We start from the raw sequence: 286,495 nt of genomic DNA on the forward strand, positions 1-286,495 counted from the left end.
ACTGGCTCAGGTGTCCCACAAGGCAGAGCCGGGCAGGTGTCTGGAGGAACAGGGACCCAGCCTTTGGACCTCTCTGGCTTTCTGAGCCATCCTGGGGACAGGCTCCTTAGTAGGGAGTGAACTACCCGTGACTGGAGGTATGCAAGCCGGAGATGGTGAACACGCGGTAGGGATGGGGCTTTCTGGCTTTTAGAACCTGAGTTGCTCCCCAGGGCAGAAAGATAGGGGTGCATAAAGCACCTAGCTCATTGCCTGGTGCACAGTGGGGTATCCCTCCCCCCACACCCACGTGGCTTCACTGTGGTCCAGCCGGAATCACAGAGCCCAGGGCAGGCTGAGCCAGAAGAACCCTTGGTGAACAGATGAGGAAGCCAAGGCCCAGAGGGAGCTCCCCCTTCCCAGCTGCAGACCTACCACATTCCTTCCCTCTTTCCGTTCACACCCCTGAACATGGTCAGGATCACATTCCTGTCCAAGACCTGTTATTGGGGTGATGAGCTCTAATGCGTGTGTGTCAGTGGGACAGAGCAGGGGGCATGTTAGCATGCAGCCTCTTGGGTGATGATGGGGGACTGTCAGATGTGATTTGGGGCCTGTGGCGGATCGTGGGGGACCTGGGGCTCCTTAGTGACCAAGAAGAGGGCATCCAGGAGACGGGCTGTGTCTTGCTGAGCAGGTCCCTCTGTCTCTGGGCCCCAGACTTCTCGGTACCACGAGGATGCTGGACTGGGCTGGGGAAGCCCATGGCGCGGGCCTGGCGGTGGGGCCGGGAGGGACAGGCCGGCCTGGAGCCGCCCTAATCGGGGGCTTAGCTCCGACTTCACAGCTGGCGGCTTCAGCTTCATTGGAATTGTCCAGCCATGGTGGGGGTGGAGAGGGGGTGCCTGGTTCCCATCAAGCTCCAGAGGGCCCTTGGAGGGTGGAGTGGGTGGCAGGAGGACAGGGCTGAAGATCTCAATTGGAGCATCTGGGGTTGGAGAGCCTCAGCGCCTTATGGCTGTGTGACCTCAGGCCAATGGCTTAACCACTCTGGGCACTCGTATTTCTCATTAGAGAAACAGGGCAAGTGGTACATCCCTCTGAGGGCAGCACCCGGTGTAGGGCCTGGCCCTGGATGGTGGCCTCAGTCTGCAAGGCCTGGTGTGTAAGCTCTCACTCTGGCTGCGAGGGTGGCCCTTATGGCCCCACAGCGCCATCTATTGACGACTGAGGAGCCTGGCCCGGCTCCAGCTTCCCCAAGGACTTTCCGGGCCTGCATCTTCGAAGCAGTCATGGGTGCAAGGTTAAAAGTGCAATTTGAGGGCAGACAAGTTGGCATGTGAGTCCCGGCTGCCTCAGTTCCATTTCTGGCTGGAAGACAAGGCAAGCTCGTTTACCTCCAGGTTCCTGCAAAAGGCAGCAGCAGCACTTAAGAGCACCTTCTGTGTACCAGGCGCTGTGCTTCGCATGCATTCACACGTAGAACTCCTCAACAACCACGGGAAGTAGAGCCTACTACTATCCCCTTTTACAGATGGGGAAACTGAGACCAGAGAGGGTAAGACACTGGCCCTAGGCTGCACAGTAAGTGGCAGAGCTGGGATTTGAACCCAGGCAGTCTAGGTCCTCATCCCCTACTTGTCACCACAGGCTAAGACACATAGCATAGCTGCCTTGCAAGTTTGCAGGTAAGAGTCACTCTTGGTAGTTGGGCTGAAACCCTTGGTTCAAATGCTGTGTCACAGTGACTCCAGCACAGGAGCTGCGGTTGCCCTGGGTTCTCGTCCTGGCTCCACTATTCGCTCGCTAGCTGTGGGGCCTGGGTGCCTCAGTGTCCTCATGGATGGCTCAGCGCAAGGGTCAGAGATGACGCATGGAAGGGACACCCAGCTCCTGGCAACCGTGAGCGCCTCATTGTTCTCAGGTCCCAGGGACGTCCTTGCTCTGAGCGGGTGGGGCCCTGCTGGTCCACGTGTACCCGGAGATGGGTCCACAAAGCCATCCTCACACTGCCACAGTCCTGCATCCCTGGGGCACCAGAAGGCTGGCAACTGGGGAGGAGCTGGGCGTTCAGAGGGAAGGGAACTTCATCCCGGTTCCCGCATCCGGGAGAGAGGGCTGAGGCTGCCTGAGCCCTGGGGCCTTGAGTGGAGGGAGAAGCAGCCATGGAGGGACCTCATCTGTCGAGCCCACCTCACACCTTGATCCAAGTTTGGTGGGAGAAGTTTTCCTCTTCTTGTAGGCCTCCAGGGGTCCCCTGCATAGCCTAACCCTACCACCCACTTGGTAATCCGGGGTCTCCCAGGACAATGATGGGGGTGGGAGGAAATGCCTGCCACCATCTATTTGTGATCTGCTCTGAGACCCCTTGTTTTCTGGTCCGCAAAGGGGGTTACATTATAGCTCTAGCCACTTCCAGCTCGAAAGCTCCCACCTTTCCCTTCCTCCTACAGTGGGCCCATCGAGGTGTTGGATTAGCCAAGGACATGGTCCTAGGCCCCCAAACACCTCCACTGGGGAGCAAGCTTCCTGGCCACCACGGTGGGGGATGGAAGGGCCAAGGATGGGGCCACAAGGCTCAGGCTGCTGGGATGGCCGTCTCGGTCCAGCCTCCCTCTTTCCACATGGGCCTCCGTTGAGTGGAATGCCCCTTCCTGGAAGTGCCCCCCTCAGCTCTGTAATTACTGTTTTTTCTCCTTCTTGCCCCACCTCCAAGCTTGAAGTGTTTGCCAGAGATAGGAGTCTGCTGTAGAAGCAGGAGGCCTGGGCCAGCTTGAGCATCTCCAAATAAAATGGAAAGGAAAGTGGGGGCCCCAGAAACCCGCTGTCCAGTTTGGGAGACTTGGAGACGAGACCATAGATCAAGCTGGCCCAGAGGAGCGCTGACCAGGGGCCGTGGACACTCCCTGGGCCGCCATCCAGAGACGCCCTCCTGGATGGAGCCTGTTTCTATGCAACCTGCCAGTGAGGGGGTGAGCTCCCTGTCACCGAGTGCTGGGGGGGGGGTGAGCTCCCTGTCACCGAGTGCTGGGGGGGGGGTCGGCCTGAGCCACCTGGTACTTAGCCCTTGACAGTCTCCACAACATTTGGACCCCCACTCTGAGGTTCAGGCCTGCCACCATCTGGGAGGTGGGCCAGGCAGGCAGGAGAGCCCATTTTACAGATGAGAAGGCTGAGGCCCAGAGAGGAAAAGCGACTTGCCTTTGGACATGCAGGCAGGAAGTGGCAGAATAAACCCCAGAGGCTGAGGCTGAGGACTCTGGGCCCAGTGCTCTCCCCATTGCCTGCCCTAGGGGTCTAGTCCCTGGCTCTGGGCTGTTTCCTGGGGGTGGGCACAGAGGACATGGGTGCCCAAAGAGTGCTCAGGGATGCGGCAGGTCATGGACCCCGAGGCAGACACCAGGGAAATGGTGAAGGTCTAGGACGAGGGGGCGTTTTAGACGGCCCGGGGATGAAGCAAAGAGGTGGACTCAGAGGCGGGTGATGGGCAGTGCCTGAGGCTGGAGAGAAACTGACAATTTTTGAACACCTGGGTGCCAGGCCCTCTGCCTGGGGCTTCATGTGTGATCTCTCTGAAACCTCTCTTTAGCCCTGTGATAACTGAAAATAGATCCTGACAAAGACCTCATCTCCTAAATACACTTTTTAAAAATCCTACAGATCAATCATGGAACAACAACAACCCCAAATCTACAAAAACCCAGGTAGGTGACAAAAAAAAAATTCAGATGGCAAATAAAGACAAGGTGTTCAACGTCATTCCTCATAAGGAAAACGCAAATTAAAACGTCAGTGAGGTACACACCCCCCAGAATGGCTAAAATGAAAAAGATGGTGCGTATAGTATTCCCATCCTGCCGATGAGGAAGCTGAGGCTCAGACAAGCTAAGACCCCCGTCCAATGGCCAAGGATGCCCAGGGCCTCCTGCCCTCCAAGCCCGCCATCTTTCTACTCGTAAGGGTGTGGCCAGACTGCCTTTTGCTGACCAGAGACTTCCTGAATGCCTCAGTCACTTTGCAAACCACCAGTGGGCACCTCCTTTGGCCAGGTCCATGCTGGGGGCTGGGAGTCAGGGCCAGCTCACCCCTGGTCTCTGTTCCAGAGCAGCTGTGTCCAGGGAGCAATGGGTGCATCCATAAACTGCCCACGTGTGGGCTGCACAGAGTCCTGGGGGGCCTGGAGGACGGAGCCCTTGCTGCCAGGGCCAGAGGGAGAAGCCTGGGCACCGATGAGCCTGAATTGCCAGAACAGGAGGAGCTTCGGGGGGGCCAGCAGATGACCAAGTTCACGGGTGATCAGGAAGCAGGCCCTGAGACTGAGAGAGGGCCTCAGGGTCAGATGGCAGGGCCTTGGGCCTCCAGCCAGAGCTGGAGGTTTATCCTGAGGGCACTGGGAGCTGCCCTCCAGGGCTTGGGGGCCCACATGGGCAATGTGGCCTGGCCTTCCCTCCAGGGAATGGATGGCAGATCAGTGCTGCCATCCACAGAAGTCGTGACAGAAGTCACTGCTGGACACGAGGCTGGGCACAGGGAGAGGTGTGCGTGCCCCGTCCTGGTCTCCTGTCCTGCGGGCACTCGGAGAAGCCGGAGGCCACTGTCCCGTCTTTGCAGGGGGAGCCAAGTAATTGTGCCAGGAGGACAGAGTGCAGTGGCTTCTTTGGCCATCTGAGTTCCGTTGCTTCTGTGTCAGTTTTGGCTCCCGGGCCATGCCCTGTGAGCTCACAGAAAAGTCGGGCCTCCCATGAGCTGCTGGCCAGGGAATTCTCCATCCAAGAGGGAGTCAGCTGCTCCCCCTGGCTGGTCCCTCCCCTGCAGAGAGCTGGTGGCCATCAGGGGACGAAGCCCGGACCCAAAGTCCCTCTAGCTCCAGCCCCAGCTGGGCCCGGTGTGTTATGGCCACCGGTTTGTGGTGGTGTGTGTCTGCCTGGTGTCACCAGTCAGCTTTGTCAAAGTTGACCAACCGGAGCGGACGGGCTGCCGGGTCCCAGGGAGCAGGGCCTAGGGGCCTGGGCCACCTCTGGCCCGGGTGCTCGGCGGGTCCTGGGCCCCAGTCGGGCCTGGGCTTGCCGTCAGTGTGGACACCCTGCTGCCTGCCTGTGCAGCCCGCGGCCCCACCCATCTGTGCCCCTTTCTGGGCTGGAATGTGAGTCCGTGGAGTGAAGTGTCGGCCAGGCCCCGGAGGCCCGGGGGCCTGTGATTTGTGTCCTGCACATGGGTCATCAAAGGCTTTACGAGGCCCGCTGGCAGGCCCTCTGCGTTTCCAAAAGGTGAGATCATGCACCTGAAAGCAGGCCCGCCTGGCCCTGCGCCCTGAATGGGCTTCTTGTTCTCCAGAACCCGGCTGTCAGCTTCTGGCTTGTGAAAGGGAGGTGGCTCTGTCAGCTGCTCCTGCCCGGCCCGAGGCCCTGCCAGAGGCCGGGCAAGGGTGGGGCAGCTCAGGCGTGACCCTGAATGTGCCCACCCGGTCGGGAGGCCCTGATCTCTCCGCATCCCTGGTCCCAACAGGCTGGGCGTGGGGAGGGGGTGCCGCATCACGGAAACCTACACTGTTTGGCCCACTCAGCATCCTTGGGGCTTCTGATCGTCACCGCTCAGTAAGGGCTGTGGAGCCCCTTCATTCAGCAGCTGGGCTCTGATACCTCCCCTGGCATCCAGCCATCTGCCCTGGAGGGGCTTCCAGCGCAAGAAGCAGAAGGACAATAAGTGGGTCTCAATGGTATGATACGGCAGGTGGGATCTTAGAAGGATGAGCACAGAGGAGGAGGTGAATGCTGGCCTGGGGGTGGGGGAAGGCTTTGTGGAGGGGGAGCTATGGTAGGGACGGGGTTGACAGATGACTCAAAGGCCTGCAGGGGCACCGGTGGAGGGCAGGAAGGCAGGCAGGGCACGAGGAGGGGGACAGCTGCTGTGACCCCTCCCAGAGAGAGGCATGAGGCCTGGAGCGCTGGCCAGGGCAGGATGGTGGGGGGGAGGCGGGGGCAGGGGAAGGAGGAGGCGTCTGCCTGGATGCTTAGCGGGTGACCCTGTCCAGCTGGGCGCTCTTTTCAATTTTTAATCCCTTTCTTCAAAATCCTCCATTCCTCCCCATCATCAGAAAGTTTCATTTTGACCTCTCCTCGAATGCTTTCTCAGCATTCCTCCCATAATTTGTTAAATTTTTGTACACTCTTTGGCCATTTTTATACTTCTTCGAACTTTCAAACTTTCAAATAAACAAATAAATAAGCCAAAAAGTCCACAATTTTTTTTTTTTTAATACTTAGTGGACCAAGGAAATAAATGCTTAGAAACACATACAAATCTTTTGATGCCGTGTTTGAAGTTCAAAATGATGAGGCACATTTAATGTCCTCCAGCAGGGGTTGGTAAACTTCCTGTAAAGGACCAGACAGTAGATCTTTTAGGCTCTGCAGCCGTTTGGTCTCTGCCACGACCACAGAAGTTGGCCATTGTGCAAAAACAGCCATGGATCATACGCACACAAATGACGCATACCTGTGCTCCAATCACACTTTACGTGCTGAAATTTCAATTTCATATAATTTTTATGCACCAGTCACCGAATCATATCCTTCTTTTTATTTTCCAGCCACTTAAAAAATGTGAAAACCAGGACTTCCCTGGTGGCGCAGTGGTTAAGAATCCGCCTGCCAATGCAGGGGACATGGGTTCGAGCCCCAGTCTGGGGAGATCCCACATGCCATGGAGCAACTAAGCCCACGCGCCACAACTACTGAGCCTGCGCTTTAGAGCCCGTGAGCCACAACTACTGAGCCCACATGCCGCAACTACTGAGCCCGCACATCTAGAGCGCAACAAAGAGAAGCCACCGCAATGAGAAGCCCACGCACTGCATTGAAGAGTAGCCCTCGCTCACCTTGACTAGAGAAAGCCCATGCACAGCAACAAAGACCCAACACAGCCAAAAATAAACAAAAAAATAAATTTTTTTAAAAAAGTAAAAACCATTCTTTCCTTGTGGGTTGCACAAAAACAGGCAGCTGGCTGTTTTCTGTAGTTTTTGGACTCCTGTTCTATAGTGTAGAATGGTTAATCTTTTGAAAAATAGTAGTTAAATACTTAGAAATGCATACACATCTGGTAAATGCATATACTATATGTTTTAGTTACATGTTACTGCAACAGAGTGCCCCAAAATTTGGTCGTTTAAAACAGAAACAATCTTGCTAAATCTCGTGATCCTGTGAGTTGACTGTGCTCAGCTTGGAGGTTCTTCTGCAAGTGATGTTCGTTTGGGCTGCAGCCACCCAGGGGCTCGACTGGGCTGGAATATCCCAGTGGCTCATTCACGTCACAGGCAGCTGATGTTGGAAGTTGGCTGGGACTTTAGCTGGCGCTGTCAACCAGAGTGCCTGAATGTGGCTTCTCCACATGCTTGACCATGACGACTAGATTCCCAGAGGGGGTTTTCTAAGAGGGAAGAAGCAGAAGCAGCCGGTCTCCTTAAAGGCCGTGACTGGAACTGGCACAGTGTCCCTTCCAGGGCATTCTATGGGTCAAGCGTTACCCATCCACTCAAGCAGAAGCTGGCTGAAGTGCATTTAGGGACTTAGGGCTAAAGCAAACCTGCTCCCTGGATTCCAGGAGCTCCTAGGGCAGCCGGCCCATGAATAGTTTGACAGGATCAGGGCAGAGGCCTGTGCTAAGGGCTGGGGGCACCGAACATTCTGGGAGGTGGACTCCGAGTCAGGATTTCGGAGGAGGTGAGGCAAGGCTGAACCTGGAAGAAGGTGCCGGAGCTGGCCAGGTAGAGAAAGAAAAGGCTGTTGGGCTTCCCTGGCGGCACAGTGGTTAAGAACCTGCCTGCTAACGCAGGGGACACAGGTTTGAGCCCTGGTCCGGGAAGATCCCACATGCCGCGGAGCAACTAAGCCCATGGGCCACAACTACTGAAGCCCGTACGCTTAGAGCCTGTGCTCCACAGCAAGAGAAGCCACCGCAGTGAGAAGCCCTTGCACGGCAACCAAGAGTAGCCCCTGCTCGCCGCAACTAGAGAAAGCCTGCGCGCAACAACGAAGACCCAATGCAGCCAAAAATAAAAAAATAAAATAAAATAAATACATTTATTAAAAAAAAAAAAAAGAAAAGGCTGTTGATTCCAGGCCCGGGCTGTGCAAGGGACCCCAGGCCACAGCTGCTCGGCCCCCCTGTGGGTCAAGCCAGGCATCCTGGGCAGCTGCAGAGGGGGATGGGGGGTGGAGGGGTGGACCAGGCCAGGGGAGCTGGCAGGCATGAATCTGCAGGGCTTTGAGCTCCAGGCTGCAGAGTTGGGACCTTGTCTGAGGCACTGGGGAGACATGAAGGGTGCAGATGTGAGGGGGTCTCCCCAAGGAGAGAGGAAGGTGCTGGCCTTCACCCAGAAGGCCTCTGGGCCCCTCCTATCCTGGCCTCCCCCTCAGCACCATGCCACCCCCTGACACCATGACCTTGGCCAGGCCTGGGCCCCAGAACCACCCGCGTCGGGCAGCAGAAAAGCCAGCCAGCCAGAGGCCCACCCACGACTGCCCACCTGGGAGTACAGCCCCGGCTGCCGATGGGCCGCCAGCCGTGCTGGGACACCCCAGGGTCTCCACAGGGGAGGCCCCGGCGCTCCCTAGGCCCGGGTGTGTGGCCCAGGCTCTCAGTGCCTTTCTGAGAATCCCCGAAGAAGAAAGAAATCAAAGGCTGGGGATTGAAAAACAAGGATGAGGAGATATAAAACAAGATTTCTATTGAAATAATTTCCTCTAATTGCTGGTAAGAGACATTAATTTTCCTTTTGAGGCTCCCCGCGGCCCCGGGCGCCCCGGGACGTGCCAAGGTGGCAGCCTGTCTAGCCGGATTATCTCAGCGCCCGTCCACAGGGCTGGCACGGCACCCACAGCGGGGGCGGGCTGGGTGCTGCTCAGCTCAGGGTTGGGGGGGCCTGGAGTGGAGAGGGAGGTGGGGAGGGAGGAAGCCCCTGATCTGGGGGCTGAAGAACGAGGGGCCTACGGGGCTCTGTGTCTCGGGCAGGCCCCCTGGTCTGGCCCCACCTGGGATGGACGCAGGGATGTTGGGACCCCAGGAGGCCTGGGCCCCTCTTCTTTGCTGTGAAACCACTGGGCTTTGGACACGGGGCATCGGCGGGGTGGAGGCCTGAGAAACTACTTCCTCACCTCTTCTGCCCTTGACCGTGGCCCCCACAGAGGACAGGTGAGGCCAGCACGGGTGAGACCAGGGTGACAGAGGCCTGAGTGAGCGCCCGCCTGTCCACGGCTCTGCACGGCTCCCCTGGGGGAGGTACGCCTCATTATTACACCCATTTGACAGAGGTGAACACTGAGGTTCCAGGTCTGGGATAGGTCCCACTGTAAGAGGGAGGCTGAATGGAGCTTCTGTCCCCAAGCCCAGGGCCCTTCCCATCACACCCCGGTCCTCAGACAGCAGTGGGGAAAAATGCAGGGGACAATCCAGATTCTCTAGCAGTGCATCCAAGGCAGTCCTCATCTGTTCCCACCTCTCTCACCTGTTCTCTAAGTGCCCCTGCTCCTGGTCCCGCCATCAGCTGGGCTGGAGGCTTCCCCTGGGTTCCCCCAGCGCCAGGCTTCCTCTCCCAGCACCCATCACACACAGTGACTGCCCTGGCCCCTCACTGGCTGGTGCTCCCTCCCTCCTGGGAGCACCTCAGTGTCTGGGCTGCATCTGAGCTCCCTCTGTGTCCCACACCAGCCTGGGGCCCACGTCCACCGGTGTGCACGGGGGATGCCAGGTGGAAGGAAAGCCCCAGGCTGCAAGGCAGTGGTGTGGAGTCTTTCAGCGGGTGGTGGATCTCATGTCATCTTTTACCCTAAGAGATTTTTCCTTCCCTTTTGATCCCTCGCGATTTATGAAAAATAGAACACATGTGTTCCTGATTAATTTCTACAAAATCACAGAAATGTTGACTTTTTAAGAGAGTCGTTTTATGTGGAGGCTCCTCTTAGATTCTTTCAAGACTTCCTCCGCCAGGGAAGTTGAGTTTGGGGAGGAGACGGGTCACCCTGCCACCCCCCAACCTTCCATCGACACAAGAAGCAGCTGTGTCACAAAGGCTGACCCTGGTGGCCAGGTGTCCGGGGGTGGACAGTCCTCACTTACAGTCCTCCTCGGCTCCTCGTGGCCCTTAGGATAAAGTCCAGGCTCCTTAGCCTGGCAACCCAGCTCTCCCAGCAACTCTGGGCCCCCTCTTCTCCCTCGGGCACCCTAATATCCAGCCTCATGGAACTTCTACTTGCTCCTAAAACATTCCATTCCGTTCCTCTCTCTATCTCTTTGCACATACTGTTCCCTCTGCTGGGAATGCTCTCCCTCAACTTTTTCCACCTGACAAACTTCTACCGATCCTTCTAAATCCAGGTTCAATGTCTCCTCATCTGTTCGGTGTTGGCTGCCTAGCCCAGGCAGCCCCCCGTGCTTACCCCAGCATTCTAAGTATTGAGTCCTCATTTGACCAAAGAGGTCCAGTCGCACCGCCTTTGGCCTGCCTCTTAGGGTCACCAACCCGGGCACGCAAAGATGAAAGGCTGGTATGTCATGGTAAGAAGTAATTAAAGGGGACAGACAAACCCTCCCCAAATGAAAGCCAGGCACAGTGTTTATTTTTGGTGTTTTATGGGGTGATTTTGAGGATGGGAGATGGAAAAAGAGAATTCCACTAGGAATAAGCAGCAGATTTCATCATTGGGCTGGGAGGAAGGAGAGAGGAGAAACAGTCCCTCTGGTCCAGTGCTCACCATTGGGCTCCACCTGGGTCCAGAGGAACTGAGTTGCTGCCCTGGCCCAGAGCTGGTCCCAGGCAGGATTTTAGACCCCAGCAGAGGTCCCCTGGCTCCCCACCTTCCACCCCCATGCCCACCCCCACCCCGAACCCTGTTCTCAAGTGTTTTGTAGCTGATCTTGTAGGCTGGATGGAATGAATACAGACCCCCATTTTACAGATGAGCAAGCTGAGGCCCAGGAATGAAAGCATCAGCTTAGGCCACATGCTCAGTTAGTAGCCGGGCAAGGATTGGAACACGGGGCATCTGCCCCTACCGCTTAGGCTGATTCTTTCTAGCCCAGCTGTCTCCAGCCATGGGAGAGTGGCCCTCGGGGTCTCCAACCTCCCACCCTGATAGCAGAGGGCACCAAATCAGTCTGTTTCCTCCAGCTGCACCAGGCCCTGGCCTCCTGGACTTCCTGCTTCCAAGCCTTACCATGACCTGCTGCTTCTATGCATGAGGAAGGGGGGCAGAAGGCATGAGGAGTTCCAGCTGTGAAATCACATGGCCCAGCTGTGGGAGGCTGTTCAGTGGGTGGGCGGGCTCTGAGACAAGGAAGACCCTCATATGCCAGATCACCTCCTCCCTATCCAGCCACAGTTCAGAGAACCACCTACCCTCTCCCCAAACGCTAGAGCCAGGGAAATCACAGAGGACTTCCTGTAGGTGGGGCCCAGCTGTGGGTGGGAGCCATCCTCTTGAGTAATGGGAGCCTGAAGCCACAATGGAGGCTGGGAGGAACCAGGGGTTGGGAAAGAATAGGAACTGCTAAGTGCTGGTAGGAGGAGCGGGTGATGGGAGCGTGAGGGGAGAGAGCTTGGCTCGCAGGGAGCATGCAGTGTATCACGGAAAACTGCATGACCTTGGGTGAGTCCCACTTCCTGAGCACCTATTAGGAACCTGGCTCTGGGTCCTTCACAACCAGACCCCAAAGAAGGCATGATGGCAAATGCTTTATCCATGAGCAGGGACCAACATACACCATTTTGGAAGAGGACTGGGGGTAAATCCCCCATCAGCCAATACTGATCTAGATTCATCTCTGACATCTTGAGCTTCTACTAGAGCCCTTCCTTGCTGTCTCTGGTGAATTGCATTTAATTAAACATTTTCAACCACTCTGGCAGGAATGTAAATGCTCACCAATCAGCCATGTGCTTCTCTATTTCCCAGCATCCTTTGCGATTAGCCTGGGGCCATGTGACTGGTTCTGGCTAATAGGATGTGAGCGGAGGTGACTCGCATCCCTTCTGGGCTGAAGCTGTTATGAGCCAATGTGTCTCCATGTCTCTCTTCTCCCGCTGTGGCAATCTCGGAGGGCCTCACGTTCCAGATAATGAAGCTATGAGATGGAAGAAGGCCTCCACATCGGACTTTGCAGCAAAAATTAAACTTTTGTGTTGGGTTATGCACAAACTGAGGTTTGAGGCTTTCTCTAACGCTGGTTACCTGTGCATTATTACCCTGAATAACAGAATCCTGGGAAATAGAGATTATTGTTTCCATCTCGCAAATGAGCACACTGAGGGCCAGAAAAGGGACTTGGCTGAAATCTCTAGAACCACTGTCAGCCCACTGTGCCCAACTCCAGACCCTGTGAGGTGTTCTCGGCTCCTTGCATTGTCAGCTTATTAACAATAGCCCACAGAAGCACAAGCCCAGGAGAAGGAGAGGCAGAGAACAGCTACAGCCTGCTTTGAAAAAATTGCATGTTGTGAAAACCCCATGAGGCTTGTGTAAACCACGATGTGCAGGGTGACTGCTGTTCAGAAAAGCACAAAGGACGCCTAAAATGGGCCGGACGCCTGGGTGCCTCAGGGGAGAAGCAGGATGCGTGCGGGGCATGAGGGCAGCGTGTGAGGCCAGCTGCCAGACGCTCCACCTGCAGCGTGATGCACGGCAGGTAGGGGCCGGCAGGATGACAGAGACAAGGCAGAGATAGGGCCTGATTTACGGGCACCAGGGAAGAAAATGCAGCCAAGATTTATGGGGGCTCAAGTGACTCGTTGGAGCCGAGTTTATTATCCATCATGTGCATCTGAATGTGTATTTATGGCTTTCCAAATGATTCTGTCTCGCTGAAAATTATGTGCAAAGAACATCAACAGCAGTTCATCTGCATTGAGAAAGGCTGATCCAGAGTGGAGTTCAAGGCCTCTCCTCATCGGCCAGGGAGGCTGGGGGCTGGTCTCCTTTGTGTGTGCACAGGTTCGAGAAGCGGACACGGGTCAATGGACGCTCTGAGCCAGGCCTTGCATTGGAGCCAGCATGCGGAGATGGACGCATCTCACAGGGCGCTCGCTGTCTGCCCGGCACTGTGCCAGGCACTGAGCCAGGTGCTAGAGCTCACGGTTACACTGAGGAGGCAGGGAGGGTGAGAATACTAACTCTGCCACTTCACTGCTGGGTGACCCTGAGCAAGCTACTTAACCTCTCTGAGCCTCAGTTTCTTCACCAAGAAAATGGGAGTAACAATGATGGCTACCCCAGACAGTAAATTAGGAGGCATACAAGATACTGCCTGCAAAGTGCCTGGGTTCTCTGATCAGAGGGAATTTTTTTCTCTCAGAGTTTTAGGTGCATGTGGGTCTACTGGAACCCCAGGAATGCAGATTCCTAACAGGGGCTTGTCTCAGGACAGAGACAGTTAAAAGTGAAAGAAAAAAACTGGGATCACCACACCCCCACCCACCAGGTTTTTAGTCTTGCAAGATGCCCCATTCCTGGTTCTCCTGCCAGAAGACAGGGTTTTTCTTGGAGCTTATTCAGTTTTCATTCACTTCACTTCACTTCCAGGATTTGGGTTATGCTGAAGTTTAACCCAGGAGATGTGGAGAAAAACAAAACAAACAAACAAACCAGAAAACTCACAGCTATTTCAGTCATTCTTTGCATTTGGATTTCCCTCCCCAGTCCACTTCTTAGGATTGACTTTCCAGAGTCCTCAGATAGCTGCTTTATGTATTCTGTCCAAGCTTTTTAATTCTCATCAGTGGGAGAGGTAAGGTGGAATGTGCCTACACTCTCTTAGCTGGATCCAGGAAGTCCTATAACTGGGATTGGTATAACACATTCAGTGACCTTGTTAAACTCACTTACTAATGCTCACAAGTTGTTCACAAATTAAAAAAAACAGTTTTTAATGCAAAAATCTCTTCATCTGTGAATAGCAGCAATTTGTTTCCTCCAATCTTTATATCATTTTCTTGCCTTACCAAAGGGGTTGGCAAACTTTTTCTGTAAGGGCCAGATAGTACATATTTTAGGCTTTGCCGGCCATATGGTTTCTGCTGCAACTACTGAGATCTTCATTGTAGTGTGAAAGCAGCTATAGATAATATATAAATGAATGGGCATGGCTGTGTTCCTATAATATTTTCTGTACACAAACAGGTGGGAAGGAAGCACTTCCGGAACGACAGAGTAAGGACTTCCAAAAATATGCTACTTCATAAAAGCAATGAAAATGCTGGCAAAAATTGTCAAAATCAACTTTTTCATGGCTCTAGAAATTAACCAAAGGCGTTAAACACTTGAGGAGTGTTTTGTTTTGTTTTGTTTTTTAAATTATATGGCCAAATCACAGGCAGAACAGCAAGCTTTGTGAAGTTTTAACTTGCCTTATTCCCATTTCCCTTTTCACAGCTCCACTGTAGGTTTTGAAAATCAATAGCCTCACAACTATGGTGGTTGTGAAAACCAGTAGCCCAGCAGCTACTAGAAGGGAAAGAAAAGGTTTGGAGCTTCCCCAAAAACCCCATGGCCAGAGAATTGTCACTGTTTGACCTGTCTGGCAGCTCCCTGAAAAGCTGCATTCTCAGGGATTGTCTTTATTTGGCCTCAGTCTTTGCTCTGTGTGCCCTAGCTCCAGGGCATTTGTCAAAAACAATCAGCTGCAATTGTTTAATTTTGTAGCTGCCTGAAGTGGCGATACTAATTGGGGCTAAAGAAAATATTAAAAGGAAAAGCTGGCAAATGAGATGTCCATAGGGGGCTTTGAAAAGCTCCAACATATTCTTGGGTTGCTTGAAGGCCATATGCATGTGCATAGCTCTGCACACGCCCAGGAAAGACCTGTGACGGACCTAATTTCTCATCTCTGGCTGACCTTGAGGCTCTGCACAATCAGGAAGTGAAAGCTAAGGCTAGAGCATTGAAGGTATGCCCCATCACATATACAAAGCCCCTCAACAAAGGCTGGAAGACTTAATGGTTTAAAGGATTTAAGGAAATCTCTATCTAATCATTAGCTGACCACTAAGCTAACTGAGCAGAAACTTCAGTGGCCAAACACAACAAAGAACACAGATTTTGCAGAATTAGTTCAGGAAAGTCACTAAAGAAATAAACAGTAGCAGCAACAATAACAACAAATCCTTGGCAAATGTTGTTGCATGGGAGGGGGGAGATCTGATTTCCAGATTCGCCTCATTATATTATTTTAAATGTCCAGTTTTCAACAAAAATTTATGAGACATGCAAAGACACAGGAAAGTATGGCCCATGCACAGGAAACTGTTCCTGAGGAAGCCTAAACACTGGACTTACTAGACAAAGACTTTATTTATTTTTTATTTTTTAAATTTTTTAATATTTCTGTTGCATTTCTTTTATTTATTTATTTATTATTTATTTACTTATTTTTATTTATTTTTGGCTGCTTTGGTTCTTCGTTGCTGTGCACGGCTTTCTCTAGTTGCGATGGGGGGGGCTCTTTGTTCCAGTGCGCAGACTTCTCATTGCGGTGGCTTCTCTTGTTGCGGAGCAGGGGCTCTAGGCACGCGGGCTTCAGTAGTTGTGGCTCGCAGGCTCTAGAGCACAGGCTCAGTAGTTGTGGCGCATGGGCTTAGTTGCTCCACGGCATGTGGGATCTTCCCAAACCAGGGCTCAAACCCGTGTCCCCTGAATTGGCAGGTAGATTCTTAACCACTGCACCACCAGGGAAGCCCTAGACAAAGTCTTTAAATACACTGTTATAAATATGTGCAAAGAACTAAAGGAAACCAGGTCTAAAGAATTAAAGGAACAACACTAGTAACCAACTGAACCTAAATAGACATCTACAGAGCATTCCAACCAACATCAGAACACATATTCTTCTCAAGTGCACATGGAATCATATGTTGGAATCATATGTTAGGCCATAAAACAAGGCTAAATAAATTTAAAAGGAATGAAATCATACAGCATGTGTTCTCCTGTCTCAACAGAATGAAATTAGAAATCCATAGCAGAAGTATATTTGCAAATATGTGGAAATTAACTAACACACTCTTAAATAACTAATGGGTCAAAGAAGAAATCACAAGGAAATTAGAAAATACTTTGGGATGAATAAAAATGAAAACACAATATACCCAAACTTGTGAGATGCAGCTAAAGCAATGCTGAGAGGGAGTGTTATAGTTCTAATTGCCTATATTTAAACAGAATAAAGATTTCAAACCAATAACCTAAATTTTTACCTTATAGGAATACAATAGAGAAAAAACAAAACACAAAGTTTGGTTCTTTGAAAAGATCAGAAAATTTGACAAACCTTTTGGTAGACTGACCAAGAAAAAAAGAGAGAAGAGTCAAATTACTAAAATCAGAAATGAAAGTGGGGATATTATTACTGACTTTACAGAAATAAAAAGGATTATAAGAGAATATCAGGAATAAGAGTATGCCAGAAATTATATAACCTAGCTGAAATGAACAAATTTCCAGCAATCACCAATCTGGGTGACTGTATTTTTCTAGTCTAATTACTCTGGGTAGAATCTCCAGTACAATGTTTAATATAAGTGGTGAGAGAGGAAAATCTCATTGGTGTTTTACTGGGCATTTCTTTGATTACCAGCGAAGGTGAATATTTTAAAATATGTTTATTGCCTTTTTTAATTTCTTCTTTTGTGCATTTCTTTTTGGCCATTTTTCTATTAGAACATTCATTTTTATTTATTTGTAATTGCTTTTTTAAACATTTATTTATTTATTTATTATTTATTTTTGGCTGCGTTGGGTCTTTGTTGCTGTGTGTGGGCTTTCTCTAGTTGAGGAGAGCGGGGGCTACTCTTCGATGCGGTGCGTGGGCTTCTCACTGTGGTGGCTTCTCTTGTTGCGGAACACAGGCTCTAGGCGCGCGGGCTCAGTAGTTGAGGTGCACGGGCTTAGTTGCTCCGCAGCATGTGGGATATTCCCGGACCAGGGCTCAAACCTGTGTCTCCTGCGTTGGCAAGCAGATTCTTAACCACTGTGGCACCAGGCAAGTCCTGTAATTGCTTTTTATATATGACCCTTTGTCATATTTGTTGCAACTATCTTAGCCTTATTTGTAGTTCCCCAATAAATTTAATTAAAATGTTCTTTAAAATACAAAGAGATTTAGTTATATGTATTAAATTCGACCTATCTTATTCTTTTTATTTTTTCCACTGCTTTTATGTTTAGAAGTCTTTAGTCACCCCAAGATCAAATATTTGTCTATAATTTCTTCTAGTTTTTTAAATAATTTCCCTTTTTACATCGAATTCTTTAAATCGTCTGGAATTTATACTGAAGTATGGTGTGAAGGAAAGAGCTAATTTTATTTCTTTCCAAATAGCTAAGCAAATGTCCCGGCATAATTTATTGAATAATCTGTTCTTTCCCCACAGATTTGCAATGCCACCTCAGTAAGTTGAGATGCGGTGATCACCTTGGCAACGGGGCTGTGTTAAAAGCATTTGTTCTCACCAAGTGGAGGGCTGGTGCCCAGCAGGGCTCAGTCTGGCCTCACTGCACATCTTCCCTAATTAAGATGCACTTTTTGGTTTTGTCTTTTTACAAAAAAAAATTCTCCTTTTATAGCCATGATGCCAAAAGAAAATTAAGGCCAAGGTCCTTTCACGTCTGATCTGTTATGAGCTGGGCCTGCCAGAGTGGTTGGAGCATGGTGGGGGGGACATGGATGGTGGGGTGAGAAAGTGGAGAGTGATGTACTCCTGATACATCCTGAGGACCTGGATGGATGTCATCAAGGTCCTTGAATAGCTGAAGGGCGGGGGTGGAACGGTTATGTTTGAGAATACAGCTCTGATGTAAAACAAAGCAGAGACTTCCGCTCTTGGCCCAGAGGAGCCCAGCCTGGGGCCCTAAGCATTCCCTCCCCTCCTGGGAAGGCAGCTTCTGCCACCAACAGGCAGCAAAGCCCACACTGCCCGTTCTCTGGGGTTCTGGCCTTAGGTTCCCAGAGTTCTCCTTCCTTATCAGGTATCTGTGTCCAGGCTGGAGGGGATGAGACCTGGACCTGAGCTCGTTTGCCAAGAGCAGGAGAAGGAGTCCTCCTCTGGGGAGGCGCCAGGGAGCCTGAGCCCAGCAGGGGAGACCGTGAAGATGCTTGATAACCACCCTGAATGCTGGGTGACCGCAAAGCCACCTACTGTGAGAGGAGAGTGAGCAAGAGGCCATGGCAAGCTATGGTGGGAAGACACAGAAGCCTTGGTGGGAAGACACAGAAGCCGTGGTGGGAAGACACAGAAGCCGTGGTGGGAAGGCGCAAAAGCCTTGGTGGGAAGACGCAGAAGCCTTGGTGGGAAGACGCAGAAGCCGTGGTGGGAAGACGCAGAAGCCTTGGTGGGAAGACGCAGAAGCCACGAGCAGGCAGAAGCCATGAGGCCGGAGACAGACAACGAATCGTGGTGAGAGGAGGGATGGACATGCGGCAGAGCCATGAGAATCAGCAACCTGCTCCCGCTGCGAGGTCCCCAGGGCTGACTCAGAGCCAGCGCTATTCCCTTGGGGCCTGCCCCTGCTCCCGCCCCTATCCTTTGGGTCCCCTGCAGTCCCTGGAGCCTTACAATAAGCCCTGTTACTCTCGGAGGCACTTGGAATGGGTTCATCTTGCTTATAACCAAAGCAGCCCCGATCGCAGTCAGTGTGAGGGGCCCCAGCCTGGTGCCCTTGGCCTTCCACTTGGCACAGCTGTAGGCGGTGCTGGTGGCCCTGGGTCTCCAGGCTTAATTAACCACCCACCCCCTTCCTCTTCTCCCTGGGCACCCGGGTACTGAGGCCTGTAGAGCCCCGGTCCAGACATCCTTCATCTCGTGCCCTCCCTTCCCCTCCTCAACCAGCGACAGAGGATGGCCTGAAGGCCGGGGCCCTGAAGACCCAGCTCCTCCTCCCGCCTCACACCCAGCACGAGTATCCTTTGGGTGAGAGCCCTGACCCCCGAGATCAGAGCTTCCCCGCCCTGTGCTGCGGGGGGGCTCCAGGCAGTCTCAGGTGGCGGCCCTTGGAGGCTACCAGGGTGGTGCTGGGACAGCCAGAGACCCCGAGCTGGGCACATTGCTGGGTGCAGTTCTGGCTGTTTACCCCGAGTGCTGTGCAAATAATATCCTGTTCTCTGTGAGCCGTGTCATGAGAAAGATCAGGAAGCTCTGCCCCAGGTGAGGGCAGAGCAGCTGCACTTCAGGAGTGACCGGGCCTGACGGCTGCTCTTCTAGCTCACCCGCTGGTGTCCGGCCTCGCCAGGGTTCTTGCCGCGCCAGGAATCTGGTAAAGAGAGAGGACAGTGCCGTGGGCAGAGAGGGTGAGGGATTCTGTTCCCCAGGTCCTACAGAATCTTCGCAGATCAAACCTCAGGGTTTGACTGAGATTTCTGGAATGTGTCAGTCCTAACAGGGGGGCTTTCAGAGCGGCCAGGGACCTTACAGGTCATTGTAGTGGGTAAGCATATAGGTTCTTGTTTTGCCACAAAGAGAAATGAAGCCTGATACAGCCACAACATGGATGAGCCTTGAAATCATCATACTAAGTGAAAGAAGCCAGACACAAAAGTGTCTGATTCCATTTCTATGAAATGTCCAGAATAGGTAAATCCATAGAGACAGAAAGCAGATCGGCGGTTGCCTAGGGGCGGGGGGAACAGGAGGATTGGGGGGTTTTACTAAATGATGTGGGATTTCTTTAGGCGGATGCAAATGTTCTAAAATCAACTGTGGTGATGGTTGCACAACTCTGAATGTACTAAAAACCCCTGAATTGTGCGCTTGAAATGGGGGAGTTGAATGGCATGTGAATTATTGCTTGATTTTAAAAAGCTCAATTACAAAAAGGGGGGTGTAGGTTACAGGGTGAGGTGGCCTGGGTTCAAATCCTCGCCCCACGACTTGGTACCTGGGCAACCTGGGGCAAGTCACTTAACCTCCTGGTGCCTGGATTTGATCACCTGCAACAAATGAAGATGACAAATCCTGGGGCTGGTGTGGGGATTGAATGAGTCAATGCACATGACAGGCTCGGCATGATGCCTGACCCATGGCAGCAGCTGCTCTTACTAGTTCAGTGAAGCAGCCCTTTGTTGGACAAGGAAAACGGAAGCCCCGAGAGGTTAAGTGACTTGCCCAAGGTCACTGTCATAGACTGAAGAACAGCCCCCAAATATATGTCCAAGTCCCAATCACGGAACCTCTGAGCATGACATTATTTGGAAAGAGGATCTCTGTGGATGGGATTAAGTCAAGGATCTTGAGATGAAGAGATCATCCTGGATTACCCAGTGACAAGTGTCCTTATGAGAGACACATAGAGGACAAGACAGACATAGGAGAGAAGGCTGTGAAGACAGGGACAGAGGTTGGATTGATGTAGTCAGGAGCCAAAGGGATGCCTGGGGCCACTAGAAGCTGGTAAAAGCAAACATGGATTCTCCCCTGGAGACATCAGAGGGCGCACGACCCTGCGGACACGTTGATTTCAGATTCCAGCCTCCAGAACCGTGGAGGATAAGTTTCCGGAAATTTGTTAACGCAGCCTCGGGAAACTGGTCCGGTCACTCAGCCCATGGAAGCAAAGAGCCAGACTCTTGATTCTAATTATCACTTGAATCCCCTTCAAGTTGTATTTGTGTGAATAAAAACCAGCTTCAACCCCAGATACTATGAGAGTTCCGGAGGCGGGTTCTGTGATCCCCTTTCAAGATGGGGACACTGAGGCCCGGTTATCACTTGCCCATCAATATGTCACACACCCATCAATATGGGGGAGTGGGAGACTGGGACGTGTGAGCCCAGCTGTCTCCTTCGGGACACATTGGCTCATTAGATTTACCAGCCCCCGCCTGAGAAAGTATTTAATTTGCCTTTTACAATGCACCAACTGCATGTTAATTAACTGGCAATTGAAAGTTATAGGTGGCATTAGAATTTATTAATAACATTGGACATAAATCTCCCTGGAATTCAAGTAATTGCAAATCTCATGAAATTCTCTTTTTTTTATAATCCATAAAACAGGTCTGGCAGAGAGGTGTTCCAGAAACCTCGAGGTAGTTGGGATTGCAGGTGTGGGATTGCCAGTGGGCAGGAGGCTTCTGTTCTGACCTAGGACCGTCTTGGATGCCCACCTGGCCCCCTACCCACCACCTCAGTCACTGCCTCTGGGGTCTGGGAAGGAGTCCCTCTCCTTCGTGAATGTCCTGTGACTCACGGCAGCAATCAGAGCTGGGCGCTGGGGATGCACGTGTGACCCTGCCCACAAGAAGATCACAGCCGAGTGACATGGGGTTGGGGGTGGAGCTGTGAGGGTGACTTGTTGATCCAGGGAGGTACAGGCTTGGGCTGGGGGACCCCAGTGGCACCTGGACTACCTCTGGCTGGGGCCCAGGGCCAGAGTTGGGCAGTTCCTGCCCATCCAGCAGGAGAATAGCCCCCTGTGTGTCTTTGGGACATGCCAAGTGCAGGACGAGAAGAATGTGTCCCCAAGTGCCCTTCCCCCCAGCCTGGAGGGGACCAACCTCGCCCAGTGCATTCTGGGAAAAGAGATACTCACAGGTGACCTCTGAACCCCTGGGGGTCAGGCGAGTGTCTGATTAATTTCCAGCCTCACCCTGATTCCCTCCTGGTCCCAGGAAACAGGTCACCACATTCTCTTGAGTTCCAATCCCAAGGCGGTGCAGCAGGAAACGTGGGGTCCTATCGGAATGCCCAAGAGGAACCCCAGCCTGGGCTCACCAGGGCTTCTGGCCCACTTCTGAGTTTTTGACCGTGACCACCCAGCCCCTCCATCCGGCTCCCCATCCCAAGGCAGCACATCAGCTGTGAATTTCTGCCTGAGGTCAGGATGTGCCCCGAGCAGCGGCAAAGCGTACCCCCTCAGCCCCAGCTCTTGCCATCAGCTTCTCATTGCCCGCGTCAGGAGAGATGTTAAAAATATTTTATGATCCGTATGGCACAGGAACCCACCTATCAGAACAGGTCCTCTTCCTAGCACTGGAGCGGGGTGCTAGATTCTGGGGAGGCTACAGGAGGGGTTGGGATGGTGGGGGGCATGTGAGGAGCTGGGGTCCATCAGCACAGGGGTGTTTTGATATTTTAACTACAGGTTTCGCTGCCCCAGTGGGAGCTACTGAAGGTCAGCCCAGCCCGAGTCCCCTCCACGCTCACTGTGGCCACCACATCCGGGCACTTGCCAGAAGTCACCATCTGACCAAGGGGATCCTGAATTTCTGCTTTGGCTGCTGGCTGACTAAGGGGGGCTGGCGGGGGTCCCTGGCTATGAGTTGAGGAGCTGCATCCAGGTCCCACACCTGCCCTGTCCAGGAGACCCTGGGGACCCGCCCACGGAAAGGGGGGCCCGAGCCGGGGCCCTGCCTGAGCCTGTGCCCTTCAGAGCCTTGCTTCCCTGGGCTCAGCTAGGCAGGAGGGTGAGGAGAAGAGGGTCCTGCAGACTAGGGCTGCTCAGGATCCTGGGGGAGGGGGGTCTGGAAGGGAAGTTGTTAGTAAAGAGCTGTCGGTCCCTGTCCTGGTTTGATCTGGACACTGGGGCACAGGAGAGAAGTGTGTGCAGGAGGCATTGCCTGGAAGGAGGCTGGGTGTGCCCTGAGGGTGGCTGGAGGATGTGGAACAGAGCAGACTCTGGGGAGGAGACAGGGAAGGGGTGCGGGGTGGAGTGAGGGGAGGTGAGGCCAGGGGGCCGGCCTGAGCCAATTCTCCTTCCTTAACCCCCTGGGTGGACCCTGCAGGCGGGGCTGGGGTTAGGAGCTCAGAGATGCCCATCCCCTGCACTGGGCTGACCCTCATGAACCCCGTCCCCAGGAGCTGCAGGGAGAGGGGCAGTTTCAGGCAGAGGAGGGTGCCTGGCCCTGGAAGCCCAGTCATGGATCCTAGGGGCGCTCCGGGCAATGCACCCCACCATCTGAATCCATCTTGGGACCTGCAGGCTGAGCAGGTTAGGGTTTCCACACATCAGCACAAAGACACTCATGGTCACGACAGAACCAAGGACAAGAGGGACACAGCCCAGCTGTCAGGCTGCAGGGGTCAGAGGAGGTGATGTGTCTGAGGCCTTTGCCCAAAGCCAAGAGCTGTGCTCCCGATGGGGCCGTGAGTGCCGGACGCCCCAGGCACCCCCTGCTCTCTCCCACGTCCTGCAAGCACCAAGCGCTGGCCTTGCGGGGCACCAGCACCCACAGGCTGCACAGAGACGAGACCAGTTGGTGCCTCTCTCGTGCAGCCAGCAGCCAGGAGGATGGAGGCCCGGATGATGGCGCCAGGTTGCAGAGCCCAGGCTGGGCACCAGAAACAAGGGAGCCACTGCAGATTCATGATTAAGGGGGGATGCTGCCAGGCTTGCATTTCAGAAAGATCGATCTACCATCCAGACGGAGGGGAGAGGCCAGACTGACATTGAAAACCGGCCACAGCAGCCCATCCGCTCCGGGTCAGCTTCTCCCCCTCCAGCGTTTAGGGTCCTCCAAGACCTGGCCCCTGGCATCTACTTCAGTCTCCTGTGGGAATTCTGCTCGTCATCTGCCTCTGACCTTTGCTCACACTTGCCCATCCTGGTAGTGCTGTCCCTCAGTCTCTTGGTGGATGTGAACTCCACTCTTCCTTCTAGAACCACTCGCTGGGAGGCTGTGCAGGGCAGGAGCCGAGAGCACAGCTCCCCTGACTTCTCCAGGTCCACGAATCCTGGTGCCCTGGCCCCGTCCGACACCCCGCAGGCTTGGCCTGTCCACCCTGCTGGCACGAGCCCCCGTTGGACGTTGGTTCCCTCCTGCACCCCTTTTGCTCCCAGTGGCTCTGAGGTGGGCCTGGGAGCATGTGGACATCCAGTCCTGGGGGGAGGGTCACTCCAGACTCTGCCAGCCCCCAACCCAGGCCTGCCCCGGAAAGTGCAGGGTCCGGGGCCAGGGTACAAAGGGAGGTATCGTACGTCTAAATATTTAAAACTTATACATTCAGCTAATCAACTGTTAAATAAGAGATGCTCTACACTCCTACTTTGACAAATACCCTTTAGAAGGACCAGGAAGGCCAGGTTGATTTCAGGTTGTGACCTTGCGGAGTTCTGCACTGGACCGTGATGGCCCGGGCAGAGCCAGGCCCTTGCCCTTTGAACCATCCCACGCTGCCCACTTGCTTGTTTGCACTGAGGGGCTTTGTGTGTGCATGTGGACACCCACCCTGCCTGCCTGTGCTCAGTCTACACCCCCCCACCTCCAAACAGCAGCCCCTGGTCTAAGGATGCTGATGTTTGTGGGGTCTGTCCTTCAGACATTCAGGGAAAGAGGCCCATGCAGACCATGGGCTGGGGGCCACTGGGGCAGCAGATTTGGGGTCCTGGGTGAGGCAGGACAATCTCTCTTAGGGCCCCCCGTCTGCCACTGGCTCAGCGAGAACGAGATGCCTCGTGTCCTGCTTCACTAAGGGGTGGGGGCTTAGCTTGTCAGGTGGCATCGGTCCTCGCGTAGCCCCAGGAGGTGCATTGCTCCATGAATGAGGCTTTACCCCGCAAAGAGGGGGTGCTCTGGGCAGGGGGGGCTCCAGTGAGCTGGAGAAAGAAAAGGGGGCTCAACCCTCCAGGGGGCGCACTCACACCTTTGCCCGTCCCACCCTCTCCCTCCTGCATCCCTGCCCAAGGGGTTAACCAATGAGCTGCCCCCTTCCCTCCAAGCCTTTGCCGATGCTGTTCCCCTGCCCTTCCCGGTTTAGCCGACTCCCGCTGATCCCTGAAGACACCTTTCTCCTCCGAGGTTCCTCCTCAGGCCCCGGCAGATCAGCTGCCCCCTCCATTGTTTCCATGTGGCCACGTGGCATGTCACATTGGCCAGGATTCACCACTGTCACTAGATGTGGGCCTTCCGGGGACGGGCGCCTGCAGCACCAGTGGGTCACCGCGGCCGGGCTCGGCAGCAGCTCTCAGCAGCCGTCACTAGGTGCTCTTGCTGGGTAATGGGGTGGGTGTCCCCATCTGGGGGAAGGCATTCCTTTATTAACAAACTGACGTCCATCTGGGCCAGGCCCTCGGCGGGGGCGGCGGGGAGGGAGGTGAGCTGGGAAGATGGAAGTCAGCCAGACCCAGCCCTGCTGTGAGGGAGCTTGCGGAGTGCCAGCTCGGGACGAGGATATTCTAGGGAGACAATGTGGGGCTGGGGGCAGGGGGCACCAAGCCGGAAGCTTCCGGCTGAGAACACAGGGTCTTGCAACGGGAAGGGGACTGCCATCAGAGCAGAGCTCCCCTGGGTCCCCTCATGTGCGGTGGGGTGGCCCCAGCAAGGGTGAGCTCCGGCCGGACACGGCCTGCAGGAAGCCCTGGGTGGCATTCAGCCAGTCCCCCACCTCGGCTGAGGGCTCAGGGGAAGGTCCGAGACGCTGGGCCCCCAAGTGGACGAAAATGTCCAGGACCCCAGGCGCGGGGCAGGAGCATGGTGGGTAGAGGTCCCTCTGCCCAGAGCCCTGAGCCCTCCCCACTTCACGCTCCGTCTAGCAGAGCTGGGCCCAGGCCCAGCCCAGATGCAGCGCTGCTGGGTAGAGGGTGGGGAGCCTCTGAGGGGCTCCCCTCGCTCTCCCAGCCCCGACATGGGGGCTCCCGGCGGGCAGAGCCAGGCCCCCCTGCCTCAGGGCCTTGTGGTCGCCTTGGCTCCCGGGGGCTCCCGTCGGACACCCCTGGGGCTGGGCCCGGCCGAAGCTGACCCGGCACAGCCAGCCTCCCCAGCAGCCGCCGCCACAGGACACCAGAGCACAGCGGGGAGAGCACCTTTATTGTCAGAGGGTTACAGGCTTCCCGCCGCCTCTGACCGCCCCTCCGTGAAGACAGGCCTGCAGGAAGCCACGTCTTGGCTCCCACACGGCCAGCCCTGCCTCAAAGTGGGCAGTCGAGGCCTCAAGGGCAGGGAGAGGTTACCAGGGCCCAGAGGGACCAGGCCACAGCCTCCCAGGCGCACCAAGGGCGGTGGGGACGAGTCGCTCCTGCCACGAGGGGAGACGCACCTGGGGCGGTGCCAGCACCTGTGAATGTCTGAGTTTGCAGCCGTCGCTGAGACAGCGAGAGAGGAGCACCAGGGCCAGTCCAGGGCACAGGGGACCCGACACCGGAGAGGCCTCGAGCGCTGTGGCCTTGAGAGCTGCTCTGGGGCACCGGGGACCTGGGTGTCTGCTGCGGAGCCTGGCTGGGACCACAGCGCCGAGGGAGGGAGGATCTCTCCCCGGCAGGGCCTGGGAATCAGGCAGCAAGCCCTCCTCCTCCTTGGGACATAGGACTTGCCGTGTAACGCAGAAGTGGCCAACCCTGCAGCTTTCCAGAGAGCCTGGGAGAGGGCAGGGCTGCAGGGATGGCCCCTGGAGGGTGCACATTTGCATAAATCCTCCCTCCTCCCAGCTCAGCGGTGGAGGCCCTGGCAGGGTGGGTGGGGTCAGAGAGATTGGGATGCAGCGGTGGGCAATGCCAATTCGGTCTGAGGGTCTTTGCACCCCAACGCTCCTCTCTCACGGTCTCCAAGTCCACGTGACTATTATGGGTTTAGTCAAGGTCTCCCTGGCCTCCGAGAGCAGCTACAGGCCAAGCTGCTCCCCAACCCATGGACCAGACCCCGAGCCCAGGGAGAGGAGTCGAGGAAGGAGGCCCAGGGCCCCCGCTGTCTCGTGCTGGGCAGGGCCCTGCCCTCCTTCCCAGCTGGAGCCTCAGGAGCCACCCGGCCCGACACCCGCCCTGAGTTTCCCCGTGAAGAGGGGAAGCCAGCAGGGTAGAGAGAACCTGGGGTCAAACCCTGCCCCAGCCATCCATGGTCCGGGGGCCTTGGGCAGGTGAGTTACCCTCTGCAAGCCTCCGTCCCCCGTGTAAAGTCGGGGTAACAAGCCTACCTCCTAAGGGTTAAATGAGACAATGTAGGGAAGCTCCTCGGACAGGCCCAAACGATGCAGCGACCCAGTAAAAGATGAGTATTATGACTATTCTCACAGCCCACGTGGCCCACCAGACCCCGTCTCCAGCAGGGAGTGCGGGTGAGGAGGGACGGGACCAGGGCAGGGCTCTGGCCTCTGGCCCCTGCCCCTGGAGCTGCCATCTGTCCCCAAGGCCCCCAGCCCCCAGGAGCCAGTGTCCCTGACGATCGTCCAGGCCTGGAGCCCGGTCCCACCCGGGGTGTCCTCAGGTGCCAGTGGCAGCACAGGCCCCGGGGCTGGGTCTCTGGCGGAGTCGGGGCTTGTCCTGGAGCGCTGGCCTCTCACTTCCCGCCGCTGGCCCGGCCAGCGCTCCTCTGCCCAGGGTCGGGGCCAAGCAGGGCAGCCAGGGAGCCATCGGCGGGGGGGCCACCACGCTTCATCTTGAGGTTGGCTCTCAGAGCGGTGTCCTGGCCGGAGCCCCCATCAGGGGAGGCCAGGGGATCTGGAAGGAGAGCAGGAGGGCGGGCTTGCGCAGGGCCTTGGGAGCAAGCAAAGCACCTTCACTTCCAGCCCCGCCAGCAACGGAAGCTCTGCGCCCAGTGAGGACACGACAAAGCAGCAGCTGGCTTCTACTCGTCACGCATCCATTCACTTACTCATTCATCCATTCATTCATTCATCCACTCATTCATCCATTCATTCATCCATCCACTCATTCATTCATTCATCCACTCATTCATCCATTCATTCACTCATTCATCCATTCATTCATCCATTCATTCATCCATCCACTCATTCATTAATTCATTCATCCATCCGCTCATCCATGCGCTCATTTCATTCATTCTCCCATTTGCTCATCTATTCATTCACCAATTCACTCATTCATCCATTCTTCAACAACTGCTAACCAGGGCTGGGCTCCAGGCCCTGCAGAAGTGCCAGGGAGAGACATGGAAACCCCACCCCACAAGGGAACTGAAGGCTCAGCAGAGCACGGTGGGGAGACAGGAGGCGGCTTCAGGGAGGAAGAGATCCTGGCGCAGGTCCTGAAGCGGGAGCTGGTGCTCAGGAGGCCGAGGGACCAGCCTGATCAAAGGTGCAGAGGCGGGAACGGGCCTGGGGTAACCGGATGATGGCTCTGTGTCACTGGACACCAGGCTATGCTGGGGAGGGACTTGGGACCTGGATGTCGGTCACGGGCAGCAGGGAGCCACGGAGGGTCCTTGAGCAGGGGTGGGACAGGGCCAGACTGGCAGCCAGGTGAGGGGCCGCTGGGGCAGGGAGAGCAGGCACCAGAGGCAGCAGCATGAGGGCAGCAGGGAGGCGGAGCAGAGGGAGATTCGGACTCGGCGGCCGCCTGTGGGCCTGCCTGTCCCCAGGTCCTGGTCACTACGCACCGTGGATCCCAATCATGTGCTCCAGGATGAGGACCCTCTCAGCCAGGATCTTCAGCGCCTCCCGCAGCTGCTGCACCCCCTCGCCCTGGGGGGGAGGAAGCAGCCAAGGTCAGGGCCGTCCTGCTTCAGTGTACTGTCCCAGCCCTCCCCACGCCCGCCACTTCCCTCCTGTCACCAACATCAGTACAGCAGCCATCATAGGGTGGACATCCTGGCGCCAGGGCTGGGGTTCGAATTACTATTCACAGACACGGAACTTGACGCACAGAGAGGGTAACCAGAGTCCTGTGGCCACACAGCCTGGAAATGGCCGACCGGGGCTTCACACCCAGACCTGTCTGCCTCCAGCCTGGGCTCGTCCTGCTCCCATGGCTGCCTGCTGCTTCCTCTGTGTGCCCTTCTTTCCAGAAAATACTCTGCTGTGGGCAGAGCACCTAGTACGGGCCCACGGGTTGGGGGTGCTTTGCTTGTTTCCTTCCTGGCACTGCCCACCCGAGAGATTTCCACAGTGGTCACCCGGGCGAGAAAAAGAGAGGGCAGAGTCACGGCTTCTGGAATGCCAGCAGGAGGACGCGATGATGGCACGTCTGCATTTCTGGGACCCAGCCTACACTTGGGCGAAGGACCTCGTGTGTCGAGACACGTGAATGAGCTGATTAATTGAGAAGACAGGTGACAAGGCCACTTTGAAATAAAAAGTGATGGTGGAGAGACAAGGCCCCGCCCTGGAGTCAGCAGCAAACAGGCATCTTTGGCTGGTAGAACATGACAGCTCTGTCATGACATTCAGATTAATTGAGCTTAAAACAAAAGAAAACCAAAAGCATGCTACTGAGTTACAAGAGAGAGGACTTCCCACCATAGGCCGTGAGAAGCCAGGCTGTGGGTGGTGTCTGGGATGGGGGTGTCCCAGCAAGGAGCAGGGGGTCCAGGCTCCCTCTGTCAGGACCCGGCTAAGCCTCGGTCCCTGGGCCACAGGATGCACGCTGATGAGATGGGGCGGGGGAAGTCGTGGGTATCCTCTCTGTCTCCCATCACAAGTGACCCCCGCATCCACATCTTCCTCCCACTGCCTCCTGTGCCCAGCACGGCTGCCCTGATTCCAGCCTCTTCCCCCTTCTCCAGTCCTGCAAGGACCTCCGGAAGGTCCCCTGGCCCCAGCTTCACCCCTCCAGCCCAGCCCGCCTCCCACCTCTGCAGATACCCCCACCCCTGGCTTAGAGCCTCCCTCAGCTCTCTCAGTTAAGGGGCACTGTGTGCCCACCGAGCTGGCCAGCCCGCTGAGCCCTGACACTCCCACGGGACTCATTCTCAGCTTGCAAGACCTCCCCTGCTAGCCCTACTGCCTCCGCCCCCTTTATCCATCACCCTGGTCCCCAGCCTCCTCTCCTGGTCCCAGAAGGCATGGCTCCCCACAGCCATGCTGGCACTCCATCTGTGCCCCCTCCCCGTCCCATCTTGCCTTGGCCCCTGTGTGCTCCCAACCTCACTCTTTCCTCGTCCTCTCCCACATCCACATGCCCACGTATCCTTCAGTCCACCACCACGACCTTGGGCACACCCGTGTGCCAGGTGCTGTCATGGGAGAGTCCTGTCCCTGGAGAGGGACCCCACGGCTTGAAGCCTCCTTAAAAGAAAGGTCTTTTCTGCAGGTCCGTGGTTCCTCCGGCCCTCTCCGGCAGGGTCTCCCCCCAACTCAGGCCCCAGGCCGGTCACCCCATCTGTGCTACCCCATTGCAGCCAACTTCACCCTGTGCTGCAGTCGCTATTCACTCAGCTGTGTCCCCCGCTGGACTGGGACCCCATTCACCCCGTGACTGATGCCCGGCTCAGGGCCGATGGTGGCAGTCCAGCTCTGTTGGGTACCCGCTCTCCTGCTGAGACACAGCCAAGGGGCAGGAGGGAAGCATGGGCCCAGGGGCACAGTTACCTCGGCGGTAGCTTTCTCCTCCTCTTCCCCCTTCCCGCCAGGCTCGCCCTGGGAAGAAAGTCATGCAGTCAATGATGGGTGCGGGGTGGGGCGCTTCTCCACCCTCTCCAGCTTCTCTCCCTGGGCACCCCTGCACAGCCTGGCACAGGGTTGATTTTAGGGGCTTAATTCTGTTTCTAGGGAGGGAGGAGTCAGGTTTGGAACCCCACGAGCTCAGGTGTTGGCCCTTCCAGGGATCAAGTCCCCTGCATCTCAGGCCTCTGCTTCCCTGACTCTAAAATGGGGCCAGTAACATCAGCCTCACAATAACACCTAGGTGGTCACTTACTCCTGTGTGACCTTGAGCAAGTTACTTTACCTCTCTGTGCCTCGATTTTCCCATCTCCAAAATGGAGCTAATAGTAGCCTCATAGAGCTATTAGGAGGATTAAATAAATCAATCTCAATAATAAGCTTGGAGAAGGCATGGCTTTGGAGGCTAACACTCCTGGGTTTAAATCTTGGCTCTACTGTTGCCTAGCTGTGTGACCTTGGGCAAGTTGCTTAACCTCTCTGAGCCTTAGCTGCCAGTTCTGGCAAATAGGGAAAATAAAGCACTGTCTCATGGGGTCACTGTGCAGCTTAAACACTCTATGGATGAAGAGGGTTTCCACATAGAAGATGCTCAGCAAAGATCCACCCCTTTCCCCCCAGCCCCATGCCCCTGACATAAGACTTGGGCACGAAGGAGGTACCCACCTCCTTGGCCCTGGAGATAGGGGCTGAGACTCACGAATTCTTATTTCCAAGAGGGGAATTAGAGGTCAGCTCTCTATGTCTCTATTCCTAGAAGGTTCAGAGAAGGCAAGGGACTCTGCAGGTCACACAGCACATTAACCCAGGGGCCTGGGCTCCCTGGAAGGGACCTCAGGACTCTCATCCAAGCCTCACAACAGGAGGCTATTTCAGTCCTTACTTCATACGCTCAGTGAGGGGGCTCCCACCTCCCAAAGTCACCCCTTCTCAACTTGGGCAGCTGGCACTGCACCCAGGTTGCCCGTTTCTCTCCCCCCGCCCCATCCTGGCTGGGCTGGATCTGGCCATGCCTGGGGAGGCTGGGGGGCTGAACTCAGCCAGGCCGCCTGGGGCAGATGCCCGCCCCCCTGGTACCCTGGGCCTGCACCAGAGCCCATCGTCCTGGGGGTGGCCCATCCACACGGTCCCACACTTACAGGCGGCCCTGTCACGCCCCGCTCTCCAGCCAGGCCCTGCAGAAAATCAAACAAAGCAGATTAGGCTTTGCCTGTCCTTGACAGCCTCTCAGTCCTCCGCTGGCCCTCCCCCTGCACTGGGCTCTGGAAATCTGAAAAATGGATGGGGGGAAGAGGATGGCGTAGAGGAAACACGAAGGCCACAGCTGGGGGCCTCCCTGGTAGCCCTCCATCTCCTCACCTGTGAAATGGGGCAATGCCAAGTACGGTTATCACTCGGAGAAGGGGACCGGCTGGCAAAGCACACATCCCCCCAGCACGCGAGAGAGGGGCCCTCAGAGAACGAGTGACAGCAATGGTGATCGTGAGGGTGTCTGCGTGGACACCCCATCAGCGCTGATGCCCAGCCGGAAGGCTCCCTGGGGCCCCAGACCTGTGCATCCAGCCGTCCTCCAGCACCCTCACCCGGCCAGCCAGGAGGCGCTCCCACTCGACTTCTCCAAAGTGGAACTCCTGGTTCCCCCCCAGACCCGCCCCCACCCTGCAGTCTCTCCTCTCGGAAACGGCTCCGCGGTCCCGCGGCTGCTCCCACACACACCTTGGAGTTAACCTTCCCTTTCCCTCCCTCACCAAATTTATTCCATCAGCCAGACCTGTCAGGTTCACTTTCTAAGTATGTCTGTTCACTTTGCCATTTCCTCTGTGCTGCTGTGGCCTCCTCCCTGGTCTCCCTGCTCCACTGCCGCCTCCCCCGCCTTCCATCCCTCCCGCAATAGCCAGAGGGGCCTTGGAAAGCTGTAAATCAGGTCACGGACTCTCCCTCCCTGAACCTCGATGAGTCCCCTTTCCACTGTGACCCAAATCCACACATCAGCCCTGCAGGTAAGGCCCTGCCCACTTCCCCCCCTCATCTCACCCCACACTCTCCTCCACTCAGTATGCGCCATGCATTTCCCTGCTTCAAGACCTCTGCACCTGCTCTCCCCTCTACTGGAACGCTCCTGGCATCTCTGCAGGACTGCTCCTTCCCGTTCCTCGGGTCTCAGTCAGAATGTCACCTCCTCCTATCTGTCACCCCCTCCTGTCACCATAGGTCTTTTCCCAGTTACTCTCTATCACGTCTGCCTCCTGCACTAGACTATCAGCTACCGGAGGGCAGGGATCCCCACTTCCTTGTTCTTGTGCCCAGTACAGTGTCTGATGCAATTAAGCCCCAGGACATACGTAGTTAATGAATAGCATTCATTAAGGGTCTCCGAAGAGCCTGGCATTCTCCGCCTGTTTTCCCCATTATTTCTCACAATGAACCTACCCAGAAGGGATTTTTATCCTCATTTCACAGATGGAGAAACTGAGGCCCAGGGGCTCAGGGACTTGTTCAGGGTCACCCAGCTGGAAATTGGCAGAACCAGGCTTCAAACCCAGGGCTGTCCGTCCCACTCAGGAGAAAGTCGGGACCACGTGGTCCCCTGTTATTGTCCCTTCTCGCTCTTCTTTGACCCCTGACTAGGAGACATCCCTCCCCACAAACCGCCAATTTTCAGAGGCCTCGACTCCTTAGCAAGGATGGAGACGGAGACTGGGTCATCAGACTGGCCCCACCATCCACAATGAAGCCACGGTCCAGCCCATCTGACGGCCATTCTGACATTGTCAATACTGGGACAATGGAGAATTGGAACCCAGCTCCATCCCTGCAGTGTAGGGGGCTGGGTGGGCCCTGGCAGTGGGTCCTGGAAGGGGGCTCTTTGACACCTGTTCAGTGGGGCCCTGGGGAGCCAGACACAGGCCGGGCACTGCCTGGTGCCCCTGGCATCCCAGCCCTGGCTACAGACCCTCAGGTTTAAGGAAGGACCACTGCAAGGAGGAAAGGGGCCAAGATGCCACCAGCCTGAAGACGCCCCATGCTGATGCCCGGTCACACTGTCTCGAGCGGGGCTAGACGAGCAGCTCTGACTTGGTCCCCTTGAACCTCCTTGGAATCTTGCAGGTCCTGGGTCCCCACAAGGCTGCTGTGGGCACGGTCTCCACAGCCACCCAAGGCAGCCCTGCCCGCAAGGGCCTGGAAGACCCTAAAAATCAACAAGCCGGCAGGATCAACCACCCCAAAGCACCCACTGGCACTCTGCTGCCCTGCTGTGTGACTCTGGCAGATGACAGAGTCTCTCTGAGCCTCCACTGCCCCATCGCTGCTGGGACAGAATAATGGGATCCCTTCGCACCGCTGACCTGCCCTGTCGCTGTGCGCTTGGGCCGCTGGAGGAGCCCCACTGCCCCCAGCCCTTTCCGTGAGAGCATCTGTCGGCCTTTCACACACCCTCCTCCCCCTTTTCCTGCCCTTTTGTCAGGGCTGAGCAGGCCCAGCCTGAAGGGAGGAGGGAGCCCCCAGCACCGGAGAACCAGGAGAGACCGCGTTGCTGGCACAGGGCTCCTGGCATGTGGAGCTCGGCCAGACGCCCCCTGCCAACCTCCTACAGTTCCCGGGGCCTCTCCGACCCTCACCGCAGTCCCGTCACTGTCACTGTCGTTCTCTCGCCCGCCCCCACCCCTTCTCTCTGGGGCCTGTGGCTGGGAGCCCGAGGGGCCAGGAGGGTGCTCTGGGGGCCCCGACCCCTGGCTGACCTGGCCACCCCACCTGACTCAGGAGCGGATCAGGTCTGAGGGCCTCCTGCCCCCCCTGCAGCCACCCCCCGCCCCCAGGCCCCGCCCGCCGGCCTGGTCTGTACCACATCCGCCCTGGCTCTGCCCTACGCCGTGCACCCCACTGGCCCTTCTCCTCCACGCCGCATCCTCCTGGTGTGAAAACACACGGGGGACGACAGAGAGAGATCAGGAGCCGTGGGACACTGGTTCTTTGACGTCTAGAACATGTGCTCTAGAGGGCTGGCCTCTCGCCCCGGGCTCCGGCTGTGTCCTCGGCTGGCGTGGCTGGTGCCCTCCCTGTGTCTGGGGAATATTTGTCAAATGACTAAAGGGATGAATGAATGTGTGGGACTCCTGAGGTCCCAGCACCCACAGGGCCAAGCCCCGGATCTACCTCCCTTGCAGTGGGAGGGGGGGGCACCTCTCAGCCACTCCACCCCACCGGGGCCTGAGTTCCAGGGACCTCAGAGCCCTCGGTCTGGATGAGGCCCAGGGGAGGGGCTGCAGGAAGCTCCATGCAGACATCCCCAGACGCCACCCTTGCTGCTTCTACGTCCCGGACCCCCCCCTCCTCCATGTGACCTCCCCCCCAGGTCCCTGGGCCCCTGCAGCACAAGGCACATCCCCCTGGCAATTTATTTCTCTTTCACTCCTTGTGACAATCCACCAGGGAGGCCCTGTACACCCCGTCTTAGCAGCTGAGGAAGCCAGAGCCCAGAGAGGCTGCCTTTCTGCCGAAGGTCACACAGCTGGGAGGCAGAGCAAGCTGGGGTTCCAGGCCACACAGTCAGGCATCAGAGTGCCCCCCTCACAGGCAATTTTCCTTGAGGAAGGGCCATGGGCTGGGGTGGACCTTCTGTGATCCTGGCCCAGCTCCACCACACCCTCCGGACGACCTCAGGTGGCACCTGGGTCTCAGCTCATTTATGAACCGGGAACCATGTTAGCACCTCCCTGGCATAGGCAGAGTGGGCAGCAAAGGGCCGCTGCTGCTAACAAAACCAGGACCCCATGCCTGCCTTCCCCTGGGGCCCGCCTGGACCCAGGTGGGGACCGGCCAGGTGGGCTGGCTCCTTCCTGAGCAACTGTGCTGGTAAGAAGCCTGGCTCCTCCTTTCCTGGGGAGACAATGCCCCCTCCCTTGCCAGAAATGGGAAAGACCTTACCTGGGATCCTGGTGCACCTGGGGGTCCAGGGGGACCGTGTGGTCCAGGGGGACCTGCCGGCAGAGTCACAGATGGTCACCTGGGGCCAGAGAAGCCCGCTGCCCCCATCAGCTCTGGCGAGGACCTTTCCACCCTCCCACCCCAGCCCCTGCCCTGGGTCTGTCTCCATGGGCAGCAAAGGAAGGTGCGGTGAACGAATGGTGGGGGAGGGGGGCACCCGTTCCCTTGGCCTCCCCTGCCCACCGCCAGAGCGGAGAGCCCACCTCCACCCACTCTCCCTGCAGCCCTGACACCACAACCAGAGCCCCATCCACGGGGCCACCCCGCAGCCCCTCCCCAGCCGGCTAGTCCCCCGGCAAATCTCGAGTCTCTCCCTCCTCGGGACCTCAGACCTGACCCCTCTGAGGCCATCCTTCTTGCCTGGGTTACTACAACTGCTGCCTGACCATCTGCCCTCCACGCAGCCCCCCAGAGTGACCTTTCAAATAGGTCCCTCTCAGCCCAGCCTCCTCCACCTTCATCAGTCAGATGCCCCCTTCTGGAAAGTTCCTCTGCATCCATGCTTTTGCCGATGCTGTTGCTTCCTCCTGGAGCTTCTCCAACCCTCCACACCCCAGCAAACTCTTTGCTACTAGTCTCAGGCTAAGCATCACCTCCTCCAGGAAGTCTTCCAGGAAACTACCCCGCCTCTTCTCTAGGCAAAGCCCTGACACAGACCAGCCGCTACCTCTGGCCACTGTCGGTTTGCATGCCTGCCACCCCCACGGGCCAGGGAGTGCCCAGAGGGTCAGGCCAGGCCTGATGAGTACAGCGCAGGGAGTGGTGTTCCTGACTGAACTTCCCGAATGCTTGGAAGAGGGAGGCCTCCGTCCCCAGTGGCCAGCACAGGTCTGTGCCTCTTGGGCTGCTAGGCTGTACCAGTGTGCCCCCGGCATGCTTAGGGAGGACCTGCAGGAAAGTGTACCCCTGGTGGGGTGACGATCTGGATTCAGTCTAGCTAAAAGACAAACACCCTCCCAGCTCACTCCCAAATACCACCTTTTAAATGGGGCCACCCTGGCCCAGCTGCTCGCCCAGCCCTGCTTTCTCAGACCCTATGGGATTCACTGATAGTATTTGGGTACTGTTTGCCTTCTCCACTAGAACGTAAGTACCATGAGGACGGGAATCTTTGTTTTGTTTATTTAAGTATCCCAGGAGCTTAGAACACTGCCCAGCTGAACAGTGCTTGGTGAATATTTCCTGAATTCATGAGAGAGTGAATGAATGACAGAGAATGAGTGCCCGGGTCTGGAGCCCTAATCAAGAGGTGCCCCACCCGCTGGCCCCCAGGGCCTCCGTTGCTCGTTCATTCACAGGTAGAACCTGTCAGAGGAGACTTCCACACACCTGGGTGCCAGCCCCGCCCCACACTCCCCTCCTCCCCCAGTGAGGATCCCATCCCATCCTCTCCCCACACTCCCCTCCTCCCCCAGTGAGGGTCCCATCCCGTCCCCTCCCCACACTCCCCTCCTCCCCCAGCGAGGGCCCCATCCCGTCCCCTCCCCCAGGGCCCTGCTCTCTGCCTGCAGGCCCAGGGCCTCCCGTCGCTTCTGGGCACCTGCCCCGCCAGCTCCCTGGGTCTCCCGCGTGGCCCTCACACCGCCCGTGCGGACCCTGCCTCCCCATACCCAGAGAATCCCTGCTCTGGCTCACACGAGGGCAGCCTGGGGCTGCATCATGTGGGTGTCAGGGCTTGTTCTGGCAGAAACACTGTCCAGTCCCAGGGGAGCTGCCGCCCGAGAACAAGAGGCCCCACCTCAAGCCACTGCTGGCTGGAGCAGACCCAGTGCCCTGCCAAGGCCATGACCCCCAACTGGCCCCCTCAAGGCCCCTTTGTCCAGGCCAAGCCCAGGAGGGGTTACCAGTGGAGACCAGCCTGTGCTGTGGCCCTCTGTGCTCACCTGGAGGGCCAGGGGGGCCCCGGGGCCCTGGGACGCCCGCCAGCACCGTGTCCACGGCGGCAGAGGCCAGCTGCGCGTCTGCATCTGCGGGAAGGGCAGAGCGGCCCGTGACCTGGGGGGCAGGGCTGGCGGGGCTGCGGGGCTAGAGCTGAGATCCCCCGGAGCCGGGACGGGCATGCCCGGCCCCACTGGGCCTCACTGCAGCCCTGGTGAGCAGTTGCCATTGCTCCCACGACTCAGAGGAGCACACAGAGGCCAAGTCAGAGGGCAGGGGAAGCCCCGTGGGCTCCATTTAAAGCACAAACTCCTTCCTGAACACTCCAGGCCCTTGACTCTGGCCCCACCTTGCTTACCACCCAGGCTGGACGTTCTTCCAGGGTCCACCCCACACACCCATCGTGACGTACCTGACTAGCTCACTCCTGTGGGGCCTCCTCCAGGAAGCCCTCCCTGCCCACCCCTGTGATTCAGGCGCAGGTCTTAACGCTCAAGGGAGGACTATGCTGCCGCGGGGCGGAGGGGGCAGAAGCACCTGCAGGAGGGGGCTTGGGTTTCTCCTACAGCTGACAAAGCGGTCCCTGGGATGTCACCCATTCAGAATTTCAAGTCAGTCCTGCTTCTTAAAACCCTTCCCACTCCCCAGGGCCCTTAACTAAAACGATGCCCGCGTGGGCTGCCGGCCCCACCCCCACCCCCGTCCGCGGGGCCTCCCTGGAACCGCCCTCCCCGCGCGCTGGGGCGGCTGTGTGTGTGCTCAGAGGCGCCCTCTCGCGCTAGACTGTAGCCTCTGCAGGCAGGAGGCTGTTTTGCTCAGGGCTGTACGTGGCGGGCGGGTAAAAACAGAGTCCACACGTCATAGGTGATCCATCAACACATGTCCAGTGGCCTACAGTGAGGGGATTTGTGGAGAGGACATGGGGTAACGGATGACCCGAGGCCAGGCCAGAGAGCGGAGTGACCCGTGGGGGTCAGACCCCGGGGCAGGAGCTGAGCGCGGGTTGCCGCCCCACCCCGCATCAGTGCCCCCCAGGCGACCCCGCCCCCCACTTGGCAGAGCCAAGGCTCCCCTCGCTGACAGTCCGCTCGCTTCATGGGGTCCTCTGGGGAGGGCTGGTCCCCCTGAAGACAAGCTCAGGCCGGCCCTCCCGCCCCACCCCACAGGCATGACACTCACTGTCCTTGTCTGTCGGCGGCTGCAGGGAGTAGAGGACGCCTTGGGGGCCGTTTGGAGGGAGGCCTGGGCTGCCTGCTGGGCCGGGGGGGCCGGGGGGGCCGGGGCGCCCCATCTCTCCAGGAAGCCCACGGGGCCCTGGCGGCCCCAAGAGGCCTGCAGTGGGGAGGAGAGGAGTCACAGGAGGGCCGGGCCTCGTGGCTGACGTAACAGAGACGAGAAACAGACCCTGAAGGGGACGGGGCTGGCGAGGGCCGATAGTGGCCTCCAGGCCCAGGGACGCCCTGGAGGGCTCTTCCGGGAGCTAATAACATGACTTCCCCTTCCCAGCCCAGTGCACAGGGGACCCGGGGCAGCTGGATGGGAGGTGAGGGAGGCAGGGACCACAGACCCAGTGGGGGCTCCGGCCAGATGCCCTCTGCCCGCTCCAGGGACCTCAGCTGTGGGGAACGGGCGCCGAGGGTGGCAGCCAGCCTGGGCCAGCCCTGTACCTGCCCTGACAGGGCCCAGGAGTTGCTGGGTGGTCTCTGGAGGTGTTGTTTACATGGCTGAGCACAACCCCCAGCCCCCAGGAGCCCCCCCGGACACCTGCGCCCACAACTCCAGAAGCCTTCTCTTCCCACAGCCCAGGGCGAGACGGAGCCCTAAGGTGCTTGGGGTGAGGCTGCCGTAGGGGTGGCAGTGGGAAGAAGTGAGCCTGGAGCCCCCCAAGATGGCAGTCATTAGCCCCAGCAAGAAAGGGGGTGTCTGGGATGCCTCGCCTGCTCAGACAGGGGAGAAACCCCAACCCCCTTCCCCCAGTGGACAGAGTCGGGTCGGGGCTTGTGGGGGGGTGTCCTTACCAGGAGGACCCGCTGGGCCCTTCTCTCCTGCCTGGCCCCGGTCACCTTTGGAGCCTGGGGGACCTGCAGGCCCTGGTGGTCCCGTCTGTCCCGGGGGCCCTGGGGATAGAATGAAATGAGGCCTGAGAACACTGTGGGCTGAGCTGCCCCCCGTGGCTCCAGGCTTGACCACCTGGGCTGTCCGGTCAGACATGCCTCCAGGAATCCGGCCCACCTGGGGCCCCTCACAATGGGCAAAGGGACCATCATTAGCTCACATCAGTCATTACAGCTTGCAAACCATTTTTGTTCCTATTAACTTCTATGATCTCAAGAGCTACTTGTGTCCCCACTTGACAGATGGGGAAACTGAGGCTCAGAAAGGCGTGGCCCTTTGCTCAAGGTAGCAGAGCCAGGCTGTAAATAAGTCAGAATCCTCTCTCCACGTCCTACTGTCTTCCTGCTCATTCCTTCCCAATGAGGCCTCCTTAGAGACCCCAGGAAGCCCTGAAGGATATGCCTGCCCAGCTTCAGGGTCTCCAGGCCCCAAGGGTGGGCAGGAGTAGATGGAGAGGCCAGAGTCCCCCTGTGTGGCCTGGGGACAGCCCCTTCTCTCCCTCTGGAAGCCCTGGGCCTGGGGAGGGTGCTCAAAAATGCCTGCTGAACTGATGGAGGCCCTGGAGCTGCCCGTTTCCAGAGAGATTCCCAGCTGCTCGCCAGGATTTCAGGGCTCACCCAGGTGTCAGCATTTATAGGGTTTGTGCTCCACCTGGTGGCCATTCTTGGGAACTGCACGTCCCGGTAAGAAGAAAGGTGCCCCAGGAGACCCGGAGCCTCTCCCAGCTTCCTCCCTCCCCTCCAGGGGGTGTTGGGGCCTGGGTCCTCCAGGGGATGAGAAGCCCCCCCTTCCCCCCAGCCCCCGCCCCCTCCTCAGTCCCAGAAGAAGGATCTGAAGATGAGCATGGGGCAGCCCTCTGGAAATGAGACTTTGGGGAGAGTGGCTAGAGAGGTGTGGGGGGCTGGGGGCGGGGCCCAAAGTGAGATGCCCCCTCCTCTCATAGCAGGCCTAAGCTCACCCCTACACCCTCCAAGCCTCCAGAGACTGCAGAATATCTGATGCTTCCCTGGCCCCAGGACTGGCCACTGGAGGCAACTCTCCCACTGCTGGGGGTCTACAGGCAGGGGAGGGGATGGAGCGTGTGCTCAGAGCTGAGTCTGGGCAAGAGTGCTAAGAAGCTGGGGGCTCAACCTGGGGACAGGAGGAGGGAAGGCGTCACCTGCAAAGGGCTCCAGTAGGGCCAAGAATCACTGAGTCAAAATGGCCCTGGATTGCTGGGTGACCCCAGGGGTCACTTTTCTGAGCCTCAGTTCTCTCCTCTGTAACCTGAGCTTTACGAGCTTACTGGAATGATTAGCAATGATATCTGTACAGACTAGGGTGATATAAAAATATTTAATAACTGGCACAGCACGGATACTGACCAGTCAGACGAGATCTCAGCCTTAAACCCTTGAGTTCAGCCACACAGACAGTGCCAGCTCACCGCCCAGGGTAAAGCCCCAACGCTTCTCCTGGCACGTGGCAGCATTCAACAATGCTGACTACTAGTATTACAGTTATTATTACTGTTCTGCAGTCCCAGGGAGCAGAGCCCAAACCAATGGATAGAAGCTGCAGAGAGAAAACGTTTACCTCTGACTTCAAAGTGTGGTGGGAAGGGTGAAAACAACAGGTGAGTGGATGTCTTCCAACTTGGGTCAGAGAGTTCAGAGAGGATCCCCCAGAAGGGGGGCAGTCAGTAAGCTGCCTGTCCCTGGTGGTATGCAGGCAGGGGCTGCTGTAAAATTGAGCCAATCAAGGATGGAGCTGGGCTGGGGGCCTAAGTGCAGATGCGAAGGGGCAGCGGGGCAGTCAGTGAGGACAGTAGCTGGACTGTGAGGCAATAAGGAATGGTGAGGACTGCGGCAAACTGCAGAGCTTGAACGGGATCTGCAGGGGCAGCTGTGACTTAGCTGCAGCTAATTGTTTCTCTTTTTTTTTATTTTTATTTTTTATATATTTTTTTGGCCACACCACACGGCATGTGGGATCTTGGTTCCCTGACCAGGGATCAAACCCTTGCCCCCTGCATTGGAAGTGTGGACTCTTAACCACTGGACCACCAGGGAAGTCCCAGCCAATTGTTTCTATTAAGAGACAGCCAACCCCAATGGCCAGATCTTCCATTTTTCTAAGAGAAGCGAGAAATCCTGGCTTTTATGTGAAATCCCCCCAGGTTTTAAACATTAGCTCAGTTTTTCAAAATACCACGTGGGCATGTATGACCGCCTTGTGCAGGCCCTGGGAGACCATGCCTCCCCTGTAGGCCTCACTCACCGGCCGGGCCCGTGGGCCTTCTCCTCTGGGGCCCGGGGTGGGCGAGAGGGAGGGCGTCAGGGAGGAAATCCTCGTTCCAGGGCGGTGCGGTGCTCTGGGGGGTCGGCAGGTCATTGTCCGGGCCCGAGGGCCGCTCTGCTGCTTCCAGAAGGAGAACCTGGGCCGGAGAAGGGCAGAGGGTCAGGCCCAGGCCAGGCCGGGGACACATGTGAATGGAAACGTGTGCCCCAGGAGACCAGCAGCTGCCCGCTGCTCTTGGGATCACCAGTCCCCTCGCTGGAATGTTCTCCCACCCCTGCCCCCCTCCCCTTCCCATTTCAGGAAGCCCTCCTGACCCTCGGGCTCAGGCAGGTCCCCTTTGGACACGTTCAGAGTCACCGTACTTTTCTCCTAGAGCGGCTGTCGCTGGGATTAGACAGTGGCTGTTGGAATAACGACCACGGTCACCTCCACTTCACCGGCTCCTCCCAAGGGAGGGACTGGGCCCGCCTCTCCCCCACACGCCTGGCTCAGGGCGCAGACAACGCAGTCAGGGAATGTTTGTGGATGAACAGATGGATGGAAGGAGGGAGGGAGGAAGGGAGGGAGGGAGGGGCAGAGGGAAAGAAAGGGAAGGGGAAAGGAAAGGAAAGAAAAAAAGAAGAAAGAAAAGAAAAGAAGGAGAAAGAATAAATAAATGGGCCCAGCTTGATGCATGATATTTAGCAGGAGCTCCAGAGAAACAAAGGTGGCCATGGTCACTCAGGGCCAGCCTGGAAAGCAGCCTGTCCTCTCCCCTGGAGGAAAGCAGGGGTCAAAAACCGAAAGGACCCAGGGCCTCGGTGGGAGACTCTCCCTAATTCACGTGAACTGGGAGCCAGGAGGCCTCAGAGGCCCTGCTGTCCCCAAAGAGGCTAGCAGGGGGCGCTGCGTGCCCGGGAGCCGCACAGGGCAGGCAGGCAGATGCTAGCACACAGTAGACCACCCCCCCAGCAGAGGGGGGCCCTGGGGTTCCCGGGCCATATCGGATGGAGCCCGGCTTCCTGTCCCGATCTGCCAGACGGGAAGGAAGAAGCCCAGTGTCTCACGTCCCCTCCAGCTCTTAGAAACCCGAATCCCGCGTCCTGCTAGAGTCTCCGACTCAGTGTGTGAGATGAAAGTGTTCTGAGGACGGGGCTGAGGGTGGGCCTGGCTGGGCCCCACCCCGGGCTGCCCCCCACCCCCCATCAGAATCACTGGTGTCTAATTCTGCAGGTGCTGCTGCCTGAAGGCATCCAAACTCCAGCCCCCTGGCCTATACCCCACCCTACGCCCATCCCAACAGGGGAGTCCGTACTTCCCGGAGGGCCTAATGGGCCCCCAGGCCTCTTCCAGTGCCCCTCCGCCTGCCTGTGGCCCTCGCTCGGCCCGTCATGTCCCCCCTCCCCAGGCCTGTGGCCTCAGGCTCTGTGACAGCCCTCTGCCTCCCCCACCTCCGCCTGCCCCCTCCCTCTCCTGCAGCCCCTGGTCCCCACAATCAACAGCAGTGGGTGAGGACCTCCTGCAAAGCAAACCCCCCTAAAAACTGCCAGTATCTACTCACACTTCGTACACAGGCGCCTGCCTTGGCCTCACCTGCGTCTCTTCCACCCCGCTCTGCTCCAGCTGCCCTGAACTCTCCCAGTGCCCCTCAAGCCCAAGACCGCCCCACCTCCAAGGCCGAGCTCCTGCAGGGCCCCCACCCGGCAGATTCTGAGATCCAGTGAGCTGTCCCCTCCTCCCTGTGTCTGGCTGACCCTCTGGGCAGAAGGGGGCCCTCCCCTCCTGTGTGTCCCCTCAGCTCCTGTACAATCACTTTGTGCCCACGGCCAGGGCGGCGGTGGGAGCAATGCCACCAGCCCCGCCCTCAGGAGTCGGGACCACCTGGGGAGGGGGCGCCCTCCTTGCTCTCGGTCCCCAGAGCCCAGCACAGGTTAAGTGCCATGTGATGGGGGAAGCTCAGACCCTGCTACCAGCCGGGCTGGTTTGAATCCCTGCTCTCCTACTAGGTGACCACTGTGTGACCTTGTGCAAGCATCGTGACCTCTGTGGGCCTCAGTTTTCCCATCAGCAAAATGGGGGTGATAACACTGACCCTGCAGGTCCACGGGAGATCGGGAACGTTCAATACATGGGCACCCTGGTTAGTCCTGCTAATGCTGGGACGGTGGGGGGGTCACGGGAACAAACGGCTGCCTTCCCAGCGCCCAGGCCTAGCTGGGCTGAGGTTTTGTGGCTGTGCCGAAAGGGTCCCTCTGCACGCCCCCTCCCACCAGTTCTGCAGTGTCCCGGGGCCTGGGTGACAGAGTCTCTGAGGACTCTTGGGAACAAAGTGGCACCCCTGCATCAGATCTCAGGTCCCCATCTGTGTTGGGTGGGTGGGTTCCTGACCCTTGAGGCTCCGGTGACCCCCAGGGCCCCTGTCTCTCAGCCCCTCTCCTTTCTGGTCCTCACAAGGGCTCATGAGGCAGGAAGGGCCGCTGCAGCCCCATCACAGGTGAGGTGGAAATAGAGGCTCAGAGACTGCAAGTGACTTGCCCAAGGTCACCCAGCAAGTAGGTGGTGGGGCCAGGGCCACATGTGGCGCCTCACCCACCTCCCCACAGCCGGGCCACAACCTTGGCCTCAGTGGAGCTTCACGGAGGCACAGAGAAGGGGAGCAGCTGGCTCAGATCACACAGCAGCTCAGGGGTGGAACCCCCCTCCTGAGCCCCGGAACCCCCTCTAGGAAGGGAGGGTTACAATTCCTGCCCCAACTACTGACTGTCCACTGGGAAGCTGACCGGCCACGGCCAAGTAGAGGAGCTGGGTGGCAGGGCAAGGAGACTTGTCTGTCGGTGCCCTGATGTGGGACCCAGAGCTGTGGGTGTAAGGATGGAGGTGAGGAGAATTGTCAGTACCTGGTGCCCCAGGGCTTGGAGGCAGGAGGGTGGGCAAAGGCAGGAGTAGCTCCCTTGTTTCTGGCCTGGCTCCGGGGATGGTGGGATTGCCACCAGTCAAACAGGGGCACAGGAGAGGGCAGGTTTGGGGGTGAAGGTGATCAGTCCGGGGGGTGAGTTGAGATGCAGTGTCTTGGGGGAACCTCCAGGTGGATATATTTAACAGGGAGTAGCCAGGAGCAGTAGGGGGTTTGGAGCAGCTTGGAAAGATCAAGGAGGGGGCACCTGGCCTGGGCTCCTGAGGTCAGGCCCAGCTCTCCTTTTGTGGCAGAGCTCCCAGGACTCCCAAGGGGACCCACCACCTGCAGCCTTGCCCCTGCACCAGACACCCGGCTCACTTCTTCCTGGGGCACTTCCACGCAGACACCAAGGCCCACAGAGCCCACGGACCCGGGCAGAGCAGCCCTGGCCACGGTCAAGTTAGAATCAGCCCCCACCAGAGTCCAAGTCCTCCTGGCCTGGCCATGGCCAACCTCCCAGAGAAACTGGCCCCGTTCCTGCCGGGCATGAGCACACCAGGGCGGGCAGCAGTGGGCGCGGGGACTTAGCCCAAGAAAACCAGACCTCGGCCAGCCTCGGAGGGCAGTGGCTCTGATGACGTCATGGCGGCCTGGCTGATTAGCCAGGACGCCGCCCTCCTGCACCGGAGAGCAGCCGGAGTTCCAAGGCTCCTGTGACCCTCACTCAGGGAAATGCCCTCGGGCTGCCTCCCACTCAGTCTGGTCCTTGGAGTCAGAGTGTAAATTGAGGGGCAGGAGAGGAAGGAAGGCAGGAAACTTTTTCTGCTGGCCTTCCACCCCACCATCGCCCAGCAGCCATTCCAGCCTGTCCCAGGGAAAGAGGGTGGCAGGAATCTAGATGAGCTCCTAGGTCTGGGTCCTTTGGCAACTCGGGCACCGTGCAGAGTGTAAATGGAACAGTTCCTTGTGGTCGCCTGGTCTCCAACCTCCTCCTCTTCCCTGGCTCCAGAACCCCCTACTGTGTGCCTGCGGGTGTGCCCCAGAGGAGGAATCATGACTGGCCAATTACTCATTTTCCCAGCTCCCTTGCAACTAGGAGGTGGGCATATAGCCCAGTGCTGGCCAATGACACATAATGAGTCTGTTGGGGTGCTTTACTCCCCCCCCCACTTCCTGCCTTTGAACAAGGTATAAGGATGTGAGGCCTTGAGCTGCAGCAGCCACTTTGTAACCATGAGGCACTGACCATGAGACCAAAAGCCAATTCACTAAGGAGGTGAAGAGGAAGGCTGTGAAGAGTCTGGGTTCTTGAGCCACCAAATTAATCCTGAGACCACTAACTTCTGGACTTCCAATTGAACTAACAATAAATGGTAAGGAATAAGCTGCCAGCGGCTGGGTTTCTGTTACTTGCCACTGAACACATCCCTTCTGATATGCCAAAACAGGTTTCTTGTCTGAAGAAGCAGCAGTTGCAGTTTCCAGGCCTCAGAGTTACTGCTCTCTTATGCCAGCTGCCTGGGTTCTGACTCCCCATCTGGGGTCTGCCTGCCCGGTTCTGCCTTCACCCACCTGACCCCAGCCCCTGACCCCAGCTCCATGTTCTCTCTGACCCCTGCGGGCTCACCTGACCTCAGCACAGCCCCTGAGGCTGCGGGGCTGTCCTGGCTGCTAGCCTGGCTTGTGTCCCCCTCCCTCTGCAGGCTACCGCCTCTCAGGGCCCTCTGACCGGGCTGACGAAGCTCCCAGGGGCCCAGTTTCTCCAGGGGACACTTGGGCATAAAGCAGGCAGGTGGGCAGCTGGAAGGTGATCCAGGTAAGACGCAGGAGTCGAGACAGGAGTCTCCCGCCCCCTACCTGGGGATCCAGAAGAAACGCAGTGGCAGCCACGTCTCTGCACACCCGTCTCGAGCTCCCTCTCCTGCTCCCCACCCAGGAGCCGCCTGAGCTCACGCCTGTCCGCCAGCCTCAGAACGACCCAGTGAGGGGCCGGGAAATGTCTCCTTCAATTTCCATTTTACAGGGCAGCAGACTGAGGCCCGGAGCTAGGAAGGGACCTGCCAAGGCGGAGCAATTACTGGGACAGCCCGACCCCCTCCTCTGTAGTCCCCTGAGGTCTACAGAGGGGTCATGACCCTCACCCTCAGGGCCAGAGAGTAAGCCCCACCCCCAGCCCGCTGCCGTGGCCTTGGCCATGGTCGTGGTGCAGCCTCTCTAGGCAGAGGGAGGTGTCAGGGTGGGAGGACCAGGGGAGGAATTGCTCATGGCGGGAGGGCATGGGCGAGGGCTAAGTGGGCGGGGGACAGCTGGCACGGTGCCAGTCCTCCCCCAGAGCTGCGACTTTTAACACCCCAGGGTACTGGGCCTGGGCCAGGGCAGGCTGTCAGCCAACGCTCTGCCAAACCATGTGGAGGTTTCAGGTGCCTGGAAAATGTCCATCAGGCCAGCCAGTCTGGGTACCCCACCTCTTCTAAAGTCTCGGGTACCAGAAGTTCATCCCAGCATCTTCCCCAGCATCCCTCACCCCTGGGACCCTCAGATTTCTTGCTCACCCCACTCCCTTCCCCAACCCCAGGAGACTGGCCCGGCCCAGAGAAGGTTACCCAGGACCACTGAAGCCCCAAACAGCACCCATCCCCCAGGACCAGGCTGCTCAGCCCTGCTGGGCTCCCTGGGGCTGATGCAAGCCCCTTCCCAACCAGCTCCCCAGGCCCAGTATCCCCAGACCATCTGACCTTGGCCTCCAGCGTGGTCAGCCGGTCACTCATGTCACTGAGCCGGGTACAGTTCATGCATTCTGAAAGAGAAGAGGTGAGAGTGGAGTAGATCCTGGGGAGAGAGCAGCCCAGCCACAATGATAGCCTCTGGTCATGCAGGCAGGGAAATCTCTGAGCTGTTGTCAGCAAAACTCCTACCCATCCTTCAGAGCCTTATCCTTAGTGCCCCCTCCTCCATGCAGTCTGCCTGACCTCTGACCCTCCTTTCTGGGCATCCACAGCACAGAGTACTGTCTGTTTACTCAGTGAATTGTCTGAGCCAGCACCTGGGATGCCTCGTCAGTCTGTGGGTGCCATATGGGCGGGGTCTTTGTCTATTTTGTTTGTTCATGAATTTCAGTGCCTGGCACAAAATAGAGGCTCAAAAAATATCTGATAGTTGATGAATGGATAGTAAATGAGACACGCTCCCTGACTTTGAGAACTACAGTCTGGGGAAGGATACAGGCAAATAGACACAGGCTGGTAAGGGCTCTAAGAACAGAACATGCAAAAGAGCATCATGGGGGATGTCAAAGCCCATCTGGGGTGGGCAGTGGTCCAGGAGGGCTTCCTGGAGGCAGTGGCATCTAAGGTGAGGCCTGAGGGATGCACAATGACTGGTCAGGTTCAGCAGAAGGAGGAATAAGGGCTGAGGCCCCTAGGAGAACAGAACAGGGGAGCGTCTGCCAGCAGCCTGGCCTATCCCAGCACACCTGCGGGCCACCAAGGCTGGAGCAGTGGGCTGGGCCCTGACACAGGAGGCCTCGGGGGAAGAGTTGGCAGTATCCTGAGGCCAGTGGGCTGCTGTTGGAGGGGGTGAAAGCCAAGGTCAGATTTGCATTTTTAAAAGCTCACTCTGGCAGCGGAAGTGTCCCATGGGTGGGAGTGGGAGGGCCTGGGGGCCGGAAGGCCAATTAGGAGATCAGTAACTGTTAACCTCCCAGGCATACATCTCCCTGGGCTGTAATCATCTATTTATGTCTGTCTCCCCCAGAGACCCAGCGCTCTTTAATGAGGAAATAGATGGTTCAAAGCTGTTCTAAAGAGCTTTTATTGCTCTAGAAGTCAAGAGATGCTTAGATTCCTCCCTCAGTGCAAAGCCTGACCCTACAGGAACCCCATTCTGGTTAAACAGACACACGAGAGGTATTAGCGTAACTCGGCAGGTCCCACTTGGTGTTCAGAGGCCCCTTGGCCACAGCGAGGCCCCCATGCTCACCAGCGGGGTCCCCGGCCCCCCATCGTCAGCCTCGTCTGTCCCCCATCTTTGTCGCTGAATGCAAACCACCTTGTAAATGTCCCTATTTTAAAATAATGATTGCTCTCTGAGAGATGTGAGGAGACCACCAGGATCTTAGGACCGTGGGAGTAGGTGATTCAGGCTGTGTCCTCCCCAGGGGCGCCCAGCCTTGAGGCCAGGGGTGCCGACAGTCCCCACTTTTACAAGGCACCAGCCCTACCTGGGTTTATGTGGGCTGGCAGGGGTCCCCGTCATCCTCATCTCCCTCCGCATCTACCCTGGGCTGAGCCCAGTCAGTGGTTTATAAGCCTTTTTTAGGAACAGAACTCTTTCTCCCCCAATAAAGCCTTGCCAGTAACCCCGAGACATAAAAGAGATTAAAGACTGAGGCGTAAACACTGAAACTTTAAAACAACCAGAAGAATGTATACAGTTGTCTGACTCGGGGACGGGGCAGGACTTCACAAAGGATCAGCGAGAAAGGAGGCGGTTTTCTGGTTAAACACGGGGGATTGAACACACATGTTTCCCTCTAGTTCCTCCCAGGAAAGGGATGGTAAAGGAAGAAAAAGGTACAAACCACAAAGCGGGGAGATGGGCAGAGGAGACTTCTCAGTGAAAGGCAGCCAGGGGCCGAGTCCCAGGCTCGCAGACACAGGAGGGCTTGGAGATCAGGGAAAGGTGACGGTCCTCTCTGGGCTCAGCGACCCAGCCAAGGGGAAAGGCCCACAGGCACTGATACCTGGGGAGGCCCCCTTCCCCCCGCACCCCGTGTACAATGGCCTCCAGTCAACAAGGCCAAAACACACGGAAAGAGCCCCACAGGGCTTTTAGTGCCTCCCTCCTAAATACAGATGGTCCAGGATTCCTGTGCCTCTGAAAGAGGCCCTTCATGGGAAAGACAGACATCAAAACAAACAGGGTCCCATTTGTCATTCCACCCACCCTACCCTCCACCCATCCACCCACCCACCCATCCTACCTCCACCCTCCACCTTACTTTCCACCCACCCACCTTCCCATTCATCCATCCCCCACCCCTCCCTTCACCCCCCGACGCTACCCATCCCCAACCATCCCTTCGTCCACCTGGAGGCACCGTGGCTGCCCGTGAGCCCCTTGGTGACCCCGTGCTGATCCTGATGGGTGGGTGGCAGGGCAGCATGAATGGGGTGCCTGCCCTCGCAGCAAAGGCCCAAGAGCATCTCATGGGGGAACAGGCGCTGACTCTGGAGGAGGGCTGACCTGGAGAACTTTCCTGTTTGAGCCTCAGCTGTCCCCTCCACACACAGGAGGGCACCACCCCACCCCGGGTCCCAGCAGGAAGGGGTGGGGGCAGGATGGCCATGGGTGAGGTGTCAATCAGAGCCCCAGCCCCGCCCAGTGAACATTCCTGAGGCATTTAGGGGCCGTGAACACATTTCCAGGGTGTGAGGCAACAAATAGGACTCGCTGCAGGGGGGAAGGCCAGCAGAGGAAGGGGTGAGTCTTGGGCTCTCCCAGAAACCTATTTCTGGAAAGTGTGCTGGGCCCGGACCTAGTTTGCTCTGGCACCGGGCACCCTGCTTGGCCTGTGGGGAGCGGCTTGGCTGTCAGCAGGCACAGGGGTTCCAGCTCCCCAGCCGCGGAGAGGCGCAGCCAGCGGGCAGGGGCGAGGCTGCCAGCTCAGCCTCCCTGTGCCACCTGCCCGGGTAGGCGCTCTGAGACTCGGTGGGTTTTATGGTTCCCCTGGCATTCTGTCATCGACAGCAATTAAATTATGCATTTGACTTTCTCTAACTATTCCTCGGAGCGGTGGAAATATGGAGATGGGCCTGGTGGGGACAATCCTGGCTGTGTGACTGGCCGAGGCCCTGCCGCCTGGCTCTGGGCCGGTTCCCCCTCCCGGAGATGCAGACTCTAACTCTCTGGGATTCTAAGGATTCCCACGTTCCCAGCACACACAGGCCCACGAGGATTTCCTAGTTTTGAGGACAGAGCGGCAGAACCTGTGTTGGGAAGTCTCCGCCAATATATCAGAAGGGTGGATGTGCCAGGCGAACTGGTGTGTGTGTGTGTATGTGTGTGTGTAAGAGAGAGAGAAACTGACTGCTTGGCGTGGTCAGTAGAGAGAGCACTTTAGAAGCCACTAACTCACTGTGTGGCTTGCGAGGCCCTCTTTCTCTCTGCACCTCAGTTTCCCCATCTGTAAAAGGGGTTCACGTTGCTCAGCTCCAGGGGCCTCGGGCTCCTGGACTCTTTGCTCCTGCCCTCGCCGGCCGGCTGCCCTCTCTGCCTCTCTCTTTCTGTTCCTCCTCCCAGGGCACCCCACCTTGGTGCCTCCAGCTTCTGCCTACCTCACCCATCCCTTTCCTGCTTGGGCCACGAGACCCTGACAGGCACAGCCAGGGCACTTGGATGGTTCTGTCCCCAGAGGCCCAGCTCCCTCTGAGAGGTCTCTGAGATGGTCTGCAGGTACGGGGCATTCGCAGGGTGGATGTCACCTGCAGCCAACCCAACGGGGCCCAGCTGGAAGAGACCCCTAAAACCCCCCGGGAGACCTTTGACCCTAGTCAAGACTCCTAGGGGAAGAAACTTCCAAGGAGGTCAATAGGGTAAGATACTGCGGGGAAAGGGGTAGGGCAGGCCAGCTAGACTGGCCATGGGTGCACACAGGGCACCACAGGAACAAGGAGGTCCTGAGTGATCTGTTTCCCTAATGTGACAAGAGCTATGGAGGTAAGCTCCCCCCCCACCAAAAGCCTGACTCTAGGGAATGAAAGTTGGGGGTAAAGAGGGGTACAGGGGACTCTCCTTTCTCACGGTAAGCCTTGAAGAGCTACTGGCCTTTTTAAAACAATGTATATATTTAATATACATAATATAATTTAAATTTTTAACTGGGTGAAAACATGAAACGTGCTTATGATGCTGTGTGGAAAATATACAATATTGTATCTATTCATGAGCTGGCAGGAAACAAGCCAGCTGCAGGCTGGAGTTCCAGAGATGGTGCCACCAAGACATGATCATTCCAGATTTTTCCAGTCCTGGTGTTTCCAATTCAGCCTGCAGCTCTTAAGTGCCCTCTGGTGCTCTGAGCCTAGCTCCGTGGAGAGCAGCGAGGACCTGGTAGGAATTTTGTAAAATACCTTCCCTGCGGGGTTTCCCTGGTGGCACAGTGGTTAAGAATCTGCCTGCCAATGCAGGGGACACGGGTTCGAGCCCTGGTCCGGGAAGATTCCACATGCCGCGGAGCAACTAAGCCCGCGAGCCACAACTACTGAAGCCTGCACGCCTAGAGCCCATGCTCCGCAACAAGAGAAGCCACCGCAATGAGAAGCCCGTGCACCGCAACGAAGAGTAGCCTCCGCTTGCTGCAACTAGAGAAAGCCCGTGCCCAGCAACAAAGACCCAACTCAGCCAAAAATAAATAAATAATTTTTTAAAAATACCTTCCCTGGGCCTGGGAAGCCACCTTTCCAGTTAACTTGTAGAGAGCCGCTTGTCCAGGTACTCGCAGACAGATCGGATTTTTCTAAGACACATACCCCAGAAGGAAGCGTGGAAAGGGCAAGGCCAGGCCAAAGGCGGGGGCCCTACCCTGGGCCCCGCTGTGCTCCTCCACACATGCCAGAGCAACGAAGCCCATCGGGGGCCGGGAGCCCGCTGGTTGGATGGAGCTGTGGCTGTTTGCCAGGCCCAGCCGCGGGGCTAATGGACAGGACAGGATAATTAAATTCCATCTTTTTCTATACCACGGATCACAGAGAAGGCCAGATATTTTTTCAAGAACTTCTGCCAAGAGTTTTTATTGAAAAGTAATTTGAGTTTCTTCTTGGAGAGGGGCAGCCTTGCAAGGGTGTCATCGCGGTAGAAACACAAATCCCCAGAGGCCCAGCTGCGCTGAAGCTGCTTAGAGCACAGTGGTGGCTGGCCACCTCCACCCCCGACACCAGCGGCCCCTGGACTGCAGAGCTTTCCAGCGATGTTCAGAAACCCCCCGCGGGGAAAAGGGACAACACTGGTGAGTGAAAGCAATTCACTAATGTTAATCAGTCACCTGCAGGGTGAGAGGCAGAAATACCCTGGCATGTGTCCCTCCCTTTATGAGTGAGGATGATGAGATTCAGAGAGGTTCAGCAATGCACTCAAGGTCACACAGCTTGTCGATTAAAGGCCAGAATCAGAACCCAGGCCTTCCATTCCCATAAGGTCATGGTGGGCTGGGCTAGGTGCCCTGGCTGGGGCAGCAACTCTCAACGTGATGTGAAAACAGTGCCTGGACCAAAGCTGGACATGGGTGAAGTTTGTGATTTCTTCACCCCACCATGGCCCTAAAGACTCTGCTGACCTAACCGGCCAAGTCTGTCTTCCTCCCTCTCTACCTCCACATCCAGCTCAGAGTTCAAGATTGTTGGGTCTTGTACCATGGCTGGATCACACCCCAAAGCATCTTTGCCCCAATGAAATCTAAAGAGGAATTATTGGAATTATTAAGTTAATTTAGCAAGGTTGATGGAATGCAAAGACAGTTTATAAAAATCAAGCATATTCCGGGACTTCCCTGGTGGTCCAGCAGTTAAGACTCTGCGTTCCCAATGCAGGGGGCCTGGGTTCGATTCCTGGTCAGGGAACTAGATCGTGCACGATGCAACTAAAGATTCCGCATGCTGCACGCCACAACTAAAGATCCCCCATGCCACAACTAAAAAGATCCTGCCTACAGCAACTAAGACCCAGCACAGCCAAATAAATAAATAAATAAATAAATAAATAAATAAAATAAAAAGCTTGCCTTCAATTAAAAAGAAAATCAACCATATTTCTATATATTGACAATAACATCATTCGCAAAAGCATCAAATTATCTAGGAATAAATCTACTGAAAACTATAAAACATCATTGAGAGAAATTAAAGAAGATCTAAATAAATGGAAAGATATGTTCATGGATTGGAAGGCCTTATATTATAGATGTTAACTCTCTCCCACTTGATCTATAAATTCAATGCAGTCCCATTTAAATCTCAGAAGGCTTTGTGTATGTTGTGTGTGTGTGCGTGTAAATTTGCAAGTTGATTCTAAAATATATATGAAAATGCAAAGGTCCAAGAATAGCCAAGGCGATCTAGAACAAATAGAACAAAAGTGGAAGACTTTTAGGACCAGAAATGAGATCTATTATGAAACTACAGTAATTAAGACACTGTATTATTGGTGCAAAGATAGACAAAGAGACCCACACTTACACATTCACCTGGTTTATTAAAAAGGCACATATGAGTACAGGAGAGAAAGGATGGACTTTTCAATAAATGGTGCTGGGTCAATTGGACATCCAAATTGAAAAGTGAAATAAAAGAATCTGACCCCTAACCCACACTACACATGAAAGTCGATTCCAGATGGATTGTAGATCTAAATGTTAAAAGAAAAACAATACAGCTTTTTTTTTTGCAGCGCAGTATGGCTTTCAGGATCTTAGTTCCCCAGACCAGGGATCAAACCCATGCCCCAGCGGTGAAAGCTCCAAGTCCTAACCACTGGATCGCCAGGGAATTTCCAACAATACCGGTCTTAGAAAAAATAGGTAACTTACCTTCATGACCTCAGAATAGACAAAGGTTTCTTAGGACACAAAAAGCACTAACATTAAAGAAAACTTTGATAAAATGGATCACATTAAATTTAAGAATTTCTTTTCATCAGAATATATCATTAAGAGAATGAAGAGGCCTATCACTGAGTAGAAGAGGTCCTTGGAATACATAAAACCACAAAATAAGATGCCAAATGATCCACCTGCCAATGCAGGGGACATGGGTTCGAGCCCTGGTCTGGGAAGATCCCACATGCCGTGGAGCAACTAAGCCCATTCGCCACAACTACTGACCCTGTGCTCTAGAGCCCGCGAGCCACAACTACTGAAGCTCGCGCGCCTAGAGACCGTGCTCCGCAACAAGAGAAGCCACCGCAATGAGAAGCCCGTGCACCACAATGAAGAGTAGCACCCGCTCGCCACAACTAGAGAAAGCCCGCGTGCAGCAACAAAGACCCAACACAGCCAAAAATAAATAAATAAATAAATAAATAAATAAATTTATTTATTTTAAAAATAAATTAAAAATATAAAAACATCTTAGGGATGGTGAAGAAATTAAAAAAAAAAAAAGGGCTTCCCTGGTGGCGCAGTGGTTAAGAACCCTCCTGCCAACGCAGGGGACACGGGTTCGAGCCCTGGTCCAGGAAGATCCCACATGCCGCGGAGCAACTAAGCCCATGCGCCAGAACTACTGAGCCTGTGCTCTAGAGCCCGCGAGCCACAACTACTGAAGCCCGCGCGCCTAGAGCTTGTGCTCCGCAACAAGAGAAGCCACCACAATGAGAAGCCCGCGCACCGCAAAGAAGAGTAGCCCCCGCTCGCTGCAACTAGAGAAAGCCCACGCGCAGCAACAAAGACCCAACGCAGCCAGAAATAAATTAAAAAAAAAAAAGATGCCAAATGGCCCACAGTCATAGGCGGAGGGGTCAACTCATTAGCCGTATCAGGAAATGCAAATTAAACCACACCCACAAGAATGGCTAAAATTAAAGACTAACAATGCAAGTATTAGAGAGAGTATGAGCCACTGGAACTCTAAGAGAGCATCAATGGAACGTCCATGGAATAACCACATTTTTAAAATGTGGCAGTTTCTAATAGGGCTGAGTAGGAGCAATTCCATCTCTAGATACAAAAATGAATAAATACTTTTACCAAAAGACACGTGCAAGAATGAGCAGCGTTGCTCATAATAACCAAAAATTATAAATAATCCAAATTCCCATTGGTGGCCAACTGGGTAAATTGAATATTCACAAAATGGACTATTGACACAGTAAGAAGCGCACGCAAACCACGTGCAGCCTCGTGGATGAACTTCACAAAGACGACAGACGCCCCCCCAAAAGAGCACACACTGTGTGAGTCCATTTATCGAAAGTTCCAGCACAGGCAGGACAGGTCAAAGGCAGTGGCCTGCGGGTTAGCGGTTACCTTGGGGGAGGGCAGTTACCAAAAGAGGCAGGAGAAGGGCTTCTAAGATGATGAAAATATTCTCTTTCTTGAGCTGGACGCTAGTACACAGGTGTGGTCAGTGTATGTAAAACATGTCAAGCTGCTGTCCTGCTCATCCTAAACCACCAATCTGACATGTCACCCTCCAATGCTCCCCGATGCCCTGAGGACAACCCCCACCTCTGGGATGGGCTACCTGCCATGCTCTGAGCACCTCTAACTCTTCTAGGCCTTTAGCATTTGTCTGTCTTGTCATCGCATCTAGAAATGGCTTGCAACCACCCCATTGATCAGCGAATTCCTAGTGAAGCACCACCTCCTCCAGGAAGCCTTCCTTGACCACTCTAGGCAGATTCAGGCACCCACCTTCCCACCAATTGCCATGCATCCTGTGTACACCTTGCTGACAGCACTCGGCGGCGTGGACGGGGAACCTCTTGTGTACCCCTCTTCCCTGTGGGGCCATGTCTCACCCATTCTCGTATTCTGAAAAATGGGGGCAGAATGTTCCTCCATCACATGGGGTTGCAAAGATGCTCGTGTGTCCTCTTGGGAAGCAGCAGTGCCACCCTTGGGGAGGGGGTGAGCAGATCTGGAAGGGGACTCCCAGCTCATTGTGCAGGTAGCCTGCCTTGGAGGACCTCAGGGGGCCCCGGGGGAGGGAAGGGACTGCTCTCCTCCCGCAGGGGGCCGTCTGTCCCAGGTGCACCCTGGCAGCCCTGTGCCGGGAGCTTCTTCACTGTACACGGCAAGCGCTGCAGCCCCTGAGCAGCTGTTTTCCATTTCCACCAAAGTCAGGAAAAGCGGAAGGGGTTTAAAGTAGAGATAAGGAAGATGTTTTGATGCTGAAGTTCATTATATTCTGGCTTGTGTCATGGTGGGAGGGGAGGAAGGGAGGAAACGTTCTCTTCCGATTTCACAAGAGCAGAGGGTCTGGCCCATGTGGAGCCATGCAGGTCATAATAATGATCAAAAGAAGAAAAAGCAACTGGAGTTCACGGAGCACTCAATCTGCCAGACGCTAATGGAAGGGTGAGACCTTGGTGCACCGCTTTTCATGTAAATTTGTCTAATTCCCTCAACAACCCAGTGAGGGAAGAACCATTATTATCTCTGTTTTACAGATGAGGCAACCCAGGCACAGAGAGGTTAGGTAACTTGCCCAAAGTCACACAGCTAGTAGGTGCCAGAAGCTGGATTCAAACCCAGGGAGTCAGGGGCTGTCATTGGCTCTTAGCCATCATCCTGGCAGCTTCAGGAACTGGCCTGCTGAAAACGCCGGAAGTCCCAGGGGTCTCCTTGGAGCCCTGCCCTCGGTGGCCCCCACCCTGCTGTCCTCTGGAAGTCCTACCCCCAGGGTTGTGGGGTGGGGCTCCACAGCCTTTCCCCAGATGCCATCCTGGCCTCTCACCCCAGCTGAGGGCACCACGGCATTTCCTTTCTAAAACATTAGGGCCCTCGACTTCTGCGGGGAAAAGACAGGAATTAAATAAATGCAATTCTTTAAGAAATGAGACCCTTCCCAAAAGTAAGTAGAGTCCCGCTGCTATGTAGGGATGACATGGTCCCTTTACCCCCCTTCCCCAGAAGGCAGCTGGGCCCTATTGAGAAGAAACCCAATCTGGCAGTGGCATGGGGTGGGGACTGCAGGGCCAGAGGGGCTGGCATGCAGGGAGGGGTATCAAAGCAGCATCAGTGGCTCCAAGAGGGTCAGGGCCCTGCTGCTGGGGAGGGCGTGGGGGAGGGGGCATAGAGAGAGACCAACCCACAGGCCACGTCCATGTACCAGAATGCAGACATTCAAGGGTGCGTGTGGGAGTGAGCATGAGTGTGGATACACTGAGGTCTAAGGCAGGGGGTCTACATGGGAGTGTCTCTGCGCGTGGACATTTGTGTGCACATTGTGTGTGTGTCTCTGTCTGGTACTATTTCTTTCTTTCTTCTTTTTGGCCGCACCACACAGCATGCGGGATCTTAGTTCCCAGACCAGGGATTGAACCCGTGCCCCCTGCAGTGGAAGTGCAGAGTCTTAACCACTGGACCGCCAGGGAAGTCCGTGTCTGGTCCTATTTCTGACATGTGGGTGGAAGCTCAGAAACATTCTCCATTTCCACGGGCCCCGGGGTTTACAAAGCCCTTTCGCATCTTTGACATCTCTTGGTACCTTTGTGGCCAGTGAGGCCCCACAATCCATGGTCCCAATTTATAGCTGTGTTAAGGGCAGCTCAGAGTGGGAGAGGACCTCCCCAGGTCACACAGAACTGCAGCAAAAACCCCAATGTCCTCTGGGGAAGGCCAGGAACCCTCCCACCCCACCTACACCCCCCATGGGGACCCAAATGAGCCAGAAGAGGCTGCAGGAGGAGGAGCTGTTAAATCCAGGGGCCTGGTGCCCTGCTCTGGGAGCACACGCCTTCTGATGGACCAGGAATGGGGTCAGCATTAGGAACTGTGCTGTGTGTCCTCAGGCAGAGTGCAGCCCTCTCTGGGCCTCAGCTTCCCATCAGTCAGATGCAGGGTTGGACTGGATGCTCCCTTTCAGCCTTTTGTTCTCTGAGTCAGTAACCATAACTGGAGCCAGAAGGCACATCAGCTGGGCATCCACCTTTCCCCTTCTCTCTCCTGTGGGAAAAGGAGCCAGGCTTTGCTTCCTGCAAGCAAGTGGATCATATCACGGTGGCCCATTCCCTGGCTTCTGTGGTGAAATGTGATCCCCTGGGAAGCATCCTGTTGGGCTGGAGAGGCCACCTGGTGGGTCCAGGCAATCCACAGCCCAGGTGAGGAGCAGAGGCCCTGGTTCCATCTTGGCTCACCTGCTCCCCATCACTGGGCCCTCAGCTTTCCTCCACAATAAAATGGGACAATAGTCCCTGCCCTGTGTATTCATGAGGCCCAACCCAGACCTTTGCCATGGGCTTCGGTACTCGCGCTTGCGCAGGAAGGATATGCAGGAAGGGACAAACTCTCCTGGGTCCATGCTGGGCGGGGCAGTTGCTTGGACATCCAGAAGCCGTCAGGAGGACAGCACAGCCGGAGAGGGCACAGCGTCCTCGGGACCCTCCAGGCAGCTGGATCCAGCCTTCTGGCCAGCAAAGCCTTTGGTATTTGGACCATTTTGGAGAGAAACTCATCTAAGAAGAACCTGACTGCCCAGCCCCCAGAGTGGAGGTATACAGCACAGCTGTGCTGACCACTCACAGGGCACCCAAGTGTGGAGGGCGCTCACCCCTGAGATGAATGTCTCCACTGCACCCCTCCTTCCGCCCTCACTAACCACCGGGATTCCTGAACCCTGGGTTCTGGGTCTGGATTCACGCTCTCCCTGAGTCCTTTCTGTGTTGATGATGACGTAGTAACGAAAGCCGTACTTCCTGGGCATCTCTAACGCTCTTCGGGCGTCACCATGTGCATTACGCATCCTCCCCATAGGTGGTTTGGTTCCTCTGTTACACATGATGAAAACGGAGACTCTGAGAGGTTATGAAGTTGCCCCAGGCCCCACAGGCAGGGGCAGGAACCAGATCAGAGATGCTCCAAAGCCAGTGCTCTTTCCTTAACGATTCCTGGCTTCTGATCGTTCTGGCCACGTTGGAAACCTCCTAAGCAAGGGAGTTAGAACTGTAGCGTCGGTGAGTGCACCCAAGAAAAGTGTGTGCGCTTTAGTGCCTAGACCCTGGGGCCCCCTGAGGCTGCTCCATCCCTGTCATGGCTGTCTCTGGACAGGTGAGTTATAGCAGGTGATGGCAGGTTTGTTTGACACAATGAATGACTTTCTTATCAGCACTGCTCCCAATGGGCTGTGGAGTGGCTTTCCTTCAGACTGGCATGGCTGGGAGAAGTCTGTCCCCAGAAATCCACGGCATGAGAACGGAACAGCCAGAATCCCGCGGGATAAAGGACTTCTTGGTCCTTGGTTGGGGCTGGAGTAGGGTCCCCAGAGCTGGGGGTTGCTTGGATGAAAGTGGCTGTGGGACCATTTGCTCAGCGGAACGATTTCCAGCCTTCCAGGAACATCCCTCAGGACTTAAAGGGGGCTTTATCACAACAGAAATAAGAGATCCAGTCTCTGCAGCCATTTGGGGGATCGAGAAACTGGGGGGGAAGGTCATCCCTGCATAGGTTTTATCTTTCAGGGTTCACTGATCCAGCTGCTTCTTTTGGTTGGATTTCTGAGGTTCGTGTTCTTAATCTGAAGTTATTGTTTGAAGTGCTCTTCCTCTTTTTTCCTCATCCAGAAAGAAATCATAAATATCTCCAGGGTCCCACAAAGCTGGCAGGCGGCCTTGCCTGGATCTGAAAGCTGACACCAGGCACAGCCCAGGGAGACGAGCTCTGATTTCCCGACCCTCTTGGACTTGTGGCGTCAGTACTGCCACCATCACTCTGTGTCAGTGGGAAAGAATCCCTTTTAACAAGGCTCCAAGCCCAAGGTCAAGGTTCGGGGGCCATAAAGCAAAGCTGGCTGACCGAGAGCCTCCAGAATATGGGAGGGGCTGCCTGACTCTGCTGGGTAGAGCGCCCACAGCCTCGGCCCCGGGCTTGGGCCTCCCCCTCCTGCAGCGCTGGTCCAGGCTCAGGAGAGGTGATGAGCTCTCTTGGGGAAACAGATGAGGTGCCCCAAAGACAGCAAGAAGGGGCCATAGTCACTTTGGTCTTGGGGCTTTCAGAGGAAAATGGTGGCAGAATTCAAAGTCCCCAGGCGGGAGGTCTGGACGGGGCAGTGCATCAGAGGAAGCCCAGGCAAAGAGGCCTGGGAATCAGCTCTGACCTTTCCCTGCATGCACCTGGGCAGGCCCCTTCCCCTTTTGGGGTCTCTATCCCTCCAAAGGCAAGGGGAAGGCCCAAGGTGGCTTCAGCTTTTATTCAGGGGTCATCTGGGCTCCAGGAAAGGCCTAGGTCTCTTCATGGCTCCATCTGCCTCTTGATGTTTGTTTAGGGGAGCTGGGACATGAGCGTGGGATGCTTCCTCTGACACGAGGTCTCCGGAGTTCTCTATAAGAGGTCGAATCTCAGTCTGGAGGACCATGGGCCTGACCTCATGTTGGAGAGGGCACAGAGCAGCAGTTATCAAATGTTCTTTTTTCTTTTTTTTGGCTGTGCCCCACGGCATGCAGGATCTCAGTTCCCTGACCAGGGATCAAACCCGTGCCCCCTGCAATGGAAGCACAGAGTCTTAACTACTGGACCGCCAGGGAAGTCCCATCAAATGCCTTTTTAAAAGGAAGAAGTCTTTTTCCTACACACAATGGCTTCTGGGACCCCAACAGGTAACAAATCAAAGAGAGGCTGCTCCGACTGCAGGGGGTGGGAGCCTAGAGCCCCCAAATCAGCCACCATCTGACCCCTGGGTTCAAGGTGGGCAAGAGGTAGATGGGTCTCGGTGTCCCCACCCCCGGTTCGCAGACACCCAAGGGAACAGCATGTGATGAGGCCCGTCCCACGTCCAGTGGAAGACGTAGCGCGCATACAGAAGCTTCCTGCTTCGTGACAGGGGGCCGTCTGGACTCAGCTCCCCCAGGCAATGTCTGGGACTTACATTCATCCGGGCCTGGCCTGCCCCCTCCCTCAGGGGCCACCATGCACTGGTCAGCTGCCCCTCCACCCTCCTAGCCAGGAGTGGGTCTGGCTGGAGCCCAGGCCCACGTGGCCTCCTGTCGAGACACGGAGGGAGGAGGAGTGGGCAGGTGACAAGACTCCTGACTCCCAGGGTCAAACCTGGACTGCATCCTTCCCAACAGGAGGAGGTTGTCATGGCAACTAAAGGACCACTTGAGATGGGGCCAGTCCCCTCATCAGGCACAGACCTTCACTGAGGATGGATTTTTCTGCTAATTGCCTGTAGTTTCCAGCCCCTGATCTGACTTTCTAGATCACAAGTCAGACACAATCTGACTCTTTCTTAGAGACACTTTCCCTCCGCCGACTGTCCCAATAGCTTAAAACACATTCGAACAACAGAAAGGCATTTGTGCAGGATTTGCAGTGTTTGCCTAATAGCTCAAGGCTTAGTCATCTCTCTGGGCCCTGCCCCTCGACAAGCTGTGTTACCTTGGGGAAGTTATGAACTTCAGCTGCTTTGGCCCAAAAGATGAGGATAATCAAGGCCACCTCCTAGGGCCCTGAACCAGTTAGAGAGAATGCAGGATCAGCACAGAGTACGTGCAGAGAAAAGGCAGCTATTATCTGTACTCATATTAGAAAGCAAATCTCCCATACAATTGTAAAGACCAGAAGGGGCTTAGGGCTATCTCACCGGGCCCTTTCTTTTAACAGATGAGAAAACAGATCTGGGGTGGTAAGTGGTTCATGGCCAGTCACACATTTGAGGTGGTGGCCCACCCAGGGCTAAAACCCAGTTCTGGGTGTGCACCTTTTCACCTTCCCAGGGCAGGCACCTCATTCCTCCCCCTTAGTCATTTACACCATAGTAAGAATGAGTCCATACTGTACCACTGGGAGCACAACACCTTACAAAGCACTCTGCCGTCCCTCTCTCCTGCCAGAAGAGCCTAAGAGGAAGATAATATAATCCCCATAATTAAGGAGGAGCAAGATGGTCCAGCCCAGAAAGGTAAAATGTGGCCCAGGATCCGGAAATGCCAATCCTCCTGGCTCAGCGGCTCCATCTGTGTGCAGATTAGAGGAGGGGGACGAGAAAACTTCTGCTCAGGCACGGAGTGCGGTTACTGGGTCGGGGTTCTTATTGGCCACGTTTTCCCGCATCCAGATCCTGGTCCGGAGCAGTGGGAGAAGTTTCTTTTCCATGAACAGGGCTCATGTCCACACTGGTCCTACCCCAGGCTCCTGGGAGCCCTGCTGGACTCACCAAGTGGCAGATGGGAGAAGGCTCGGGCCAGAAGCAGAGCCGTTGCAGGGGAGGTGAGGGGACCACCAGAGGCTGGCCTCGGTGTCTGATGCCTGCTCCCTGCTCACAGCTGGGCTGCAGTATGTGGGGAGGGAGAGCCCCACCCTCCTCCCTTCAGCCTCTTTGAGCTTTAGGGATATGGGGGGCGGGGGGGCAGGCAGGCCAGGGATTCCGGCAGATTCCAAGGAAGCGGTCTCGCAGAACCCAAGGGCCTGGGGTGGAGGGGCAAAGAGTGGAGTGGGGAGGGACTGGGGTAGGACCCAAACAGCACCGCTTTGGGACCACTCACCGTCCCAGCCAGAGCCAAGTCCAAGGAGGAAAGGAGTCTGGAATGTGCCTCCCTACTGGGAGTGCGGGGCACCTGGGCTCCTCTTCCTCCAACACCGCCCCCTCAGCCCCGTATCCAGGAGCCCCAAGAGGCAGCCGTCCAAGACTACAAAAGTTTGCCCATCTGGTGGGTGTGAAATGCTATCTCATTGTGGTCTGAATTTGCATTTTCCACACTGCTAATGAGGCTGAACGTCTTTTCATAGGTTTTGGAGCCATTTCTCCCCAGCGCCTCCCCTCCAGCCGTGAAAGACCTGTCAGTGTTCTTGACCCATTTATCTATTGGATTTTTCTGTCTTTTCCATATTGATTCACGTGAGTTCTTTCTGTATTTCTGATACCAACCCGTTGTCAATTTTACACATTGCAAGTATCTCCTCCCAGCCTGTGGCTTGTGTTTTTGCCTTTGGTAAGGCTGCCTTTTGTCAGAGAGAAGTTTCCCAAACTACTTTTTTTTTTTTTTGCCACGCCATGAGGCATGCGGGATGGTAGTTCCCCTGACCAGAGATTGAACCCGTGACCCCTGCATTGGGAGCTCGGAGCCTTAACCACTGGACCACCAGGGAAGTCCCCCAAACTATTTGCTTTTAATTCCTTTAAAGGTATCAGGTGGAGTCGTGAGAGTACCTCCCTAGCCCGTTCACAACTTTAAAGGGGCAATTCTAATGACTCACTCATACTAGCGTGATATTGATTGACTCGGTAGCTGAGTTCTACACGGCCAGAAGTTCCTTCCTCTACCTTGTTTGCCAGGAGTTTCCATCATGAATAGGTGTTGAATTGTATCTCTTAAACTGTTCGTGAGCTGAATCACATGAATAGACTTTCTAAATTCTCCTTGGTCACAATCTATTACTTTTTGTGCATGGCCCGATTTAAATAGCTAATATTTTATTTCGGATTTTTCACTTGACTTATCTATAGCTCCAACCCAGAACCAACTTGGTGGTCCCAGAGCTAGGGTAACTTTCAGTCCTGAACCTGTGGGAGGTTGAAGCCCAAGGCTTTGGTTTCTCAGGCTTATTTTTCCCCTTCCAAAGTCCAGACAGACAAGCTTCCTCGTTACCGCGAGCCAGGGGTGGACTTTTCCTGTCTCTTCTTTCACTACGTCTCAGCTATCGCACCCCGTAACACAGGAGCCCACCCTTTCCCCCTGTTTTGGCTCAGGTATAAACCTTGGTCCCAGATTCCCAGGACCCACTTCCCCGCCTACCACGGGCAGTCACAGCAACAGCGTCAGACCCTCTGCTCCCTTAGCTTACTGGGCACCGGAGCTTGAGGGGGCCACAGAGCCTGGATGGATGCTGCGGGCCCCCGCTTGGTCTCTGCCCTGGAGCGGAGGCACAGAAGCACCGGCAACCTCTTCCCTGCTTTTTTTCAAGCTGAAGTTCTATGTAAAATGTAAAAGAAATGCTTCTTGAAAATGCTGATGAATGAGGCAAAAGGATACAGTCTTCCTCCTAGCCAACCAGCCGATCCAAGCACAGGGTAATAATACACAGTACTTAAGTGCTGGTAGAATTCACAGTAGTCTAATGTCAAGAGGTCACCTGGGCCTGGATTATGGAGAGATTCTCAGTGTGTGAGCTCTGCCCTGGGTTCACACCTTTATGAACAAGGGCTCCTGCTACTGGCCAGAGCCAATTCCCTTGGGCCCAAAGTTCTTTACGTAGCATACACATATATAATATTTATATATATATGTGCATATATTCACACACATATATACACGCATATATATATCCCCAAGGACTGATGTCCAAGCTCTGAATGAGCATGAAGAGTCTGATGCTGGGATCACACACACACACGAACATGCACGCACATACACACACAGGCACACACATGCACATATACTCACAACACATGTGCAGATGCCCACACACATACACTATACATCATGACACTCTCTGAAGTCTTCCTTTTTCTTTTTTTTTTGGCTGAGACTTGTGGCTCGTGGAATCTTAGTTCCCAGACCAGGGATTGAACTCAGGTCCCCGGCAGTGAAAGCACTGAGTCCTAACCACTGGACCGCCAGGGAAGTCCCTGAAGCCTTCCATATAGGACATTCCAGGTTGAGACTTGACTCAAAAGCCAAGAGTTGGGACACCCCTCCATCCAGCCCCGAGGCCTGTGGCATGTGAGGGTCTGGGGGAGCCAGGCAGAAACAGCAGCCAGCTCTGGGAGGCAGGCCTGAGGCTGTATGTGAAGGGGGAGGCCAGGTTTCAGCACCAATCGGCTCCCAGAGCATTCCCCAGATGGCAATGACCCTGGAAAATTCCGGAACACAGAACTGGGCACTCACAACCGCCCAACATTGGGAGAAATAGATAGTAAATGACCTCACAGATATTCATTTGGCAAACACTGCCCAGGACCCTGGCACTGGCCCTGGCATTCAAGATTCAGGGAGTGAGAACACAGACCCAGCCCTTGAAAGTTCCATGGCCCTGGGAGAGGCAACCTACGGGACCATTATAATAGCGAGCCAAGGAAGCCAAGGGGGGGGGCAGGGTAGTCAAGGAGGGCTTCCTGAGGGTGGCGGCCAGAATATAAAGAGTAAGTCGGAATTACTGGGAAGGGAAAGTGGTACTTAGGTAGTTTCCAAATCTAACTTGGTTCATAATTCTCCAGACTGATGCCGGGAATCCAAGACTCCAGCTCAGGCGTGCCCAGGGCTCCACCAGGTGCCTATTGGTCCAAAGCAGCAGGATCTCTCACCGACCGTAGAACCTCTTTCCCAAAAGTGGGGCTGGTCTGCATTCCCAGGAGTCCATGATGGCTGTAACCATAGTTGGTCCCTCAACGAACATTGAGGCTGAACTCCATCTTATCTAGATGGGGACAATGGCCCAGGGAGGGTAGGAATCTACCCAAGAAAGCCCAGCCAGTCAAGAGCATAGCTGGACCAGAGCCTGGGGCCCACACGCCAGCTCCAGAAGGGCTCAGGCCTCTGCAAGTTCTCCATCCTGCAGTTGTCCTCAGCCCCGTCAGGGTTCCCCAGGCTGTTACCAGCTCCCTTAAGGAAAGCCTCAAATTCTCTGGACAACGGGCTCCCCATCACCTGTGGTGTCAAGTGCAAACCCCTCAGCTTGCCCTTCAACACCCTCACAGAGTGGCTCTGGACACCCCCAGCCCGAATCCCCCACCTGTCCCCTTCCCCACACCCTCCCTCTGCATCACATCGCATGGCCTGCAGCTCCCAGAACAGACCTTGCCCTTCTCTGGCTCCTGAACTTCGCACATCAAGGAGGGTGACAGGGCCCTCCTTGACCCCACTGACAGACGCCACAATCATGGCCGAGCAACGGACCTGGAAGGACTGGGGCCCCATGTTGGGAGGTTGGTGGTCTCGGGGGACTTTGAAGAAACCATTGCTCCTTGATGCTTTGGGCAGGGTTGGGCTGTGCCCATATTTAGCACCACTGTTTATGAGCCGACTGCAGCCCCCCCCTAGGACAAGACATGGAGACTACGGTTTTGATCAAAGGCTACAGAACCCAGACCAAGTGCAAATACAAGGAGGCACCAAAGCATCCTTCACTTTTTGAAAAAGGAGGGGGAAGAATTTTACCTTGAATAAAGATAAAGAAATAGACTCTGCAGATGCAAACTATTATATATATAGGATGGATAAACAACAAGGTCCTACTGTATAGCACAGGGAACTATAATGTCCTGTGATAAACCATAACGGAAAAGAATATGGAAAAGAATGTGTGTGTGAATATATATATATATATATATATATATATATATATATATATATATATATATGACTGAATCACTTTGCTGTACAGCAGAAATTAACACAACATTGTAAATCAACTATATTTCAATAAAATAAATTTTTAAAAATAAAATAGAGGGCTTCCCTGGTGGCGCAGTGGTTGAGAATCTGCCTGCCAATGCAGGGGACGTGGGTTCGAGCCCTGGTCTGGGAAGATCCCACATGCCGCGGAGCGACTAGGCCCGTGAGCCACAACTACTGAGCCTGCGCGTCTGGAGCCTGTGCTCCGCAACAAGAGAGGCCGCGACAGTGAGAGGCCCGCGCACCGCAATGAAGAGTGGCCCCCGCTTGCCACAACTGGAGAAAGCCCTCGCACAGAAACCAAGACCCAACACAGCCACAAATAAATAAATAAATAAAATTAAAAAAAAAAATGGAATAGACTCAGAGACTCAAAGAAGAAATGGGAGTTAGACAAGATCACCCAAAAGAAGCCAGGGCTTGAACCCCACCTGCCTACCTCCCAGGACAATGCTCCTTCCTCCATCCACACTGCCCACCCCACCCCAGGCCAGGGGGGCTGGAGCTGGGCTCCTCAGATGCAGAGTCAGCACCGCTGGACCAGCCATCTGCAGGTCGCAGAACCCCCGCAAGCCTGCGAGGGGACAGCACCTCCAAGCTTCGTGACCTGATGATAAGAAGATGTCTCGAGAAGCATCTCCATGGGAGAGGCTTCCGTCTCCACATCTGGCCAGGAAGGGCTGCCTCCAGCTCTGTGAGTTCTTGGAGGCCCAGCAGCAGAGCCCAGCGGGGGCTCTGGGCAGCTGCAAGTGATGCAGAAGCTCGGCGGCTGGAGCCCTTGCGGGCCCGCGAAGTGAGGGAGCATCAGTCTGCTCCGTTCTGGGAAGCGCAGGAGACCGGGCAGCAGGCCGGCATCACATCGCCAAGGCCATGAACCTGGAGGCGCTGGGGCTGGTGGGGAGGAGGGAATGGCTGGTCAGGGGAGTCTACGTCCCACGCCCCATCCTCCAGCAGGTGGCCGAGGGCTCTGGGTCACTGAAGCTCTCGGGGCTTAGGGAGAGGAAAAGGACCGCACACTGAGGCCAGGAACAGAGGAGCCCTCAGGAGAATACGTCTATTGGAAAGGCAGCGGGTTATTCCCCTAAATGTATCACCCAGCCACACTCGGCAGAGCGCAGGATGCTCGGCTCAGCAGGGCTCAGCGGCTGTGTTAAGGCCAGTCGAGGGCTCCAGGCAGGATGGGAGCCCAGGATGCTTCTCCCTCCACCGTTCACACGTTCCACCTTCCATCGTCCGTTTATGCGACAGATGCTCTACTGTGTCCTGCCGCGGGTCAGGGGCTACGGCACATAGTAGCCAGTGGGTCCAACATGCTCCTTGACCCTGAGTCTGATGGAGGAGACATGGGGTCACCAGACGGCTCCTGTGATGTCCCATGTGCTGTCACAGTAGTAGTGATGGGCCATTTGAGAACACGGAGACATGATTTGTCAGCAGAGGCCCCCAGAGCGGGAGCAAGCAAGTGAAGATGGCAGGGACGCTGGTTAGGGGAAAGGCCAGCCCGGGAAGGGGCCCCAGAGCACAGAGAGCCCAGCACGTCCCGGATCAGGGTAGCTAGAACAGGGGCCCCGGTCTCATCATGCCGGGCCCTGCATGCCTGCTGAGGTGCCTGGGATTTATCCCCAGAGTGGCAGAAGCAGAGGAACAATTTAAAAGAGGGAATAAGAAGCAGCAGAGGCTTCACCATGAAGCTTAGGCTTCTGGAACCTTCACTTGCAAGGGGTCCTTCAAGAGAGAAACTCTAGGCAGTGTGTTCACACGCTCACAGGTTTTTGTAAAATTCACCAAAGTTAAGAGTTTTCTATGTACTCTTTTTATTTAAAAGCCCCTCAAATTGGATAAGCTTCAGGGCCTGTGAACCTGGATCTGCCCCTGGATGATGAGATCAGATCTGGTTGTTAGAAGGTGCTCCCAGCGTAAGATGTACGACACCAGGGGTGAGCCGGAGCGTGAGCGATGGACCTTGGGTGATTAGGGTGTGTCCGTGTAGGTTCATCCATTGTGACAAATCCACCTGTCTAGTGGGGGATGTCAATGATGGGGGAGGCTGTGAATGGGTGGTAGCAGGGGGTACAAGGGAACTCTGTGCTTCAGCCCAATTTTGCTGTGACCCTAAAGCTGCTCTGAAAAAAATTAAGTCTTTAAAAAAGACAATTGCTGGGGAATTCCCTGGTGGTCCAGTGGTTAGGATGCTTCCACTGCGGGGGGCACGGGTTCCATCCCTGGTCGGGGAACTAAGATCCAGCAAGCCACGCAGCATGGCCAAAAATAAATAAATTAATTAATTTTTAAAAATTGCTGTTGGAAGGTGCTGCTGGGCTGAGTGTGGGAGGTGGACGGGGTCCACTTTCTTAGAAGAGGGTCTTGCCCACTTTTTCTGGACACACAGTAGGGTATTCCGGGAACGTTTGCTGATGGAGTGAGACCTGCCCCCTTCCCTTTGGGAAAACTTCTCCCAGCCCTGCACTTAGGTGGGTTCCAAATGCTGAGGGCATTTCCTATAGACAAGCAAGATTCCCATCACTTGCTCAGCCCCCCTGTGGCCGGCGACCGTGACACCTCCCAGGCCCACACCTGACCCCACGGGACGGGGCAGCTGCAGGGGGCTGGTGACAGAGCCTGGCCTGGGAACACCAATGGCATCTAATATTCAGTCTGACATCATCTGGCTGCAGTTCCCAGAGACTAAAATTAGGCCGAGGAAATTTAGGATGCTGCTTCAGATTTCCAAAAGAAACAGGGGTGGGGGCCAGAAAATGGATCATAAAAGAATTTTTGTGACTCAGTCCCAGCTAGGGAAAACAGACATGAGCACCACTTGTGGGAAGAGGTAGAGGAATCTTTTATCCATTCACTATAAAGGGAGACCCAAGCTCTCTGAGCTAGCACACTCCCACTAGGGGTTTCCTGGTTTAGCCCCATTTCACCAGTGGACCCGAGAGACACCAGGCCCTGTCCAGGGTCAGTTGGAAGCTGGCTGGGCTCCATCTTGAGCCCAACTCCTCCATACACTGCTCTGCCCCCCAAGCACAGAGTTTCCTTGGGGTTTCTTCCCCAGTTATGAGCGATGGAGGGGTCCCAAACGTCCTGCTGTTCCATCAGAACTTAGTGTGTTTACCCCCAAGGATCAGCTGAGAAAGGTCTGGGCCACTCTAGTGGGTGCGCAAGTGCCTGAGAATTTGTGGGGGTTTTGTGGCTTTTTTTGTTTGTTTTTCTATAAATCCATTTATTTTATTTATTTATCTTTGGCTGCGTTGAGTCTTTGTTGCTGCGCGCGGGCTTCCTCTAGTTGTGGCGAGCAGGGGCCCTCTTCGTTGCGGAGCACAGGCTCTAGGTGCACAGGCTTCAGTAGTTGTGGCACACGGGTTTAGTTTGCTCCGCGGCATGTGGGATCTTCCTGGACCAGGGCTCAAACCCGTGTCCTCTGCCTTGGCAGGCGGATTCTTAACCACTGAGCCACCAGGGAAGTCCCAAGTGCCTGAGAATTTGAAAAGTGACCCTTATCCCATGTGAAATAGGACCCGGCAAGGATTAGGGGGGTCTCTTCTTGTTTTCCCACTGAGGCTGAAGGACCTTGGATGCAGGGTTCTTAATGAGAGATCAGGGAACCCTCGAAGGTTTTCAGTCTCTGAACCCTTGGAAACTGTAAGCAAGATGATCTGTCCTGCGCATGTTTTAGAAGAAACTGTCTGAAGTTTTGTCCAATTCTCAGAGTTGGGGATCCATGACCCCCCTAAATGTTAAGACCACTGCCTTGATTGTCCAGTTCAATCCCTCCTCTTACAGATGAGGAAGGAGGGAGGATTGGTTGGAGATGCTGACACACAGACATGCAGGTCAAAAACAGGTAGAAAGATGGAGCTGAGGAAATATCAGGGCAGAAAATGGAGCCAGGGGTAAGTGAGGGGATGAAAAATGGAACTGGGAAAACCACCACAACTGTCAACCGTTTGATAGTACGGGGCTCTAGGCTTTTTAAAAGGTAAGACAGAGAATCACATCCCTAGAACAGAAACCACCAGCTGCTGGAGAAAACGGAACTTGCACTTCTGGCAAAGGTCTGAGGAGCTCCTTCAGGGGCCTCCCAAAAAGGAGGGTAAGTGGAAAGGTGATGTCCCCAACGCCTCCACAGCAGAAAGCCATCTCGGCACATAAGGAGCCTCTCCCAGGACCTCCCAAGGCCTCTAAAAGCAAACCTGGGCAAGGCAGCCCCCTTACCTGTCCTGTGGGCCATTCTACTGCCCTCACACGGCTATGGTGAGAATTACAGGCGCCAGCTGGCATGAATCCCCACCCCACACAGAGCCAGGCCCAGAGTAGGCAGGAGCTGTATACAGATGTGAGTTTTCTTCCTCAAAATGAAAAGAACAGGGACTTCCCTGGTGGCGCAGTCATTAAGAATCTGCCTGCCGATGCAGGGGACACAGGTTCGAGCCCTGGTCCGGGAGGATCCCACATGCCGCGGAGCCACTAAGCCCGTGTGCCACAACTACTGAGCCTGCGCTCTAGAGCCCGCGAGCCACAACTACGGAGTCCACGTGCCACAACTACTGAAGGCCGCACGCCTAGAGCCCATGGTCCGCAACAAAAGAAGCCACCGCAATGAGAAGCCTGCGCACCGCAACGAAGAGTAGCCCCTGCTCGCCACAACTAGAGAAAGCCCGCGTGCAGCAACAAAGACCCAACACAGCCAAAAATAAATAAGTAAATTAATTAATTAATTATTTTTAAAAATGAAAAGAACAGGGCAAGTCACCATTGATGCCTGTTGCAAGGTAGGGAGAAGCCAGGTGGGCAACTGTTAGGAATTTTCTGGCATCTTCAGGACTGCAGTATTCCGAGAGCATCCCCCAACAGAACTGTAATCCTGGCAGCGCAGCAGAGACTTGGGTCTAGTTTGGGGATTTCATTTCCAACTTACTGGGCAAATGCTTTCAGAGTTGCAGAATAAATAAACAGGGAGGCGGATGTGAAAACTAACATCCTCCACCCACACCCCCAAACAGCAGATTGAAAGTCTGACTCCAACGCAAGGGCTATGGAAGACTGCAGACCCGGAAGATTTTCAGTAGCTCCACCAACGGGAAAGAGAAATGTGCTCTCTGAAGAAGCCAGAGAGGGATCAGCAATAAGTGGGAGCCAGGAAAGGGCGATACCCCTCCACACTGGCAGAGCCAGCTCAGAACCGGCCTCTGCCCACGGCAATTACAGCCCAGAACATGGAGCCCTCGAGGCAGCCCCACAGCCTCAGTGCTGAGCAAACCCAAGGGTTCATTTCACAAACAAGGACATGGAGGCTCAGAGAGCCTAAGGCCTTCCCCACAGCACACACCGGGAAGTGGCAGAGCCAGGGAAAGAACCCAGGCCTTTAAAAAAGCCAGAGCCATAAGTCTTGGCCAACTGATTTTCATCAAGGGTTCCAAGATCATTCAACGGGGAAAGAATAGTCTCTTCCACAAACGGTGCTGGGAACATTGGATATCCACATGCAAAGAAGGAAGTTAGACCCCCCACCTCACGCTATATACAAAAATTAACTTGAAATGGATCAACGACCTAAATGTAAAGCTGAAACCATAAAACTCTTAGAAGAAAACACAGGGTAAGCCTTCATGACCTTGGATTCGGCAATAAATTCTTAGATATGACACCAAAAGCACAAGCAACAAACGAGAAAATAGATAAATTGGGCTTCATCAAAATTAAAAATGTTTGTGCATCAAAGGACATTATCAAGAAAGTGAAAAGACTACCTACAGAATGGGAAAAATATTTGCAAATCCTATATCTGAAAAGGGTCTAGCGTCCAAAATATCTTGCAACTCGACAACAAAAAGACAAACAACCCATTTTAAAAAAGAGCAAAGGACCTGAATAGATAGTTCTCCTAAGAAAATATACAGATGGGCAACAAGCACAGAAAAAGATGCTCAACATCATTAGTTATTAGGAAAATACAAATCAAAACCACAATGAGCTACCACTTCACACCCTCTACGATAGTTAATAATAAAAAATTTTTGGAGGAATTCCCCAACGGTCCAGTGGTTAAGACCCTCCGCCTTCATTGCCGAGGACGGACGTGGGTTCGATCCCTGGTCGGGGAACTAAGATCCCACAAGCCTCACGGTGTGGCAAAAAAAAAAGGAAAAACAAAACAAAACAGAAAATAGCAAGTGTGTACGAGGATGTGGAGAAATTTGGAACCCATGTACATTGCTGCTGGGAATGAAAAATGGTCCAGTTGCTATGGAAAACAGTTTGCTGGTTATTCATTAAGGTAAACAAAGAACTACCATGTGACTTAGTGTAACAGGGAAGAGCTAAATCAGATTCCATGTTCCAACTATTTCTTTGACTTTAACTTTTGCTTTTTGTTGCTTTTGTTTTTGTAATCATACATAATGGCCTGCCTCAGGGAACCCTGCGCACCTGTGAATGGCTGCAAGAATAAAGAAACTAACACATCCCCTCACCAAGGCTGGTCATTCCAGGACATGTTTTGCAAGACTGATGGCCCTTTTACTTTACTTCCTCACCGCCTCTCCCTCTCTGATCTATAAAAGAAACTGGCACCCAGACCCAGATAAGATGGTTTTTCAGAGACACTAGTCTGCCATCTTCTCGGTCTGCCAGATTTCCGAATAAAGTCGTATTCCTTGCCTCAGCACCTCGTCTCCGATTCATTGGCCTGTCGTCCGGCAAGCAGAGCGAGCTTGGACTCGGTAACAAATTTGGCTTGGCCAGCCACGAGCCTTGCTGCCTAGCTGGTCCCGCTCAGGAAATGTTGGGGCAAGGCCCTAGCAGCTGCCAGGACCATTTGTCCTGAGGATCTTCCCTTCAAAGTTCCCTTGAAGCGGCACCAGGTACCCCAGCACTTGGCAGTTGAGGCAAGGAACCGAGAAACTTCCATTTGGGGAACTTTGGTTCCATCTGGGGCTACAAGTCGACGGACTCGATTCGATTCTGGGGGGTAAGTCGCTCCGGCGTGCACTCTGGGAACATATTCCCCCTTCAGTCTGGGCTTTTCCTTTACGGGAAAGCCGATCTGGTCGGGGTACCCTGCTGGAGGGGGGAATTGTTGGACTCTACCTGATTCTGGGAACCCGTTCACTGGGAACTAGTTCGTTGGTTTTGTAGGGTAAGTCTACCCGATCTGGGAACGGGTTCGTTGGTCTTGTCTTGGTTTTGTCTTGGTTTTGTGTGCATCAGTGCTAGAATTTGTGCCTTTTGTGTTGGAATTTGTCTGCGTCTTTTGTGTCTTGGTGTTATCAAACTTTTAAAAGTGGAAAATATCTATCCTGAAGGAGAGTCCTTTGGGGAATATATTAGATAAATGGGCAAAACATAGCCGTAAGGCTATGACTAAGAAAGACATGATGTACTATTGTAATAGGGTGTGGACCCAATATATGTTAGGATCAGAAGAACGATGGCCCCTGAATGGCTCACTCAATTATTACACAATCTCGCAGCTAGAAATGTTCTGCAAAAGAGCAGGGAAGGACTTCCCTGGTGGCGCAGTGGTTAAGAATCCGCCTGCCAATGCAGGGGACATGGGTTCAAGCCCTGGTCCGGGAAGATCCCACATGCCGCGGAGCAACTAGGCCCGTGCGCCACAACTACTGAGCCTGCGCTCTAGAGCCCGCGAGCCACAACTAATGAAGCCCGTGCGCCTAGAGCCGGTGCTCCGCAACATGAGAAGCCACCACAACGAGAAACCTGCGCACCGCAACAAAGACCCAACGCAGCCAAAAATAAATATATAAACAAGGAAATAAATAAATTTACTTAAAAAGAAAAAAAAAGAGCAGGGAAAAGAGATGAGATTCCATATGTAGGAGCATTTATGCTATTGCATAGAAGGAAAAGGAGTCAGAGGGCTGCCCCTTTATGGCGCAGCGGTCTGAAAGGAAACCCAAGGGGAAACCTGATCTACAAGGGAATAGGAAAAAATGAGAGTGGGGAAATGTTATTTCAAAACTTAACCCCCCTTCCAGCCTATCCAGCTCCCCCAGTGGCTGAGCTGGCTGCACCGACAGTTGTTCCAACTGCCCCCCTCCCGTGCCGCCAACATATTCACTGCCTCCTGTTTCCCCTACCCAAGGGGATCAAATAGAAGTTTCTATGATAACCCCCAGGGCACAGGGACCTGGTTTAGTACCACCATCTAAGATCCGACAGGACACCCAATTTGGACCGGGAGCCACTTCTGCAGCAGGGCAATTTCCCTTGCCCCAATATCTTGTAAGAGGCCAGGGGACTCCCTTGCACTTGAGGCGTCCGATTCTGATTTCCCCACAGGGGCCTGGGTAACATTGACAGTGGGGAACAAGTTGATAGATTTTCTAATAAATACGGGTGATCTTAAGAGGCTTGTAAATACTAAACAAAGGGGAAACAAAGTCATCCTAGGAGAAACTTGACTGTATCTTTGAGATACAAATGTCCTATCTGGTCTTCTCAAAAACCCTTATCTCTGCCGTCTTTTTAAAATGCAAATTTTGAAAAAGCGGGTACAGTAATTTAGAACTTGACTTGTTTTCCTTTCCATAAATATTAGTAGAAAGAGTTTAGCCATCTAGACAAGTGAGCTTGATTTGTTCCATCTGCCAGAAAACCAACTTTAATCCAACCTCTTTTGTAAACTGATGGGGTTTACATTGCTGTACCTGACTCAGGGCTGAAATTTTGAAATGAGAACTATGATGTTTGTCTGTTTGTTTGTGTATTTGTATGTGTTTGTGTCTTTGGATAACATTGCTGAGGTTAATCCGTAAATGAGCTCTATTTAATTGGCTTAAAGAAAAGTAAGTGCTTACAAACCAAACAATTCTACATACAAGAGAAATTAGGGCTTCCCTGGTGGCTCAGTGGTTAAGAATCCGCCTGCCAATACAGGGGACACGGGTTCAAGCCCTGGTCCGGGAAGGTCCCACATGCCACGGAGCACCTAAGCCCGTGCGCCACAACTACTTAGCCTGCGCTCTAGAGCCCGCGAGCCACAACTACTGAGCCCGCATGCTACAACTACTGAAGCCCGCGTGCCTAGAGCCCGTGCTCTGCAACGAGAAGCCACCGCAATGAGAAGCTCGCGCACCACGACGAAGAGTAGCCCCCGCTCGCCGCAACTAGAGAAAAAGCCCGTGCGCAGCAAAGACCCAACGCAGCCAAAAATAAATAAATAAATAAATTAATTAATTAATTATTTAAAAAAAGAGAAATTAAGCTAAATGAGTTTCAGGTTCACGTGAACTGGGAAATATATAGTATTAAATTAATACCTCGTATTAATGTTTTAAGTTTGTTGATCTAATTAATATAGACATGTCTTTAGAGCCATCAACATTAAGTATAGTACTTTCACTGCACCTAGGTTTAATCAAAGTTAAATAAATCTTGTTATATCTGTTGCAAATTTGTCAGCAAGAAAAATAACTTGATATAATGAAACTTTAAATATAAATGAGTTAAGAGCTTTTAGGTAAACTATAAGAATAATTATGGGGCTTACCTGGTGGTGCAGTGGTTAAGAATCTACCTTCCAATGCAGGGGACACAGGTTCGAGTCCTGGTCCGCGAAGATCCCACATGCCACAGAGCAACTAAGCCCGTGCGCCGCAACTACTGAGCCCGCGCACCTAGAGCCCGCGAGCCACAACTACTGAAGCCCACGTGCCACAACTACGGAAGCCCGTGTGCCTAGAGCCCCTGCTCCGCAACAAGAGAAGCCACCACAATGAGAAGCCCGTGCACCGCAACGAAGAGTAGCCCCCGCTCGCCGCAATTAGCGAAAGCCCGTGCACAGCAACAAAGACCCAACACAGCCAAAAACTAAATAAATAAAATGAATTTAAAAAATAAAAGAATAATTATGTTCTAAAAATCATCGAAAATAGTTTCTCCAGATTTTGGTAACTATTACTTGCCTCTTGGTTGTCACTGGAAATTAAGGTTTTTAAGAATCGAGGATTCTAATTTAAATATATAATTAAAGCTACTGAAAATAATAAGACATTTCAGTATGGTAGAATGTGTGTTTCCAGTTAAGAAGGTAGTAATGGAATTACATTTTACTGAGAAAGTTTTATACATGGTCAGGATTAACTAAATTTACATTGAAGTTAACTAAGTAAATGGATTTTGTTAAGTAAGCTAATACAAGACTGGAATTTGATCTCTCTCTGTTAGAAGTGCTCCTTTTGATAACACATGATCCGTGTTTGTATTCTTTGAATCGTTTTGTGACTTTGGTTAAATGAATAAGTACTGTTTCACAGTGACCTACGATCCTGTTGTGTTTTAAAACCTTTTTGATATTTCTAACAAACTTCCCAAATATCAAAATCTGACTAAAGCTATTTAGCCTCCAGCTGACTCTGGGATACTTCGAAAGAACATCTTTGAGACATCTCAGAGAAAAATGTCAAACTAAGTTTATTTGGTATGTTAAATTACTTCAAAAACATTGTCAAGTGATTGGAGATGAACCTTAGGTTATAGTGTATGGATAAATGTCATTTATATAGATATTCCAAAATTCATATGGAATCCCTAACATCTGATATGTCCTGATATGTTATCAATCATAATACTAGTTATTCTAAAATGTTATATCCAAGATTCCTGCTAATTGCATTGTACTCAAGTCTTTAACCATGCTATTTTAAGTTTTGTCCTGATGCTTTTACAAAATGAAGATTTTCAAGAAGACTGATTAAAAAGGAACTTTTTAACAAATATAAGTTTCTGATAGCCTTTATTTTTTTTATTTTTTAAATTAATTAATTATTATTTATTTATTTTTTGGCTGTGTCGGGTCTTCGTTTCTGTGCGAGGGCTTTCTCTAGTTGCGGCAAGCGGGGGCCACTCTTCATCGCGGTGCGTGGGCCTCTCACTATCGCGGCCTCTCTTGTTGTGCAGCACAGGCTCCAGGAGCACAGGCTCCAGACGCGCAGGCTCAGTAGTTGTGGCTCACGGGCCTAGTTGCTCTGTGGCATGTGGGATCTTCCCAGACCAGGGCTCGAACCCGTGTCCCCTACATTGGCAGGCAGATTCTCAACCACTGCGCCACCAGGGAAGCCCTCTGATAGCCTTTAGATAATATCACTGGACTCGCCTGAGACCTGGGACATGACCATCCTCTCTGGCCCCACTTTTCTTTCCTGCAACAGGACTATGGGTAGGGTTGTTTTTGTTCTTGTAAAAATTCATGAGGAAGGACACACGAGGTGCTCACCATAGTGGGCAATTAATGTGCATTGTTATTATTCATTTTCCCCTTCAGCTTCCTTTTGTAAAAGGGCTTAGTTACTCCATAAACAATATCGACGAAGGAATATTTATTTTACCATTTTGAACTGAGATCCTACATGATGGCTACTTCACTTAAAACCAGTATGAAACAGCAAAATGCTCGAAATGAGCTGAGGTGATTTTCAGGACAAGCTTTGGGAAGTTCCTATTCTGAGGCCAGCATTGGGCTGGGGCCTGAACATTCACACCCTAATAAAACCTCTTTCCTGCTGGCAAGGAGCTCACAGCCCAGGGACATCTAAGGGACAAGGGCTATGCCTGAGGGTCACCCAGGGGCTGGGGGAGCCTGGAGGAGGAAGGGAGGGGACCTGCCTGGTCTTGGTCAGGAAAGGCTTTCTAAGTCCTGAAGTGTGAGTAGCTGACCAAACAAAGAAGGGCAGAGCGGGGTGGGAGAGAGGCCATTCTTAGCAGAAGGAATATATGCAAAGGACCGAGATGTGAGATGATGATGATGATAATAATAATATAATAAAAGATACTAATATAGCATTTCAATGTGCCAAGCCCTATTTTATTTTATTTTATTTTATTTTATTTATTATTTTGGGGGGCTGCGCCACGCAGCATGCGGGATCTTAGCTCGCAGACCAGGGATTGAACCTGTGCCCCCTGCAGTGGAAGCACAGAGCCCTAACCACTGGACCACCAGGGAATTCCCCACCAAACCCTATTTTAAACATTTTTCAAATATTAACTCATTTAATCCTCACAAAAACCCAGTGAGAAGGGTCTTATTCTCATCCCTATTCTACAGATGAGGAAACTGATTGGACCCAGAAGGTAAGGAACTTGACAGCCGGCATGTGGCAGAGCTGGGATTCTGTCTCCCGAATCATCCTTAACCACCATGCGTTTGGAGCATAGGCAGCTCAATACCCTTGGACGGTAAGATGTGCACGGGTAAAAGGGGCTGGAGATATGAGGGCCTTCAGATGTCTGGATTCGGGCCACTGCGCATGCACAACCCTAGGGGGCGCCATCACTGCCCGGCCATCAGAGATCCGTATATTTATTACAACCATTTTCCAGCAGATGGCAGTCAAGTGCCTTGAGGAAGAAGCACCTTTTCCTAATCTGCACAAAGACACTGCATGCACTAGTGGTGATGCTGCTTGGCTTATATCCAGAAGGGTCTCAAAGAGGGAAAGCGAATGTTTAATTTGCATCTTGGACCGGAGGCTGCCGGGGCGGTCCAGGTGTTAGGTGGGCGGGGTCTAACCAGGGGCCAGAGAAGAGAGGATGGGTTCAAAGGCTGTGAATCCACAGGACTTAGGGATCCCTGGAACTGGGGTTGCAAAGGAAAGGAAAGCGTTGGGACTCAACAGCCGCTAGAGCAACACGCATCCCTAAGCAAGGAGAACCCGAAGTGGTTCTAGGGAGTGGTGAGGAGTTGGCTTTTGGACGTGTAGGGGGTGAGGGGACCTTTGGAATCTAAGAAGGACATCCAGAGGGTGGCTGGACGTAAAGGAATGAATCTCAGCGCACGACCCATCAATTTGAGATGCTAGCACTCTGGCTGGGAATCCCATCTTATCCAAACCATCCTGCAGAGCTATCATGGGAAACCTGGGAGGGAGTGGGATCTTTCTGTGGTCTCAGAGCAAGTCGAGGTGAAGCCAGGATATACTTCTATCCCACCTGAGTGGGACCCTGAGTCACTGTCGCCCTGCCGTGCCAAGAAGATCCTTAAACATACTCTCTCCATGGGGGCTGCAGAGCCCACTTACTAATAAGAAGGAGTCCGTGTTGCTGGGAACAAACGGAGCCCTGACACCCCAGAACACTGCAGCTGAACCAAAAAGAACAAAGAGATCCAGCGTCCCACAGCCTGGATGCAGCAGACACAGGCTGGCACCGAGGACCCACCTCCAACGTCTGGACCAGCCGCATGGCCCACCCAAGGTCTGGGGTCCCCTTCCCAGCTCCCTTGAGCCGGAGCCGCTGTCGCTGTCCATGGGGGCTGGGTGGGCAGGTCTGGCCTGGGATGGGTTTGGTTTCTGCTAAGAGGCCCCCACCAGCTCTTTGATTAGCAGCCAAGACATGCTTCTTTCCAAGTCAAAAATAAAATAAAATAAAGCATGTTACAAAGTGACTCCCTCTCCTCGGCTCATTTTAATGTGGTTTTCGGCATCAGCTTTATTAGAGAACATGTGTGTGCAATATGGCTGTCACAGCCGGGATCCCGGGAGGCCGCCGGGCCGCGTAATCAAGACGAGCAGGAAGCAAGTCAAAGGCATGTCTTTGAGGATCAGGTAATTGGTGACTCTCAGACATTTGTCCTCAAGGCTCTGAATGGGTTGGCTTTTACTGCGTCCTTTCCCTTTATAAAACCAAGGCTTTCTCAAGCCTGGTGGAGGGGAGGGGGGAAGACAGAGTGGGAGAAATCAAGGGCTGTGGCTTGGGGGGTGGGAGGACAGTCCCGGGTCTGGCTTCTCCTGTCTTAGGGTCCTCAGAAGTGGAACAAGGTGGGGAGGGCAGAGCCCTCCAGCAGGCGATCAGAAGACCGAAGGTCTAGCCTGTAACAACGCTGTGTTATCCTGGGCAAATGTCTGTTCGGCTCTGGGCTGCTAGGTCTCAGTTTCCCCATCTATAAGAGAAGGTGTTTGACCTAGATGTCAAAAGGTGACTTTCATCTCTGACATTCTCTGGTTTCTCTCGGCTGGGGGAAGGGGGAGGCGGGGAGGCGGGACAGTGGAGTAGGGCTGGTGGAGTGGCCCCAGTCCCAGCTGGATCTTGTGGGGTCCTTGCAATTAAGTAGAGTCAGAAGGTGACTTAAACGCGATCAAGCCCACCCCAGTGTGCCATGTGACTCTTCGCCTCAATGTCCCCCCACCAACAAGAAGTCCACTGCCTCTCTGGGAACCTGCCAGGGGGTCATCCCTCCCTCTCTGTCCCTTGGTCCCAGGTGTGCTTGCTGGTCCTCCTTCCCCACCCATGACAGCACTTTAGATGTCCGGGGAGCAGGGACAAGTCTCCTCTGAACCCTTGGCCCAACGTCCCACTCTGCAGCCTCCACCTGCAGGTCTGGTGTCCATCTGGGGCAGGCTCAGGCGAACAAGAGCCCGTTCTGCTAACAGCCCACTCCACCACCCCCTCCATGGGTGTGTCCAGAGGGAACACGCAGAGGAGGGCAGGGCATCTCTTGAGCACCTACGATGTGCCAGGCATGCTTCCCTCACGTTGTCATTCACTCCTCGTGGGGACCCCTGTTTTACAGTCTTCTTACTTGCACAAAGTCGCCTGATTCGTGTGTAGCACTCAGAAGTATCAGGAGGCAGTGGAGCCCAGTGGTTAGGACCTGAATCTAAAGATTGGCCTCACCTCTATTTAGCTGTGTGACTCCCGGCAGGTTGCTTAACTTCTCTGAGCCTCAGTTTCCTCATGAGCAAAACAGAGATAATAATAGGACCCACTTCCTTGGGCTGTAGTGGGATCTAGTTTACGTAAAGCACCTGGTACAGTGTCACACAGGGAGTGTCACAGTGCAGCGCTGAGGCACCATGAGGTGATCCCGGCTCCATCGGACTCTACAGAACAGTGGGGGACCAGCAGCCACCTCACAAAAGACTCTTTTCAGGGGCGGGGTGGGGGGCCACGAAGGTTGCATTTGCTTCTTTGTGAAATGACAAATCTCTACGGATTCTAGAACACTTCCAAGGATCGGAGGCACAGAGCCCTTGCTCCCCGGGCTGTCACACCCCACCTGGGAGGCTCAGACCGGGAGTGTGAGCCCCAGTCACAGATCCTGCCCTTCCTCTCTGTGCATCTTCCTTTTGTTCTACGGATGCCGTGTCCCAACTTAGCAGAACCTCCGGGGGCCTGGCTCCAAGGGAGCTGCACTTGCCATGGACGTCAAAATGAAAAGCAAATATTGCAGTCTGTGGTTTCCCATGGTCATCCCAGTCCCCAGGCCATTTCTGAACGGCAGGGGAGGGACAATGCCACACATGTGCTGTGTACAAACATGCACACGCATGCACACACACATGCACTCATGCACACACACGGGACTCACACGCATGGCCACATCCAGGCCCACTCAGGCCCATCCACACACGTGACTAGATACACAAGCGCACACACGCGCGCGTGCGCACACACACACTGTGGGCGGGGCTGACAGTGGCCCGAGCCCTCGCTGGAGTCAGAGAATCTGAACAATAATCAAGAGCCTAGGCTGTGATGCTTGGTGGCCAGGGACTCTGGGCAAGTCACTGAGTTCCTCTGAGCTCGGGGGCCTCATGTGTGTAATAAAAAAAGCATCATAAAAACCCTCTCCACCCCGATGGCCTCCCGGGGCCTGGGGAAGAGGACCTATGAGGCAGCAGAGGGAGATGTTCTATGAATCACAGATTCCAGCACACATATCAGAGCTCAGCTTTGGTGTCGCCCGGACAGACAGAAATGCTGGAGCCTTGGGCATGAAGAGGAGCTTGGTGGAAACCCCCTGAATTGGGAATTGCATATGGGGGGACACAGCCTGGATCCCTAAACCCTGAACCGTGAGGAGGGGTCACCTTGAGGCAAAGAGGGGGCACTGGCTCACGCGGGGCAGTAAACCCAGGGGGGCTGAGAAGTTGGGGTCCATAGGAGCCAGATGGACGTGAGGGTTCAGGTCAAGGCCACCTCCCTTGTCCTGAGCCCGCTGCTGAGAGACAGGGTCAGCTGGTGCCTTACACACACGCTCTTCTCAGAAGTCACTGTAAAGGCTGAACAACTGTAAAACAGGAAGGGGCAGACCCACAGTAGCCCAAACATGTTTCTACGACAGCTCCGGAGCTGTATTCAATAACCCAAAAGAAGGCTGAAGCAAAGGACTCTGTATGGACCACAGCAACACCTGCCACACACGCCCCTTTGCTCTCCAACCTGCACAGTGCCCACGATTTCAGGCTGAAAGATGAAGAGTCCCCATGTCTGGCCTTGAGGCTCCTTCTCTGGGCTCTGTGTTTCATCAGCACCTTTGCTGCTCCAGGTGGGGTCCACAGACCAGCAGCATCGCATCTCCCGTGAGCTTGTTAGAAATGCAGGCTCTCAGGTGAGGCCCCAGACCTGCCCAGCCCAAATCTGCATTTTACCAAGACCCCAGGTGATTCATGAGCAATGAGATAGTTTGAGAAGCGCTGGTTCACGCCTTATTTTCCAGCCACGGTTTCTGAGACACAAAGAACCAGGAACAGGGAGACAGGGCAGTGACAGCTGTGCCACCACCAGTGCCCTGCATCCTCAGGGCCACAGGAAGGAAAGCGTTGCAGGAACAAAGGAGAAGGGGAGCCCCGCAGAGTCTCTGCACCTAGGACGCTAGACCTGGGTCCTGCCATGAAGTCCCATCGCTGATGAGAGAAGAAATAATGAAAAAGGTGTGTGACAGGAGGGACCCAGTACATGGCCCAGGCTTGATTCTTTGCGGGTAATGGGCAAACTGGGGCGGTTCTGGGGGAGCAGGCAGGCGGGGTCCTGGAGAGCCACAGAAGGTACTGGGCCAGTTCACCCTGGGGAGGAGGAGGTGGCCCGGGCCAGCAGATGAGCGCTGGGGACAACCAGAGTGAGTGTGCAGACACCACACAGGGTCCCAGTCCCCTCAGAGGAGGTGCTCCCTGCAGAGAGCGGGAGGGAGGGAGGGAGCGCCCATCCCTAAGTAGCCAGGAAGAGGGCGGACAGCCACTTGGTGGGCATGCCGAGGGGAGGATTGATCCCCCAAGAACGCATGGGCTGAGGCGCCCATGGGCTGAGCCGCCCATTCACATGGGGCCAGGGAAGGGGGTTCCTGGCCAAGCCACCCTCCCAGGTTGCAGCTGCCAGGCCCTGTTCACGGGTCCCTGAGGACGGTGGGGCTCCAGCCCAGCTCCCACCCAAGCCCCGTCTCCTTCCTGGCAGCCACCAGTCCTTTAGAAGGCTCCACCTCCAGCTTTGAAGGAGTTTCAGAGTCGGGGCCAGTAGGTATGGAATGCCCAATACCCCCTCTGAACCTCGGTTTCTCCATTTGAACAAAAAGGGGGTTGGACCAAATGACCTCTAAGGCTTTTCAGGGCTAATGCATTGCACGTGTATTTTTCTGGAGAGCTGTTTGAACTAGGATTGCGGAGCCATGGACACACAGCTCACACACAAGCATTTATGCACACACAGAGTCCTATACACACACATCCTACGTTCACACACGTCCCAAGCACACACATACTATGCACACAGACCAGGCTTGCACACGAGGTGCACGTACACACCAGGCTTAGGCACACACACCTAGAATCCGAGCACCAGTGTAGACCAGGGTGTGTGCTGGGCACTGTGGGGACAAACCCAACGACCATGTTGCCAAAATGGAGCGTGTGGCCGAGCAGGGGATCGAGACCTGGGGCAGAAACAACAGGCAGAGAGTGACAAGAGCTGAAAAGAGGGCAACTCCTAGAGAGAGCCTGGCTTCCACCTGGAGAGACCCAGGTGGGCATCCTGGAGGAGGTGCTCAGTGAATCTGGAAGAAAGAGTAGAAGGTTTTGGGGTGTGAAGAGATAGGCTGTCTCCAAGGGGTGTCACCTCTGAGCTCACAGCCCCTCCTGGCCTCACCCCACCGCCGCCACCACCTCCAGACCCAACGGGGTGGCAGTGGGAGCTGGAGCAGGGCCAGCAGTGAGGATGTGTGCAGGTCTGCTGGCCAACAGCTCTCACGGCCACCATCCCATTTCCTCCCTAATCCTGCAGGCTTATTTCAGTTGGCAGCTCCCTACATGATATTTAACGGCCTTGTTTAAATGATCAGGGCAATTTTCTTTTTAATAAGAATAAAAATAAAACACCTCCGGATATGAGGCCCAACTCCTGAGCCCTGCAGTGAGAATCTGGTTCTAATGAAGCGGACGACGGCCCCGCCCCAGAGGCCTGGCTTCATCCCGGAGCCGATGCTGCTGGACCGATGTGAGGAGATGGTTGGCTTACACAAAGGACATTAAAGATGAGTGTGACTTACAGAGGATCATCCTGGAAGTCTGTGATATAGGATTTGCTGTCTAAAGACCCCCTTCCTCCCCAGATCAGGGGTCTCTGCATAAGGCCAGGTGCAGCATGCTTCTTGGGCCTCACCATGATCTGGAAGAGCTGCCACCAGCCCACCAGGCCCGGTTCCATGCCCACTGGGCCAACTTTCTATGTGGTTCCTGGGGCCTCCGGTACCCAAGCCCAGGGCATGTCAGCCAATAGAAAGAGAGCCCACAGCTGGGCATTTTTACACACCCTCCTAAACACACCAACTCCCAGCAGGGGCCTGAGATCCTCGGAGATTCAGGAGGAAAGGGAGTGGTTTGCAAGAACAACCCTGCTCCTTCCAGCAAGGTGCACATCAGCAGTTCAGCCTGTGTTAGCGTCTCGAGGCTGCCTTTGCCCGCATGGGCAGGGACATTTCCTGCACGTGAACTTTGGAAAAAGGCAGATCTCATTCTGGCCCTTACACCTGGATCAAGGCAGAAAAGCCCAGTGGGTAAACAAAGGCCTGGCAGTGACCAGCCACTTGCTGGCTGTGTAGCCTTTGACAGGTTACTCGATCTCTCTGAGCCTCAGTTTTGTCATCTGTAAATGGGGATAACAATCGTAATAATATATGATAATATATATTGTTATGTTATATAATTACACATATATTAATGTGATGATATGAAATAAAATAAAATAAAATAATATAATATAATACAATACAATATAGCCTGCTTCATGGCGTTGTTGGGAGGATTCAGTGAGAGAACGCTGGCAGCGAGAAAGCGTTCACTAACTGTGGTATTGTTTCCACGACGAATCAGGACGTTCCCACTGGAAGTTTCCACTAAAGCACTAAGCTGTCAAATACCAAAGTGAATTTAGAAACAAACCATCATGCAGGAAGTTCAAAGCAGGTGACGGAGAACCTCTTAGCTCGCTCCCATCAGAGCTATCCAAGAGTTGAGAGGATTTTTGAAGTTTTATTCGGACAGGATGGGGCGTGCTGAGGAACCCCAAAGTGCTGGCCTCTCACCTCAAGTCTGGTGAGCGGGCTTCAGTGGGACGGCTGGTCCGGCCACTTGGAGAGCTTAAGGGGAGTTCCTTGTAATTACAGGACACTGAGGCTGTCAGGTGGCCCTGGCCCTGGAAATCTAGAGGGTGAGAGGCTGGCAGGCTGGCTGCTTTGGCGGCACCAACAAGAATTGTAGGATCAGCCTGCCTGGCCATCATCTTAACTCCTGTCCATCGCGGATGAACAGACCTCAACAGAAGTCAGAGGTGGCCTCTGGATTCCCGGCCGTTGAAAAGGGCAGAAGCAACTGCCAGAAGAGAGTGCATTTGCCCAGGTGATTGGGACGGGGAAGTGAGGGGTGCCCCTCCAAAAAGAAGGCAGCTCTAAGCATGGAAGCCCCACGCAGAGAAGCCATTTATGAGCATTACACAAGTAGCCGCTCTCCTGCCCTTCTGGCTTCGCCTCCACCCCACACCCCTGCTTCAACCCTGGAGAGGCCAGAAACAGTGCTGAGAGAGATGGGGGCATAGCGATGAGGCAGAGAAGGTGAGAATGCCCACTCCACTCTGAGTAGCCCAAGAGCCGGGGAAGAACTCCCACCTTGAAAACATTTTAAAGGGAGTATGGGAGACGATAATAAAGGTGCTTCCTGACCACATCCACAAGTCCTGCTTCTCACACACCTTCTGGGATAAAGGCATCTGCCCCATGGAAGGGCATGTCCTTCGCTTGTTTTCCAGCATCCTTAGAGGGATGACCAACATTCCAGTGGAGAAAGATAATTAGCATGATAATTATTAATTAATTAATTAATTAATTAACAGTAGTCAATTATGTGGCACTCATAGGTTGTGGGTGATACATGTCACGGGGAGAAATAAAGCAGAGTAAAGGAACAGGTAAAGTGGGGCAGGGGCCACTCTGCTTAGATAGCTTGATAGGAGAGTGTCCCAGCTGGAAAAAATCATAAGTGCAAAGGCCCTGGGGTGGACGTGGGCTTCTGGTGTTGAGGTACAACCAGAGGGTCAGTGGGGCTGAGATGGAGGAGGCAAGGGGGGCCGAGAGGTGGGGAGGAGGCAGGCAGATGCCAGAAGTTGCCCTGTTCCGTGGCTGCCCCCCAGGGTGGGCAGAGGCCAAGTTGGAGAAGGGTCCCAGACACCTGAGAACAGATCACACAAGGGTGGGACTCTGGGAGGTGGACATTCCCCAAAGCATTTCTGGGGCAAGAAGCAAGGGGCCTGGGGGGAGGCAGGAGACCCCAGTCTGTCCCCACCCAGTCTATGACTCGGACCCCAGCAAGCTCCATCACCACCATTGCTCAGCTGTAAACTGAGTCCTAACACCCACCTTGCAGGATGGGAGGACATGGAGACTACAGCTGGAGACGCAAGGTCTTGGGGTCAGCCAGTGGCCCTGCACCCACGTGGAGAGAGGGGCTGAGGGCCTCCCCCTCCCCAGCCCGACCTCCCCAGAAAGAAGCATACCTCTGCTCCCCCAATCTGGAAAGCATTGAGACCCATGGCTCCATTTCAAGCGCAATTATTACAAACCCTTCAGGGAATGTGCGTTCCAAAATGAAATCTCTCTGTCAAAACTTTCATTAAGGCGCTGTTGCTGTGCGCAGATCAGCTTACACCCATGCCTGCGAGCGTTCAATGGAGACCAGATTCTCGGGGGTGCCGCGTGCGGGGAGCCACTGCACGGCCTCTCTGTCTCCCTCGAGTTTGCAAACCCCAAAGAATCCGTCTCCAGTCTGTGTCTCCAAAAGACAATAGCCTTCGCCTTGGGAACACGTCCGCTGGGATTTCGCGAAAGCTGGTGACAAACATGTCAAGGAAAACACACTACTGTTCGCTAGTCTCCAAGAGCCCTTCCTGACCCCAAACCAGCGTCATGAAGTAACTCGTGGGTGGGTAGCATCTTGAGGACACCACGCATGTTGCAGATAGAGAAACGAGGCTTAGCGGCGTGGGGTGCTGCCCAAGGCCCACCAGGGCGCTCAGAGCCAACGTGAGAACCCGGAGCTCCCAGCCCCGTGCCCGGTTCTCACACCTGGATTTCCTCTCTCAATCACTCTGATGTGACTTTGATGGCCCCCGGGGCAGGATGCCCAGGGAAGCACCAAGCAACCTAGCACAGGAGGCAGCCTTGGGTTTAGTTTTCCTATAAGGCGAACTAAGGGCTTTAGTTTGGGGCAATTCCTGGACCAGAAGCCTCCTTCCACCAGTTCACGCAGCTCTTCTCAAACGGACGTGGTGAGTGAGGGACAGCAGAGCAGTGACCACCACTGTCCCTGAATTCCCTCCCCGATCTGGAATCCTCCTCCTGCAACTCCACAGACTTCTTTCTGAAACGTGGGTCTGAGCTCTCCTCGCTTCCCCGCTCACCAGCCTTGAATGGCTCCCCGTTGCCGACAGGACCAAATTCCAGTCCGCCTGGCCAGGCGGCATCACCGCGTGCGGCCACGCCCCCCACGCACCCGTGCTCCAGAGCTTACAAAGAACCACTCGTTTCTCGCTGAATCTGCCTCCATGTTTTTGTATTTGCTGTCCCCCCACCAAGAGGGCTTTCCCAACACATCTCACCTGGCCAATTCCTCCTCATCTTTCCAGGTCCGCCTCCTCGAGGAAGCCCTGCCCCCGGGGGAGCTGGCCGCCCCACCCCTGAGTGCCCACAGCCTGTGTCCTCCTCTGTTATGGTACATATGAGGTTGTGTCCAGTTTATCTGTCTCTATGTCTGTCCCCTTGCTGACTGGCATGAGCTCCTCTGGGACAAAGACTGGGTCTTATTTCCCTAATTTTCCACTTACTGCCTTAGTGCTTGGGGCCATAGATCATTATAGGTTATAAGTTCAAGTCCCGACCCTGGCACTTATGTGCTGGGTGAGTTCAGGCAAACTATTCAACTTCTTTCAGCCTTGAGAGATGAGTTTCCTTGGCTACAAAATGATGCCAGCCTCTCATGGTAGTTGCAGGGATTCAGTGAAGATTAAATATCTTTAAAGGGCTGAGCCCAGTTCCTCGCACGCAAGGCACTCAACACAGGACAGACAAAATGAGACGAACACAAAATAGGATGAACTTCCTGCCGCCCTAGCCGCAGGTCTCAGCTCCAAACACTGGGAATGCAGAGCGATCGCCCACCTTGCCCGCCAGCAGCCATACAGGCAAGGTCCTACTTTGCTTCCTAAATGCTGCAGACCCATTGTGGTAACAAACTAGATCCAGAGGAAGTAAAAGAAAAACAAAGGCTAAGGATGACGCAAGTTTTCCAGCCTGCCAGACAGAGCATGCTGTGAGCCACAGGCATCCACCCCTTGGGGACATCTTGCTCTGATGAGGCCATGCTACCTTTGGCGCCCGGCAGGTGCACGTTCCTCGCCCGGATGGAGGCCAATGGCTGAAGCCACTCTTTGCTCCTAAGACCTGATGGCTCCTGCTGGACGTGGCCTGCCATCAGCCCCATGGCCCTGGCCACAGCCCCCTGGTCCAGGAGTCAGCTGCACCGAGACCCTGCTCCACTCCAGACGGTAGCAAATGATCTTGGCAAATGTAATGTCAATTTTGCCCGCAGACATGGGGCTGCTAGAGGCCAGGTCACATGGAGGAACGCTGAGCCACTTTCTGGTTTCTGCAGAGGGACTTTGAAGGCTCTGGGCCCAGAGCGTCTGGATGGGGTGCACAGCACCCCGGGCTGTCCACAGTGCCTGGCTGTGCCCTTGCTCCAAATCCCATCGCCAGAAGTCCCCTGGAAACTTGGAGAGCTGGACAGCTTCTCTTGGGAAGAAAGGGAAATTGAGGCCACGTGCTTTGCAAAGCCCCGAACTGCCAGAGCTTGGATAACGTTACAACCCTGCGCTGCGTGCCAGTGACAGCTGGGGGTGGTGGCTCCTCTTCCCAGGCAGCTCCCTGATAGCCTGACATTCTCAGCGGATAGTGTAATGCCTCTTTAAGATAACCCTCGAAGTCTTTTTTCTCTGGGCCAGAATAGTATCAGGTCAATTAATTTCTCCAACCGTGGCAACTCCTTCAGGCTGCGCTTGCCAGGAGGAAGGTTTAGAAGCAGGGGGGAAGCTGGGGCGTGATGATTACAGCTCCCCTCCCCCAGAGAAAAGATGAATCACAGCCAGTTTGGGGCAGCAAGTGACAAGCACTGATTCCGAGAGGGGGTCTCACTTGCAACCTGTGGTGGTCCGGACAGCCAGCGTATGCTCCCATCACAGAGCCGGGCTAAGCCAAGTCACGTTCACACCACTAAACCAGTAGAGGTGGAGGACCAGAGCCTGCGGAAGAGTGACGCCTGGCCCCCTGCCATGCTTTCCTTCATTTAATTCACTCACTCACTCACTCACTCACTCATTCAACAAACCTGCTGTTTGCTAGATTCAGCTTGTGTGCATGGTCCAAACCAGGCACGACTCAATGTCCTGGAAATGCAGACAATCCCGGCCCTCAAGGAACCCTGACTCTGGAGCACAGATTCTTAGCCAGGGTCCAAGGATAGAAATCAGAAGTGTATGAACTGTGATGGGAAATAGAATTATATATTTTTTTTTAAAAATAAAATTTATTTATTTATTTTTGGCTGCGTTGGGTCTTCGTTGCTGCGTGCGGGCTTTCTCTAGTTTCAGCGAGCAGGGGCTACCCTTTGTTGCGGTGCGCAGGCTTCTCATTGCAGTGGCTTCCCTTGTTGTGGAGCACGGGCTCTAGGCACGTGGGCTTCAGTAGTTGCGGCGTGTTGGCTCAGTAGTTGTGGCTCGCAGGCTCTAGAGCACAGGCTCAGTAGTTGTGGTGCACGGGCTTAGTTGCTACATGGCATGTGGGATCTTCCCGGACCAGGGCTCAAACCCATGTCCCCTGCATTGGCAGGTGGATTCTTAACCCCTGCACCACCAGGGAAGTTCCCTAGAATTACATCTTTATTTTCACCAACTTCTAACTGAAATTTGGCACTTCTTTCCATGGTGACCGTACTAACGACAATGTGAACGATGCAGAAGTAGAAGTACCTGTATCTTTGTTCCCTCCAGAACTCACAGAATTCACGTTACCGTTGTTACAGCTATCTAGAAATATTATTTACGCTCAGCACTACTTTGACGTTCTGGGAGCCATTAGGCTCGCTATTAGATCTTCCTATTTGTGTGTTAGTATAGAAACACATGGGTTATTCTACCTATAATTTGTATTTTTTAAAAGTTGGGTTTTTTTCGGGTTATTTTTGGTTTTTTTGCCAGGAGGCTTGTGGGATCTTAGTTCTCTGACTAGGGATCGAACCCGGGCCCTTGGCAGTGAAAGCGCAGGGTCCTAACCACTGGTCCGCCAGGGAATTCCCTAAAATGATTTTTTGATAACTGTAGCTTGCAGCAATTTGTAATCCTGATCGTTTCTTTTATGCATTTAAAAACATTATCCTGAGAAAAGACCTGCAGGCTTCTGCAGACAGCCAAAGGGGTTTGTGGCACCAAAAGTGAAAAGGGGCGGCCGAGATGCCCAGCAGTGTTCACATAGTTTGGCCAGGACTCCGATGATGGAGCAGAGCTGCCATTGCAGGACCCCCGGGGAATCTGGGGCGCTTCATGGAGGAGGTGATTTCTGAGCTGGGTCTTTGCAGAAGAGCAGAGCCTGCTGGGCAAACAGGGAGGGGCTGGGGTGGGAGTCCTTGCCTAAGCTTGGATGGAGGAAGGAAGAAGCGTGGCCAGTTTGGAGGGGAGGGGTGAGGAGGGGTGGGGAGGGGGCGCAGGTGCTGCGGGGGCAACCAGGGTGCGGTGAGGGCCAGGCTGGTCTGTCCCAGCTTCTCTCTCCCTAGTGCAATGAGCGGGGCTCAGACAGCTCCGGGTTGGACCCCAGCTCTGGCCGAATGTAGATTTTGCCGAATTTTGCAAATTCAGATCTGAATTTGATTTTGCTCCCCCGTGGAAGGGGTATGACAACACCTGGCTTGTTTGGGCATTAAATGCAACAAGGGGCCATAGTTTGCCAACCATACCTGGCGCCTGGCAGCGGCCCAAGAAATAGTGACAAATCGTTGTCATCATTATCCATATTATTTGAACCACTACTTCAATCTACTGTTTTTGTTCTTAAGAAAAAGCAAAGAAGAATTTTCCCAGAAGGTCCCACTGTCCGGGCAAGAAGAGAGAGTAGGAAATGTCACTTCCAGCAAAGTTCAATTCTTACCCTCTTCTCTTAAATTCAGCACCTGTGCTGACCTGGATTCGGAGCCACTGGACTCTCCCTCAGGCATCCAGAGTCTCAGCCTCCAGGCCAGGACCGCCCCCTTGTCAGCCCATCCAAACCCAGTGATCTTGCATCCTTTTACACCAAAGTACTCTCACCCCAGAGGGGACAAATGTCCCAAGTACAGGGCACCGAACACCTGCCATGCGTTCGCACAACCTCCAGTGGCGTGCTGGCAAGTGGCTAACAACCGGTTCTCCGTGGGGGCGATCCTTTATTTGTAGTGTTTGCTGGTTTCCGTGGTGGAAATACTCCCCCCCGTGGCCGATTTCAAGCTACCAAAAGGACATCACTGAACACAAAGGTGGATGGTGATATGCAACATCGGCTCTTGTGAGCAAGAAGGAGGCAGCTCCAGTGCACAGCTGACCAGACCTTGCAGGGAAAAGCACGATCGTCCCCATTTTACAGATGAGGAAACTGAGGCTCAAAGAGCTTCCTTGGAGACTCTGAATTTATGTCTCTCTGCTGTACCACGAGGCCTCCCATAAAAGTGCATTATTTTCAGAACAACCCTGGAGAGCTGGCAGAAGGACAGATAGACAAAGAGAGGCTGTGGGGGACGCTATGATTGCCGGGAGCCGGCTGCAAGGGGAGCTTCACTACCCACAGACCCCTGGGAGGCGCCCAGCCTCGCACCCGCCCCGCACCCGCCCCACACCGCCGCCGGTGCAGCCCTGGACTCAAGGTGACCTGCCGGCTCAGACAGCTGCGGAAGGGACCAAGCCTGCAATTTCCCCCAGTGACAGATGCATTTTTTTAACCAAATGAACAGCCACCCAGCAGGTGGTATTTACATTTCCCCTGCAAACGCTTTTTATTGTTTTGGTTTTTTCTTTAACGACTCCCTTTTTTCTGAACCAAACAAAAGCCCATTGTCTGAGCGGTTCCAGGCACCCTGGAATGTGGTTTGCTCTCCTGGGGACCACTTGGGTCCCTCTGCCTCTTGACCCTCCAGTGTCAGTGGGTGGACAGGGCTGGAGGCCTGGGACCCTTAGCCACTGTCCATCTGGCCACAGTGGGACCTTGGGCTGGTCACCTGACCCTCCTGAGGCTCGGGAAGTTCATCTCCACACCTCCCAGGGATGTCCCAAGGGTCAACAAGAGCAGACGTGATGGGCCCAGAGTAGGCACTGGCACACAGGAAGCGCTCAGAACCTGGCCAGATCCAAACTGGCTCCGGGGCCTTGGCAGTAACACAAGCGAGTTGGCGAGTGACGTGGTCGCAGGACCTCGTCCAGCTCTGGCTGGCTGACTGTGTCATTGCTGTCGTTTTCTCCCAGGGTGACAGGATGGAAGATATCTGACATCTCTTTCCCCAGCTCTGACAGCTGAGAAGACCCCAGGCCTTGCCCTTCCTACAGCTGGGTAAAGGCCCACCCCCAGCCCTTCTCCCCACCCCCCTCCTCTCCCTTGTGACTTTCTCACCTGTCAGATCTGAGCTCCTCACAGGTTCCCAGTGAGGCTAAGGTACAAGGAATCCCCAGCCCTGCTGAGTGTCCACGTATTCCAACCCCATGTGGGAATGTGACTTTGACTGAGGAATTTCAGGGGTAAACCGCTTCGCCCCCAGCTCCGCAGACTATAATCTTGTTAAAGGACCAATTCTAGGGCTTCCCTGGTGGCGCAGTGGTTAAGAATTCGCCTGCCAATGCAGGGGACACGGGTTTGAGCCCTGGTCCGGGAAGATCCCACATGCCGCGGAGCAACTAAACCCATGCGCCACAACTACTGAGCCTGCGCTCTAGAGCCCACGAGCACAACTACTGAGCCTGCATGCCACAACGACTGAAGCCTGCACGCCTAGAGCCCGTGCTCCGCAACAAGAGGAGACACCGCAATGAGAAGCCCGCGCACCGCAACGAAGACCCAACACAGCCATTCATTAATTAATTAATTTTTTAAAAAAGGACCAATTCTAACAAAAGGGAAAAAAAGCCATAGTTCTCTAACAAACATAAAATGAACATATGTCAAAGATTTTATTTAACGCATTAATTAAAGAGGGAACAAACCAGTAAGATGCTACAGGCAGTTCAAAGGAAAACTCTGAGAATCGCAAGACCATGTAGGCAAATAAGGAATGCTGGGGTGAATTCACAAATAAATGCAAACCGACCCATCCCTAGGGCAATAACCAACTGCATTTCACTGGACTCAATTAATTTATTTTAATACGGACAAGCATCATTCGCATTATTCCTAGTTTGGTACAGCTTTACAGAGCTGTAAAATACCTCAAAGACAACGAGAGGTGGAGATAACCCAGAAGAATACATTGGTCAGGAGACACAGTCAACTTTTTTTCCCCTTTAAAAGTCTGCAATTTAATTGGGATGATGAAAAAGTTCTGGAGATGGATGCCGGGTGATGACTGTACAACAATGTGAATGTACTTAATACCACTGCACTGTGCACTTCACACTAGTTAAAACGGTCAATTTGATCTTATGTATATTTTACCACAATTTTTTTTAAAAGGCTTCCACGTGAAAGATACGGCAGTAGCCCCACCAGTGACACGGAGGGTTTGCTTCGTGGCCTCGGAGACCCGTGTTGCGAAGGGCTTTGACCTGCCCCAGGGGCTCTTTTCTGCTCAGAACCTCTCCATACCCAGCTTCAGGGGGGGGAGGCGTCCCTCACAGGGTGTGGAAAACTAAAGGGCTGCAGGTGAACATGACCGTCCCAGAGGAGGGACGGGAGCCTTGAACTCCATCCACCTCGAAGCCCCCAAAACACACCCCCAGGCAGGGCGGCTGGTCCTGAGCCCCTCCCCTTCACGAGAAGGTGTCCAGGACGGCAGGAGAGAACACTGAACACTTACCTGGTCGTAAGGGGAGAGGTTGAGGTCACATGGAGGAGACCCTCCCACCCCACCCCCTGGGGCCCTGTCAGCCCCTAGCCCCCAGGGCCTGGCAGCAGGCAGAGGGGGCAGGCATGACTGGGGAGCCCTGGGACTCAGACTACAGCCCAGGCTGTCCGGTGAGGAAGGAGCTGCCCACCAGGGGGGAGAGAGCTGCTTCCTCCTCAGCCTCCCTCATATCAACTGCCCTGGGGGCAGGAAGGCCCCAGAGATCTGCCTGGGCTGTGCACCCCTGGAGTGTGTGTGGTCCCGAGGCACAGGGCACAGAAGAGACCCCTGTGTCTCCCCCACCCTCGGGGCCTGAAGGGAGAGAGTTCCCCGGAACCCATGCTCCTAGAGGCTCTTTCTCTAATTCAAACGAAGGTACCCTGCGCGGGGAAGGGACCTGGCAGAGCTGGGGGCAGGCTGGGCAGTGCATTGGACGCACTCAGGACCAAAATCCGCAGGCTTCTCCAGAACCTGCACATGTCCACAACACTTCTGATGTGTCTCTCGGGCTCAGTGATGGCTCTGGGCAAAGAATGCCAGCCTCAGCGAGGGGCAGTGACCGTGCTAGGGTCAACCGTGAGCAAGAGCGCTCAGGTCGCCAAGCTCAGCCTCGGGTCCAGGTCTGGTGGCTCCCAGGGCAGTGTTCTTGCTCACGTGGCCTTGCCCTCCTCCGGGAGACACCTCCCTGGGGCTTCGTCCCTCCTGGATGCCCAGGGTCCAAGTTCTCTTCCCCAAGGGCTCAAAAACCCTGGTCCAGTGTCTGTGACCAGCCCCCCAGGGGTTCTGCTCATCTCTGGGTTTTTCAAACATCTTGTGCCTCCCCCTCCTGGCTCTGCATCCTCTCAGCTCCCTTTGTCTCCACCAGCACCCTCTGGCCTCCTCTCCCACGCCTGCCTGGAATTCCCTTAATTGGGAGCTGTCGGCCTGGGCTCCCTCCCTCTCCAGCCCCTGGACTGTGCTTGGGTTCCTGGTGCCTGTCTGATGACCAGGGGGGCAAACAGAGAACTCCTGCCTCCCTGGAGATTGCCCAAAGGCTTTAGAATTAATAGTACAGAGTCTGATTCCAAAATAGCATAAATTACATCCTGGAATCCATTACGTTCTGATCTGTTAGGCAGGAGGAAACGTGGTCTGTAGCAAAATAAAAGACATCCTGGAACCCATTATGGAGGCCGACAGAAGACAAAGGCAGCAAAAAAAAGGACATTATGGGATCGAGGTGCCTAATAAACGACGTGTTGGCATCCCCCTTCCCCGGGATGTGGATTAACAACAGATGTACTACACTAATGTCGATTTGTATGCTAATCTAAAACAACTGCGTGGCCTTTGCAGACACGGTCCTCTTCCCCGCAGCTGCTGGGGACAGAGGCTGGGGCTAGCTGGAGGAGCGCGGGTCTGGCTCCAGCCCTTCCCCGCAGAGCCGTCTCGGGGACCCCCATCTCAGGCTCAGATCCCCAGCCCGCTCTCTTCACAAGGCCTCTGCTGAGCCTCGTCTGTGAACCCCAAGACCCAGGGTGAACCCCAAGACTGCTGTAAGGTAGGCACAGGCAGACTTGGGCTCTGGAGGAGCTTCGGAATCAAGAATTCAGCTGGGTCCTCTGCGGGGTTTGATCCCTGACCAAACCTTTCCCAAGGTTCAGGCATGCCAGAAGGTGAAGACAGATCCCAGAATCCCAGAGAATCTCAGACCCGCTGGGATCACTTTGCCCCCCAACACCACCATCCAGGATAGGAGTCGGAGGCTGAGAGAGAGAAGTAGCCATCCCAGAGTCACATGAATGCAGCGGCCAGGCCTGGACCCACCCCAAGCCTCCCCTGTCCACTCCCCGACAGCCCAGGCAACACAGGTTTGTAACAACCTGCTCTCAAGGATGTCAGAACAGTCATTTGTGTCCCACCAAAGAGCCTTTCCTGAGGCCTCTTCAGGGTCAAGCCCTGTCCTGGACACTGAGATAAATTAGGTGAAGACCCCAGCTTCCTGACCAAAGCAGACAGGCAGCCACAGGTCAGGGGACAGAGGCTGAGATCATGAGGACCTTTCTGGTCCAAGAGCTCCCAAGTGGATGTCCCAGGGGAGCCTGGCTGGCCCCTGCAAGCACAGCAGCCTATGGCACAAAGGATCCAAACTCACACTTAGCACACAGCATTCATGCCTGACTTTGGAATGTGTCCACCACTACGCATGTGTCTGGCACGGCATGACTAGCCCCTGAAGCCAAGGGGTGAACCCCTCACCCAGGTGAAGTGGAAGGCTGATCAGGCTCCCCTGCTGCTGGGGCTTCAGGGAGAGGCAGCGTCACCTCTCAATGCCAACATGTCCAGTGCTGACCTCTGGGCTCCTCTCACCTCCCTGCGTGTCTCTGGCCCTTTTTGTCCCCTGGCAGAAGTAGATACCATGGAGTCAGAAGGTAGAATCCAAATTTTGGCTCTACCACTAATTAGAAGTGGCATCTCACATGAGTTCCTTAACCTCTCCAGCTCCTGTTTCTTCATATGCAAAGCTACCTTGAAGCACTGTTGAGAGTTGAGAAAGTAGGACACATGCCTAGTACAGTGCTGGACACTTAGAAGGCGTCTGAGAAAAGTTCCTATCTTTCCATCCTGCCTGTGGCAGAGACAGATGTAATCACCCCAGACCCCATTATCTTCATTATATTTCCTCGACTCCTTAGAGTTGACCAGTGCCACATGACTAGTTTGGGATAGTAAGTTATGAGAGATTGAGACAGTGAAAAGTCCATGCACAGCTTTCCAGTTCCCCACCTGTTGTACAGGGTGCAAGTGCAAGATGGTGGAACTTCTGTCAACCTGGAGGCCTAAGGAGCTCTGACATGCTGCGTCCTCTGCTGCCCTGCACTGGACATGCAGCTTGAGCAAGAAAGTAACTTTTGTTGGATCAACTTCCCCTAAAATCATGGGGCTCTTTGTTACCATCCTGACTGTTACAACATCCTATGTCATGGGGTTATTATATGGATGATATGAAACAATATATATTATTGTAATTAGCATACCATGTGAACCCTAACTTTTAGTTTTATCGCTTTTCCCCCACCTCCCTCTGAGAATAAATATGGTACAATTAAAGATCACAACCTGCATTGGGAGAAAATTAGCTATTTTATTTTCAAAGGTCTCCAGCCAGTCTACCCACAAATATCAATAAAAAGAAAAAACACATATGATATCAATGTAACAGTAATCATTATTGCTAGCATTTATTGAGTACTTACCCTGTGGCTAGATCGATTATGTAAATCCTTACTTGATCCTGATAACTCTTTGTAGAAGGCAACATTATTCCTACCTTCTAAGTGGAGAAATTGAGATGGAAGGAGATTAGAGACCTCGGGTTCTAACAAGATGGTATATGGGAAAATCAGAAAAACGCCTTTCTACAAACACTTAGAAATGTTGGATTAAAAAAAAAAGAAATGCTGGACAAAATACAACAAAGATTATTTTGAATGCATAGCTGACTTCCCAAGAAAGAAAGGAGGTATTTACAAGGATAAAGAGGAAACTGAAAACAGAGTAGCTACTATATGAGCAGATGGTCTAACTGACCTTGGGGAAGGAGTGAGAAGGTTATCACCAGGGTAACCTGGCTGCTTCAGTGTGGGGTTTCCACACCCAGGTGCTTTGAGTATCTGTGAAGGGGGGAAGGGGAGCACCCCCCATGAAAGATTTTCTAGAAGACTATCTGCCAGTCAGCACAGGGAGGGAATAATGAAGCTCCTCTCTTTTGCCTAGATTTAAAGAGAAAATCTCCCCTGATGCAGCCAACCTCAGGCCTGTGCCTTGTGTGGATCTTAGGTTTGAATTAGTATTATAAACCCAGAAGAATTTACCTAGAAACCCACAAACCAAGAAATTAACATAAAAATCTATTCCTAGTCAGTGATACTCTGAAGTACCTTATAAAACTTTGTGGGAGAATGGTTCCACAATCCAGGCTACAAGGCATCCTTACAAAAAAAACAAGCAGTGACAAAGAAGAGCTCACCATAAAATAAAATTACAGAAGAAACAAGGAAAACAGCTACCATAAGTGAGAGAGCAAAGAAGACAACCAGGAAGAGTAAACCCCAACAATGGGAGAAAATAAAATTCCAATAAGAAAGAAAATATGAAATATATATAAAGTAAGGATGTTTTAAAATATTAGAGTGCTAAAAGAAAGAAGTTGGAAATTGGATAGAAATAAAAATGAACTAAATATAACCTATAAAAATTAAAAATATAATCATTAAAAATGAAAATGAAGTAAGTTAAAAGGCACGTTGGACACTGCTGAGAAGAAGACTGATAAAATAAAAGTTATATCTGAGGAAATTTTGCCCAAAGTGCAAAAGTGAAACATAAAGAAACAGAAAGAATGAGTGGTTAAGAGACATGGAAGATGAAATGGGGATCCTATCTGCCTAAAAGGAATTTCAGAAGCACCAAATAGAGAAAATGGTAAAGAGACAAAAATCTGGAGAGGTAATGGCTTGGACTTTTCTGGAATTGATTTTAAAATATATGGATCCTCATATATCAAAGATTCAAAGACTGCAATGAGTCCCAAATAGGTAAGTAAACCGATCCAGACCTAGACAAGTCACAGTGAATCTGCAGAACACCAAAGGCAGACAAAAACTTACAATCAACTAAAAAAAAAAAAAAAAAGATGAACTATCTCCAAAGACATCTTCAGTAGACCACTCAACAGCAACAACAGAGGCCAGAAGATAATGGTACAGTATCTCCAAAGTGCAGGGCGGGAAGTAACTGTCAACATAGAATTTTATACCCAACTAAACTATCATTCAAGAGTCAGGGCTACATACAAACATTTTTGAACAAACAAAACCAGAAAGAAGCTGAAACTCAGAGGTACTAGGGGAATGCAGATCTTTAAATTGATATACATTTTTTCATCTAACAGAGTACAAAAAAATCACATCTGGCAACACCAAATATTGGCAAGGACATAGAGCAATGGGGAACTTTTGTACACTGCTGGTGGAGTGGAAATTGGAACGACGAGATTGGAGAGCAATTTGACACTATCTAAAAGAGTTAAAGATCAGCATTCTCAGTCTGGGCAAGCCTTTACTCATGTGCAGAAGGACCTGAGGGCATTCTCTGTAGTCTTGCTTGTATTTGTGAAAAAATGGAAGCAATACGTCTTTTAGTGGGAGAATGATAAATAAATTTGTGCAGTGGAGTAGTATAGTATACTCATGCAGTGGAATACTAGAAATCAAAATTGATGAACTAAGGGTAACAAAGTCATTATGAATAGAGCTCACAAATATCTTAAGTGAAAAAGCAAACTGCAAAAGGATGCATTCAGCAGAACATCACGTATGCAAATTTTAAAACACAGTCATATATATTTTTATAGATATAAATATATATAATAATAGTATAGAAATTTGCCTGAGAAGGGCACACACCAACTTGAGGTTAGTGTTTTGTCTGGGAAGGAAAAATAGAAAAGGCATGGAGGGTGGGGCTTCAGCTGTACCTGGCTTTAGCCATACCTGTTAACATTTTATGTCTTTAAGATACTGTTCTGAATTATTTCAAAGTTTAAAAAGAAAAAGAAAAAACTGTTCTGAAGCAAATATGAGATGATGCTGAGGACCACTGTTTAGTCTCAGTGGTGGGTACCTAAGTATCTTATGGGATGTTTTATGTACTTTTTAGTTAGTTTGAAATAGTTCTTATGTACATTTTTTAAATTAAGAGTTTAACTTGACCATTCGTATGGTAAAAGAGGTACTAAGGGTTACTGAGCTAAGTTGCCCTGTGTCGTGACATGCATCCACAAAGGGACGTGCCATTTTCCTTGGCTCACCTGTTTTCAGCAGAGATGTCAGATACACGTTTATCAACACTCTCCTGAAACCCCACTAAAGTGACAGGAAGAGTTTTGGGGGTTTGGGTTTTTTAAAGATATAAATTGACAAGGATAAAGAAAATAGGAGGGGCTTCCCTGGTGGCACAGTAGTTAAGAGTCCGCCTGCCAATGCAGGGGACACAGGTTCAAGCCCTGGTCCGGGAAGATTCCACATGCCGGGGAGCAACTAAGCCCATGCGCCACAACTACTCAGCCTGCGCTCTGGAGCCCGCGAGCCACAACTACTGAGCCCACGTGCTGCAACTACTAAAGCCCGTGTGCCTAGAGCCCATGCTCTGCAACAAGAGAGGCCACAGCAATGGGAGGCCCGCGCACCACGGTGAAGAGTAGCCCCCGCTCGCCACAACTAGAGAAAGCCCACGCACAGCAATGAAGACCCAACGCAGCGAAAAATAAAAATAAATAAATAAAATTTATTTTTAAAAAAATAAAATAAAATAAAATAAAATAGGAGAGGAGTCAACTGCAGCAAATGTGAAAACTGCAAAACAAATGGACACATGGGAGCTGCCCTTGCTGACTCAAGGGTGTTGAGTCCTGAGTCAGCAGTTGGACAGGCTGAGAAAAGCTCGTTTCCCTCCCCCAGAGGGCAGCGGATCAGGTACTCAGAAAAGTGAAGCTATATGGAGGTGCTAAAAATAGGATAGGTGCAAAGTCTCAAGGAGGAAGAAGTTTCTAGGTCCTCACACCCACTCAGGCATAAAACTGGAGACTTATTCTCTGGAGAGAAAAAAACAGAATCTTGTGATGGAAGAATACCAGGTGTGATGGAGGGTGAGGGAGCCATAGAGAAAGCCTGCGGGTTAAGAGCAAGTTTACAGGCTGAGGGTCAGAACCTCCCCCCCCAGCCCTCCTCCCCACCTCAGCTCCCGGTATGCAAGTGGCCAGACGGACACCCTCCAAGTTCAAGATTAGACATATTATCTCAGGGGAATCTAACCAGTCCACGAGAACATCACGGAGGGTTTACTACACACTCACCACACATCTGCACACACCACACACAGATAAACCTCACACACTAATGCACACATGTGCACAGACATTACACACATCATAATTCACTACACACACATACCACGTAGACACAAATACCTTACAATCCACTCGCCAAAATACACACCCCTCACATGCTCACACGTATCACAAGCACCCACCATGCATAGACAGCGCACCCGCCCCTCACACACGCATGCACTTGCACCAGTGTTACGCATACACGGACAATATGCATAGTCACCGTACACATCCCATACACACTAGGCGCACGCACACATTATAAACAGGACACAGATGCACATGATATATGCAAACAGCCCTGGTCCATGAGTCCACCTTGTGATCCAGTGGCCTGGACATCCAACATGGCCCTTGGTCTGTGAATGAGGCCTCTGGAGACCTATCCTGATGCCAAAACAACCAGCCAGCCACCTGCTTCTCTTCATCCTGCCCAGGCCTTCTCCCCCAGCCCGGGGAAGCAGAGCCAGCTGCAGCCACAGCGTGACCGTGTATGTAATCATTCATTCATCCATTCATTTCCTCCTTAGTGAGTGTGGAGCAGTTCAAAGGCAAGACCAGGTTTCTGGTCCAGGATCAATCACTTACTAACCATGTGGCCTTCATCTACCCACTTAACCACTTAGCCTCATCTTTCTCATCTGTAAAATGGGAACATGGCAACGCCTGCCTGTTCCATGGGGTTACGGGGAAGGTAAAAGGAAATCGTGCCCTAGGGCCAGGTGCAAGGCAGCACCTGCTTCTTTCGGGCCAGGCACTGGACTGGTTGAGTGCTCCCAGGAGCTGGGCAGTGAGCTGGGCACTTCCAGAAGCCTCTAGAACCTCCTAAGACCCCTGCAGAGTAAGCCTTAACTTTCCCATTTCATTGCTGGGGAAAGTGAGGCTCTAGGCAATCATTTGCTTGTCCAAAATTTCATACCTAAGAAATACTGGGGCCAGATTTGACTGTAGACCGAGAGGCTCCAAACCTCATTTTTCCTCCTTTGGGTAGCGTCCTTGCAGACCAAAAAGCAGCAGAGAAAGACCCAACCCCCAGGCAGCTCATAGAGTAGTTGGGAAGATGGACATGTAGGCAATTGAGAGAAACAGGAGGAGGAGGGGAAGAAGGAGAGGGGGAGGGGCAGGAGGAGAAAACCCCAAGACTGGGAGAGAAGCGCTGAATGAGAGGCCCAGGCAATAAATAACTGTTCAAAGCAGAGTGAGGCACAGGGATTCTGGAACATTCCAACCCCAAGTCAGGAAATGCAGCCTCTCCTGAGGGGCAGCCCAGGCAATGCTTGGCCACAAAGAACATTTAGGAGGTTCTTATGGGAACAGGGGACCCAGGGCCAAATGCACCCCCTCCGCAGAGCCTGAGGGTCCCAGGGAGGCCCCTCCGCCCCCTGCAACACTTCAGCTGGAAGGAGTGAGGGTTTGCACCATCGATTCCAGTGTTTATGGGCTCCTCAGATATGTGGGCACTTCATAAATGCGATTTGATGGTGAAACAGCTGGCTGAGGGACAGGCTGTCCTCATCCCAGCTGCTCTGTGGTCCCCTGGGGGTCATTTTCCCTGTTCAATCACATTTTCATTTGATGAACATGACCCTGGTCTAAATGTACAGGGATCGCAGAGTCCGTATCCTTAGCGCGTGCAGTGTACCACCGTCTCGCATCGATGCCTTCCATGATTGAATGGGTCCACCTACACAGCAAAGGCACAAGTGCCCCGCAAAGCTAGCCACCCTGTTCAAAAGCTTGGCCATCCCTCTGCCACATGCATGACTGCAGCGGAGCCCTCAAGCTGTCAGGTACACAACATCTGTGAACAGACCCCTGTATTGTGCCCCATGGCTTCTGGCACCATGGAATGTCATTGCCAGACGCCAGGGCCTCCCCTGTCTCAAACCTAGGGCCCAAGGTGGGCGTCCTCGGCGTCCTCAGTATTGTCAATCCCAGCTGCAAAGGCCTTCGTGTCTGCGGTATTATAAAATGTATATATTCGATCTCTGGCCCCAGTTCCTGGCACCAAGCTCCTAAAACGCTTGGAATTTCCAGAGTGAAGGGAGCATCTTTTGATATCCATAAGGAGCCCCTTTCAATCACACCTGCGTTCATACTAATGAGGTGACTCCTGTTGGGTCCCTAGATAACTTTAGGTTGGGGGCTGGTAGCCAAGGGAACCAACCACGTGATTAGGAGGTTGGAAATTTCGGCTGGAGGGGCTGGAGATTGAATTCAATCACCAATTGCCAATGATTAAATCAATCGTGCCTATGTAATGGAACTTCCATAAAGATCCTAGATGGTGGGGTTTGGAGAGCTGGATGGGTGAACACACAGAGGTGCTGGGAGGGTGGTGCACCCAGAGAGGCCCCGGAAGCTCAGCACCCCTCCCCCCACCCCTCGCCCTGTGCATCTGCTGCATTTGGCTGTTCCAGACTTGTATCCTTTATGATAAAACTGTAATGGTAAGTCTAGTGCTTTCCTGAGTTCTCTGAGTCATTCTAGTGAATTATCACACTTGAGGGGGTGTCGTGGGAACCCACAGATTTGTAGTCAGCAGGGTGGCAGAAGTGCAGATGGCCTGGGGACCTCATCTGCAGCTGGCGTCTGAAGTGGGGGGCAGTCTTGTGAGACTGAGCCCTTAACTTGTGGGGTATCCACTAACTCCAGGTAGTTGGTATCAGAACTGAATTGGAGTGCTGAACCCCCAGTCGTGGTCAGGGAGTTGGAGAATTGGTGTTGGAACAATGTATTTGGTGTCAGAAAGAAAAACAAAAACACAACAGCGTCCATCTATGCCACAAAGATATCCCCTAAATTGCTACCAGCATAACTTACAGCCTTTTTCACAGAAGGAGACCCCAGGATTTCCGGGCCAGGCCCCCTCTCATCAGCACTTTTCAGCCTCCCAAGCTGTTCCTCTGTCTTGCTACATTTCTCATCACCAAAGCCACAGGAGGTAAGTCTTAAATGCAAAAAGGCATTCCTTCTGCTCCACACGCGTGTCTACTGCTTTGCTCTGCCAGGCCCTAGAGGACTGGTAGGGGGAAACGTTCGTGCAGGAAGCTTCTCTCTTCCACTCCCATTTTACAGATAAGGAAACTGAGGCCCTGAGAGGTTGGGACTTGCCCAAGGTCCACCCAGCTCAGCAGGGCAGAGCTCCAGCTACCAGGTCTCCGGAAACCAGTGCCGGTCACTTCCTGCTCTGGAGGAAGCCGCCACCTGGGACCAGAGTCTCCATGAGTCCCAAGGGCCTTGCCCCAAAGGCGGTGCCTGCCACCCACAGATGCCAGAGAGGAAGTGAAAAGGGAAGAAAGCGCCTTTCCTCCTCCTCCTCCTCCAAGAACAGTGTTTCCCAGCATATGTTGGAGTCACAGAAATCTCTCGTTAAAGTTTTACAGTCTAACCACTGAACATGCTACTTTGTCTCCATAATTTATACCTGACCTGGGTGTCTAGACATGACATCATGGTAAGGTATGCCTCGTTCTGTGGGAAGTTTACAATAACCAGAGCTCAGCATCATTGTTACAACAGCCTTGCTCCTGCTGAGGGGAGCCCAGAACTGCAGGCTTGCAGACCTCAAAGCTACACCCCTCCCCAGCAGAACAACCGTTTCCAGGGGAGAAACCGATGCGCAGGTGACTTACAAAGGTCGCCTGGCCAGGAACAGTCACAACTTCTGGCCTTGCACCCCAAGCTCTGTCCACACCACCTGCCACCTCCCAGGTTCCATTCCCAGAATCCTTGGTGTTGATCAGCTGCCTTGAAGGGGAATTTGGTTGGACCCCAGCCCCTGGCTGTAAATTTCCACTCCCCAAAGGAGAACAGCACCTCGGCAGGTGAGATCACTCACCTGGCCTTCAGCCTAGGACACCCAGCACCGCCAGCAGGACCAGGGACCCCTGATGCCCTCTCCCTGTTGGGGCTGCTCAGAGTCACTGGCAGCTGAATGAACCCCACTTCTGTGGCCCCTAGTGCCTGGGAAACTGTGGGCCTAATTCTCATGGACTGGGACAGACCCCAGTCCTGTTCAAAAACAGCAGAGACTGAATCAAATCTTTCTCTCTCTCTCTCTCTCTCTCACACACACACACACACACACACACACACGTGCGCGCACAAGAACAGAGATTTTAAGGTCCATTTCAGCCCTAAGCACCCGTATTTGGAAAGGAAAGACACCATAATCAGTCAATGCATATTTCTGGCATCATGTCTAGCACTGGGCAAGTTGGGAGAACAATAATAGTAACAAGAACCACTTATTAAGGGCCTCCTGTGCCCATCAGGTACTTTTTGTTCATCTCATTTGATGTGCAATAGAATTAATAATTCTGCAAGACAAATATCATTGTGCCCACTTTACAGATGAGGAAACTGAGGTTCAGAGAGAAGAAGTGACTTGCCTACAGAGCGATTGTGTGGAGCCAGGATTTCAGCCCTTGGTCTGGGTTGAAGCCTGTGGCCTTTCCACCGTCCAAGCGAATGAGGGATACAGAATCTTTCTGCAGGGATAGACTGATTGCTCCACGGTGCTGGGCATGTGAATTGTGCTGGGAGCCAAGCCTAGATCCCCTGGCTGGGAGCTCTAACTGGGAAACAGCCACCATGGGCAAAGCAGGACCATAGGAAGGGGGAGGGTGACCAACCCTTCCTTTCCTCCCAGATGGGTGGAAAGCCATTGCCCCGTGGTGCCCAGGGTGCCCTTACTCTGGGCCAGCTGGCCTGGCTCACTCCACACTCCAGGGGATGTGTGGTTCCTCAGGGAGGTGAGACTTTGTTCTCCACTCTGCTTGTCCTGTTTGTAAAATGACCACACTCTGCGCATGGGTTTCCGGTTACGTGGGAAGGGGCCTGATGCCTTATATCACCGCAAGGTGCTTCCTGATGTCTGCGTGGGCTGGAGTTCTCCCCTCCCCTCCCCCAGCCCGGGGCCCAGGGGCTGCAATTCTGTTAAAATGGTGCAGAGAGAACCTTCCTGGGCTCCCAGTGGACCCCAATCAGGCCTTGGTCGGTCACGTGGCATTGGAAGAAAAATATTTAAATGGAGCCCATAAAGCAAATCAGACTGAAGCTCCACCCACTGGTCCTGGTATAGTTCATCCACCATGGTCCCCAGGGGCAGGAGAACCAGACAGGGCAGCAAGGATGGAGGCCACGGTGGCCTGTGTGATCTGGAAAAGGATTGGGGAAACTGAGTCTGCTCAGCAAGAGAGAGGGACAGATACTGTATAATGGGAAACTGTAAATATGAAGCAGGGCTTACACGTAGACACAGGCTCGGGGTGGGATTCAGATGAGATGTTAAAGAAGCTGCCTCTCTGAGCCCATCCACCTAGGACGTGAGGACCCAGGTACCAAAAAGTAAGATGGAGAGAGGGATAGAGGGATGGATAGATATGTCACCAAGCAAATATGGGGGGTGGGCCCCCATGATGGGATTAGTGCCTTTACAAGAAGAGACACCAGAGAGCTCTCTCCCTCTCCCTGCGTCCCCACCATGTGAGGACTTAGCGAGAAGGTGGCCAGGAAGAGAGCTTTCACTGAGAACCTAATCTGCCAGTATCTTGATCTTGGACTGCATAGCTTCCAGAACTATGCAAAACAAATGTCTGTGGTTTAAGCACCCCAGTCTATGGTATTCTGTTACAACAGCCCGAGCTAAGACAAGCAGATCCAAAGAGCCTGTCATTGAGTTCATGAGAATACAAACTGTGCTGTCACCTTATACAGGTAAAGTGGGTCAAGCTTCCCCAAGGGGCACTTGGGCAGCCCAGAGGGTGGCTCTCTATCCTTCCTTGGGGGAGGACAGCCCAGCCACCGTCACAGAACAGCGCCTGACGGGGCTGCATTGTGCTCCCTCCGGGGACCCTGGACGCAGCCTGCGGAGGTTGGAAGGGTGAGCTTGGCGACATCAGCCAGGACTCCAGCATCCCCACCACCTCCTGCCATGACTCCCACATGGCTGGTGAGGGTTACGGTCAGGCACCAAGAGCGCAGGCTTGCGCAGCTCTGGCACGTGCTTTGCACACACAGCTGATTCTGTGGTTCCAGGAGACTCAGCTCCCACCAGCTCCTCCTCACCAGGAAGGCCCCGCCATGCTCTCAACTTCCCATCCTGAGAGCTGGGCCCTCTCTGCCCAACACTAGGATCAACTGTAAGAAAATGTCCTGTCCAGCCTTCAGAAGGGCTGGGCTGCCACCCACCTCCATCCTCTTTCTAGAAAAGACTGAGCTGAGGGTCAGGATGGCAGCAGGCTTCGGCAGAGGAAGCCTAGTCCAATGATCCCACATCTGTTTGTCCATCATGGCCTGTCCTTGCCATCTAAGAGGTCTGGACCACTCTTCCGGGGAAGGAGAGGGTGGTTCACAGCCGCGTCACTCTTTAAGATCATGGGTCACGGTGGGACACCCTCCCTGTAAGCCCCTCCTCAGCTCAGGCATGGGGCTCATGGTTTGCTTTGCTCAGTCGCATCCTGTGGACACCACTGTTCTCCAATCTTCAGTATACCCCAGTTCTAGGACTGTCGTGATGGGTCCAGACCTCCCCTCACCCTACCATGTGTCACCTGGGGTCGAGACACGGAGGTCCCCAGTAAGAGTATGGGGTGCAGTCCTAGAGGTCCCAGGAGGAGGCGCAGAGATACGTAGACGATGGAGTTGCCGGGTCGAAGGTGCTCCCTCGGTGGGGCCCAGACAGCGCCACCCACCATAACCGGCCAAGGCTTCTGCCCAAGCACAGGCAGGCCCCAAACAGTCACCCCTAGAGCCTGAGGGTGGGGCTGGGGTGGAGCAACGGCCTCTGCCAGCCACCGGCTCTGCCCAGCCTGGGCAGCATCGCACGTGCACGCTTATGGTTGATGCCCATTGGCCAAGGCCCTTCCCCTCTCCCGGCCACAGCGTGGCTGTGACGTGCTCACTGCCTGGGACCCCAGCCCCATTTGGAAGGTTCTGGAAATGCTTCCCTGCAGCAGGCCAATCCAGTCCTCTCCAGTGCATTGGCCCTGGCAACTACTGCAGCCACCCAAAGCCAAAGTGTGTGACCTTGAGGCCCAGCATGTGGACTTGGCCCCAGAGAGGATCCTAACGAGACGCAGGAGGAGGAGGAAGAAAAGCGACTCCTTGACCTGCTGAGTTAGTGTAACTACTCCTCTCTTTATGTTCCCCCACTTTCCTAATACCGCGCCACCCCACCCCAACTTCTCCCTGCCAACATGCAGGCTGTGTTCTAGAGAGTCCTCCACTCCCTTCCTGAGTGTTCTGGAAAGAAGCCCGCTGGCATCTAGCACGTCACTTAGGGGACGAGCACGTTCTCCCTGGAGCCTCAGATGTTAATTGAGGGACCCAGTTTCCCCCACAAAGGCTGCCTTGGCCCAGCCACTCAGCCGGCAGAACACACATCTGCTGCCCTCTGCCTGGCCCCCCCTTCTCGCCCATGCACAGCTCCCCGGCATCTCACCCCACACCGGGTCTATGTGGTCCAGCCCCCAGCCTCTGGACTGGCCGATACGCACCTCTCAAAGAGGCGGTTGACTAGAGCAAGAGAGCCTGACTGTCCCAGGCTCTGCCCACCTCAGCAGAGGCCCCCATCTCCCTCCCTGTGTTCAGCACATCAGAGGGAGTGACAGGAGAGCCTTGTCTTACACCTGGAGCCTCTGCCCCGGAGAGACGCCGGATCCCTGTGGCCAACGGGAAATGTCTAGGTTTCCCTGGAGGTCGTGTAACCCTGACCAGGAGAGTCTCAGAAAATTCACGAGCTTAGCAATCATCTCCCTTGGCATCACTGTGGCCCCTGCCATGCCCTGTGAAATGCCCGTGGATGCAGAAGCAGCAGCCTCGGGGAGGGCTGAGAGCCCTCTGGATGTGCAGACAGCCCAGCAGTTGAGCAATGCGCCAGCAACCTGGGCTAGCCCCCGTGCAAGCGCTTTCCAGAAAAAGAAAAGGCAGGTGACATCTGTGGATATTTACAGCCCCACACAGCATGACGGGAGGTGCCGAAAGATGCTTGCCTGACAACAAAACCCATCTCGATGTCTGGAACCACTCCAGGCTGGGATGGAGTATCAAAGGGCCCGGAATCTCATCAGTGAGGCCACACTGTCTGTTGAAGCGAAGAGCAAGAGCAGATGCTGAATGGAGCAGACCCTCAGCCCATTCTCCACATCAGGTCAGGGCCGGAAGTCTACCAAAGATGCCAGAAAAGAGGCAGGTGTTATAAGCGGTTGAATGGTCAGCGCCCTAGTGGTCCTCCCAGCTCAGCCAGCCAGAGAGCGGTCAGTGGTGATGGTACTTTCTTCTTCCCATCACTCAGTCTCCAGCTCCCCCACGGGCTCCAGAAGGGCCTCACATAAATAATATCAACATTTCTCTAAGCCTCAGTTACTCGTCTCTACAATGGGGAGAATTATCCATCCACCGTCTGAACCTCGTATCTCACACCCATGACAACGGCCTTTGTAATCATTCATTCATTCAAGAAATGTATTGCATTCCAGCTCCTGGCCAGTGACCGGTCACTCAGTGAAAAGACTCTCTGAGTGGTAAGTGGAGCAGAGGTTTTACCTTGCAGGTTGCAGAAGACCCTGGAAGCAAGGAAGCCAAGTCGGGGAAGGCAGGGAAGGCAATTCTTCCAAGAAGCTTGGCCAAGAAAGGAAGCCCAAGATGGGATGGTGGGTAAAGAGTGATGCAGATTCAATAAGATTGTTTTCGTAAAGATGGGAGATGCTTTATGTGCTGACGGGAAGAAACCAGTGAGTGAGAAAGATGGAACTTCCAGGAACTAAGGGATGCCCAGGGGAGTGCAGACCTGAGAAAGTGAGCTGAGTTGGACCCAGAGGGTAAGGTCTTGAGCTGGAGGAAGATGGCCCCCGCCCCAATCCCGACCTCGGGTGGGTCCCAGAACACCTCTAACAAGTCTTTAGCAAAGCCTTTTTTTTGACCAGATTATCTGCTCACCCTCTATCCTCAGCACCCGGCAACACATACACAACCCCCATCTGGGAGCTCCTGAGGCCTCCTTTTCATCAATGTGACCCAAGCATCTTGCACAGTGCCTGGAACCTCCAGGCTAATTTGAATATATGGTTCTACTGGCTTGTCCCACCCTTTAGTGGCAGCCATGGTAGCAAGTCTCGGAAACATCATCAGATTCACTGAACATCATTTCCCTAAAATGCTGAGCTCTGCAGATTGGCCAGGAGGCTACAGCCTCCTCCCAAGAGAACTCCTTCTGGCTTTGAACCCTCAGCCATTCAAAACACAAACACACTCATATACGGAGCTCGAGCCAGGGGTGAAATGTCAGCATCATCTTGGACTCAAATCAAACAGTTCAGTGCTTGGATGCACTGGCTGAGCCACCTCGCCCCAGGCCTGCCCTTGCCCATATGGAGGCCCAGAGGATTCATTTCCTGTCCTGGCCAGGACTCCAGCTCACACACACACACACACACACACACACACACACACACACACACACACACAGAGGAAACATCCGCTAGTTGAATGAAACTTATCATCTCCTGATGAGTTTGAGGCAAAGCTCCTCCACGACACCAAAGCAACATGAGATCTGGCCTTTAAAACACCAGGGACCAGGCCACAGCAGGTACTGCATGAAGGAGCCAGCTGACCTGTCCTTTGTGCTGGGGCAAATTTGAGTGGGATTCCCCAAGACCTTAAAGGTCGCAGGTAACTAAGAGTAAGGATCATTTAATCAGGAGCAAGAGACCCAGGTTCCAATTCTGCATCAGCCACTTCTCAGCTGGATGAACTTGGCCAAGTTCCTGGTTCACAGGTGTCTGTCTTCTTCAAGTGTCCTCACATGGCAGAGGGGTGAGGGAGCCCTCTTGGGTCTCTTTTACAAGGTCACTAACCGCATTCATAAGGGCTCCACCCTCATGACCTAATTATCTCCCAAAGGCCCCTAATATGCCTATATTTTGAGGAATAGGTTTCAACATATGAATTTGGGGGGGTGGAAACAGACAGTATATAGCGGCATCTATACTGTGGAAATACAGAATAACGTGACTGAAGGCCCTTTTGAAAGTATAAAATACCATCTCAGAGGTGAGGAATACTGACGTGATTATATGATGTTGGTAAAGGTGTTGGTGTCACTTCTGCTGCCAGCCAGTTGAACTCACTGGAGGGACATCTACTGGTGGAATGTGACTTAAGGAACACTTTTAAAATTAGTTTTAGTGATGAAGTAACGGTACTGTATCCCATGCTTAATGCTGACTCCTTTGATCAGCACTGGCAAAAATCATGTTCCAGATTCAGAGTCAGTCAACAGCCTTTACAGGCCCTAAGTTCCAGGCACTGTGTCAGGTACCACAATGGGAAATTATGCTCTAGAATTTCTCAATCTGTCCACAGCAGTGTAATCAGCAACCTTTCTAGGGGCTAATTTGGCAGTATGATTCAAAAACCTTGATATGGTGTGTATGCTCCTTGACCCAATAATTCTGCTTAGGAATTTATCCTAAGGAAATCATTAAAGGTGTGGACAAAGATTTAACTAAAAAGATGGTCGTAAAGTTCCAGTGCCAGTAAGGAAAGAGTAGCTTGTGTCAGACTAATTCCACTTTAGATAAAAATAACAAACTCTAGATAAGAAATTTTAAACAACTATTTGAAGGCACTAGAGAGCAACAAAAAGCCAGCAGAAACTGGTGGGAATTCAACCCTTGCAAAAAGGGAATAGCACCGAGTGAATTCTACATTACATGGCTTTTCCCCCAAGGGCACACCCCAATTCAAGCAGTGCAGGGTGGCCAAAACTCAAATCAAAAACTGCAGTTGTTTAGTCTTAAGGCTGCCAGAGGACCTGGAAACTGGGGGAAGAAATCTAATTAGGGAGGAACAACATAGAGCAGAGAGCCTCAAACTCTGTGTACAAACTACCCTGAAATCCTTGGCTGATCCCTGAACTGTGCATGTGTAGCGGAGATTCCAGTGAGCTCAGCAGAAAACAACAGTGGGAAGGCTACAAAAGCTGAGCTGATATATCAGCTGCTACCCAATAAAAGGAAGGTGATTTAGAGCTTGAGTCTCTCCAAGTTAAGGGGCTTAGTTAACACCTTACTAAGCTTGCCTTTGAAACCAGAGAAAGGCTATGCCTTAGGTGAAAAAGCTATATCCCAGGTCTAAGAGATTTACATATCCACCCCAATAAAGTATAAAAACCAAGCCTTCACAAATGTATAGTGATTTAACTGCTTGCTACAACAAAAATCAACACTCTCCCAAGAAACCAGAATCTCTACAAAAGATCATTCAAAGGGTCCAGTTCACAAGCAAAAGTTGTTAACATGGAAGGTAGGTAGGAAGGAAGAAAGGAAGAAAGAGGGAAAGAGAGAAAGAGGAAGGAAGGGAGGACGGGAAGAAGAAAGGGGGAAATGCTACCCAAGTCGAGAGAAAAGTGTCAATACAAACAAACCATAAGGTGACCCGGATGTTGGAAATAGAAGACAAGGACCTAAAAGCAGCTATCACATATACATTCTTGGATAAAAAATAAATTATATGCAGAAATCTTATCAGGGAAACATAAACAAAACAAAAAACCACACATATACACACACAAGGACATTCTAGAACTGAAAAGAATAATATCTGAAATGAAAATTTCACTGGATGGCTTAACAGAAGATTGTAAAAGTCAGAAGAAATAGTCAATGAACTTGAAGACAGATCAACAGAAATTATCCAATCTGAAGAACAGAGGGGAAAAAAGATCCTCAATGACAGTATCAAGCAATCTAACATGTATGCAAATGGAATCTCAAGAGGAGCAGAGAGAATAGGGCAGAAAAATATATTTGAAGAAATAATGGACAAAATTTTCCGAATTTGGTCAAAAACATTGACTTATAGATCTAAGATGCTCAAACAACCCCAAGCAGGATTTTTTAAATCCCACTTGGTAACATCATAGTCAAACTGCTGAAAGGCAAGGATAAAAAAAATCTTAAAACAACCAGAGGAGAAAAGGAAACAATCTTAGTGTGGAAACAATATGATGACAGCAGATTCTCACCTGAAATAATGGATGCAAAAAGACAATAGAATGACCAAACTTTAAAATAACTGAAAGAAAAAAAAAAATCAATCCACAATTATAAACTCAATAAAAATATTTTAAAATTAATGGAAAATGAAGTATTGTAGATAATGTGTAGAAACTGGAGCCCTTGTACTTTGCTGGCGGAAATGTGAAATGGTGCAGCCACTATGAAAACAGTTTTGCAGTCTCTCAGCAAGTTAAACAGAAAATTACCACATGACTCAGAAATCCCAATCCTAAGTATATACTAAAAAGAATCGAAAACAGGTGTTCAAACAAAAACGTGTACATGAATGTGCATAGCAGCACTAATCACAATAGCCAAAAGGTGGAAACAACCTAAATGTCCATCAACTGATGAATGAATAAATGAAAGTAGTGCATCCATATAATGGAATACTGTTCATTATTCAGATATATGCCACAACTTGGATGAAGCTTCAAAACATTATGTTAAGGGCTTCCCTGGTGGCACAGTGGTTAAGGATCTGCCTGCCAATGCAGGGGACATGGGTTTGATCCCTGGCCCAGGAAGATCCCACATGCCGCAGAGCAACTAAGCCCATGCACCACAACTACTGAGCCTGCGCTCTAGAGCCCATGAGCCACAACTACTGAGCCCGCGTGCCACAACTACTGAGCCTGCGTGCCACAACTACTGAAGCCCATGCGCCTAGAGCCCATGCTCCGCAACAAGAGAAGCCATGACTATGAGAAGCCTGCACACCACAACAAAGACCCAACACAGCCAAAAGTAAAAACAAAAAAACCCCACATTATGTTAAGTAAAAGAAGCCAGACACAAAGGCCACATATTGTATGACTCCATTTACATGAAATATCCAGAATAGGCAAATCAATAGAGACAGAAAGCAGATTTGTGGTTGCCAAGGGCTAAAGGAAGGAGAGAATGAGAAATAACTGCTTAATGGGTGTAGGGTTTCCCTTTGGGGTGATAAAAAATTCTGGAACTAGATAGCATGATGGTTGCAAAACATTGTGAATGTATTTAATGCCACTGAATTATACACTTTAAAATGGCTGAAATAGTAAATTTTATGTTATGTGTATTTTATGATATATATATATATAATATAGATAGATGATAGATAGATAAATATTAAGGCAAAATAGATACTAAAAATTTTTTTTAAGTCGAGAGAATTCACTACAAGCAGATCTGTACTACAAGCAATGCTGAAAGAACTTCTTGGGGTTGAGGAAAAAGGATTCTGGATGAAGGCTCAGAGTTCCAGGAAGAAATAAAGATCACTGGAAATGATAACTATGGAGTACAGAGAAGACTATTTTTCCTTCTCTTCACTTCTTAAATAGTAATCTGACTGTTTAATGCAAAAAAGTATAATATTGAATTGTAAAGTTTATAACATATTCATATTTAAAGCATATGAGGGACTTCCCTGGTGGCACAGTGGTTAAGAATCTGCCTACCAATGCAGGGGACACGGGTTCGAGCCCTGGTCTGGGAAGATCCCACATGCCACAGAGCAACTAAGCCCGTGAGCCACAAATACTGAACCTGCGCTCTAGAGCCCGTGAGACACAACTACTGAGCCCACATGCCACAACATTGACACAGACATTGAACAATATGAGCACTGATTCCTGAGAGAAGGAAAACAAACAAGGTAATTCCTGGAAGCACTTTCTGCACTGGAGCACATGAGGGTGACACTAGGTAGAACACGGCAATCTCTCTGAAATGGAGAGAGAGAAATCAGAGTACAGGGAGGCTGAGGCAAATTTGGTGAGAGGAATACCAGAGAAAAGAGAATTATGTAGAAAATTATTCATTCATGGGGTCAAAACTTATTGAACTGTATACTTCTGGTGTGTGTAAATTAAATACATGTAATGAGTTGTATGCAAATTACACTTCAATAAAGTTGATTTAAAATGTGTAAATAATTATTAAAATAAGAAATAGAAAACATGTGTGGCCCTATATAGATGAAAGAGAATGAATTTGTTATCAAAAACTTCCCCACAAAGAAAACTACAGGTCCAGATGGTTTCACTGTGAACTCAAAGTTCAATTAAACTCTTAAGGAAAAAGCAATATGATCTTTAAAAAAAAAAAAAGTTTTCAGAAAATAGAGGAGGAAAAATGCCCATGTCTTTTGATGAGAACAGCTAAGTCCTCATAATTAAAAACTGACAGACATTAGAAGGAAAGAAAATTACAGATAAATAACAAACATGGAAATATAAAAAAGAATAATGTATCCAAAAGAAGTTTATCCCAGTAATAATAAGGTTATTCCCAGGAACAAAAAGTTAGTTTAGTATTCCAAATCAATGCAATGTGCCACATTAACATAATAAAGGATAAAAATATAATCATCTCAATATAGATACAGAAAAAGCATTTGATAAGATTCACACCTATTCCTGATAAATACTCTCAACAAACTTAGAAGTGACTGTCCTCATCTGATAAATGGCATATATAAAAAATCTGCTGCTAATCACATATTTAATAATTAATTGTGAAATATTGAGAACTTCTCCCCTATGATAAGGAACAAAGCAAGTATATCTGTTCTCACCACTTCTATTAAACATTTTACTAGAAGTTCTAGCCAGTCCAATAAGGCAAGAAAAAGAAATAAAAGGCAAAATATTTGAAAGGAAAAAGCAAAAACGTTTTTATTCACAGAAGACATGATAGTTTATTTAGAAAATCCAAAAAAATCAATAAATAAGCTGCTAGAACTAATAAATGGATTTAGCATGGTTTTCAGACACAAGGTCAATATTCAAAAATCAAATATATTTCTATATAGTAACAGCAAAATGATTATAATATGAAAAATTTTAAAGCAATCCCATTTTTTAGAGGCACTAAAAATATGAAATACTTAGAAATACATTTAATAAAAGACAAGCAAGCCCTCCACTGTGAAAACTACAAAATTTTGCTGAGAAAAATTAAAGCTTTATATGAATGGAGAGCTATACCATGATCATGAATCAGAAGATTCACTATTAAGACCTCCATTCTCCCCAAATTGGTCTGCGAATTCATCACAATCCTAATCCCAATTCCAATAGACTTTTTTTTGGTAGACATTGATAAAAGGACTGTAAAATTTTTATGGAAATGCAAAAGAACTAGAGTGGTCAAAACAGTCTTAAAAAAGAAGAAATTACAATTACATACCATTCCATTCTTACTGGAACAGCTAAATTTAAAAAGACTAATAACATCAAATCTTAGCAAGAATGTGGAACAATTGGAACACTTTGCTTGTGAGAGTATAGAACGTTAACATCTCTTTGGAAAACAATTTGGCTGTTTCTTATTAAAATTAAGCAACTCAGTTAAAAAAAGGCAAAAGTCTTGAAAAGACACTTCACAAAAGAAGATATACAAATGGCTAGTAAGCACATCAGTTAGGCATACAAAAAGATGCTCAACATCATAAGTCAACAGGGAAGAGCAAATTAAAATCACAATGAGAAAGCATTTCATACCCACTATAATGACTAAAATTAAAGGCTGACAACACCAAATGTTGACAAGGATATGGAGCAATTAGAACATACTTTGCTAATAGGAGTGTAACATGGTAAAACCACTTTAGAAAACAGCTTGGCTCTTTCTTATAAAGTTAAACATACACCACAACCAAGCAATTCCACTCCTAGGAATTTACCCAAGGGAAGTAAAAACATACATATTGATAGAAAGACATATGCAAGAATGTTCACAGAAGCTTTATTCTTAAAGGCTAAAACTAGAAATATCTCAAACATCTATCCACAGGAGAATGGGTGAATAAAATTGTGGTTATTTATGCAATGGAACAATACTTAGTAACAAAAATAAACTACTGATACACATGTAACAACATGAATAAATCTCAAAAACATTATGCTAAGTGAAAGGAACTATACACAAGAATATATATTGTATGGTTCCATTTACATGAGGTTCAAGAATAGGTAAAACTGATCTCTGATGATAGAAATCAGAACAGAGGTTGCTAAGTGGGGGGAACTTTCTGGGAGGTGATGGAAACATGTCTGCATTTATCAAAACTCATCAAATTGTACACTTAAAATTGGTGTACTCTGTATATGTGAATTTTACCTCAGTTAAAAAAAAAAAAGATGTTTACAGCAATTTTTAAAATGGAAACAACTTAAATATCTTTTAGTGGGGGATAGTTAATAAAGTGTATACCCAAACTCCACACCACTGAAAATGATATGAGAGAAAGCAACCTATTGACAAGGAGAGATGTTCATGACAATTTATGTGAAAAAGAAAGTTATCAAACAGCATGTAGAGTACAACAGATATGTAAGCACAGAAAAAGGTCTGGAGGCTTTTCACCAAAGTGAGACTGGAGGTTACCTTAAGAGGTATAATTCTGGATGTTTTCACTTTTTCTACACGGAACACGTACTTGCTTTTGTAATAAGAAAAAAAATATTTCTAGATAGATGTTATAGATCCCCAGATACAGTTAATTCTCCTTATTCGTGGTAGTTACATTTCGTAAAGTCCCCAGAACTCTGAATTAGTGAATACTGAACCATCACTCATGGGGGAAATACAGGATTTGGTTCCTGTGAGCGTCTGGGTCACAACATTTTCGTCAGCTAATCAATACATAACCTTGTTTTATGTGGGCTTTTATCTAAAGACATCTTATTGAATATATATTGTAGATTCACTAACATTGAACTCACAGCCAACAGCACTATAACTCATGCCGAACAAAGTTTACTTAACGCATATATTTTCTCAGGAAGGCACATCATAGTCTTTTTGCACTTAAGAACACTGGACAGCACTATGCTTGGGGACATTTTAGACAAGGGAATTGTCACAAAAAAAGGGGGGGGGCACAAAAATGCAAAAATCACGGCACTAAACAGACCATGAAAAGGACACTTGTTTGCATGAGAACTGGAACGAGGAAGCAGAGGGTCACCTTGTTCAACCTCAGCTGGTAACACACGTGTTAGGCGACTCAAATTTTCTGTCACTCTGCACATAGATGTGAATGACCACAAAAGTGGTCATTGATTTGGGGGGGGGGGTAACAAATAAATTTTAGCAAGTAGGCCAAATTCACAAATATAGAATCCTCAAATAATTAGGATCAACTGTATATAGACTTATCTATGGAGGAAAGTATCCCCAAGCCTCGGGCCAGCACTCCTGGGGTGTCCAGGGAGGAAAGGGATGGGGAGACCCAGCAGGGGGGAAGCAGGCCCAGAGACAGGCCACCTGGGAGGCAGGAGCCACCTACCCCCAGGCAGTCCCAGCCCCAAGTCCTAAGACCAGAGACCTGACAGCTTGGAAGGAAAGCCAGACACAGCAGAGAAAGATGCTTCTCCTGGGGAATCTCATCTGAACCAAAGCAAAACCACAGAGGAGGGCACCTCTGACCTGCTGGCTTTCCAGAGAGGCTGGACTGGGAACCGAGTGGGAGTTCATGGTCCAGACCCCTCCACAACCATCTCAGGAATGTGTCTGAAGTCACGGACACCGCCTTGATTTTGTCTTCTGTCATTACTGTTTCATGTTTGGGAATGCAAAGTCTTTACCGGGGCTTACAGGAGCCAGTCCCGACCTCAGCCCAGGGCCTCATGCTCCCAGGAATTCCTCAGCCCCGCAGGGTTCCCAGGACCCTCGTGCTCAGAGCTGGGAAGGGGCTGCTCAACCCTGACACTCCCTGAAAGAGGCAAGCCTCATCCCATGCCCTAAGATGAACACGCATCCCTCATCGAAGTGGGCGAATCTGGAAGGTTCCTCCACCAGGGAGGGGCTGGCAGAGACTCTGAGGCTGACAGTGTCTGGAGTGGTGTCGACACCTCTTAATAATTAGCTCAGGACGCCCAGACGTTTCCGGTGAGTGCATTGATAATCCCTATCCCTGTGGTCTACCAGGTCAGAGCTTTCTTCTGGAGGTGAGGTGCTAAGCTCTCAAGGGCGGGCACCTTTGGGGGCATTTGACCAGTTCACAGTTACATCTCCTCTCCCAGGAAGGATGGGCCCCCAGCCCTGCTTGAGCCTACTCCTGTCCTGATGGGCAGAACCTCCCTGAGGACAAGGATTGCCCCACACACATGCCAGGTCTGCTGCTCGCCAAATGCTGTGCTTCGTCCATTCGGTCTGCAAGAATTACCCAAAACATGGACGTGCGCAAAAAGGTGATGGCCTAACCTTTTAATGTCACGCTACAGCATTCTCTAAGGAGCCCACCCAAGGGCCATGGGACATCCTGGGGGAAGCTCACCTTGTTTACTTGCCATTCACTGTGGATTTCAGCCCAGGTTCTGCAAAGTTGGATGTTAACTTGTACAAAACTGGGGATATGTAAACAATTTCTGCTCAGTAGAGAGGATAACCCCAAAGGTTTTGTTTTTATTGTCCTGTAGGATCTAACGTAGCGATTTTATTTCAGGTTCTTATTTCATATATATTTAAAATATATCATAGTTCCTATATTTTCATATGTATGAAATATATGCATTATATATGCATATATTCATATATATGTGTATCCACACACACACACACACACACACACACACATATCAGTAAAGGATTAACCTAACCCAAAGAGAGGTCTGGCCTTTGCACTTGGCTCCTGGGAGGTATCTCTAAGCTCTTGAAATGTCCTATCTGGTAAGAGGGTCTGGGAGCCTTGGGCCAGATAGTTTACGCCAACACTGTGATTTCTGGGGGCATCCCTTGTGCCAGCTCAACCACCAGAGGGGCTAGAAACATCTCATCCATGCAGGAAGCCACCGTGTGTACACAGCTGAGTCCCACTAAGAGCTCTGGTTCAGGGCAGCAACCTAAGCGTGGTCTTGGGGACCCCAATCTGCATATCTATCAGTTTCTCTAATCTCTTTTGAATCAGCTTTGCCATGTTGCTGGTTCCACAATCCATGAGTTCAATACAACGCACGCTCACAAGCCACTTGTGTGAGAATTATGACTTACACATTTTGAGACTTACACTTCATCTCGTGGTTCATTCATTTCTCTAATGAAGAGAATATGAAGAGAGATGAAAAACATATACGCTCCAGCACTGCAGTGTTTCCAAGAGAGGAAGGAAGGGGCCCCATTCGGGTGCGGCTTAGTTACCCCTAGAGGAACTGGACAGCCCTGCAGGGTGGCAAGGGGCGGGGGGAGGCCAGCGTGAAGACACATGATTACAGTTGGCTGAGGCGATGACGAGGTGGCGGGGGGTGGGGGGCCCTCGGAGGCTCCGGAGCTGAAAGAAGGACCCAGGAGCCTTCCTAAGGCTTAGGGAGGGCTTCTAAAGTTGAGGTCTTGATGGCAAGCCAGTACTTCATCGGGTAGAGCCAACGGTATTCATTTTATTGGTCACTGAAAAGCGCTGAGTCAGTTACTCAAGGGTAAATCAGTCACTGCCCTTGAACGCCCTGTCTCCCCAGCCCCTCGCAGAATCCAGAGGACAGGTCTGCTCTACTCTGTTGGAGGGACCAGAGGTCTCTCCCAAAACCATGGTCCAAATCCTGGTTCTGAGGGCCTCCGGCCTCAACAAGGGACCCAGTGTGAGCCGTGGTCATTCAACACATAAAGCACAAAGTCCTGCCACCCACACCTTCACCTGGGGGAGCCAGGCCTCCCCTCAGCCCCTCACACCTGGGGTCCCTTCTGTTTCTCCCCAAAGAAAGGCCCAGGCAGTCCTGTGCCCCCCAAGTATGGGCCAGCCCCTGAGGCTGTCCACCTCCCTTCCCAGAATCAGGCTCACAAACCAGTAAAGGAGGTACCACTGGACTCTTCCACGTCCCAACCCCTTCCTTCAGCTCAGCTTTGGGCCACAGGCTCACTGAACCATCAGCATCATTATTATTACTGCCCTTCCTGTTCTTAGGCTATTATTTGTAATCCAAAGACTTTTAGGCAGTTTACAATAAAAGCATACACATATAGAGTACTTATATTTTAAATATACATATAACTAAAATCAGTAAGTTAGGTAATAAAAAAAGATAAGAGAGGATCATTTTGTCAGAAAGTCGAGGTTGAGGAGAACTACTGTTTCCAAATTCAAAACTGACCCCTGAGCCTTGGGACTGCCCAGCTCTTCTGGAAAACCAGGTGGGCTGCGAACCTGTTTGTCAGGCAGGACCCACTGTCCCTGGATGTGAGTGCTGCGGGGATGGGCTCTGTCGCTGTCTCTGAATCCCACCTGAGCGCTGCTCTCTGGGCCCATCAAGCTCCAGTGCCAGACTGAGCCTGGCTCCGGGGCTCAGAGGGAAGGCTGCGGCTCTGGGTCCCGACCTCCCCTCCTCCCTCTGGGCACCTGCCCAGCAACAGGGCCAGGGCAGCAGGGTGAGGTCTTCCTGCTGCTGCCGCCCACCAGGTCCATCTGCCTTATTCTACAACCAGCGTGGCTTCAAGGCTCCTGGCTCCTCATCTGCATTTGCTCAGGAGCCCAGATATCCAGCTCTGCCTGCCCCGGCTCTGGGGTAAGTCAGAGCCAGAGCAGAAGAAATAGGCTGTACATTGAATCTCCTCCCCAAGCCAGGGCTTACGATTCTCCTTCATGCCTGGCCCAAGCAGTGCACACGGGACCCCACCTCTGTGCCCACAGGCAGGGTGCCGGGCTCACCCCAGTTTGGCCAGTCCCGAGCATTTGGTTCAGAGATGCTTAGGAAAAAGAAGGAAGGAATGTGGAAGAAAGGAGAGCTGCTCGCAGAAGGAGGGCAGGGGAGGGAGGAGCATCCGTAGACTCTGAAGCTCGGCCCGGCCAGCACCCCCTCCTCTTGCCCCCTGCCCCCGGCGGACTCACCCTCGTCACAGTTGCTCCCGGTAAAGCCAGGGCAGCACCTCCACTCCAGCGCCGTCACTGTGCGGTAGGACACTCTGTACGTGGGTCTGATCAGAGTCCTGTAACTAACACAAGGGCAGAGTCAGGACAGTGTGAGCACCTACCCGCCCACCCCAGATCCCACTCCTGCTGAAACCACCCAGCCTAGGGCTCTGGGAGCCCCCCAGGCAGTAGAGCCCATCATCCTAGCTCTGTTCCCACAGGCTATGCGGCCCTGGGCGAGTGACCACCCCTCTCTGTGTCGGGTGCATTGTAAAGTCCCTTCCAGCTCTGCCTTCCCACGAGTCTCCAAGGGTGGCCCCCTAGGGTGGGGAAATGACTGCTACAGACTGAATTGTGTCTCCCAGAAATCATATGTTGAAGCCCTAACACCCACACTGTGACTGTACTTAAGCATAGGCTCTGAAGAGGTAATTAGGTTAAATGAGGTCAGAGGGGTGGGGCCCCAATCCAATAAGATTGGTGGCCTTTTAAGAAGAGGAGGACAGACAGAGATCTCTCTCTGCGTACATGCACACACTGAACAAAGGCCATGTGAGGACACAGAGAGGTGGCTGGCTGAGAAAATAAATTTCTGTATTGCAGCCATCTGGTCCATGATATTTTGTTAAGGCAGCCCAAGATAATGAATAAGGAAAAGAAAAATATCATTAGAACCTGTACAACTTCCAACCACCCACAAGTCACTTAACTCCAACCTTTTTCCCAATCATTATTTCTTTTGGTTGATTCATCCAATGAATATATATACGTATTTTTTTTGGCTGCGCCCCGTGGCGTGTGGGATCTTAGTTCCCCAACCAGGGACTGAACCCGTGCCCCCTGCGGTAGAAGCATGGAGTCTTAACCACTGGACTGCCAGGGAAGTCCCCAATGAATATTTATTGAGCATCAACTACATGCAATACTGTGGTCACAGATTAATAAAATGGAGTCCCATCCTTGAGAAAATCCCAGCCTGATAGATGAGAGAGAGACACTTCAGTGAAAACTTGCAATTCAGTAGTGGGGCCCTTGCAGCAACAAAATGCTCCTGCAAACTGCTGTGGGATTCCATGGTAAATTTTCACACAATTTTGAAATTTTTCTTGAAAATAAGTTTGATACTATTTTGTGAAACTCCAAGAATAGTGAATATAAAATATATGACCAAACCACACCTCACAAACAGATATCACCTCACACCTGTTAGAATGGCTATTATCAAAAAGACAAGAAATAAGTGTTGGTGAGGATATGGAGAAAAGGGAACCTTCATGCACTGTTGATGGGAATGTAAATTGGAAACCATGGAAAACAGTATGGTAGTTGCTAAAAAAAGTTGGAAATAAAACTACCATAAGATCCACTTCTGGGTGTTTATCCAAAGGAAATGAAAACACTAACTCAAAAAGATATCTGAACCCCCATGTGCACTGCAGCATTATTTGCAATAGCCAAGATAGGGGAGCAACCAAAGTATCCATCAGTGGGTGAGTGGATAAAGAAAATGTGGCACACACACACACTAGAATATTATTCAGCATAAAAAAGAATGAAATCTTGCCATTTTTGACAACATGGAAAGACCTTGGACAAATACTGTATGATCTCCATTATAGGTGGAATCTAAAAACAAAAAAATAAAAACAAACCAAGCTCATAGATACAGAGAACAGACTGGTGGTTGCCAGAAGCTGGGGGACGGTGGATAGGGAGCAGTGCAAAATGGGTGAAGGTGGTCAAAAGGCACAAACTTCCAGTTATAATAAGTCATGGGATGTAACGTACAGCATGGCAACTATAGTTAATAATACTGTATTGCATATTTGCAAATCGCTGAGAGTAGATCTTAAAAGTTCTCATTACAAGAAAAAAAATTTTTGTAACTACTTGTGATGATAGATGTTAACTAGACTTATTTGTGGTGATCATTTCACAACATACACAAATATTGAATCACTATGTTGCACACCTGAAACTAATTCAATGTTATCTATCACTTATACCTCAATGAACACACACACACAAACACAAAAACATATGACTGATTTTCACGAGGGGCAAAAATTCGGCTTTATTATTCGATTTACATGCATCATTATAACTTGGCTGCTTGATAAAGTCTGCACAACTTCCTCTTGAAAGCAAAACTGCATGACTTCACAGAATTTGCATCTGCTGACACCAAGCAACTTAATCGTGAATGGGAAAATTATGAATTAATTGGTGGCAGCAGGCGTGACGTTTTGAGATGCACTGTTGACAGGAAAATACATAAGTCAGGTTTTGAATTTCAGAAATACTGCACTAAATCTGAAGAATCCTGCTACACTAATTTTTCTTTCAAAAAAAAAATCCTCTCACTCATGTTTCGTAAACATTCCGGCAAACCAGCTTCCCTCTGGAGCTCTAAGTGGGAAGCGGCGGGGGGTGGGGGGGGCGGTGGGGGGGGGCAGGGGCTGGCAGTGTGCAGCCAGGGGCTGGAACTTTCGAGTGAGGAGCCAGAAGTCTGCACGGAGAAGTGCCCAAGAGCAAATGCAGGCCTTTGGACTCTCAGATCCACGGCAGGAAGCAGCTGGCATAGGCCACTGGGGAGGGGGTGGGGGGTGGCAGAAGACCAGTCATTGTCACCACTCCTTATAGAAGGAGCCTGGGGGGACATAAGTGGGTAGGCGAGCCTGGGTCCAAGGAGTCCAAATAGACTGTCTGTATGATAAACACACACACGATTTCTCACTCACATGTACACTCACATGCTCACACACATGCTGTCACACACACACACACACACACACACACACACATGCACACACGCTCACACCCTCTTCCTGCTGCAAATTTCCCAGCCAGGAACTGGCCCAGCTGGGAAAGGGAAGACGCTTTAATTTCAATTTAAAAAGTCAGTTTTAAAATTAATTCTTGAAAGAAGATTGTTGCTCTGGCTGAGAGGGACCGGAAAAGCTATGGAATCCCTCCCATAACCACTGCACCATGGAGGAGATGGAGCCCCGGGCTGTGGGGGCATAAGCTGAGAGTTTAGAGCCCTGCCCCTGATTCACGATGTGAATTGCACACGTTCCTTAACCTCCCTGAGCCCATTTCCGGGTCTGCCCGCTGAGGACTGCGATGCTGGGTCTGGGGCTCCCTGGGAGAGCACGTGTGACAGCAGAAAGGGACCTGTAGCTGCTGCGCTTGCGAAACACAGATCTGACCCCTTTCTTCCTGGCCAGCACCTTTCGCCTGTCCCCACTGTGGTCAGGAGAGAGTCTGAGCTGTTTAGCCACGGGGGCCAGCCCTTCTCCAGCTGCCACAGCTGCCCTCAGGCCCCCTGTGCCATAGGCTGCCCCTCGGCCTGCAGCCCATGAGCCCTCCAAAGGCGCCAGGCACTCCTCACTTCATGCCCTGAGTGATGATGGTGATAAAATAATAATAGCTATAGTAAGAGCTTTGCATACTTACCACGTATCAGGCACCGTTCTGAGTGCTTTACATTTGCTGACTCATAACAACCCTGACAGGTGGATGCTATTACTATTCCTAATTTACAGATGAGGAAACTGAGGCACTGAGAGCTTCAGTAACTTTATCAAGGTCACACTGCTAGAAGGTGGTGGAACTTGGTTCCAAACCCAGGCAGAATTAGCAGAACCTAGTAATACTAATTTGTGTTCATTCAGTATAGGGGAACATTGTTCCTCCCTGCATCTGCACAAGGTACTGATCTCAGGCCCCTGAACCAGAGGGAGAGCTCATCCCCCAGAGAAGGTCTCTTTCTGCCCCCTCCTTCTGAGGGCCACGGGCTGGCCTGTCCCACTGCGGGACCAGAAGCATCCTGGTGGCCTGCGAAGTCCAGGAGCAGGGCGAGCCAGTAGGTGGCGCTGCTTCCCCAGCCCAGCAGGCCAGGGCTCAGACCCTCAGATCTCTCCTGAATGCCCAGGGCAGGTGCAAGTGTTCATGCTCTGTCCCCATCGTTTCACCCTCCATGAAGAACTCCCAGCCCTTCCCCTGGGCTCCAGTCTGCAAACCCACTGATCTTTCTAAAATGCAGATCCGCTTTTGTGACTGCCCTCTCTCAAAACCTTCCATGGCTCCCATAGACTTAAGACCACACCCTTTAGGTCAGCAAATAAGGCCCTGCCTACCTTTCTCCCCTCCACTCCTCCCACCACAGCACAAACAAGCAGCTCTTCCTGCCTCTGGGCCTTTGCACATACATGCAGGCTCCTCTGCCTACTCACCCCTCCTTCTTTACTCTGCTGAGAAAAATCCCCAAGAGGCTTCAGGGTGTGACTCCACATCCCCTTCTCTGTGAAGCACCCCCAGCCCCAGCCAGAGCTGACAGGCTCCCTCCTCAGTACCCCCAACACCCTGTACACAGCTTGGTTTTACGTGTGGGGTGCCTGCCATGTGCCGGGCACTGGGGATACAAGAATGAAGGAGGCAGCACGAGCTCCACTCTGCCAGAGCTGGTGGCACTAATCCTGTATCACACTCGTGAAAATGTGGCCATGCGCGGTGGTCAGTGCCAGGGAGGAAAGCGCTGAGTTCACTCCTCACATTGTAATGGATTTGTTTTCTCTTTTTAAATTAAAATATAATTTACATGCAGTAAAACACAGATTGTCCCCAACTTATGATGGTTTGACTTACAATTTTTTGGATTTCACGATGGTGCGAAAGTGATACGCATTCAATACAGACCATACTTGGAATTTTGAATTTTGATCTTTTCCCCAGGCTAGCCATATGGGGTACGGTACTCTCTGGTGATGATGGGAAGCACCCAGTCAGCCCTGCGATCACAAGGGTAAACAACCAATACTCAACAGGGTACTGCGTTACCAGCATTTTTTTCGATACTGTGTTTCGCGTTTTCCCATCCCATTGTGTCTACAAAATGCCCATCTTTGTCTCCTGCTTCTGGTGAGAAGAAGAAGAGGAGGGCAATTACTCTTGAGATGAAACTCAAGATAACTGCCCAGCATGAAGGCAGTAAGCCAGTAACAGCCGTCGCAGGTGAGTTAGGACTTTGGCAATTGACCATCTTGACCATCTTAAAGGATAAGAAGCAAATGAGTGATGCAGTGAAATCATCAGCATTGGTTAAATTCACTGTCATCATGAAGAAAAGGGCTGGGCTGACGGATGACATGAAAAAAAAAAAAAAAGTTGTCTGGGAATTCCCTGGTGGTCCAGTGGTTAGGACTCCGCGCTTTCACTGCTGAGGGTGAGGGTTCGGTCCCTTGCGGGGGGACTAAGATCCTGCAAGCCGCACGGTGCAGCCAAATAAATAAATAAATAAGAAGAAAAGAAAAAGAAAAAAAAAAACTTGTCATGTGGATGGAAGACCAGGTACAGAAGTTCATACCACTTAGCCTACTGACCATCCAGGCTAAGGCAAGAAGTCTTTCCATACACTAAAAAAGTGTGTTGATGATTCTACAAATAATGCAAATGTTTATCCCAAGTTATGGCCGGTTCCAATGCTTCAAAAGGCAGCATAATTTTCATAATGTGAAAGTCAGCGGTGAGGCAGCAAGTGCCAATACTGAAGGTGCCAAAGTTTTTAAGGAAGAGCTTCAGAGGATAATTGTGGATGAGAAATATTTGCCAGAACAAATATTAAATGTCGATGAAATGAGCTTGTTCTGGAAGCGTATGCCAGAGCGTACATACATTCATCAAGAGTCCAAGACGATGCCAGGATTCAAGGCATTCGAACACCGTGTAAGGCTGCCTTGGGGTAGAAATGTTGCAGGGTTCCAATTAAAGTTTTTCCTAATCTACCACTCGGAGAGCCCTAGAGCATTCAGATATGTGAGCAAGCATTCGCTTCCCGTTTGTTATCACCATCACAAGAAAGCCTGGATGACATAAGCATTGTTTGAAGCCTGGCTTTTGAAGTGTTTTATCCCTCAGACAGGAGAATATTGAAGGCAAAACAACATCCCATTCAAGAGTCTGCTGATCTTAGACAACACTCCAGGGCATCCACAGCATACCAGCGACACGCATCCTGATGTCAAGGTTGTGTAGTTGCCACCGAACACAACTGCACTCATTCAACCCATGGACCAAGGCGCCACAGCTACGTTCAAAGCACACTCTTTACACCAATGGTCTGTGCAGGCTGTTGAAGAGACGGGATCTGGCCGAACACTCTGAGAGTTTTGGAAAGCTTTTAACATTCTAAATGCTACCCAGACCATCGCTGCCTCATGGGAAGAAGTCACGTGGCAATGCATGAACAGCATTTAGAATAAAGTTTTAAAGACATGTGTGAACACGTTCAAAGGCTTTAACTAAGATTCTGCTGTGGATGAAATAGTCCCAAGATATTAGTGCTTGGGAAACAGCTAGAATTGGACATTGACGAAGAGGATGCTCGTGAGATTGTTGGTATTGAAGCTGAAGAACTTTCCACTGAGGAGCTGATCGAACTGGAGGAAGAAAGAAGGAAGGAAAGAGGAAGAAGTTATGCCTGAGGCACCAGGAAAGTTCACAGCAAAGAAACTGGCAGAGACGTTTGCTGCTATCAGCAGTGGTGTAAGGATGTTAGAAGAAATGGACGTCAATTATGAGACATTTGCAAGAGCTGACAGGCAGATACAGGATGTTCTTGCTTGCTCTAGAGAAATATAAAATGGAAAGAAGAAACAAACCAGACAGTCCAAACTTGATATCTCCCCGAAGAACACTATGCCTGCTAAACCATCAACAAGTGCCGATGCCACAGTGCCTTCTCCCAGCTATTCTCCAGTCTTATCTGAAGAGAGAGAAATTGATGATCTTGTCGCTGTACCATCCCCATCATCCAGCAGTTAATCTTAGTTCAATGCTTCAAACATTCTTCAGGCCCAACGTGCCTTCAGCTGTGTACGGTAACGGTGGGTACCCTTCCATTCTGTTCTTCACTTTTAGTACAGTATTCAATAAATTACATGAGATGGCCAACACTTTACTATTAAACAGGGTTTGTATTAGATGAGTTTGCCCAACTATAGGTTAATGGAAGTGTTCTCAGCATGTTTAAGGCAGGCTAGGCTAAGCTACAATGTTCAGTAGGTGTATTTAATGCATTTTCGACTTGCAATGGGTTTATCGCGAATGTAACCCCATCATTAAGTCGAGGAAGATCTGTAGATAAATCTAGTGTTTAGCTCAACGAACTCTTACCTATTCAATATGTTTACACCAACATTCCCATTGCTCCAAAGTCCTTTTGTGCCCCTTCCAAACTGATCACCCAGCCCCCAGACATAACCATTCTTCTGACTTCTCTCGCCAGATACTAGTTTTGCCTGTTCTAGAATTTTATATAAATGGAATCTTACAGCATGCACTCATTTATGTCTGCCTTCTTTCACTCACCCATCATGTCTGTGAGATTCATCTATGCTGTTAAGTGTAGCACTCCTTTGTTTCTTTTTATTGCTAAATAATATTCCATTATGTAAATATACCACAATGTGTCTATTCTCCTGTTCATGGACATTTGGGTTATTTCCAGTTTTGAGCTTTGATGAATAAAGACGCTATGAGTGTTTTCGTACAAGTCTTCATGGACACTTTTTCACTTCTCTAGGGTATATACCTAGAAATAAAATTGATGGGCCATAGGATGGTTATATGTTTAACTTTAGCAGATGCTACAAACACTTGTCCCAAACCTATCCAGATGAACCAAGTTCACATGCCCAGCAGCAGTGTATGAGTTCCAGTTGCTCTATAACCTCGCCAACATTTGATATTGTCAATCATTTTCATTTTAGTCATTCTAGGGTGTATGCAGTACTCTTTCATTATGGTTTTAACTTGCAATTCCTATTGACTAAAGCTGAACCCCTTTTCATGCTTGCCAGTTAGATATCTCCTTTTGTGAAGTGCCTGTTCAAGTCTTTTGCCCACTTTTAAATTGGGTTTTGGGTCTTTCTTATTGATTTGTAAGATACATGAGAGACCTTTGTCAGATATATGTATTGTGAATATTTTCTCCCAATATGTGGCTTGCCTTTTCATTTTCTTAAAGGTGTATTTTTTCTATTAACTTGGAAGTATTTTTGATACCAGTTTTTTAAAAAAATATTTATGTATGTATGTATGTATATATTCATTTATTTTCACCAGGTCTTAGTTGTGGCAGGCGGGTTTCTTAGTTGTGGCATGCAAACTCTTAGTTGCAGCATGCATGTGGGATCTAGTTCCCTGACCAGGGATTGAACCCGGGAACCCTGCATTGGGAGTGTGGAGTCTTATCCACTGTGCCACCAGGGAAGTCCCTTAAAGGTGTATTTTTAATGATCAGGTTGTAAATTTTGATCAAGTTCAATTTATCATTTTTAAAATTTTACTATCTGCTGGGTAGGAGTCAAGGTTCATTGTTTTCCATTTGGATATCCACTTGCTACAGCACAATTTATTGAAAAGACCTTCTTTTGGCCTAAATTTTCCCACTAAAATTAAATTATTTAGTGCCTTGTTGAAAATCAAATGATTGTTTAAAGATGAGTCTATTTCTTGACTCTCTGTTCTGTTCCATTGATCTGTTTGTCCATCCTTGCACCAAAACCATACTGTCTTAATTAATATAGCTTAATAGTAAGTCTTGAAATACAGTAATGTAAGTCCTCCAATCGTGTTCTCCTTTAAGGTTGTCTTGGACACCTAGGTCCTTTGCATTCCCATTGACTTTTTTAATTGGCTTATCAATTTCTACAAAAAAAAGAGCCCACTATAATTTTGATAAGGTTATATGGAATCTATAGATCAACTTGTAGAGAATTGACATCGTAATAATTTGAGTCTTCTTATCCATACATATGGCATAACTTTCCATTTATTTAAGTCTTCTTTAATTTTTCTCAGCAGTGTGCCATCTATTGTTCAATTTACCCCCAGGTATTTGTATTCGTCTGCTCAGGCTGCCATATCAAAATATCGTAGACTGGATGGTTTAAAACATCCTCACCAACACTTGATCCCAATACATCTCTGCCCATCTGTGAGCCGTTGAGCAAGTCCTGCCTCTCTGAACCCCCTGTAAAGTCTGTCCTTGCCTCTCTGAGTCTCCTGTGAAGTCTGAGCTGAGATGCAAAAACATACAGATCCCTTGCTACCCTGAAATTCTCCAGATACAATGTGGAGTCTCCCGTCTGGTGTCTCACTAGCCCTGTTTTTTTTTTTTTTTTTTCCAAGACAGACCAATTCTAGGGACTTCTGATCTCTGTGTATTTGTTCCTTCTGTAGGGCAGACCCTGGGACTTCCCTCACTGTCACTCAGCAAATTCAGGGACATATATTCTCCAGGGGGTTGTTATTCACTCAACAAATATCCATGGAAACCTTGACCCTACCCCTCTCTGGCGCCTCACATCGACGAGTCCAGGGAGATCACTCACCAAGTAGATCCTACCTGCCCACTGCTCTCCCCCACCCCGCCCTAGTCCAGCCCCCCTCATCACCCTGCCAGACAGCAGCAATGGCCCCTGACTGGTGCCCAAGCTTCCAGCCTATACACAGAAGCGGGCTCCAGTGATGTTTTCAAAGCACAAATCTCCTCCATGCACCCTTCCTGGCTTCTCTTCAATCTTAGGACAAAAACCAAATCCTTAGTATGACCACGTAGACTTCTAACTACTGTCCACCTTGGCTGCCCCGCTGCTTGCCGCCCCCCCCCCTCCAGGCTACTCAGAACTCCAGCAGCAATCGGCTTTTGAGTTTCTGAACCCCCAGAGCTCCTTCCTATATCAGGGCTTGTCATCTACTGTTCCCTCTGCCCAAGATGTCCACTAACTCCAATGCAGCCTCCAGTGTCGCCTCCTCTGAGAAGCCCTCCTTGATCAGCCCACCCTTCAGTTCCACCCACCCCACTGCAGGCTGAGTCCCTTCGATTTACACTGTCATAGAACCCTGACTTCTAAACACTCATCACCCTTCCAAGTATATCAGGGTGATCGCACCTGTGCGATCATTTGTCTGATGTCCGTCTCCTCCACTAACCCCAGGCCTAGTTCAGGGTTTGGCACATCATACATGCTCAATAAAGACTGGTGGAATGAATAAAACAATCGCTGAATAATCTGTACCAGATGGAGTCCCAGGCCAGGAACTGTAATGCTAACCAAGACGGGGTGGCTCTCTGGAGGAGCTCAGGGTGACATCCATGGAAACTGATGGACGCAGGGAGAGGGAGCAGGGCATGGCCACTTCCATCCACCAGGAGGGCCCAGCAAAGACTTCCCACACGAGGCGACACTTGAGGGAGCTCTGCTGAGCTAAAAAGGTGAGGAGGCAACCAGCACCAGGAGAGCCAGGAAATTGGGGTGAAGTTGGGTGCATCTGGGGGGCAGAGTGCTTGGACAGGCAGACAGGGCATTCGGGGCGGCTGTGAAAGCCTGTAGTGCAGGCAAGGAGTCTGCACTGCGTCTGTGGGGACTGGCCATGCTCTCCAGGCATCCAGCGGTGCTCCTGATCGGTAACATATTTCTGAGCCTGCAAGAGAGTCTATTAATTTATACATGTATATATACGCATATTATTTACCATCTTTGCATGTATAAAAAACAGTAGAGCTTAATTTCTCTTTTATTTTGTAGATTAAAAAATAAACAGATGACTTGATATAGCCTTTCCACCCCTCGACAGACAGCCTTGTGTACCCACGGGGAGACCACCCTTTTCCTGGCCATGGGGAAGCCACCCAGGCACCGTGGCTCACAGGAACATCATGATCAGATCTGCTTTCAAGAAAGAGCCCACCTGTGTTGGCATGGCAGCCGGATTGGACAGGAGAGATGGGAGGTGAGGAAGTGAGTCAGGAGGCTGCTGGCCGAGGAAGAGGGGCCAGCAGGAATGAATGGCCGCACTTGATGGAGGGGAAACTGAGGCCAAAGAGGGGGTCAGATTCCAGGTGATAAAGCAGCAGAGGTTTGACTGAACCAGACCTCCTGATGGGAGCCCCATGTTCTCTCCCGCTCAACAACACATCGAAGCTGCCCCCCGACCCCTCCCAGGAGTCAGAGGAGGGCCTTGCCCTCTGCAGCGCCCCCGGGACCCTCCCAGTGAGCACAGCGGTCATGAGGTGCTCTGAGAGTCCTGGCCGCAGTCCTCCGGCCACTCAGTGACTGCCCTAGATAGGGTGCAGATGAGTCCTGTGTGTCCTCAAAGGTGGCCCTGGGTGCACAAGGTCATGTGAGAGGGAATATGAAGAAAGAGCTCCAGGAGGGGTGAGATGCCCGTCACTAGAGGTGTGTAAGCCCAGGCCATGGCTCTCTGGCATCCAAAGGCCATGTCCCCACAGCATCATGAGGTCCTTCAGTGGGTGCCAGGACAGGGCCATCGTCTGGGCATTGCCTGCTGGGAACGACTCTGCCAGGGCAGACACCTCATCGGGTGGAGGCGGGGGGCCTCCCTCCCTCACTGGGCACCGCAGCTTGCAGGCCCCGGCTCCTGCCCCGGCCCCACTTCCTCAGCAGGGACCACCACGAGGAGGACCAGACTGGGAGGTACCGAGACAGACTGGAGACTCAACAGGAAACGGGAGTGGGGGTTTCAGAAAGGGAGGCAGGAGATTATTAATCTCTTGATTAATAGCAGCGGGCCGGCGGGGAGGGGGATGGGCTGTCCCACCGCAGTTCTGCGGCAGCCGGCAGGGTCCTCCAGGCTCTGGCCTCCCCACAGTCCAAGCTAGTCTTTCCCAAGTGCGGACGGAAGGGACAGAAGGCCCAGAGGGCAGTGTCCCCCGCCCAGGCCGCCGCTCCCACTCAAGCCCAAGACCACGGTCCAGTCGGGGGCGAGGTGGACACATCGTGGGCTTCTCGAACCACACAGGCTGGCCGAGGAGGGGCAGGAAAGCAGGCCACGTTTTAAGAAAGCACTAAGTCCAGGACTTCATGTGGCCTTGAGGGCGGCAGGCAACCCAACCAGAGGGGGGGAGGCGGCCTGGCAGGGGGCCGTCTGGCGGAGGCAGATGAAGTTCCGGCAAACCCCTCGGCTCAGCACATCTGGAAAAGGTTGGCTCTAATGCCATCAAAGAGCTCGGAGGGGCCAGGGAGAGAGCCGAGGGCAGGAGAGCCAGGCCGAGGAAAACTTAACCCCCGAGGCCCTGGGGCTCCTCCTTCCAAATCTGTCTGGCCCTGGGGCCCAGCCCCTCCAGCAGCTGAGCGGGGGCTCGAGAGGGCAGCGACAAAAAAGTGTGACATCCTGCTGCAGTGAACCAGGCACAGCCAGGGCTGTGATTTCCACCCCAGAGCAAGACGGGGGCGTTTATCCCCATTTCCCAGAAAGGGAAACTGAGGCACAGGGAGGGGCAGCACCCCTAGTCCTCTCCACTGGTTCTGAAGGCCCCTCACAGGGAAGTGTCCCGGTCCAGCTCCTCACTACAAGCCAGGAGGAGAAGCCAGCAGGGAAGGGACTCCCCCCCCCGCTCCCCTGCCCCGGCTGTTCCCTTTACCTGACCTGCACCCCCTCCCCTAGTGAAATCCCCTCATCCCCCAGATCACAGCTCAAATGCCCCCCAGGGAAACCCCAGAACCAGGTCTTATAGCAGGACACCCTCCGCCCCCGCATAGCTGTGAGTCTTTGATTGATATGTCCCTCCCTCCACTCGCCACCCCCCCAACCCTGAGAGGGAGGGGCCGTGATCTTTTTGCACACTAGTGCCTGGCGCTTAAGTGCTCATTCAGTACCAAACAAACAGCTAAACAGACCAAACGCATGATCTGAGAAACCCGAGTCAGAGCTGCAGGTCCTGAGACCAGACCCGGCCCGGCAGGACCCCGCTCCACACCAGCTTGGACTGACTGGGCGCCGGGCACCATCCTCTGGGGCTCATGTTTGTATGTGAACATTAGGTTTGGGTGCCACCCTCACCTACATACACACAGACAGACAGACAGACACACACACACACATACACACACACACTACAAAAACCCAATATAAAAAAATCACGGAATGGGAAAATCCAAACGGGACACAGTTGTATTACAATTTTTTTTTTTCATTCAACAAGAGGATGGATACGTTTCTTTAATGAACATTTGTTAAGCAGCTTAATGTGCCCAGGCTCTGGGATGAGGACACTGTGGTCCTGCCTTTGAGGTGTTCATGGATGGGTGGGAAGAGTCAGCCCCGAAATCAGACCGTCTGGGTGTCACGTGGTTGGACCCGCATGGGTGAGGGTGCCCCCCACCCCGGCGTTCTCTCCTAGTGCTGCCCTGACAAGGCCCTCCCCCTCCCTTCCGGGTCCACCCCCCACTCCTCTCACACCCCTTAACTCCCCCCAACCCCTCACTCCCCCACCTCCCCCCACCGCCACCCACCCCCACCCCCCGGGCAGCTTTGCTCCTATAGCCATCCTCTGCTCGCCTTCACCAGCCGCCTCCCCTCTCTCCCAGGTCATTGCTGGCAGTTTACAAACATGCTCCTGTATCTCCTACCTTAAAAACACACAAAAAAAACACCTCCCTGGACCTCTTACTCCCCTCCAGCTACCAAGCCCCATTTAAAAAAAAATTTTTATTGGAGTATAGTTGCTTTACAATATTGTGTTAGTTTCTACTCTATAGCAAAGTGAATCAGCAATATGTATACATATATCCCCTCTTTCCCATTTCTTCTTTTTTTAATATTTATTTATTTATTTGGCTGCGCTGCATCTTACTTGTGGCACACAGGATCTTCGGTGCCGCGTGTGGGCTCTTCCTTGCAGCATGCAGGATCTTTTTTTTTTTTTTTTTTTAGTTGCAGCATGAGGAATCTTTTAGTTGTGGCATGTGGGGTCTTCAGTTGCGGCATATGGGTTCCAGTTCCCTGACCAGGGATCGAACCCAGGACCCCTGCATTGGGAGCACGGAGTCCTAGCCACTGGACCACCAGGGAAGTCCCCCAAGCCCCATTTCTTGCTTCCTTCACAGCAAAACTTCTTGAAAGAGTTTTCTATCCTTCGGATCTTCATTTCCTCACCTCTCGTTTTTCTCCTCCACCCACGCCATCTCAGCCTCCATCCTCACCACTCCCCAAAACTGCAGTTGCCAGGTCCCCAGTGACTCCACATTGCCAAATCCAATGGTCACTCCTCAGCCCTCATCCCGTCGGCCACCCAGAAGCATTGAAAGACTCACAGTCTCCCTCCCAAAAGTCTCATCCCAGAACACTGGGTTTTCTTGATGCTCCTTCTGACCTGGCTGCTTCTTCTCATCTCCTTAGCCCTATCTCAGAGGCTGGGGCCCAGACTGTTCCGGGATCAGCACCCCTTCTCCATCTATTCATCCCCAAGTTCACCTCCAGTTCCATAGCTTTAAATACCATCAAAATGCTTATGATTCTCAATCATCAAGTTTCGCCAATTCTAACATGCACATACTGTTACACTTTAACATCTCTGACATTGGGATTCATGTAACAGTTGACGGTGCACTATAGCTTAATTAGCAACATCCTTAGTGATCATAAGATAATGCACTTCTTCCAAACCAATGGCATCTGAGAATCCATGAAATTCAGTATGGCCCCAGGGTCTTCCTGGAACTCCAAACTTTTTAAATCAACCTCTTGCTTGATACCCCTCTCCCCGTGGATGTCCCATAGGCCTCTCACACTTCACTTGGCCAAAGCAGAGCTGTTGTTTTCTGCCTCCTAGGGGTGACCTCCTGTCAGTGTCCCCAACTCAATGAATGGCATGCCCAGCCAACCAGCCACTCACACCAACAATTTAAGGTTATCCCAAATTGCTCCCACCCATAAGTAATCAGACACTCCTGTCATCTCAGTTTCCAGAACACCTCCTGAATCCACTCACTTCTCTCCACTTCCCCAGCTATCACCCGCCATCATCTTGAGGCTGTGTCCATTTTTCCCTCAGCAGCCAGTGATCTTTTTGAAACCTAAATCAGCCCATCTCAGGAACCTCCAAAAAGCAGAGAAAAAATAAAACCAAAGCAAGCACAAGGAAGGACATAGTATACATAAGAGCAGGAGTCAATGAAATTGAAAAGAGAAAAACAATAGAGAAAAATCAATGAAACCAAAAGCTGGTTCTCTGAAAAGATTTTTTTTTTAAATGATAAACCTCTAGCAAGACTGGCAAAGAAAAAAGGAGAGAAGGCACAAATTATCAATATCAGGAATGACATTGGGAAGATCATGATACACATAAATTTAACAACTTAGAGGAAAGGGACCAATTCATCAAAAAACACAAATTACCCCAACTCACTCAATATGAAATAGATCATTTGAATAGCCCTATAACTACTAAGGAAATTGAATTTGTAGCTGAAAAACTCCCCCTAAAGAAATCTCCAGACCCAGATGTTCACTGGAGAATTCTAACAAATGTTTAAGAAAAATTAATACCAATTCTATATAATCTCTTCCAGAATATAAAAGAGGAGGGAGCACTTCCTAACTTATTTTATGAGACCTTGATACCAACGTCAGACAAAGACAGTTCAAAACCAGAAAACTACAGACCAATATCCATCATGAATATAGACACAAAAATCCTTAACAAAATATTAGCAAACAGAATTCAGTATTACATTAAAAAAATTATATACCATGGCCAAGTGGAGTTTATTCCAGGGATGCAATGTTGGTTCAATATTGCAAAGTTAGTCAATGTAATCACCATATTCACAAGCTAAAGAAATCACATGACCATGTTAATCAATGCAAAAAAAAATTTTGGACCAAATTCAGTGCCCATGATAAAAACTCTGAGAAAAATAATAATAGAATTTACTCAACTTGATAAAGAACATGTACAAAAACTTTACAGTTAACATTATAGTTGATGGTGAAATGCTTTCCCCCTATAACTGGGAACAAAGCATTCTCTCCACTCATTTATAAGTTCTGGAAGTTCTAGTCAGTGAAAGGTTGAGAAAAGGAAATAACAGACATACAGGTTGGAAAGGAGGAATCAAGACTGTCTCTATTTACAGACGACTTGATTGTCTTTGGAGAAAATCTCAAGGAATATACCCCAAAACTCCCAGAACTAATACATGGATTCAGCAAGGTCATAGGATCCAAGATAAACATACAAAAATCAACTGTGTTTCTATATACTAGCAATGAACTCATGGACATCAAAATGAAAAATACAATTTTACCAACTGTACCAAAAAAATCTATTTACAATCACTCCAAAAAAAAAAAAAAGAATAGAACTTGTATGCCAAAAACTATAAGAAATCCAAGAAATCAATGAAGAAAGATGAAAGAAATAAAAAAAATCTAAATAAATGAAAAAAAATCTAAATAAATGAAATCCATAGTTCTGGATTGGAAGAGTCAACGTAATAAAGATATCAATTTTCCCCAGATGGATATACAGGTTTAATGCAATTCCTGTTAAAATCTCATGAAGATTTTTGGTAGATATAGACAAAATTAGTCTAAAGTTTATATGAAAAGACATAGGCACTCTAGTAGCTAAAACAATTTTGAAAGAGATGAATAAAGTGGGAAAAATCAGTCTACCCGATTCCAAGACTTGCATAGCTACAGCAATCGAGACCATGTGATACTGGCAGAACTATAGACACACATATCAATGGAACAGAAAAGAGAACTTAGAAAGAGACCAACACAATTGTGCCCAAATGATTTCTGACAAACATGCAAAAGCAATTCAATGAAGGAAGGATGTTTTCAACAAATGGTACTGGTGTAGCTGGGACATCCATAGACCAATAAAATGAACCTCTCCCTAAATCACACACCTCATGCAAAAACCAACCCAACATGGATCACGGACTTAGGTGTCAAATATAAAACTTTAAACTTTTAGAAAAAAAAAATAGGAGAAAATGGTCTTAGACTTGACACCAAAAGCATGATCCATAAAATGAAAAACTGATCCACTGGACTTCGTTGAAATTAAAAACTTTTACTCTGCAAAAGAGTGTTAAGAAGATGAAAAGGCAAGCCACAGAGTGGGAGAAAATATTTGCAAACCATGTATCTGACAATGGGCTAGTATCTAGAATATATAAAGACATCTCAAACCTCCACAGTAAAAAAAAAAAAAAATCCAATTAGAAAATGGGCAAGAGACATGAAGAGACATTTCACAAAAGAAGATATCTGGATGACAAATAAGCACATGAAAAGATGTTCAACATTATTAGCCCCTAGGGAAATGCAAATTAAAACCACAATTAAACAGACTACACAGAATGGCTAAAATAAAATATTGTGACAACACCAAATGCTGGCAGGGATGCATGAAACTGGATCACTCAGACTTTGCTGGTGGGAATGTAAAATGGTACAGCCACTCTGGAAACAGTTTGGCAGTTTCTTTAAAAACTAAACATGCAAATACCATATGACCCAACAATTACACTACCGGGCATTTACCCAAAGAAATAAAAACTGATGTTCACACAAAAACTTGAATGTACACGAATGTTTATAGCAGCTTTAATTCAATATAGCCCCAAACTGGAAACGACCCAGTTGTTTTTAAATGTCTTTTAACAGACACATGGTTAAACTAACTGTGGCACATCCATACTACAGAATACTACTCAGCTATAAAAAGGAAGGAATTCTTGACACACCCAACAGCCTGGATGAATTTCCAGAGAATTATGAATAAAAAGACCCATTCCTGAAAAGTTATATACTGTATGATTCCTTTCTTGAAATGACAAAATTATAGAAATGGAGAACAGATTAGTGGTAATGGTGGTTTCCAGGGGCTGGAGGGAAGGGAGAATGGGGAGTTATTGCTTAATGGGTATAGAGTTTCAGTTTTACAAGATGCAAAGAATTATGGAGATGGATGGTGGTGATGGCTGCACAACAGTATAGACGTACTTAATACTGCTGAACTGTACACTTAAAAATGGTTAAGATGGCAGGACTTCCCTGGCAGTCCAGGGGTTAAGACTCCACGCTTCCACTGCAGGGGGCGCGGGTTCGATCCCTGATTGGGGAACTAAGATCCCGCATGCCATGTGGCGTGGCCAAAAGAAAAAAAAATGGTTAAGGCAGCAAATTTTGATTTATGTGTATTTTAACACAATTAAACTATGTCTTACAACTGCTTATGAATTTACAATGACCTTGAAATAAAAGGTAAATTTTTTTTTAAAACCTAAATCAAGACATTTATCATCAGTACTTGAAACCTTCAATGACGTCCCAGTACTCTTACAATAAATTCCAAACTGAGGCTTGTTGAGATCAGTCTCTGCCTCTGTATCCTCCTCACCTGCTCTGCTTCTGGACACGGACCTTTCTCTCTGTTCCTTCATCTGGGACCTCGCTGCCTCAGGGCCTTTGCACCAACTATCTCCACCCCCTCTTCACACGGAGGCTCTTTCTCACCATTCATGACTGAGCATCAACGTCATCTCTTCAAAGAATCTCTCTCCCATGTCCTCTAAAGTAGCCCGGATTTATACTCAGTCATTACCCTATTTTAATTTCCTGAACTCGTTAGGAGGGAATATTTTTTTCTTGTTTTCATATTTACGTGAATAGAAACTCCATCAGAGAGAGGATTTGGTCTTATTCACCATCAGATTCCCCCCCGGGCACAAAGTAGGCCCTTAATAAATATCTGTTGAGACGCTTGAGTGGATGAACAAACACAAAGAGGCTTACGTGGAGCTCCCGGGGGAGTGGGTGGGAGCACAGGGAGGGACTGGGGACACATGCCAGTCCTCTAGTGCATTCCAAATCGGCTTCAGTGTGCCCAGATTCTGTTACACTCATGTTTTGACAACCACACCCTCCCTTCCCCCACTTGCACAGTTTTGTCATAAAAATGTCATCGGGGTGTAATGAGATAATGTGCTGACTTCATAGCGCTCAGCAAAGAGAGGCGCCACCAAGGATTATGGCCCCGCTGATCCCCAAATCTAATTCTGCAGAATTGCAGAAACCCCTTCTCCCTGTGGTGGCCCCAGCCCAGACTTCACACTGAGCAGATGGGCAGCAGGAGGACGCTGGTGCAGGTGCCCCAACCACTCGGCAGCAAACCAGCTCTGTGTCCCCTCATGAGTCACTTGATATTTATACCTCTTCTCTGGGAGTCGTAGCCAATGTACCAAGAGCATATCACCAGCAAGACACTGGCCTACACGTACCATCGCCCCAGTACTGAATCCCCCCAATAACTTCATACAACACATCATTTTTACAAATGAAACAAGTGAGACCCCGATCCCCACCCCTTTCTCTTCCTACCCTCAGCTCCATCCCACACTTGGTGTGTGGACCCAGCCTGCACGTCCCAGCTCCATCCATGCTCCTCACTCCCACAAATAGCCACCCCTCACCCTCCTCTTAAGGCTTGGGGTGCACCCACCACAGGCACCGTCCCCCAGATTCAAGGAAGAGGCCAGAGCAGGCCTGGAAGCCACTCAGGGCTGTTTAGCCAGGTACCCAGAGAATGGTCTAGAAGCGGGGCATAGGCTCCAGATGGACACATCCCCCTGGCCTCATGGACTCCTTGCCCCATGAGGATGGGCATGGCTGAAGGAGGGCCAGAGTGGCGTCCCTAAAGGGTCCCCTCTGCCTGGGTAGAAGGGCCCTAGGACCCAGGCACTCTGTTCTGCGGGGTAGAGGAGGGGGTGCAGGTAGGCCCCCATCATGCCTGGTCCGGCTCCATCTCCTACGGCTCCTCAGGTGGTAGAGCGTGGCCAGTCTGCTCCTCCGAGAAAACCCAGAGCTCTGAGCCAGCAGGACACTCCCCAGGCACAGATGTGATGGGTAGAGGGCTTCTCACCCAGCTCACGCTCCTTTCTGCCTCCTCCCTCCTGCTTTGGGCTCTCGCTGCCCAAGATGCTCCCATCAAAGGAGAAAGCAGTCCCTCAGCCAGTTGTCTTGGCAGAAGGGGTGGGGAGATAATTCTCTTTAACTGAAAGCTCCTGGACTAGATGCTGCAGAATCGAAGGGAAGGACCAGCTAAGCCCCAACTCCTCAGCTGAGTGCATTGGGCCTGTGGTCCCCCCACCCCTGCTTCATGTGCCCCCCTCATCTGTCATCACCCAGCCCCATGCAGGGGTCTGGAGCCCCTGAGCTCCTCTCATCGTGGCCACCAGCTGTTCTGTTTCTTTGCTGCGAGGCCCTGCCTCAGCTCAGATGTCACCTCGTCCCAGGAGCCTTCCCAAGCCCCCTGTCAGGATGAAGTGCCTGGCTTACCTTGGACCCCAGCCACCATTCAAACCATCCTTCCTCGCTCCTGGAGAGTCATCTCTTTGAAGAGAGAAAGATAGCCATGAGCTCTCTTTTGGCCAGGGCCTGGCATGCAGCCGGCCTCCAGGCAAACATGAATGAATGAGTGAATGAATGAATGAATGAGTGAACAAACAAGACATTCCAGGCCTCCTGGGAAGGGATATCCAGGGACAGGGGTTTTCCGAGCAGCCCAAATCATGTTACCTATTTCTAGGCAAAGCTAAGCGCACCTCTAGGAGAGTGACGAGGCCATTGCTGATCCTAGGGGTGGGAACACGGCACAGCCCGTGTGCCCCAGGAGAAGGTCCCAATATCTCCTGGACTCCAAGGAGGGGACGCCCGTGGACAGCCGTGTCCAGGTGATCGGCCAGGCCCACCAGCATCCATTTATTAAGTTCAACTCCAGATCGAGCTCGCGGTGAGTGAATGGAGTCGGGGGAGAGGGACGGACTAGGATCCGGGCCCAGACTCCGCACCCGAACTGGGGAGAAGGGAGGAGGAGACCAGCAAACAACCAGCGATGAAGACAGCGCTCCTGACTGGACCCCAGGCTCCAGATACACGGGTCAGAGAGCAGCCCCTCCCCTCCCCAGGCGGCGCCCAATCACATGCCACCCAGGGCACTTCCTGGCCCCGCCCACCGACCAGCCCTTCCCACCAGCAGGCTCACTGCCCGAGACAACAGGCAGGTTAAACCCGGACATTCCAACCCTTCTCCACCGGGGCTCGGGCACGCTCTCCTGACAACTAGGCTGGGGCCCCATGTCCTCCCTTCTGGTCACACTGTCACAGCCACACGAGGGACCTGGGATGGAGCCCCGTTTCCAAACACGGCCAGAAGAAGACAGGACGTTTAGGGTTCTACAAGCTTCCTTGTCATGTTTATTCTTTTCTGGTCCGACTGCCCACAATTCTACACAGGACCTGGTGAAGCCTGGTCCAGGAGTCTTCAGTTAAAGATGAATTCCCCTGAGGTGTGTCACACCTCTGGTGAAGGGATCCAGCTGAGGGAAACCCTTCCGTGTAGGGTGGGAGCACCCCAGCCAGTGGGGGAGTGGGGGGCAGGTAGCAGAAAGGAGGGGGATGTAGGAAAAACTTTACCAAGTTCGTGATAACCTTCTCCAGGCAGACACAAAACCCCCAGAGGATCTCAGGGTGAACAGCAGACACCGCCTGCCTTCGAGGGACAGACTCCAGCAAGAAGAGAGATGGCCAGGCAGACAATTAACTAAAACAAGTCCAGCTGTGCTCTAGGAGAGGACAAATAAGATCCTGGGGGAATATAACTGAAGGACTTAACACTTCTGCTGGGAGGGTGCAGCTGGACCTCCAAGGCAAAGAAAGAATTCACTGGCCAAGGGAAAATAACAGTTAACAAATAACTGTCATTAGCATGTCCCAAAACACATCACGCACACAGCACGAACTAGCACTTTCTCTCCTGGAATCCTAACAACCGCCCTACAAGACAGGCATTGTCTCCGTTTTAGAAGTAAGGCTCAGAGAGGGCAAGTAACTTGCTCAAAGTCACACAGCTGGTCTTTCTGACTCTGAAGCCCACCTTACTGTATACCCCCCAACCCCCATAACAGGTTATAAGGATGGCAAGGAGGCGTGAGATGCATAGAACAAAGTAAACAAAATGCCACAGAGAGAAAGAGAGTGCAGGTGAATTATTCCCAGGACCAAAAGGAAAACTCCTCCAAGAGTCAGAAATGAAGAAGGAAATAAGGGAGGAGAAAAGCAGTGGGGGGAGCCTGGGTGTCTTTAGTATGCGATGGTGAGAACAGCCTCTTCCTTTTCCAGTGAAATGTGGACAAATATCTGTTCAAACACGATCACATCATCTTAGATGACACATTTGGGGGACATTGTGCACAAGCTAAACTATATCAGCCCCAACCAAAACATTCACGGGGATCTTGACAAATTTGCACCAGCTCTCGTGAGAATGAGTCACTCTCCCTCTTTCTCTTTCTTGTGTCGTCATGACCAGAAATCTAGATACTGATGTAACGTGATAAGGTGTTAGCTAAGGCTACTGAAGCAATTAGACTGTAATATATAAATGTATCAACTTGTACAACTCAAACTTACACAATGTTGTGTGTCAATTATGTCTCAATTTTTTAAAAAAGAAAAAAGGTAAGAAATCTAGGATTTGTTCATGTCCTAGAGATCAAAGGGATGGTAAGATGGAGGATGAAATGGAGAATTGGGAGAGGCAATCTGCCACCGATCACGCCACAGTCATGCGCCATCTTGTTTTCTGTGCAAAATTCTGTGTGAACACAAATAAAAGCATCCAAAATGTTTCCAGAAATGAAGGGAACAACGGATTGAAATATGGCAAGACACAGCTGAGTAGCCAGGATTATAAACAAGAGAATACAGCACAAGGTGGCTATGGGGGTTCAGCTTGGGTTTGCCACCCTAACCTCAGAGTGAGAAATGCAAGCTCAGAGCACGCCCAGGCCCGAACTACCTGCTGGGAGCTGACTTGGGGTGGTTTTCCTGGGATCTGCTTCTTTACTTATTTTTTAAATTTTATTGAAGTATAGTTGATTTACAATGTTGTGTTAATTTCTGCTGGATAGCAAAATGAATCAGTTATATATATATATATATATATATATATATATATATATATATATATATATATATATATATATTCTTTTTCATATTCTTCTCCATTATGGTTTGTCACAGGATATTGAATATAGTTCCCTGTGCTATACAGTAGGACCTTGTTGTTTATCCATCCTATATATAATAGTTTGCCTCTGCTAGTCCCAAACTCCCATTCCTGCCCTCCCCTACTCCCCTTCCCCGTTGGCAACCACAAGTCTGTTCTCTGTATCTGTGAGTCTGTTTTTGTTCTTAGCTGAGCCATGGCCCGGCCTCAGGTTGCATTCCCAGAGCACTTCTTACAAGCCAGGGTCTGTGCAGGACTTCCCCCACTGAACTTCAAACCATCCTCCAACAACCTCTTAAGGAGCGCTCTATCACTCCCATTTTAGAGGTGGGGAAACCCAGGCTGAGAGGACAAATCCGGGCCAATGAAACATCAGGGGAATCAGCTGAAGGCTCTGGAAAAGACAATCCTCTCTGACAGGAAAAAACGGTGCCAAATCCCCTTTCCTCCTTTTTTGGGACACTGTTATATGAGACGTGATGCCTGGAGCTGCTGCCGCCCTTCTGTAATCTTGAGGAACCATGTGGCAGACACACAGGGGCTGGCAGAGAGGAAGATAAAGGAGGCCGAGACCTTGAGCATATCATCGGCCCAAACGGAAGCACCTCTTCCAGATTGTTGTGAGATTAATAGGCTCCTGTTATCGAAGCCTCTTTCAGCAATGTCATCTATTGTTTTCAGCCCAAGGTATTGTGAGACACAGGAAAACATGCATAAGACACAGTCTCTGCCTCAAAGGGCTCCCAGGGACCTCCCAAGCTCCTCCCACCCTGAGGCTCTGCTCTGGGTAATCAGCCCAGCACACAGACTTTTGCAGCATGCAGACTCTTAAGAAAACTGTAAAAGTATGCTTTAAAAAATTAGGCTAAGAAACAATAATCTCACTGAGACAGGGCTATACAGTCTGGAGCTTTGTCTTTATTTTTTGGCCGCACCACGCGGCATGTGGGATCTTAGTTCCCCGACCAGGGATCAAACACATGTCCCCTGCCCCTGCGTTGGAAGTGCGGAGTCTTAACCACTGGACCACCAGGGCAGTCCCTGGAGCTCTTTCTTACCTCAGAAAAGTCCCCTCACAGGATGCCCCAGCTCAGGAAAGCTCTCCCCGCGGGTCTGGGCCCCACTCGGTCTCCACACAGCACCAGGGACACACGTAACTGTGCAATTGTTACTGTGGTGCTCTGACTAGCGTTCCCCTCCCCTGCCCCACGGTCATCTCTCCAAGTCAGGAACTGGTCCGTGTTCTCACCCGCACTCTCCTGGGAGCCTCGGGGCCTGTACACAGGAGGAGGTCTACAAATGTTCATTTGGGGGAAAAGGGAGCTGGGCCTTGAAACCTCAGGAGCAACCCAATGGGGCCTGCTTGATGGGCCAGCATCAAACCCAGCCCGGTCCCTGTGACTCTCCTTGTGACCTTGAGCAAGTCATTTTGCCTCTCTGAGCCTCCATCTCCTCATCACAAGTTCGCAGACCGGTTTAGAAGACAAGAACTTTGCTCCATAAAGATCTGTGCTCACAGCTCACCATCACGCACTCGCTGTGCACGATTTCAAAGTGTTCTGACAACTTTGATCTCATTTCATCCTCCCGACATAGAACCATCAATTCGGTAAGGCTTTTTCAAGGTTTCTTGAGCCCCTGAACACTAGGCACTGGGGGTACAGAAGGGAGTAAGACAGCCCCCCACCCTCCCCCAGCCCCCAGGCTAGAGGGCCAGGCAGACGATGACCAGGCTGACCACAGGATGAACACTGTGGGTCAGAGAGTGACAAATGCTAAGAATAAGATTAAGTGGGATAGGGTTTCCCTGGTGGTGCGGTGGTTGAGAATCCGCCTGCCAATGCAGGGGACACGGGTTCGAGCCCTGGTCCTGGAAGATCCCACATGCCGTGGAGCCTGTGCTCTAGAGCCCGCATGCCACAACTACTGAGCCCGCGTGCCACAACTGCTGAGCCCACGTGCCACAACTACTAGGCCCGTGTGCCTGGAGCCCGGGCTCTGCCACAGGAGAAGCTCCCGCAATGAGAGGCCCGTGCACCGCAACGAGGAGTGGCCCCCACTCGCCGCAACTAGGGGAAGCCCATGTGCAGCAACAAAGACTCAACGCAGCTAAAAATAAATAAAATAAATAAATTAAAAAAAAAAAGATTAAGTGGGATAAAGGCTGGAGAATTATGGGGGCTGAGGTAAGACAGATGCTGGAGCAGAGAACTGAATCACGTAAGGAGATCCAGCTTTTCCAGCTGCTCGGGGTGAAAGCAGTCGAGGCAAAAGGACAAGCAAATGTGAAGCTCCGAGGAGGGATGCAGCCTCCAGGCCAGCAAGGTCCGTGTGACCGGAGCCCAGGGAGCGAGGCAGCCCATGAAAGGCCATGGGGTCAGGAAGAGAACAGGGTCCATGTCACATGAGACCTTGGTTGGCCGCAGAGAGAGGTGTGGACTTTTAGGTGAGATGGAAGCTTCTGGAAGATTTGGAGTAGGGTCGTGCCATGATCTGCCAGAAGGAACTGGAGGGGGACAGGAGGGACGTGGGGACACAAGTGAGGTGGCTGCTACAAAAACAATGCATCGTATGTGAAACCAGCAGAACTGGGACCTGAAAGCAGGATGCACGTGATACCCCAGGTCACCGGGGAGCAACCCGCCACCCTCCTGCCCAGCCAGCAGCCGGAGACCACAAAGGGGGTACACCCCAGTTCTAAGTCAGATATGAGTTACTGGTGAGGAAGAAAAGTGGGGTAACCCCTCCTTCCTTAACAAATAACAATAACAGAGGTAGAAATGACAATTACATCAGAAATACAGAATTCCTTGAAAGAATGGGAATTAAGTTTTCCTTAACAAAGTTCCTGCTGGCTAAGTTTTGAAGGCAGAGGGAAGGCTCGTGACAAATGCACGTCTGCTCTGATTGAACATTCTGTTCTCAGCTCCTGATGCCAAGGAGAGGGAGAGGCCTCCCTGAAAGGCCTGTAAACACCCACCCCAAAGACAAGACCCTGATGCTTCTGAAACATTATTCCTGTAATTTCTTAAGCCATAAAGTAAAGGGCAGTTGTGAAAATTAATGATCATTTAACATTTTTTCAGTTGAGGTCAGTAATTCAGTACTTAGCTCGTTTGGCTTTTCTTAAAGGTGCCTTACTGTATTTAGAAAATATAAAAACCTCAAGCTGTAATTTTGACATTAAGAAAGCCAGCCCACTGTTCCCTTCCTTCCAAGGTTTTTCAGTAAAGGGAATCCTGACAGTTCATTCTCTAAACCCAAATACAATACAATGGCACGTGCGTGTGTGCACACATGCGTACGTGCTCTTTTTTGCTTCCACCTTGGGAGCTGACTGTGGGGGGCACCCAACACATGGGACTGTGGCTAAAGTCGAGGCATAAACTCTTCGTGTGCCTCAACTCCAAAGACGATATGAGTTTGCTGAAGTCAAATCCCATGTCTTGTAAAGAGCCACTTCCAAGCTTGGCTCCCCACTTGCAAAAAGCGAGACTGGTGGGGTCGGAATTGTGAGACAGGCATAGCCTTGCTTCTCAGTGGCCTGAATTCTGGGACCAACCAGCAGCTTTGTTGTCTGAAGGGCAGGGCAGCCACTCCAACACTGAGCAGGAGCCACACTGTCAGGTCCACTTATAGACCAGACTCCAAAGACCCTTCTTCTCAGAAGATGCTCCCAGGATCAGGGGGTGGTGACCTGGGCATCTGATGCTCCCTGATGATGAGAAAGGCAGGAGGTTCTTGGAATTCGGCTCCTGGGACATGAGGGAGGGAGGGAAAGGCGGGGGGCGGGTCTCTGTGCCCTCTGCTGAAAAGGAAAGGGGATCAGCATCTTTTCTTCATTATGGATCCATTGGCCATCCCTCTAGCACAGCATTTAAAAGCAGTCCTTTAGGGACTTCCCTGATGGCACAGTGATTAACAATCTGCCTGCCAATGCAGGGGACACAGGTTCGATCCCTGGTCCGGGAAGGTCCCACATGCCGTGGAGCAACTGACTCTGTGCGCCACAACTACTGAGCCCGTGCGCCTAGAGCCCGTGCTCCGCAACAAGAGAAGCCGCCGCAATGAGAGGCCTGCACACTGCAAGGAAGAGTAGCCCCCACTCGCCACAACTAGAGAAAGCCCGCACGTAGTGACAAAGACCCAACGCAGCCAAAAATAAAATATAAATAAATAAATAAATTTAAAATAAAATAAAGTTTAAAAAAAGCCGTCCTTTGCCTTCAATTTTTAATGGATGTATCCATTTACTTAGCCAATCCTCCTGCAGAATGAGTATATAAAAACACTTGTGTACCATGCAGACCCCAACTTAAGAACCTCTACTACTGAAAAATGATGAAAATAGAAAATCACTATTTGGCCAACACCATAATAATAATTATGGCAAGCAAGAATCACCAATGGATGCTAAAATTACTGGGTGAAAGTAGGATGAGGAACAGGACGTTTGCCTAGACTCAGATATCTCCCCGCAAGATACTTATAAATGACAAAGGGAGAAATAATTACACAACAGTGGAGAAACCTGGCAGACACCACCTTAATCAAGTGATCAAAGTTAACATCACCAGTATTGATTGATGTACCTCCTAATATGATGCCTTGAGAAAGGTACAACATGCCTTTTACAGTCTCCTTGCCAAAAATGCATAATCTCCATCAAATAACTGGCCAGTACTTTCACAAGTGTTAAGGTCGTGAAAGACAAAGTAAGACTAAGAAATGGCCCCAGATTAGAGGAGACTAAGGAGATATGACAACTTAAATGAAAAATGGGGGAAAAAAAAACAGAAAAATGATATTAGTGGGACAGTTGGTAAAATTTGAATAAGGTCTTAGTTTATAGTATTGCATTGTTGTTAATTTCTTGGCTTGGATAACTGTACTATGGTTATAGAAGACATTAATTTTTTTTTAAGATTTTTTTTGATGTGGACCATTTTTGAAGTCTTTATTGAATTTGTTACAATATTGCTTCTGTTTTATGTTTTGGGTTTTTGGCCGCAAGGCATGTGGGATCTTAGCTCCCCAACTGGGGATCGAGCCCGCACCCCCTGCATTGGAAGGCAAAGTCCCAACCACTGGACTGCCAGGGAAGTCCCAGAAGATATTAATCTTAGAGGTATGCTATAGACTCAATATTTGTGTCACCCCACTAAATTCATATGTTAAAACCTAATCCCCAGTATAATGATATTTGGAGGTGGGGACTTTGGGAGGTGATTAGGTCATGAGGGTGGAGCCCTCATGAATGGGATTAGTGCCCTTATAAAAGAGACCCCAGGGAACTCCCTCATCTCCTCTGCCATGTGAAGATACATTGAGAAGAGGGCTGTCTGTGAACCAAGAAAAGAGCTCTCTCCAGACAGTGAATCTGCCAGCACCTTGATCTTGGACTTCTCAGCCTCCAGAACTGTGAGAAATAAATGTTTGCTGTTTAAGCCACCCAGTCTATGGTGGTTTGATATAGCAGCCCAAACAGACTAAGATAGGGAAGCTGGGTGAACAGAAAAGTTATGCAGAAACTCTGTTTACTATTTTTTGCAACACTTACGTAAATCTAAAATTGTTCCCCAAAAAAAGTTTGGAAAAAAAAAAAAAAAAACACTTGTAGGGACTTCCTTGGTGGTCCAGTGGTTAAGACTCCGCGCTCCCAATGCAGGGGGTCCGGGTTCAATCCCTGGTCAGGGAACTAGATCCCACATGCATGCCACAACTGAGGAGCCCACAAGCTGCAACTAAGGAGCCTGTCTGCCGCAACTAAGAACCAGTGCAACCAAATAAATAAATAAATATTTTTTTAAAAACACTTGTAAAAGTATTAAAATATATATAATGATGTAATTGAAGCATGGTCTGGAATGGCTAAACTAGGAAACCACTTAAATATCTATCAATTGAGGACATGGGAAATAAATGATGATACTTTTCTACAGTGGAATACTACACAGCTGTTAAAAATGAGGTGGCTCTATGGGAATATATTTCAAAATATTTTTCTGGGGGAAAAGCAAGTTGTAGAACAAAAAACATCATTTAGTATTTGTTTAAGATACATTTATAATCAGGGACATAGAGAAGAGACTGGTGGTTGCCAAGGGTGGTGGGGAGGGGATTGGGAGCTTGGGATTAGCAGATGCAAACTGGTATATATAGAATGGATAAACAACAAGGTCCTACTGTATAGCACAGGGAACTATATTCAATATCCTGTGATAAACCATAATGGAAAAGAATATGAAAAGAATGTATACATATGTATAACTGAGTCACTTTGCTGTACAGCAGTAATTAACACAACATTGTAATTCAACTATACTTCAATAAAACATAAATTAAAAAAAGAAAAAGAAAATATATTTACATATATACATATAAGTGGAGAAAAAAGTCTGGAATGACATATTAATAATGGGATTATGGAGGTGGCATTGGGAGAGGAAGAATGCTCATTTTTTACCTTATTCAGTTATTACTGAATGTTTGAACTTTTTCTGCAGTGAGTATACATCACTATCTTCATAATAAAAACAAACAATAATAATTCTGGCCCAGGACCAGACTCTCTGCCACATTTGTGGGTTGCACTAATTCATGCTACAGTCTGATTCTGGTGTCAGCTCCACGGTGAGCCCTATAGGGGGCAGCACTGTGTGGGCACAGGCCTTGACTCATGGGCTCATTCTCCATCTCTGGTGATGAAAACATATCCAACTCATGATGACCTCTGATGGTTAATTTTATGTGTCAACTTGGTTGAGCGACAGTACCCAGATATTTGGTCAAATGCAAATGGATGTTGCCATGAAAGTATTTCTTTAGATGAGATTAATATCGAGGTGGTAAACTTTGAGTAAAGCAGATTACCCTCCATAATGTGGTGGGCCTCATCCAATCAGGTGAAGGCTTTCAGAAAAAGACTGACTTCCCCTGAGGAAGAGTACATTCTGTCAGCTGATTGCCTTCTGATTCCTTCTGCAACATCAGTTCTTCTCTGGGTCTCCGGCCCATTAGCCTATCCTGCAGCTTTTGGATGCGCCAACCTCTACCACCACATGAGCCAATTCCTTAAAAATCCATCTCCTATATATATATATCCAACACACACACACACACACACACACACACACACACACATTTATTCTATTGGTTCTGTTTCTCTGGAGAACCTTGCCTAATACAGACCTCATGCAGTAAGTCCTTTCAGCGGAGGGCACAAAGTGCTCTCTTAACACAGAAGGGAAAGGGATTTGGAGTTTGAGGAGGGTGGTCCCAGGCAGAGATGAGGAAGGGTCTTTGAGGTAGAAACGCAGGGCTGGAGAGGTTTGGGGGTGAGGGTGTAAGGGAAGCCAGTCCCTGGAGCTGGAGCAGGGCCTGGAGGGGGAGAGGACAACGAGGCACTGCAAGGTGGGGTCTCAGAGACCCAGAAGGTCTGGTCATTCATTCAGAGCTCTCCCTGTGAACGTCCAGGAGCTGGTGAGGGCTGGGAGAGGAAGGCACTGGAGAGAGGAGCAAGACTGTGAAAGGGGCCGGGCTTGAGGTGGGCGGGGCTGTGGGGGCGGGCCTATGGGGGGCGGGGCTTGAGAGGCGGGGCTTGTGGGTGGTGTGTGAGGGGGCCTCACCTGGCCCTTCTGCTCATCAAATACCCACTGGATTGTGAGGACTCTTCCGTGTGGGGAGCATGTCCCTTTCATCTTTGCGCACGCACACCCCCCATGCCCCGTACACAAAAGGCACTCCATAAATGCGTGTCCGACTCTGTTTCCGAGAGTCAACCCCCCTATCCCAGCAGCTGTGCGAGGGTTGGATTCATCCAAGGGAACAGAAAGGCAAGGCAGAGCTGGTCAGCCCCGCGGCCTTTACCTCACGAGGTTGGCGCAGGGCCCGGGCCACCGGCAGCTCTGGTACACGCGCTGGACCACTGTCTCTGAGCCGTTCTGCACCTGGCAGGACACCGTCCGTGTCACCGTGTGATGGCACCAGTGCCTGTGGGGAGAGCAACAGTCAGGTCAGTCCTGCCTGTTCCTGAGGTGCCGACTGTGGATCAAAAGGCCGTGCGGGCCGAGGAGGGGCCCCTCCACAAGCCTGAGGGACGGTGCTCCTGGGTAAGGGGCCCACTGAGACCCTGCGTACCGGTCTAAGGGGAAGGGAGAGTACCCACATCCCCTAGCCATCAAGCCCCAGCATCATTTCAGTCTTCAAACACTCCGTGCGAAATCAGTGATAAAGGCTGTCCCCCTGCCAGGAAATCCCACTCTGGAGGGGAAGACGCTCGGCGAGATGAAGAGAACACACGGGAACACTGGGTCACAGGAACAAGCACAGGATGAGCACAGGGAGCTGTGGGAAGCCAGCAGGGCCCCCAACCCAGGTCCTAAGAAAGGCCAATCAGCTGAGAACTGAAAGGTCAGAGTCAGCAGACCCAAAGTATGGGGGCAATGAGGGGGGACAGTTCACAGAGGAGAGAGCAGGGTGAGCAAGGGCACGTTGGTGAGACAGACTGCAGCCGCCCAGGGACCAGCATCCTGAAGGCTGGAGGAAGGGGAGTAGCCAGGAGAAAGGAAGAGGCGGGGAACCTGCCAGAGGTGGGTCTTATGACATTGGTGGGGAGCCACTGAAGGACTGGGGGGTGGGCGCGGTGGGGAATGACTCAGATGGGTCTGATTTTAGAAAAGCCCCTCTGGTGCAGTGTGTAAGAGCTGAGGAGGCCTGAGCTGGGGCCTGCAGCGGGGAAGAGGGGACATGTGCAAACAATATGGTGATTGGATCAAGATGGCAGACACCTCCCCCTCCCATCTCCAGATCCTAGATATTGAAAATCTAAAAATAAGTCCCCACTGTGACATCGGCAAGATGGTGGGAGAGGAGGTCCCTTACTCAGTACCCTTCAGTAGCAATAATTTGGCAGCCATTCTCAAACAAAAATGCCTTTGTGGGAGCTTTGGTATTTTTGCAAACTATTTATCTGATAAGGATTGATATCCAAGATATATAAGGAACTCATAAAACTCAATAGCAAAAAAATAATAATAATAATCCAATAAAAATGGCCAAAAAATCTGAATAGACATTTTTCCAAAGAATACATCTAGATGGCCGACAGGTATATGAAAAGGTGCTCAACATCACTAATCATCAAGGAAATGCAAATCAAAATAAGATATCACCTCACACTTGTTAGGATGGCTATTATCAAAAAGACATGAGACAACAAGAGTTGCTGAAGGTGTGGAGAAAAGGGAACCCTGGTACAGTGTTGGTAGGAATGTAAATTGGTGCAGTCATTATGGTAGGTTCCTCAAAAAATTAAAAATAGAACTACCATATGATCCAGGAATCTCACTTCTGGGTATCTATCCAAAGGAAACAAACTCAGTATCCCGAAGAGATATCTGCACCTCCACGTTCATTGCAGCATTATTCACAACAGCCAAGATGGAAACAACCTAAGTGTCCATCTACAGATAAATGGATAAAGAAAATGTAATGTATATATACAATGGAATACAATTATTCAACCATAAAAAAGAAGGTAATCCTACCATTTGTGACAACATGGATGAACCTAGAGGACATTATGCTCAGTGAGTAAGTCAGACAGAGAAAGACAAATCTGTATGATCTCACTTATAAGTAGAGTCTGAAAATGTCAAACTCATAGAACCAGAGAGTAGAATAGTGGTTGCCAGGGGAGGGGGAATGGGAGAGATGGGGAGATGTTGGTCAAAGGATACAAACTTCCAGTTATAAGATGAATAAGTTCTGGGGATCTAATGTACAGATTAGATCTGTACATAGTGATTATAGTTCATAATACCATATTGTATACTTGAAATTTGCTAAGAGAATAGATCTTAAGTGTTCTTACCACACACATAAAAAAGGTAGCTATGTGAGATGATAGATGTGTTAATAATCCATGGTAATCATTTCACGATGTATATGCAATTAAATCATCATGTTTTAAACCAAAAAAATCAAGTTGTACAACCTGAATAAACACTTTTTAAATTTGTCAATCGGAGCTCAATAAAGCAGAAAATACAAATAAATAAAAATAAGTCCCTAACAGCATTGGAAAACAAAAAGCAGTGGGCCAGATATTTTGAGGAATCCTTGAGAGACTAAAAGCACATGGGAATAAGTTGAAGGAGGAAGCACAGTCCAAAACACGCAGGGAAGACTGGGGCTCAAGGTGGGTGCAACATAGGAGCAGCAGAGGTGACTGTCAAAGGACCATGGTAGAAGGAGCCAGATAGGTAAGACCAGGATCCCTATCCCTGCTGGTGTCAAGAATCAGGCATTGAACTCACTTGTTTTGTGGCAGGTGTGGTCAGAATGGGTGCCTCAAAGGCTGATGACCTCCAGAAGAAACAGGGACCCTCTCAAGGTCAGACAACTGAATTCTTGCACATTCTTTATCCTATACCACCAACCCTCCAAGAGGCAAAGCAGCAGTGAACAGAGAAACAGAGACAAGCTAATGGAAAACCCCAAATGCCAAGAATTTCAAATTATTTAAGAAAAAAGGCCAATACCCTGAAAGAAAGGCACTGACTCAACAGATAATAAATCACACTTCAAGAAAAAACAATTAATGAAGCAAATAATGGAGACAGTTTTTTCAAGCACAATTAAAGTCCTTAAAGAGATAGAATTTTTCACTCATAAGAAATATTATGAAATCAAAAAATTAGATATGTTAGAAATGAAATGTATGACTGTGAAAATAAAAAGGCTCAACAGATGGGCTGAAAACACAGAACAGACAAAGCTAAGGAACGAGCCGATGAGCTGGAAATCTGAGCCGTGAACTTTCCAAGGATATACTGCAAAGGGACATAGAGATGGAAAATGTGTGAGAAAAGGTGAGGTACCTGGAGGACAGACCAAATTCCAGCATACATGGAATTTGTAGCCCCGGAAGGGGAGATCAGAGAGAGCACAGGTAAGTATAGACTTGAAGCAATAATAGAGAATATTTCCCAGAGCTGAAGAAAGCCATGAATTCTTTTGTGTGTGTGTGAATAATGTTTATTTTTTATTTTTTGATTGAGATATAGTTGATTTACAATGTTTCAGGTGTATAGAAAAGTGATTCAGTTATATATACATATTCTTTTTCAGATTCTCTTCCATTATAGGTTATTACAAGATACTGAGTATAGTTCCCTGTGCTATACAGTAGGTCCTTGTTGTTTATCTATTTTATATATTGTAGTGTATATCTATTAATCCCACATTCCTAATTTATCCCTCCCCCCACCTTTCCCCTTTGGCAACCATAAGTTTGTTTTCTACGTCTGTCAGTCTATTTCTGTTTTGTAAATAAGTTCATTTGTATCGTGTTTTTAGATTCCACACATAAGTGACAGCCTATGATATTTGTAAAAGACATGAATTCTTAATTCAAAAGGGCCCACTGAGTGCTAAGCAAGATGAACAAAGACAGACATATTTCGGTGAAATTTCAGAACACTCAGAATGAAGAGAAAATACTAAACACTGAAGAAAGAAAAGAAAAAACAAATCACCTACAATAAACTGAAATTAGATTTCTTATGAGCAGTATCAGAATCAAGAATATAGTCACACAACTGCGTCAAAGTTTTGAGGGGAAATATTTAGAACCCAGAATTCTATACCTGAACAAACTCTTCTTCAAAGGTGAAGGCAAAATAAAGACATTTTCAGATGCACAAGAACTCAGAAAGTTTACCAGTCACCTTTCCTGAAAGAATTACTAGAGGATGTATTCCAACAAACTAACGGACATAGGAGAGCGTAGGAGGAATATATTAAATATGAGGAGCAGTTACAAACAAAGAAACAATAATAAGATTTAAAAACAGCCTAGATCTAAAATCCAAGGTGATCTCAATATGGACAATGGCAAAGAGCGGGCAGAAGGAACTAATATTTGCTGAGATTTTTGTCTTGTTTAAGGAAAGGCTATAGAAACTGTGCAACTTTAAGTGCAGTAGATAAATATGCAATTAAATTTTTAAAAAATTTTAAATTTTAAGATAAATACTAGAAGGTGTAGGAAGAGGACATAAAACTGACAAACCATTAAAGAAAGAAGTAAAACAAAGAAAATTGGATTAACCAAACAGAATGCTAGAAAAGCAAGAAAGTAGCAACAGAAAACACAATAATTAGAAGACAATGGAATTAGAAAGGAGAAGAAAGGAATTAACAAAGATGGAAGCAGAAATTAATGAAATAGGGCTTCCCTGGTGGTGCAGTGGTTAAGAATCCACCCCCCAACGCAGGGGACACGGGTTCGCTCCCTGGTCGGGGAAGATCCCACATGCCGTGGAGCAACTAAGCCCGTGCACCACAACTTCTGAGCCTGTGCTCTAGAGCCCTCAAGCCACAACTACTGAGCCCACGTGCTGCAACTACTGAAGCCCACGCACCTAGAGCCCGTGCTCCGCAACAAGAGAAGCCACTGCAATGAGAAGCCCACGCACCGCAACCAAGAGTAGCCCGCACTCGCCACAACTAGAGAAAGCCCACGCGCAGCAACAAAGACACAATGCAGCCAAAAATAAATAAAATTTAAAGAAAAAAGAAATTAACGAAATAGATTACTTTCAAAAGTGAATCAACAGGGCTTCCCTGGTGGCGCAGTGGTTGAGAATCTACCTGCCAATGCACGGGACACAGGTTCGAGCCCTGGTCTGGGAAGATCCCACATGCCACGGAGCAACTAGGCCCGTGAGCCACAGCTACTGAGCCTGCGCATCTGGAGCCTGTGCTCCACAACAAAAGAGGCCGTGATAGTGAGAGGCCCGCGCACCGCGATGAAGAGTGGCCCCTGCTCGCTGCAACTAGAGAAAGCCCTCGCAGAGAAACGAAGACCCGACACAGCCAAAAATAAATTAATTAATTAAAAAAAAAAAAAAGTGAATCAACAAAATCAAACACAGGTTTAAAAAAATCAAATAGACAAAACCTAGACAATTTTTAATTAGAAACAAACAAAAGACATAAGAAGACATTAAGAACAAGAAAAAAATCCATATAGAGATTAGAAATTGTAAATAAATGTTATGTCTGATCTTACATCAACATTTTTCAAAATCTTGACAATTGGACAATTTTCTAGGAACATATATTGGCACAGTCAAAAATACCATGAAAGAACATGAAAAAGTAATCAAAAGTTGATCCCTCTCCCCAAAGGCATCAGGAGACCTGGTTCTGCCACCAGTCTGCTGTGTGACTTGAGCAAAGTGATGTTCCCTCTCTGAGCCTCAGTTAAATGAAAAAAATTCTACCTCTCAAGGTTATTGTGAGGACTAAATGAGCAGATCCATGTGGCACTACCTGCCCCAAGGTGTCATGATCGATTAGCTGGCTACTGAAACCCCACCATGTTCATACAAGTGTAAGGACTGTCCTTCCTATTTTGCAGATGGGAAAAGAAGTACTGAGAGATGAAACCTCACTGACCATGGCTCAAATCAGAGGCCGAGCTGGGAAGGGAATCCAGCCTTCCTGCCCAGGCGGCCAGGAGGGTCCCACCTGTACAATGCAAACCACTGCCTCTGCTAGTTACTCAGGGAAACTGGGCCTGGACCCCTCCTCCATCTCTACCAGGGAGCTTCAGCACCACCCTGGGCATTCAGCATGAGTCTCTTCGGGATGACCTGCTGTCCAATCCAAGGTCAATGCTCCACCCTGAGGTCTGCCCCTGGCCATCTGGAACAGACAGAGTCCAGCCACCTCTGGGTCACAGCTTTCTATAGGGAAATGAGCTATGAATTGGAAAACATTTTTAAATGCCTTGATTCATCATCTCCAGACATTTGATCTTTTAATGGGCTGTAAATGGCTTCCCCAAATTAAAATCTGGCCAAAAACAACGAAGAAGGCAGGCAGAGACAAGGAAAGAGGGCTCCGGGCCTTTTCAGATGGAATTCTAAACCCCATTCATCTCCAGGCACCCGCTGTTCCAGGGAATCTCGGTGTCAGGCACTCTGCTCCCATATGGGGTCCCCCTTAGGATCCCCGTCTCCTGAGTATCATATCTGTGTCTCCTGTTTTGTGGGTGGCATCACACCACCGCCCACCACCACCCCAACCCCTGACCATGGTGGTGCACAGTGATGGGTGAACAAGGCTGTAAGGGCTACGGGATGACTCCGCCCACAGACAGGCTTGGCAGGAGAAGTACATCCCTTCTGTGACCCTGCTGGAAGGACTGGCCCAGGGGCAGAGATTTTGGGAGTGGCAGGGCTGGTCTTCAAACTGCCTAAGAAGTAAGGGTGGCCTCAGCAGCCTTCATCAGGATGGGGCAGGACTGGTTTTATTTGGGGGCATCATCTCAGCGACATCCCTTCATCATCTCCCCCCCCCCCTCCTCAGCTGAGCTCTCGTGGAGAGTCCAGGATGGGAAACTCACTCCCAGCCTTGGGGACGGATCTGCTCCCCTCCAGGTCCGTTTCCTTATGAGGAGAGGCCCGCTCCCTGATGGGGAAGAGCAACTGACTTGGCCCTGCTCCACCAGGCCCGGGGGCTGCTCCTACAGCAGCTTTTGCCATGCTACGTGTCTGGCTCTGTGGCTTGGCCAAGCCGTGAAATCCTTAATTTAGGGTCCTTTGGGAAAACAAGTGCTAAGTGCTTTCAGGAAATCATGTCATGATGGAATGGAGGGGTCTTCAGGGCACCGCCAGCCCGTGCCCACCTCTGAACATAACTAAGCAACCCATCTATTTCAGCCGGGGGATGCCACCACATCAGCCCTTCTCCCCTTAACCCTGGGATCCCCTCCCGCACCGGCCCATGAGCCCCAGTTCTATCTGAGCTTTGCTTTGGGACCTGATCTCACCTTCCCCTCCACCCCCAGGACCCTGAGCCTGAACCAAGCCTGAGGGCTTTGACAGTGATCTCCCTCCCCACGAGGACCACCCAGTCTGCCCCCATGTCACTGTCCCATGCTCTGCTCCACCCCAATGTGGCATCACCTCAAAGCTTCCTCTTGAACCCCAACATATGTGCCCCACTTGCACGGACACACATCCTCATAGCCCATGGAACACCTCAGGACACACCATTTCAATCCATCCACTACGGAGACCATCGCTATCCAACCCCTTCTCGTTCCATCTTGGTGACCAGCACCACTAAGTTCCCGGTCCCCTGACCCAGAACCCCCAGGGGCAAATCGCCACAGAACCCACATTTTCCCTCCCTTACTCTCCACAGCTGATCAGCCCCCACGTCAGGCAAGTTCTGCCTGCATCCCAGCCCTGGTCCCGTAGTCCTGATTCCCACAGCCAGGCCCCTGCTGGTAGGCCAGCATCCGCCCTGTTTCCCTGCAGTCTCCTCGAGGTGCCACCAGAGGGCGCTCCCTAAACCACAAATCTGGCCCTGTCACCTGGCCTCTGGAAACCCTTTCCTAGCTCCCCATCCTCCACGGTTCCCACCCACCTCCCCGTTGTCACCTCCCACCACGCTCCATCTTGCCATTTACCCTGTCACTTTGTCCTCCCTGGCATGCCATCCCCCCTTCTTTCACTCAGCCAACTCTTACCCTACCCGTCTCCATTCAGGCTCTGTCCCCTCCTGGAAGCCCTCCCTGACCCCCTGACCCCCTGCCCTCCCTGTATGCCTCTATCTTAACCCTCATCACACCTGAAGACCACAAGCTCCGGAGGACAGCAGGCTCAGGGCAGGCCCCATAAAGGTGTGCTCATCTGACCCCAAGCCCCGCATCCCAGAGGAACCTTTTCCCATCCACATTCACTCACTCTCTTACCAAAAACTGCTTCTCGGGCTCAGCACCGTGGGGTTTGCTCCTGTGGCTGCAGCCACCCACCTCAAGGTTGGGGGTGTCCTGTGTCAGGCCCCTCTCCACCTGGCCCTCACTGTTCTATTACCTGACCACACCTGCCTGACCCCTACAGAGGCCAATTCCAGGGGGGATGCCTGCCAGCTTGGCTCAAGAAACTCTGTGAGAACTGAGGTTTGCAACCTAAAGGCCATGGCCAAGTGGATAGGCAATTCGGATGACGCTGAGGCCACACCCATGACAAAGAGCCCACAGGGCCTGGGCTGGTCCCCTGAGAGATGCAGGCAGAGGAGCCAGCCCCCAGCCCCTTCCAGGGACGGGAAGAACAACTCTGGCGCAAATAGAATCAGCCTGCCAAGACCTTTACCATACAGAGACCCTCTTCTGCGGGCAGAGTTAGGCCCGGTACCCCAAGACCCGTTTCATGGTTGGCAAAGCAGTTTCACATACTGTTATAGGCTGAATTGTGTCCCCCTCACACACAAATTCATACATTGAAGCCCTAACCCCAATTACCTCAAAATCTGACTGTATTTGGAGATAGGGTCTTTTTTTTTAAGAGATAATTACATTAAAGTGAGGACCTTAGGGTGGGTTCTAAACCAATAGGACTGGTGTCATAAGAAGAGGAAGTTTGGATTCGAATGTGAACACAGGGAGAAGGTGGCCACCTGAGAGGCCTCAGGAGAAAGCACCCCTGTCAGTACCTTGATCTTGGACTTCCAGCCTCCAGAACTTTAAGGAAATTAACTTCTGTTGTTTCAGCTGCCCCCTGTGTGGTACTTTGTTATGGCTGCCCTAGTCAACTCACACACATACGTGACCTTGTTTAATCTTCTCAACAAGTGTCAGGTAGGAATTCTACAAAGAAGGAACCCCAGACTGCAGGGGAGACTCGAGGTCACACAGTGATAAGTGATCAGTTTAGGTTCTTTTCTTTTTTTTTTTTTTGAATTGAAGTATAACTGACCTACAACACTATGTTAGTTCCAGGTGTACAACATAGTGGTTCAATATTTCTATACATCACAAAATGATCACCACGATAAGTCTAGTTACCATCTGTCACCATACAAAGTTTTTACGATATCATTGACTATATTCCCCATACTGTACATTTTATCCCTGAGATTCGTTTATCTTGTAGCTGGAAGTTTATGCCTTTTATCTTAGGTCTTGAAGATCAGCCTTCTAATTCCAAAACCCAGGCTGTATCCACCTTGCCAGTGAGGACAGCAGAGAGTTAGACAGCAAATACAGCATCCCCTGGCAGGCCCTTACGAGCCGTGTCCCTCAGGGGACCACCTCACATGCAAAACAGCAAGCAGAGGGGACGGCCCCCACCTCATGCGTGAAACCACTGGGACAACTGTTGAGGGCAGTTCAGGCCACAGCAGGGCTCATAGGGTGGGCTCCGAGCCGGTCCTGTTCCCTGCCCCCTCCTCCCTGCGGTTACCTAAGTCAGACCTCCATTCAGCCTCACACAATCCTGGGTGGTCAGAACGGCTGTTATGCCAGTTTTCCAGGTAAGGAAACCGAGGCACATCCAAGGCCACCCAACAAGTCAACAGACAACCCAGATTTGAGCCGAGCCCTTAGCCACCTGGCTACCCTGCCGAATTGACTTAGAGCTCACCCTGAGTGCGTGGGTCTTGGCATACGGCGGTCTGTCTACCTGGGGCCATGCTGCCAGGAGAGGGCCGTGCCACAGACCATGATGAAGGCAGCAGGGCTGCTGAGAGAAACTGCGGAAGACCAGGAGCTGGCAGATGCAGGGCCTGGGTCTTGGGAGGGGGTCAGGATCCAAGCTAGATCTCCCCAGCCCAGAGCAAGGAGCCAAATCTAACAAGATGAAACATGACCAGGCAAATGTGGAGTCCTGCACTGCAGCCCCAAAACCCAGCAGACAAGCCCCAGATGGGGCGCAGTGGTTCTCGCCAACAATAAGTTCACTGTGACTCAGAGGTGTGTGCAGCCTCCAGAAAGCAAAGGCAATCTCAGGCCGTCTTAATAGCAGAATAACGTCGAGAACATCCCTGCTCGCCTCTGCACTGGCCCACAGATGGTGGACCCTGGGCTGTGCCACCCAGATCCCCCTCGATGAAGGGTCTTTAGACCTCAGCTGCCCAGAACCACCTCGCCCAAGGCTCGGCTCTTCCTGGGGCCCCGTCCAGTGTCCGGTCCCTGCACAAGATGAAAGGCTCAGTCATATGGACCTCAGGACAACTCGAAGGGCCACTGTAGGTGCAGGGCCCCCGGGAGGTCAATGGTAGTTGTCACTAGGTCCACATCAAAGCTCAACTTCTCCTTTTAACTCCTGCTTCTGCCCCTCCCTTCCACGGGCATCAATCTTAAGAGGCGCCCCCCATACACGTCCTCCCTCTTGGACCGCATCTCGGAATCTGCTTCCTGGAGACTCCACCTGGTGTCTGCCATGAGCCCCAACAGGAAAAGGAACAAACTGAGAGCCAGCGCGCTGGGAGGAGAGGGCTGCGATCGCTGTCCTCCGAGCAGGAGACACCAGGGCTGGGAGGAGGGGAAGGTTGGCCTGCAGAGCAATGAGTGTCCATGGGAGGAGGACAGGTCAGAAGCCCAAGATTTGGTGACGTGGAGGGGAAGGCCCCATGCCCCTCGGGTCCACACCTGCCCTCTCCAGCAGCAGAGGCCTGTCGACAATGCAGCGTTCAGATATACTGAGTAGAAATAAGCTGAGGGCCCTGGTGGCGGGAGGCAGCTCTGGGAGGCCAGCTTTCCCCCCCCACCCCGCCAAGATAAGTGCAGGGGAGCTAGACAACACTTGCTTGTGGGGCCGCAGAGGGCCTGGAGTCGGGTCAGAACACGACATCCACCAGAAGGCAGACTTCCACTCAGGCTGGGGAGGTACCTGCTTCCGGAGGGTGGGCCGTGGGTGCAATGAGCTGCCTGCACGTTTGTAGTGGGCGCCCCGTCCTGGGAGGCGAATGGGGAGCAGAGGCAGGACACCCACTCGGTGGATGGAGGGTGAAGATACACAGTTCACCCTCAAAGAGCATGGAGACTCCCCCTATTGGAAAAGAGGAGGTAAGACATGGAAGATTTTTGGGTTCTTTTGGCTGCGCTGTGCGGCTTGCGGGATCTTAGTTCCCCAACTAGGGATCGAACCCAGGCCGCCGCAGTGAAAGCGCCGAGTCCTAACCACCGGACCGCTAGGGAATTCCCAAGACTCGGAAGATTTTTAAATGAGAGGGGAACCCGGTCAGTGGGGTTCCAGGAGGACCCTCTGATGGCAGGGGGGAGGGCAGAGGCTGAGCCCATTTGGGATAAACGGACACAGACCATGAAGGGACCAGCCGAGGCCCTGCGGAAGCCCCCTGAAATGGTCTTTACCACCTGGATCCAAACGGGGCCAACGCATGGACCACTACGCGGTGTCTCCCAACAAAGTAAGCGTCTCTACGGCTGACGTTGCTCTCCATCTCTCATCTCTCATCCACCTAAACCACTGTCGGGAGTTAGGGTTTTGTTTATGTAAGGATAACTGGCTGTATGTTACACTAAGGCCTGATGGGTTTTCAGGGCACAAAAACCAGTAGGAGTGTTTGGATAAGCAGATCAATTTGCCTGTATCTCCTGACAGTCGTTTTTACTGGAACGGTACGTTTCAAGGCAACACTGGGGAGGAATTTAAGTACATTTAAGGTCACTGACTTTTAGAGGTACAGGATGTTGATCCGAAAGCCCCGCGGCAACTGACCAAACGTTTCTGTAAAAAAGGAGGGCGATGGCACAGACTCCAGGGTCCCGCAAGCACGGAGGCTTGGAGGGCAAATGCAGATTTGCGTGTCTGGGGGGCTGGAGAGCCGGCAGGCCCCGGGGAGCATGGCTGTGCCATAGGCAGCCTCTGGGCTTCCTCCCACTTCATTATTGTCTGCATTCATCCTCTAGCACCTTCCACAGCGGAGAATTCCTGAGGCCTCCCCCACCTGAGAGGAGGCTGGAAAGAACCCAGCACAGAACATCAGCTACTTAGGGGTTGAATTTCCCATTCAGAGGAGGGCAGCTAAGGGAGTATATGATTTGGCCGAACAGACCATGTGGTTTTGAGCATTTTGCCACAAGTTGTGAGAAGATGGGGCCAAATGCGTTGCATGGGGTCAGCGTTCCTGCCCACGTTTAGGGGGACCACGTGCTGAGATGCTCTCTGGCAAAGCAGACTCCATGACCAGCACTTTTCACGAGAACCCCTGAACCTGGCACATCGTAAGTGCTCAGTAAACGTTACTCTTATTCCTGCTTTAGCTTCCAACTTCCTTCAAGTGGATAGGGTCCCCTTCCTTACTCAGCATCACCTGGAAACCTGTTACACATGCAAATTCCTGGGGCCCGTCCTCACAGAATCTGAGTCATTAGGTGGTTTTGAGAGATGGTGCACTTGAGAAAGACCATGAAGGACCGTGTCTTTGAGAAAGACACTGCCAGATCCTGTCCTGATCTTGGACACAAGAAAGCTCCGCTTTCCGCAGAGGTCACTCACTGACCAAATGCATCCTGGTGCCCCAGTGGACACCGAGGACCGTTGGCAGGTCCAGAACAAATGCGCAGCACCTTGCTGACTCATTGCGGGGATGAGTAACGTTTACTGAGCGCTTACGTTGATTGTACTTCATAATGGAAATATAATCATGATCCTGAACTAGCTCTACCTTTTCTGGGACAAAGGAAGACTTTGCTCTTTACCCAATGGTATCTGCATTTTTTTTCTCCACTAGATGATGGACAGTTTCAGAGACTATATCTGGGTCTGTGAGGGTCAGACTGCTCTGGCTTGACCAGCTCCTTGGTTTGGGGTTTTAGGATCCTTGGGATGTAAATGTTTCACTTCCATAAACATCAGCATAGCATGTGCCCCAAGACTCCTACTGTTGACTGCCAACCAAGGCGCTGGCTCTGCATGGCGGGGCCAAGGGGCCATCACTCGCCGATTTGCACAAATGTCCGTGGAGCCCCTGCCTCATGCAAGGCCGCTGACTAGCTGTGTGACCCCACACACTATGGGATGTGGAAAGTGCCCAGGATGTGGGTGGCTCAGGAGAGCTGGGCTCCAGTCCTGGCTCTGCTCTGCCTAGCTGAACGGGCTTCATGGCACCTGAGCCTCTGTGGCCTCCTCTATAAAATGGGAATAATAACATGCAGCCTGGGATCCACAAAAATAAATGAATGTGTAAGCAGTTTGTCACTTGTAAAGGAACATCAGTGGTAGTGACTGCCATGGTTACTGCTGCCAACAGTTACGGCCAAAGGCCATACAGCAGACTGCTGCGCAGGGAGGTGCAAACTACTGGAACATTTCCCTGAGGGCCCAGCCCCTTGGAACTCAGAATGCCCATCTCTGAGAATCTCTGCTGCAACATTCAGGGAAAGGAACGGTGCCCCGTGAGGGAGGGGACACATGGAAAGGTCACCACTCCTAAGCTCCCACCACTGCAGATGTGCTAGAAAATTCTCTTGCTTGGTGAAGCAGTCGGAATGTTGTTTAGGTGTATTTTCCAGACAGCATCTCACTATGGACTTGGATGGAGGATTACAAAAGCTTTGTACCACAAGAGGTTTTGCAAAGATCATCTTGTCCCAACCCCCTCTCTTTACAGGTGAGAAAAGAAGGGAAGGACCCAAGGTGGATGGCAAGCTGGTGGCAGAGTCGGGGACGAAAGCCAGGACTCCTGTTTTTAATTTTCTCCCCTCCTTCTGCAATCAGCGGGGAGAGTGGTTCCCAGTGTTCACTTGAGGAAAAAAAAACTGATAAGAATCTGAGGAATGTGACGGCTGAAAGGGACTGACTGTGGAATTTGGCATTTGATACCCGCCGAGGATCGCACACAATTACGACCAAGCGAGTCTCCTGTGAGCAGAACACCTTCTGGACCTGCATCCGTTTCCAAAGGAAAGGGGTTCCGGCTCTAAACACCAGACCCAGCTGGGTGGCCCATGACACCCAAGAAACCCACAGCTGTCGGAGTCTCTAAGGAATGCCTCAGTTCCCCTGCAAAGGGCAAAATCCAGGAGAATGAATGCAGTGTTCCGAATTACACCCTGCCGTTTGTGAAGTCTGCCTTTTCTTTGGGGTCACCACTTCTCGAATCTGCCTTTGCTTCTTACCTCTTAGAGGTGTCTTGCTATCAGCACTAATCATTGATGGCTCATCAACCCCTCCAGCAGGTAGCCGGCAAACATGGGTAAACACCAGTGGATCCTGCCCTTTCCATCTGAGGTCAGCCAGTGGGTTCCAGGGGTCTTCCTCACAAGAGCTTCCAGAGCTCTGGATTGGGGGGGGGGGGGGGGGTCCAGCCGCAGGAATTGCTGTGTGACTTTGTACAGGCCCCATCCCTCTCTGGGCCTCTGCCTCCTCCTCAGGCAGCAGATGGAACCCACAGGCAGCATCAGAGCTGGGGGACTATTACAGAGGCCATCACCCCCACCTCGGCAGAAGGGCCCGAGCAACACTGCCTCTCGCCCAGAAGCCAGAACAGTTGGGGAACCGGACTGGCCGAGCAAGGTACCACGTCCTCCAGCCGGCCAGGGCCAGGCTTCTACCACCCACAGGACTGGCGGTGTCAGGGAAAGCCTTAGCCCTACATCCTTTCCAGGCAGGTAGTTCTGCAAACACCTGGGTCTCCAAAATCATCCCCCAGCCAGGGGCTCGGAGAGAATTTCCAGCAAAGCAGAGCCACCCGTGTGGGGCTCGTCAGGCACAGATGTGAGCGGTTGTCCACGTCCCCCGTCTAACTGCGGCTTCCAGAGCAAAGACACTCGAGCTCCTCATGGTGGTTCTAAGCCATTCGGTCCATTAACTTTTTTTTTTAGTATATAAATTTGTTTATTTATTTTTGGCTGCATTGGGTCTCCATTGCTGCGCACGGGTTTTCTCTGGTTGCGGTGAGCAGGGGCTACTCTTTTGTTGCGGTGCACGGGCTTCTCATTGCAGTGGCTTCTCTTGTTGTGGAGCACGGGCTCTAGGCGTGCAGGCTTCAGTAGTTGTGGCACTCACGCTCAGTAGTTCTGGCTCGCGGGCTCTAGCGCGCAGGCTCAGTAGTTGTGGCGCACGGGCTTAGTTGCTCCACAGCATGTGGGATCTTCCCGGACCAGGGCTCGAACCCGTGTCCCCTGCATTGGCGGGCAGATTCTTAACCACTGCGCCACCAGGGAAGTCCCCGTCCATTAACTTTTATTAAGCCCTCTCTAGGCACCAGCCCCTGACATGGTCATTGGCTGACAGAGCAGGAAGGAGACCTGTGATCTGGGGGAAGGACACAGACGATGCGAAGGACCACAGAAATAGGAGGCAGGTGATGAGAACAGGCCAGGACCTGGGATGCTGGGGGAGCCCTGAGGAGGAGATGCCTGGCTCTGCCGGGGAGGGATGGTAAGGTCAAACCACCCCGGCCCTGCCCCACTGCCCAGGGACTCTGATCCCCCAGAGCCACGTCCTGCCTGGGCAGGGCCCTCCATGCCGGTGGCAGCTCAGTCTTCCCTGGTCCCCCACCAAGATGCTCTGCTGTCCCCCCCTCCCCTCCTCTCCTTTCCCCCCACCTGCAGGCCGCCCAGCTCCCAATCCACTGGGAACGCTGAGCCCTCAGGCGCACACTCCCTTGGCTTCTTCCCCAGCCTCCTCCAGGCTTACCAGGGCTGAGTTCTCCCCCTCGCACTCACCTGGAAGCAGGTGGCCTCTCTGCCTCTCAGCTCACCTGGGATCAGGAGGCCATGCCAGCTGTCCCCCCACCTCCCAACCCCTATATATTCCCTGCTTTCATGTCCCTTCTCCACTGGATCTTACTCCAGTGACCTGCATGCTCCAGGCTCTCGCACCAGATCCTGGTCCCCACGCCCAGGGTTCGTCCTTCTCTCTCCTCCTCTTCTTCGGGGTCGCGGTTCTCGAAAGAGGAGTCCACACGCCCGCGTCTCAGTCCCCGTCTCCCAAATCTCCGCTCCTGGCTCTCCGAACCCTGTCAGCTCCTCCCCTTCCTCCTCCCTCTCTGAGCCTCATCTAGATGTCGGGGTACCGCAGATCCCATGAATCCTCCCCCGTCTCCCTCTGTGCCCGCCTGGAGGGAGCTCGTCCACTTCAGACCTCTACCGGGAAGGCCCCCGGTCATCTTCTCCAGGACGTCCGGGCACTGCACCCTCCCCAGGCTCAGATGCAAACCCAGCATCACACCAAACCGACTTCCCTTCCCCACACCCCGGCCCTTCGTCCAGCAAACAGCGCCATTCCCCAGCATCTCGGCCCCCTCGCCTGCACCAGGGCTTTATGCCGTCTCCTCAGCACCCACTGGGCTGCTGCATCACCCTCTCACTCCTGCTGCCACTGGTCCAGGCCTCCCAGGCCCCTCCCAGGACGCACACAATTCCGGGCGGAGGGGAAGGACCCCCAGCACCAGCCTGACTCCGAGCCGGGGCTGAGGAACGTTCACGAGGAGGATGGTCACTTGCAAAAGCTTGAAAGCGCTAGAATTGCCAGAGAAGCGGTATGCGGCTGGAGTGGCCTCGGGGTTCCAGCCTTGGCCTGAGGCCGGGGGAGGCCTCAGAACAATTTGTAAGCAAGGGCAGGACGTGAACACAGCTAAGTTCCAGAAGGTTTTCTCCTGAGCCCCTGTGTGCACGACCCCAGGGCTGAGACCCCACCCGAAGGCTGCAGCCTCCAGAGAAGCCTCGTCCAGTGTAATTCCTCAGCCCCACTTTGTTCTCCGCTGTGACTGAAGGCAGATGTCCCCCTGCTCGGGCAGCCCACCTTCCCCTCACCTTTCCCCTCTCATCTGGCGGCTTTGCCCCAGTCCTCCAGGCACCACAGGGCCGGCCACAAGAAAGACACAAAATCACCGGAGAAGAATTGCCCCTCTCCCCTGGCATCCGGCAGAGAGACGCACTTTCAAGTTCTTGGTTTGTTTCTGCAGTGCCATTGTCTCTCCAGTCCCGCTGATGAAAGGGCTTTCCTCTCAGGAATGCCCGCAGACAGGTGATTCCGACAGAGCAACTCAGGAGGGCCCTTCCATCTGCACCTCATCCATCCCAGGAGCGCGGCCGCCAGGACCAGACCGGCTAATGCGCTCCTATTTGTGGGTTTTGCCATGGGATCAAGACAGAAAATTAAATCCATCACAAGCTGCAGGATGCTGTGAACCAGGCCTCCCAACGGTTGTTCACACAAGAAAAAGTTGAAAACTAATGACTTGCAGTTTTCCTGCTAGAAAGGTTTCTTTTAATCAGGCCTGTGGTGGGATTGCTGAGCTTTTGGTTAGAATTCCTCTGGATAAGGGTTTCTCCCCTCCAGAAGAGACCTCACAACAGTGAGGCCTGGAAACCCGCTTTTTTTAGTTTTCTAAACCATTTTATTGAGGTATGATTGACGTACAAAAAGCTGCACATATTTAATGGATACAACTTGATGAATTCAGAGGTAAGTATACGCTAGGGAAACGATCACTACAGTCTATGCCACAGACATATCCATTACCTCCAAAAGTTTCCTCCTGCCCTATTTATTATCATTATTATTATTACTATTATTTTGTGGTAAGAACACTTAACACAAGATCTACCCTCTTGGCAAATTTTTAAACACACACTACAGCATTGTTAACTACACAGCATTTCTAGAACTTACTCATCTTTGTAGCCTTTGACTAGTACCTCCCCATTGCCCCTCCTCCCACCATTCCACTCTCTGCTTCTATAAATTTGCTTCTATAATATTTTAGGTCCCTCCTATAAGTGGTCTCATGCAGTATTTGTCCATCGGCATCTGGCCTATTCCATTTAGTATTCTGTCTTCCAGTTCCATCCATGTTGTCACAAATGGCAGGATTTTCTTCTTTTTAAAGGCTGAATAATATTCCACTGCACATCAATACCACATGTTCTTTATCCATTCATCCGTTGATGGGCAGAAACCTGCTTTAGGTGACAGAAAGTTCCAGCAACAGCCCAGAAGAGCGTAAGGTCTCCTGCTTTCTGATCCCCAGAGCCTTGGAGTCAGGACGTGGGTGCTGTGACCATTCTCCAGATGAAAAGACTGTGGTTCAGAGTGGGGACATGGTGTGTTGGTGTGCTAGGGCTGCTGTGACAAATTACCATCAACTTAGCAATGTAAAATGATATATATTTATTATCTTACAGCTCTGGAGGCCAGAAGTCCAAAATCAGTCTCACTGAGCTAGAGTCAAGGTGTCAGCGGGGCTGACATCCGTGGGGCTGGTTCCCTCTGGAGGCTCTAGGGGAGAATCTGTCCCGAGTCTTTTCCAGCTTCTGGAGGCTGCCGGCAGTTCTTGGCTCAAGGCCGCTTCCTCACATCACTCTGACCTCTTAATTCCGTCGTCACATCTGCCCTCCTGCCTCCCTCTTAGAAGGGCGCTGATTAGCTTGTGCTCACCTGGAATCTAGGAACATCTTCCACCTCAACAGCGTTCATTTAGTCACATCTGCAAAGTCGCTTTTATCACGTAAGGTAACATATTCACAGGCTCTGGAGAGTAGAATGTGGACATCTTTGGGGGCTTTTATTCCACCTCCTACACAGGGTTGGCCCCAGGCCACACAGCTGAGCGGTGGCCACACCAGGCCTGTGGAGGGAGGTGCAGTTCAGACAAGTGGGAACTGGGTCACAGACCTTTGCCACATTTTCGGGGTTCCCAGATGTGACCATAAGCCTGGTTTTGGGAAACTTGGTCCCTAGTTAATACAGAAGGCGTGCAGTACAAAACAACAGATATGAAAAGAAAGGAACTATTGGAAGGTGCCTACAGACAGGACGCAGGGGCTGGGTGCGGATGGCTCAAAAGGGCCAGACCCGCTGCCCTCGCGGCACCTCTGCTCCTGCTGTTTCCACCAAGCTGGAGAACCCTCCCACCTCAGCACCCACCTCCCACATCCCAGCTCTGCTGTGAAGCCCAGAGTGACTTCTCCCTCCCTGGGCCTCAGTTTCCCTGCCTAGAAAATGGGGATAATACCAGCACCTAACCTGTGGGGTCATTGTAAGGAATGAGTCAATATACGAAACACAGGAAGAAGACCGCCTGGCACAGAATAAGCACAAATGAAGTGTTTGCCATTGTAATTAGGCATCGAGGATGTTCCAGGGACTTCAGTGAGCAGGACAGACCCTGTCTCTAAGCTCTAAGGCCTCTGGAACTGGGTCCAAATGCAGAGATCGCTCCCTCCCCCAGAGAGCCTTGGAGAAGACGAAGACTCTCTTTTCCGCCTGAGGTCTCCTGGGTCCAGCTGTCACTCAACCAGATCTGTGCCGACACACACCCAGGGTACACAGGAACTGGGGGGTGGGTCACGGCCCCTGCCCGGGATGAATTCACAGCCCAGACTAAGTCAGGCCTTCAGGAAGGTAAACAACAACCAGAATCCACAGCAGGCTCCAGCACTTCCAGCAAAAAGGGGGTGACCCCCCCCACACACACACACATTCCCACGTGTGCTTGTGTGCAAGCAAACTCCCGAGACTGGAGAAACTCCCCTCTTGTACTGGAACCGGACCCCCGGCGAGGCAAACAAGCCTCTTTTCTTCGCCATCTGCTCCGGCTCTGAAGGCTGGGGCCCTCCCTATTCCCCTTTCCTTCCGCTTCCCCATCCCCCAGGCATCCGCCAGGCAGCGCTGACCTCGCACAGAAGGCTTTGGTTAGCAGGTCAGGCTGGGGAGGCAGGGTGGGGGCAAAGGGCACAGGCCAAAGAGGAGACCTACAGAAGGGGGATGCTCTTTGGAGGGAATCCTGGAGCCACAGGGGAGGAGAAAGGGGAGCGGAGCTCTGGGGGTGTGTGGGAGGCCCCAGCTGGCCAGGCCCTTTCCCACCCCTCCGCCCAAGGCCCTCTGCAGCGGGCCCTCAGCTTCCCAGCCCCAGAGAAGGAGTTCCCAATTCCTAAGATCTCACCAGATATTTACATTGAGGCTGCCTCAAGGAATTTTCTGGAAAACTCCTTCTCCGCCCACTCCCACTTCAAAGGAAAAAGCAAGACCCCTAAAGCTGGTGGCCTCTGTGGCTTCTTTAAAGTGGCTTCTGGAAAGCTGATCTGGTGGGAACAAAGCACAGAAGAAGACTTTACTCCAGGACCCCTCGGAATTATAGACCTGCCCCGGAGGAGAGGTGAGGCCAGTGCCTCAGTTTCCCGGAAGATGGCGGGCCAGGAGTTCACTTGTGTGTTCACTTATTTGTCCCTTGCTTTTGTCCCCGGTTGTTTGTACCTGTGACTGGGCTGAGGTTTGAGTCTTTGCTCCCAGTGGGTGTCTGACCCATATTAGCCCCTGCAAAGTTGACTTTGCCTCAGTCAACTCCATAGTTCCTGGCACTCACAGGCCCACCTGGAGTGTTTGAGTGTGAATTCCCTACAGGCAATTTTCTCTGTGGCCTTTGGAGAAAGGCTCTGGTTCTTATCTTCCCCAGATGGTCCCTCTTCCCCTCCCCCACCCAAGGCCCTTATCTTGTGCATAAAATCCTTCCTGGTTCAGCACAACTAATGATGCTGGTTAAAATATCAAAAATACATATTACTGAGTGCATGGCTAAGTTGGAGAGAAAGGAAAGGAATTTGTAAGAGGCCAGAAACTAATAAAAGGTATGAATTCAGAGGGATAAGCTCGCATTGCTGGGTTTATGGATCCCTGGCAGTCTAGCCTGAGGATGATGGGAAGTAGGTGGGAGACCCTGGTGTAAAGCCCCGTGGACAAGGCAGGCAGGAGAAATATATAAATATCTCAGCCTTGGCTCTTGGGTAGAACACCTAACCTTAAGCCTCGTAAACATGCCACCTTTTCTCAGAAAGCTACTGGAGGATGTGTTCCATCACAATGAGGGAGCAAACCAAAAGGAGTGGATATGAACTGTAGGAAAGAGGGTGCCCAATACAGGGAGGAAGCTTGGGGCAAAGGAAATCCCCAGGTTGTTGGTGAAAAGCAATCCCAATATTGTAGGTTTCTACCTGCCCAGATCGCAGCAGATCAGAGGTTCAAGGAGCAACTGCTGGAAGAAGATGAAAGTAATGGAATACCTCATGCAGAGTCAGGAGGAAATCTGCACAACTGGGAGAGAGTTTGGAGATGAATTAATAAAAACACATAAAAACTAAGTGAACAAAAACAAGAAGGGTCAAAAATGTGTTCAGGAAAAGCCATCGTAGTACACTACATGGCTCAGCTGTCACTTGGCATAGAATGTAAGACCTGAGTATTGTGCTAACTAGAATTGTGACATAAAGTGTCTTGGGAAAATGGGGGCCCAGGAAATGTGTGTGAAGGGGAGGGCAGCGTGTGGAAGATGCCCCACTCTCATCTTTCATAGTGGAAAATTGATACCTAATGCCCGAAACAGAAAAATCAAGTTGTAGCAATGTAACTACGTATCTTAGAGATGTGGGTGCAAATACTAAAAATTTGAAAAGTTAAAAGAGTTGGAGTGGTTGTCTCCAGAGAACATGAGAAAGGAAGTGGATGATGGAGGGCTGTTGTTTTTCATTTTAAGCCTTGTAGAACTATTTGGTTCTTGAAACTATGTACATATGCAACTTTCATAAAAATTTACAAGGCTTCCCTGGTGGCGCAGTGGTTGGGAGTCTGCCTGGTAATGCGGGGGATGCGGGATCGAGCCCTGGTCTGGGAGGATCCCACATGCCGCGGAGCAACTGGGCCCGTGAGCCACAATTGCTGAGCCTGCGCGTCTGGAGCCTGTGCTCCTCAACAGGAGAGGCCGCGATAGTGGGAGGCCCGCGCACCGCGACGAAGAGTGGCCCCCGCTTGCCACAACTGGAGAAAGCCCTTGCGCAGAAACGAAGACCCAACACAGCCAAAAATAAATAAATAAATGAATTTTTTTTAAAAATAAATAAATAAAATAAAAGTTTACAAATGAAATTAAAAGTTAAAACACATGATCCAAGATGGATAATACCAAGTGCTTTAAAGACTTTTCTTGTTTAATCTTCTCCTCCGGGACTTCCCTGGTGGCACAGTGGTTAAGAATCCACCTGCCAATGCAGGGGTCATGGGTTCGAGCCCTGGTTCAGGAAGATCCCACATGCCACAGAACAACTAAGCCCGTGCGCCACAACTACTGAGCCCGTGTGCCACAACTACTGAGCTTACGTGCCTAGAGCCCTTGCTCTGCAACAAGAGAAGCCACCGCAATGAGAAGCCGGCGCACCGCAATGAAGAGTAGCCCTCACTCGCTGCAACTAGAGAAAGCCCGTGCGCATCAACAAAGACCCAATGCAGCCAAAAATATAATTAATTAATTAATTTAAAAAATAATAATAATTCCTAATGTGATAAATTATATTGTAAATCTTCTCCTCCACTTTTGGGGTAGATATGATGGTTGTCCCCACTTTACAGATGAGGAAATCGAGGCTTGTGGAGAAGAAATGGTTTCTCCTAGGTCACACAGCTGGCAGATGGTAGAGGCAGGACTCAAACTATGAGTCAGACCCTTGGCCACCAAATTATTCTACCCTCAGAAACAAACCCCCAGGCAAGATCACCTCCCCTGTGCTACATTAAGCCTCAGCCTCCACAGGCCTTGAAAGAGGGTGGTGGTGAATTGTGACTGGTGAGATATTCTCCGGAAGGTTTTACCATTTGCCATTTTACCATTTTACCGTTTGCCAAGCTGTACTCATCTCTCTGCTGACTGGTGACATAGCATGAGCCCCTGACTTTATATGGCTGCAAGGCTCTGATGGGCGTCATATCTGGTGGCCCATATCACTCCACTCCAATCCTTCCAGACCTCCAGAGTCTCCTCATGGCCCCCAGGATGAACCATGCTCACCTCAATCCTTGCTTCTGTCTCTCGTTCTCAGAACCCAGGGCCACACCATGCCAGGCCCCCTCCCACCCTCTTGCTGGGCCTTTGCTCACTCCTTTTTCTCAGTCTTCCCCATCTCTGCCTCTTCTTCCTCCAGAGCCACCTCAAATGTCACCCCCTTTGGGAAGCCTCCCCAGCTGTCCTGGGTACCACATTGCTCCTGCCTCTGTTTCCTTGTATCCCTTTGTCCAGACTTTTGTGACTCCAGACCTCCTGTGATAGTTGTTCATTTAGTCTCCTCTATTGGACTTTGAAGACAGTGACCTTCTCTGAACCATTTCTGCACACTCAGCAACCGTTTAACAGTCCCTGCTAAGCCCTGGGCATCTGGAATATCTACATAATGACTGAAGACCGCTTCATTGAGGCTTCCAGGCAAATGTGTTAAAAGGCAGGACCCAAGACTAAATATATTGACTTTCCTCCTTAACAAATCCTGTGTGATCTCAACTGTGCAAAACTATACATATATATATATATAATATATATATATATGCAAGCACATAGCAAAGACCAAAGGAAATATGCCTCTCAAAAATGGAATTATTGGGAAAGGACAGTCTTTTCAACAAAATGTGTTGGGAAACTTGTACACATGTAATAGAATGACGTTGTAATAGAATGACGTTGTAATAGAATGACATTGAACCCTTACCTTACACCATTTACAAAAATTTACTCAAAATGGATCAAAGACTTAAATGTAAGTCCTAAAAGAATAAAACTCCTAGGGCAAAATAGAAAAGAAAATGTAGGGCCAAAGCTTCTTGACACTGGATTTGGCAATGATTTCTTGGATATGACATGAAAAGCACAGGCAACAAAAGAAAATATAGATAAATTGGACTACATCAACATTTAAAACTTTTATGCATCAAAGAACACAGTCAACAGAGTGAAAAGGCAACCCACACAATGGGAGAAAATATTTGCAAATCACATATCTGATGAGGGGTTAATATCCAGAATATATAAAGAACACTGACAATTCAACAACAATAACAACAACAAAAAAAACCTGATTCAAAATTGGGCAAAGGACTTAAATAGACATTTCTCTACAGATGATGAACCAATGGCTAATAAGCACATGAAAAGATGCTAAACATCACTAATCATTGGAGAAATACAAATCAAAACCACCGCTTCACACCCATTAGGATGACTACTATCCAAAAAAATTTACAAAATAACAAGTGTTGGAAAGGATGTGGAGAAATCGGAACCCATTTGCACTGTTAGTGGGAACATAAAATTGTGCAGCCACCATGGGAAACAGTATGATGGTTCCTCAAGAAAGTTAAAAATAGAACTACCATATGACCCAGCAATTCCACTTCTAGGTATCTAGCCAAAAGAACTGAAAGCAGAGACTCAGAGAAATGTGTACACCCATGTCCTTATCAGCATTATTTACAATAGCCAGAAGGTGGAAGAAACCCAAGTGTCCATCAACAGATGAATGGATAAACAAAATGTGGTCCACCCATACGATGGAATATTATTCAGCCTTAAAAATGGAGGAAATTTTGACACATGCTAGAGCATGGATGAGCCTTGAGGACATTATGCTAAGTGAAATACGCTAGTTACAAAAGGACCAATACTGTATGATTCTACTTATACAAGGTACCTAGAGTAGTCAAAACCATAGAGAGAGAAAGTAGAATGGCAGGTGCCAGGGGCTGGCTGGGAGGAGGAAATGGGGGGTTAGTGTCTAATGGTTGCACAGTTTCTGTTTTGCAAGATGAAAAGGGTCTGGAGATGATAGTGGTGATGGTTGCACAGCAATGTGAATATACTTGATGCTAGTGAACTGTTCATGCAAAAGTGATTAAGGTGGTAAATTTTAAGTTGTGTGTATTCTATCACAATAAAAAGAATTAAAATTTTTAAACCTACAAAAATGGAATTATAAATGATTTCTTTCTTTCCATTTTTCCATATTTTCTGAATGATCTATGATAAATATAATCAGGGGGAAAATAAACCTTTTTTGAAAGAAGATGTCAGGCCTCTTTCACCTAAACATCTGTGCTGGCCACCGGAGCCCCAACCCCTGCTGCTCCCAGACCTGCTGGGCCGAGAGCTTCCATCAGCTTTCTCTACCTGACACCAACATTTGGTTTCCATTCCCAACGCTTCACATAATTCTTGGAGATCAGCTCCTGCCGGTTTCGGGTCCAGCGGAAAGAAAGCGGCCCTTGGGAGGGTCAGCTTGCATCCCGTCGGGGTGCATTTGGCTGGGCCCACACTGAGCTGTCTTGCCCAGACACCCCCCAGCCCCCAGAGCCCATCCATCCTGCCGGCTACCCACCCACTGTCAGTGCGGCAGGCGAATTTCCTGGTGCGCGGTAACCCAAGCCCCTCTCTGCTCCCCACGGGCATGGCCAGGCTCTGTTATTAATCTTGGGGCAGATCCTATGTCCGAAGCTGAGACAGCTGTCCCCACATGCAGCTGCCCCGGGCCAGCAGGCAGACAACTTCCAGCCCTCCCGCCTCCCTGCCAACGGCCAGCCAGGGAATTGAACTTTCCTTCCAAACCCCTGGCTCGTGCAATGCCTAGACCCTCACACTGCGTCATGGCCCAGCGGGCCCCCGTTCACTCCCTGGTTCATTCCAGGTTAGAATGCAACTGCAGGATCCTGAGTGACTTGGACTTCTTGGCCTAGAAAGCAACTGTGGTGTCCCAGTTGGGCTGCGGTTGAATCAATAAGGGATTGTTTGAGCCCACGCTCCATGCTCAGCCCCGGGTTACCTGCTGGGGCAGACAAAGCCATCTAGGATGGGACTCCTGACCCCGAGGGGCCCAAAGCCCAGCTGCAGAACGAGCACATGAAACAAGAATAAAGCAAGCCAGGACAGGACCTGGGGAAAGCTGCCCGTGGCAGCCACATGGCCAGGTGCTCCACCATCCAGAAGGCAGAACAACCCACCCCAGGGGCCACTGTTCACTCTAGATTCCAAGTAGAACACACAGCCCTGATTCAAACAGCTCATTGAATGCTCCCACAGGAACTGGCTAGGATTAGTCCCATCTCACAGATGTGTAAACTGATGCAAGGTAACAGGAACTTGCCCACAGCTAGACAAGGGGCCAAGGTTCTGATGTCAATTTGCCTGACTCCAAAGTTCTGAGTATTAGGTCTGTGCTTTTGGGACCACCCACCGCAGCCCAACTTGGCTGAACCTTTATAAACTGACCTGCCTACCTACTCACAGATGGCAGATGCCCACCCAGCATGAACCTACTTGGCTTTATCACCTATTTCTGGCTCCATATGGGCAGATTCCAGGGATATGGCGATAACCAAGGCAGACAATCCCAGGCCCCCCGAAGCTTCCCTGCTAGGATGTGCCAAGATCCCAGGCACTGATGACTTTGGCCCTCTGTATTCTCTGGGACACAGCTGTGACTCAGTCTTAGCTGTCCCTGTGATTCCCCCACCAACGGGTGCAGAGGACCAGAGTCGGCCCACACGGCCAGCCCCGGTCCATACACAGCAACTGGACAGCTAACGCATGGACTAAAATACAGCTGGCATCAGCCTATAAAAGAGTGTCATGCCAGTCCGAAACACTGCTCTCTCGCCTTGGGAATGCTTTGGGCCACCTGTGGTTTTCAGGGAACACCATCTACCTGAGCACCAGTGTGGAAGGACATAGGTTCATGTTCTTGGCTCTGCTAAACAAGATGGCCCTTGGTTTTCATTTTAACTGCATTTCCCGGCATAGGACAAGCTGGGTGGGAGGAGGGAGGAATTCACATGCTCCCCACTCCCAGCTCAGCATCTGCCTCCCCACCCACTTCAAACAGATGCTGGTTTTGTTAGAGAAAAAGAGATAGACCAAACAGAAGCTGACAGCTCATGGTCTAGGACCAGGGCTGTTTTCAGGAAGAATAAGTTGTCACTGATGGGGAAGGAGAGGGCAGATGCGTGATAATGGCAGAAATAATTTAGCCTCATCAGAATGACTGGCCCTACAAGGAGTCTAGAAACCACAGTCTATTATTAGGCTATTTGTTTAATAAAGGGGGGATGAAAGGGAGGGAAAGGTGGGTGAATCCTGGGTCCTCGGACTCCAAAAATATCCTATCTATAAACCAAGAAGTGAGGCAAATATACCATCATCTTTTAACCACGTCCAGGACCCACACATTGTCTGCCTCTCTTCAGAGTAAACAAGGAGGAAAAGAGGGAGCAGAGAAGATGACTCTGGGGGAGACCAAACCACAACCCACTTTCCTTTCTCTCTCCTCAGAGCCCTCTACCTCACCATCCTTTGTAAGAAAGATGAAGCCTCATTCTTCCAACTCAACCAAGATGTTGACTTACACAGTGACCAACACACACACGCATACACACAAACATACACACGCACACACACACACAGACACATTGGAAGACTATAGGATTCTCTACCTCAAAAACCCTAGAGAACCACCTGAAAAACCATTAAAATATTTTTTTTAATGCCTTATGGTAGCAGGACATAAGATCAACGTACCCCAAATCAACAGCTTTCCTATTTGCCAGACATCAACATTTAAAAGTGTCAGGGAACAAAAAGAACTCATTCACGATAGCAATAAAAACTACAAAATGCCTAAGAATAAATCTAACAAGCTCTGGATAAATGGAGCAGAAAGACTGAAAAACACACAGTATTATAAACATTGAATTCTATTAATCCATTAAGTCAACACACCCTAGATCAAAATCCCAACAGCATGTTTTATAGAACAAGAAAAGATGATTCTAAAATTCACCCAAGATCTTTCAATTGTGTTCGCTGCTGCCGCCGCACCACTGTCACTCTCCAACGCCAGCGCTGCCTCTAGCTCTCGGAGCTCCAGCGGAAGGAGAAGGGGGGTAAGTCAGGAGGTCTCTTTACCATGGCTCGTACAAAGCAGACTGCCCGCAAAGTGACCAGTGGTAAAGCACCGAGGAAGAAACTGGCTACAAAAGCCGCTCGCAAGAGTGCGCCCTCTACTGGAGGGGTGAAGAAACCTCATCGTTACAGGCCGGGTACCGTGGCGCTCCGTGAAATTAGACGTCATCAGAAGTCCATTGAACTTCTGATTTGCAAACTTCCCTTCCAGCGTCTGGTGCGGGAAATTGCTCAGGACTTCAAAACAGATCTGCGCTTCCAGAGTGCAGTTATTGGTGCTTTGCAGGAGGCAAGTGAGGCCTGTCTGGTTGCCTTTTTGAAGACCCCAGCCTGTGTGCTATCCATGCCAAACGTGTAACAATTATGCCAAAAGACATCCAGCTATAGTGCGCCATGTATGTGGAGAAGGTGCTTAAGAATCGACTACGATGGGAAACATTTCATTCTTTTAAAAGAAAAAAGAAAAAAAAATTTATCTTCCTGTTATTGGTAGTTCTGAACGTTAGATTTTTTTTTTTCCCCCATGGGGTCAAAAGGTACCTAAGTATATGATTGCAGGTGGAAAAATAGGGAACAGAAATCAGGTATTGGCAGTTTTTCCATTTTCATTTGTGTGTGAATTTTTAATATAAATGCGGGGACATAAAGCATTAATGCAGGTCAAAATGTTTCAGTGAACAAGTTTCAGCAGTTCAACTTTATAACAATTATAAATAAACCTGTTAAAGTTTTCTGGACTATGCCAGCATTTGGATTTTTTTGGATTTTTTTAAAACAAGTAAATTTCTCATTGACTGCAACTAAATGGTGTTTGTAGCACTTTTATCATACAGTAGATTCCATCCATTCACTATACTTTTCTGAGTTGTCCTATATGCAAGTACATGTTTTTAATGTTGTCTGTCTTCTGTGCTCTTCTTGTAAGTTTGCTACTAAAATACATCAAACTATTAAAATAAATAAATAAATAAAATTTAAAAAATAAAATTCACCCAAAAGAAAAAGTGTACAAATGCTAAGAATATTTTGATAAAGATGAACAGCAAAGAGGAATTGCTCGGGGCTTCCCTGGTGGCGCAGTGGTTGAGAATCTGCCTGCCAATGCAGGGGACACGGGTTCAAGCCCTGGTCCGGGAAGATCCCACATGCCGAGGAGCAACTAGGCCCGTGAGCCACAATTACTGAGCCTGCGCGTCTGGAGCCTGTGCTCCGCAACAAGAGAGGCCACGATAGTGAGAGGCCCGCGCACCGCGATGAAGAGTGGCCCCCGCTTGCCACAACTAGAGAAAGCCCTAGCACAGAAACGAAGACCCAACATAGCAATCAATCAATAAAATCTTTAAAAAAAAAAAAAAAAAAAGAGGAATTGCTCTATCTACTAACAAAACATAGAATAAGAATATAGTAATTAAAATAGTGTAGTTTTGGCTCCAGATCAGATTAAGAGTTCAGAAAAAGGGCTGTGTACATAGGGAAGTTTAGTATGTGATAAAAGTGGCATTTCAAATTATTGGGAATAGATGGATTATTCAGTAGAAGAGTGAGGGGAGGTTTGTGGGGAAAGAAACAGAAGTTAAATCCCTACCTCACAGCCTCTGTAAAAACTTCAGTGGGAAGGCCATGCCCTCATCATGACTCTTTACACAAGGTTGAGTCTTAACAGGTTTTTGAGGCTCAAAGCCACTTTCAGTCTTAATACTGTTTGAAATCTAACATCAATCCAACTCTTCAAGGCCCCAAATCTTTCCCTTTTCATTTCCATTTGTGCTGTAGGCTAAATAATGCCCCATCCCAAAAGATGTACTCATCCTAATCCCAGGAACCTGTGAATACGTTATCTCACATGGTAAAAAGGACTTTGCAGGTGTGATTAAACTAAGGACCTTGAGGTGGCGAGCTGATCCTGGATTATCCAGTGGGCCCAACCTAATCACAAGGGTCTTATAAAATGGAGGCAGGAGGATCAGAGTCAGAGAGGGAGGTTGGAGGAGGCCCTTTGAAGATGGAGGAAGGAGCTGTAAGTCAAGGAGTGCCAGCAGCCTCTAGAAGCTGGAAAAAGGAAGGAAATGGATTCTTCCCTGGACACTCCAGGGAAGGACCAATCCTGCGAATACCTTTTATCCCAGTGAGACCCACTTCAGACGTCTAACCTTGAGAACTGTAATACAATAAATTTGTGCTGTTTTAAGCCACAGAGTTTATGGCCATTTGTTACAGCAGCAGTAGGAAACTAATACAGCTTGCAAAGTGGTTAGTCCTTTCCTGGATACTCTCTGTGATCCGGGCACTCTGCAAGAACCAAGAGATACAGCACCAAACCAGATCCCTGCCCTCGGAGAATTTACAGTCTTAGCACAGACAACTATTAACTAATTATCAATCAATTAATTATAGGATTGACTTACAGTTATCATGAACTTCTAAGTAGGAGAGTAAGCTCTGAGGGCATTTAACAAAAGGGGCTTACCTTACCTTGTGGATGGGGGGCCAGCAAAAGGTTCCCTGAAGATGTGATGTTTAAGCGGATCTCTAAGCTTTGAGCAGGAACTAGCTAGGCCAAGAAAAAGCAAAAACTGATCAAGGCAGTGCAGAGGCCCTGAGGCAGGAAGCAGCTTGAGATTAAAAGGTAGCCAGTGATGAGCAGAGCACCCAGAGAGACAAGAAGCAGGCTAGACGGGGTTGGACTGGGCTGATATAGGGGTCTCTCCCATCAGTTCAGCTGCCTCTCCAGGAAGGTACGTATTCAGAGCTCTTGCATGAAGACTTTCAGGATCTGAGCTAATTGTCATCGTCAGCCAGGGGACAAAAGAGAGAAAGAGCCTGGCAAACCCTGTAGAGGCCCAGGATCCCATGACCCCAGAAATAGAGGGTGTCCGGGCAGGTTGAGACCTCTCAGAAGGGAGAATCAGCCTTCTGGCCAAGTCAATCAGAGAGGGGCAGGAAGAGGTAAGTGCTGATTCCCCAGATAAGCCCTTGCAGGAATGACAAAAATGTCAGATGCCAGAGGCAACTGGCGGGGGTGCAGACAGCTGGAGCCAAATCAGAAGGAAACTGCCACCTTCTTCCCAAAGGCCCTGGCGCCTCCCGGGGCCAGCAGGGCCGGCAGGGTCAGCGGGCAACCTGCAGCAGGGCCAGATTCCAGAAGGTACTCTCTGGGGAAGAGGGAAGCCTGAGCCTTTCACAATGGCTCCAAGCAGAGAAGCCCCTCTGCCGGGCCTCCTGAGTGCTAGGAACTGGGGGACCTCTCAGCAAATGTCACACAGTCCCTGACCTTCCAGAATGTGGAAGGGGGAGGGGACCAGACCCTTTCAAAGACATAAAATGTTTCGGCTGCAAACTGCAGCCAGGCATGGGCACAAACACACACACACACACACACACACACACACACAGACAGCAAACGTCCATCCTCCTGCAAGTGTCGGGCTGGAGGGAGCTGCAAAGGTGGGGCCCTCAGCCAGTGAGCAGACTGCGCTAATAATGAGCCCGCATATTTAATAAACACCTTTCCTCATTTGATCTCAGCCCAATCCTATTAGTTTCAGGTTACTTGTGAGGCGCTGAGTCAATGAAGGGAAGCACTGGCCTGACTGTGGGTCCTCCGGTCCCTTCTCCCCCATCCTGGGGCCACACAGGGTCCCCTCAGCTGTCACACTCCAGGGACACAAAGCTCCTCAGAACGCCTCAGCCTCTGACTCGCCACGGGCATCTCAGGACCCCAGACCCTCCAACCTGCTCCCCAGTCACATTTTGAGGGCGACCCTCTGTGCTCATCCACCACCCCACCCCACCCAGTGGTGGAAGCTCTGCTGGGAGAGAGGACCAGCCCCCGTCCCTCACTCTTGGCCTTGAAAACCTGAGCGGGCTCTCAGGGGTTCCGAAACCCTGACAGGACCGTCCCTTCTGTGTTTCTCTGGCTCCTCCACAGCACGAGGGTGGGCAACTGCAGGGTGAGGTTGCAAATGACCTCAGCCAGAGGTCCTCTGCAAAAGGCAGAGGGCACCATAACTGCTGAGGCATTTAACCTTGACCCACTAGGCCAGTGTTTCCCAGAGCACTGCGTCTGGAACACCAACCAAACAACACGCTCCCCAGAAAAGGATCCAGTGGTCCCAGATGTCTGCGAAACTCCTCTTTTCCCCAAGCTTTGCAAGGTCCATCATCACACCGCCCACTCTGGGAAAGCCTTTATCATTTCACGGGGCTGCACAGAGTGTCTACTAAATACTGTTCTAAGCCCTTTATGAATATTAACTCATTGAAGCCCCAGAACAACCTGATGAAGTAAACCCATGCCCATTTTACATATGAGGAGACTGAGGCACAGAGAGGTCAGATGATTCGGTCAGGGCCACCCAGAGCGGGGATGCAGACCCAGGCTGCCTGGCTCCGGAGGCTGCTCTTCACACCCTCCCTCTTTCTTAAGGAAACTCTTGAGCTTGGTTCACCAGCATTTCCCAGGCTGCTTCTCGTAACTTCCATTAACACCTGATGGAACAAGCTTGGCAACATCGTTACGGGCAGCAGGGGAGCTGGCAAAGGTCAGCAGTCAGCTGGCCAGCTCTGGCCTTCCCGCCCATCACTCCGGAGGCGACTGGGGGTGGGGCAGACAGGGGCCCAGAAGGTGGGAGCCCCCGCCTCTTGCCCAAGTGTTACAGAATTAACCTGCACTGGGTCCAGCTTCTTTCAAGGTGGTCTTGTCCAGGCCACCAAAGAAACATCTAGACCCTGGTTTCAGGGAGGCAGGGAAAGGAAGCCCAGGCAAGGAAGCGGGGGACCCCTGACTCTTCAGAGAGGAGAACAGCGTGCCGTGTGTCTCCTTCCATAGGATCTGCTTCAGGATTCCTGAAAATCCTCTAACAGTTAGTTATTGTTACTCTATTCCCCTGCTCCAGGCAGAGCTGGTCTGGGTCCAGCTTGCACACTCCCAAAGCGGCAGTGAAGTGTCAGACCAGTTCAAGCCAAGAGAAGCCTGCAGCCGTGTTCTTATTGCCATAGGAATTGTTTCTCTGGGAATGGATTTTAAAATAACAGAGAAGCTGAGGGGGGAGAGGACAGCCAGAGGAAGGGCGAGGAGATTCAGAAAACCCTGGGGCCTTAAGAAAAGGCCTCACCAGATATTTACATCGAGGTCATTCCATGTGATTTTCCACCCAATACTACTTCAAAGGAAGAAGCAGGACCCCCTAAAGCGGGTGGACTTGGTGGCTCCCCTAAATGTGGCTTCCAGAGCTGGCCTGGTGGGAGGTAGAGCACAGAGAAGGACCTCACTCCAGGACCTCTTAGAACGACAGAACTGCACGGGGGCAGAGGCCACCCCCTCGGCTTCCCAGAGGACGGAGGTCAAGGCACTTGTTCATTCACTTGCTCAAAACGCAACCACGGAACACCTGATACACGCAAGCCTGCGCTAGATGTTAAAAATACAAGTATTTTACAAAAACACAAGGTGCGTGAACACCACGCTTTGTTGCCTTTTCAAAGCTGAGAAAACACTGGGGAGTCTTTGCAAGGTTCCAGGAAGCAAAACAGCCAGCTTCTGGCATCCCACGGGCACCGGGAAAGTCCAGGAGCCCCAGGCTGCAACCTGTTCTGCCTGTCCGCGGTCCAGCAAGTGGCCGGCCGCTGCCAACTGCACAGACTCTGAGCTCTCGTCACTCGGCGGCTCCATCCCCACTGCCCCAGCCCTGTTTCAGGGTTCCTGACACTGCCTATTAGCTGCCACCCTCCTCCGGCCCCATCTCCTCCACACCAGTAACGCTGACACAGGACCCACTGTGACCAAGCCTCGACCCAAAGCCCAAGCTCCTTCGGGCTGGCAGAAAGGGGGCTTCACCCTCAGGCTCCGAAGGCACCACCTGCCCCACACTCGCAGCCCTTGGTCCAGCCACTCTGAACCCAACTGCACAAACCATACATGTTAGGCACCGTCACGCCTCCCAGCCCTTACACAGCTGTCCTGTCCGCCTGAAATGCCCCCCCCAGTCACTGCAGAGAACAGCCCCCCTCATCCTACAAGACCCACTTCAAACATGATTCCTCTAGAAAGGCCTTGGCATGTAGCCTTGGTCCACCAGGCCAGCGTTTCCCAAGGTATGGAGTCTGGAACGCCATCCCAACAAAAGGATTCCACAGCCTCATATGTTTGCGAAACCCCCCCTTCTTGGCAATCTTTGCAAGGTTAGCACACTATACACCACAAGCACGAACAGAATGTTTAGTACATATTTCTCGAAGCAATTTATTAATTTTAACTCATCTAAGCCTAGAATAACCTTATGAAGTAGATCATCCCCATTTTACAGAGGAGAAAACTGAGGCACAAAGACACTCCAAACTCCCACACACCTAACTCCCCTAAACAAGTACTTGTTCATACGCCCCTTGCCTACTTGGCCCACTTTGCACACATTTGTGTCACAGCAAATTCCACACTTGCTCCTGGGTCTTCCCCAACCAGCCTCTGAGCTCATCAAGGGCAGAGGCTGAGTCTGAATCAGCAATCATCTCACTACCCCCAGCACCAAGCATGCAGTAGGTGCTTGTAGTAACTTCCTGAATGTAAGGCTCCAGGGAACCTGGATCCAGTGGCAGGGAAAATGTCCACAGGTGGAGGGGGGGGGTGGAAAGGGGATCATTCACCCCCCTGGAGTTTACAAAGAACCCCTCCCATTCAGGGCTCAGGGCAGAACACCCCTTCCCCCATGGTTCAGCCCCCAGCTTCAGCCTCCAACCAACCGACTGTGGGATCGGAAAAGGTTGGGTGGTTAAATGCCCAGCCTGGATAAGCTCCCATGTCCAAGAGGAAGGGGTGGATGGCAGGCAGCCCAGGCTCAGGGCACAGGCCCAGCTCATGCACTCATGTCCCAGGTGGGCCCGTGAGGGCCATGCTAGGGAGGAAACAGGTAGGAGAAATGATTCCATCTGCGGGGAAGGAGAGCAGGAAGTGAGTTCTCGGTACAAAAACCACAAGCAATCACAGATACAGGAGGCGCAGGGAGCCGCCCACAGAGAGGGGAGCAGAGCAGTCCAGGAAGACTTCCTGAAGGAGGGGGTGTGTGACTGCCCCCAGAAGAGGGTGGAGCCGAGGTATGGGGTGGGGAGGGCACAGGCCAAGCACCTCAGCTCAGCAGAAAGGACAAGAAAGAGGTTTCGGAGTCAGAGTCTAGAGAACCAGGCAGGGGAACTGGGGTGATGGGGCCAGAAGACCCCTGAATTCCCCCAAGGCACGGAGTCTCCCACTGCTGGTCTTAAGCCAGAGGGGCTGTGGAATCAATTTTCTGAGTCTTGGCAAGCACATTTTTATGAACTAGATAGAGTACCATAAAAAAGAAAGTATCACATATGGTAATAGTAAGCATGATTTTGCGAAACTTATTTCAGGGGGATGTGCGTGTGCATTTGGGGGGGTGTGTGTGTATGAACTGTGCGCGCATGGACTCAGGCACCATATAAAAGGTATTTCCTACTACGGGTCATGATGAAAGAATCTCAAAAAATTCTGTTCTCCACGCAGTGCTTTCTAAACCTGGTGGCATCCAAAAAAAAAAAAAAAACCCACTTGGGGAGGCCATTAAAATACAGCTCTCCAGGACCTAGACTTCCTGAGTCATGTGTGAGTCTGGATACCCAATTCTTTAATCTCCCCAGTTCATCGTGATGAGCCAATCAGCAACCTGCTGTATCTAAGACCAGCTAAATAATCTGTGGGACTCATGGCAAACTGAAGTTAAGGGACCCCTCATTCAAAAAGCTGGGTCATTAATGATAGTAAAATACAAAGTGTTTTCCTCTCTTCTGTGGTCTCTGTCTCTCTGTCTCTCTCGATCTGTCATTTGTTTAGTGTTTCATGTGTGCTCCCTTGTGCACAGGGATCCTTGGGGGGCAAGTGCAGACCTCTCCCTGCAACTCCATGGTGTGTAAGTGCGCGTGCCACCCTTCCCACCAGCCAGCGGGCTGAAGCACAGCGCCCCGGTCCGGAGCAGGGAAGTCAAGCCAGGCGTATCCCCTTCCCAGGGACCCACCATCGTACGACGGATGGGCAACACTTCAGGGTATTGCAATCTCTCCCCAGGACACACTAGGATCGGTGTGGCCAGAGGCTCTCCCCTGCTGAGTCACCCTTTGAGCACACGGTAGCACTGCCAGCCCAGGGCGGGGACTGCAGCCACCACGTCCCACTCCAGGGTGGCACAGGGTACGGGCACCCAATCCCAACCCTCTCTGAGCCCACACCCAGGCTCCGGCCAGAGGCAGAGGGTGGCAGCGGGCACTGGGCGTGTGGAGAGGGGGAGGCCAGGTGGACCTGGGGTGCCAGAGGGGTGGGGAGTGAGTAGCGGAGAACCCGCCCCAGGGAGGCAGTAGGAGGTGGTGAGAGGTGGGTCATGGTCAAAGCTGAGGATCAAGTTCCTGGTGCCCCATGGTCCCATCGGACTTCACTTACAAAGCACACGTTTAAGAATAAGAGTATCGAGAATTTGGAGATGGTGAGCACAAAGCATTAAACTCCAAGCATGGACCCTGCTGAGCGTTGCCCCCTGGCCTCTGCACTGGTCAAATGGCCCTGCCTGGGAAGCCGGGGGTGGGGATGGGGAGGCTGGACCAGGAAGAACGGGGAGGAAATAGCGCGGTCCAGCACTGTCATGATAGCAGGGGTCAGACCCTTTCCAAAACTGACTCCCAGAGAATTTCTTAACGGAAAACCATAAGCAGTCGCACGTTCTGAAATCCATCCCACCATTTCTTAGAATAGTCTGAAAATGGGTAAATACCCTAACGTCAGGCCAGAATACAGCTGTGTTTCTAAAAGAACAGGAGCAAGTCCCTGGGAGCCACCCTGAAGCCTCCTTTCCCAAAGCTCCCCATCATCTCCGAAAGGGGTCTTCACATCCACGGAGAGTATGTGACCCGTGCCACTGGGGCTGCAAAGTGACCCCCCGTAGGACCCATATCCGCTCTGGATTCAGGGCTTTGGTGGGTCCTTGGTGGATGCGATCCGGTTCACTCCACACCACCAGCAGAGCCTGACTCCATTCTGGGCCCTGGGCTGGGTCGCAAACAGGCGGGCGATGTCCCATCTGGCGCTCACTGTCTCACGGGGGACATGGCAGGGAGGACACGGGAAGGGAATATCTGGACACAGTGTAGCTCTGTCACCACGATGCAGCCTTTTTTGACCGTGGACATCTGGGGAAAGGCTGTCCAACTTTTGAGGATTCAGGGTACACGTGTCCTTGCTCCATCCCCAAGACTCACTCCACATCCCCCCAGAACTGCCTTAAACCTGGGCGAGAGGAGCCCCATCCTGGGCGCTGAGGTTTCAAGGACCCCAATCTGGCCCCTCTCCAGCCACACCCCACCGCACAGGGTGAGGAGACCATGGGGCCGAGGGGACGTGACCCTCCAGAGACCACAGCCCCCTTCATGGAGCAAAGATGGGTACCCAGGGGCCTGGAACTCCCTCCCCAAACAGCTGGGCACACTCAAGCAGGAGGTATGGCCAAGTGGCAGTTGTCAGGGTAAGGAGAGGGGCTTCTGGGCTGGACTAGAGTGTCCACGGGGTGTGGGTGAGGCCTGACCAGGGCCGGGTATCTGGCGGGACAAGGAGGGAAGGGGAAGGTGGCTCTTCCTGCACCACCAAACTCCCACACAAAATTCATGGAGGCAAGACTTCTAAACCTGAGCCCCGACCCCCACCCCCAGGTCATGAGGAGGGTGTGTTTGTCAAGGTCAATGACAGAATTTATTTTATTTAATAGTCCGTAAGCTTGAATTATATCTTTTAAATATTTAGACATACAATGTGTGGGCTTCCCTCTGTACCCTTGCCCCAGACCCCTCAAATGTGAGGAGTGGGTCGGGCTGGCAGGTGGTATAGGCCAGGGAAGGCCACTCTCATCCCCACAAGGCTATTTTGACCCAGCATCATTGAAGTGTCATCTTCAAATGTATCCCAAGAAAAACCTGCTGATGGGAATACAAAATGGTGTAACTTCTATGGCGGGAAATTTGACACTATCTGGCAGAATTACGCATGCATTTACCTTTTCACTCAGAAAATCCGCTTTAAAAAAATGCATCCTAAAGATTCATTTGCAAAAATATGAAATGAATAACTCACAAGGCTATTTATTATGGCATTACACGTGACACAAAAGGTTAGAACAACACGATGTCTATCAGTAGGGGACTTGCTGAAAAAACTACAGTCATTGGCACCACCGAGAACTACAGAGCTACAAAAAAGAATACAGGAGGGAATTCCCTGGAGGTCCAGTTGTTAGGACTCAGTGCTTTCCCTTCAGGGGCCCAGGTTAGATCCCTGGTAGGGGAACTAAGATCTCGCAAGCCGCAGGGCGTGGCCAAAAAAAAAAAAAATGAATGCAGGAGATGAACATTCTGGTGATGGCTGGACAACCCTCTGAATGTATTTAATACCACCAAACTGTACACTTAAAGATGGTTAAGATGGTAAGCTTTATGTGTATTTTAACCACAAATTTTTAAATCGTGAAAAACAAAATGAATGCAGGAGCTATCTATGCCCTGATCTAGAGCAATCTCCACAGTACAATGTGAAACAAAAAAAGCCAAGTGCAGAACAGGGTAACTAGTACACCACCTCTGCATAAGAAAAAAAGGAAGGGATAAACAACAAGGTTCTACTGTATAGCACAGGGAACTATTTTCAATATCCTGTGATAAACCACCATGGAAGAGAATATAAAAAAGAATTATGTATATGTATACATATATATGAATCACTTTGCTGTACAGCAGAAATTAACACATTGTAAATCAACTAAACTTCAATAAATTTTTTTTAAAAAAGAAGGAATACACCCCCACTTACATTTGCAAAATGAAGTAATGGAAAGATAAATTAAAAATGAATTCAAAACATGATTCCCTACAAATAGCAGACAAGCGGGAAATTATTTATGCAAGTATTCCAGTAATTAAATGAAAAAGAAATGTCAGAATTAGAATAGGACCATTTGTAACCCTTAATGAAATAATGACCTAGGCAGTGATCATCAACAACTGTTAACATCAGAAGAGGAGAGATGACAAGATGTTGTGTGATTCCTGATATGATCCTTAATGGAAGAATGCTATACAACCATAGAGGTAATTTTGCCCAAACAAATAATAATAATAAGGAGGAGGAGAAGGAACCAAAATCCCATCGAGCCTCCCTATCCAATTTCCAATTTTCTGGACACACTGAGGACAGGAGAACACATTAACAGGCACCAGGAGGATATAATCAAACAAATCCTGAACAAGGAAAACGCTATCAAAGCCTAGTTTCTTCGAAATAAATTGCAAAGTAAAGAGAGCAAAGAAGGAGGGAACCTATAGGCAGTGGTATTCTGGTGAAGGTTTGACACCCAGCTCTCCAGGAAAAAAAAGTCATGCCCTCCCATATTAGTCAGCTCAGGCTTTCATAACAAAACGCCAGAGACTGGGTGACTTAGGCACCAGACATTTACTTCTCAGATCTGGAGGCTGGGAAGTCCAAGATCAAGGCTGATTTAGTTCCTGGTGAGGACCATCTTTTTGGCTTGCACACAGCAGAGTTCTCTCTGTGTCTTCACATGGGAAGGAGAGAGAGACAAAGAGAGAGAAGGCACTCTGGTCTCTCTTCCTCTTCTTATAAGGACACAAATCCCATCATGGGGACCCCACCTTCATGATTTCATCTAAACCTTCATCTTCATAATTACCTCCCAAAGGTCCCACCTCTAAACACCATCACATTGAGAGTCAGGGCTTCAACATATGAATTGCGGGATGGAGGGAACATAAGCATTCAATCCATAACACCTCCTGATATGATATAACACGATCCACTGGACCAACTATAAGGCGTTCTTGTCCTCCCCCACCACCGCCAAAAAAAAAAAGATCCTAAATCTAATCAAACATTTACACCTAATCTCTAACATAGAAGAGATACAGGGCATAGAGGATCCAATTATTTACACCACTGGGAAGCAGTCAGCCAAATCTAGAACCTGGGATTCTACAGGACAACTGGCCTTCTTCACCAAGTCAATGGCAGGGGGAAAAGCCTTCTTTTATTAGTTTTTTAAAAGTATTTATTTGTTTGGCTGCGCCGGGTCTTAGTTGCGGCACACGGGATCTTTAGTTGCAGCATGTGGTATCTAGTTCCCTGACCAGGGATCGAACCCAGGCCCCCTGCATTGGGAGTTCAGAGTCTTAACCACTGGACTACCAGGGAGGTCCCTGGAAATGCTTTCTTTTTTTTTTTTTTTAATTTATTTATTTATTTATGGCTGTGTTAGGTCTTCATTTCTGTGCGAGGGCTTTCTCTAGTTGTGGCAAGCGGGGGCCACTCTTCATTGCGGTGCGCGGGCCTCTCACTATCGCGGCCTCTCTCGCTGCGGAGCACAGGCTCCAGACGCGCAGGCTCAGCAACTGCGGCTCACGGGCCCAGCTGCTCCGTGGCATGCGGGATCTTCCCAGACCAGGGCTCGAACCCGTGTCCCCTGCATTGGCAGGCAGACTCTCAACCACTGCGCCACCAGGGAAGCCCGAAATGCTTTCTTTTAAAGGAGAGGATTCTCCCACAATGAAAAAGACTAAAGAGACACAACAAGAGACACAATGAAAAAGACTAAAGAGACACAGGAAGTTGAAGGTCAAAAAGCAGTGAAGATGGCTGGGCCGTGGGGAGGCTTCCCCCTGCCACCACTTGCCAGAACAGACAATTCTAAAGCGTCTAAGAATTCCTCATTTGAACTTGGCTTTCCAGGTCACTGTGAAGGTATTACTCATCAAGGTTAGAGGATAGGACCTACTTATTTAACCATCCGTTAGCTTGATTCATAACCTGTAGATAGATATTCAGCCCTATAGTATGTGGTCTCTCTTTGTTCTCATGCCTCGGGTCCTGTACAGAAGGAATAGGTTTATGGAATGCATGCCACTCTTCAGGGGAGAAGCAAAAAGCAACTCTGTCCCTCATCCCCTGCCCCACGAACCCACCCTCTGGATGTATTCATTCCTTCCTCTGCTTAAAATCCAGGCAGGTCCCACCACTCTTCTGGTTTCTCTTAGAAGAACATTCCCACTCCAAGAATTAATATTAACTTTTATCCAAATTAAAACCTCTCCATCAACAGCTGGGAGATGTGCACCCCACATGGGGTGCGGGGCCCCCTTTCTGGTTCTCACTCCTCATGCCCGGATGACTCGCTGCTATGTTGGACCCTTTAGGGTTGGATACAGAGATGAGGAGCAGACAACAGACAAGACTTCTAATCACTATCTGTGAAAGGGAGGGAGGGAATGATCAGGGGACGGAGGCGGGGAGAAGAGTGAGATATACATCCATTAAAGAGTTTCACCAATGTGTTGTCCTTATACTGGCAAGTTCTTCTGGGAAGAACAGGGCTGGGCAGCTGAGAGGCTCCATCTTTGTGCAACCCTGCCGGTCAATTAATGTTACATTTCCCTTTAGCTTTTATTTGGCATCCGAACAGCACTGTGGATGACAAAAGTCATGAGTGGCCCAAACACAGGGCTGCAAGATTCTACTGGAAACAGGCCTCTAAGGAATTGGGGTCCTCTTCTTTTTGCCAAAATAGCTTCATCAGAGGGGCCCACCCTGGGCTTGTGATGAAGGTGACCAGAGCAGAGCATCCCTGGGCAAAGCAAGATGCCCCCAGCACGTGTTAGACACAGACACCCAGCCCAGGAAGGCAGGTATAGGTACACACACATACACACACACACACACACACACACACACAGAAAGGAGAATACAAACTGCCAACAGGAGCAACAACCATGAAATAAGACTATTTGTCAAGAAACAGCCCTGTAGCCCTGCCCATCAGCTGAAACCAAGCCACTGTAAACACATGTATGGAGCCAAGCAGAGGCCAAAGCTGTGAAGAGCCCTGTGCCAAACGCCGTCCCCAAGGCTTCTGCTTCTGGAGCGAATAAGACACAGGAACATGGGACACCAGGCCAGCTCCAGCCCATAACTCGCCCAGACCCGAATCAGGTGCCTGCAGTGCCCACGCAGGGCTTTGCATGGAAGGGCTCAGTTACGGTCCGGAACACCCATCTCTAGCATCTGGAACCCGCCCCAAGTCCTTAACACCCCCCAATATCCTATTCAGAAATCCATTTTCCACAAATTCATCCAGATCCTCCCTGAACCTAATTATACCTTCTCCCTGCTCCCATCCTGGTAGAAAGAGTTCTGGAAGATTACATTTGTTTGGGCCTTTTTTTATTTGTGCTAAAACTATCCTTTCCAAGTGTCTCTGGAGGTCCCCAAGTTCCAGCCCACCAAATGCCAGAACCCCTGTCCCCATTCACTGGCTCCCTTCACGGACTTCCCCTCCGGCCCCTCTCTGCATGCAGGGTCCAGGCTGCCGGAGCCTCCCCCACCCCACCCCACCCCCACTCCCAGCCCCCAACACACACACACTTTTGAATTACAAAAGTAATACATGAATGTACCCTCCTTGTAAAACATGCAAACAAGACACGAGCAGAGGGAGTTCCCTGGTGGCGCAGTGGTTAAGAATCCGCCTGCCAATGCAGGGGACACGGGTTCAAGCCCTGGTCCGGGAAGATCCCACATGCCATGGAGCAACTAAGCCCATGCGCCACAGCTACTGAGCCTGCGCTCTAGAGCCTGCGAGCCACAACTACTGAGCCCACGTGCCACAACTACTGAAGCCCGCACGCCTAGAGCCTGTGCTCCACAAGAGAAGCCACTGCAATGACAAGCCAGCGCACCGCAACAAAGAGTAGCCCCCGCTCAATGCAACTAGAGAAAGCCCGCGCACAGCAACGAAGACCCAACGCAGCCAAAAAATAAATAAATAAATAAATAAATAAATAAATAAATTTATAAGGAAAAAAAAAAAAAAGACACAAGCAGACAGGGAAAAAATGGGAGTCTCTTTCACTCTCTCCCCTAGTCCAGTCCCAGGTCTCTCCCTATAGGTAACTGCCAAAAATGGTTTCCTACCAACTTTTCTTCTGGAGATATATATATATATATATATATATATATATACACATATAGATCGAATTTCTTTTCATAAGTGAGATCATGCTAGACATATCATTCTGCGATTTGAGAAGCTTAGTTTTTAAAATATGCTCCTATGGAAGTGTGCAGAGTCCACACTACTGTGGGTGTTTGGAGAGTAATACTAACAGGAGCCTTGGAGACGTACTTCCAAACAAAATGAAGGAAATAAAATTGCATGCAAAATTTTCCTGAAGCGCTTTAAATGCTCTTCTGAGAACCGCCTTATCCAGCCATTAAGTGTACCGTTCTTCTCAACACAAAACACCCCTGTCTCCTTGATACAAGACGCTGCCAGAATTCATCTTGATAGCCCTCCCTGGCTTGGTAAACACCATGGAGGACAGAAGAACTGGGACCTGTCTCTTGCCTTGCTCCATAAACGATAAGCAGAGTGGTGCCATAGAAAGCACAGGATTTGGAGAAAGAAGACAAGAGGTGAGTCCTGAGTTGCCACCGAATTTGGGGACCTCTCTCTGAGCCTCAGTTTCCTCCGTTAAAGGAAAGATAATAGCTAACCCTGGGGTGGTTTTAGGATCAAAAGAGATGGATGCTACCAATGCAGGTTGTGTGTTATAGAAGGCTATTACAGCCGTGTGAGTCGTAGTTACTATTAAATGGGAAAAGCTAAATTCGAATGAGTTACGCAGACGAGGGATTTGGCAACTTTTACTTGAGTACTTAACGCTTTTTCTGGGGGAATTCAACCACGGATTGAGAAGTTGCTGCCCTAACCGTCCTGGGGTGGCCAGGGCGCCACCTGCGGGCGGAGGAGGAGGCCGCGGGTGGGTCCGGGCACCGCGGGCTCCGTGACCCTGCTCCCTCTGCGACCCCACCACGGACTCATGCGATCGGAGCCGGCTCCAAGTTCCCAGGTGGCTGGGGAGACGCAGCCGAGGCTCCTCCGCGGGCCCAGACCCGAAGACCGGACGGAATCGCCCCTCCGGTGTCCCTGGCGGCCGGCGTGAGAGTAGGGGGCCCGGATGCAAGGCCTTGGCATCGCGGGAACCTGCTCCCCAACACAAAGCCTCGGCCGCGCAGGTGAGCTCGGCGGAGCCACGTGAGCCGGTAAACGTCCAGGAACTGAGCCACCGAGCCCCAGCCAGCCACGGTCACCCCTTCGCGCGCCCCCGCCGCAGGTCTGAGCCACCTCCACCCGGATTCGGGAGCCGAAGGGGCGAAGGTTGGGAGAGCAAGGAAAGGAAGGGGGGGTGGGCGCGGCCAGAGACCACCGCAGTCCCAGCCCCGCACCTTCAGTCTCTCCGCCCCGAGCCCCCTGCCCCCACTGTCTGTGCCCCGATCACCCCGCGACCCCAGCCCCCCAGTCCTCGACCGCCCCACGACCCCAGCCCCCAATCCCACCTTCCCAAGCCCCAAACCCCGCCCCCGCGCCCCCAGCCCCAGACCGCCCCGAGACCCGGCAGCCCGCGCCCCCAACCCCCAATCCCAAGATCCCAAGCCCCAAACCCCACCTCCCCGCGCCCCCAGCCCCGGGCTGCCGCGCGCCCCCAGGTCCTGCCGCCCCCAGCTACTCACCGGCGGCTCCCGTAGCCGCTGCCGGGAGAGCCGGGGCCCTGCTCAGGGTAGCCGCGCTGCTGCAGGGCTGCGGCCGGGAAGGGGTAGAGGAAGCCGGCGGCCAGCGCCGACCCGCAGAGGCAGCAGCACGCCCAGGGCAGAAGCAGAGCCAGCTTCATCTTGCGCGGCCGCCCGCGGGGACCCGCAGTCCCGGGCGGGAGGACAGTCGGGAGCGCACCGACGGCCGGACCGAACCCGCGGCCCCCGCCGGGAGCCGAGCGAACGCGCCGGTGAGCGAGCGGAGCCCAGGTCCGAGCTGGAAATGTCTGGGGGGCGCCCACGCCTCTCAGGGCCGCCTTTTCAAATTCGGCGAGGTGGGCTCTGCGCCGTCAAAGGGGGCGTGGGGCTTTCTCATTAACCCTCGGCGGTCCGGGGCCGAGGAGGCGGCAGTGGCTGCAGAGCTGGGGTTCCTCCTCCGCTGGGGGTCCGGGGAGCCGCGCGCCCCGAAAGCCACATCTTGTGCCTGGGGCCCCAAACACACACACTCTTTAGAACCTTCCCAACCAAACCCTCTTCGGGTCGCAAGTGCGTACGGAGCACCCACTCTGTGCCTGACAAGTTCACCTGGGCAATGTTGTTTAATCCCTACAGCACTGCTCTCTATATAAGGTGGTGCCGTTCCCATTTTTCAGAGGTACAAACTGAGGCTCAAAAAAGTTAAGCAGAAAAAATACACACTCCTTGTCCAAGGCTCTTTTGACCAAACCATTGCACACCCAGACCCCCAGAATCCTATCCCCCTTTCACCTCCAGCCTCTACCTTGCCAGCTGTCTCTCTAAGCTGAGAAGCAGCTGGGAAGGAAGGAAGCATTTGATGTGGGGTGAGAAGCTGTCCCTAGACTCACAGATTCATGAGGCATCGTATCTGGGAAGGACCTGGGGGAAGATGTAATACAATCCCACCTTTTACAGATGGGAAGGCTGGGTCTCAGATCGCACACTGAGCCCAAGGCCAGCCTGGCCCCAAGTTGGTCTTTTCTGGACCGCAGGATCCCCATAGGGCTTGTACCCAGCACAAAGCAGGGGGAACCTGAAATCCACCCTGTGCCCCACTCCCCCAGGGAGAAAGTCTTTTTCTAATTCTCCCCAGAGCAACCAAGGGTTGGCAGAGGTCCTGAGGCCAGCTCTGTCCCTGCTAACAGTGGGGAGCTCCTAGTCCGTAAAATGCCAGTAGGACTGGAGAGAAGCCATCAAGTATGGAAGTGCTCCGTCGACTGCAACCCATTTTGTAAAAGAACTGTGGGATTGTTGTTAAAGGAAGAACCGGAAGATGCTGTTGAAAATGTGGAGGGAAAGGGCCGCTCCCAGGGCTTTTGTCCTCTTGTTTACATATCCCAATATGTATCCATATGTACATTTCCCCTATGTACCCTCTTGAGTACAAATACCAAGATATCATCTCCAACCCCCTTTATCCTCTCCCCAAACCACCCATTCAATTCCCTCAAATCCTACCTGGGCCTTTTATTTCTTTCTTTCTTTTTTTTTTTTTTTGGCCACTAGGCATGCAGAATCTTAGTGGGATCTTAGTTCCCCCACCAGGGATTGAACCCTCGCCCCCTGCAGTGGAAGGGTGGAGTCTTAACCACTGGACTGCGGTCCCCTGCCTGGGCCTTTTAAATGGAACTTCCACACTTCCCAAGTCCAGAATTTCCACCTAGAAATCGGGATGAACAGAGCCCATCTCAGAGTGGACAGCCCCCTAATGGGAAACGTCACTTGCACCTAGGACCGCTTCCTTCATCTCGCCCTCCATCCTTTTCTCAAGGCCTAAAAGATTTGGAGAATTTGGGTTATCAGGGGATTTTCAGTGCCTCCCCCAAAAGGAATCTGAACTGTGTTCCTTGGGCTGTTTTCCAACACCCAATAAATGATGAGGTCATCCTCCCCCCCCCCGCCCCCCGCCAGGAATTTGTAAGCATCTGTCTTCCTCCTTTCCCTCCTTTACTTGCATAGTGAGATCTTAAAGACCAGAGGAATTCCATGTTGCTGTAAATCAGCTTTATGCTGTAGACGTTGCAATAAGGGAACAAGAATTTAGTTTTTATCTTAAATTCATTTTTCCAGTGCCATGGGCTGCACCCAAGCTAGAGGGACCAAGGACAGGACAGGATACCACTATTCCGTAACTGCAGGATTCTTTTAGGATGAAAAGCTTTAGGAAAAGAATTAATACATCCCAGAAACTTCAGGACTAAGGCAGGTCTAGTCTGGTCCTCTGTTTCACTTCTAGGACAAAAAGTTCATTCTGGCCCTGTGAACATGTACTGAGAAACTTCTGCGTGTCCAGCACTGTCCTGGTGCAGTGAACGCTCTTAGAGAAGCAAATAACATGGTTCTCACCCTCAGGATGCTTACACTATTCTTTAGGAAGCGTTAAAATGGGCTTTTTTTTTTTTTCCTTCAAAAGCCAGCAGGGGGACTTCCCTGGTGATCCAGCAGTTAAGAATCCGCCTTCCAGTGCAGGGGACGCGGGTTCAATCCCTGGCCGGGGAACTAAGATCCCACATGCTGCGGGGCAACTAAGCCTGAACGCCACAACTAGAGAGCCCACGCGCCGCAACTACTGAGCCCTTGTGCTCTGGAGCCCCTGCCACAACTAGAGAGAAGACTGCGTGCCTCAACGAAAGATCCTGCATGCCATAACCAAGACCCAAAGCAGCCAAAAATAAATAAAATTTTTAAAAAGCCAGCAGGCAGTCTGGAGAAACACTCTGCAAACAAGAGGAGGTTCCATTTAGAGGGCAAGGGATTAAAAAGACAAAGACGCAGAAAATCAAGAAATGTGATATCACACAAACCACCCAGACGCAGAAGCCCCAGATCTGCTCCTGGTGCCCCTGTTGACTTGCTGGGTGACCTGGAGTAAACCCCTTCCCTCTCCGCTCCTCCCCAACATCTTCATTTGTAAAATGAAGAGTGGACTGGCTTGTCTCTGAAGACCTTTCCAGTTCTGGCCTTCTATAATTCACTTTCCCTTCATCCTCCACTTCTATCACCAAGGCAGCTGTGGATAAACCCAACCCTAGCAAGCCATCACTCTTGTAGGCAAGATTTCCAGCGGCAGCAGCCCCGTAAGGGGGGCCATGGGAGCCGAGAAGAATGCAGAAGGATTCTGTGGTATCACATTCTAACCCCTCCCTCGCCCCCAGAGGACATCAGGTAGTAGAGTCCAACTCCAACCGGTACCAGCTGTGTGACCTTGGACAAGTTACCTAACCTCTCTGAGCTTCTTCATCCATAAAATCAGAATAATAGCTGTACCTAATGTATGGGTTTGCTAAAACAATTCAATGAATTATTCACACAAAGTGCTTGGAATCATGTGCCTGACACATTGTAATGCTCCATAAATGTTAATGATTATTATTTGCAGAGCTTTGGTGAAGGATAAAACTGAAGAATGGCTCCCTTTTCAAAGCCCCAAGCGGGCTCATACCCAGGAGCGCTTGGAGCTTTCTCAGGAGACTCTGGAGCCCCAGGATAAACCTGGTACATCTTTCTCTGTGGTCGACAATTTAAAATGAAACTTTATTTTAAAACAAATAAGGGAATAGTATTGAATAGAATGCGCCATTTGCATTATTTTTCAAGATAAAACATACTTGTGAGTGGCGGCAAAAGCGGGAAAGTTTGAGCAGTCCCGAACTAAAGGGCGTACTGGTGCCCTCAGAAGGTCCAGTGCCTCCTCAAATGTCAGCCACCCCGGCTGGCCTCTGATCCAAACTCCACATGAGTACTGGTCTCTGTATTTCTATACTGTGCCCGCGGCACTCACCAAATACATGCTAAAGCCCCAGGAGAGACAGAAGCCACTGTTCCCAAGAGCCCAAGAAATCAAGCATTGAAGCCTTGGAGTTGGGACCGGGGTCATAGTTCTGGCTCCCTCCTCCTTTCTTCCTTGGTGATCTTCAGGCATCATACAGCGTGCACCCACCCCCAAACCTCGATAAAATGGAAACTGGACAAATGAGGGTCAGCAGGGCGCCACTGAGCCCTTAGCTCCTCAACCTCTCACCACAACTCTGACACAGACAATCAGGGTTCTCAGAATCTCCCCATTTTTCATATAAGGAGATGAGAGAAGTGATCTGTCTGCGATCTTGTGCTCTCTCCCCCGTCTGTAAGTTCAAAAGCGCCTTAGAAACAGGGTTGTTTGTACAAAGAGGGATCAGATTTCTTGGTGGAGGTAGACAAACCCCCCAACACACACACACTAGAGAAGTGGGCTCCTCCGCAACTATGTTTCCAGGCCTTTCTGATAAGAAAATATCAGTCAGCATCCTCTTGGGCAGACAAAAAGCAGATCTTCGCTTCTGCTGAAGTCAGCAGAGAGACCAACTGAACGGAGAAGTAAATACTCATCAAGCTGAAGCCAAGGTAAATATTGACCTTCTGGCATGATAAACCCTCCTGTTAATCTAAAACAGAAATCTCCCCCTCCCCCGTGAGTACCCTTATAGGACATGGATCCTGCAATTCTCCCAGAAGTTCAGGGAAGCAATAGTAGGGACAGCCTGGTTTTCATACTGATCTCTCTAACAGCCCATCCTCCCAGCTGTTCCAGATCCCAGGCCAGCACAGGAATGGGCTGGATTGACTCAACATAGCAGGACAGTTGCAACAAAGGGCCTTCTTTGTTTTGCTCCAAGATTTCTGTACTTGGCCAGGGGCAAAATATGAGCAGAATGTGGATATAATGGAAGATGCCGACTCTGAATTTTCTTCTTTACCTGGACACCCGCAAAATTCCACCCAGCCCTATAAAAGGGAACACTTCCTTGCTCAGCATACCTGTTTCCCTAAACTTTGGCAGTGAAATAGACGTTCAGAAGACAGCAAATTAAGACAAATACTTCATGCATCTGGGTCTTTTTTGCATTAACATTCAAGTATGGCTTTAGCAAGTCAACTGTCTCTGTCTTCTCTTGTAAAAAATAAAGAAATGATGACACAGACACACACAAAAAAAGTAGACAGCAAATTAGATGGCTACCACCATAGCCATCACACACACACATAGCCAAACACAAATTTGGAAGGGAAAATGAAGTATTAAAAGCAAAACCTAAAAAACGCTAAAAACATGGAGTCTGCCCAACTGCCAATGCCAAAAGCCCAACTCAAACGTGGTGATAAGAAGTTTGACTGCTGACTAATGCAGCCACAGCTAAACAAATGCTTCCCTAAGAACTTAATGAGATTACTGGGAAAAATGAAGAAAGGGGATGTCTTTGTCTGGCTGGCTGCTATAACAGAATCCCATAGATGAGGGGGCTTAAAAACAACAGAAATTTATTTCTCACACTTCAGGAGACTAGAAGTCCAAGATCAAGGCGCCAGCAGATTCGTAGCCAGGTGAGGACTTGCTTCCTCATTCACAGAGAGCTGTTTTCTCACTGTGTCCTCACATGGTGGAAGGCACAAGGGAGCTCTCTGGGGTCTCTTTTATAAGGGCACTAATCTCACTCAGGAGGGCTCCACCCTCATGACCTAATCACCTCCCAATAACCCCACCTCCTAATACCAAAACCTTGGAGGTTAGGATCTCAACATATGCATCTGGGGGGAACACAAACATTCAGTCCATTACAGCTATAAAATAAAGAAGAGGCAACACCTGGGGAGTGTTGGCTTAACAAGCTTTATCCTCGCACAGGCATGAAGATGTAGGGGGTTTAGACACAATGAACCCATGTCAACGATAGCCCTCCCTAGCTGCCCCTAGCTGGGGGTCTGTGGTGGGGGCTCTGCTTAGAGCTCCCCACCCTGGTTCGCCATACCCCCTCCACTGCCCAGTTCTGCAGTTCAGCACTTGGGGCTCCTACATGAGAGCTTGTTGGTAAAACAAACCAACTGTGAGTGAAAAGGAGAGCCATCAGGGCAGGTAAGTAACAAGAGAGACGTTGGGCTTAGAAAAGGAAAGGGAAAAAAAAAAACCATGCAGGAAAAAAGAATTAAACTTGTTCTCTGAGCCACAGGGATGAATTGGGGGCCAGTGGATGGAAGATGTCAGCTGAATATAAGGAAGAACTTTGAAATAGGTTGTCCACAGTTGGATTTAGCTGCATAGTGGGTCGAGGGGTGAGTTCCCCATCACTAGCGGGATCCAGCCAGAGAGTGGGGTAGCACCTAGTAGAAACATTATAATTAAGCAGAAAGCACTACCTATGGCCCTGAGACCATGATTCTTGAACCTCAGAGGCAAGAAAGGGATTTAATTAACTGTAGAATTTTCCCTGAACAGGCATGAATAAGTATGGTAGACTTTACCAGTGCTCACCAACATCTGGATCTCCTGTCCCCTCTGGGCACAAAGAAGACCTCCTTTACCAGCCTCTCTTGCACTTAGGCAAGGTCATGTGACTAGCTCTGGCCAGTGAGCTCTGAGCAGAAAGGAGCTGTGGCACGTCCAGGACAAAGAGGAAAGAAAGAGTATGAGTTCTCTCCAAGCCCTCTCTGTCCCTGCCACAGCAGATGTTCTCCAGGCTGGGCCTTTGTCAGCCTGGATCCCTGAGTGCAGAAGACACTCCCCACCACCAAGCCTCTAACTAGCACTGAACATCCTTTGTCTTGTTCAGCCATTGGGATGTTAGGGTCAAGTTGTTACAGCATCACCCAGGCTTTCCTGACTAATACACTGAGGACGTATGTGTGGTTTGGTGCCTTGGTGCAAAGGGGCCTTTTGCCCTGCAGGAGCTGTTACAAAATGACCGCGTGAGGGCAAGGTTGGACCTTCTGATGCCTGTCCATCTGCACTTTTGCAGGACCTAGGTCGCACTTTCCCAGCTGTGTCCTTTATTCTCACTAAGTCCTAATCCATGACAACCAAACTTCATAGGTGAGGGTCGATGCTGGCCCTGGTGGTGGCCAGCCAGGTTAGGCATCACTTTCACCCTTAGTTGGACTTACAGGATCCTTAAGAAGGATGTAAATAAAGAGGAATTGCCCCTGATGCCGTATGATCCAAAGTCAGCAGCTCTGAGGAACGAGTGGGGGCTGAAGGTCTGGTTCAGGGACATCCATGCAGAGTCGAGAGAGGCCTTGAAACAAGAGGAAGGATTTAGACCAAGCTGAGAGGCAGGGAGGGCGCTGTGAGCGGTAGCCTGGCAAAGGAGTGAAGGTGGAGCATGTGCTGTGGTGGAAGGGCTGAGGAGTGGAGGGGCTGGGATGGAGGGGGAGGGGCATGCTCAGCTCAACACTCCTGTGCACACACCAGGTACACGCACGTGTGTGCAAGCACAGACCCCTCCTAGAGCTGGAGAGAGGCCATTGCCCAAAGGCAGCTGTCCAGGTGAGCGAGGGCTCTGGCCCCCGACATCTTTCTCTCCCCACCCCTGACTCTAGGAATCATCTTCAACTCAGCTCCCCGCTGGAAGCCCAGGGCTCATGAGAAAACCCATGAGGAGGAGTCGTTTGTGGGACTTTGGGGAGCCCCCAGGCTAAGGATGGCAATAGGGGACCAAGGTCTTCTTATAAGCACGTCTAGAGTCAGAGGGCTGAATGTGGTGAGGATTGCAGATCCGAGAGCAAAAATCAAAGGTGCGTGCGAAAGCTGGACCCTGGAAATCGCCGACAGGGCGGTGCTTCTGCTGCTCAGTCCTATTGCTCTGAATGCCCGAATCCTCTGAGCGCCACAGGCTGCTGCCACCTACTGCCCCTCGGACCACTGCATCCTCATCTCCTGGGGGCCCCCAAACTCAGCACGTTAAAACTCAACTCGCCTCGCTAGGGCCACTGCCAGCCCATGCTTGTGCGAACTAGGGAAAGGTGCCCCCTGTCTTCTGGGTGGACATAGCCCCTGTCAGCCTCAGCCCTCAGAGCCCAGGCTGGATGTCAGCTCCCACTTGTCCATTTGGAGAAACAGCAGGACACCTACTCACCAGCCCTGCGGGCCGGCCCCCCCGTGTCTCTTCCACCTGGAATCCGTATCACAGTGTTACTGCACACCCCCCACCACCCAAACTGAAATCCATTCCCCCTGCCCCAATAGCTGATGGGGTCTCCAAGTCCCATCTATTCTAGATAACTCTTAAATTCATTCTCTGCACACTCCCACCCCTGCCAGCTCTCACAGCCACCACCATTGCCCTTGTTCTGCCTGGCCTTTGTCAGGTCCTCTATGAGCTTTTAGAATAACTTCCTAAGTCCCCTGGCCTCCTGTCTCCCCTCCCTCTGCCCTTTCTTCTGCCTGGCTGCCAGAAAGCTCCTTCCAAAACACTCTGTGATCCCCTCGCTCTTGCTGAAAGAGACATCTGCTGCCACCCCATCATCACAGGGAAAATCCTCACTTCCTTGACTGGGCACTCACATCCTCTGCCACCTGTTCCCGTCCTGCCTTCCTTGTCTGTCCTGCCTCCACACCACCCCCACTTCCACCTACCCCGCCCCCCCCCATGCTCCAGCCACAGAGCAACACTTGCATTCCCTCAACAGGCTGAGATCTTTCCCACTGCCATGGCTTTGCACAGATTGCTCTCTCTATCTGGCATGTTTTTGGCATAGACTGAATGTTTGTGTCCCCTCCAAATTCATATGTTGAAATCCTAACCCTTAATGTGATGGGGCCTTTGGGAGGTGATTAGGTCATGAGGGTGGAGCCCTAATGAATGGGATTAGTGCCCTTATAAAAGACCCCACAGAGCTCCCTCCCCTCTTTGGCCATGTGAGGACACAGCAAGGAGATGACCCTCTGTAAACCAGGAATCAGGCCCTCACCAGACACCACGTCTGCTGGCACCTTGATCTTGGATTTCCCAACCTCCAGAACCATGAGAATTATCATCCCCCCAGTTCATGGTATTATAGCAGCCCGAATGAACTAAGACACTTCCATCCTCACTCAGTCTCCTCCTGGTGAGCATTCTTCAGGATGCAGCTCTTCACCAAATCCCCCCAACTAGGACTGATACCCATCCTGTGCTCCCAGAGGTCTTTCCACAACCTTCTTAGTCCACACCCACTTCCACTTGCCATGGTTACTTCTTAACATGTTTGCTGTCTCCCCTACCACACACCACACACTCTAAGAACAAGGGTAGTTTCCCACCCATCTCTGTCTCCCTGGGCCTAACAGCAACACACTCAGTCCAAGCTAAATAAATATTAGCTGGATATCTGAGTAAATCAATGAACCACTTGGTTCATCTTCCCAAGCCCCTAGGAAGAGGAGGGCCAGTGTGCTAAGGTGCCCTCCGAGGGGTGGCGTCTGGAGGACATTCGTTAACGTTGGGAACCTGAGCAATACAATTGTTTACTCTGTATTCTTCCTTCTTTGCATGTGACAAAGAAAAAGAGAGAAGCACAAATGAAAATGTCAGGTGGGTCCTACAGATGACCAGACCAAAGAAGGAACTTGCCATTCATTTCAAGAGAGACTGGTATCTACCCCACTCACATCTCTATCCAAAATTGAGTTTATCCTAACTTAAGAAAGGATTGTCAGGTGCAATCTTCAAACCAGAAGTCTCCAGATAGCCCCGTAAATACCAGCCCACCAACATCTTATAAGGATTTACCATGTTGGTCTTTGTTGTACATAATCTAAAACACCTTTCCAGTGCTTCTCGGAAGGCATCTTTTGCTGAAAAGCAGAGAGGAAGGCAGACCATGTTCCCTAAGGGTGGTTTTGCACTGATACCAAGACCCAAAACAAAGAGAATGAAAATGTTGTTCCATTTGATAAAGCCTCACTGCAGGGACTTCCCTGGTGGTGCAGTGGTTAAGAATCCTCCTGCCAATGCAGGGGACACGGGTTCAATCCCTGGTCCAGGAAGATCCCACATGCCACAGAGCAACTAAGCTCCTGCACTACAGCTACTGAGCCCACGTGCCACAGCTACTGAAGCCCGCGCACCTAGAGCCCGTGCTTTGCAACAAGAGAAGACACCGCAATGAGAAGCCCGTGCACCACAACCAAGAGTAGCCCCCGCTCGCCGCAACTAGAGAAAGCCCGCGCACAGCAACAAAGCCCCAACACAGCCAAAAACAACTAAACAAATAAATAAATAAATAAATTTTTAAAAAAAATCTCACTTCATTTACTATCATGAAGTATCTGTTTGAAGTCGAGACAAGTTCTAGATAAGTCCTTCATTGAGAAACCAGGAAAAAAGGGGAGGGGGGTGAGAAAGCAGCCAGAGTGGAACTCTGATTATAGAGTCATTAATTAAGACCATGACAGTTCACAGAATTGCCTTTGATTGGAAAAATAGATGACTGCAGAATTAAAGGCTTTGGGGGAAATCTTTTCATGCTTAAGGAGAGCCAAAACTTACTTCAAGGATTTTAAAATTAAGGCACTATTAAAGCTAAGGCGTTGGTTGTGACCAGAAGACCCTGTCAATTTAATCAAAATCTTATGGGGAGGAGGGGGACAAAGTAAGTGACCCGTTTTGTTTCAAAGCCCTGTACAACTATCTGATTCCACGCACAGGCTTTTTTTAGGCTGGCCTGGACACCCTCACAGAGCCACCGAGAGGGACCCCGCCATGGGGTCTTGGCGGGGAAGCAGCCCCCAAGTCCAGCGTGCACCTCTCGGTGCTATCCAGACGCTGCTACCCACCTGGTGTGAGGGTGGGGCTCAGGGTGCAGCACCAGCCTGGTCCCCCCCGAATCTCTCCCTGGGTCCCCACTGCCATCTCCTGGCCCTCCAGCAAGCATCCAGGCCCAACAGAACCCCAGCTCAGACACTTACTACAGGGTGCTTTGGGCAACTTTCTTAACCTCCCTGAACTTCAGTTTCCTTCTCTCTCTGTGAGGTGGAAAGAATACTCTCACCCAGGGTCACTAGGAAAATCCATACCTCTACACATTCATATCAACAATATCTGAAAAGAACCGGGCCTATGGAAGCTCCATGTGTATTGGTTCTCTTCCTCACTTCCTCTCTCCAACCCTTCCCTAAGTGACCTTCAGAAAAGATGGTTCTAGAATGCAGATCATATCATTGCCCTCCAGGACTTTGCAGAGGGTGCCAAGGATTTAGACTTGACCTCACTTTGAGCCTGAGGCTCAGACCAAAAGGCCCTCTTGGCCTCACCCCTTGCCCTGCCTGCTCTCCCTCAAACACCTGCCATGGCTCCCGACTGCCTACAGAATAAAGTCTGAACTCTCTTTGAACTGGCATTTTTCGAAGCCCTTCATGAACTGGCCTCAAACTACCCTTCTGGAATCATCTCTCACTGCTTCCTTCTTTACCAGCACGTATCCCAGAGCAAGCCATATACACAGGGTTGGGAAATTGCATGAGCTAAGATGCAACAGTGCATGGCTCAGTGCCCAGGACCCAGAGGACTTGGGGAGACAGATAAGTGAACCCACAGATACAAGCAGCGTGACACCTGCATGGAGTGTGTAGGCAGTCCCAGGAGAGGGGCTGGCTGCTAGACCAGCCTGCGGCAGTTAAAGGCGTCTCAGAAGAGCCCGATGTGAGCTAAGACCTAGGGATGCGTAGGAGTTCACCCGAGAGAAAGTGGGGACAGTGTACCGAAGGGAAAAGGAGGAGCAGAGGCAGAGAAGATGTGGGCGAGGGCAAGAGATGAGGCCAGTACAGCTGGACCAGCACAGACACATCATTAGGGGCTTAGTGGGCCAAAGCTGTCCCATTGCAGAGGATGGAGCCCCCCGGAGGAGTTTCAAGAAACAAGGGACAAGAAATAATCAGGTTTGCATTTTAGGAACATTTCTCTGGCTGAAGATGTAGAGCAAACAGGCGCAGGGAAGGTGAGAGGCTGGGAAACCAGTTCAGAGGCTCTTGCAGAAGCCTGACTAGAAGTGGAGATGGTGACGAGGGAGCAGATTAGAGAGAATCCCCCAAACTGTCTGCCCAGTTAGAGCTGCATTGCCCAACGCAGTAGCCACCAGCCGCTTGTGGCTGTTGAGCTCTGGTGATACATCTGGTCCAAAGTGAGATGGCCTACACATCTGGCATACACAACAGATTTTGAAGAGTTAGTTCAAAAAAAATTTGTTTAATATTTATTTTGTTTATTTATTTATTTATTTATTTTTTTTTTTTGCCTGCGTCACTTCTTCATTGTGGCACGCGGGATCTTCGTTGCGGCACGCGGGATCTTTTTGTTGTGGCGCGTGGGCTTCTCTCTAGTTGTGGCGCGCGGGTTTTCTCTCTCTAGTTGTGGCGCATGGGCTCCAGAGCGCGTGGGCTCCAGAGCGCATAGGCTCTGTAGTTTGCAGCACGCGGGCTCTCTAGTTGAGGCAGGCAGGCTCAGTAGTTGTGGCACGCGGGCTTAGTTGCCCCGCAGCCTGTGGGATCTTAGTTCCCCGACCAGGGATTGAACCCACCTCCCCTGCACTGGAAGGCGGATTCTTTACCATTGGACCACCAGGGAAGTCCCTAGTTCAAAATTTTAAAAAGAATGTAAAATAGGGGCTTCCCTGGTGGCGCAGTGGTTAAGAATCCACCTGCCAATGCAGGGGACACGGGTTTGAGCCCTGGTTCGGGAAGATTCCACATGCCGCGGAGCAACTAAGCCTGTGCGCCACAACTACTGAGCCCACGTGCTACAACTACTGAAGCCCACACACCTAGAGCCCGTGCTCTGCAACAAGAGAAGCCACCGCAATGAGAAGCCCACACACTGCAACGAAGAGTAGCCCCCGCTCGCCGTGGGAAAAACCATGTGCAGCAACGAAGACCCAATGCAGCCAAAAATAAATAAATAAAATAAAATAATTTTTAAAAAAGAATGTAAAATATCTCACTAATAACTTCTATATTGATTCTACGTTGAGATTATATTTTTGAGATACTGGGCTAAATAAAAGTGTTAAAATTAACTCTTCGTATTTCTCTTAAATGTTTTTTTTTTCTTTTTTCTCTTTTCTCTCTTAAATGTTTTTAATGTGGCTATTAAAAACTCAAAATCACGTCTAAATCTTACATTCTATTTCTATTGGGTGGTGCTGGATTAGCGGGACCGTGGAGGGGGAGGGGGTGCCTACAATGACTCTGGGTATCTGCTCAGGAGACTGAGTGATGATTAGGGTGATAGCGGGTACCACAAGCAGCCCCCGCTTCCTGGATGCAGGTATGGTCCCAAGCGCCTTGAGCCACGTGCTCTTTTCATTCCTCCCAACAATCTAATGAGGTGGATGCCAATGTTATCTCCATTTTACAGATGGGAAAACTAAGACACAGAGAGGTCACAGGCAGAGCAGGGATGTGGAGCCAGGCAGTCTGACCCCAGGGTCCAGGCTCTTAGTCACAACCAATACTGCACTTCTAGAAGTCCCATGAACGGAGGCTGGGAACGGGGCGGCAGGCTGGCAGGGTGAGAGAAAAAAGGAATTCATCTGGGGATGCGTTGAATGTGGATATGCCTCTAGGATATCCAAGAAGGATATTTCACTGGAAGGACAGGCCTGGAACTCAGGGGGTAAGTCCACCCTGGGGATGGAAACTACAAATCACTGCGCAGATCATGACGAGAGAAACAGCAGGGTAACTCTCCACACAGCCTGTCCTGAGCCCCTTCCTTCCTCCCTCACCCCCTAATGGCCCACCTCCGACGTATACAGGATCATCGATTTGCTGATTCATTTGACAAATATTTATTGAGTGCCTAGGACATGCCAGGCCCTTAAGTGGGACCTCCAGTCATTATGTGCTTCACAAGATGATGCAATAACAGCATCATCCACGGAGAATCCCTGTCTCAGAAAGACATGGAACCTCAATCTCATGAAGCCTCTACGTTTAACCGTGAATTTATTGGAAATACGGGAGACAGAGGAACATGTTAAACAATACCAGAGGGAAGCAATCAGCCAAGTCCAAATGCAGGACGTTCACCAGGCCAGTTGACCTGGTTTCTCCCAAACACAAAGGGCATGAAGGAAAAAAAAATAAGGTGATTAAATTAGATCAAAATTTAGATGAAAGAGACTTAACCAAATGCTATGGTATCCTGGATTGGATCCTGGGACAGAAAAAAAGATATTAGTGGGAAAAAAACCTGATGGGGGCTTCCCTGGTGGCGCAGTGGTTGAGAGTCTGCCTGCCAATGCAGGGGACGCGGGCTCGAGCCCTGGTCTGGGAAGATCCCACATGACGCGGAGCAGGTGGGCCCGTGAGCCACAACTGCTGAGCCTGCGCGTCTGGAGCCTGTGCTCTGCAACAAGAGAGGCTGCGATGGTGAGAGACCCGCGCACCGCGATGAAGAGTGGCCCCCGCTTGCCACAACTGGAGAAAGCCCTTGCACAGAAACGAAGACCCAACACAACTAAAATAAATAAATAAATAAATAATTAAAAAAAAAAAAAAGTTCTTCAAAATTATAAAAAAAAAAAAAAAACCTGATGAAATCTGAATTAACTCTGAAATTTAGTTAATAGTAATGTATTCATGTTAATTTCTTACTTTTGACAAATGCACCATGATTGCCTAAGACATTAACATTGAGGAAAACTGTGTGAAAGGTATACAGGAACTCTTGTACCAGCTTTGTAACGTCTTTATAAATCTAAAATTATTCCAAAATAAAAAGGTTTTTATTTAAAGAGAGACGGGCTTTAAAAGTAGAAGAACCAAATACAGTGGATGGCCCTTGTTTGGATGCTGGTTTGAACAAATCCATTGTAAAAACGTCTTTACGACAATCGGGGAAATTTGAATATGGACTGGATATTAGATGATATTTCTCAGGAATCGTTGTTCATTTTATTAGGTGTGATAATGACATGGTGGTTATGTTTTTTAAAAAGCCCCTATCTGTTAAACACATGTATGTACCGGTGAAATGACATGATGTCTGGGATTTACTCTAAAATACTCCGGAAAAGAAAAGTGGTGATGGTAGATAAAATGGGGGCGAATATGGTTGATATTTGTTAAAGCAAATGATGCGTATATATTTAAGTTGTCCATATTGACAAGTTAAGAAGAGGAAGGAAGCGGGGAGGAGGGGGGTGGAGGGGGAGGGGGAGGGGAAAGAAGAGGAGGAGGAGGAGGAGAAGGAGGAGGAGGTCTGTTAATGGGTTTAGAGGCGTCCCTCTGAGATGGAACAGTCTGGTCATCAGCTTGCTTTGTTTCCCTGATCAAGACTCACTGCCACTCCCAATGCAGGGGGCCCGAGTTCCATCCCTGGTCAGGGAATTAGATCCCACATGCATGCCACAACTAAGAGTTCGCATGCCGCAACTAAGGAGCAGGTAAGCCGCAACTAAGGAGCCTGCCTGCCGCAACTAAGACCCGACGCAACCAAATAAACAAATAAATATTTGTTTTTAAGTCTGCTTTTAAAAAAAAAAGAAGACTCATTGCCAAGCCACCAAGTGACACACATCCTACCCTAATGATGGCACCAGCAAGGTAGCAGGACAGGGTAGCAGCAGGGAGTTGGGTCCTGGCTTCACACAGCCTACATTCAAATCCTGGATGGCCTCAAACAGTCCCTGTACCTTGGTTCTACCTTCTATAAAATAGTAATGAAGGTAATAATAGTACCTACCTATGAGGTTGTTGAGAATTTTAAAGGAGTGGATAGGTGCAAAGTGCTTCAAGTTGGGTGTGGCACCCAGTAAGGACTCAGCACATGTCAGCTGATTTCATTACCATTAATACACGTTCCCCAGCCACTATAACCCGGTGACCATCGTGTTCCTGTCTCCCGCTCCCCAGCCTCTCCTGGACTTTGTAACGTATCCCACATGAATGCTAAGAACTGCCTCAAGTTGTTTGGCTAGAACTGTGCCTTTTAGTTTTCACATGCTCCTAATCAGAAACAATTTGATTAATGCCCTTCACCATCTTGAGAGTCTTCAGATGGGTCAAAGACATCTCTTTTCAAGTAAGAATTTGCCAAACTCTCTGGCCTTTCCTTATAACTAGCTGATGACAGAAGCGATGTGATGGTGATCCTTGGTGATTCATTTGCCTGGGGGAGAGGGGACCTCATGTCCCGTGGCACCAGACTCTCCCGCCGTCTGTGTAGGAGTGAGCACGCCTTTGATTTATGATCTGCTCTGCTGTCCTGCAGCCCAGCGTCCTGTCCAGCCTTTGCAAGACAGCTGTGCCGTGAGCTGCAAGACATTGAAAGGAATCCTTTGCTGACCCATCCTCATCCGAGCACACTTGCTCTTTGCAGGGCAGGTATGTAACTAGTCAGTTTACACGTGACGGCATTACACAACACAATCAAGCCTCTTTCTGGCTCCTCTTGTGGTTCTAATTTGTAGTACTCTTAAGTGCCTTTCTTAGCAATTTTTCATGCCTATGGAGAAAGACCATTCCACGAAAAAGCGTTACCCTGGAGTTGGCCCAGGTTTGCACAGTTCTAAGAATCTGATGGTGATGGAGCCCTTCCCAGGTACCAGGAACTGAGCTGAGTGCCTGGGGTGGGTTAGCACATTTGTCCTCAAAACAGTCCTACAAAGCAGGTGCTGTTATTATGGCCATTTTACAGGCAAGGATACCGAGGCACAAAGCAGTTCAGTAACTCGTCCAAGGTCACCCCTCTGGGAAGTTATGGAGCCAAGCTTTGAACTCAGACCGTCCAGCTGCAGAGCCCAAACTCCTTGCAGCACTGCTTTGCACAGCAACTCACCCAACAGGGACAGCCAGGGACTATAAAGTTCCTGTCTGATTTGTTGGGATGTTTTTCTGATGGCTACTGAACTGATTGGATCAAACCATTTTGTTGTTGATGATGGTAATGATGCTGTTTGGTTTGTTTGTTTGGTGGGTTGGTTGGTTGTTTTCCCTGACTGAATTAATTCTGGCTCTGATGTGTCAAGCATCTTCATGTACATTATCTCATTTTATCTTCCCAATTATCCCATGACATGCAGATTACTATTCCTATCTTACAGAGGCTCAGACAAAGACTTATGCTTACCCAAAGTCATATTACTAGTGTTTAGACAGAGTGCACAAAGCTGAGCTGCCAGTGGCTATGGGAGAGGGCCTTCGGCTCATAGACTAGAGCACATGATCCTGACCTCCAAACTTCCAGCAAGAGATTCAAAGAGAAAAGCTGGAGGCGAAACAGAGCAGGACTCTCCCAAGGCACCAATGGGAGGACAGCTACAGGAAACCTGTCTTCTCCTCATGCTTCCTGACTTGCAGTCACCATGACAGGAGGAAAACCATCTTCCCTTCCAAAGCTTGCTATGAAGATTGATTAGATACCAGAGGCAAAGTGCTTTGAAGGGCACTTTGATGGAGGAAACACCCTGTGTTTGTGTTTGGCTTGATTCCCAAGGGACCTCAGACAACGCTTAAGGCCATTGAATGGATCTGCTCTGGTGGCTGGGCTGCTTTGTGTGAGAAAGGAATTGTTTCCCAAAACATGTCTCCTGGAAGGGCTGCCAAAGTCACCAGGCTCTGCTCCACACCCAGGCAAGTCTTCCTTCAGCCTGGCCATCACGCGAGGAAAAGGAAACTCACACAGTCAGTTCCACCACGGGCTGGTCCATGAAGTGTTGACACGTACTAAGACATCAAAGTGTGCCTTTGGAGAAAACAATTACCAAATGTTTTAGAACATGACTCCAATATGTAAATTTTATTGGGAGGGAAGAAGAAGATGAGATCAGTGGATGAGACACAGTATCAAACCACAGAATCAGGATGGAAGGAGCATCTCAGGACACTTAGTCCAACCACATCCATGGTCTATTCCTCCTCTCCCAGCCAAGGAGTCAACAGCTTGTATCTGAATACCTTACCCACTGGGCAGGTGGTATATGAATTACTAGCTGATGATAAGTAAGAGAAGAAACACATTATAGAAGTTAGCCAATGTTTTCAACATAAATTTTCCTATCCCAAGCCATAGGTATCGTTAGTTTGGGAACTTTGAAAGCTGATTTTATAATATACTCTGTGGATGACACTGAAGGAAAACAGGGGCTGTCATGCACTGCTGGTGGAAATGGCACAATCTAGGTAGAGGTCAAATTAGCTCTATTTATTCTAATCAAAAAGTGCACATATCCCTGGTAATCCAGTGGTTAAGACTCTATGCTTCCACTGCATGGGTCACAGGTTCGATCCCGGTCGGGGAACTAAGATCCCACATGCCATGGGGTGTGGCAAAAAAAAAAAAAAAAGTGTGTATACCCTTTGACCCACTTCTGGGAATTTATCCTACATATATACCAGCGCATGTCAGAAATGAGATGCACATAGTGTTTGTTATTCATTGCAGCACAGTTTGCAATGGTATCATGATGGAAACCACCAAGTGTACATCAAAACAGATCTGGTTAATTAAAGTATGGTACATCTACATGGCAGAATACTGTGCAGCTGTAGAAAAGAAGACAAAAGCTCTCATTACACTGATATGGAAAGATCTCCAGGCTATACTGCTAAGTGAAGAATAGAAAAGCGTGGAGGAGGATATATAGAGCATGATGACTTTTGCGCAATAAAGGGAGAAATAAGGCCATATACTAATATTTGCTTATATGGGGAAACAATGCAAGGTGCATGAGAAATCAAGAAAAGTGGTTCTATATTTGGGAAAGGGGTTGCAGAGTGGGGGGGATGGGAACAGGTGGGAAAGAGACTTCCTCCGGATTTTTCTTTTTCTAACATTTTTATTTTTAACCATGTGAATGTGTTACCTATTTAAACACACAAATAAACATAAATAAAACAAAATTTAGCCTTAAGTTTTTTGGGAGAAAGTTGGTGAGCAGATGGTAGAGAGTCCCATTTAAGCCAAGGTCTCCTGAGCTTTCTCTTCTCCATCCCCCTCCGTAATCCAGCCTTCCAGCTCAGGGATCCACCCCTGCTTTGGAACGCTCCATTCCCTCCCCACAGGGAGAGGAGACCTTGCTTTTCTCTCCCTTCCTGGGTCTTGCATCTCCAGGGCCTCAGACCTTGTGCACAGGCTACTGAAGCACTGCCAAGGCCAAGGGGAGGACTGCGCGCGCGCTGGTTCCCAGGCTGAGGAAGGCTATTGTGGGCAGGGGGTTTCCTACTTCAGTTTCTCTATCAACCAGCGTTGCAGCTAATTTCCTTCCTAATTATTTAAGAAGCAAGCACATCTCTCCAAGTCAAATAGCAATTGTTTCAGGAGACAACGTGATCTAGTCTCATAGGAGGAAAAAAATGTTCCTCCTGTCTCTTGGGAAATGATGACCTGGCATTATCCTGCTAGGGCACCTTGGATGCTTCTGCTGCCTGGCCTGCAGGGCAGGTGCTGCCACGAGGAAACAGCTGTTCCCAGCTCCTCTTCCCCGCGTAGGGTGCCACGCAGTACCCCCCAACGAGGGTCTTCCTGACCCCAGCTCTCCCACCTCTAAAAGAGGGACTGAAAGACTTTTTCTGCACTCCATCACACAATAATTACATCTCCAAATACAACCTATTAACACAAGGTTTACCTGATTACTGATATAAAATAAAAAATCGTGATTCAACTGTATTGAGAGGATGCGGAGACAACAGGTGGAGGTGGTAACAAGAGAGCTAATACTGGGACTTCCCTGGAGGTCCAGTGGTTAAGACTCCGCGCTTCCACTGCAGGGGGCACGGGTTCAATCCTCGGTCAGGCAACTGAGATCCCGTGTGCCACGTGGTGTGGCCAAATTAAAAAATATATGTGAAAAAAAAAGAAAGCTAATACTTCACATATTATCATAACAGAAAAGTCAATCAATACACAGTCTAAAACTGATATATTGAGAAAAAAAGCAGTGTAAGCATAAAAATTTTGTGTTATAGAGATAACTGCCAAAAGAAGTGGGTGGAAGTGGTTGTCTGGGTGACGGGTAGGGGGACAGTGTGGGGAACGCGCTGAGAGGTGAATTCTCACTATTTTTCATTACAGATTTTAAAAAACACATACGGATATTCCTTTCATACATTGTTTTAGCTTAAAAATTAAATGTAAATAAAAGAGAAAAAAAGGTTTAAATATACAGTATTAAAGGAACAAGTAAATCCTTCAATCCATCCATACCAAGCGGGAAAAACAGTCTATAAAAATAATGACCTTTATTGAAAGTCAAAAGGTACATTTTATGATATGTTAACTACTATTAAGTGATGGGCTTTTGAATGAACCATGTGCTTCTGATGCTTCAACATCCAGGGCATTGCTGACTCTGGAGAGACTACCCATCCCCGGACTAGCTAATTCCTAGAGACTGTAAGCCACAGGCCTGCCTCTGAGCATGCTTTTCATATGCAAACCAACCAATCCGGAGCCCACATCCCAACCACCTCCTTTCTCTCAAACTCTGGACCACTATCCCCCTGCCCTAATCACCTGAGGGCCAGGTGCCAGGCAACTAGGGACAGCGCCTACATCCCAGAGCCCCCTGAAATTATTCAAACCAGCCAATCCTAATCCTGCTGGCCCTGCCTTACCCTCTCCTTCCTACAGAAACCACAATAAAGGCTCCTGCCCACAATTTTCTCTTGCTCCCTCTGTCCTTCCACTGACCCTGGTGCTTCCCCATGTGGTCCCCCATGGGGTGCTGTGCACCCTCCTCTTAGGAATTGTGAGAACAAACTATCTTTCCAATTGCAACCATCTCCTGATCTGTTGGCCTCACCAGACCTGAATAATAAAGACGACATTTCAAAACAGCTTTATATGAGGGTGGCATTCTTTCAGAAAAGAAGGCTCTAGAATCATCTTGGTTAAATTTCAGATTAAAGTCTGGCCCCGGAAGAGACAATGCATCAAATCTGAAACTGCATTAGGAAAGTAAATCTTTCCATGAATACATAAATGTTGCACACTCCATAACACAAACCTTCTAAGCAATCCACAGGTGTGTCACAGTGTTTCCCAGGCATCGTCAGCTACAGTTTCACATGCCTACATGATCTAATTTGCTCCTAAACAAAATCTCAGCGTGGGAGGTGAGTTAATGAAGACTTCTTTAGGTAATGAATGTGGCTGGAATTTGCAGCTACCCGTTGACTGGACAGTAGCCTTCATTTCAAGCAAACAGAATCTGGAGCAAACTAAGTCGAGAAAGCAGGAAATTAGCTAAGTTCAGCAAGAGTGAAAAAACTCTCTATGAAGAAATTTCAACAGGAATATATCATGTGTTAGTCAAGGCATTAACTTATTTGCAATAAGTTAAACATATAAATGCTCCCTCCTCTAAAAGGAGGGGGGAGGGGTACAGCAAAGGTAGATTAGTGCTCAAAAGGTACGATCAATATAGTGGGAAAACTCTTGTGATCAAGGGCATGGAAAGAGTGCATCAAAAACATCACAAGTGTTATAAAGATCTGAGAGTGTTACAAATGATGGTAATTGCCAGATATCAACCACCTAATGTACCAGGAACTGGGCTAGATTGCTTGTACGTCTTATCTCATTCAATCCTCCAAAAGACCCTATAGGATTGGTCTAGGAACGCCATTTCACTGGGTGAGACACTAAGGTTCAGTGTTATCTATTGCTACATGACAAATTACCCCAAAACTTAGCACCTTAAAGCAACAATAAACATTTATTATCTCAGTTTCTGTGGGTCAAGAGTTTGGGAGTAGCTTAGCTGGGTGGTTCAGGCTCAGAATCTCTCGCAAGGTTGTAGGTAAGATGTTGGCAGAGCTGCAAGTCATCTGAAGGCTTGACTGGACCAGGAGGATCCACCCAGGATGGCTCACTCACACGGCCAGCAGGTCGATGCCAGCTGGTAGGCAGGAGGCTTCAGTCTCTCACCCCATGCGGCTCTCCACAGGGTAGCTTGTGTCCTTAAGACACGGCAGCTGGCCTGCCCCAGAACGACTGATCAAAGAGAGTGGAAGACAGAAGTTACAGTGTCTTTTTATGACCCAGCCTCAGAAGTCACATATCCCTCACTACCCTGTTGGTTACACAGGTCAGCCCTATTCAGTGCAAGAGGGACTACGCAAGAGCACGAAAACCAAGAAGAGAGAGTCATGGGGCCATCTTGAATGCTGGCTCCCACTGAGCCCAAGAGTATAAGTAATCTTCTATGGATCACGCAGTTACTTTCAAATCCCGGCTTACTCCGAAATCAGCGCTCTTTCCACCACACAGCTGCCTCCCCAAAGCCTGCATGCAGGACACTGCCAAATGAAGACAAAAGGTCCTAGTTATGCCACATCCCTGTTTCATTGTTTTTGCCAAAAGTTTTATCTTCAACCCCCTGGGAATTTTTTTTTAATATATATTGAAAGCATAGCTCAGGCTTTCTAATGGCAATTGATGAAAAATAATTTTATCTTATTGACTTTTCCCTAAACCAAACTTGCTGAACCTTATCCTTGGCTAGAGCTTTTTAAAAGACAATAATAAAAATAAGGGATGCCTGCATTAATAGAAGACAAAATACTTCCAGGTTACAATCCATTTTGTGATCATTCCTATCTTTGAGAGTTCATCCGAATATGTTCAAATCTCTATGTTGTAGGAGGAGGTGATTGAAGGGCATTTTTATTCCCTTGAATAACAGGAAATCCATCATTTACTCTTTAGTAATAAAAACTGCATGTGTAAGAATTGGGACCATGGAAGGTCAACTCAAGTTAAAGATTTTATGACAGGGAGGTTATACTAAATCTTTTCAACAATTTATAGAAAGGATTTGAAATATGTCAAATGTATTTCTTTAAGTTTTTTCAAGTAAGAGGTTTTATTGCATCAAGTCACAGAATCAGGAGAAAAATTACTCTTAGGTCATCCAGGTCTGGTCCCTGCCAATGTCATATTGCTCCCTTCAGGACCAAAGGCTGGGTATTAAGCCATCTGAAGTCAACTTCTTCTAATTAAAATGAAAGTCATAAAGCAAAGTATTTCAGTAATCTACTATAATAATAATCCCATATTTATATAGTACCTATATCCAAGAAATGTAAAGCAATTCACAATTTTTATTTCTCTCACCTGGAAACAAAAACTAAAGCCCCCAAGGCAAGTATAAGGGAACTTTCATTAACTTACATATTTATAGAATAAATGAATGTGCACGTGTATGTATGTCTGCATGCGTGTGTGGGGAGAGAGGGAGACGGAACTGAAATTTATTGAGCACCTACTGTGTACCAGGCTTTGAACTGGGTCCAGTGGACCCAAATATGAATAAGACTCTTCAAAGAAGTCACAGGTTGTTAAGGGATGTAGCATCTCCCAGTAAGGCTCAGGAAACACAGGCGCTGAGGAAGCCCTGACTCTGGACCCGACACAGCTGTTGCAGACTGAGAGGCAAAGCCATTTCTGTGCACAGAGGAGACACAGCATCTTTTCATACAGAAAGGAGAACCACTGCAAAGCCTCATGGTTCCTGCCTCCTCCCTGACATCAATTTAGGGTATGGACTCATCACGTGCCTTTTAGTAATAGCTCCAGTCGTGAATTAAAATGAGATTATATTTGGAAAAGCACAAAGTGAAAAGCACAATACAGGTTGGTCTCCCCATCTAGACTTGAGCTCCATGTCTTGAGCAAGATGGTAAGATAGTAAATGTATAGGAGTCTACACATTTTTCAAAACTCAAAGAAGACTTAAAATAGGTATACTCTATTATATGTAAATTATAACTAAATAATGTTAATTTTTTTAAAAAGGACAGACTCAACCAGAAAAGCATATGCTCTTCCCTCTTCTTCTTTCCTTAATTGCAGGCATGATGCCTGGAGGCACAGCAGCCATCTTGTGACTATGAGGTAACAAGCATGAGGACAAAGACTAAACCTTAGGACAGCAGAGAAAAAAAGGTGTAAAGAACCTGGTTCATGAGGCCATTTTTGCGCTGCCGTACCATCTCTAGACTGTCAACCTTCACACTGGAATATAGTTTTGTTATTTCAGTCAAATTAATTCACACCCAAAATACAAAGCCCCTCCATCCAGATTATTTCCACTCCATCTTCATTTTTCATCAACTGAGAATGCATCACTCCTCTTCCTCCAGAACCCCAATCTAAGGATTCAAGCACATAATCTTCAAAGGTGCATTGTGAAAACAGGGGCCTACCCAAATGCCAGGGGATACAAGTTCTCTGAAGACTCATGTCTCACTTGACCCGAGATGAGCAAACAGCACGCTCTTCAAAGAAATTCTCCCTCTCTCCCTCTTCAATTTCATGACTCTTTGATAACTTCCAGGTGATGTGCTTAAGTTCTACAGAAAGGGACTAGACTCTGGGAGACACGCAACACCTATTGTCAGCCTTTAAAGCCTCAGCCAAAACTGGATAGAGTCACCTTTTAGCAACCTGTTACAGATCTCTATGTATTTAGAGCCTTGTAGAATGGGGATTTATGAGATGTATGGAGAAAAATATTGAACGATGCATCCCAGGTTGTAATCATAGCCTCTCCGTTGGGAGTTTACTCACTGTCTGTCTCTGCACTAGAATGAAAACTTCAAGCGGTAAAGAGGGAAAGGGAGAGGTCAAGGGTGAGGTAAGGGAGCCAAACAAAAAAGAAAAAGGAGATTGCACCAAAAGAAAGTAAACGCATGATCATATTTAGCCATTTTTACAAAGCTATATGTATGTGTGGTCACGTGTTTAAAGATAGTAAGTGAAAAGTATTTTTAAAAAATGATCAATGACCTCCACCACATCTGATGGTTGATTCTTCCCCTTCCTTGACTTCTCTGGATCTCTTGGAAGCATCTGACAAAATGGATCACTCCCTGTCTTGCAACACCATCCTGACTTGGCTTACATGATGCCATACTCTCCTAGTTTCCTTCCTGCCTCTCTGGACGTTCCTTTTCAGCTTTCTTTGCTAGATTCTCCTCTAAAGAGCAGAGTGTCCCAGGGCACTATCTGTCTACACTTATCTTCTCTGCCAACACTTACCCCCTACATGTTCTCATCTAGTCCCTGGCTTTAATGGCATTCCACATGCTGACTGGTATCTCGTCCAGATTTATAGCTCTAGTCCTCACCTCACACATCAGGTACAGAATCTTATATCCCATTTCTACCTCAACAACTAGCAGGTATCTCAAAACTAATATAACCAAAATAGAACTCTTAATCTCCCACCACAAACCCTGCCCCAGTCTTCCCAAGTCTGGAAATGGCAAACATTATTCATGTCAATGAATAATGACATTCAGAAGTCAATGTCCTGGGACTCATCCTTAACTCCTCTTTCCCTTACATCTAATCCATCAGCAACTCCTGCTACCTCTACCTTCAAAATGTGTCCCAGATCCAACCTCCACTGCTGCCCTAGCCAAACCACCATCATCCCTCTCTTAAGCTACCTGAATACCCTCCTAATTGCCATGTATGCATCCACGCTTGTCCCCTTTGTCCCACACGGCAGCCAGTGACCACTTTTAAACATAAATCAGATCATGTCAATCCACTGCTCAGAATCTTCCATGATGACTTTTTTGGCTGGCCAGTTTCCTAGCCAATATCAACTCCCCATCCCCACCCCCACTCCCACTCTGGGCCCCACTTCTTGGGAAAAGAAATGTGCAAAGCTACAATCTATATTTCCCAGATTCCTTTGCAGTTATGGAGCTTACGTGACACAGTTCTAACCAATGAGACAGAAGGAGAAATCACTGGATAGGGATTCTAAGGAAGTCATTGTTTTCCTGAGAAAAGGGAGTCTGTAGTACTCTATATCTTTTGACCTTTGCTCTTCTCCTTTGTTCCTGCCTAGAAAGCAAATACACAAAGGTGGAGCAGCCAAAAGACGTCAGGAAAGTAAGGAGAAGGCAGCTGCATCAGCCCTTGTATGCCCATCCTTGGATTCCTTGTTAGGTGAGAAAATAATAAATCCCTTATTTGGTTAAGTTGCTGTGGTGGAGTTTCTATGACACATAGCCAAATACAATCCTGGCACAGGCTTCCAATCACCCTTAGAATGAATCCCCGAAGTCTTATACAACCTCTCCAAAAGCATCTCCTACCACTCTCTTCCTTACTCTTCCTGCACCGGCGTCACAGGCCCTCTGGGCCATTTTTGGAACATACCACGTTTATTTCCACCTCAGTGTCTTTGCCCTTGCTGTTCTGCTGGATTGCTCGTACCCTAGATCTTTCACATGCTTTATTTGCGCCCTCTCTTTACTCAGTTTTCTGCTTTAATGTCACCTCTGCACCAAGGTGTTGCCTTGACTATTCCATCCAAAATTGGCTCCTTCACACTCTTTAACTCTTTAGTGATTTATTTTTATTCATAGCGTTTACCAATATCTAAAATTGTCTCTACCTGAGAGTACTTTTTTTATTAACTTGTTTACTTAATATCCATCTACTCCACTGGAACGAAAGCTTCAAGAGGTATGGGCACATCCCCAGTACCTAGAAAAACACACAGCAGGCATTCAAAAGATATTTATTCAATCAATCAGTTAAGGACATCTTGAACTTAAGGCAGACTCTTCCTTACAGTTCACCTTGTTTTTTTGTTTTTTTTGGTTTTTTTTTTGGCTGTGTTGGGTCTTCGTTCCTGTGCGCGGGCTTTCTCTAGTTGCGGCGAGCGGGGGCTACTCTTCGTTGCGCTGCACGGGCTTCTCATTGCAGTGGCTTCTCTTATTGCGGAGCATGGGCTCTAGGCGAGCCGGCTTCAGTAGTTGTGGCTTGCAGGCTCTACAGCGCAGGCTCAGCAGTTGTGGCGCACGGGCTTAGTTGCTCCGCGGCATGTGGGATCTTCCCAGACCAGGGAATGAACCTGTGTCCCCTGCACTGGCAGGCGGATTCTTAACCACTGAGCCACCAGGGAAGTCCCAGTTCACCTTGTATTGCAAAAAAAAGCAGTTTGGTATTGGATTTATTTTGGTTTTGTTGTTGTTCTTGTTGTAGTTGTTATACTAGCACTTTTGGGGGACTAGCGTATTTTGTATTGGCACCCTTAGCATACAATTTCATGGCCTCACCCAAATTTCTGGACCGGCTCCGCCTCCGTAATTTAAAACTGAGCTAGTGACTGAACTCAGCAGCAATGCGTTCAGACACCTGCACCGCCCGTGAACAAGGCCGGGGCATTATCATCCTTTTGGTTTCTCCCAGATTATCCAAATGACGGTGAGTGGTGAACCACAGAGACTGCTTTTCTCCCTGACCTTTTCTAGACTGGGCCAGGGATATGATAAATCCGTTCTCAATGTGGACAGTATCATGCCAGAGTGATATAGGCGTCAGATGCCTGGTTCTAACCCCACCTCACCAGCTACTTGGCCCGTTTGAGCTCTCGGGGTTACGGGGAGGAATAAAGGAGATTTGGGACCCCGCGAGCTCTGCGGGCTCCCCCGCTCACAAGCGAATCTGGATCCGGGTTTTTTACTTCCCTCCTACCCTCTTGCTTTGCCTTGCAGCCCACCTCCAACCCGAAACCCACGCCGCCCACCAGGCAGCCGGCAGACCACCCCAGAGCCCCTCGGACGCCCGACCGGTCCCCAACCCCCGGCAGAAACTCGCCCACTCCCGTCGGCCCCCGCGACCGCTCCCGTCTCCATGGGAACGAAGGCAGCCAACCGGCGCGGCGGCTGGCGCGGCGGCTTCCGCTCCGCCCTGACGGCGGCGAGGACTCTGGCAGCGCCTGGGGCTCCGGCGGGTCTGCGGGCTGCGGGCCGCGATGCTGAAGGCCAAGATCCTCTTCGTGGGGCCCTGCGAGGTGAGGCCTGGGCCGGCGGGGCGGCAAGCGGGGCCCGGGCGGGGGTGGGGCCCAGGAACCGGGAGCCCAGTCCCACCGCGCCCATCCTGGTGTGCGCCGCTGGCTTCACCGTGAACTCGGTGTTCCCAGACCTCGACCCGGTTGTACTAAGGCCCGAAGGCCCAAGGTAGTGAGTGGCGTTATGCAATCAGAGCCTAGATCTCATGACTCTCCTTTGCGCCTGTGGCTGTCCCTAATGAGATATGTCTGTGGAACAAGAAAACCAGGAGGAAAGACTGAACTATTACCTGGTCTTGGAACTATTAGCTTTTCATGTGGGTGGTGATGGCGGGGGATTAAATCTACCTGTGTACTTCACACCGTACACAAGAATAAAATTCAGATGGACCAAAAAGCTAAATGTGTAAAAGAACAACTGTGGAAGTAGTAAATGAATAACTCTCCAACTTAAACACCCATCAGAATTGCCTGGTGGGCAGCTGCACAACTCGCTGGTCCTAGCCCAGGGTTTTGATTCAGTTGGTCTGGGAGGGACCTGAGAATTTGCATTTTGCTGATGCTGGTCGTCCAGGGACCACTTGCTGGGAACCACTGTAGTAGATGAATATATGGAAAGCTATGTTTTTAATCTTGTGACAGGGAAGGTCTTAAACACAACACAAAAATGAAGAAGCCTTAAAAGAAATGACAACAAAGTTAAAGCCAGGGGAAAGTATTAGCAAAATGCATGACAAAGAAAGGATTCATAGGTAGAACATACAGGAAAGTTTAAGAATCAATAAAGAAAAGAGAAGCAACTCAAGATAATGTAGCAAAGTCTGTGTACAAGAAATACAACTGACCAATAAGTATGAAAAGATGCTCAGTCGCACAGTCACAGAACACAGAACAAACAGATGGCACTTATTTGCTCATCAGTTTGGATGAGAAAAGTTTAGAATATTGATAACATGCAGTGTTAGAATGCTTTCAGGGAAAGGAGTATTCTGGGATTGCAATTTTAAATGTGCACAGCTTTTAGCGTGGCAATTACATTTCTCAAAAGCTACTGTAGCTAAAGACTCCTCCACGTTCCCCATGAGTCCTATACAATATTGAACAGATGGAAACACCCTCGGTGCCCATCAATGAGCAAATGTCTGAATAAACTAAGGTACATTCTTACTTTGTGCAGCAGTGAAACAAAATAAGGCAAATCCATGTAAACTGACACAGAGAACTCTCCAAGACATAAACTGTTAAATAGGCAAGTAACAACAATATGCTCGGAATTATGAAAAGCAAAACAAACATAGATATCTTTTTTAAATGGAAATTCTCAAACATATACAAGGGGAGAGAGAACAGTGAACCCTAGTATCCATTACCTAGCTTCAACAACAAAATAATTTCTGCACATACACATCTCCCTCTCCCTCACTACTCTTCTAATTTACCAGCCTTTCTAGTCCTTAAATGTGCCACGTCCATTCCTGCCTGGTGCCTTTGAACTAGCTATTCCCTCTGCTTGGAAGCAGGTAAAGTCACCCAGCGGCAGAGCCAGCACTGAAATCTGTGCTCCCTGCAACCCAGAGCAGGCTGTGCCCACCCAACCAGAGAGAGCCCTCTGCCCTGGTGATCTCAGGGTGGCCGTGGCCTCTACTGCATCCCACCTGGGTCCAAGCTGGCTATTGGAGGGCCTGCTTATGGTTTACTTTTCTGCTCTTCAGCAACGATCTTTCACTGTCTTCATTTTCACAGAGTGGAAAAACTGTTTTGGCCAACTTCCTGACAGAATCTTCTGACATCACCGAATATAACCCAACCCAAGGAGTGAGGTGAGCCCTGACCAATCCGCGTCCCACGGAGTCCCTGACCATCACCCACCCCTGACTTTGGTGCTGGTGGCATCCGCAAAGTATAACGTTTCCTAAGGAGAGGTGCTGCTCTTGTTTTTATGTTTAGGATCCTGGAATTTGAGAACCCACACGTTACCAGCAACAACAAAAGCACGGGGTGTGAATTTGAGCTCTGGGACTGTGGTGGCGATCCAAAGTACGTTTCCTTTAGAGCATTTGTTCCATCAAATGATTCAAAAATCAGCTGCCTGCCAGGCACCTTGGACTTGGGCCTAGCGAGCGCCCTTCCTAGCATGTGTTAGGGGCTCCATCAATTACTGATGACATGCATTGCTCTTGAAACTTTAGTGACTGGGTTATGATATAGTGAGAGGTCATCCATTCATGATTAATACTTAGACATTATTTTCAGAGTCCACAGTTAGAAACCAGAACCATTGCTTATACATGGAATCTAAAAAAAATGGTACGAGTGAACTTATTTACAAAACAGAAATAGAGTCACAGATGTAAAAAACAAACTTATGGTTACCAGGGGGGAAAGTGGCGGGCGGCTGATAAATTGGGAGATTGGGATTGACATATACACACTACTATGTATAAAATAGATAACTAATAAGGACCTACTATATTAGCACAGGGGACTCAATACTCTATAATGACTTCTATGGGAAAAGAATCTAAAAGAGAGTGGATATGTGTATATGTATAACTGAATCACTTTGCTGTATAGCGGAAACTAACACAACAGTGTAAATCAACTATACTCCAATAAAAATTAAAAACAAAACAAATGCAGAAACCAGAGCCACCTACCCTTCACACTGCATCCTTTTCTGCCATGCAGGTTCGAGTCTTGCTGGCCAGCCCTGATGAAGGACTCTCACGGGGTGGTGATCGTCTTCAATGCTGACATCCCAAGCCACCTGAAGGAAATTGAGATGTGGTATTCCTGCTTCGTCCAGCAGCAGTTTTTACAGGATACTCAATGTCTGTTAATTGCACACCACAAACCAGGCTCTGGAAGTGACAAAGGAAACCTGGCTTTGGGTAAGGAGCCTGGACTTCTCCTTTCTGCTGTAGTCTGAAATGCTCTGGGCATTTGTATATTGCCCTGTGTCTTGGAAACCAGCAGCCCTGTGCAGTTAAAGAGCACCTGCTGTGTCCTAGACATTTGTTTTTCTTACCACGTAAATCAGAACTGCTGGGTTGGAAGATCTGCTGTACCATCCAGGCCAGCATGCAGACACTTTAAAAGTAGGCAGACACTAAGAGGGGAAAAAAACCTGGTTTTAGCCACTCATCGGTACTATTAGGGACACTCTTTCCTGACTTGCCTTTAAGCTCCAATTTGCATGTGACACACACCATTACAGAGGTGTCAAAGTGATCATAAAAAACAACACAAAATTCAGAAATGCCTTCTTCTGGTGTAAGAACAAAGAAGGCCTGGAAGTGGCTTGGAGAGCTGTGATCCTGTTGCCGGGTGGCAGTGTGATGAAACCTTTCTCTGTTAAATTGTGTCAAGCAAGGCACAACTTTATTTTTGGACTTGGGAAAGTTAAACAAATTGGCTCCTGTAAGACTCAGGTCCTGGGACTTCCCTGGTGGTCCAGTGGTTAAGACTCCTCACTCTCAATGCAGGGGGCCCGCGTTCGATCCCTGGTCAGGGAACTAGATCCTGCGTGCCACAACTAAGATCCGGCTCAGCCAAATAAATAAATAAATATTTTTTTTAAATAAAATATAAAAGACTCAGGTCCTTTGGAGCTAGAAATAGCCCCTCACTAAAAGTTCATGCCTAATTACATTATTTTCCTTTTTAAGCGCCACCCTTGAACAAGCTGAAGCTGGTGCACTCAAATCTTGAGGATGACCCAGAAGAGATCAGAATGGAGTTCATAAAGTATTTAAGAGGCATAATCAACTCAGTGTCTGAGAGCAGAGACCGGGAGGAGATGTCAATTATCACCTAACCGGCCTTCACCTAGACGCTTCCGCATCCCAAATGAAGTCAATTTCAGTGCAGATCTGAAATCCATCCACCTACTAAGGTTCTCATCTCCCTTTGGCTGTAGAAGACATTTTCCTTATTTGGCCAAAGGTAACAGTCAGCCAGGGAGTTGACTCATACCATCTATTCTCTGTCTTCAGTTCAGCTGAGAAACTCCTGTTATTGAATTCTGATTCCTTTCCCCAGATCTCTCCAGAGAGCTGGAAAACTGAGGTGGTTTTTTTTTTCCCCTTCACATTATGTCATACTATAAAAGTTGTGGAATTGTAACTGTCATAGCCCAGTGATACCAACAGTAGTTTAATCCACGTAGATTGGTTTAAATGTGATTTTCATTCCTTAATCTGTACAATTTGCCTAGGATATTTTTGAAAAATATTAGCATTTAACCTCTCCAAGATTTTATTTTTATTTAGATGTCCTTGATATCTGGACACCATATCACACTGGAAGATGGAATACATATACATCTCCTAAAAACGTTTTTTATTATCTCAGGGGAATTTAATTCCTAAATATTATTTCATGTAATACAGGGAAAAACAATGTTTTGTTGTCATAACAACCATTTGTAAAACTAGTCAAAAGATTTAATGCTCAGGATAAGCAAATATGGTGAGTTTATAGCTTATTGTACAAGTGAGTTTGTTTTAGTGATCTTATGAATTATTGTTCTTTCATAATTTGTACTTTTTGAATTTTTTAATACAGCCAACCTGAAAATGTATTAAGTAGATCAAAAGTTAGATGTAGGGACTTCCCTGGTGCCGCAGTGGTTAAGAATCCACCTGCCAACTCAGGGGACATGGGTTCCATCCCTGTTCCGGAAGATCCCACACGCCACAGAGCAGCTAAGTCCATGAACCACAACTACTGAGCCTGCGTGCCCCAACTACTGAAGCCAGTGTGCCTAGAGCCCATGCTCCGCAACAAGAGAAGCCACCGCAATGAGACCCCCGCGTACCGCAACGAAGAGTAGCCCCTGCTCGCTGCAACTAGAGAGAGCCTGCCCGCAGCAACGAAGTCCCAGCGCAGCCAAAAAAAAAAGTTAGATGTAGGTCTTTTCAACTGAGAGTGGAAGAAAAGTAGAGACACAAGAGATGAAAAATATGCTTGGCTGCGTTTCACTCTTACAATGAAGAGGGCTGAAATGCAGCTGTGTGGGCAGTCTGCTTGAGAGAGTGGTGTTGGCAGATAATGACAGTTCCCTGGTAAATTATTTATTTGTTTATTTATTTTTAAATTTTATTTTTATTTATTTATTTTTGGCTGCGTTGGGTCTTCGTTGCTGTGCGCGGGCTTTCTGTAGTTGCGGTGAGCAGTGGCGACTCTTCATTGTGGTGCATGGGCTTCTCATTGTGGTGGCTTCTCTTGTTGTGGAGCATGGGTTCTAGGTGCACTGGCTTCAGTAGTTGCGGCACACAGGCTCAGGAGTTGCGGCACACAGGCTCAGTAGTTGTGGCTGATGGGCTCTAGAGCTCAGGCTCAGTTGTGGCACACAGGCTTAGTTGCTGCACAGCATGTGGGATATTCCTGCACCAGGGATCGAACCCATGTCCCCTGCATTGGCAGGCAGACTCTTAACCACTGTGCTACCAGGGAAGCCCCCCTGGTAAATTTAGATTGAACTACAGTCAACTCTTAGTAAACTGCCTGGATTATCCGTGAGCACATTTTAGGCCCAGGTTAATCTCCTTCTGCCAGACCTGCTCTCAGTTGGAACTTTTGCAAGGAACACAAGATTACGTTAATGCAAACTGTAGTAAATCTTCTTTACGTAATAGCTGCAATAATAATAATTGATCTTGAGACTACAGCTCCAAAACAGAGATTAGTTTTATCTGATTTTTAATGATTATCCAAGAGCTCAATAGAAAAATTAACCCAGCAGCTTTCATTTATGTTCATAGCCAGAGTACAACCCTTGTGAGCCCTTGAATCGAGAAAAATGTTTAAAATTTAAGAGGCCACATGTGCACAGGTTACAAGAGACCATTTAGTGAAGAAGTCTCCCTGTCTTCCCTGTCCCCAAACCCCGTTCCTGTGCACATATGATTGTGCTTTATTAATGGAAACAGTAGCAAACTATTCACACATTTTTACAACTTTTTTCACTTTTTTTATTTGGAGGATTTGTGTAACTATATACAGAGCTGCCTTTTTCTTTTTTACAGCTGTGTAATATTCCACTTAATCATTTATTTGGGAATTTTATATCACAATTACTAACAATTTATGTTGAAATATTATATTTTTATTGATGGACATTTAATGGCATTGAAAAACATGATTTGGGACACAAGTATGTTGAATGTGGAATTTTAGGGAAGTGGTTTCAACCGTCAGCACTTTTGAGGGAAAGATAAGACGGCTGCTCTTAGAATCCTACTTCTGATTTACAGTGTCACAGAACCATTTTCTAAGTGCACAATGATTTTTGCTGTGTGTGCTGGCATATGGTTAAAATTCCTTTCTCTGTATCACAGATGTGACAAGGCACATGAAAGCCACAGAAGCATGAAACAGCTCAGACGTGTGGGAAACTCGGTAGTGGATCGTCACTCAAGGCTGTGTGGAGGAGGGAGTGTCTGAGTGAGTGAGGTGGAGTGTGTAGAGGAGGGGAGTGGAGGTGGGTGGGTGTGCGTGTGGGTGAGGAGAGAGGACCAGGGGTCAGATGGTGAAGGGCTTCTTACACCCGGCCAAGGTGTCAGGGTTTGAGCTGCCACTGAAGGATGTTCACTGCAGGTTGATGTGGTCGGATCTCCATGGTAGAAAAGCCCCTCTGACCGCAGTGTGAGGGCTGGATCGGAAGGAGGACGAGTGTAGAGGTGGCTGCTGTCATTCCTTGGTTTGTGGCTCCATCACTCCAGTCTTCAAGGCCAGCATCTTCAAATCTCTCTCTGCTCCATCTTCACATTGCCTTCGCCTCTGTGTATCTGACTCAAATCTCCCTCTACCTCATTCTTGTAAGGATACTTATAATTGCATTTAGGGCCCAGGATAATCTCCCCATCTAAAGATCCTTAATTTAGTCACATGTGCAAAGACGCTTTTTCCAAGCAAAGTATCATTTACAGGATGTGCACGTTACCGGGAGTGGGGCCTGATGTCTTTGCGGGCCGTTATTCAGCCTACCACAGATGCTGTTCACTGAGGTGTTAATGGAAGAGGAGGAGCAGGTTTTGGGGGGGTGACAAATGACTAGTTCAAGGTGACTCAGCAAGTTAGGGACAGGGACAGAACTGGATCCCATGCCCCCACTCTTTCCACTGTCTTGTGTAACTGGGCAGATGAGTCTACAAGTGGACCTGGCTAAGAGTCTCACCCTTTGAGACTGAACCTAGTAAAGCAATAACAACCACAGCAACAACAGCAAGGCAAATAACCATTTTTGGAGCTAAACCACCCAGAAAATGGTTTGCAAGTATGTTGCAGATATATATAGCATCATATTTCTTGAAACCAATCAAATGACCAAGTATTCTGAAGCTCTGTTGTAAAGAAAATTACAACTTATATTGTAACCTGAATGTCCGTATCTCAAAATTGTTCAGGAAAGCTCCTGGAGATCATTATACATTTGCTGGAATACCAGAAGACCCTTATGTCCAAAGTGTAGGCTAAGTTGCTATAACAACAGATGGAGCTTTGCTGGTAACTGAGAACATATAAGAGTTAATAAAAGAGCAGTGCTCCTGATACCCATTGAAAAGGTAACTGCATTGGTACCGCTTAAGAAAATCATTCTGAACTGTGGCCCTTCTAGATCTTGACTTCAGCCTTCCCCACCTGATTCCTGAGAACTACATGAATATCCTGGCCTTGGCTGATGCTTTCTCAACAAACGTACTCTTTCCTCAGGCAAGAAATGAAGGATTCTACATTTTAAAAACCAAAGCCAAAGAAATTAAATAAATGAGGAAGATGGAAACTCTGCTTTTGAATGTTAAGAGATTACGTATTTTTGACTGTGACTTCTAAATGGCTTTATCAGTTAAATAATTCTCTATGTTTATGATCTGGGCCATTCTTCCTACCGAAGTTAAAAGCTAATGGAAATGTTCTGTCTGCCAAGTATTCCCACTTCACAAGGAAAGTTTCTTGGTGCTTTGATGTGGGCAACACCTCATCTGTCTTCTTACACATACAGTTCATTCCTATCTGGGCTTTCTGATAGCCTTTAAAAGTATGCCTCCTTTCTCTAAAGCCTCAGGCAGGTTCACTCCACGCTTACAGCTCTTTGGATCAAGTGTATAGATCTTAGACTTTCAAAGTGTTGTATAAAAAAAAAAAAATCTATTAAGACTGTTTATAATCCTACCGGAGTTTTGTGATAAGTAATTCATACAAGAACCATCGTGTTTTTGTTTTTTGTTTTAATCTTTTGTGTGACTTTACAAGACCTGGAAAACACCTAGGTGTGAATTAACCAGATCATGTAATGAAATATTTTGTTCAGAGAAATAAAATCCTAATTTTATCAAAGTATGAGGAACTTGGTTTCTACTGATAGAAACCTATTTCAAGTACTTTTCAAGAATATTTTGCAAATCCAGCTACACTTGGAATGTATCACCCTTTTGGGGGGGCAACTGTTAAAAGCAAGAAGTTGTGCTCTGCATTTTTAAAAAATGGTGGCAATGGCTTTAAGATGTCAATCACAAATGAGATGAACAATCTAAAGAGAATGGTTCTTACATATGAGGAGACTAGTGGGAGACAGTAGGTGAGAGGTCAAATATACATGCCAGCTGGTTAATGTGGACTTGGTTCTATTAGCTGTGTAAGAGCCCTAAGAGAGCAGGGACAATTACTTTGGTGGCCGTGAGGAGAACAGATTTAAGGGAGTGTCTGAAATACAGCACTGAGGGTTGGCACGAAGAGAAAGGGAGAGATTCTGTACGCATTGGGGAGGTAAATATTGTGCTTGAGTGGAAAAGAAGGGAGAAGCAGGGAGGATTCAATCCCGTATCCTTACTGTAGGTGCTCGAGGTAGTGGCTGTTAATCAATGACTACATTTCCCATGGCCCTTAGGGCAGCGCCATCTGCATTTCCCAGAGGGCTGTGCGATGCTCACGCTGGCCCTGAGCATTGGTGGAAACAAAGTTAAACAGGAGGGAGTGTACTCTTTATGTTGCTTTATAAACAAATTTCCCATCCTCATTCTCTCTTCTATCCCTCTTCTCTGTCTCCAACTCCTCTGTCCACGGGCTTCAGGGGCCCAAATACGCCGGGACTGGTATTCTTGGCAACAACTCGATGTTACCTTTTCGGTGCCCCGCGCGAGCGTGCCCGGAGGCTTCTGGAAAATGTAGTTCAGCCTCCCGGCGGCCCAGACCCAACCAAATGGCTCTGCCTCCTCGGGCCCCAGAATCAAGGGCTGGGTGGCGGGCGCGCGTGGCCGGCCCGTTTGGAAGCCGTGGGGGTAGAGGCTGTTCTGCATACGGCCACCGGGAGGCCCAGGCCACGGACAGTCTCAGAGCCGACTATCCCGGCCCGTCTCCGTGGTAACCGGCTGGCTGCAGAGGGCTGTGGAAAGTGTAGTTGGGCAGGGCCGGCCCGTGCGCAAGGTCTCTGCCTTTACAGCTCGCTGCCGCGGTCAGAGCGATTTTCCGGCGTCCGGGCGAGCTCCTCCCGTTTTATCTCGACCTCCTAGCACCCCGACAGGTGGGCGGCCGCCCAGAAAGGTAGGGTGTCGGCCCGGCCTGCCCCCACCGGCGCCGCTCGGTAGGGTCAAGGCGAGGGTTCCCTGGGAGTAAGTTTGACTGCGGTTCGCGTAGACCCACACAGTGGATCCTAGAGATGAGATGGGGATCCGAGTGAATCAGAGTGGAGCCTTTAGAGAGCATCTAGTCCAATCCTCTTCTGTTAAAGAAGCGGGTACTGAAGCCCAGAGAGAGTCAGTGATTTGCCCCAGATCTGCTCACGCCTTTATTTCCAGCACAAAACACAGTGCCTGGCACAGAACTGGTGCTCGAGCATTGTGTCATTCCGTTCTAAGGACAAACTGTTGAAATACTTCAACAAATTACTAGATTTAAAAAAATATATTTTTTAAGAGGGAAGTGGACCTGAAGAGACTATCAACCAAATGCAACCTGTAGACCTTATTTGGATTATGATTCTAACAACCAACTGTGAAATTTTTTAAAATCAGGGAAATGTGAACATGGATGATATTAAGGAATTACTGTTTAAAATTTTTAGTTGTGATAATGATATTGGGGTTATGCTTTAAAAAGGAAAAGCGTTTTAGAGACATATACTGCCGATTTTATGGGTGAAATGATGTCTGAGATTTGCTTGAAAAATATCCATTGTGGTGGGAGAGGGGAGAGCAGATGAAAGGAGATTGGCTGGGTGTCTACTGGAGGTGGAGATGGGTACAGGAGATCACTAAACTATTCTGTTATCATACATATTCCCCCCAAACGTCAAGTGTAATTTAATTATCTGCTAGAGATACATACTGAGTTACCTATCAGAAAAAAAAATATACTGTCTGAGATTTACTTTAAAATACTCCACAGACACATACACACACAAAATGTGGTGAGGTGTGGTGGAAACAGGAATGGCAGTAAATGAATAGCTATGAAGGTTAGGTGATGGGAACATGAGAGTTCGTTGTATTATTATATTCTCTTTAGTGGGATTGAAAATTTCTATAACGAAGGGGTTTTATTTGATTTTTTAAAAAACATATTTTACGTATTTCAGAAGGTTTCTGAAATTAAGCTCCTGAGGAGTTTCTTTGCAATGTAACCCTCCCACGGCACAAGTGAGCCTCCTTGGGAACTTCTCTAGTCAAGAATGACCCTAGCAATGATGGGGGCTGTGTCCTTGGCCCTCCAGATCCAGTCCCTTAGACCAGCATCAGGGAACTTCCCAGAGGGGAGGCCGAGGAGCTGCCCCGCCCCAGAGAAGAGTTTCAAGCAGGAGAGAGAAGAGAGGAGTTGGGAAGGTGACCAGAGTGGCCAGAACTGCCGGCCAGGTGAGCTGCTTGTCTCCAGCCAGAAAAGTTGTCCAGGCAGAGACCCCATGGATGGAACACGCGTGGCTGTAGTTTCTGAGCAGACCCAGCCCTCATTACAAGCCAGAGACCACGCAGAAGAGAACCCTCCAGTGTGAGCGTGTGGAATACACTTCCAGGTCACCCAGAACCTGGCGGCTGGGGCCACTGCGAGACCAGGTCAGGAGGGTGCTACTCTGATGGGAGAAGGATGAGCACATGCGAGAAAGGCAGAGGGGCAGGGACCCCGAGGCTGGGTGCGTGTGAGCTGAAGGACGCAGCTAGAGAGAAACGGCCAGGAGGGCAGCCTCCAGGAAGCCTGGTCCCCAGCACGGACCTTCTCAGCGTGGCTCGTGCTCCAGAGGTGTGAAATGCCCAGGGCTGCCCGGGCAGCAGCTTCTCACCAAGCCACTCAGCTCTCGCACTAGCCACCTGGCCTCCACTTCAGTAACCCCTTGGGGCACTTTTCTGTCACTTCTGCTCTTTTTAAAAAAAAAAAAATACATTTTTTTCTCTTATCAACAAAAGTAATACATGACCAAGTTTTAAAATACGTATAAACGCGATGAAAAATTTAGTCACCTATACCAGAATCACTGGTAACACTGAGTGTCTTTCTAGCATTTTCTTTCTAAGCATATATATACATTTTCTCCACTGTTCAGGTTTCTCAAAAAAACAAACAAAAAAACAGGTGGGAACCTCCTGGGGTCCACAGCTCCTTGCAGCCCCAGCTTCATTTCACTGGGCTTCCCCAGCGAGAACCCAGAGCCTGGCCTGTTTGGGAACACGAGTGCAGTACCTCTTTTGGCCACAGGAGGGGGGTGCCTGCCCACGCACGTCCGTCCCAAAGCTCTTGTGGGGACCTTCAGGTCTGCCCTTCACGCACCAGAGGTTTCCTCCTTGGGATCAAGCCACCTGCATTCGGCCCTAGCTTTACTGCTCACTCGGCTCACCGCACCTGTTGGAAACCTCCTTGGTTCGTGAGGAAAAAGGACAGAACTCACACGCTCACTCTGACCACATCTGCCCTAGTTTAGACGAATCCTTGGACAACTCTCTCCTGGCAGTTGCAGCCCTGGGCTTCCGAGGGAAGGGATAAACTGCAGACTGCTCAGGGCCTCCCCGCGATTAACATTCTTCACGGCTTCCCTTTTTTCTTAGGGTCCAGTCTGGGCTCCTTCTAAGGGCCCTGGATGACCTGGTCCCTCCTCGCCTCCCTCCATGTCTCGCACTGTTTTCCTCACATACATGACACTGGCCCTCTTTCGGCTCATCACCCACAGACCTGCCGGCACGGTTCTCTCTGGAAGGCGCTTCCCAGCACACACCAGGCTGATGCTTATTCTTTCAGCTCTTACCTGACGCGTCAGCCCTTCCCAGAAGTCAGTCTTAGCGGTGCAGGTCGAGGTTAGGGTTCTCCTCTGGCTTCCCCTTCAAAACGCGTAGCCTCCTGGATCGCCCGCCTCCTTCTAGAATAGAAGTCCCGTGTCCGTCTTCCTCACTCACATCCCCAGCACCGAAGCACAGCGCCTGGTCCTCCGTAGAGCTCGGGAGAGATTTGCCTAGTGGATAAAGGGAGGAGTGAATGAATGAGTGTGCCTTTCTCTGCTCCCTAAAGTAGAGTCTACCAAAGCCAGTCCCCTTCTCCCCTTCCATCCCCTTTCCTCCCGCTTCACCAGGGGCCTCCCACTGTCCCCGAGGCCTCTGGCAACATCGCCCAAGGAATGGTGGCACTAAAGGACCCATTCTCTCCCTGTGGTGATGGGAAGACACTGGGATCAGGAGTGAGACAGACCTAGACCAGCTGTGCCGCTTGCTAGCTGTGCATGCACCTGATTTTCTTTATTTACAAAGTGGAGACCACGGATGCCACGCACGCAGGGAGCTCGGAGACAGCACATGCTAGCCTGTCACGTGGGAGGCAGTCATTAGATCAGAGTTCTTCCTTCCTGCCTCCCCAGCACTCTCTCCAAAGCCCCCCTCAGAAACCAGAGACACAGACACCCCTGCAGTCTCGAAGGTGCTCCTGGTTTCCTGATTCCCCTCTCTCTTCCCCAGGGTGGCCCGAGCCACTTGTGGCTGACACCTCCTTTTCCCCTGTCCTTTATCCCAACACAAACAATGTGCCAGCTACAGAGTAGAGGAGATGCTTGAAAGGTATTTGTTGAATGAATGAATGAAGGGACAGGTCACAGCAGCATCCCTTGGGGCGTGTTCGCAAGTTGTCAGATGAAATGGTGGTCATCACACTCTTGGTGGGCAGATGGCCTCCTGCCCCCTGAGCAGCACCAGTGACAGGTGGGCACGTGGCAGACACAAGGCCAGGACTTTACTGAGGGGAGAGGAAGGAGGAGGGACCATGAAGAAACATCGACATCGAGGCCCTGTGGAAAAGGAAATTGCTGAGAGCTCCGGAGCCTGGCTTCTTCTCCCCTGCACAGCACTAGGTCCCTGGGCAAGTGGACCCCACAGGCTGCAAGCGAACGACCGTGTCCCCAGAGCAGACTCTCTCCCAAGGGGTGTCTGCATCCCTTCCAGCCCAAGTCTGTCGTTCCATTACAGGTGCTAAAAGTGCACGTTCCAACAAAATCGTTTTCTAAATTTGCCCTTTCATCATGTTTTCCTCTTCCATGACCATTTGATACGACGTGTGCTCTGAGGTCCCTCTGACAGTCCTCCTGGGGCCCTGCATGGTCTCTGTGTTTCCTGAGGCCGGAGAACCCCCAAGAGCCCCCTCATTTATGACGAGCATCTGCCCTCTCTCCAGTTGGAACCTTCGGGTGATGAATGAGGGCTGATTTCTCTTGAAATGATCACCACCCCTGATTCATTACATGAATGAATCTGCAGAAGGGCTTAGCCATTGTTGGGTGAGGGTTGTGTTTTCTCGGAGCGCCGTTGTGCTCATGAGGATATAGGTTTTCTCCCGTGTGATGGGCTCCAGGCTGAGCTCTTTGTTTGCGCTGTCTTTGCTTCCCATGCCCCCAGCCCTCCCCCTGTGAGTTCTCAACTGTGATAGCGGCTGCCTCGCTTGGAGGATTTTCCTACATTGGTGCCATTCATAGGGAATCTCTCTAGTATGAATTACGAGATGAATGGAAATTTCCCCTTATTCAGAATATCCAAAGATTTCCTCTGCCGAATGAATTCTTTGATCTTCTGCCAGAATCCGGTCCAAGTGTTTGGCCACGTGTGTCATGCCGGTGGAGCGAGGTTTGGGCTTAGAGTCTGTGGTTTCCCAAAATGATACCTTCAGCATAAAGGCTCCAGATCCTGGCCTCTGAGGAGCAGCGGTCCCCCAGGATGGCCCCCGCCGTGCTGCTTTGGCACAAAGGCTGAGCACAGGTGCTGACAGCATGTCCTTGGCCCTGGCCTCACGCTGTGATGACACCGTAGGAAATGAGAGTGTCACAGGCCCCCACTTCGGCCACACAAAGCTCTATGCCTGCACGAACCCTCTAGCCTCTGGCTGTTGTGATTACAGCAGCGAGAAGAGGAACCACTGGCCGAATCCTCTGTTTCACAAGGGGGTGATGAGGGAACCATGTTCTCAGCACCCACGGTCATGGCTCACGTGCAGCTCCCCCAGGAATGCAGCCGCCGCCACCACCCCTCCGAATGCTGCCCACCCTTCAAGCCCGGCCCAAAGCCCACCTCTTTCATGAAGCCTTCCTGGGACCCTGCAGGCCTGCAGTTGGGCTCCCAGCCTGCACTGTGCTCACCGGATCCACTGCCTCTGAGCCCCGTCTAGCACCCCGGTAATGCTCTGGTCCTTCGTGGCCTTCTCATGCCTTCGTCTTCTCGGACAGACAGAAAGCTCTTCAAGGAAGAACCACATCTTGTCCTTTGTATTCTCCACGGCACCTATGAGCACCGAGGGACTCGGACGACTTGGGGATTGGCGACTGTATGCGGCTGTGGACACCGCAGTGGACGCAGAGAGATGGATTTGTGGTTCAGGGCCATCTCAGATGGAGATGCGCTTACCCTTGACTGAAGACATAGCCTGCCTTCTCTGGGATGGTTGTCGGCCATTCTCCTCCAGGTCACACAGGAGGAAGGTCAACTTGTCCTTATTGCCACCCCTTCCCCCCGACCCGGAAGCCAGATTAGCCCTGATGTCCATAAGGTGGCAGATGCTCGGTCCCCATTGCCTCGGCTCTGCCTGGGAGGCGTTGCTGGCTGCCGTGCATTGCGCTAACCTTGGGAGTGACCTTGAGCAGGGGAGGCAGGGAACAAACAAGAAATCAGGATGTTGGAGAGCTCGCCAGTGTCCTGGATAGGGCTGGCTGGCTCAGGGTCCACCCTCAACATGAAGCTGGAGCTCTTTGAGAACAAGGCCTATGTCTGAAGCATCTCTGTATTCACAGTGCCTCGCTGAACACCTGGCACTGAGTGCTCCTGTAGTTACCAGCAACCAAGGTTACCAGCGCGGAGGTACCCAGGAGAACGGATGTTGACGACTGTACTGAAAGGTCCCACCTGTGCCACCCCCGCCACGAGTGCATCATCCTTTCGTACACGGCGAAGCTCTGGGTCCCAAGCACAAAATGCAGGAACATCCCTTGTCTTTTGTTAGCTGCAAAATCTCTATCTCCCCTACCAAAAAAGGGGACAGATTCTGTGTATATATCCAGGGATTTATATAGCCGTGGTGCTCTCTTCTAAATTTCTTTAAAAGCTAGTAAGTTAGAAATGTTCGTGGTGGGGTTGATAAGAGTTAGTGCCTAGTGTTGGCACTGCCCATAAGAACTGCATTTCCTAGAAAGCGAAGGCTGCTTCTAAACAGCTGAACCTCGAACCTGGTGAAGATGTGAGCAGATTGTTGAGCAATAAGGAGAGAAAGGGAGGGCCCTTGCTAGCTGCCTCTTTGCCTGCGTACCCGAGGCTTATGAGCTCACGCACGCCGCTGTCTCTGGGCAGGAGGACAGCTGCTCACTGGGTTTTCGTGCTCCTGACTTGAAAGTGTATAGCTGGAACGTCATTTACACTGGATCTCCAGAACGCCCTCTCAAATCACTCCTCTAAGGACTATCCCAAGACCAAATCTTATCACCCTTAAATAGGGTGACCCGAACATCTGGATTCGGCTGGGCAGGTTCAACTGCGGCCATAAGTCAAGAGCCTTGGTTCTGTCTGCCAGCAGGTTCCTCTCCTCCACATGGCATCCACTAAAATGGGGCTGAAATGTCCAAAAATGGCTTTTTCCCTCCTGTGCCTGGTGCCTCCGTGTTCTGCCATGTGGCGTCTCTTTGTGTAGAGTGGCCTGGTCTTCTTATCTTGTTTCCCTGGGCTCCAGGAACCCACTGTCTCTGCTCTTCTCCACTCCATTACACCTGCCCCCCCACACACACACACAGCCCCTCCTGTGGGGAGCGGCCTCATTCAGCACCCCCGCCAGGTGGCTGTGTTGTATCACATGACCCCCTCTCTGTCACCCTCCCCACACCACACACACAGGCAGGTCAGGGGACCAGGATCTCTATAGGCTGGCCAACAACTTTTGAAGTTACCTGACTCAAAAATATAAAGGAAGCCAGTCAGGCCAGGCAGTTTCCCCTTTTAGGAAATTTGAACCCCCAAATCAGACCGTATAGGCAGTGTGTGACACGATGTCATGAGGGCAAGTAGGGCCATGTGCTGGCCAGAATTACACTGAGGAGGAAAATTGGAGACTGAAGAAAAGCAAAACAAGCTGTGACAGGGAGAAAACGCATTTAGAGTTGCGGGAAGAATGAGCCTCTTGTGGAAGAAGATAAAGGAGGGAATAACCTGAGCAGAGCTGGGACGCCGTGAAAAAGGCAGAGAGAGGAGCCAGCCCTGGAGCCGCCCTGCTGCCCGGGCTCACCAGGCCTGCCTTGCCCCGCCCCCCCCACCCATGTGTTGCACTGCAGCAAGCTCGTAACTTCTTCCCTTTGCTGTCTGTTGGCTTAGAAGTGGGCGCGTGACTTAGTTCTGCCAACAAAACTTACAGGGAAATGGCTGGGGGACCTTCTGGGGAGATTTTGCTTTCTGATTAAAGAAGAGAGAGTGAAGAGGCCTGTCCCGTCTTCCTGCTTTGAACAGGGATGTTTGAGACGTGATACTTGGAGCTGTAGCAGCCATCTTGAGACCAGGAGGCAACAAAACCAAGGGAAAAAGCCAACATACCAAGCTTGGCCGAGTAGACAGACAAAAAAAGCCTGGGTCCTTGATGATACCGTTGGGCCACTATACCTATCCTGGAACCACCTACTTCCAGTCTTATTGATCGCTAAATTGAATGTCTTTATTTTCTAAGCAGATTTCTGCTATTTGCAGCCTTTGGCATTCTTAACCAGTACAGCACTCCTCTGAACCTCTCTGTCATCAATTCATTAGAGCCCCATGGCTCTTGGTGTAGCTCCAAATGGAAAATCAGCCCAAGTTTAGACATTGGAAATCTTACTTGCATGGTAGGAAATGCAAGTCAAGATTAGCCACAGCCTACATAGGCAAGCAACTTTAGCACTTAGTTCCAACTCCCAGGGCCTACAGGGCACCGACAAGGAAGGAAAGATTCAGGAAAGTTCAGGCGTATGAGCATGTCTTCTAAAATGGGGCTCATCTTCTAAAATGGGGCTTAATGATGAATTTTAGAACAAATCAGTGGGATAGGGGCGGGGGGGCGGGTATTAATCCCTGGGATGCAGAGCCTAAGCACGGGCCAGAAGGCCACGGAAGGCACACGGAAGGAGCAGCAAGTTGGAATGGGCAAGTGGTGGGTTGGGTTGGATGAATTCTAGAGAAGGAGGCCAGTCTCATGTAGCAGGATTTTATGAGCCCCACGTACTAGCTGGAAGAAATGTATGGCAGCTAGAAGTAAACTGGTGCAAAACTAAGCCCTTTAGTTCCTCTCCAGCCAGCCTTAGTGACATTGCATATCCTCTTGGGAATAAGGTGCCATGAGTTGTGGCCACTCCCCACTTTCTCCATTCTTTGTCCCCTTTCCACCTGTCCCTTTTTTCTCAACCTTCTCTTCCTGTCTTCTCTGTACAAAGCCAGGAGCCAGAAATGCACACGACCTGAATCTCTTCTCCCTCAACTGGGGAATGGATATAGTGGTGAGCAAGGATGTCTTCTAGGAGACCCAGAATCCTAGGCTAGGGGTAAGGAGTTAGGTTGGGAGGAGAGAACACAGTCGGTGGATAAGAACCTGATGAAGCTTTCTTCTGATCCAGCTTCCATCAAGCAATGTGGTTTTCGTGCTGCTTCAACACAAGAAAATGTGCCTGACCCTTCCCGCATGAAATGAGAAGTTGAACTCAAGAACTGTAGCCCTTCCTCTTTAAATGTCTAGTTTTAGATACAAAACAAAGAGAAACTGGCATCCTCCTAATGTAGCCTTCAAATACGAATGATTCCATTACATTCAGACTTGAGAAAAATCACCACCCCCTTTTCCCATCACAAAATAGTCTTCAGCAGTAAAGAGATGTGGCCCGTAGAAGTTCCTCGAGTAAATGGGGCCCGAACACGGATATGTTGCAGTCCTAGTAGAATCTGTAACCTCCAGATCCTGCCAGTAAGCCTCGCCCCCTCAATGCAGTCCTTACACGCCCTACGTGACTTATGGAGTCCTGACCCCGAAGGCCCAAGCCAGGCCGACTCTGCTGTTTACCTATTGCATGACTTCATTCATTCAGCAGAAATGTACTGAATACCTACTAGAATTAGAAGTTAAGCTTATAAAAGCAAGCTTATAAGCTTATCTTCCTTACCTTCCTTAAGGAAGATAAGTCATTAGAGACAAAAAAAAAATTCTATGAGATAATCAGGGACAGAAATGAAAGCTTTGGTTGCAGTGGAAGAAGCAAAAAGTTTAAACCCCTTCTTAATGCAATTAATGCTTTAATGCGATACTTAATAAACCCTGAATCCACCCCACCCGACCCCGGCAAAGTTTCCCCATATATCACTAAGGATTCTCTGAAATCCAATAAGGAAAAGAACTGAAGGCTTTTCCTCAGTCTCCACAATCAAGGTTTTTCTCCAGAATGAATTAGCCTGATTACTGACTAAAAGCTCTCCCACAATCTTTACAACGAGAGTGTTTGTTTCCTGTGAATTCTCCAAAGATGAGAAAGGGCTGCGCTATCCCCAAATGACGCTCCACGTTGGTTGTACTCACAGGCTTCTCTCCAGCATGAATGATCTGACGTTCAGCATACTCCACGCTTCCCCTAGACAGCTTCCCACATTCATCACACACGCCCGCTTCACATCCCGAATGAATCAGCTGACATTGTCTAAGGCTAGAACTCCGATTGAAGGCTCGTCCTCATCCATTCTGCTCCCAGGGCTGCTATCCGCTCTGAAATCCCAGATGTCTAATTAGCTCTGAGCACTGTCTAAAAGCATTTTCACAGCCATTACGTGAATATGGTTTTTCTCCAGTGTGAATTCTCTGACGTTGAATGAGCTTTACTTTTCCTGAAAGCCCTCACATTTATCGCATTTGTAGCGTTTCTACTGCATGCGAATTAGCTGATGCCGTGTGGTGTCGGAATGCTTCCAGATGCCTCCTGCAAACAGGGATTCTCTCCAAGATGAATGTTAGAATGTTCAGTAGGCTGGGAGCCCTGAGAAAAGTGGCCTCTGTACATAACAGAGATGTTCTCTCCAATATGCATACTGTAATATTGAATAAATTCTGAATTCTGTTCTAAGAGTTGGCCACATCTATCTTATTTGTGGGTTTTCTCACTTCTAAAAAACATGTGTATAGAATTGCAGATTTTCCCATATTCATCCCATTCATGGGACGGGGTCCCTAATGGTTCTCTAGGATGTCTCTGTATTTACAGACCTCTCGAAACTCAGACCTGGTCAGTATCCCACAGGTACCTTCTCAATGCATCTACCTATGAATCTGTGGCTGCAGAAAGTTCCCGTTCAGGCCAGATTGTTGTTCTTGGCCCCAGGCTCGCAATGTGAAATTACAGAAAATGTAAATTTCAACTGTTGTCTCAAGATAAAATTTCTTGGACTGAGAATGAAAGATTTGGGGAAACTGATGATAAGAGTGCCTTTGGGCGAATATATAAAGCGATGGGTGTGACAGACTGCTGGTTTCTGATATTCTCTTTTTCTTTCTTAACCCGATTTTGGCCACAGTGAGAAGTTACCCATTAAAAATGCTCACCTTCTCCAGTGACTGGGAAGGAGCACGTGGGCAGTTGCAAGGAGGTGGTTCCCACTGTTTCTTGATCTGGGTGTGGGTCAGATGGGTGTGTTCACTTTGTGAAAATCCCTAAGTGGTATACTTTTTACTTTGAAAAGCTTTTTTAAAATCACTTCCCTATCCTCCCAGGCAGCCCCAGGACAGTTCTAGCAGATGAGATGAGATCAGAATTGGGCTTCCAAGAAAACTTGTGACAGGGAGCGAACTCTGGAGCAGAAACCTTTTGCCTTTCCCCTACCTGCCCCCTTCTTTCTGCTGGATCCTGGTCGTGATGCCTGGAGGTGCAGCAGCCATCCTGTGAGCACCTGCAGGAGGGCCACATGCAAAAGAAGGCAGTGAGCCTAAGGAAGGTGCCCAGTCCTGGTGGCCTTAAATTTCTCATCTCCAGACTTTTCATTGTTTTTATTCTAGTGGAAGAGAAATGATTTACATTTGATTGTGAGTAAGGTTAGGCATCTTTTCCTATGTTTTCTGCCTCTTGTTTTATTTTCTGTTTGTCTTTCCCTTTCTTCCTGTGCAAAACGTCTGTACTCATTGAAAATGTTAGCCCTTTGTGTGTCCAATGTGTTACGGATAGCCTTCCAAATGTGGCATTTGTTTTTTGAGTTTGTGTGTGTGTGTGTGTGTGCGTGCGTGTGCCTGTGTGTGTGTGTGTGTGTGTGTGTGTGTCTTTAAACCAGAGGTTATTGCATTTTTATTTTATGGCTTCTGAATTTTGCATAATTTTTATACTTTTCCCATTCCAGAACTGTTAAAATACTAACTCTTTTTAATAGTACCTTTATGGTTTCATTTTATTATGTTTAAATCTTGGATCCAAGTAGAATTCAATACAATGTAAAGAATTAGGTCAAGATCCAGGTTTCTCCCTCCCATCACCTCGCAACACTGTCTAGGGAGGGAATAACTATCTTTTCCTAGCTACTCTGAAATGCTACCTTTATCATGTGTTAAATTCCATTTGAATTTGGGTCTTTTCTTGAATCTCTGTTTATCGGTCTGTACCTCGACCAATACATCATCATCTTAATTATTTTACTTTATAAGTTGTTTCAATATCTGATAAGGTTACTTCCCTCATTGCTCTTCTTTTTCAAAATGCTTATGGGTGAAAATAAGGTGGGTAAGTTGGAGCTGGTGAGAGTCAGAGACGGAACACTGTCCTTGAGAGACTCAATGTGGCCAGTCATGTGTATGACCAAGACATTCAATCAAACGGAAAAGGATGAAAGGAGAATAATGTAACATCCTCACAAAATATTCTGTTTATTATGACGTCAGGGATTGCACAAAGGTTCTTTAACACAGGTAGCATTTTAACAATATCCTTATTTTAAGCACTTATCCTTTTCCTCTACAATGTATTCCTGGAACCGTTTTGTAAAAAAGTCATATTTTCTCTTAATAACTCCTCATATCCAGAAACTCGGCATCAAACAAGTTATGGTTCTAATAAATAGGTCATGAAAGCCCAAAGAGAAAACTTCGGATGGTCTTTAGTAATATAAAAGGGTAACATTATGTTTCAAGTCCTATTGCATGGCCACGTGTGTACTCAAGATGATTCTTCTACAGGCCTCAATGTACTGTGAAGTCTACATAAAGCACAGACCATTCTATCTAGTCTAAAAATAGCCCCGTCTATGTCAAAAGGACAAATATAACATTAACAATTGTGCTTCCCTTTTTGGAATTTCAGAGAGTCATGAGGAAATTATATGTAAGATCCAAGACTCTTCTTAAAATAAGCTTTCCAAAGAAAACTGAAATGGCTCTATTTCTTCTGATAACTTTCCTTGAGACAAACAGAAGCATTCAGAATAATTCCACTGGTCTTATGGCTGCATATGGTTTTAGGTTTTTCCTAAAAATGGCTGTTATAGTATTTAAAGACTTCCTTAGGACATTAGTTTTGAGTGCCCAGAAGTATTAAGAGAACTAGTCTCTCAAATCATGCCTTTTTTTTTTTTCATCTTTTCTGTGTAAATGCTTGATATTGGTGTAATGAATATTAAAATGAAATGTTTGGGAAAATATAGACCCAGTAAAATTTTTTTTTTTTTTTTTTTTTTGGCTGCGTTGGGTCTTCATTGCTGCGCTTGGGCTTTCTCTAGTTGTGACGAGCGGGGGCTACTCTTCGTTGCAGTGTGCGGGCTTCTCACTGCGGTGGCTTCTTTTGTTGTGGAGCATGGGCTCTAGGTGCGCAGGCTTCAGTAGTTGCAGCACGCAGCTCAGTAGTTGTGGCACACGGGCTTAGTTGCTCTGCGGCGTGTGGGATCTTCCCGGACCAGGGATCGAACACGTGTCCCCTGCATTGGCAGGCAGATTCTTTTTTTTTTTTTTTTTTTTTTTTAAATTTATTATTTATGGCTGTGTTGGGTCTTCGTTTCTGTGTGAGGGCTTTCTCTAGTTGTGGCAAGTGGGGGCCACTCTTCATCGCGGTGCGCGGGCCTCTCACTATCGCGGCCTCTCTTGTTGCGGAGCACAGGCTCCAGACACGCAGGCTCAGTAATTGTGGCTCACGGGCCTAGCTGCTCTGCGGCATGTGGGATCTTCCCAGACCAGGGCTTGAACCCGTGTCCCCTGCATTGGCAGGCAGATTCTCAACCACTGCGCCACCAGGGAAGCCCGGCAGGCAGATTCTTAACCACTGCACCACCAGGGAAGTCCGGACCCAGTAAAAATTAATGCCTCTAATAAGTCAGAATTTGTAAGAGGAAAACAAGATCTGATGTAAGTGTAAAAAAAGATATTATAATGGCTGCATAGTGACTTCCTTCCAAAAAGCACAATATGGAAATAGGAGGAGGGGGGAACTTCACAGTGGAGAAGCCTGACAAACACTGCCTCAGCCAGGTGACGGTCAACATCACCAGTGATTAGACATGTTGATAGTAGGTACCCTTGATATGATGTGATGACAGTAGCACTTCGTCTCTGTGGTCTTTTCCCCCAAACCCATAACCCCAGTCTCATCATGAGAAAAACATCAGACAGATCCCAGTTGAGGGACATTCTACAAAATGACTGAGTCCTCAAACTGTCAAGGTCATCAAAAACAAGGAAAGTCAGAAACTGTCATATCCAAGAAGAGTGTGAAAAACATGACAAAATGTAATGTTGTATTCTGGGTGGCATCTTAGAACACTGGGTAAAACTAAGGAAATCTAGATAAAGTATGAACTTTAATAATATATTAGTATGGGTTCATGAATATGACAAATGTACCATAAAATGTTAGTAATAGGAGAAACTAGGTATGGGGTATATGGGAATTTTCTATCTTTGCAACTTTTCTGTAAACCTAAAACTATTCTAAAATTAAAAGTTTATTTAAAAATAACCTAAAAGTATTAAAAGAGGTCAATGATGGTTACAGACAAGATGACATAGACACAGTTTCCTCTATCCCTCCCACCAAGTACAGCTAAAACCCTGGACATAATGCATAACATTATAGGAAGAGTCTGCAAGGTAGAGAGAAGAAGGCGACTATCTAGGAACCGTTAAACTCAAGGGATGACACAGCAATGAGTTACCGGATTTTCTTTTTGCTCCCTACATATCCTAGACTAGCACAGAAGAAGCCTGCAACCCAGAAAAGCCAATATGTACAGAAAAAGAAAGAAAAAAAAAGCCCCAATCAAAGCCTGCTCTCTCTAACTAAAGGACCAGGAAAGGAGCAGCCTATCAAGACAAACTTATTTTGACAATGTCCACCCTACTCCAGACAAACGCCATGGGGAAAAACCCCACCCCACCCCAGAATAAACAGAGATGGAGTGTGAGTCTAGACCCCCACTCTCACTTGCTACTGATGGGGTGCTCCTCCCCCTCCCCACTGTGTCATCAGTGGGGAGCCTAAGCTTTCATCTCTACCCTGTGATAACGAGGCAGCATCCACTTTGCTTCACCAGTACGGTGTCAGCAGAGCCCACTAAAAGAGAAGATTTAAATAAGATTCAGAGTCTTGTGATACCCCAATTGTCCAGGATACAATAGAAAGTCACTCGTAATACCAAGAATCAGAAAAAAGTCTTCAAAATAGCTATGTTATTTCTTAAAAGAAACAATGTATTACCTGTAGGTATCAAAATTTGTGGGACACAGCTAAAGCAGTCTGAGAGGGAAATTGGTAACACTAAATGTTCACAAAAAGATCTCAAATCAATAATTTAAGCAACCACCACAAGACACGAGAAAAAGAAGAGTAAAATAAGGGGAACTCCCTGGCGGTTCAGTGGTTAGGACTCTACACTTCCACTGCCCGGGGGCCCAGGTTCAATCCCTGGTCAGGGGAGGGGGAGGGGGGGGGAGGGGAGGGGGAGGGGAGGGGGAGGGGGGGAGGGGAGGGGGAGGGGGAGGGGGGGAGGGGGAGGGGAGGGGGAGGGGAGGGGGAGGGGGAGGGGGAGGGGGAGGGGGAGGGGAGGGGGAGGGGACGGGGGGGGGAAAGAAAAATAAGCCTGAAACAAACAGAAGGAAGGAAATAATGAAGAGCCAAAATCAATGAAATGAAAACGATAAAAACAACCGAAAGGCATTTAAACAAACAAAAAACTGGTTCTTAAAAATAAAAAAACAAAAACTGGTTCTTTCAAAGAGCAATAAACCTCTAATAAGACTGATAAAAGAAAAGGAAGACACAAATTGCCAATATCAAGAATAAAACACTGAATGGCTCTGAACTGGTGAATCTAGGACGAGCAAGCAGGCATGTGAGGGTCCAGGCAGGAAACCTCACACTAACTCTATTCCAGGTTGCATGACGTTTCTAAGTTCCTAAGCCCAGGCCTGCCTACCAGGGAAATGGAAGTCCTCATCAGAAGAGCCTGGTGGTGAGAATGATGTCCCGCACCCAATGTTCACCTCCGATGTGCCAAAAGCAGTGGCTGAACACGTAACCAGAGAAGCAGCAGGTTGGGGCATACAAGATGGTGCCAAGGTAATGGCCCCACCAGGATGCACACAACACGCCACGCAGCACCACGGTAATAACACCTGTGGGGCGGTAGCGGCAAGTCTGTGTTAGGTCCCACCTATCCCCCTTTAGCAATTTCAGAGGAATTAGCCCCGTTTCTTGCAGACCCAGGGCCTCCAGCAAAACAGTCTCCCCCGTCTGTTGTCCAGAAAACCTACAATAAAATATACGCATCATCGCTAAAGCTCCTTAGGTCTTAGGTCTACCCCTTAAGTCTGCCCCTCACCTTGGATAGAAGAGAAGATCCACAAACCTTTTCTGAACAAACTACCTACGTAGTTCTACCCCTTGAGAGAAATTCCTGATAATTCTCATCACTTCACCAGTGCCAAGGCCAGGAAATCAATGTCCCACATTTCTGGGCACCCACTCCAAGCACAGCACAGAGCAGACCAAAGTACGGAGGAAAGTGGAAGACATCTGTATGGGTAGCTTTCCAGCCATTGTCACCCTGGTCAATCATCATCTCATCCAAGTCGTACTGAACCGGGTCATTTCCAAAGCATGCACATGAGAATCACAGCCACAAAACCCGCCAGTAAAAACATAAGCACCATGGAGCTGAGGCTGGATAACCAATAGATTTCCAATGTTTGGGGAAAAAAACCGCCACCAGCATCACCACAACACCTGTCACTCCAACACTCCACTGAAGCCTCAGACCAGCACACGCTGTAAGTGTGGGTGAGGCTGTGACCCACCCAGGCTGTTGGGTTTGACGTCCCACACCGAGATACTGGCAAATGTAATTCAGTATCCGTGGAATTCTAAGTGCAAGTCCAAGAGGTCCAAAGCCCTATCCTGTGGTTGTGTGGCAGGAAGCCACTCCCCTCCATGTAGCCCACAAAGCCATGGATTGTCAAGTCATTCACCACAAATTCAAAGCAATACAGCCTTGATGGCCTGGCACAGCTGTGCCACCTCAAAGAGCTGGTCAGGAGTCAGACAAGGTCTCCTGAGGCGTAGGCTTAAAGCAGGGTTGCTTAACCTTGGCACTGCCGACACCGTGGGCTGGATAATTCCCTGCTGTGGAGGCTGTCTTGTGCACGGTAGGCTATTTAGCAGTATCCCTGGCCTCTTCCCACTAAATGCCAGTAACCACCCCCAGTGTGACAGTCAAGAATGTCTCCAGGGGCTTCCCTGGTGGCGCAGTGGTTAAGAATCTGCCTGCCAATGCAGGGGACATGGGTTCGAGCCCTGGTCTGGGAAGATACCACATGCCGCAGAGCAACTAAGCCCGTGCGCCTAGAGCCCGTGCTCCGCAACAAGAGAAGCCACCGCAATGAGAAGCCGGCGCACTGCAATGAAGAGTAGCCCCCGCTCCCCACAACTAGAGAAAGCCCGCGTGCAGCAACAAAGACCCAACACAGCCAAAAAAAATAAAATAAAATAATTAAAAAAAAAAAAGAACGTCTCCAGACATTGCCCAATGTCTTTTGGGGGACAAAATTTCCTCTTGTTGAGAACCACTGGGTTAGACTTTATAATGCTGGAGTCTCCAAAAGAGCAAGTATGATTTGACCTAGAATAAGGCCAGGAATAAGGCCTTCAAAGCAATACAGGAATAAGAAGTTCTGGAGAAGAATAAGCAAAAGATCTCTAAGATAGGATTTGCTTTAAAAAAACAAAACAAAAACAAAAACAAGCATGACATGGAAGGTTAGGTGGAGGATAAAAGAGCCAGTTAAGAAAGAGCTGAAAGATAGGTATAGAATGATACAGAACTACCTAGGAGTGATATCTGGGACCTTATTATCAACAGAGAAGCCTGGAGTCAGGAACCCTGGGCTCTAATATCAGCTCTGCAATTCCCTATACATATAGTCTTCCTACAGAAACAGACTCATAGATACAGAGAACAAACTGGTGGTTGTCAGAGGAGACAAGTTTAGAGGGTTGGGCAAAATAGGTGACAGGGATTAAGAGATACCAACTTCCAGTTTTAAAATAAGTCACAGGGAGGTAATGTATAGCATAAGGAATATAATCACTAATACTATAATAACTGTATGGTGACAGATGGTTACTAGACTTATCATGGTGATCATCTTTTATTTAATATATTTAAATGTTGAATCATTATGTTTTACTCCTGAAACTAACATAATATTGTATGTCAACTATGCTTCAGTTTTTTTGAAAAAGTATGTTTCTTTCTCAACTCAATGTAAATAATACCACGTGTCTCGCCTGCCACATAGGGTTATAGTTAGAATTCCAGTCAGGTAATTTTTCCATAAATGTGCTTTGAAACCAAAAAGAATAAAATATTGGCTATCACTACAAGCTCTGTAGAACATAAAAGGATAATAAGGGAATACTATAAACAACTCTACCCATATAAATTCAACAACTTGGATGAAATTAACCAATACCTTGAAAACCACAAACTACCTAAACTCACTCAATACGAAACAGATAATATAAAAAATTGATTTGTAGTTTCAGAAAAACAACTTCTTATCTCAGTGGCCCCACAACTAGTTTGGTGATTCACTGAAAAGACTCACAGGACTCCATATAAAGTTATACTCAAGGTTAAGATTTATTACAGCAAAGGATGCAGTGCAGGAGCAGCAGGAAAAAGATATACATAGGCAAAAGCAGAGGGGTCAAATGTATACTTTCTTATCTCTCTACAGGGATAGCACAGACACACCTTCTCCACGTGCAAACTGCAGGGACATATGTGAGATGTCCTTGCCTAGGAAATTCTACTTGAGTCTTGGAATCCAACATTTTTTTAAAATTTTATTTATTTTTGGCTGCACTGGGTCTTCGTTGCTGCGCACAGGCTTTCTCTAGTTGTGGTGAGTGGGGGCTACTCTTTGTTGCGGTGCACAGCTTCTCATTGTGGTGGCTTCTCTCGCGGAGCACGGACTCTAGGCGTGTGGGTTTCAGTAGTTGTGGCTCGCGGGCTCTAGAGCACAGGCTCAGTAGTTGTGGCACACGGGCTTAGTTGCTCCGCGGCATGTGGAATCTTCCCAGACCAGGGCTTGAACCCATGTCCCCTGCATTGGCAGGTGGATTCTTAACCACTGTGCCACCAGGGAAGTCTGGAATCCAACATTCTTAAAGGGAGTTGGTCACATACCTTCCATGTGACCAAGCATGGCCCCAAACCAGGCACCAGAGGCACATCATGAATCATTACATTTACTTTAAACATGTTGACAGCCTAGTTCTTCTCAACCCACTACTTGGGGCATATAGAATAACATCTACCCATTGCTATGTGAACATTCCAGAAATGTAGTTCTCAGAGTTTGACCAAGGGTCATCACCATGGATATAGAGACAAGTGAGAAATGAGTGAAACAGACCTGCTGCATTCAGCAGACACAGATAGTTTCACTGGAGAATTCTACCCATATTTAAAGAAATACTAACACCAATTATACACAATCTCCAGAAAATAGAAGAAGGAGCACCTTCTACCTTATATTATGAGGCCAGTATTACCATGACAGCAAAACCAAAGACTAGAGACTTATATTCCCCATAAAAACAGATATAAAATCTTCAACAAAATACTAGCAGATTGAATCCAGTGCTATATAAAAACAATTTTACATCACAACCATGTAGGGTTAATTCCCAAAATGCAAGGTTGGTTCAATATTCAAAAACCACGCAACTAGAGATTATCATACTAATTGAAGTAAGTCAGAAAGAGAAAGACAAAAACCATATGATATCATATATATGTGGAATCTAAAATATGACACAAATGAACCTATCTATGAAACAGAAACAGAATCACGGACATAGAGAACAGAATGGAGCTTGCCAAGGGGGAGGGGATTGGGGGAGGGATGGAGTGGGAGGTTGGGGTTAGCAGATGTAAGCTTTTATATATAGAATGGATAAACAACAAGGTCTTACTGTATAGCACAGAGAATTATATTCAATATCCTATGATAAACCATAATGGAAAAGAATATTTTAAAAAGAATGTGTATATATATGTATAACTGAATCACTTTGTTGTACAGCAGAAATTAACACAACATTGTAAATCAACTCTACCTTAATTTAAAAAAATTTTAAATGTAATCCTCCATATTAACAGGCTAAAGAAGAAAAGCCATACGATCATATCAACTGATATAGAAAAGCGTTTGACAAAATTCAACACCCATTTGTGATAAAAACTCTCAGCTAACTTGGAATAGAAGGGAACTTCTTCAACCCAATAAGGAGCATCTATTAAAAACCTACAGTGAACATTATATTTAGTGGTGAAAGGCTGAATGCTTTCCTCCTAATACTGGGAACAAAGCAAAGATTTCTGCTCTCACCACTCTTATTCAATATACCGGAAGACATAACCAAAGCAATAAGGCAAGAAAAGGAAATTAAAAGCATACAGATTGAAAAGGAAGAAATTAAACTGTCCCTATTTTCAGATGACATGATTGTCTACCAAAAGACAAACCCTCAAAAAACAACAACAATTTAAAAAAAACTTTTAGAACTAATAAGTGAGTTCAACAAGGTCTCAGGATACAAGATCAAAGTACAAAAATTATAATACATGTACACAATAATTACAAATAACAAACATCTATTATAATGACTAAAATGAAAAATACTAACAATAGCAAATACTGGAAAGAATGCAGAGAAATTGGATCTCTCCCATCTTTCCAATGGGACATTCCCTTTTGCCAGATGTCTGGGGCACTATCAAAACCAGAACAACTTTCAGCTAAATTCCCTGCTTGAGTTTTCTTATACCACCTCTGGAATGCAGATTTAGTCTACTATTCCTCAGGGAGGCTAGGTTTGGTTTACTATCTCACAGGAATCTTTTCCCTGTGCCAAAAGGACACAGGTTTACATCTGGTCTAACCTTACCCTGAATCCAAAAATGTGTTGGGTTAGGGATAGTTGGCTTTTTCTTATCTCTCACCTTAGATGTCCCTTGGACTTTCACTTCTGTCCCTCTCAAGCCATGAGGTAAGCAAAACTGTAATTCAGTTTCATAACAGTTCCCTGCTGAGTTGGTAAATACCTTCAGGGCAAAAGCAGTTTTAAGAGTTCATTCACACACTAAAAGCAAAGGCAACGAAAGCAAAAATAAACAAGTACGACTACATCAAAGTAAAAAGCTTCTGCACAGCAAAGGAAATCATCAACAAAATGAAAAGGCAACCTATGGAATGGAAGAAAATATTTGCAAATCATATATCTGATAAGGGGTTAATACTCGAAATATATAAAGTACTCATACAACTCAACTGCAAAAAACAAACAAATAATCTGATCAAAAAATGGGCAAAGGACCTGAACAGACATTTTTCCAAACAAGACAACAAATGGCCAACGGGTACATGAAAAAGTTCTCAACATTACTAATCATCAGGAAAATGCAAATCAAAACCACAATGAGATATCACCTGATACCTCTTAGAATAGCTATTATCAAAAAGGCAAGAGACAACAAGTGTTGGCAAGGATGTGGGGAAAAGGGAACACTTGTGCACTGTTTTTGGGAACGTAAATTAGTGCAGCCACTATGGAAAACAGTACGGTGGTTCCTCAAAAATTTAAAAATAAAACTACCGTATGATCTAGCAATTCCACTTCTGGGTCTTTATCTGAAAAATGAAAAAGAAAACACTAACTCAAAAAATATCTGCACCTCCATGTTCATTGCAGCATTATTTACAACAGCCAAGATTTGGAATAACCATATGTGGTGATGGATGTTAACTATTAACTAGACTTAACCGTGGTCATCATTTCACGATATTATATACACATATATAGGATCATTGTGTTGTACACCTGAAACTAATGTCATGTTATATGTCAATTATATCTCAATTTTTTAAAAAAATTGATTTACCACCTCTGTCTTCTCAATCATGGCCTGGTAATGTTTTGCTATCTTTGTTAGGTCTTTAGTATTTTCAAGATGCTTTATTAGATTTCAGCTAGCATTTTAGTTGCCCTCAGTGGGAAGGTTGGCCTGAATAACCTAGGAAGTGGAAATGTCCACAGCATACAAACACCCTGTTCACTCTGTTTAAGATGACCTTCTCCACCTGACGAGCATATCCTTTCTGACCCAGCCAAAACTTTCTCACGTCTTCTAAGAAGAGTTCCCAAAGCATGGCACACACCGCACCGTTACAGGCTTTGTGTTTCTCTATTGTTGGTATGAGTCTCGAGAAGTATGGTCTGTGTCTTCTTCATTCATAAAACATCAGGCACTGAGTTTGGTCGAGGACATGTAAACACGAACTTTAGTCCCTGACCTCAAAGAAGTCACAGCTTTTAAAAGAGAAATAGAGAGATTTGTAATTATACATGATGGGAGCTGGGAGACTTGGGAGCAGAAGAGGCTGCAGAAATCCACAGGAGAGACGCCTCACTGAGACCAAGAGGGTCTCGGAGAAGATGCTTGAGCTGAATCTTGAAAGTTCAGCTCAAGCATCTTCTCCGAGACCCTCTTGAAAGACGTCTATGAGTTAATGGGCTAAAGAGGGAATTAGCCCTCAGCAAAGGGAGCTATCCGTGCAAAGGTCCAGAAGTATGAGAGATCCTGGTGTAAGTAGAACAGTTATGAGAGGTGAGACAGGACCAAGAAAATCTTAAACTGAGGAGTGTCAGGAACTGGTCTGCTGTTGAGAAGATTCTTCTGGTAGCAGGGAGCAGACAGCCCATGCGGTGCGGAGGGTAGTGACCCAAGACAAAGAGCAAGTCGATAGCAGAAGTGCTGCTGAAGTTATTAATCATCTCTGTCCCGTATGTCAGTCTCTCCTCTGCTGGCACTTTCCCCACTGGTACTTGACCATGTGCAGGTCTCTTTCCATTAATTATTAATGTTAATAATCAACTAACTATAATAAATACATATATAAAACTGAACCCACGTGTCCTCCTCTATCTGCCACCTATCTCGTTTATCCAAATGACTTCCTCCGTTCCCTCTAACTGAACCGCCACAGCACTTCCCTTTTTGCTAAATCCAAGCAATCCTCTTCTTACTTGACTTTTCAGCAGGCTGTGATAATACGGACCCTTCCCTTCTTAAAACTCTCTTTCCTTGGCTTAGGCATACGTATTCCTGGTTCTCCTCCCATCTCTCGGGCTACTCTTCAACCTTCACTTAAATGGGTTTCCGACTATTTCCCTAAGCTCACCTCCTTCTCACTCTCCAATCCAAGGGAGCAGCCGCTTTCCTCCCATCCTGATGCTGATGCCGCTTGGATCCCCACACCCTGCACAGCACATCCTCATGATTTTTAAGCCCATCATCCCCAGCATGTGGCTCACGGGCTTAGTTGCTCCGTGGCATGTGGGATCTTTCCGGACCAGGGCTCGAACCCATGTCCCCTACATTGGCAGGCGGGTTCTTAACCACTGCGCCACCAGGGAAGTCCCCTGAATAAAGTTTTACTGTATGGAATTCCTGGCTCTGCTACTTGCTAGCTTGTGGAAACCTAGCAAAATTATTTCACCTCTTTGTGCCTCAATGTTCTCACCTGAGCTTGTGTCTTTATCTGGAAAATGGGTATAATAATAGCCACCATGGAGAGCTGCTGGAAGGATGAAGGGAGAATTTATCTGCAGGCCGGTATACAGTAAGTGCTTAAAAAGTGATGCCTGTTATTAGACTGTAATATACACCTTCAAGAAGGTTGGCCTCTCTACCCCACCCTTAGGGCTAAACACCTTTATTAACATTTCATGCGAATCACCTGGGACTGGGCTCCTGCCCCACCAGCCCTGCGAGGCTGCAGGGTGTGTGGTCAGAGGAAAGACCCCTCCCCACACCCAGAGCTCCCTGCAGGGCTGTCAGGGCCAGCTAAGGGGGCCGCTCTGGATGCTGAGAGCTGAGGGGAAGTGGGGTGACCCAGGTCTGGCCAGAGGAGGGGAGGAAAGTGCATTGGGGCTCACAGGTCTCCAAGTCTAGCCCCTCACTGAGCACAAGAACTACCACCCCGCGCGCTTCAGAAAGGGCACCGAACGAAGCCCGGCTCTGTGCTCCTCCCTCCAGCCCCTCCAGACTCACCAAGTGAGGGAGCTCCCCACCCCCTGTCCCCCACAAATCCCTGCAGCGGAACACCAAGTAGGGTTATCGGAATGGTGAGGGGCCACAGATGCTAACACACCCCTGCAGGTGTGATGCCACACCCCTGACGATCACAGGAGCTGTGCAAAGACCTTTGTTTTAGAGGTTAACCTTTTGGAGTTAAGCTCCAGTATCTGAAAAACTCTCTCTGCATTCCACACTCAGAGTGAATGGCAGAAGCCATCAGAGAGGCCAGGAATGCACAAGGCTTGCCTGGGAATCAGGTCCAGAAAGCTCTGGAACAGAACCCAAGGAGGATTGCATTGTGCACTTACCAAGGCTTCGTAAAGAATATTTTTGTGTAATTACAAAAAGAAATGAGTTTTCTCATGCAAAATGACTTTTGCATGTGGTATTAGTTTGCCAGGGCTGCCCTAACAAAGTACCACAAACTGGGAAGGGTTCCCAGTTCTGGAGGCTAGAAGCCCAAGATCAAGGTGTTGCAGGGTTAGTTCCTTCTGAGGCCTCTCTCCTTGAGTTGTACGTGGCCATCTTCTCCCTGTGTCCTCACACTTTCGCTCTGTGTGTCCGTGTCCTAATTTCCTCATCTTCTGAGGACACCAGTCATATTGGCTAATGGCCTCATCGTAACTTAATTACCTCTTTAAAGATCCTATCTCCAAATACAGTCATCCTGGGACACTGGAGGTTAGGATTTCAACACATGAATTTGGGGGCTCACAACTCAGCCCATAAAGCTCAGGCCATTCCACATTGAACAAAAACCTTCCAAGCACATACAGATTTATCTAAACTTCAAATTTCTTTGGGCTTTTCCACTGCTTTCATCTTCTCCCAGCTGTTAAATCAGTAAAAGTCCCAATGCTCTAAAAATACCTTCACAATTTTGACATTTAGGAAGGTTCAATGCCTTAGCTGGCTCTCAGATTTGCCCAGCTTGATATGATCTCATTTTTTTTCAGAGGAAGCAGCCTCCGTTCAGCTTTTAGTCACAGCTGGCCTTCTGGAACATCCTTTCTAGCATCTGAACACTTCCAAGTGGTGGGAGGGATGTTTCTGAGACTGGAACATTTTGAGTAATCTAGCTCACGCAGACATTCTTCTTCAAGAATGACTGAGCTACCTAACTTTCTACCAGAAACAGATGATTGTGCATCAGAATTACTTTTTTAAAAAGCTGATCTACCACATATCAAAAGAAATATTAGTGCATAGGAAAACTGCTGTGGACCGAGAACCAGGAGACCTAGGAGCTCTGAGAACGTTACTTCACCTCTTCAATCTTGTTTTCTCACTTAAAACACGAGTGGCTGGATTAAAGTTCTTCTGCTCATTCCTGCTATAAAATTCTGAACGTTAGATATAAAACAAACATGCAGCTTTCATCACACCGGCATCCTCCCAATTCACCCTAAAACTACAGATTAAATTCTGACCTTCGGCAGAGTTACCCAGCTACTACTCATCTCAAATATTCCTTAGCAATGCAGAGATGTAGCCCACAGGAGGGGCCGGGGTTATAGGTCACAACCCTGACCACGCTGCAGTGATTTAGAGCAAGCAGCCCCAATTCTGTCATGAGGCCTCCCCAATTAGCCAAAACAGATTCTTCCGACTTGGCCCTCATGCTTTCTCAGTGTCTTATGGAGCCCTGCCCCATGACTTACAAAGGTCCTTGCTTTCCTATATTTATTATTTTTAGGATCTTTTGAAAACTATGGACCCATTCTTCTCCCCCAAATGTATCTGCATATATGTGTACACATTTTTCCCCACATACAATTTTGTGGAGTTCACGAACTCTTTCAAAGCCCAAGTGTAGATACTGTCACCTACCCCCAGGTCAAGGACCCTGGATGTCTGCTGGACTATTAGGGAGCAAAGAGGATGGTGTGTTCAGTGACCAACTTCATTCTACTCTTACAAAAACAGAGCTCAGCTCAAAACAGATAACAAACTATTCTAACTATTAGAAGCATGGCTATTTCTTTGTCAAGCAATTTATGAAATGTTAAAAAATAGTTTGGTTTTTAAACTATTGTACTTATGTTTTATTTTTATTTATTTATTTATTTGGCCAAGTGGCCTGCAGGATCTTAGTTCCGCGTCCAGGGATCAAACCCAGGCCTCGGCAGTGAAAGCATCGAATCCTAACCACGGGACTGCCCAGGAACTCCTTGTACTTGTGTTTTAAAAGGTGTTTTACAAATGAAATTTCACTTAACAAGAATACTGATTGTGGCTCTTTAGCTCAGGGTATGAATAATTCCTGCAGTTCTTGGCAGATTATGGTTAGAAATCTTTTACCTACCCCTGCACTGCAATAAATATTTTTGCTTTCTTCAACAGTAGGTGTCAAAGCAGCTAATTTTGTTGCTCTATCATTGTGTAAGTTCATACTTATGAGGAGGAAATCACTGAAAGAGGCTTGAAACTAAAGATTATTTTGCATGAATCATGCATAGTTTATTGAATAAATGAAATCTAAAAAAAAATAAAAGGTGTTTTATGCTTTTGAATAATGTCTATAGAAAAATGAATGTGTGAATACATGTGTAAAAACAATGAATGCTTTAATGAAAAACATTTACATTTAAAAATATACTTTGCATCATGTTTTGTTTAATCACTATCTTAAAGTAAATGTGACCTATGTCACCTCCTCCTATTTCCCCAGGTAATCAGAAATTGATGGTGCCTTCTCACTATACTACACAGGTTTCAAGGGAATAATTAAATTATTTAAGTGAGCTGACAACTTCCAAGCATCTTTTTTCATCCTGATTTATCTACAAATAGTCACTACTTTAGCGAAGAACATTCCTATTACAAAATGACCCTCAAGGGTTTTTATTAATACTAACCCAGGTCAATTTACAGTACTTGAAAGTGATAAAACTACACACTTTAAAAAAAAAAGAAAAATACTCACAACTTTTAGTGAAAGACCTACCATAATACTCTCCTCATACACTAATTAGTTTGAATTCATGTGTGAAATTAAAGTGTAGCAACCAGGAAAATAAAGCAATGTAAGTGAGAAATCGGAATAATAATCTAGAATATTAAATAAACTGGATTATTTTTAATATCATGCTAGTATTGTTTAGGGGAGTGTGAAATAATAGAAAATAAATGTATCGGTCTCTGCCCCCTATTCCTGGCACAGAGCTCCTAAAACGCTTGTAATTTCTTAATAAAAGCACTAGGAGCATAGGAGCATCTTTTGTTCTGATGTTTGGTGTTCGACCCTGGTTCCTGACACCGGGTTCCTAAATCCCTTGGAATTTCCTGAGTGATAGGAGCGTCTTTTGTTCTAATAGGATGACTCTTGGTGAACTGAATGAGAGGCTTCTTACCAGAAAGACCAAGACATGATGAGAAGCTTAGAATTTTCAGCCCCACCCTCATTCTCCAGAGAGGGGAGACGGGCTGGAAGTGGAGTTAATGACCCATCATGGCTACATGCGGAAGCCTCCCTAAAACTCCCAAATGTTTGCGGTTCAGAGAGCTTCTGGGTTAATGAACAAGTCCATGTGCCAGGAAGGTGGTGCACCCCCAACTCAAAGGGAACAGAAACTCCTGAGCTCAGGACCCTTCCAGACCTCAACTTACGTATCTTCTCATCTGGCTGTTCATCTGTATTCTTTACTATATAATAAACCGGTAAACGTGTTTGCCTGTGTTCTGTGAGCTGTTCTAGCAGAGTCGAATCCAAGGGGGGATGCTCATGGGAACCTTCAATTTGTAGCCAAGTCAGACAGGAGTTACAGGTAAACTGGGGAACTATCACTTGAGACTGGCATCTAAAGTTGGGGGGGCCAGTCTTGTGGGACTGAGCCTGTCACCTGCGCGGTCTGTGCTAACTCTAGTTAGCGTCAGAATTGAATTGAATGGTAGGACACCCAGCTGGTGTCACAGAGAATTGCTCGGTGTGGGAAAACCCCACACATCTGGTGTCATAAGTGCTGCGACTGTGGTTGTAGCATGAGAGTAAAGGAGAGACCCAACAGGAAGAGCGAGTTTTACACAGGCGGTGAGCCTGGGACTGAGATTATAGAAGAAATAGATGACATAAGATATGAGGAAGTTATACTCTAGGTCTTCAGCAGGCGGACAGTGATTCAAAAGTTTAGTGAAAATATTATTTCTCAACTACCCTAATGAAAGCATTATCATTTTAAAACAAATTCCATGCTAACCAGATAGGTCCTCTGATCACTGACCTGATTTCTTTGAAAACAAATGCCCTATGTCCAGACTGGGGCTTCCCATCTTTAGAGAGGTGCAGCCCTTTTATTTTCCCTATAACCGCGTAAGCTCGGTGGCATGTTGTTGGTCAAGATCAAGAGAATAGAGATAAGGGTTTAATGATTTAAATGTATAAAACGTTTTCACTCCTATAATGTGCCAATTTGCTACACTCCCTGCTGTTCAGATAATCCTGGCAAACTATACAGAAAAAGGCAGTTCAGCAGTTGTGAGCCTGGAAATAGACAAAGTAAAGCCTTCAGATGACCACAAAGGGTCCTACTGATGAGAATATGTGGACAGTGTATCTTTCTTTTTATATATGACCGACTTATTTCACTTAGCATGCCTTCAATGTCCATCTATGTTGTCAAAAATGGCAGGATTTCATTCTTTTTTTTACAGCTGGTAGTATTCCATTGCGTATTTATCACATCTTCTTTATCCATTCCCCCATATCTTGGCTATTGTAAATAGTGCTGCAATGAACATAGAGGTGCAGATAGCATTTTGAATTAGTGTTTTTGTGTTCTTCAGACAAATACCCAGAAGTGGAGATAGAAGGGTCACATGGTACTTCTATTCCTAATTTTTTGAGGAATCTCCATACCATTGAATAAAAGTGGCCAAAGTGGCCTTGTCTTATTCCTGATCTTAGAAAACAAGCTTTCAGGGACTTCCCTGGTGGCACAGTGGTTAAGACTCTGTGCTCCCAACGCAGGGGGCCCGAGTTCGATCCCTGGTCAGGGAACTAGATCCCACATGCCGCAGTTAAGAGTTTGCATGCCACAACTAAGGAGCCCGCGAGCTGCAACTAAGGAGCCCACCTGCTGCAACAAAGACCCGGTGCAACCAAATAAATAAATTAAATAAATATATTTTAAAACATATAAAAACCATTCACTTTAAAAAAAGTAAAAGAAAACAAGCTTTCAGATTTTCACCTTTGAGTATGATTTTAGCTGTGGGTTTTTCATATATACAGGCTTTCTTATGTTGAGGTATGTTCCCTCAATACTCAATCTGTTAGAGTTTTATCATAAATGGGTGTTGAACTTTGTCAAATGCTTTCTCTGCATCTGTTGAGATGATGATATGATTTTTATCCTTCATTTTGTTAATGTGATGTATCATGTTGATTGATTTCTGGATGTTGAACCGTCTTTGCATCCCTGGAATAAATCCCTCTTGATCACGGTCTATGATCCTTTTAATGTATTGCTGGCTTCAGTTTACTAATATTTTGTTGAGGATTTTATGCAGTTTTTTAAAAAATTTATTTATTATTTATTTTTGGCTGTGTTGGGTCTTCGTTTCTGTGCGAGGGCTTTCTCTAGTTGCGGCGAGCGGGGGCCACTCTTCATCGCGGTGCACGGGCCTCTCACTATCGCGGCCTCTCTTGTTGCGGAGCACAGGCTCCAGACACGCAGGCTCAGTAGTTGTGGCTCACGGGCCCAGTTGCTCCGCGGCATGTGGGATCTTCCCAGACCAGGGCTCGAACCCGTGTCCCCTGCATTGGCAGGCAGATTCTCAACCACTGCGCCACCAGGGAAGCCCTGTTGAGGATTTTAGAATCTATGTTCATCAAGGATATTGGCCTGTAATTTTCTTTTTTTGTGGTGTCCTTGGCTGGTTTTGGTATCAGGGTAATGCTGATAAAATGTGCTGATGAAAGTAAAATGTGTTGGGAAGGTTTCCCTCCAACTAGATATTCTAGTTCTTCTGGCAGCTGGAATTCATTGCTGAATAAAAACTCACTGATCCAGAAATTTCTCTTGCCTCTGATTTTTGCCTCCTTCCCTTTTCCAAATCCTAAGACCAAAGTGGTAAACAGCAAAGGCGATGTCATTCCCAGAACAGACAAGTAGGAAAATCACACCTAAATAGTTTAAGGTACATCTGTTGTTTGGGTGGGGGGGGAACCCTTTTGTCTGTTATTGCTCTCTGAAACTCACTCATTTGGAAGAGGCACTCCAAATAAATGAAGTTATTCATTGTCCAAATGAATGGCTTTATGGATAATCACCATGGCTGAGAGGTAACATTGCTGTGGTAACTACCACTGCAGCCCTGTCTTTTCCGCTTTAGTAGCCTGAAAGAGTAAAGTCATTTCTCCATATGCTTACCACACCTCCCCCCATTCCTCATTCCTTTTAAAGTCTTTTTCTGCCCCTGTCACACTAGTGAAATTACTCTAAGCTCTCTAGGCTCTGATAACTATTATAAAATGTTTATTATGTGTGCCAAGTGCTTTACAATCATTATCTCATGTTCCCTCCTCATAATAGATTCACTAGGAAGGCATTAGTATTTTCATCCTGATTTTTCAGCTGATGAAACTGAAGCTTAACTAGATAAGGCAAATTGATCACAGTCACAAGTCTATAGAGAAATGAGGCTCAATTTGACTTTTCCGCTGTCCAGTGGTTCTCAAACTCCAGCGTGCATCGGAATCACTTACAGCATTTGTAAAAATACCGACTGCTGGGCTCCATCCCCAGATATCCTAATTCCGCAGGTGTGGAGCCGGGCTCGATAATTCGCATTTCTAAACAATTCTCAGCTGATGCCCATGCTGCTAGTCTGGGGACCGCATTTAAGAACCACTGTTTCGGGACTTCCCTGGTGGCACAGTGGTTAAGAGTCTGCCTGCCAATTCAGGGGACATGGGTTCGATCCCTGGTCAGGGAGGATCCCACGTGCCAAGGAGCAACTAAGCCCGTGAGCCACAATTACTGAGCCTGCGCTCTAGAGCCCGTGAGCCACAACTACTGAGCTCCCGCGCCACAACTACTGAAGCCCACGCACCTAGAGCCCCGTGCTCCACAACAAGAGAAGCCACCGCAATGAGAAGCCCACGCACCGCAAGGAAGAGTAGCACCTGCTCGCAGCAACTAGAGAAAGCCCACGCGCAGCAACGAAGACCCAATGCAGCCAAAAAAACCCACTGTTTCACACCTTTGCTCCTCAAAGTGTGTTGGAGAATCCACAGCAACGGCGTCCTCTGGGAGCTTATTAGAAACGCAACATCTTGGGCCTTACCCTAGACCTCCTGAATCAGACTCCGCACTTTTAACGAGACCCCAGGTGATTCATGGGCACTTTGTGTGCACTCATCACATACTTTCGAGCCAAGACAGACTCTAAAGGAAGCAACAGGTAAATTTTAATTTACAGTGATCCTCGCTGGGGCATGGGTTAGCAAGTAGGACTTCATTCACCCCCGGGCACAAGGGCGAGTTGTGAGGTTCGGGGCTCCCAGACCTCGGCACCACCCCCTCCACCTTTCAGTCGCGCCGCGCCCCGCCCCCCCGCGCCCCGCCCCTCCCCTCCCCTCCCTCGCCCCGCCCCTCCCCTCCCTCGCCCCGCCCCTCCCCTCCCTCGCCCCGCCCCAGGCTTCTCTCGGCTCCGCCTCCCTGCGGAGGGCGACTACTGCGCAGAGGCAGACGCCGCGCTCTTCCCCCTCGAGGCTCCCCGGGTCCTCCGGATCACCGAGCACTTCTCCTAGAGCAGCCCCTGAGGAGGTACCTGTACCCACTTCTCGCATCTTCGGGTGCCGACCGAACCGCCACCCGGAAGTGCAAACGTCTCCGAGGTTTTTAGCCTCTTTTTTAGAACTCCGGCCGTTACTTTTTCATTCACCCCACCAACGATTCTTGGGTGCCTGCCCTTTGGCAGAGAGATGAACAAGACACGGCCCCTGTCCACATAAAGGATTGCAGGACTGGGTGATAAATGCTGTACCTCCTAGGGGCTGGAGGCGCGGGGGCCGGATAGAAGAAAGATGTCCCGGAGGGTAACGGCCCTGAGCCCGGCTGCTAGTTGCGGGCCATGTAGGGACTCAGGTGTTTGGTGGATGGAGCTCTCCGGTTGGAGAACATTCCGGGTGGAAGAAAGGTGGCCGTCCCACGAAAACTCTCCGTGTGCAGGGCGCGTGGGTGCCTGGAAATGAAGCTGGAGAGGTAAGCAGAGGCGATCCTGAAGGGCTTCGTATGCATAAGAAATTTAAACGATGTCCTGAGTAGTCTAGACGGTATTTTAAACAGGAGACGTGAAGTCTGATTTGCACTTTAAAATGCAGCTGGCAGCCAGGCTGGGTTGGAGGAGGAAAACACGTGAAGGCTGTTAGAGAATGGCGACAGAACGGAGGCAGAGGTATCTGACGTCATGTACTTATTCGTTAGCTGTCTTTTCTCTTCCACTAAGATGTAACTTACATGGGGGAAGGACTATGTCTGTTTAGTTCATTTCTCTTACCCAGCACTTAGAAGGGTGCCTGGTACACAGTAGACCCTTAACAAATGTTGGTTGGATGGATGAATGAATCAATTTGCGGTTGATCGGACTCCCTAACTAATTAAATAGTAGATGAAAGTGGGAAGTAGAGGAGACAGATCACTGAAGATTGGAAGAACACAAGTAGTGGAACCCTGTTTAGTGGGTGTTTGCTGAGAACTTCTCCTGGGCTGACCACTGGCAAGATGCTGTAAGGCAGAAGTCCAGAACAGGCTCCAATTTCTGGTGTAGTCAAGGGAGGGAATCTGCCACCAAGTACCACTTCTAGGTTTTAGTTCCACCAACAAAAAATGTCCGTTTCTTTTCTGCCCACTCACAGGACTGAATCTGAGAAGTACACACTTCTTTGTTTTGTTTTCAGTATTATCAGCCACATGCCTAGAATCCAAATGACTATAACTTTAAGGCTGTTTATTATTATATTGATGTAACGTAATATTGATGTGCCATCATTTAATAAAACCATTCCCTGGTGTTTTTTTTGTTTGTTTACCTTCGAAGATATGCAGGAATGAATATCTTTTTTTTTCAATAAATTTTCTTTATTCAGCATTACAATTTTTTAGATTTACCACGTTGACAAATGTGTCTGTACTTCATTTTCAATGTTCTATATTCAATTCTATGTGTATATACCATAAAGTACTCATTCTTAAATTCATATAAAAGGTATTTGGGTTGTTTCCAGTTTGAGGGTTTTTTTTCTGTTACTAAAAATGATGCTATAACATTCTTAGACATGTTTTGCCCATGTGCAAGTTTCTCACTAATGAATAGCTGGCAGTGGAATTCCTAGATCAGAGGTATTCATATCTTTTTTTTTTGAATTTTATTTTATTTTTTTATACAGCAGGTTCTTATTAGTTATCTGTTTTACACATATTAGTGTACACATGTCAATCCCAATCTCCCAATTCATCACACCATCACACCCCCACCCCCCCACTTTCCCCCCTTGGTGTCCATACGTTTGTTCTCTACATCTGTGTCTCTATTTCTGCCTTGCAAACCAGTTCATCTGTACCATTTTTCTAGATTCCACATATATGCGTTAATATACGGTATTTGTTTTTCTCTTTCTGACTTACTTCACTCTATATGACAGTCTCCAGGTCCATCCACGTCACTACAAATGACCCAATTTCGTTCGTTTTTATGGCTGAGTAATATTCCATCGTATATATGTACCACATCTTCTTTAAGGAATGAATATCTTCATGTCTTTTCTTTCTTTCTTTCTTCTTTTTTTTTTTTTGGCTTTTGTTGAATATTTTTTCCTCACAGGAGTAGATTACTAGTTAAATAATATTTTATCTTATAGCTCTTACTATATATTGCCTGATTCTCTTCCAAAAAGTTAATCATGGCAACAGCAATATCCATTTATGCAACAGTTACAAATTGAGTATCTACTCGCGCTAGGCACTGAGCTCTAGGAGCATAAGATGAGCAAGATAGACAGACCCTGCCCTCCTGTCGCTTCCAGTCTAGTACAGGAGGGTGGCATTTATCAGCTCATCACACAATAATTAGAAACTAACACATAGTGTGAACTAAAAATACAGGCCGCTTGCCAAGAGGCAGAAACCAGTTTTACAACAATCTCAGCAGCACTGGTGGTGGTTTGGGGGGTTTTGTTTTCAATTTTACTACCGTGTTTTACTAAAAAAATGGTTTGTCAGGATTGCTTTGCCTGTTTTGATTTTGAATTAATCTGAATTTTTCCTTCCTCGTTCATCTGCTGCTAAAGGGAAGTCCTCTACCGTGCAAAACCAAAAAATTACAAATTTACACCTACATTTTTTAAAGATGAAAAACTAGAGAGTACTTACAAACTTGTCATATCCTTTCTTTCTATTTATTCTTTAACTGACTCTTCATCTCTGAAGCTGAAGCAGGACTCGGGTTTGAATCCCAGCTCCTCCACTTCTAGCTCTGTGACCTTGGGCAGATGACTTAAGCTTTTTGAGCCTCTGTTTCCTTATGGATCAAATGGAGCTCATACCTTCCTGGTATGATTTTGGACCACAGGTCATGTGTGAGCATTCCTTTACGGGGGAAAAAAAAGAGACGAGAACAGAATAAAGTCTCTGGCTCCTGGCAGATGTTATCACCATACCCAAACCAATACTTGTGTGGCTCACAAAAACACAGGGCGAACTAAGAAAGGAATGAGCGGGTTATAGTTTTATATTCTTAAAATGTAGCACTGGTAATGCTCTGCCTCTCTACAGGAGACCTCACCTAGTCTGGATGCCAGGGAAGGCCTTCCCTAAGGAAGAGCCTTAGAGCTTAGAACTGAGGGTCAGTAGGAGCTCACCAGGTCACTCAGCGCACAAACCTATCTGTCACCCTACCTCCCTCTCACACATCCGATCCATCAGCAGACCCTGCTGACTCTCCCTTCTGACCATATACCCTTAACCCCTTCACCCCCACCGCTGCCACGGTAGACCAGGTCACCGCTGCCTCTTGCCTGGGCCACCACAGCAGCCACCAGAGGGATTCCTTTACGATGGATCATTTCACTCTGTTGCCCAAAACCCTCCAGTGCCTTCCCATCACTCATCAAATTAAATCCAGATTCCTTCCCAGAGTCTACAAGGCCCTACATGATCTGCCCCTGGCTACCCCTCTGCCCTCACTTTCTAAACAACTCTTGTGCATTCCTTCCTTAAGGCTTTTGCACCTGCCCATTTGTCTGCTTGGAATGTTCTTCCGCCATTTACCTGCATGGCTCATTCACGCCCTTCAGTTCTCTGCCCAGGTGTCACCTCTCCAGGGTGGGCTTCTTTGAGCTCTCCTCCAATAGTATCCTCTTCTCTCAGTCCCTTCTCTCAATCCCTTTCCCCTGCTTTGTTTTCAAAGCATTTTCAACCCCTGCCATTATTGTGTTTTTAGTTATTTACTTGTTCAAGTATTTTTTCTGTTTTCCCCACTAAAATGCAAGTTCCATGAGAACAAGAACTTTATTCAGCACTGATCCCTAGCACTTAAACAGTGCCTGGCACATAGCAGGTGCTCAATGAGTATTTGTTGAATGAATTAAATCATGAATGAATGAATGAATGAGCCATATAAACAAAGGGGGAGGGGAAAGATGTTCCAGATAGAGGGGACTGCATGTGCAGAGGGCCTGTGGCCACTGGGGGTTTCAGACCTGAAAGAAGGCCTAACAGGGAGAGGCAGTGATGGAGAGATGAGGCAGAGAGGTAAGCACAGACCAGACAATGAGAAGGACAATGAGAAGCCATTAAAGGGTTCCAGATAAATTGAGAATTGTGTTTTTATAAGGTCCCTCTGACTGCTGGGTGGTAAACTGACAGTAACAGGGCAAGAATGGATGCAGGGCACCAGTGAACTGGCTGTCAGTGTCTCCCAAGGCAGAGATGACAATGGTTTGCATTTGGATGCTGGTTGAAGAAGATGGAGAAACATAATTTGGATGTAAAATTAACAGGCACTACTTCTTATCCCTGTGATCCAGGGTGGATGGCTATGCTAACTAGACCAGAGAAACACAAACTCAGACTTAGGATCTCTTCACTGGCACAGAATTGAGCCATGTGAGTAAGGCATTCCTTTCCCCCCCACAAATATACATTTAACAAACCCTGATGGAGCTTTTGCCACATGCCAGGCCCGTTCCAAGAGCTGCAACAGATACAAACATGCATAAGGGGCAGCAGGCCACCCAAAGGAAGTAACATCCTGATAGAAATAATGCCCTTTTGGCTTTCTTATATTCCCTGCCTTGCTAGTAGTTGCCCTTTGTGCTCGGTCCTGTTTTCACCCATCTGCTTCGCATTCCATACATCTTTTTACCCTCTCTGCTTACCTCAAAGCCCAGCCAAAATTAGAAGCTCAATACATCTTTGAATGAATGTGAATTTTTCTCCTTGACTATTATGGAACCAGTTCCCTAAACTGAGGTTTCTCTCAAAGTTTACTGAGCTCATATCACAATCATTTCAACTGTCCAAGCCAAACAGAGAAGAATAACTTGCCAACTTAACTCACAAGGCTATTATGAGGAAAGAAAAAAAAAAATCAAGGGGCCTTGTAAATGTGAAAGGTGTTTGGATGATAATCCTTTGCACTTGCACTGCCGTCATTACTACTGTCGGCTTCATTTCCTGTTTATTCAACGAATATTTCTTGAACATTTACCTTGTGCTCGGAGCTGGAGATGCATGGATAAACAAGATACAGTCTCTGCTCTCGTGGAACTTACATTCACATGTGTACTGGAGCACTGTGGGTCAAGGTAAAAAGAAATTTGAAAATGACTACCTACCCAGTCCCATCACTGCACAGAACACAGATGCCAGAGTGGCATGCAGCATTTCTCCTTTCCATGCTTTGTTGCTTCTCACTGCCAAGCTCCTTATTGTCCATGACCCCACATGGCAGGCCTTTCCCCCTTGGGTACAACCAGAGGATGCTTTATTAAATAATATTTAGAAGACTGGACCCTCTCTGCAAGCAGTGGCAACAGCTTTTCTTTAAATTCCCATTAATAGCATCCCCATTATGTATTCCAGTCCTGGGTGTATGGTTAACAGATCAGTTTTCTTTCCTCTTGCATTATAAGAGTCAGCCGGGGCCCTGGAAACCCTGGTACTAGTTATGATTTTCTTGCCGGCACTGAGAAGTCACATAGCCTCTAGGGTCCTAGATATCTGGGGGGGGGGGGGGGGGGGCGGCGGGGAGGAGCGAAGGAGGGTTACACTGGTCCCTAAAATTATGTGATTCACGCCCAGTTCCCCACCTTCTCTTTCCGCTGTTTTCAGTCTGGGGGCTAACCACCAAGACATAGTCTCAGAGTTTAGTGAGGCAGCCTCCGTAGACGGAGGCACACGCAGGGTACCCGGGAAGACTGGCTTGAGGACAGGTCCGGCACCGCCTGCGGCCTGCGAGTCGTGGGGTAAGGAGACGAACCTGTTGGAGCATGCGCATCACTGATCCCAGCTGCTCCGCGGCGGCGGCGGGGGGGACGGGGGGGGCGGGCTCGCGGCGGCTACGTGAAGCGATTGGCTCTGCGTAGCGGAGGGCGATCCCGCTTCCGTCGGACGCCGGAAGTGACTCTCCGCCCCGGTCAGTGGGCCATGGAGAAGGTGGCACAGTAGCGTCTGAGTTGTGAGCATTGCGGGGCCGGCGGCCATGGAGGCCGTGCTGAACGAGTTGGTGTCTGTGGAGGACCTGCTGGTGAGGCCCGGCCCTGAGGGAGGGAAAAGGAAGATTCGGAAGGGCGGGCCCTGAGGAGAGCCCGAGTAGGGGCCAAACCCTCTTCCCAGCATCAGCTTTGCCTAGGGAAGTCGAACTACGGCTCCCGGTAGCCCCTGCAGCGTCCAGCTCCTGCCCAGAGGTTCCACTTTGCCCTAAAGGCTAATGGGAGATGTAGTTTCCTGCGCCACCACGCCTCAGCCTGGGGGCCTGGAGTTTGACGGGTGCTGAGTGCATGCAGGAGCTAGGAGGTCAGGGTGCGGGCACCCGATTTTGAGTGCTCCTTCAGTGGCAGGGGGAACACAGTGACCACCTTAAACTTTCATATATTAGTTACAATCCGGCACGGTGCTGAGTACCTTTCAGGGGAGATCTCAATCTTTGTAGCTCTAGTAGGAGGTAGGCACTATTTTTATTCCCGTTTTTCAGATAAGAAAGGGTCCAGACCGGCAGGGTGGGGATGGGAGAAGCAGTCTCCGACGAGGGACCGCGTGGGCTGTTGTTGAGCAGTTCTGACAGCGTGTTTACTGTTCAGCCTCTCGGGGTCAGCTGCTCCGGGAGTGGTGCCTGGAGCCGCCAGCAGGTGGCACCTCCAGTCGGTACCACTAGGGGGAGGGAAGCAGAGGGGGGCCAAGACAGCCCGCCACTAAGAAGCAGAATGCCTGGGTCCCAGGGATGGAGATGGCAGAACCTGGGGTACCAGGCCCCAAGACCCGCAAGGGAAATGTGGCAGAGGGGAAGATGGAGAGTAACAGGGAAAGGGACACCCAGGTCCTGCTACAGTGTGGCTTGCCCCTTCACCTCTAAATGATTCCTCTCCTCTCCTATGGCAGAAGTTTGAAAGGAAATTTCAGTCTGAGAAGGCAGCAGGCTCAGTGTCCAAGAGCACGCAGTTTGAATATGCCTGGTGCCTGGTGCGAAGCAAATACAACGATGACATCCGTAAAGGCCTTGCTCTGCTGGAGGGTGAGGTGCTAGGCTGGCTCCCCAGCTCTCCCCTTCCCAACTGCCATCGTCCTCAACCACCGTTGGCCTGGTTCACTCCCTCCATCTCAAGTTCGGGGATCCTTTTTCAACATGGGACCTCATAGTGCAGTCACCTCGCAGTTATTTACCAGTAAACGCACTGCAAAATAAGGGCTATACTTAGCCTGACTTCTCCCACTGTGCTTTTGGCTACTTGCCACCTCATCGATGGTTGTTTTGCCAGACAGAGTCATAGCATGTCGGTCCCCACAGGACTTTGGTGATCCCGTAGTCTAGACATAAGGAAAGTGGCTTGTCTCGGGTCACACAGCTGGTTGATTTATGGCTGAATTGGGACTAGAAGTTCCTGCTTGTGTGTCCCAGTCCCATGCTCTTTGCCCCCCACCCCCACCGTGTAGCTTATTTAGCAGCTGTTGTTGAAAACCTTTTGGGGGGGCGGTGTGGAAGAAGTACAGAAGACGGTTCCCAAAACCTGTGAGCACATGGTGCTTTTTTGATCAGAATCCTATTTCCTGCTGGTTTTGGATGGGTCACCATTTGTCAGAGGCCACAATACTTGACCTTTAAATTTCTCTGTACCCCCTTTCTCTTGGTCAAGTAATGGTGTATAAGCAATCACTGTACTAGCCAAGGATGCCTGTTGTAAATCCATAAAAAAGTAAGACTCTTCCTTAATGCAAATCATCTCCACCTCCATTTATCTATTTCTCAGGTTTCCTCTACGGCAGGGCACAGCTGTAGAATTGGTCTCTAAACATGGCCAGTCTAGTTGAGGAGGCAGTACAGACACTTGGGAAGATGTGTAAACACCTGCAAAACCACTTAGCAACAAATTCTAATGCAGAGTACAACTGAACACATGAGCCTCTGGGAAGTCACTGTACTAAGAAAGTCAGGTGGGGTCTTTCAGGGAGGGGTAACTGAAGGTGAGTTTGGAGCTGTTTTTTTAAAGGGGGAAGGAGTGCAAACTGATTTTGAACACTATTCTGGTCAGCAAGCGGCTGTAGTTAAAATACACAGCAGATGCCACAGCTGAGTAGAGATGCCTTTTGGCTTCTCCGGTGCCTTGATTTCCTTTCAGTTCACTTGGATGAACCAAAGCTGACTGTAGTGTTGATACCGGGGTGTGGATCACTGGGGCATTGGGGCAGCTGGGGTTCATGCTGCCCCAGAGCTCTGGCTGGGAAGCCCGGAGTGACCGGAGCTGAAATGGAGGCTCAGGACAGTGACTTTCTCCCAGGATCTTATAGGTATTCTGGGAGTGGAGGGGGCCTCTGGGACACAGGCACTAGGAAGGGAGAGAAGGGGTTTTTACCCTCTTCCCTCCCTCCCTCCCTAGAGCTGCTGCCCAAAGGGAGCAAAGAGGAGCAGCGGGATTATGTCTTCTACCTGGCCGTGGGGAACTACCGGCTCAAGGTAAGGCAGAGAGCTCCTTCTCCCCCTCCACCCGGCCTGGGTGGCCAAGCTCCCTCTCGTCCCTCTCCTCCATCACAGAGCCCAGGCCCTCTGGAAGGCTGAAGAGGGCGGTAGGCAGGGGGTGGTGTTGGGTACAGAGGCGCAGGGTGATAGCAGGACGCTGAGGGAAGGTGAGAGACAGAGGATCTGGGTGCCGAGGGTGTGGGTAGCAGTGTGACGTCAGCAGTGGGGTGCAGCCCCAAGCCTTGGGCTGTTATCTCCCTCGGCTTATCAACCCCACACAGTTGGGGTGGTTTGTGGACTCTACTCCACTGGGTGGGGCTGGAGGGAGGGAGGGGGGGAGGTAGAGGGAAGAGCCCTGGGGCCAGCGGAGGGAAGGCCCTTCTGATGGGGAGAAGGAGGGATAGAATTCTGAGGGGGTGTGTCACTCTCCCCGAGCGTAGGAATATGAAAAGGCCCTGAAGTACGTGCGGGGGCTGCTGCAGACAGAGCCGCAGAACAGCCAGGCCAAGGAACTGGAACGGCTCATTGACAAGGCCATGAAGAAAGGTGAAGGCCGTCCTCTCTGCCCTTCTCCCTCCGTCTCCGTCCACTCCCCACCCTCGTGTCTCCCTGGCCCCCAGCATCCCCAGGTCCCTCTCAGCTCTGTTAAGTCCACCTCCTTCCCTCGTGCCTGGGCCCTCTGGGCTCTCTTCAGATGGTGCCCTCCAAGCAGTTCCTCCCCAAACCCCCTTCTTTCTCCATCCCTCAGGGGTCCCTCACCCCGTGACTCCAGATAGAGAGGCACGTCCTCTGTCGAGGAGCAGCGGGCGGCAAGATGGTGGCCGAGGTCCCTGCAGGGACTAGGTTTCTGGACTCGTGACGGTCTCCCTTTTCCTCTCCCCAGATGGTCTAGTGGGCATGGCCATTGTTGGAGGCATGGCCCTGGGCGTGGCGGGACTGGCTGGGCTCATCGGACTTGCTGTATCCAAGTCCAAATCCTGAACGAGACGGCATCTCTGCCTCTGCGTGGGGGTACATGGGAGCCCGTGGAGGACACTGGAAGAGAGGCCCACCCATCCTCACCGTCCCTTTCTTCTTCTGCACCTGTCACTGTCCTCTGTGACCTTCAACCTCCTCTCCCCTGGGACCTGTCCCCTAGCCCCAAATCATGTGTTTTGGGATGAGTGTAAATAAAATTGGGCTTTGGCTTGGGAACCTCTGTGTCTGTGTTGAGGAAGGGGCAGGTTCTGTTGGGCCCAGGGGTGGGGGTCATGCATGGGCTTTCCCTGCTCTGTGCCCTCCTACTCCTGCCCCCCAAGCTGGTGTGGGGTTCTCCTTTGTCTGCTGAGCTGCCCAGACCCTACACCCTTCCTTCCTCCCCCGTCTCAGCCCAGCCACGTGCTTGAGCAGTGGCAGGCAGCATAGGGACGTGCCCTTTGCACGGCCGTAGAGTCCTGAGAAAAAGCAGTGACCAGAGGTGGAAAGGGCAGAGCTGAAGGGACAGGCAAGAATTTACGTCTCCCATCTCCTCTGACCCACTCAGCTGCCTCTCAGCATGTGGAGTTTTCCACACCAGGGGGGCCCCCACTCAGTTTCCTCCAAAACCTCCACCCTTCCCTCCCTTTGTTTTCCTGCGTCCTCCCCTTCCTCCTCCCCATCCCACTCCTTAGGGGAGGGGGGCCACTGGTGGGGGAAAGGAAATGGGCATTTGGCATGGAGTCGGCAGAGGTCTTGGGAGAGGTCAGGAACCCAGGACATCCCAGTTGCAGAAGGAACATCAGGACCCAGTCCCCACACAGCCTGCTTTGCCCAACACCCGCCCCGTGCCAGGCTCAGCATGGGCCTGCCTTGCTTCACTGCATACTTCTCGTTCCTCAGCCCAGCTTGGGGGGGGATTGGGGCGGAGGCACCTGGGGGAGCACAGAGGAGCCTGACACGGGGAGGAGGGGATGGGGGACTACACCTCAGAGCAGTGATGCCCATGGGACCGCCTGGGTGTAGGACGGGCCCCTTGGACTGAGCCCCAGCCTCACCTGCCAGAAGAGAACCAGAGCTGCCCCAGCCGTGGCCTTGGGGCGGGAACTGAGACCGTCTGTGCTGGGACAGGTGCCCAGCCTCGGTTTGGGGTGGGGACCCAGAGGTTTCTGATCTCTCATAATTAATAGAGCTGGTGAGAGTTCTGATAACTCTGCTTCTTAGCTTATCAGAGGATCATGTCCTGGGCTTGTGATTTAGCCCCCTTGAGGCCCCTTAGCAGCAAGATCAAGCTTTCTGCAGACAGTCAAAGATCATCCCAACAAGGGGGGAAATTCAAGTTCAGGAAGTTGAAGTTTGGGGGAGAGCAACCTCCTGGTGGCCTCACCCTGGCCCTTGGGCGCCCAGACCCAGTGTATTCACCAAGTATCAAGCAATTCATACTTGCGGGGAGCTTTGATCTGTAGTCACAATTCTTAACACAACCTATGAAGTGAGGAGGAGTAGTTCTAGTTCACAGAATCAGAAACAAGCTCAAGGGGCTCAAACTTCATGCCCACATCCCTTTGGTAAATGATGGGACCTGGTTTGAATCCAGGTTGGTTGGATTCCAGAGCCATGGGTTTCTCCCAGATTCCCCATTCCCTTTTTCAACCTTCATCTTCCTTGGAGACTCAATGCCTCAACCCCTAGGTCTTTGAGTTTCTTGAATTGTTCTCACCAACATTCAGAGAGGGTGGCCCCGCTCCCTTGATCCTTCCCCACTGAAAGGTGCAGGGGACCCGTCTGTGGTCAGTCTCCGTCTCTGTCTCTTGTCCCCCTTACTCCATTCTCTGGCCCCCGATTAAAGCTGAGTCAGAGGCGGACGCTTCCCCTCGGCTCCCAGTGCCTCCCGTGGGAGCCCTTCCTTGGCGGCATCCGTTAGTCCCTCCCTGGTAAGTCCTCTCCCCACACCCTCACGGGGCGGGGAGCCCAGGGCAGCCCAGAGACTGGGGGGGAGGGGGTGGACTTTTGGCCCGTTTCGTTTATTCCGTCCATCTCCTCTTCAACAGCTGCCGTGCACTCTTGTCTCACTCCTCTGACCGACCTGCAGGGAAGTGGAGAGACCCGGAGAGAGGGACGAGACCAACCAGAGATAGACCTGGGCCAAGGAAGAGGCAGAGGCTGCAGCCTGCCTCCCTCTCTCTCCCCAGCCTGCCTTAACCGCCCTCCTTAGCCAAAGCCCCTCCAAGTTCCCCTGGGGCTCAGTCCCTCCCCTTCTCTGGGGCCCCAGGCTCCCCTCGGGGCCTGTGTCCCACCATGTCGGTGGCTGTGGAGATCTTCGGCTTCTTCATGGCAGCCCTGGGGCTGCTGATGCTCGGGGTGACCCTGACACACAGCAGCTGGCGAGTGTCCACCGTGCACGGGAACGTCATCACCACCAACACCATCTTCGAGAACCTCTGGTATAGCTGTGCCACCGACTCCCTCGGAGTCTACAACTGCTGGGAGTTCCCGTCCATGCTGGCCCTCTCTGGTACGGGGTGGGGAGAGCTGAGGGGAGCAGAGGGAGGCGGGAGGTTGGAGAGACCCTGGCAAGGGTGGGTGCTGCCTGCGGTCTGACCTTGGGCGCCATACAGATCCGGGAGGCCCAACCCAGCTGGGAGACCTGGGTGCCTGAAGCCGGAGTGCTGGGGGCAGCCCTCTGGAACTGCGGTGGAGGCCTCACCAACACGTGGCCCCCTGCTCTGACTTGACCCTCTGTCTGTGTGGCTACAAGTGCAGGCACTGGGGCCAGAGTGCTGGCTTCAGCACCTGCCTTTGGCTAGCTCTGTGCCCCGGGCAGGTGACAAAATGAGCTGCATTTGACCCATCTGTAAGATTACGGTCATAATAGCACTGGTTCACCGGGTGGTCGTGAGGATTTTATGAGATAAGATGTGCAAAATGTTAATGTGATGTGAGCATCTATATTTGCTCAATCAAATTCAGCATTTTAGTTTCAGGGTGGGAGTGCTGGGGCTCATGGGGTGAAGAGGAAACCTCATCTTGGATTCTTGGGGGTTGAGATACTTAAAAGTCTCAGTAGCTTCGCCAGGCTTCCACTGGGGCATTGGTCTCACTGCCATGGTGAGTTCTAAAGGACTGTTTTAAAGGGAGTCCTCTTGCACATCTCAGTGTGCACTGGAAGCAGGGGTGTGTGTGTATATGTGTTTGGGGTTCTCGGGTCAACGTACTTTTTTGAGGTTCTTGGCGGGCTGGAGCCTACAGCTCTTTTGGCCCAGAAAGTTCCTCCCTGGTGGCTGGAGCATCTTCCTGCTCCCTGCTCACCTATGAGTAGCACCCCCGTCATTCCCCAGGAGAGTCCTTCAGTCGGCCTCTCGCCAGGCCAAGAGGGGACGACGAGGAACCCTATGCAGTGCAGCTCCCATGCCCTCACTGGGTGCTCATGGAGCCGTCATGCTCTTCCAGGCCCCCTGCTGCAGGGGCCAGGTGGTAGGGGAAAGAGCCGAGGTCAGCATGCCACGAAATCGCCCCCGTGTATGTCAAAGATGCTCTGAGCCGTTAGGGAGTCCAGGTGGGTCTCTCGTGCCCCCACTATTCCCAGAATCTCCTGAGGCAGCTGCAGGGGCTTCATGCTCTCATCCCATCCAGGATTCCCCTCCCCGAAAAAAAGCCCTCTGTAAAAGTTGAGTACAGTCTGGGCCAGACACCCAGAATGCTGGGTGGCCAGAACGGACATTGGCGGCAGCCACTCAGCAGCCCTGGCCACCCCCTTCTGACTTACCCCTCAACCACACCATGGTGTAAGGAGGGGCCCCAACTTGGACCGCTGCTTGAAACCTCTCGTGACTGTGCACGAAAGACAATGAAAGACAGGGGTGCGAGGGCGTGCTGAGGGGGAGAGCAGAGAGCGCAGCTGCCCAGGTTGAGGTTCCAGGCATCGTGCTGCATGCTTCACATGCACCATTTCAGTGCTGATAACAGCCCCACCGTTGGCGGTGTTAGTAACCTCATCTTCCAGAAGCTGGAAAACTGCAGGGTGGCCTGCCCAGAGCCACACAGGTGTAGGGGGCTGGAGTCCAGACTCGTGTGTATCGCGAGCCAGCGGATACTTCCTTCCCAGGCTGGTTCTGGTCCTGGGAAGGTACCTATCAGTTATTCACCTCGCAGCCACCCAGCCCATGCTCTTATGGGCCCTTCAATAATCTCTCTTTGTCTACGAGAGCTACCTGAGGATCCGGAGCTGGTCTGCCCCAGGTGGGGATGGGTGGATGGATGGATGGGGAGAGGGTAGGAACTCCGGAAGGAGTGGCTGGGAATAAGAAAATGCTCCCAGAGAACTTTGTCGCTCTTCCCTGCTCCCCAACTCTGGGCCGCTTCACATCCTCCTGGCAGGGACCCAGCCTTTCCCCTTCAACACAGGTGGCACTGCCCCACCCGGTAAAGGGGTGCAAGGTCCTTGGGAGTGCTTGGCAACTACCAAAGACAGAGAAGGAGGAAGGGGGGCCAGAAAGGGAGCAGCCTTTTTCTTCAAGTTTGAGAAAGGGGAAACAGGCACTGAAAGCATATGAGCTAGACTGACATGGATTGGTCCTAGGCCCAGGTATCCCACGTTCCAGATAAGAAGCTGCCCTTTACCCAGTGACCCATAGGCCACTGCTGCCCCCTATCGGTCACTCCAGGAAGAGGCTCAGTTCAGGATGTCGGGCACTGCGCTGGGCACTAAATGGGACCTAGTAGATGTGGGGAAAGGGAGGGGGTGCTTGGGTGCAGTGTCTGTAATACCCAGCAGAGCACGGCGGTTCTCAACCAGGGGTGATTTTTTGACGATGTCTAAACATTTTGATTGTCCTGTTTGGGGGGACTGCTGCTGAGGTCTAGTGGGCAGAGGCCAAGGATGCTGCTAAACATCCTACAATGCAGAGAATGCCCCCCAGAGCAAAGCGTTATCCGGCCAAAGTGGCAGTGGCGCCGAGGAGAAGCCCTGTGACGGCGGTAGAGGCGAAGTGCGCCTGCGCAGGCGGGAGGGTCAGGCGGCGCTAAGCCTCGTTGGCACTGAGGTGAGCTCCTGGGGTGGAGGGGGGTGTGACCCCTCAGCCTGACCCCTTAGGTTGGATGGGGCCTGAAGGACAGGGAGAGGACTTGACGGCTTTTAGGGACTGAGACCTGAGCAGGTTGTATAAGGGGCTGACTGTCATAGCCGGGAGAGTAGATGGAGGGGAAGGGGCTGGCTCTGGGACCCATGGCTGCGCCCCACCTCCCTAGGGTACATCCAGGCCTGCCGGGCGCTCATGATCACCGCCATCCTCCTGGGCTTCCTGGGCCTCTTCCTAGGCATGGTGGGGCTGCGCTGCACGAACATTGGGGGCCTGGAGCCCTACAGGAAAACCAAGCTGGCGGCCACCGCAGGGGCCCTACACATACTGGCTGGTAATTGGGGGAAAGTTATGGGGGGAGGCTGTGCCGCGGTGGGGGTGGGGTGGCCCTTGGCCCAGACTGCACGGTTGCCTCACCTTCCCCTTTGCATTGACACCTGCCCTCTCTCCCTGCTCACCCCACTCTCACCCATACTCACCAAATCCCTTGGTGAGTCCATCAAATCAGTCCATCAGCAATGTTTCTTGAGCCCGCACTAGGAGCCAGGTAGGAGTGAGGTGTGGGAGGGACTCCAAAGGTGAGAGTTTCTGCCCTCCAGAGCTTACAGCCTGGATGGGAAGAGTTAGGACATGCACACACACACACACTCACACACACTGTACACAATAACAGTACCATGTGACTCGCCATCCCTTTTCAATTTGCAAAACATTTCTGCACACATCACCTCGCAACAAGCCTGTGAGGGAGGGAAGGTCTTGTCCTGTTCTCCAGATGTGGAAACAGGCTCAGAAAGGCCAGGTGGCTTGCTGGAAGACAAGCCCCCAGGGGGCGGCCAGGCTGGACCTGTAGTCCGGGGGCCCAGCTGGCTTCAGGCCTTCATGCACCGAGTGGTGAAGACCTGGCACAGCGCTGAGGGCTCTAGGAGGCCAAGGAAAGGGGAGTCGGGGCAGGCAGGGCTGATGGGGAAGACTGCTTGAGCTTCTGAGGATGGCTAGGACTTGGATGAGCAGATTCCCAGCGAGGAAACTATGTGGTCCAGGCGCTAGAGGTAGGAATGCCAGGGCAGGTCGGGGATAAACAGTGGGAAGAGGGTCTAAGGAGCAGAGTGGGAGACCACAAGAGAGGTGGGCTGCGGTAGGGTCCTGGGGGCTGGATCGAGCAGCCTGCAGTTGACCTAGGAAACAGAAGAGTCATGAGCTGGAGAGGGGGAATGAAAGGGATCCAATGAAACTTGCTCTTGGACTTGATGCCCACGTCCTGCTCTCTGGGCCGCCCTTCCTCCACAGGGCCTAGTGCGGTTCTCCTCTCCCTCCCCCAGGTGTCTGCGGGATTGTGGCCATCTCCTGGTACGCCTTCAACATCACCCAGGACTTCTTCGACCCCTTGTACCCTGGAACCAAGTGAGTGTGGGAGCCCCACCCACGGGAGTAATGGGTGGGCCTCTGCCCCCCCGCCCCCCGAGCTAGCACCACCTGCTCGTCGTCCTTGTCCCCAGGTACGAGCTGGGCCCCGCCCTCTACCTGGGCTGGAGCGCCTCCCTGCTCGCCATCCTGGGTGGCATCTGCCTCTTCTCCAACTGCTGCCGCTCTCGGGACGAGGACCACGGCGCCAGGTAAGGGAGGGCGTGCCGCGAGGGGCGGGGCGCGGGGCGAGGGCCGCATCTCCCTCTGACCCGGGTTCTCTCCCCTGCCAGCATCCGGCCTCCCTACAAGGCCCCAGTGATGCCCGCCAAAAGCCTCGCTGCCCGCCTGCCCACCTCGGCCTCGGAAGAAGAAGGCGACAGCAGCTTTGGCAAGTACGGGAAAAACGCTTACGTGTAGGAGGCCTGGCCTCCCATTCCCTTCCCACTGCCCCCAGTGGAGAGGGGTCCCCGTAAACCCAGGGCTGCAGGCGCAGGCCCCTGCTCGCGGTAACAAGCTCAGGGCCAAGCCACGCTTCAGGCTCCGCCCCATGCCCGGAAGCCGCGCCCAGCTCTGACCTCAGGCCCCGCCTTCCCCGTCGGAGCTCCGCCCCGGTCACGCCTCTTTCGTCTGGCTCCCTGGATCTTCTCAGGCCAAGAACCCGCTTCCTGAGAACTCACCTCTGGCCCCTGAGGCTGGACCCCTCTTAACCTTCTGAGTCTGGGTTCTGGGCCGTTAAGGGGGCGGAGGCGTCCCCGAGTGTTTGTGGTCTGTATAAATACTTGCATAAATAAATTTGTATTGGGAACTGTTCAGGGGTTGAAGGTGTCATGAGGCAGTTGGCCCAGCAAGGGGTGGCTGAGGCAGCACCCAGGGTCGCCTCAGTTCCTGGACCCCAGGCTGTCACCTGTTCTCCTCTCCATCGCCTTTGGACTGTCCCATCCAGCAGAAGAGAAGAGGAGTGGCAGGTGATTTCTAGAGTGTGGCACTGTTACAACTACCGATAAGGGCCATCAAGGAGCAGATAAGGAATATCCAGCTCTAGGAACCGGAATAGCAGAGATACCCTCTGGCCAGACTGATAACAGATCACTCCTTTTACTCTGGACCTTTCTCACAGCTGTACAAGGAGACAGTTGGTCTAGAGCAGAGTTTCTTTACCTGGGCCTGAGAGTGGATGTCAGAAATTGACAAGCCCTTTGAAACTGTGTCAAATCAACCAGGCCTGGTGCAAGTACAGTTTTCTGGGGACGGTTCAATAACTTCCAGAGGGACTTCCCTGGTGGTGCAGTTAAGAATCCGCCTGCCAATGCAGGGGACACGAGTTCGAGCCCTGGTCCGGGAAGATCCCACATGCCGCGGAGCAGCTAAGCCTGTGCGCCACAACTACTAAGCCTGCACTCGACAGCCCGCGAGCCACAACTACTGAGCCTGAGTGCCACAACTACTGAAGCCCACGTACCTAGAGCCCATGTTCCGCAACAAGAGAAGCCACCGCAATGAGAAGCCCGCGCACCGCAACGAAGAGTAGCCCCCACTCACCACAACTAGAGAAAGCTCGTGGGCAGCAACGAAGACCCAACGCAGCCAAAAATAAATAAATAAATAAATTTATTTTAAAAAATAATAACTTCCAGAAAAGGCACTGGAGGTCTGTTCAGAGAGGCTTGCGTGTTGATGGTGTGTGTGTGACTCAGTATCCAGGTCGGGTGTGGCACGGGGTCATGGGCATGCCTGGCACAGGCCCAGTGAGTACTGAACAGAGCGGCCAGTACACACTTGAGACAGGAAACTGAGGCCGTGAGAAGGAAGCCTGGCATCTGGTGGAAGGAGGGGGGACCAGGGCCCTGTCCTGGCACCTATCCCCTGCCGTGCTGAATACAGCGACCAGACACTTCGGGGTGGCTTGGGTTCTGACCTTGGCCCCCTCCCCTTTCTCTTTCATCCCATCTGCTCACCTGCACCAACATTCTCCTGGGTTGTAGGGACCTCCCACATCTGCATGCTAACTGGGCCCTCTCTCCGGAGCTTCAGAAGTCATGCACCCCCTGTGTGTTTTCACCAGGCTCAGTAAGTTCATCACTTTTCCCCAAAGCCACAGTTCCTGTCATGCCAAGCTCTGAGTCTCACAGACTGACATCCTCAGTCATCTCTGGCTTCTCCCTTCACTTCCTCTTCACCACCTCCCCTCAGTTGGCTGCCAAATCCTATCAACTCTCCTTCCACAGAGTTTTTCCACATCCACCTAGTTCTCCCCCTCGAGCGCCTGGTGTTGGGTCCGGCCCTCACCTCTCTTGCCTGGACTCATTACAGAATTCCCCTAAGTAAGCTTCTCATCCCATCTTTGTGACTCAGTCCCCATTCCTCTACTGGAGCACTGTTCATTGTCCTGCCCTGGCAGCTCCCCGGTGCCTCAGAAAAAACAAAACAAAAAAGACAGTTACAGGGCTTCCCTGGTGGGGCAGTGGTTGAGAATCTGCCTGCTAATGCAGGGGACACGGGTTCAAGCCCTGGTCTGGGAAGATCCCACATGCCACGGAGCAACTAAGCCCGTGCACCACAACTACTGAGCCTGTGCGTCTGGAGCCTGTGCCCCGCAACGGGAGGGGCCACGATAGTGAGAGGCCCACGCACCGCGATGAAGAGTGGCCCCCGATTGCCGCAACTAGAGAAAGCCCTCGCATGAAACGAAGACCCAACACAGCTAAAAATAAATAAATAAATAAATAAATAAATAAATAAATAAAGTAGCTATTAATTTAAAAAAAAAAAAAAAGACAGTTACACCTTGACACACTACCTGGCCCTAGCCTGCCTTTCTGTCCCCATTTCTTACTATTCCTCCATGCAACCGTGCTCTCTCAGCGAGCTGGACTGCTCACTTGGACACACATTTGAGTCAGGGCTTCCTACTGGGCTCCACCCAGAAACAATTATGCTTTTTGCGCTGTTCCCTACATAAAGGGTTCCATGGCCTATCCCTGCCCCTCCACCACCAATACTCTGCTTTCGTACCATTTGCGGATGTCCCCTGGCCAAGTCCAAAGTCCACGTGGAAGGGACTGTCCAGGAGCATAGACACTGGGAAGTGTATTTCATGCAGGCCCTTAGTGTAACAATCTACCAGGACAGGCCCTGGGCCACGTGATGCTGACCTGCCTCTTCTCGTCCCTTCCCCCTTTCAGGAAAACAAACCGGAGCTGAGTTTCACATTCGAGCATTTACTATGTGCCTTAATATGACCATGGGGTTAAATTTTGATTTCTTTGTCCATTGTGCGAGGGTCACATGGCTATAAAGAGCTATCGACACATGTACCTTTTTTTTGTAGTTTTTTTTAAATTGAAGTATAGTTGATTTACAATATTGTGTCAATCTCTGCTGTATAGCAAAGTGACTCAGTTATACACATATATACATTCTTTATATCCTTTTCCATTATGGTTTATCACAGGATATTGAATATAGTTCCCTGTGCTATACATTAGGACCTTGTTATTTACCCATTCTAAATGTAATAGTTTGCACCTACCAACTATGAGGAATCTAAAATAAGGCACAAATGAACTATCTACAAAACAGAAACAGACTCATAGACACATGTACCCTTTTCAACACTATTTTCTTCTTTGCTAGAAGCTACAGCAGCAAGACCGGGCCCCTGCCCTCAGGGAACTCACAGGCTGGGAGCAGACAGAAATGCAGACAGCTAGTTACCGTGTAATAGGCAAGGTGCTAAGGCTACTCCAGGAATCCTCCAGTTTTTGAGGAACTAGCTATGAGAAAGCTCAGCAACAAACTGCTTTAGGTCTTGGGCAATGATGTCAACAGCTGAGTACTTACCAGACGCCAGGCACTGGGCTTGGTACAGTCTCATTTAATCCTCACAGTTTCTGGGAGGTGGCTGTAACAGAGTCAAAGAGGCAACGTGACCTGTCCAAGCTAGTAATAATTGGTAGTACAGTAATTAGTAAGTAGTGGGCCCAAGATTTGTCTGAGACTAAAGACCCAAATGGCCTGTTTCCCAGAATTCCTGGCTCTCCAAACTAATCCATGTCAATTATTATTATTATTAATATTGTATTTATTCAGTTAGTTAGTTGTGCCAGGTCTTAGTTGCAGAAAGTGGGCTCCTTAGTTGCAGCTCGTGGGCTCCTTAGTTGCGGCATGCGGGCTCCTTAGTTGTGGCATGCAAACTCTTAGTTGTGGCATGCATGTGGGATCTAGTTCCCTAACCAGGGACTGAACCCAGGCCCCCTGCATTGGGAGTGCAGAGTCTTAACCACCGCGCCACCAGGGAAGTCCCTAATCCATGTCAATTAAATTTAAAGCTCATTGAGGTCTTTAGGTGGGAGCGCCCCAGTCTTCAGCCTTCCAGATCCTAGCATTAACCTCTTCTGCCCCTGCGGGCCCAGGAAGGGTCTGTGCTGCCCTATCACATGACACTGAATCTAGAAGCTTCTAGC

At 50.1% G+C, this 286,495-nt stretch overlaps 4 protein-coding genes, 2 long non-coding RNA genes and 1 pseudogene across 16 annotated transcripts; 5 read left to right on the forward strand and 2 right to left on the reverse strand.

The window, feature by feature from the left end:
- Positions 1-25,747: 25,747 nt before the first annotated feature.
- On the reverse strand, positions 25,748-198,048 carry COL26A1 (collagen type XXVI alpha 1 chain). 4 transcript variants are annotated; one of them, XM_082431241.1, is made up of 13 exons: positions 197,729-198,048; positions 153,445-153,567; positions 122,658-122,755; positions 47,159-47,220; positions 41,528-41,684; positions 39,172-39,270; positions 38,333-38,485; positions 37,159-37,242; positions 35,216-35,268; positions 31,429-31,464; positions 30,218-30,265; positions 28,288-28,372; positions 25,748-27,389 (listed from the first exon to the last, which is right to left on the reverse strand). In XM_082431241.1, exons 1-13 carry the CDS (start codon positions 197,884-197,886, stop codon positions 27,229-27,231), a joined length of 1,317 nt encoding a protein of 438 aa, XP_082287367.1. In that variant the 5' UTR covers positions 197,887-198,048; the 3' UTR covers positions 25,748-27,228. The 4 variants fall into 4 exon arrangements, with proteins under 4 accessions (XP_082287367.1, XP_082287366.1, XP_082287369.1 ...); XM_082431240.1 differs by having other exon boundaries at positions 122,658-122,761; XM_082431243.1 differs by lacking the exon at positions 197,729-198,048 and adding an exon at positions 187,503-190,145 and having other exon boundaries at positions 122,658-122,761.
- Positions 178,661-181,841, forward strand: LOC309645594 (histone H3.3A pseudogene; annotated as a pseudogene). The gene has a single exon. The product of its transcript is annotated as a histone H3.3A pseudogene (transcript).
- Positions 198,049-225,176: 27,128 nt separating the features above from the next.
- On the forward strand, positions 225,177-247,745 carry IFT22 (intraflagellar transport 22). 6 transcript variants are annotated; one of them, XR_014255027.1, is made up of 7 exons: positions 225,177-225,319; positions 227,060-227,136; positions 227,264-227,353; positions 228,005-228,207; positions 228,985-229,261; positions 231,658-234,859; positions 239,997-247,745. XR_014255027.1 is itself a non-coding variant. In XM_082431250.1 (5 exons), exons 1-5 carry the CDS (start codon positions 225,281-225,283, stop codon positions 229,131-229,133), a joined length of 558 nt encoding a protein of 185 aa, XP_082287376.1. In that variant the 5' UTR covers positions 225,177-225,280; the 3' UTR covers positions 229,134-229,810. The 6 variants fall into 6 exon arrangements, 1 of the variants encoding a protein (XP_082287376.1); XR_014255028.1 differs by having other exon boundaries at positions 231,658-234,839; XR_014255029.1 differs by having other exon boundaries at positions 231,658-231,763.
- An 18,341-nt stretch (positions 247,746-266,086) lies between these two features.
- Positions 266,087-267,436, forward strand: LOC309646026. The gene is made up of 2 exons (XR_014255172.1): positions 266,087-266,627; positions 266,747-267,436. It is a non-coding gene; the product is annotated as an uncharacterized lncRNA (long non-coding RNA).
- Positions 267,437-267,775: 339 nt separating this feature from the next.
- Positions 267,776-271,933, reverse strand: LOC309646024. Of its 2 annotated transcripts, XR_014255168.1 has the most exons (4): positions 271,733-271,933; positions 271,132-271,216; positions 268,794-269,009; positions 267,776-268,255 (listed from the first exon to the last, which is right to left on the reverse strand). It is a non-coding gene; the product is annotated as an uncharacterized lncRNA (long non-coding RNA). The 2 variants fall into 2 exon arrangements; XR_014255169.1 differs by having other exon boundaries at positions 267,776-269,009.
- Positions 271,934-272,013: 80 nt separating this feature from the next.
- On the forward strand, positions 272,014-275,787 carry FIS1 (fission, mitochondrial 1). The gene is made up of 5 exons (XM_082431951.1): positions 272,014-272,169; positions 273,021-273,153; positions 274,514-274,590; positions 275,034-275,139; positions 275,477-275,787. The coding sequence occupies exons 1-5, from the start codon at positions 272,125-272,127 to the stop codon at positions 275,572-275,574; spliced, it is 459 nt and encodes a 152-aa protein (XP_082288077.1). The 5' UTR covers positions 272,014-272,124; the 3' UTR covers positions 275,575-275,787.
- Positions 275,788-277,830: 2,043 nt separating this feature from the next.
- Positions 277,831-282,842, forward strand: CLDN15 (claudin 15). The gene is made up of 5 exons (XM_082431948.1): positions 277,831-278,062; positions 280,795-280,959; positions 281,948-282,029; positions 282,125-282,241; positions 282,323-282,842. Exons 1-5 carry the CDS (start codon positions 277,846-277,848, stop codon positions 282,447-282,449), a joined length of 708 nt encoding a protein of 235 aa, XP_082288074.1. The 5' UTR covers positions 277,831-277,845; the 3' UTR covers positions 282,450-282,842.
- Positions 282,843-286,495: the final 3,653 nt, after the last annotated feature.

The sequence above is a fragment of the Balaenoptera physalus genome (genome assembly GCF_965194825.1).
Source record: "Balaenoptera physalus genome assembly, chromosome: 16".
Lineage (NCBI taxonomy): Eukaryota > Metazoa > Chordata > Mammalia > Artiodactyla > Balaenopteridae > Balaenoptera > Balaenoptera physalus.

Bases quoted from the DNA above. Each gene is read 5' to 3' on its own strand.
- COL26A1 (XM_082431240.1), bottom strand. From the start codon at position 197,886: ATGAAGCTGGCTCTGCTTCTGCCCTGGGCGTGCTGCTGCCTCTGCGGG. The intron at 28,373-30,217 runs GTAACTGTGCCC...CCTCCCCCCCAG, and splicing joins AGGAGAAAGCTACCGCCGAG to GGCGAGGGGGTGCAGCAGCT. The intron at 27,390-28,287 runs GTGCGTAGTGAC...CTCTCCTTCCAG, and splicing joins GCACATGATTGGGATCCACG to ATCCCCTGGCCTCCCCTGAT.
- IFT22 (XM_082431250.1), top strand. From the start codon at position 225,281: ATGCTGAAGGCCAAGATCCTCTTCGTGGGGCCCTGCGAG. The intron at 227,137-227,263 runs GTGAGCCCTGAC...TTTTATGTTTAG, and splicing joins AACCCAACCCAAGGAGTGAG to GATCCTGGAATTTGAGAACC. The intron at 228,208-228,984 runs GTAAGGAGCCTG...TTCCTTTTTAAG, and splicing joins CAAAGGAAACCTGGCTTTGG to CGCCACCCTTGAACAAGCTG.
- FIS1 (XM_082431951.1), top strand. From the start codon at position 272,125: ATGGAGGCCGTGCTGAACGAGTTGGTGTCTGTGGAGGACCTGCTG. The intron at 272,170-273,020 runs GTGAGGCCCGGC...CTCCTATGGCAG, and splicing joins TGTCTGTGGAGGACCTGCTG to AAGTTTGAAAGGAAATTTCA. The intron at 275,140-275,476 runs GTGAAGGCCGTC...TCCTCTCCCCAG, and splicing joins TGACAAGGCCATGAAGAAAG to ATGGTCTAGTGGGCATGGCC.
- CLDN15 (XM_082431948.1), top strand. From the start codon at position 277,846: ATGTCGGTGGCTGTGGAGATCTTCGGCTTCTTCATGGCAGCCCTGGGG. The intron at 278,063-280,794 runs GTACGGGGTGGG...CCACCTCCCTAG, and splicing joins GTCCATGCTGGCCCTCTCTG to GGTACATCCAGGCCTGCCGG. The intron at 280,960-281,947 runs GTAATTGGGGGA...TCCCTCCCCCAG, and splicing joins GGCCCTACACATACTGGCTG to GTGTCTGCGGGATTGTGGCC.